The following is a 254,063-nucleotide window of genomic DNA, read 5'->3' as shown; positions in this document are numbered from 1 at the left end:
AATTTGAATATATGGTGTGTACGCAGCCTCACATGCACACATTTTTCAAAGGATTTTTTATTTTATTTTACCGTGCTCAAGGCAGCCTGGACACCCCATTTCACTTGTCCTTGACACCTTCACCCTAATCATACAGGTTGTAGCAGCCCAGGAGAAGGCATTTTGCACATGCTTAGGTGCCCTTGGGCAGGGTGGCGCTGTAGGTTAAACCACAGAGCCTAGGACTTGCCGATCGTAAGATCGGTGGTTCAAATCCCTGCGACGGGGTGAGCTCCCGTTGCTCGGTCCCTGCTCCTGCCAACCTAGCAGTTCAAAAGCACGTCAAAGTGCAAGTAGATAAATAGGTACCGCTCTGGCGGGAAGGTAAACAGTGTTTCTGTGCGCTGCTCTGGTTCGCCAGAAGCGGCTTAGTCATGCTGGCCACATGAGCTGTATGCCGGCTCCCTCGGCCAATAAAGCAAGATGAGCACCGCAACCCCAGAGTCAGTCACGACTGGACCTAATGGTCAGGGGTCCCTTTACCTTTACCTTTAGGTGCCCTTGATGTCCACAGGGCTGAGCCTTTCTGCCCAAATATATTTTGGGAAATACGGCATGACCTTCCCCACCCCCACGCCGCCACCCAAAAGGAAAGGCATGGACAAGATGTGGATAAGCCACACTTATGTCTTTTCATAGGCAGAGGCTCTGGAGCAGGCATAGCCAAACTCCGGCCCTCCAGGTGTTTGGGACTACAGTTCCCATCATCCCTAGCTAACAGGACCAGTGGTCAGGGATGATGGGATTTGTAGCCCCAAACATCTGGAGGGCCGGAGTTTGGCTATGCCTGCAGTCTGGAGCAAGGATGGAGAAGCTGTGGCCATCCAGATGGGGTTGGACTCCAATTCCCATCAGCCTTTGCCAGCGTGGCCAAAGGATGATGGGAGTCAAAGTCCAGCAACATCTTGAGGGCCACAGTTTCCCTAAAGTGCGGGGAGCTCAGTTCCACAGAATAAAAGGACATCCGCTGAGACTTGAACACAAGAAACAATTGTTGTTGGGTGTTTACCTCTGTCACCTTTGTTTTCCAGCTTGGAACATCCATGGTTATTGTATTGCATGAACCCACAGACAGGGAAAGGGCAGATAATACTCATTTTTTCAAGGTGGTGAGGCATAATATCTTCTTACTTTCCAAGGCATCGATTAGTTATTTGAGTAGGCTCAGGTTAAGCTATGGAACTCCATGCCACTAGATGCTTGGGTAGCTGTTCGCTTAGAAGTCTTCTTTTTTTTTTTAAAGGAGCTGACAAGATTATGAAGTCCATGACTGTTCTTAGCCTCAACAGCTAAAAAGAGAACCTCCATGTTCAGAAACGGATCTGTGATGGTCAGGGAATTTGGACAGTCAAGAGATAACATCCTGCTTCTGAGTTTTCCAGGGACGTCTGCCTTTGTTGAAGACGGAGTGCTGCAGCAGCTGGAACTTTTGCTTCATCAAGCAAGACCATTCTTAAATATATTTGGGAGACAGGGAACAGCTATGAAAAGGTTACTTTTTCCCTTACAGAAGGCCTCTATATTTTAATAGTGAGATAAATATATTATTGGATTGCAGGGGGTTGGACTAGATGACCCACAAGGTCCCTTCCAACTCTACAATTCTATGATATACCAACTATCTTAGACCCTGTGATCAGCAGGTGTAGCCTTGTTGGTGCTGCCAACGCTGGGAGCTGCCCCAGGACAGGGGCTTTTCAGTAGTGGCTCCCTGATTGCAAAATGTCCTCCCTAGTGGGGCGTGCCTGTCTCCATCCTTATTTCCTTTCATGAGGGATCTGATATCCATTCTTGTTTACCCAAGCATTTGTGTGGCTGAAGAATACTGCTCCTCGCAACCTCCAAATCGTTTGACGGAAGTATGTTTTGGTTTTAGAACGCTTTAATCTGTTTTAGAATGTTTTTTGCTTTCAGATTGGGTATCTGTTTGGCACTCCATGGGGACTCCATGGGGAGAAGGAGCAGGACAGAAAGTCAATAAAATACAGTTGTGCCTCTGGTTACGTACTTAATTCGTTCCAGAGGTCCGTTCTTAACCTGAAACTGTTCTTAACCTGAAGCACCACTTTAGTTAATGGGGCCACCGCGCGATTTCTGTTCTCATCCTGAAGCAAAGTTCTTAACCCGAGGTATTATTTCTGGGTTAGCGGAATCTGTAACCTGAAGCGTATGTAACCTGAAGCGTATGTAACCCGAGGTACCACTGTACACAAAAATAGTTCACTAAGGCGCCTTTTCAAAAAGAACAGTGCGTGGCTAGAATCAGTCAGGTAACCACGTTGGTCTGACGCTGTAAAAAAAAATTAAAACATTGCCCCAGTAGCACCTTAGAGACCAACTAAGTTTGTTCTGGGTATAAGCTTGTTTTGTGGTTTTGAAGGAGGCAGGGAGAGATGCAGTTTGATCACACCTACACCTAGGAAAAAAAAATATCTGTGCCCTGGGCTGCCCTTCCTGAGGGAAAGAGAGAGAGAGACTTCAGCATATTTCTGCCATCCCAAGAAAAACGATCCTGTTATGTCTACTACCGCTACAGCCAAGCTATCATCTCTCATCTCTTGCTTTCTTTTGTTTATTTCCTGAGACTCGGTCTGTCAGCTCACAACTACTCTTCACCCCTCCAAGGCTTCTCCGCACTCCTTCTCTTGTTTCCTTTTGCCGGCTGCAGGAGAGCAGTTTGAATTACTCGAAGAGATGGCTTGGAAGGGAGAGAGGAAGGGAGCGAGACTGGGTTTGGGCTTGCAGGGGTTAAATCTCTCTTTCTCTGTGCACACAGACAGAGAGATCCTTACAATGGTCTCTTCTTCTTCTTCTTCTTCTTCTTCTTCTTCTTCTTCTTCTTCTTCTTCTTCTTCTTCTTCTTCTTCTTCTTCTTCTTCTTCTTCCCCCTCCTCATAAACCCTCCCCCATTTTTATTTTTACTTTTGGTCATGATTCTCCAGTTTTTGGGATGGTTATTTCCCTCCCCCCCCCCAACTTTCAGAAAGTGTCTAGATCTGCAGAATCCGGCACACATCTCTCAATCAATTTGTCAGGAATGTTGCTGCAATCAAAGTGGTCCCGTGAGAGCATTTTTTATTCTTCGCAGGACATTTGTTCAGAAGCAGGTCCCATTGATTTTAATGGGACCTGGTCTCAAATAAGGCTGCCATCGCAATCCACTCCTCTACCTGCCTTAGCGCAAGAGGGCTATTTTGGAAGACGGATGCCTCTCCAATGGCAAGTCCAGCCCAGCCCCACTAGCTGCAAATCCTTCCCTTTGCCCCATGGGATGGAGAAATAAAGGCCTGAAACAATTTTCCCTAACCTGGGCCACTTCCACATAGCAGTTGATTGGGGATTCTGTTCTGCTGACATAGGAATTTATTTTTTGCTGCATTCACACAGCTTCAAGATGTCAACACATACTTCCAAATCACTCCAGATTGACTATTTCCATGCTTGCTTATTGGATTTTCCAAGGAAACGGTGAATCCAGATTAAATGGGGAGATAAAATGAGGCAGAAATTTTGATGTAGACAGTGTCATCATCGTGTGGATGCTTTGCAAAACATGCAGCGCTGCACCCCAAGCAGCTCTGGTAGGGTTGGGCAAAATTGTCCATTTCGGTGTCTTGTTTTCCCATCTTAAATTCAGTTTGGTCAAACTCATGCTGGTAGCTTCGAGAACACTGTCCAACCATCTCGTCCTCTGTCGCCCCCTTCTCCTTGTGCCCTCCATCTTTCCCAGCATCAGGGTCTTTTCCAGGGAGTCTTCTCTTCTCATGAGGTGGCCAAAGTATTGGAGTCTCAGCTTCAGGATCTGTCCTTCCAGTGAGCACTAAGGGCTGATTTCCTTAAGAGTGAATAGGTTTGATCTTCTTGCAGTCCATGTAGTAGTAGTAGTAATAATAATAAATAAATAATTTACCAGCCTGGTGTAGTGCTTAGACTAAGACCCTGGAGACCAGAGTTCAAATCTTTACTCAGCCATGAAGCTTACTTGGGTCAGTCACCACCTCTTAGCCTGACCTACCTCACAGGGCTGTCTGGGTGAAATGGAGAAGGGGGAGAACCATGATCTCCTTGGAGGAGAGGTAGTATAGAAATGTTGTAATGATATTAATGATAAATGTATATATTTCTGTGGGATGTGATACATAAGTAGCAGTCAAGTACAACTGTTATGTACTGAGTTGAATAGGATCCAAAATGCAGCAGTCTGATTGGTCCTAGAACAATAGGATCCGGAATGCAGCAGTCTGATTGGTCCTAGAACAATAGGATCCGGAATGCAGCAGTCTGATTGGTCCTAGAACAATAGGATCCAAAATGCAGCAGTCTGATTGGTCCTATAACAATGCAGCAGTATGATTGGTCCGCAGGAGCTATCCAATCCAGCTCCAGGTGGAAGTGAATCCACAACCTGATTGGCCTACAGGAGAATCCCGGAATTAGCCAATCACGTGCAGCCCCTTGTGTAAATAATGTATATAAAGCAGATATTGTGGGGGAACTTCCATTCCTCCTCACCACTATGAGCTGAATAAAGAGCATGAAATCCGCTCTCGACTCCGAGTATATTTCAACAACATTCCTTGTTTTCCTAGAGTGGACATGTGGAGGAATGTTTGGTCCAGCCAGTCGAAAATTTCCTGTTTCCTCCTGGCTGGGACATACTTCCTTTGCATGTGACGAGAGGTGGGCGTGACCTTACCTGTCCAGATAACAAAAGGACAAGGCACGCAGCGCCCTCTCTCTCTCTCATTTGACTTCTTCCGTCGCTTTTAGCTAGAGATGCTCTGTTGGCTTCCAGCCAACAGAGGACACTGGGATTATCACCATATGAGATAGTTCCACATTGATTCTTTTAAGAGGGATATAAGGGAACTTGTTGTTGTTTAGTCATTTAGTCATGTCCGACTCTTCATGACCCCATGGACCAGAGCACGCCAGGCACTCCTGTCTTCCACTGCCTCCCGCAGTTTGGTCAAACTCATGCTGGTAGCTTCGAGAACACTGTCCAACCATCTCGTCCTCTGTCGTCCCCTTCTCCTTGTGCCCTCCATCTTTCCCAACATCAGGGTCTTTTCCAGGGAGTCTTCTCTTCTCATGAGGTAGCCAAAGTCTTGGAGCCTCAGCTTCAGGATCTGTCCTTCCAGTGAGCACTCAGGGCTGGTTTCCTTAAGAATGGATGCGTATGATCTTCTTGCAGTCCATGGGACTCTCAAGAGTCTCCTCCAGCACCATAATTCAAAAGCATCAATTCTTCGGCGATCAGCCTTCTTTATGGTCCAGGGACCATAAGGGGAACTGGTAAGGGTTAGGGTTAGGGAACCAGGGAACCTAATAGTGAGAGGCTTACACAGGAGCAGGGACTGAGCACAAGCCCTAGGCTCAACGGTTCAGACCACAGCGCCACCCGCAAACAAGGATAGGAAACAAAACAAAATGTAAAGATGCAAAGTTTAATTTTGTAAACCACCAGACGGGAGGGAGGGAAGCCGTTAGGCTCAGTTGAGCCAAAGAGATAAAATAAGAGGATATGGTATTATGTAATGTGATTATATGTAAAACCAATAAAAATCATTTTAAAAAGAAAAGAAAGAACACCACCAGCACTTTGAAAGGACTCAGAAACTAAAATGGAAGCTAATGTATTTATTTGTTTCAAAACATAGCAGCCAATTCCTAGGGGCTAAGGTTGCTTTGCGCCCCCCCATAAAATATTTGAGGGGGCTGCCTCCCCCCCCAAGTTGATGGGCATTGCCATTCAAATGGTTTGCACGTGCATGTCTTGTGATCGATCAGAGAGCATACAAGAAATAAAACTCCTTGTATCTCAGTACCATTATTACTGGGAGTACCATTATTACTGGTGACTGGGAGCGGCCGCCGAGACCATATAACACTGGTCTTGAAAGACCTACATTGGCTCCCAGTACGTTTCCGAGCACAATTCAAAGTGTTGGTGCTCACCTTTAAAGCCCTAAACGGCCTCGGTCCAGTATATCTGAAGGAGCGTCTCCACCCCCATCGTTATACCGGACACTGAGGTCCAGCTCCGAGGGCCTTCTGGCGGTTCCCTCACTGCGAGAAGCCAAGTTACAGGGAACCAGACAGAGGGCCTTCTCGGTAGTGGCACCCGCCCTGTGGAACACTCTCCCACCAGATGTCAAAGAGAACAACTACTACCAGACTTTTAGAAGACATCTGAAGGCAGCCCTGTTTAGGGAAGCTTTTAATGTTTGAGGTATTACAGTATTTTAATATATATTTTTGGAAGCCGCCCAGAGTGGCTGGGGAAGCCCAGCCAGATGGGCGGGGTATAAATAATAAATTATTATTATTATTATTATTATTATTATTATTATTATTATTATTATTATTACATGCTCTTTCCATAGGTTCCCCTCTAAGGCCTCCAGGGCGGTTTTCAGCTCAGTTTAAGTCTGCAATCCTGGACCCACCTTCCTGAAAGCAACCTCTCCCAAACTCAGCGGTACTTCTTTTTGGATTTAAATCCAGTTTAAGCCGCCTTCCTGCCCTCTTCCTCCACCGTTGTTTGGCCATTCTGAATCCAGGTTAAGCCCATTCCCTCACTGTTAGTTTTTTTCTTGCAACCCGGAGCTGTCATTTTTTTCAAAGGGATCCTTATTAGCAAGGAAATATCTTTATTCCACTAGATCTTCGCCTGGCCTTCAAGAGTTTCCTTTTCCTAAGCACTGGCCCTGTCTGGCCCCAGATGGATTTTCTGTGCTTCGGTGGACTGGAAAATAACACCTTCAGACTTCTAGAGAGAAGCAAAGGTGCTTTAATTACCAGCCATCTTGCTGCTGGGGCTTGCTGCTTGACACAACTTCTCAGAGAGATGAGGATAAGATGAGATTTCCCTGCCTCGGTCTTTTCTCTCTGCCTCCCTCAATAATTAAAAGAGTTAAAAAGTGCATTTGCTGCTGGACATCTCGGCTCTAAAACACACAGAACCAGAAAAAAGGATCTTGGGACTCTAGCAAGAGCTGCCCAAAAGGTGCCCAGTGTATACTGTAATTCGCTCTACACAGGGCTGCCCTTGAAGCTGTCCCAGAAACTCCAGCGGGTGCAGAATGCTGCAGCGAGGCTCCTCACAGGGTCTCTGCCATGGGAGCATATTCACCCAGTGCTTTTCCAGCTGCACTGGCTCCCGGTGGAGTACAGGGTCAGGTTTAAGGTGCTGGTTTTGACCTTTAAAGCCCTTCACGGCCTAGGACCCTTGTACCTACGGGACCGCCTCTCCTGGTGTGCCCCACGGAGGACCTTAGGGTCCACAAATAACAACACTTTGGAGGTCCCAAGTCGCAAGGTGGTTAGATTGGTCTCAGCTAGGGCGAGGGCCTTTTCAGTACTGGCCCCGACTTGGTGGAACACTCTGTTTCAAGAGACTAGGGGCCTGCGGGACTTGACATCTTTCCGCAGGACCTGTAAGACAGAGCTGTTCCGCCTGGCCTTTGGCTTGGAGCCAATTTGATTCCCTCCCCCTCTTTCTTTTTTCTTTTTCCTTTCTCCTCCTGTGATGAGGCTGCATTTTAATATTTTAATGTTTCAATATTTTAATGTTGTATTTTAATCTTGTTTTTAAGTTGTATTCATTCAACTTGTTTTTATTATTGCTTGTTAGCCGCCCTGAGCCTGGCCTTGGCTGGGGAGGGCGGGGTATAAATGAAAAATTATTATGATTATTATGATTATTATTATACTTCGTTCTGCATGTTAAGGTCAGTCAGGTGTCGGAGAAAGGCACTCTGCACATGCTCATGGGGAGAATCAAAATTTTACACCCTGTCAAAGGAAAGTTGGGTTCCATAAGCTGTATAATATTATGCAAACCCTGCAGATTTCCATACTTTCTTTTATTATCTGCATAATAATTACCAGCCAAAGAGGCTTGTCTTGCAACTTCTGAGATGCCCTTTCCTTGACAGGTGAATCCCCCCCCCCATTCTCCCAGGCTTTTTTAATTTTTGATGAACTGTTTTATTGTGGCTTGTAATTTCTTTTAATGCAGCTTGTATAGATTCACAGTTTTAGCTGGTTTTCTTTATCACTTGTTATCTGTTGTGTTTTTAAAAGGGTTTTATTGTAAGCCACCGGAATAGTTTGATGAAGGGCAGGGTGTAAAACGACCGGCGCAATCCAATGCATCTCTGCTACGACTTGTGTAGTCAAGTTCAGTGGGACTTTGTTGTTGTTGTTTAGTCGTTTAGTCGTGTCCGACTCTTCGTGACCCCCTGGACCAGAGCACGCCAGGCACTCCTCTCTTCCACTGCCTCCCGCAGTTTAGTCAAAATCATGCTGGTAGCTTCGAGAACACTGTCCAGCCATCTCGTCCTCTGTTGTCCCCTTCGCCTTGTGCCTTCCATCTTTCCCAACATTAGGGTATTTTCCAGGGAGTCTTCTCTTCTCATGAGGTGGCCAAAGTCTTGGAGCCTCAGCTTCAGGATCTGTCCTTCCAGTGAGCACTCAGGGCTGATTTCCTTCAGAATGGATGCGTTTGATCTTCTTGCAGTCCATGGGACTCTCCGGAGTCTCCTCCAGCACCATAATTCAAAACCATCAATTCTTTGGCGATCAGCCTTCTTTATGGTCCAGCTCTCACTTCCATACATCACTACTGGGGAAACCATAACTCCCAGGCAAATGACCAGTGGGTTTTTTAGCAAGAACTCGGGGGAAATGAGTTCCCTTACCTTTTAAAAAATTGAATATTTAATATTTTTGTTTGAGGAAGCCGGAACAGATAGACACCTAATGCCTGAGCCAAAAACCCACTTATATCTGTAATCAATAAAGCTGTGGCCATTTCTAATTCAGAGCATTGTCAGGTTGAGTTTATAAATCACATCTTACATTTAGCCACTGCCCGGGGGTCAGAGGTGCCAGGTTTAGAGGGCTCCAATGCGACTTCATGCAAGGCCTCAGAAGTGCTGCCGCCGCCGCAACATGATGTCTTGACGTCACAATGTCATGTTATGCCACGGACGCCATTGGGCACCCATAACCTGGGGCCCAAGTCAGCACCCCTGCCAGGGGTGTGGGCGGCACTGTGACTGGGCCCACAAGAAACAAACTAACTAACTAACTAACTAACTAACTAACTAACTAACTAACTAACTTACTTCATGGTGAGTTCCACCACCTTTCCCCCCAGAAAAATCCCCACTACAAATGAGTACAGTGGTACCTCGGGTTAAGAACTTAATTCGTTCTGGAGGTCTGTTCTTAACCTGAAACGGTTCTTAATCTGAGGTACCACTTTAGCTAATGGGGCCTGCCGCTGCTGCCGCACGATTTCTGTTCTCATCCTGAGGTAAAGTTCTTAACCCGAGGTACTATTTCTGGGTTAGCGGAGTCTGGAACCTGAAGCGTCTGTAACCCAAGGTAGCACTGTATAGGGTTGTCATCTTGATAAGGAAAGAAAGAGTGAATACAGTGTGCAATTTCCACCATTTATTCTGGTTTTGTTAGTAATGGGTTTGAGGGGGAGGAGGGAGAGAGCGTATTCCCCAAAGCACTGAAAATCTTATCCCACCATCTCTCTGGCTTCTGAAGTTCTTGTAGGGTCCTACTGTCCTGCACATTGCACAGCGTTAAAGCCCACCCCCCCAACTGACAATATCTTTTTAGCCTATGGCTGCACCATCCTTATAAAGCACTATGATTAAGGTAAAAAGGTAAAGGACCCCTGGACGGTTAAGTCCAGTCAAAGGCGTCTATGGACTTGTGGCAATGAGCCGGCGTTTGTCTGCAGATAACTTTCAGGGTCATGTGGCCAGCATGACTAAACCACTTCTGGAGCAACGGGACCCTGTGATGGAAACCAGAGCACACAGAAACGGCGTTCACCTTCCCGCTGCAGTGGTACCTATTTATCTACTTGCACTGGTGTGCTTTCGAACTGCTTGGTTGGCAGGAGCTGGGACAGACCAACGGGAGTTCAACCCTTCAAGGGAATCAAACCGCCGACCTTCTGATCGGCAAGCCCAAGAGGCTCCATGGTTTAGACCACAGCGCCAGCACTTTAACAGAGAGGAACCATTCTAGAAATGTTTCTTGCAAGGAACACACCGGAGGCCAGTGCTGGTGAGCTAGGCTGCTGAGAGGCCTGTCTGTTTTGAACAAGATTCCCAACAACAAAAAACCCCACCTCTAGCCTGCACCTTAAATACGCCCCCAGAGGTATACATGCCCCATGCGTGAGACAGCCTTGTTTGGGAAACTCATGCGCGGGTCACTCTGCCCTGCTGAGTGGCGTCTCGCCTTGTAAGCTGTTCTGGGGTACTGAGAACAGAACGAGTTTGAGTGCCGCATGTGATCAGCTGTCAGGATTATTATATCACCGCAGAACACCCATTGCTTCCATTTACTCGGTTCCTTTCCCTTTGGCTTCCATTTTCTCCGTCCCCTTTAATTGCTCCGGTTCACAGCGCTTTTCCTCAAGCTGGGTGTGTCTGCATGTGGGCACCTGAAATTGGAACAAATCCGCACGGATCCTTTTATTCTGGATAAATAAAAGGGGCAGTTCTCCGCCACCCAGATCTCCTCTAAGAATCGGTATCCAGGTGTGTGCGCGCGTGGGATATTAAATAAAACACAAAACCCCATTCATTTTCTTTTTTGCAGAGGGCCAATTTGCGGAACAATGCGAGGGGCTTCTTTTAATAAGAGAAAATGACACAAAATTGGAAACGCAATTTGGCGCGTTTCCCCCACTTTCCCCCCTGATCCCCGACTCTTCCAGAGGGATGTGTATATAAATAATAAAGCAGAGCCAATTTAATGTTTGAAGCCACTGAGGGTCAAAGGGAGAGAGGAAGAGAAGGACAGATTAGCTTTGCAGAGTGACAGGCGGCATAATGGATACATTCAAATTTAAAGGACCACACTTAGAAGTATCCTACCCTGAATATCATACGCTGGAGGGGGAAAATGTCCCTGTGCAACGTAGAACGGCATATACCAAAACCCTTTCAGCCAGGGGCATCAAATGGAGATTTTTAACAGCCAGATCCTAGACATGTTTACCTGGAAGTAAGTCCCCTGGTTTCTAGGAGAGCTTACTCACAGGGAAGTGTGTGTAGAATGACAGTATAAATCTCTCTAACCAACCCCCCCCCCCCGCAATTTTCAGTATTTCAGTATTTATAAGGATGGAAGCTTTTCAAAGACAATCTCTACCTACCTACATGGGAGGCTAGCGTGCGATAAACAGTTTTATATGACCGACATGCTTAAGCCAAGTGCTATTTTTCTAGAAAAAATAAGTGATGGAACTTATTTTTAGAAAAAATAAGTGATGGAAACCTAAGAGGTGCCGGAACTGAGTTCCGGCAAGTTCCGGCTGAAAAAACCGCTCTGCTTAAATCTGATTAATGCATGAAGGGGTTAAAGTCACAGAGTAAACTGTCCTGCCAGGTTTAGCTCATCTTGGGGAGCCATTTGGTTTCCGCCTACCTTGTAGCAACCGTCACAACTCTGTAAGGTTAGGCATTGGGTAAGCCTTTGTTTAAAGGAGGGGAGGTTGTAGCCTCCACCTGCCCCTCCTCAATAAGCGTATCCTGTTAAAGGCATCCGGGGGTGAGGATCCTGTCCAAAGCCTGGACGTGGGCTAGGGCCATGCCATGACCCCAACGGGAACCCCGTGGGGTGCCGTGATTGACGTATGTCATAGGGCTCCCCCTACTGGTGGTTTACCCTTTAGTGAGACTCCCTGCAGACAGGCAAAAGTCGGGATATAGTCTGGTTTCACCCAATGCCTAAGCCAAACCGCTCACATCTGTAACCAATAAAGTTGTGGCCTATTTTATCCCATTAACTTAAAATATTTGTGTCTCTGTGTTTATTATCTAAGGGAACTGCAGGGCCCTGGGCCTTGGCACGCAAGTTCTAGCTGAAAAAAACGCTCTGCTTAAGTCTGATTAATGCATGAAGGGGTTAAAGTCATAGAGTAAACTGTACTGTCAGGTTTAGCTCATCTTGGGAGGGGCTAGGTTATCAAGTCTCTATTCCCGCAGTCTACCTGAGAAGCTCAGCATGTTAAGAGGTCTGAGCTGGTTGCTCCAAGCCATTGAGTTTTGTACTTCTGCACACTTTGGGAATCCCCTGGCTCAGTTATTACTAATCTTTTCTGTGTTAGTCTGTGAACACACCAGGCACTTAAAGCACATGACCTCTCCCAAATAATCCTGGGAACTGTGGCTTGCATCTGGTTGGCCACAGAACAGGAAGTTGGGCTAGATTGAGCCATTGGCTTGATGCAGCAGATTCTTCTTATGTCCTTAAGGATACTAGGAATTGGAGCTGGGTATGTGTATGTTGGGACGCGGGTGGCACTGTGGGTTAAACCACAGAGCCTAGGACTTGCCGATCAGAAGGTTGGCAGTTCGAATCTCCGTGACAAGGTGAGCTCCCATTGCTCGGTCCCTGCTCCTGCCAACCTAGCAGTTCGAAAGCACGTCAAAGTGCAAGTAGATAAATACTTCCCAGCGGGAAGGTAAACGGTGTTTCCGTGCGCTGCTCTGGTTTGCCAGAATGACCTGGCCACATGACCTGGAAGCTGTGTGCCGGCTCCCTCGGCCAATAAAGCGAGATGAGCGCCGCATCCCCAGAGTCGGTCACAACTGGACCTAATGGTCAGGGGTCCGTTTACCTTTACCTTTATGTGTATGTTAAACTACCATTCCCAGAATTCTTTGGGGGAAGTCACATGCTTTCAATATGCCTTAAATTATAGCTCTGCTGGTGGAGTTTTGACTATATAAGCAGAAGGTGGTCACTCAGGTTAGATGAGAAGAGGCAAGAGCAGAAAGATAAGTTGGAGAAAGCCCATGGTTCAGAACCAGACTCTGGATTGCCTTCTGCGTAGGAAATCAGAAATGTGTGAAGAAATGGCCTTAAGGAGAAGTGGATAAAGGCACTTTAGGTTAGGGAGGGAGGTTGATTTCGGCTCCTCTCAGTTTCTCATTTTTTCCAATCGTAAAGTCAATCCTCCACATTTCTACATCAGTTTGTGACGATCATTTTTAGTCCCTGAGAAAATTCATCAGAATTTAGGTGTGATTTTCTCAGAGTACATATATTTTTATTGAAGTTTTTTCTGTGTTACAAAGCAAACAAACAAAAAACCAACAACAAAGAAAAGTACATATAGCAGCTCCGCTTTCAATTCATGGAATCTTTTTCAGTTCATTTGCATTCATTGTGAGACATTAGAGTATTGTCTCCTTATTGCTTTAGTCTTCCTGTTTTCCCCCTTTGCAAGTTTGCTGTCTTTACTTCTCCCCTCCCAGGCAGCCTCCTTTATCTCTAGCGTCCCTTATCTCTCTCCTCCATTGGCAAATGATCAGCTGCTTTGTTTCAACACCCACTTCCCTCTTTCAAAAAAAAGAGCACGATTTGCTTTTCGCCCCTGGGCAATTCGGCTCCAGGGACCACGCATTCGCTCCATAAGACGCATTTCCCCTTACTTTTTAGGAAGAAAAAAAGTGCGTCTTATAGAGTGAAAAATGCGGTATATAAGTGGGTACAAAAACCTCTGACTTTTGCATAGCTGGTCACAAATTCAGAGACATCCACTAATCTCTCCATTTTTGCCTCTGGCCCAACTACCACTTTCATACCCCCCCCATTCCCCCCCCTACAATGGAATGCAACCTTTGAGCTGAAATAGACCCCCCACCCCACCCCTGGAATAAGGGAAATATGTGTTATTTGCACTTATCACAGTCCTATTAGAATTTTTTTTCTTTTAAAGAAAACCAAGCTCTCTTGATAATCCCTTCATATTGGGAAGACTGTGTTATGTGGTCCTTCTGTAACAAACCAGCAGCTAGTGGAGATACAAGCTTAATTGGCATAGCAACCGGGGAATCATAGGTAGTCTGATATTGATCGATAATTAGCCAGGTTTAATCAGGCAGCTGCTGCTGTCGGATGGGGGTGGCGAGAGCCGCCTGGAATTTGTTCCCCCTCAGCTGTTCAGCGGCTGGTCCGAAGGGAACGGTCTTTCGCTTACCTTTTAATGAACAGTGGAAAGCTCGAGGGCAAGGGCTGAAGCACCCGTCTCCTCCAGGAAAAAAGAGACAGAAAAGGACGGAATTGAAAAGCTGTTCATTTGACACAGTGATCGGCAACTGGCAACCTCTGGCCCAGACTTGGCCCCTGAGAGGGGCTGGCCGGCCTGTCAGGGTTTAAAAGATAAGGTTGCAGAGTTAAGGGGTGATATGATAGCCATGTTCAAATATATAAAAGGATGTCATATAGAGGAGGGAGAAAGGTTGTTTTCTGCTGCTCCAGAGAAGCGGACACGGAGCAATGGATCCAAACTACAAGAAAGAAGATTCCACCTAAACATTAGGAAGAACTTCCTGACAGTAAGAGCTGTTCGACAGTGGAATTTGCTACCAAGGAGTGTGGTGGAGTCTCCTTCTTTGGAGGTCTTTAAGCAGAGGCTTGACAACCATATGTCAGGAGTGCTCTGATGGTGTTTCCTGCTTGGCAGGGGGTTGGACTCGATGGCCCTTGTGGTCTATTCCAACTCTATGATTCTATGATTCTAGGACAAAGCAAAGGTTGCTATGACGGGATTAAGACTTGGGTTTCGTTAAACTGCAAAGCAGCTCAGGACTGCAGCCACCTGTTGATGATTGGACACGACAACTATTATTATTATTATTATTATTACCCTCACCCATCTGGCTGGGTTGCCCCAGCCCCACTCTGGGCAGCTTCCAACACAAATAAAAACGTAAAAAAATATAAAATCAAATTTACTATTATAGAAGTGAGATTACAGGGAACCAGGCAGAGGGCCTTCTCAGTAATGGCGCCTGCCCTGTGGAATGCCAGATGTCAAGGAACTAAACAACTACTGTATCTTACTTTTAAAAGACATCTGAAGGCAGTCCTGTTTAGGGAGGTTTTTAACGTTTAATGCTGTATTGTGTTTCTAATATTCGGTTGGGAGCCGTCCAGAGTGGCTGGGGAAACCCAGCCTGATGGGTGGGGTATAAATAATAAATTATTATTATTATATATAATTGTGTGTGTGTGTGTGTGTGTGTACAGTGGTCCCTCCGGTTATGAACTTAATGTGTTCCAGAGGTCCGTTCTTATCCTGCAACTGTTCTTAATATGAGGCGCGCTTTCACTAACGGGCATAGCTGTCAACGTTTCCCTTTTTAAAAGGGAAATTCCCTTATTCTGAATAGGATTCCTTGCAAGAAAAGGGAAAAGTTGAGAGCTATGCTAATGGGGCTTCCTGCTGCGCGTGCGCCTCCGGCGTGCGACTTCTGCTCACATCCTGGCGCAAAGTTTTTTTTTAAAAAAAAAAATTAGCAGTATTTTTGTGCAAATTTTAGACCAGCTTTGACCTAAAATACCGGTACATGTTTTTGCAAATCCTAATAGTTTCATAGTGTGAAACAATGTAAAAACATGCCTTTTTATCTATGCTTCACCCTAGTATGATGGGACGCGGGTGGCGCTGTGGGTAAAAGCCTCAGCGCCTAGGGCTTGCCGATCGAAAGGTCGGCGGTTCGAATCCCCGCGGCGGGGTGCGCTCCCGTTGCTCGGTCCCAGCGCCTGCCAACCTAGCAGTTCGAAAGCACCCCCGGGTGCAAGTAGATAAATAGGGACCGCTTACCAGCGGGAAGGTAAACGGCGTTCCGTGTGCTGCGCTGGCTCGCCAGATGCAGCTTGTCACGCTGGCCACGTGACCCGGAAGTGTCTCCGGACAGCGCTGGCCCCCGGCCTCTTGAGTGAGATGGGCGCACAACCCCAGAGTCTGGCAAGACTGGCCCGTACGGGCAGGGGTACCTTTACCTTTTACACCCTAGTATGCATTCCCCCCCCCCCCGGGGAACTGCATGATGGCAAAAATGGGAATTTTGAAGAACAGCGGAGTTTTCGGTTCGTGGATTGTTTCAGGAAGTGCAAGATAATAATAATAATAATAATAATAATAATAATAATAATAATAATAATAATAATAATAATAATAATAATTTATTATTTATACCCCGCCCATCTGGCTGGGCTTCCCCAGACACTCTGGGCAGGTTCCAACAAAACCCTAACATACAATAACCTATTAAACATTAAAAGCTTCCCTAAACAGGGCTGCCTTCAGATGTCTTCTAAAAGTCAGATAGTTGTTTATTTCCTTGACATCTGATGGGAGGGCACCACCACCGAGAAGGCCCTCTGCCTGGCTCCCTGTAACTTGGCTTCTTGCAGCGAGGGAACCGCCAGAAGGCCCTCGGCGCTGGACCTCAGTGTCCGGGCAGAACGATGTTTGCCATGAAATGTGAGCTGAATTGGATCCCCTCCTGCGTCCTTCCAAAAATCAAGCCTTATTCTAGTGCAGCCATGTCTCCTTCTCTACCTCTCCCCCCAGCCACATGCAAACAGCAGAACAACAAGCGATTCCCAGAAGGACAGTCCAGAAAGCAAGAGCGAGCCCAGAGCACCTGAAGGTCTGCGTCAAATTAGGCCAGTGGCTCCCCACCACTGGTCTGGAAGATTAATGTGCCACATAAAGGTAGCCCAGGACAACGGAGCATGGTGGAGTGGCAGGCACACTGTTCATGGGCCAGCAACCTTACAGAGAATGAAGAGATTAGGCGCCTTTATAAAGCAGCATGCTGCTTTCACTGCAAAGCGGGTGAAGGTAAAAAGAGAGAGCCAATGCGTTGCTAGCTTGTTTGAGTCATCTGCACAGGAGACTTCGGCACACTGTCTCCGTATGTGGGGCCTGGCCCTTTCGCAATGGTTAGAGCATGAGTAGGCAAACTAAGACCCGGGGGTCAGATCCGGCCCAATCGCCTTCTAAAACTGGCCTGAGGACGGTCCGGGAATCAGCGTGTTTTTACATGAGTAGAACGTGTCCTTTTACAGTGGTGCCCCGCAAGACGAATGCCTCGCAAGACGGAAAACCCGCTAGACGAAAGGGTTTTCCGTTTGCGATGCGCTTCGCAAGACGAATTTCCCTATGGGCTTGCTTCACAAGACAAAAACGTCTTGCGAGTCTCGCCATTTTCCCCCCGCTTCCCCCCCCTTTTTCAAAGCCGCTAAGCCACTAATAGCCTTTTAGCAGCTTAGCCGCTAATCCTTTAATAGCCGCTAAGCCGCTAAATAGCTAATAGCGCTAATCCTCTTAGCCGCTAATGGGGTTGCTTCGCAAGACAAAAAAACCGCTAGACGAAGAAAATCGCGGCACGGATTCTTTTCGTCTTGCGAGGCACCACTGTATTTAAAATGCATCTCTGGGTTATTTGTGGGGCCTGCCTGGTGTTTTTGCATGAGTAGAATGTGTGCTTTTATTTAAAATGCATCTCTGGGTTATTTGTGGGGCCTGCCTGGTGTTTTTACATGAGTAGAATGTGTGCTTTTATTTAAAATGCATCTCTGGGTTATTTGTGGGGCACAGGAATTCGTTCATTTTTTTCTTCAAAATATAATCCGGCCCCCCACAAGGTCTGAGGGACAGTGGATCGGCCCCCTGCTGAAAAAGTTTGCTGACCCCTGGGTTAGAGCATCTATCTCACCTGTGGGGCCTTCGACTCCTGAAAGCGGCCAAGTGGACCTGGCCTAGCCGCTGGCAGATCCTTTCCCGTTCCGCACGTCGCAGGCTGCATCGGAGGGCAGGCCTGTCAGTGTGCCGTGCGACTTCTGCCCCGGCCTGGCTGCTGACTCTGTGCTCGGCAAGGATGAATGTTCAGGCTCGGGGAAGGTCAGGCTGCTGCGAGGGCAATGTCAAAGCAGAGCTGCAGGGAAGGGATTGTGGTTGGGAGAGGCGGCTGGCAGGAGGCCAGCAGATGTATGGGGTGGGGTGGGGAGAACTAGGCACCCTCTGGGAAAGCAGTGGGGACAATGAGGCCAACTTTTTGGTTTTGGCTACCCATAAAGAGGGTGCAGGATGATGCTGAACTCCCTCCCCCCGCCCCAGGCTCTGGAGATAGCTCATCCTTCCGGCACTGCTGTAGCCATTTAGTTCTGGGGAGGAAGGGAAGCACTTTGTGGTTGCTAGGCAACCCCGTTTCCTCCGGCTTCAGCAAAACTCCAGCAAAACTGCAAGCTCGCGATGCAGCTAGGTGCCCCAAACGCATCCCAAAGAAGGACATTTGAGCTGCACAGCACATAAGGCACACGATGCGCATTGCAGCCTGCAAAGGCCTCTGGAGTCGCCAGGTTATATCCAAGGCTAGTCCTACTCATAGTGAACATAGGTTCATTCATTTCCGCTGTGGTCTAAACCACTGAGCCTCTTGGGCTTGCCGATCGGAAGGTCGGCGGTTCCAATCCCCGCAACGGGGTGAGCTCCTGTTGCTCGGTCCCAGCTCCTGCCAACCTAGCAGTTCGAAAGCACGCCAGCGCAAGTGGATAAATAGGTACCGCTCCGGCGGGAAGGTAAACGGTGTTTTCGTGCGCTGCTCTGGTTCACCAGAAGAGGCTTAGTCATGCTGGCCACATGACCCAGAAAAACTGTCTGTGGACAAACGTCGGCTCCCTCAGCCAGTAAAGCGAGATGAGTGCCACAACCCCAGAGTTGTCCGCAATTGGACCTAATGGTCAAGAGTACCTTTACCTTTACAGTGGTACCTCGGGTTACAGACGCTTCAGGTTACAGACGCTTCAGGTTACAGACTCCACTAACCCAGAAATAGCACCTCCAGTTAAGAACGTTGCTTCAGGATGAGCACAGAAATCGCGTGGCAGCAGCAGGAGGCCCCATTAGCTAAAGTGGTACCTCAGGTTAAGAACAGTTTCAGGTTAAGAATGGGCCAGAGTCGTCTGTCAGGGGTCCTTTACCTTTACCTTTTTACTCCGACTGGGACTTAGTTGGATACAAACCCATGGAAAAGTACTGACTAAGCTGTATGATGGTGACCTGGTATGTTGTTTAGAGGAGAGGTGGCGATAGCTGAACCAGAGCAGCTGTTCTGCATGCAGAAGAATCATAGAAATGTAGAGTTGGAAGGGACCACAAGGGTCATCTAGTCCAGTGTTTCCCAACCTTTTTTGGGCAAAGGCACACTTGTTTCATGAAAAAAATCTCGAGGCACACCACCATTACAGCCCCGTGACGTCAGCGCGCAGCGTCATGCCGGGAGGGACGCACGAAAGTGTAAGTTTCAATTTTTTCCCCTCCCCCTTGCCTTCCTTCTGTGCCAACCGCCAAAAAGCCAAGAAAAAAGCCAAGACTTTAGGGCAGCAGGTCGACACGGAAGAAGCTCCTACCTAAGGACAGGTGCGACGGCCGTGTCCTCTTCTGCCACACTTGGCAGCCCTGCCTCACGGTCGTGACTCCCACCCTGATTTCTCCCCGCAGGTCGAGCGGCACAGGCAGCCCAATGTGTCCAGCCCAGACACAAGCCCCGCTTCCCCACTCTAGATCCTGAATGCGACCAAGTGCTCTGGACTCCCGAGCAGGGTGGGAAAGAGGACTCGCATCTGGTAGCCTCCGGGCTCCTCGCCTGCTCGAGGGATGGCATTGCAGGCAAGCTGCCGGCCGTCGCCATCGCCGCCCCCTCATGCGAGTGGACCTGCCCGGAGTGGTGGGCCGGGGGAGGCTCGCTCTCTGTGGGGATGTGGCCCGCACGCGCGGCCCCGCTTCCTCCTGCCCAGGGCTGAGCTCCTTACCCGCGATCTCGGTCTCGCGCACGCGGATCCCACTTATTCTGAAGCTCGCGCCACTAGCCGGGGCTCTCACACCGTGCCAGGGCGAGGCGGCGCGGCCCACTGACGTCATCGCGGCTCGCCGCCGCCCTCAACTTCCCTGTTCCCTCCCCTCCCTCGGGTCGCCGTGGTTACCGAGGACTGCAAGCTGCTCGGGCGAGCGTGGGGCATTAAGTGGGAGAAGGAAAATTAAAATTAAAACTCGCCTGAAGGCCGCCTCTCCGGATATCTTTCGAATTTTTTAATTTTTCCCGCGGCACACAAGGCAACATCTCGCGGCACACTAGTGTGCCGCGGAACACCGGTTGGGAAACACTGATCTAGTCCAACCCCCTGCAATGCAGTAATTTCTTTGCCCAGCGTGGCGCTCGAACCCACGATCTGAGATTCTCATGCTCTACTGACTGAGCTATCCCAGGATCTGTTAGATCTCTGGAATCACTAGTTGAAAAAGGGATTAGAAATAGTGAATGACAGGGAAGATCTTCCTCTGCCTGAGACCCTGGATATCTGCTTCCGGTCAGAAAATATAATACGGAGTTAGATGGACAACATAATCTAATCTAAGGCAGCTTCCGGTGTTCTTATTATAAACTGAGGTCCACAGGTGTGCGGAACCCTGGCATCTGATTCTGCTGAGTTGATTCCAGGGTGAAGTGTGGCAATCAGCCCAGGTCCTGCTCTCCTCTGAGCTAGATTCAATCATAGATCTAGGGTTCTGAAATATACTCGGAGTCAAGTGTGGATTTCATGCTCTTTATTCAGCTCATCATAGTGAGGAATGAAAGTTCCCCCAAAATATCTGCTTTATATACATTATTTACACAATGGGCCGCAAGTGATTGGCTAATTCTGGGATTCTCCTGTAGGCCAATCAGGTTGCGGATTCACTTCCACCTGGAGCTGGATTGTGTGGCTCCTGCGGACCAATCATACTGCTGCATTTTTCTAGGACCAATCAGACTACTGCATTCTGAATCCTATTGTTCTAGGACCAATCAGACTGCTGCATTCTGAATCCTATTGTTCTAGGACCAATCAGACTGCTGCCTTTTGGATCCTATTCAACTCAGTACATAACAGGTTCAATCCTGATTTCTACAGAGGTCGAGGAAGCCAGCCAGTTCCCCTCCCCCTGAGAACTGGCTGCCATGCCCAGATCAAGCAGGATTTAATTTCCTTAGCTGATATGCAGAGGGTTCAGTCCTGATTTTTGCAACTGCCTTAATACCTGACATTGCATATAACATCATGTGTGGACAGGTGGACTTGGCTTGGGGAAAACAGCCTCCTAGGCCAAATAGCAAGGTCTGTTGTGCTGAGTTTGGCTCATGGGCTAGACGTTCCCCATCCCTGGTCTAGATGCTGAGGTTTTGCTTCAGTTTGCAAAAGAGGTCTTGCAAATGTGCTCTTCCTTCATCGCGCAAGCGCGAATCCCACAATGGTATACAGTACTTTGAAACATCAGCCGAGTCTTTACAATGCTTGCCGTCTGCTTTTAGTTAGCCATCTCAATATCTTAGGCACCATTCTTCAGCAAGTGCCTCTTGTAAAACTGACCAGAAAACCAACACATTCATAATGAAAATAATAATGAAGTGGAAACCAGCGATCAAACAGCAGTAATGGGTGTAGTTTCAACATCTGGGGAAATGTCCCATCTGCCTATTGGATGGGCCGGCCCTGTCTTCTTCCCATTCTTCAACTGTAACAGCATCCAGGGCCACCAATGGTTAAAAGCAGATCCGGTTAAGCTGATTTATACCCTATTTGTATAAGGAAAGACCTACCACAAAGATAAGGATTGTATTATGAAGTCCGGAGGGCGTTTTTGGATTATTGGAATAAGACATATGTTGATTCTATTGTACAAGTCCACGGGCTTGAATTCTTTGAAAAACAATGCTTTTTTTCCTCCCCCGCTTAGAAGCAGGCTCTCAAAAACAAATCTCTCCCTTGGATCGTCCCTAATAGACCCTCTTCCAAAAAAGAACCCTACAGTCACAGTTTGTCATGTCCTCTGAGTCACACCGCAGCTCCTCCTCCCCCAACCCAGACCCTGGATCTTGTCGCTGCCGATTTGTCCTCACGTACTTGGGGAGCCCAGGAGGGGTGGGGAGGGGAAAAAAAACTGGGACAAAATAGCTGAAGGGGGCAGGAAGGAAGGGGAGGGGGTGGGAAGCTGCGCCGCCCTGCCCAGACAGCTATCGCTCCGCATCATGTCAGCAGCCGGTCGCTTGAAGTCGTTGGGCATTAGAATTTGGCGTGGCGCCAGCACAAGGCTATTACCCGCTGGGTGATCCTTCCACACGACACCAGGAATGTGCCAGCATTTATGGGAAGGATGTCCGGATCCAACCCGCCCTGTCATTTCTGCATCAGACTCAGACAGCCTCCGCAGTAGTCATTTGATAGATAGAGATAGATGATAGATAGATAGATGATAGATGATAGATAGATAGATAGATAGATAGATAGATAGATAGATAGATAGTAGGGACGTGGGTGGCACTGTGGGTTAAACCACAGAGCCTAGGACTTGCCGATCAGAAGGTTGGCGGTTCGAATCTCCACAATGGGGTGAACTCCCATTGCTCGGTCCCTGCTCCTGCCAACCTAGCATTCGAAAGCATGTCAAAGTGCAAGTAGATAAATAGGTACCGCTCCGGCAGGAAGGTAAACGGCATTTCCGTGCGCTGCTCTGGTTCGCCAGAAGCAGCTTAGTCATGCCGGCCACATGACCCGGAAGCTCCCTTGGCCAATAAAGCGAGATGAGCGCCGCAACCCCAGAGTCGGCCACGACTGGACCTAATGGTTAGGGGTCCCTTTAGATAGATGATAGATAGACAAATAGATAGATAGATGAATGTGTGCATCCCTATCATATTAGAAAGGAGAAAACCGCAACTGCAAAACCAGTTTTTGTTCGAGATCCTTCAAGAATTCTCTACGCATTTTGAATTTTGTGTTTTTTATCTTGTATTTTTAGGCTGCGAACCGCCCTAAGATCTACAGGTGAAGGGAGGTATTCGAAATAAATAAATGAGAATAACAATAGCAATAACAATCACTTTCTACAGCCTTCCCCGCTTGCAATAGGAGGGTATTCATTCATCAGGGTCTAAACAACACATTAAAATTCAACACCTTTCTGTGAAGCAAATCTAAGCTGCCCGCTGCTGTATTGAAGGGAAAGGAGCCACATGGCAGCTGATGCTGTTTTCCAACTAAGGGGCCACATGCGACAAAACCAGAGCAAATGGCGGTCCGGAGAGGATGCTATTGGCTGAGCAAAAGGTGGGCGGGGCCAGAGCTGCAAGGGGGTGGGGCAAACGCCTTTTCTCTTGCTCTTGCTGCCCCTCTACCCTCACTGTGCCCCCCTCACCATCTTTTCCTCCCTCCTTGTCCCCCGCCAGCTGCTGGTGCCGCTCCTGCGTGATGTCATCACCCCTTGCAAGCTGCAGCGGGGGCGGGGTATCCCTGAGAATAATGACATCACACAATATGGCTTTCTTTAGAAGCCACACGGAAATACGGGTTAGCTACAGCCGCACGTCCCCTACCATGTCATTAGGCCAAAACAAGTTCGGCTGGGCAAAATATTTTCTGCCAAGTAAAGGCCTGCAAAACGCTTTGCTCAGCTTCTCTTTATTTTGGCGGGGCTTTTGCAGGAGAACTTCCCAAAAGAATGTGCTAAAGTTTAAAGTTTTTAAAAATAATAATAACAATAATAATTCTGCTGGTCAACCACTTCCCTTCCTGGGCTTAATAGAAGGGAAGCCTCCAACATTTCTCCAGTGAAAATAGGGATGTCCGATTCCATTATTATTATTAGTAGAAGTAGTAACTCATTTCACCCACAACACAGCAACATTTACTGAGAATTGCAAGTGAGAAGAGCGCTGTTGCAGTGCTCAGGAACAGAACTGACTTTCTCATACCCTCCAACATTTCTCCAATGAAAATAGGGACATCCTAGGAAAAGCGGGACATTCCGGGATCAAATCAGAAGCTGGGACGGCTTCTGTATACCTGAAGGAGTGTCTCCACCCCCATCGTTCAGCCCGGACACTGAGGTCCAGCGCCGAGGGCCTTCTGGCGGTTCCCTCGTTGTGAGAAGTGAGGTTACAGGGAACCAGACCTAGGGCTTTCTCGGTAGTGGCACCCGCCCTGTGGAACACCCTCCCTTCAGATGTGAAGGAAATAAGCAGCTATCCTATCTTTAAAAGACATCTGAAGGCAGCCCTGTTTACGGAAGTTTTTAATATTTAATGCTATGTTGCTTTTAACCCTCAAATGGGAGCCGCCCAGAGTGGCTGGGGAAACTCAGCCAGATGGGCGGGGTATAAATAATATATTATCATTATCATTATCATTATCATTATCATTATCATTATCATTATCATTATCATTATCATTATCATTATCATCAAAAGGCTGAAGTGTAGAAGCATTGGATTATTTTCTAGTATGGCAATTTATTATTATTATTATTATTATTATTATTATTATTATTATTATTATTTGAATGCAGGACTGTCCCTGGAAAATGGGGACACTTGGAGGGTCTGCCAGCCTGGTTTTGATTCACTCCGCCCTGAATTCAGCAAAGAACATGGGTGCCTCACCTTCTAAGAACGACTGAGCCTCTGAAGTTGCAGTCTTATGCATGTCTGCGCAGAAGAAAGGGAACGACTGGCCAGGAGTGTAGGCCTGCAGCCTCCGTCTTCTTAGCAGCGCCTTCTCCCCACCTCTGAGCCGTAGCAGGAAATAGCACAGGACCAACACACATACAATGCATGCGGACTTGAAATGCCTCCAAATGGTTAAAGCCGGCATGGGTGGACTCATCTGGGATTTAAGGAAGGAGGCCGCCTGGCCTGGCCTGACCCGGGAGCCGGCAGCTGTCTGCAGCGTCTGAGCCTGGGCCGTTCCCATTGTCTGCCATATCCATTGCCATCGATAAGGAATGACAGCTGCCCAGAGGGAGACGACTCTCTAGAATGAACGAAGAAGCAGGCAGCCTCTGTCTCGGGCTCCCTGGGGAGGAACAACGTCGTTGGGACACTGGTGCATTTACGCAGTGGTATTTCGCACTCGGCGTCGCCTCGGCTCTTCCTCCCCCAATCCCCGGCCCGGCCGCCATCCGCAGTGGAATGTGGGCCCAGGAAACACAGAGGGAGAGTCCTAGTGTGAACACACTCACACAGAGGGACAACAAGAGAGGCTTGTGAGGTCCGCTGCTATTGTTCAGCCAAAACAGGGAATGTGTCAAGGTGGGAATTGGGAGCAGGTGAACGAATTGGGATTGGGACCTTCTGCATGCAAAGGAAATGCTCTGCCACTGAACTGTGCCCTTTCCCTTGAGAGCCAGTGTGGTGTAGTGGTTAAGAGCGGTGGACTCGTAATCTGGGGAACCGGGTTTGCTTCCCCGCTCCTCCACATGCAGCTGCTGGGTGACCTTGGGCCAGTCACACTTCTCTGAAGTCTCTCAGCCCCACTCACCTCACAGAGTCTTTGTTGTGGGGGAGGAAGGGAAAGGAGATTGTTGGCCGCTTTGAGACTCCTGAAGGGGAGTGATAAAGCGGGATATCAAATCCAAACTCCTCCTCCTTGAGGGAAATAAAATGCAGAGGAACAGAATGGAGAAATCCGCAGCTACCCTTGGTGAGTTCTGAAACTCTCCACATCCCAGCCAAACTATGGATCAGGCTTTCCCTTAACTGACCCAACAACACAGGGACAATGCAACTCCCATCATGCAGATGCAGGGGCAGCAGTCAGGGATGATGGGAGTGGTAGTCCAACAACATCTGGGAACCCAAGGTTGAGAAAGGCTAATATAGGTAGACCTTGTGTGCCTGATCCTGAGCAATGGCCAGGGTACAGATGGGGATGTATCAGCTACTACAGATTGTCTATAGGGAGCTGTCCATGGTCCTGTAACTGCATCCTGACCTTAAAAGGTAAAGGGACCCCTGACCATTAGGTCCAGTCATGGCTGACTCTGGGGTTGCGGCGCTTATCTCATTTTATTGGCCAAGGGAGCTGGCGTACAGCTTCCGGGTCATGTGGCCAGCATGACTAAGCCGCTTCTGGCGAACCAGAGCAGCGCACGGAAACACCGTTTACCTTCCCGCCTATTTATCTACTTGCACTTTGACGTGCTTTCGAACTGCTAGCTTGGCAGGAGCTGGGACCGAGCAACGGGAGCTCACCCCGTCGTGGGGATTCGAACCACCGACCTTCTGATCGGCAAGTCCTAGGCTCTGTGGTTTAACCCACAGCGCCACCCGCGTCCTGGCCTTACCTGCTACATAGTTAACTATGTCTCCAATCCTATGGAGACCCACTCATGGTCAGGTAGGACATCTTGACTGATTCCCTAGACGCTCCTCCTTTGGCACACAACACCTTAAGATTCAATGTTTCTTTAAACGTGTCTTCAACATCACGTTTTTAACAGAATTTCAAAATTTTGTCTTAGTTTGAGAAAATTTTCCTATTCTAAAAAATTACACAAAAATCAATTCCAACCCTACCTACCATTATTTTGCCCATTCCTTGTTCTTTACATCCTATGTGGTACCTTAGGGTCATATCATTCTCAGCTGGATTCCCAAGACTTTTAAATACATGCCTTTCAACATGGGAGGTGTCATATGTCCCCACTGGCACAATGGGTCAGTGGGTCTGGCTATAAACCAGAAGGTTGTTGGTTTGAGCCCACCCTGGGCAAGATTCCCACTGTGAGCAGGATCCCTGCATTGCAGGGGGTTGGACTAGATGACCCACAGGGTCCCCTCCAACTTGTGGCAAGTGCATATTCACCATAAGGTAAAGGTAAAGGGACCCCTGACCATTAGGTCCAGTCGTGACCGACTCTTGGGTTGCGGCGCTCATCTCGCTTTATTGGCCGAGGGAGCCGGTGTACAGCTTCCGGGTCATGTGGCCAGCATGACTAAGCCGCTTCTGGCGAACCAGAGCAGCGCACGGAAACGCCGTTTACCTTCCCGCCGGAGTGATACCTATTTATCTACTTGCACTTTGATGTGCTTTCGAACTGCTAGGTTGGCAGGAGCAGGGACCGAGCAACGGGAGCTCACCCCGTCGCGGGGATTTGAACCGCCAACCTTCTGATCGGCAAGTCCTAGGCTCTGTGGTTTAACCCACAGCGCCACCCGCATCCCCATATTCACCATGGTAGGGCTAAATTCCCTAATAAGTAAGCAAGGGAATCTGAGGCCTTCTTGGTTTCAATTAGAACATGTCTTCCTGGGACCTCATTGTTATGTGTTTACTCGAAATGCCTCGCAGTGTGCTCAGCTGGACTCGACTCAAAAGCCCAGTGCCTGGTGGGTCTGGAAAAGGTTTCACTAGGTCAGACAGCTCTGTGTCTTGGACAGCCGTAATGAAGGGCCGTCTCTGGCTGTGCTCCTCCAGACACAGATGTCCTTCATCAACAGACAAGAGTAATTTCAGCCTCTCCTGGCCACCAGCCCCAAAGCATCTCTGACTCTCTTCCAGACTGTGGAGGTCTGGGAGACAAAGGCTCCCATTTCCCAGCTCAGTTCCTTTAAAGCTAGTTGATCCCAGTGTCATTTCCACCAGCGCTGCCCTTTCTCCCTGCTCTCTATCCCCACCAACCCTCTACTGCCCCCTCGCCGATATGTCTTCCTCCAAATACCTCATTAGATGTGACAGATTCAGCAGGACGTGGGAAATAAATGAGAGAGAATCGGTTCAGCAAAAGAAAACAAAAAAAGAGGAGGAGGAACCAAGGAAGATTCAGCCACTGGTTGTTGTTATTATTTAACTACCTGGTCTCAGAGGCTGTACCACCTCCCCAGAGTGGTGGGTGAATCTTGTAACACCATTCCAGTGTAGCAGACAATGGGGGTCTCCTTCCACAGCTTTCACCTACTTGGTCCAGCTGCCCACCACCATCTCTGCGATCACACAGAGTGGTAAATGGTGTCAGAGTCTAGGCTGACTTTACGCTCGCCCCAGGAGAGCATGGCCTCTCTTGAGAATGCCAGTGACTCTCCCACCAACAGTCAGAGAAAGACAGAGGTAAGCAAACCATGCCCACTGCTGGCTGCCTGTCTTCAGGAGTCCCCCGTTCCTAAGAACTGAAGTCTGTAAACAAGAGGCCTGCTGGATCAGGAGAAAGGCCCATCTAGCCAAGCATCCTCTTTCCCACAGTGGCCAATCAGATGCAAATGTGAAGCCTACAATTAGGACTCCCTCTCTTTTTGCCACAGGAAGCAGCATAAGAGGACTTCCTGTTCCAGCTTAGCCTTGCTTGATCAGCAAGTCTCTGGAGCCTACCTCTATCCTTTGGTTCTGACTTCTGGCTTGCTCCTCAATCCTGCCTCCTAGATTTGTCCTTCAATTCTGTACCAACTGCTCCTGGTTCGGGGCCGTCTTAAGCAGATGCGGTGCCGGGGGTGCAAATATCCACCCAGTGCCCCCAAGTTACTGTTGGCATGCAGAGGGCAGGGAGGCCAGCTGGCTAGCCCCTGCTGGGCCCTTCCCTTCCAGCCGTCCCGCTGCGAAGAACATCACCTCTGCTCCGACGTAAATCAGTGACCCGGGCTTCTGAGCCAGGGCACACTATCAGCAGATTGAACTCCTCACACAGAATAGGCGTGCGGCTTGTGGAAGCATACTACAACTACAGATTTATTAATCATAAATCAGGACAAAGAAACATGTCATCTCTCTCTCATGTCATCTCAGAGAGAACAGCTAAAAGCAAAAGCTATACACAACAGAAGTTCCCAGCAAGCTGTGCTGGAATGTAAACAGACATGTGACACACAACAGTTCCACACGTCTGCTCCTTAAGGTGGAATGGGAATGTCAACAGTTACCACGGATAGTGGGGGACGGGATGAAGCTGCACACTGCCAGCCATTGGGGGGGCACAACTCTCCCCCATGCTGCTGCGGGAAAGCAATCCCCGCAGAGGCTTGGGAGGGAAGCTGCGCCCCGCCAACCATATGGCTGGCAGGTACGCAGCTTCCCTCCCAAGCCTCTGCAGAAGGAAAGCGCAGCCTAAGCCTCTGCGGGGATCGCTCTCCTCCTGCGGAGGCTTGGGAGGCAAGCTGCACGCCCGCCAGCCATATGGTTGGCGGGGCACAGCTGGTGGGCATGCAGGGAAAGGGAAGGCCACCGGCAAAGCCGCACAGCTCCCCTACTCGCTGGGGCGCCCCTGAGAGGCTGGCGCCCTGGCGCACCGCACCACTAAGCCCTATGGGAAAGATGACTCTGTCCTGGTTCACTCTAGCCTGTTGCCCCTAGCCCAGCCCTACTCCAACACAAACATTTATCATGTGGTGAGTTACCACATGGGGAGCTTCTGTCCCATGGCCCAATCTGGGCCAGCCAATATGGCCCACGAGGCCCAAGTCATGACCACCTGCCAATCAACTGATGTCATCTCAATGGGCAGGTGATGTTGGCTGACAGGCAGGGATGGAGTTCACTTATGTGTTGGCTGTGCCCACTGCTTCCCCATAGGGAACTTCTGCATGAAGCCAAAGCAGCAGGATTTAACTCATCCTCCTGCTGTGTCTCACTTAACAAGGGACGCGGGTGGCGCTGTGGGTAAAACCTCAGTGCCTAGGACTTGCTGATTGCATGGTCGGCGGTTCGAATCCCCGCGGCGGAGTGAGCTCCCGTCGTTCGGTCCCAGCTCCTGCCCACCTAGCAGTTCGAAAGCACCCCTAAAAGTGCAAGTAGATAAATAGGTACCGCTTTCTAGCAGGAAGGTAAATGGCGTTTCCGTGTGCTGTGCTGGTGCCGGCTCACCAGAGCAGCTTCGTCACGCTGGCCACGTGACCGGAAGTGTCTCCGGACAGCGCTGGCCCTCGGCCTCTTAAGTGAGATGGGCGCACAACCCTAGAGTCGGACACGACTGGCCCGTACGGGCAGGGGTACCTTTACCTTTACCTTTACCTGCTGTGTCTTGCTTCATCAGCATCTTCTCTGTGGGGAACACACCAGTGATGCGGACGCCTGCAGAGAGCAGGATTAAAACTCTCGGCTCATCAGCTGCCAGATGATTGACAAGTACGTGGCCAACCCACCCGCCAAAGTTGAGCCACAGGCTATGGGAGAGACCCATAAAGTTTCCCTGCCCCTGAACTATGTGAACTACAGTGGTACCTCAGGTTAAGTTCTTAATTCGTTCCGGAGGTCCGTTCTTAACCTGAAACTGTTCTTAACCTGAAGCACCACTTTAGCTAATGGGGCCTCCTGCTGCCGCTGCGCCACCGAGGCACGATTTCTGTTCTCATCTTGAAGCAAATTCTTAACCCGAGGTAATATTTCTGGGTTAGCGGAGTCTGTAACCTGAAGCGTATGTAACCTGAAGCGTATGTAACCTGAAGCTTATGTAACCCGAGGTACCACTGTACTCCTCTTGTTTCATCCTGAATCCTACCTGTCAGGCGTTGAGGAAACAGCTTCCTCCCCACGCCTTTGGCCGTGCATCAGCAGAACAAAGCAATTAGAGTCCCTTACCAGTTTAAGAGTGTTTAATGATCACAGCAAAAGAACAACACAGCCATTCTCAGAGTGAAGGCACTCCCAATTAAGTTTTCCTCCTACTTCCCCCAGAGTCATTCCCATTCCCTCCCCTTCTTGCAACCTGATCTCACAACCACTGAGCCTTCTGCGTAGCAACCTTATCAGCTCTCCTTGGAGAGAGAGGCTGGAGATTTTCCAGCGAAGGGGAGTCAGTTATCTCTCTCTCTCTCCCTGTTCTGCTTCTCCTAGCTGTTCCCCACTCAGCTCTGCCCAGCTGTTGTTTTCCAAACTATGTCCCTCTGCAAACCAATTCTCTCAATCTATACTGCTCCACTGTTCCTGGGCAGCTTCAGGATCCTGGTCAGGAGCAGGAAGAGGGGGATGTTCCCACCATTCCTCATCAGAGCTGTATTCCTCAGTCTGGTCTCTGAGACCATCCTTCTTCTAGGACTTCCAATAAGGTGGTAAAATTCTCAGGAAGATTCGGATGTGCTGCATTATGGAAAGGAAGCATATCCATTCCTCTCTAAATCCACATAGGATTTGTTCAATGGATCTCTGTGTTTCATCAGCTGAGGTTTAACAGCTGTAAATGTAACTCATCCACATGTTTTGACCATTGTTTTTCAAAGTCCTTTTTAAAATAATGTTTGTGAAATGATGGGTAGAAAGACAAACGTACGGGTCTTCTCCTCCAGAAACTGCTTGTAACCCGCTCCTATCCATTTCACTGCTCCAGAGCTTTGTATGGGATCAAGAGCGGCAGCTGTAATTCGACTAGGAATAATCAGAATTCCCAGCCTCCCCTCTTTGCATCCCATCCTTCTCCTTTTTATTCTTAAGACTATCGAGCAGCCGATGCTGGATTGGAACTAATGATACAAAGCTCCAATAACCACCCTCCTCTGTTGGGGGAAAAAGATCTCCATCCTGCTCCAGCTGTTTTACAAAGGGGAAACAATGGTGTCAGAAGTGGAATGTCAGTTTCCCAAAAAAGAAGAAGGGGGGAAGACATCACATTTATTCAAAATGCTTGCAGCGCCACATCGAATCTCCCTTTCTCCAGTATCTCCCGAAGGCCTCTGATCTGCCTCCTTCTTCCTCGTCAATGCAGCAGGTTAGAAGAACAAATCGGAGCACAGAGACGCAACATCCCACCGGCATCTGTAGAGTCTTCTAATTAATTCATCTTTGTGAGAACCTCAGAGACTCATTTAGGTCCATTCTGGCAAGGAGAACATTTAATCATTTCTCAAAGCATCGATTTTCAAATCAATTTCTTTGTCTCTTTCGCAACGCAGTATAGCCTCCGTGACCTCCTTTTCCCCCTCCCATTGCTCGTGTAAAGTGCTTCAAATTTAATCCGCGTAAGAAATCAATTAGTCATTTATGACCTGCAGTTTTACTTACTGTAGCAATAGATAAAGACACCACCCCGGACCAAAAAAAATTATATAAAAAAAAATTGTTGCAGAACAGACAATTATTCTTATTTAATTTATCTTAACGAGAGCCCTCCCCCTCCTTTTACAAAGAAGGATTTCAAAAGACTCATCTGCTCCACTTCTTTAGCTGTTACAGAACATCATTTTAAGGAAGGAAATTTCATTTTTGGAAAAAGCCTTCCGGGTTGCTTTGGGACTTTGATAAGTGTTCTGCGGAGGCCTCCCAAGAGTGAAGGGGTGTGGTAGAGCTAATCAGAATTAATTGGGCTTTCGTGAGAACTGTCATGCTCTTTCTGAGCGCACAAGCACAGAGGGATTTAAGGCCACTCATTAAAAGATGAAATCCACCCAACAAATTGGAAGTCCACTGAGGAATATCAAATTTAAATTCCAGATTTTTGCACTCTCAGGTTTCGGAAACAATATGTACATTTGAAAATCAACGTGACAGCCTCCCCCCACATGACCTCTCCCCCGAGTCGACGTCCGTCCTTTGTCGGCATCCCCGTAATTTGCTGCACGCTTTGAATAGCGTGTCCATTCACGAGACGGGGCTCAGATTTTCTGCCCAATGCAGATTGATCGACTGATTGATTAAGATGCTTAATGTTCTACACATTGTCTCCGCGAACCCCCGAGGCAGATTGCAAAGGATTAAAACAATAATAAAGCCGTAATAAAACAATGGTAGAAGACTGAAACGTGGTTGACAGAGACCAGCCATACTACAAAGGAAAGAAAGAACATGCCAAAACATCAAGCTAGGATTGATCCTGCAGATGTCCCTGTGTTGGCTCAGCTCAAAGAGCGAAGTTCACACTCTCATCAAAAGGCAAGCAGCGACTGAGGCTGGCAACGCACCCCCTTGGGAGGTTATTTTGCAGTCGCGGTGCCACAGCGGAAAAGACCCTGTCTCTTCGCTTTCCAAGGCAACTGGAACACAGAACAGAGCCTTAGATGGTGACCAGGCTGATTGGGGATTCAAACACCACTTACAGTTTATTGAAATATTAAGTGGTTTAGGCACGTTTTTAAACAATTAGACAAACATCAGAAACAAGTGGTTAGGAGATGCAGTTGGAATAACTGGTGGCTCTCTGCCCTGATGTCTCCCTGCTAGCTCCTCTTGGCTTTGCAGTACTCTGGCCTCTGTATTACAGTGGAACCTCAATTTTCGAACGTAATCCGTTCTGGAAGTCCGTTCGACTTCCGAAACGTTCAAAAACCGAGGATCAAAGGGCTGTCAGCAAGTTCAATGGCGGAAATTGAAACACGCACCTCGGAAGCCGTTCGACTTCTGAGGCACGTTCGAAAACGGAAGCATTCACTTCCGGGTTTTCGGTGTTCTGTTTCTGAAAGGTTCAGCAGCCGAGATGTTCAGAAACCGAGGTTCCACTGTACACGCCAAGGTCCCATGACCCAGTCACTCCCTATATGATGAGATAACCAGCCAAGACAGCAGAATATAGGTCTGGAGGTTCAAATAGGCCCAAACCTGGTGAACACAGAACTTAAGAAAACTGTCTGAAATATCCTTATACCACAAGGTTGCATTATCTTCAACCACGCAGGGCACTCCTGTTCATTGCACAGTCATTCTGATTTCTCTGCAGGGAGATTAGACGACAGCACCTATTTAATGAGCATTCATTCTGATTTGTTTGAGGGGAGGTTAGAAGATGTTGCATCTACCACCAGTCTTATCACATGCTTCCCAGTGCGTTTTTCTGTCACTTTCCTCACCCCCCCCCCCCGAAGTCTGATCTTTTGCAGAACCAGCTTTGTTGTGCTGGACCCGCCAATCAACTCAAACTGCACAACCTGAATTTGCCGGAATGTGACTGAATCTCGTGCAAAAATAGCAACAGTCTGGAAGTGCTCAAAATCATACATGTGGGGAAGGTTTTAGCAAGACGTTCCTTTTTAAACCAATGAAGCCAAATGATGTCCAAGTATCAAAACACAAGCTTATTTGTGGAAAGCTGAGGAGAGGCAGAAAAAAAGCGAAGGCAACAATGCCAGGCACACAAGCAATAAACGAGCCTTTGCACAGATGAAGTGACTCTGCTATTGTCAAATCTGGAAGAGGCAGTCAAGGAAATAAAGCTGAAATTAGAAAGATATGGGGCAGTAAGGGCTTGCAAAGCAACCATAGTAAGTCAGAGATACTTTGCTTTAGCGTAACCCCACCACTGCCCACCCCAAAAGTTCAGGAATGTATAGGTCCTTTCTTAACCTGAAACTGTTCTTAACCTGAAGCACCACTTTAGCTAATGGGGCCTCCCACTGACGCCATGGTTCTGTTCTCATTCTGAGGTAAAGTTCTTAACCTGAGGTACTACTTCTGGGTTAGCGGAGTCTGTAACCCAAAGAGTTTGTAACCCGAGGTTAGCTAAAGTGGTACCTCAGGTTAAGAACAGTTTCAGGTTAAGAACGGACCACCAGAACGAATTACATTCATAACCAGAGGTACCACTGTAAGTCACTATTATTAAAAGTTTTGTTTCTCTTCCTAGTACTGCCAGTCTCAGGGTAGAAATACTTATATGCTTTCTTCACCCATTAAGTGGGGATATTTCTTTATTCAAGTTTGGCACGTTCTGTATACCTTGCTTTGACCACAAGCTTTCCAGTGGCTGTTCAAGAGCGCATTGTGTTGCTTCCGTGTGCATCCCCTCCGCCACACGCGTGTGCCAGCCTCTTCCCTCGCACACACGTGTGTGCACAAAAGGCCTTGACCGTATTAGACTCAGATATGCCACTGCTACGTCTGACAGGCCCAGTGGCACTGCTAAGAGCTGTCACCGGAATGAAAAATAATAGCTCGGCTTTGGCTTCCTTCCTCTCACCAGCATCTCGCTCTCTTTTTTCGTCTCCTTCTTCAGTCTCCTTTCTCTTTTAATGAGCTCCTAAAAATATTCCTCACTGAGACTGTGGGCTAAATGAGTCAGCCTCTCTCTCCCGTTTTGACCAATTGCTGGCAAATCCCGACGGGGCCAAAACCACGCGGGATTCTGACATTTGAACGAGACATTTGCCGAACGCTGTGAGTGGTGGCGGGTGGCAGGGGAGGGCTGTGGTGAGGGAGCTGGTACCACAGTTTTGAGAACCATAGAAGCGCAGAGTTGGAAGGGACCCCAAGGATCATCTAGTCCAGCCCCCTGCAATGCAGGATTATGCAGCTGTCCCATACGGGGATCGAACCTGCAACCTTGCCGTTATCAGCACCACCTTCTAGCCAACTGAGAAGGAACCCTCTTTTTGAAATAAATAAAATAAAATAAAATAGTCTTGCACTCCCTTTGGACTGTGTTACTGAAGGGTTGGTGAAGCCTAGAACTTGTTCGTGAAAAGCTGTGTTCTCTTTGGAAAAGCAACAACTCTGTCCACTGTGACCCGGAAAGATTTTGAAGTCTTATTTGTTCCCTATACAGTGGTACCTCGGGTTACATATGCTTCAGGTTACATACGCTTCAGGTTACAGACTCCGCTAACCCAGAAATAGTGTTTCAGGTTAATAGAACTTTGCTTCAGGATGAGAACAGAAATCGTGCTCCGGCGGCGCAGCGGCAGCAGGAGGCCCCATTAGCTAAAGTGGTGCTTTAGGTTAAGAACAGTTTCAGGTTAAGAACGGACCTCCAGAACGAATTAAGTACTTAACCCGAGGTACAACTATAATGATCTTTTCTTCTATGGAAATTAGGGTAGCTTAAATAGATTATCCAGGCACAGACCAGGCTTGGACCTGTTTAGTCGCCCAGAGTGGCTGGGGCAACCTAATCAGATGGGTGAGGTATTATTGTTGTTGTTGTTGTTGTTGTTGTTGTTGTTAATGGAATAGGACCATAATGTTTTTTATATATGCTATATAAGCCTTCCAGAGTGGCTGGGGAAACCCAACCAGATGGATGGAGTATAAATAATAAAGTTGTTGTTGTTATACATCTCATTAGAGAAATGTTGGAGGGCATGTAGTCCTACAAGCCATGCTGCAAACCCATTTCAAATTGGGCATCCTGGTATCAACGACCCACATGCCAGCGACTGATTTCTAGGAGTGGCCCATCCTGTTTCGGCTGCTTCACTCCCCGCCAAATGGATGGGCCGGCTCTCCTCGTCTCCCTCAGACCTCTCCAGACTGAAAAAAGGGCAGTGAATCTTGAAGGTTTTCACTTTTATTTTCTTCCGCGTCAGCAGCGGGGAGACTGGCGGTGGTGGGAATAGCAAAGCCTCCAAGATGCACCGCAACAGCAGTTTCTCTCTCGAAAGGTTAAGCAAACAGCATCAGCTACAAAATCAATGAGCAGCCGTGTGGCAGTTATTTGCTTTGCATAATTACACAGGAAACTGGGCCGGGCCGGGTGGAAAGCGAGGGGTTATAGATGTGGTCAGATCGATGCCTTTTCATCCGAAGGGCAAGGGAAGATTCAACGCCATGAAAAGCCGGGCGGGAGGGAAAAGAAGAGCTCCTTATGCATCTGACTTTGCCTCCGAAGGAAGTCGTTATGACATGTTATCATGTAGGGCGACCATGGCCTAAGCTTGGGATGAGAAACCTGTGGCCTTCTAAATGCTGTTGGACTACATCTCCCATCACCCTGGGTTCTTGGCTGCTCTGGCAGGGGCTGATGGGAGTTGAAGTCTATCAGCATCTGGAAGGCCACAGTTTCCAACAGGCAAATCCACACTACAGTGGTACCTTGGGTTAAGTACTTAATTCGTTCCGGAGGTCCGTTCTTAACCTAAAACTGTTCTTAACCTGAATCACCACTTTAGGTAATGGGGCCTCCTGCTGCTGCCGCGCTGCCGGAGCACGATTTCTGTTCTCATCCTGAAGCAAAGTTCTTAATCTGAAGCACTATTTCTGGGTTAGCGGAGTCTGTAACCTGAAGCATATGTAACCTGAGGTATCACTATATAAAAGGTAAAGGTACCCCTCCCCGTATGGGCCAGTCTTGACAGACTCGAGGGTTGTGCGCCCATCTCACTCAAGAGGCCGGGGGCCAGCGCTGTCCGGAGACACTTCCGGGTCACGTGGCCAGCGTGACAAGCTGCATCTGGCGAGCCAGAGCCGCACACGGAAACGCCGTTTACCTTCCCGCTAGTAAGCGGTCCCTATTTATCTACTTGCACCCGGAGGTGCTTTCGAACTGCTAGGTTGGCAGGCGCTGGGACCGAACAACGGGAGCGCACCCCGCCGTGGGGATTCGAACCGCCGACCTTTCGATCGGCAAGCCCTAGGCGCTGAGGCTTTTACCCACAGCGCCACCCGCGTCCCTTTTATCACTATATACATTTACTGAAAATACAATGCACCTGACTTCCTCAAATGTTTATTGGGAACTCTAGCCATCATCCCCACCCCTGTGAGAGTTTCATGTGTTTTGTGGTATTTTACGCATTGTGACTCGCTGTTCTCGTAACCGATCACAGTTTAGTAATTATTTATCGTAACTGATAAACTGTTTAATTATTATTTGCTGATATTTAATTTTACTGTTTATTATTATGCTCTAATGGATTATTGAATATTGCTTTGTTTGAGATAAGTTGTTTATTTTAAAGTTATCATGACTTTTTTTGTATTGGATCAGATTGTTATTTTGTGTGTGATCTGTGCTGTCTGTTTTGTGGTTTCTTCAGCTTCTAAACCGCCTTGCGTGTGGTAATATAGAAAGGCGGTGTACAAGTTAAAAGGGAAATGAAATGAAAATTAAGGTGATACTCTAGAAAGATTCCCTGATTCTCTCCTGCCACACTCTTCCATGTGTACTGGAGATGCATCTGAAACATCTGTACGTTGCTCTGAATGGGCCTGATATCTGTGGATTTTGCACTCACAATATCTGTGCTGGGTGACAAAACTATAGAGGTGCCTGGAAGACTCAGCGTAGAAGGACCTGTTCTTCTGGCCAGGCGTTTGATGTCACCACTAGGAGAGGAGAAAAGCAACCCCAGCTGTTGTGTGTGTGTGTTTCGGATGACTTTGAAAAGAGGTGAAGTCTAAATCTCCACGGTGGTTTAATCCTAGTTCGGAAACTCTTGAGCATACTAAACAAACAAGTTGATTTGGCGAGGGGTGGGGGACAAGGCAGCTATCAAGGAGAAAGGAAAATGAGGCAGAGGGCATTGAACTGCATTCTTGTGTTTAATTGTCAAATAAGAGGTGCAGGGGACTGGCATGCTGAAAAACTAGAGAGCTCGACCTTCATTCGTCCTGTTTCTGCTTCCTAACCTTTGGTGCATAGCTGTCAACCGTCCCTTATTTGGCGGGAAACACCCTTATCCCAGCGCCGTGTCCCGCTGCTGTCCCTTATTGATGATGTCCCTTAAATTTCCCGGGTTTCAAAGGAAGCAGCTCCTCTCCCTCCCTCCCTGCTAGGGAGGAGGAAGGCTCCAACTGTGTTGCTTGGCTGCCCGCCCCTCCCCCCTCCAGCCTCCTCTCACCAGCCTCGGCCCCCGGAAGCCCCTCCCCGCCAGGACTGGTGGGAGCCTCGGGCCCTTCCGCCACCATCCTCCTCGCGGCTGCTGAACTGAGTGTCTCTGACTGGGGCCTCCCCTCTGCCCATCGCCGCCGCCGCTCCTGCTAGGCCGTCCTGCTAAGCCGTACTATATACATTTACTGAAAATACAATGCACCTGACTTCCTCAAAAGTTTATTGAGTACTCTAGCCATCATCCCCACCCCTGCGAGAGTTTCATGTGTTTTGTGGTATTTTACGCATGGTGACTCGCCGTTCTCGTAACCAATCACAGTTTAGTAATTCTTTATTGTACCTGATAAGTGTAAACTGTTTCATTCTTATTTGCTGGTATTTAATTTTACTGTTTATTATTATGCCCTAATGGATTGTTGAATATTGCTTTGTTTGAGATAAGTTGTTTATTTTAAAGTTATCGTGACTTTTTTGTATTGGATCAGATTGTTATTTTGTGTGTAATCTGTGCTGTTTTGTGGTTTCTTCAGCTTCTAAACCGCCTTGCGTGTGGTAATATAGAAAGGCGGTGTACAAGTTAAAAGGGAAATGAAATGAAAATTAAGGTGATACTCTAGAAAGATTCCGATTCCCAGTTGTCGGTGTTTATACTACATTTTTTTAGATTTGCCTCGAGAGAGTCTTTAAACCTCTTTTGTTGACGACTGGCATTACGCTTTCCATTTTTAGGTTCAGAATAGAGTAGTTGCTTTGGAAGACAGTAATCAGGCAGCCACACAACATGACCAGTCCAACAAAGTTGATCATCGCTTCGACACTGGTGATCTTTGCTTCTCCTAGTACACTAGCATTAGTTTGCCTGTGTTCCCAAGTGATGTGGGAGGAGTTGGAGATGGTGTTTATAAGTGGTCCACATTTCACAAGCATACAGTAAAGTTGGTAGTACAATAGCTTTGTAAACAAGCATTTTGGTTTCCCTGCGAATGTCCGGGTCCTCAAACACTCTGCACTTCAATCGGGAGAAAGCCGCATTTGCAAAGCTCAGGCGATGCTGGATTTCAGCATCAATTTCAGCCCTTGTGGAAAGTATAGGTAGGAAAAGTGATCAACATTTTCCAGTGTTACACCATTGAGTTGGATTTGTGGTGCTGCGGAAGGATGGTTTTGTGCTTGTCTACCCACACCCATTTCCACATACAGCTCCCCACTCCTTTGTTTTCCTTTTACAGGGAAGCTGCAAACATATTTCTGCTTCCTGGTTTATTTATGTGTCTTTGTGCACAGCACGTCTAAGGTCAAGAAGAAGTGCAGAAAAGATGTGAAGTTTCGAACAACAAAAGGAAATAGTGGGATGGTGAACAGGTGAGGAAACAACCCAAGCTAAAGAAAACGTCAGCCATTCCGATATATCGTATTTTTGAACGTTCAGTGCATGTCTCGCATATTATTCTGTACCAGTCCTTACAACGACCTCTGAAAGGTAGGTCAGCGCAACACTCTACATTTCTCAGATAATGGGGTGTGTGAGAGAGAACTGCTTGCTGAAGATCATCTCAAGAACTTGGCAGATGGTAGAATTTGAACTCAGGGCTTCTCTTCCATCTCTCAGCCAAGGATGCACAATTCTTTTTGGAGAGTGTAGCAAAAGGAAAGGTGAATTATTTATTCATACTTCTCAACAGCTGAGTCTTACTTTACTTAAAACTTTAGTCGTAACAGTTTAGATAACAGCCTGGGTAGTTATGCCTAAAAGTGTGCTGAAGTTGGTTTATTTATGATAAAATGTGTTGAGGCATCTCCTGCCAAGGAAAAGCATTGTTGTAAAAGAGAAGAGTTCTGCTGTGCAGAAACTTTGTATTTACCATGAAGACCCTGTTGAACCTGATGGCAAAAAGATCAACTGGGTAATTATTAAAATAAACCCCTTTATCCTAGAGGGGATATTTAAAGGTAAAGGTACCCCTGCCCGTACGGGCCAGTCTTGACAGACTCTAGGGTTGTGTGCCCATCTCACTCTAGAGGCCGGGGGCCAGCGCTGTCCGGAGACACTTCCGGGTCACGTGGCCAGCCTGACATCGCTGCTCTGGCGAGCCAGAGCCGCACACGGAAACGCCGTTTACCTTCCCGCTAGTAAGCGGTCCCTATTTATCTACTTGCACCCGGGAGTGCTTTCGAACTGCTAGGTTGGCAGGCGCTGGGACCGAGCAGCGGGAGCGCACCCCGCCGCGGGGGTTCGAACCGCCGACCTTTCGATCGGCAAGCCCTAGGCACTGAGGCTTTTACCCACAGCGCCACCCGCGTCCAGAGGGGATATTTATAAAGATATAAATTGCACTGTTTGTGGTCTTCCATGGACCAAAAGTATGAGTCGTGTCAATGTGGAGGGTCCAACTCAATGCAACTCCCTCCCATTAGAAATCCGCTAGGCACCATCCCTGCTAAGTTCCAAATACCAGGCTAATTTTTTTTCTTGCAGAAGGACTTTGCACCATGAACATTCTAATGTTTCATTCAGCAATGTTTCAATGTAGGTTTAACATTTTGCATATTGCATGTTTGCTTCTTTTTAAAGCCAATTTGATACCCAGATGTGGTTAAAAGTGGGGTATATTGTTTTCCCAGTAGTAATGTATGGAAGTGAGAGCTGGACCATAAAGAAGGCTGGTCGCCAAAGAATTGATGCTTTTGAATTACGGTGCTGGAGGAGACTCTTGAGAGTTCCATGGACTGCAAGAAGACCAAACCTATCCATTCTTAAGGAAATCAGCCCTGAGTGCTCACTGGAAGGACAGATCCTGAAGCTGAGGCTCCAATACTTTGGCCACCTCATGAGAAGAGAAGACTCCCTGGAAAAGACCCTGATGTTGGGAAAGATGGAGGGCACAAGGAGAAGGGGACAACAGAGGACGAGATGGTTGGACAGTGTTCTCGAAGCTACCAGCATGAGTTTGAGTCTCCCTGGAAAAGACTCTGATGTTGGGAAAGATGGAGGGCACAAGGAGAAGGGGACGACAGAGGACGAGATGGTTGGACAGTGTTCTTGAAGCTACCAGCATGAGTTTGACCAAACTGCGGGAGGCAGTGGAAGACAGGAGTGCCTGGCGTGCTCTGGCCCATGGGGTCACGAAGAGTCGGACACGACTAAACGACTAAACAACAACAAATATTTTAATAATAATAAAAATATGAACATCTTGGTTTCATATTGTCTAGTCTGCACAATATATTACCCATTTGCATGCATCTTTGGGGGTAATTGAAAAAGAGCCGCATTCTTGAAACATGTCAGGAAATGGTCTAAAAATAAAACCAGATCCTTAGATTTCTTTATTTCCATTTTTTGCTTGGATTTGTTTGGTAGCTCTCACTTCAACATCCAGCCATGCCTCCTTCCCTTGCATTGCAGCGTGTGGTTCAACTGTTACTCACCGCAGAGCTTGACAAGGAAGGATATTTTGGTCTTTGTGGATCTTTTGAGATTGGTGTTTAGTTAAGCAGCTGTGACACTCTTTTTGTCTCTTTCTGAGTTTTCTGCAGTTGTTTTAATTGAAGCACAGCTGCTAAGGCAAAAGCCACTACTGTTGCCTCTCTCTAATACTGCGTACAAGCTCATATACTCTCAGTTGCAGGCTGTTACTCAGTGCTTAGACCAGGGGCAGGAAATCCTGCTACTTTTCACATGCTGCCGGACTACTTCTCCCATTATCTGTAATAATGGGGGTTGGGGAAATAAATTCAACTCAGTTCATATTTAAAAGTGCACTTATCTGATATGCACTTTCAGAAACAATAAGCGAACTGACTCTCAGCTGTCTTTTGAAATTCACAATTCTCCAGATTTACCCCCAAAGCATGAAAATGCATACTGTATACGGGGGAAATGCAATAAATGCATATATATTAGTATATATATTCAGTATACCTGAAGGAGCGTCTCCACCCCCATCGTTCAGCCCGGACACTGAGGTCCAGCTCTGAGGGCCTTCTGGCGGTTCCCTCACTGCGAGAACTTGGGTTACAGGGAACCAAGCAGAGAGGCCTTCTCGGTAGTGGCACCCGCCCTGTGGAACGCCCTCCTATCAGATGTCAAGGAAATAAACAACTATCTGACTTTTGGAAGACATCTGAAGGCAGCCCTGTTTAGGGGAATTTGCATACAAAATGTGTACAGTGGGTTACATACGCTTCAAGTTACATACGCTTCAGGTTACAGACTCCACTAACCCATAAATAGTACCTTGGATTAAGAACTTTGCTTCAGGATGAGAACAGAAATTGTGCTCCAGCAGCAGGAAGCCCCATTAGCTAATGTGGTGCTTCAGGTTAAGAACACTTTCAGGTTAAGAACGGACCTCCGGAACGAATTAAGTACTTAACCCGAGGTACCACTGTATATTCAAAGCAACTCACTGTATATTCAAAGCAACTCACATAAAACCACCAATGAATTTCCATCAGGATTCCCCCCCCCAAATAATAATAATAATAATAATAATAATAATAATAATAATAATAATAATGATGATGTTGAAATGTGAAGAACTGAATTTAGGACTGGAACAATGAGAGAAACGGAAACTGACATATTCATCCATCCCTGTCCCTAACCATTGGCAATGCTGGCTGGGGCTGATGGGAGCTGGAGTCCAGCAATATCTGAAGGGTCACAGGTTCCCCATGCCTTGCTTAGAGGCTCTGGCAACATAAAGCAGATCCTGAACACAGGGCTGGCCCTCCCTTGAGGCGGACTGGAGCAGCCATCTCGGGCAGCGAAATCCCATGGAACAGGACTTCTCTGGTGCCATGTTACCACCACACCCATGGAACCCCAGTAAATGAAGCTTGCGCCCCAATTCCTGATTTTGTAGGGCAATCTTTCTCTTGCCTCAGAGCAGTCTTTCCTGTTTTAGGCCGGGAAACCATTGCCACCCCTCCCGCCGTACGGGGGGAAACCAGCGCTGCTAATATTAGCCGGGGACATCAGCACGCTGATGGATTATGAGAAATTAGCAATTCAGGCTCCGTAATTTGAATGTAAGGTCCACTGGCCGCTGACAGCTAATAGTTCCCGGGAAATTAATGAGGCAAAGAAGAAGACTCGAGTTTTTAGTTGTTCGATAATTTAATCTTTCCCGCTCGCAGCAGCGGCTCTGACAAGCCTCTCTCGTTGCACCAGAACGTCAGAAGGGATCAAAAGTAATCCCCCCACCTCCACATTTGTGCCGTGCTGACCACAGTGTGCCTCAACCAGCAGAGGTATAAGATGGACAGATGTCTTCACAGTGAAGGATTTCCAGAGACCAATGGCGTAGGTTAGGGAGATGGAACCTCTGGCTCGGAGGCCAAAGGCAACCTCCAGGCCTCTCCATCCGGCTCTTCTGCCCAGGTTTCACCTCCTCTTCTTCACCTGCAAATGCCCTTTCCACACCCGTCTCCAGACCTGTTCTGCCCACCTTGAGCAATTTTGCCTGGCTGGGTTGTGTCCTGGAACCCTGATAAATGGCTCAGGACTGCAATACCTCAAGCACCGACTCTTTCCATATGAACCTACCAGGACCCTGAGATCATCTTCTGAGGCCCTTCTTCATGTGCCCCCCTCTCATTGACATTGGCTGCCCTTGCTGCTGCTGCTGCTGCTTCCTCCTCCTCCTCCTCCTCTTCTTCTTCTTCTTCTTCTTCTTCTTCTTCTTCCAGGTATCCACAGCCTCCTGTATTTGTGCATCACTGGAGCTTCCTTTAATCTCTGCCAGCCCAGATCACCCATCCCGGAACTCTGCGGCTTTTAACGTTGATCGGATGCAGCAGACGCCATGCTGCTGTGTCGTGGAGACAAGACGCTCTTGTGTCCCGAGATGATGCTGTCAGCTACGGTTGGGGTAATCTTCGCAGCCGCCGGGCCCCTAAACTGACAGCGCCCCAGGCTCCAGGTTGGCTCCGAACACCCAGATGTCCCGCACAAAGCATTCCCTGTCACCACCGATGTCTCAGGTGATACAAGGAGGTATCCAATCTCTTCCATAAGCTGGTGTGCTCAGCTTTCCTACACTGAAAAAATATGCTTTCGTGTGCTGTAGGGGAGGGTTTAGTGCATGGGTAGGCAAACTAAGGCCCGGGAACCGGATCTGGCCCAATTGCCTTCTAAATCCGGCCCGCAATTGGTCCGGGAATCAGCATGTTTTTATATGAATAGAATGTGTCCTTTTATTTAAAATGCACCTCTGGGTTATTTGTGGGGGATAGGAATTCGTTCATTATTATTATTTTCTTTCAAAATATAGTCCCAGGCCCCCACAAGGTCTGAGAGACAGTAGACCGGCCCCCCTGCTGAAGAAGTTTGCTGACCGCTGGTTTAGTGCCAACTCTGAGGGACCTAACTTAGAGCTCTCTGCTTAATCCAGTGGTCTTCAACTGCTGGGTCAAGATCCAGTCATGCGGCATGGCCTGATCAAAAGTAGGTCACAACAGGAGCACTACCACCATGCAAATATATGAGGAATCATTAAGAAACAGGTCCCCAATTTCATGTTTGGGTTCAAAAAGTTGGGATGTGAATAGTTGCTAGGAGGGAATGTATTTATTAGGTATTATCCTTCCTTCCTTGTATTTTTTGAGTTCAGCAGGGTGCTGTCCTTTTGCAGCTTAAAAGGGAAGCTTAGCTAGGCTCGTTTTAGCCTTTTAGTTTAAGTACTGTAATTCCAGATCCTGAAGCTGAGGCTCCAATATTTTGGCTACCTCATGAGAAGACGCCCTGGAAAAGACCCTGATGTTGGGAAAGATGGAGGGCACAAGGAGAAGGGGACGACAGAGGACGAGATGGTTGGACAGTGTTCTCGAAGCTACCAGCATGAGTTTGACCAAACTGCGGGAGGCAGTGGAAGACAGGAGTGCCTGGCATGCTCCGGTCCATGGGGTTACGAATAGTCGGACACGACTAAACAACAAAATCCAGGGTGCTTTAAGGCAGACTGGATTCTCCTGGACTTTTCTCTCCCTTAAAACAATAATCACACAAACGATCTTGCAGGAGGTAAAAATAACATTTACTCACTCAGAATACTTGCTGATGAGTAACAGATACAGCAGCTTTGTTCAGGCAGGCTTAAAATGGCAATTCGGTTGCAAAGATGTACTTTAGTCTCTAGCTTAACATTGTGTCTGAGCACCGGAGCAGATATTTTCACATTTCTGGCTTGGTGGAAAGTGACATAAAAAGAGGATGTCCCTCTCTAGCAAACTCACAGGAAAACTCTGAGCTTCAGCTCCTATTGTGCGCCTATCTAGCAAAACATGTTTCATGAATCCCTCAGTCCGTTGCCCTCTGGGATTGGGCCACCGTGAACCATTGCAGATTTGCAGATCCTCCAAGTCTCCGTATTTTCCAGGGACAACCCCAGTTTTACGGAAGCTGCCCTGGTTTCTGATTTGATCCCAGAATGTCCCACTTTTCCTTAGGACATCCCTATTTTCATCAGAGAAATGTTGGAGGATATGGTAGGATGTCCCTATTTTCATTGGAGAGATGTTGGAGGGTATGGAGTTATCCATGGGTAGGCAAACTAAGGCCCGGGGGCTGGATCCGGCACAATTGTCTTCTAAATCCGGCCTGCAGACGGTCTGGGAATCAGTGTGTTTTACAGTGGTGCCTCGCAAGACGAAATTAATCCGTTCTGCAAGTCTCTTCGTCTTGCGGTTTTTTCATCTTGCGAAGCACGGCTATTAGCGGCTTAGCGGCTATTAACGGCTTAGCGGCTATTAACGGCTTAGCGGCATAGCGGCTTTAAGAAAAAGGAAACAAACTCGCAAGAACTCGCAAGACGTTTCGTCTTGCGAAGCAAGCCCATAGGGAAATTCGTCTTGCGGAACGACTCAAAAAATGGAAAACCCTTTTGTCTAGTGAGTTTTTCGTCTTGTGAGGCATTCGTCTTGTGGGGCACCACTGTACATGAGTAGAATGTGTCCTTTTATTTAAAATGCATCTCTGGGTTATTTGTGGGGCATAGGAATTTGTTCTTTTTTCCCTTTCAAAATATAGCCCGGCCCGCCACAAGGTCCGAGGGACAGTGGAGCGGCCCCCTCCTGAAAAAGTTTGCTGACCCCTGGCAGTTATCTGACTCCCGAGCCATCTTAAGGCAGCCCTGTATGGGGAAGGTTTTTTAAAAAAATAATAATGTTTTATTATGTTTTATATAAGTGGTACCTTTGGTTAAGTACTTAATTCGTTCTGGAGATCCATTCTTAACCTGAAACTGTTCTACTTGAGGTACCACTTTAGCTAAAGGGGCCTCCTGCCGCCACCACACAGTTTCTGTTCTCATCCTGAAGCAAAGTTCTTAACCCGAGGTACTATTTCTGGGTTAGCGGAGTCTGTAACCTGAAGTGTATGTAGCCTGAAGCATATGCAACCCGAGGTACCACTGTATATTGGAAGCTACTCAGAGTGGCTGGGGCAACCCAATCAGATGGGTGGGGTATAATTACTAAATAATGTTGTTGTTGTTGCTGCTATGGAATAGGGTGTCCCTGTTTTCATCAGAGAAATGTTGGAGGGTATCGATTTGTCACGGAAGGGGTGTGCAGCCCAAATTGGTTGGCTTTCGGGAGGGTGGACAGGACAGAAGCTTGAAGTGGGAAAAACAAGCACGGACTGGACATCTAATGCAAATAAACAGAACAAATTTGCTCTTTGAGATAAATTGATGCCAGTGGAGGAAGCACAGTGACTGGACAAAAGTGGCCCGTCAGGAATGACAGATCGGCTTGGGAGTTGGGCAGAGATTGATTTCGAGATGTAGATAATCAGGGTAAGATGATCTATTATCCAGCCACAGGCAAGATAAACATGATACAGAAACTTTTTCTCCGCGGGTCTCTTGGCACTTGAAAACTCGTTTGAGATCACATGCCCGGAAAAGCGCAAAGCAGGAGCTTAGGAACCTTGCACATTCCAAATGCCGCTGAACTACAACTCCCACCAGCGCTTGCAATCACGGCCAATGGCCAGGGATGTTGGGAGCTGTGGTTCGGCAACATCTGGACGGCCAAAGTTTCCGCCAACACCTGGTATAAAGCAACAGCCATGTCCAGAGAAGCCTGTTGCCTCCGTGAACAGAGAGCGCTTTTGTTAGAATCATAGAATGTAATCTAATCCAACTCCCTGCACTGGGTCCGTTCCAACTCTATGATTTCATAACTGTTCATAAAGGTAAAGGGTAAAGGGACCATTAGGTCCAGTCGTGACTGACTCTGGGGTTGGGGTGCTCATCTCGCTTTATTGGCCGAGGGAGCCGGCATACAGCTTCCGGGTCATGTGGCCAGCATGACTAAGCCGCTTCTGGCGAACCAGAGCAGCACACAGAAACGCCGTTTACCTTCCCGCCGGAGTGGTACCTATTTATCTACTTGCACTTTGACGTGCTTTCGAACTGCTAGGTTGGCAGGAGCAGGGACCGAGAAACGGGAGCTCACCCTATCAAGGGGATTAGAACCGCCGACTGCCGATCGGCAAGTCCTAGGCTCTGTGGTTTAACCCACAGCGCCACCCATACACAAACACAAATATACCCCCAGCTGTGCTATATGGGAATGTTGCAGGAGGAATGAACAGGGAGAGAACGCTTTCCCCTTTCCTGCTCCCCAAAGCTACACCATTTTCCTTGCTATACATAAGAAGAAGAAGAGTTTGGTTTTGATATCCCGCTTTATCACTACCCTAGGGAGTCTCAAAGTGGCTAACATTCTCCTTTCCCTTCCTCCCCCACAACAAACACTCTGTGAGGTGAGTGGGGCTGAGAGACTTCAGAGAAGTGTGACTGGCCCAAGGTCACCCGGCAGCTGCAGGTGGAGGAGCGGGGATGCGAACCCTGTTCACCAGATTACGAGTCTACCGCTCTTAACCACTACACCACACTGGCTCTCATAAAATGCTCATGTTTGGGATTGGAAGCCTGCTGGATAATGAGAGATCCATCCTTTCCCTTTCTTTATCCGCCCCCACCCCACTGTTTCCTTCCCTGGGCCGGAACGGCCCTACCAGACTCCAATTCCAGGCTAGTTGGCTGGATCCCTGAGCAAAAGCATTCTTGGGGGCGGGAAATACACTGCAAAACTTTGTCGCAGACCCTCCTGGTACAGGATTCCATTAAAGAGATGCTTGCTTTCTCAGAGTGCTTAGGAGGAGGCAAGGCAGGCCGACTCCCTGTGCTGTCCGCAGCGTGGGGGGTAGGGACGAGGCATACTGCATGCACACGCACCGATACAAGCACACACACACAGCTTGCACGCTCTTTTCCTTGATCAAACCCGTCTGCAAAGACCGACCGATCGATACACATTTTTCCAGCCCATCAGCAGGCGTCTGTGTGTGAGCTGCATCGAGTTATGGAGACTTAGACAGCGGGAACCCCAAGCCGACCCTTTTCTTCAGCTGTCAGAGGTCTGGAACGCCGGCAGGAGGTGGGGGTAAGCCGGCCAAAGGCATGAGCCAGCCACCCTACAGGGGAAGCGGCTTTGGAGCTAGAAAGAAAAAAAAGCAAAACAAAACAGGGAACCGGCCGTTACATCAGAAAGCAGCCTCATTGCTGGGCACCTGCCTCCTGGCTTCTTGGAGCACATGCTCCATGCAGACCCTTTGATTCGGTTTTGGCTGATGAGGGGCTTCAACCTTGGTCCTTCTCGTTTGATGCATTAGGAGCTGGAGATCAGCTACCCACCCACCCACCCAAAAAAAGAGTAAGGGTGGGGTGGGGGTGGCCGAGTCTGGCATTCTTATCTCTCGGATACGGTATTGAACTTGGTAGTGGGCGAACCTAGTTTGGACATTTAATAGAAACTCATTTAATAACACTGTAGCTTGAAAGAGGCGCTTCCTTGCCACCAGAGTGCAACCACGTACAGTGGTGCCTCGCGTTACATACGCTTCAGGTTACATACGCTTCAGGTTACAGACTCCGCTAGCCCAGAAATAGTGCTTCAGGTTAAGAACTTTGCTTCAGGATAAGAACAGAAATCGGGCTCCGGCGGCGCGGCAGCAGTGGGAGGCCCCATTAGCTAAAGTGGTGCTTCAGGTTAAGAACAGTTTCAGGTTAAGAACAGACCTCTGGAACGAATTAAGTACTTAACCCAAGGTACCACGGTACATTATTTCAGCCACTCTCCCAACGGCGACGAGGTTAAGGCAATAATATTATCGGGGGAGATTGCCTGACTATCTGTTGCTCTCTCCCCCCGCCCCAAATTTAGAATACAGCTTACGGTTCCGTTTAGCCCACCGGCATATAGCCAATTCCCTGAAAAGAGACAGTGGGACGCGGGTGGCGCTGTGGGTAAAAGCCTCAGTGCCTAGGACTTGCCGATCGAAAGGTCGGCGGTTCGAATCCCCGCGGCGGGGTGCGCTCCCGTTGCTCGGTCCCAGCGCCTGCCAACCTAGCAGTTCGAAAGCACCTCCGGGTGCAAGTAGATGAATAGGGACCGCTTACTAGCGGGAAGGTAAACGGCGTTTCCGTGTGCTGCGCTGGCTCGCCAGATGCAGCTTGTCACGCTGGCCACGTGACCCGGAAGTGTCTGCGGACAGCGCTGGCCCCCAGCCTCTTGAGTGAGATGGGTGCACAACCCTAGAGTCTGGCAAGACTGGCCCGTACGGGCAGGGGTACCTTTACCTTTTTATATAGCCAATTCCCTGAAAAGAGACAGTAACATCATCAAGGTAGTGAATAACTATACTTACAATGGAAGGCTTGTCTGAAGCAAGTGAGGTACTTGTGGGGGGGGGGGGTTAGCTTGTAAGGAAGATATGTGAGGAGGAAGAGGAGCTGGAGGGACATGGCACCGAAAGAGTGAAGAACAGCTTGTTTATATATAAGGTAAAGGTAAAGGGAGCCCTGACCATTAGGTCCAGTCATGGCCGACTCTGGGGTTGCGGCGCTCATCTCGCTTTATTGGCCAAGGGAGCCGGCGTACAGCTTCCGGGTCATGTGGCCAGCATGACTAAGCCGCTTCTGGCGAACCAGAGCAGCGCACGGAAATGCCGTTTACCTTCCCGTCGGAGCGGTACCTATTTATCTACTTGCACTTTGACGTGCTTTCGAACTGCTAGGTTGGCAGGAGCAGGGAGAGAGCAACAGGAGCTCACCCCGTTGCGGGGATTCGAACCACTGACCTTCTGATTGGCAAGTCCTAGGTTCTGTGGTTTAACCCACAGCGCCACCCACGTCCCTCTCTCTCTCTCTGTGTATAAAGATTTTCCTTGTTTACAAAAGCACATGCACCGTCTCTTTCTTCAGGTTGCATTTTCTATGGGTCAGTTACATTTGTTGTGAGACATTGGTGTTATATGCAGTATAGGGTTGGGAAGAAAAGAGTGGGGGAGACAGGAGAGAGGGATGGTGGTGGTAAAGCTGGTGTTCTTTTACTTAGTGTCTGTGTGGGGTTTTTGTGCCAGCGTCACTTGGAGAGGTTCTCTTTCTATTCGCTTGTTATATTTCCTTGATTGTCTTTGGTTGGCTGCGGTGGGATTTGTGTGTGCGTGAGAGAGAGATCAATTGATCTGAGGGCAATAGGAGAACGGTGAGGCGAAGGCAAACTTCCAACCTATGGGATTCAGGACCACAGGATTCATGGCGGGTGGAATGAACGGCTTGCCAGAACAGTGGCGTAGCACGGGTTGCCAGTGCCCAAGGCAGAGTACACATTCACATTCAACTGCCTAGCCCTAACAGCATCTGCGCCACGCAGGAGATCGCAGCCACAGAGATAAGAAAAGAAGAGCGGTTCCGTCATCTGGAGAGGTCACTTCCTGGTCTGGAGAGGTCACTTCCTGGTTCGCGTGGAGAGGCCGTTTTCAACGGAGCCAAGCAATGGAATTGCAAAGCCGTATTGAGGCAGCGCCCCTAGCAGTTTTGTGCCTGGGGCAACCACCCCATGCTACGTCACTGTGTCAGAAGGATCAGAGCCATGGAAGACAGACCTATTGTCAGCTTTGAACCATGCAGACCAAACCAGAGCGGTCCATTATCAGACTCTGCCTGCTGGATAGATGAAGAAGAGTAGAAGAGTTTGGATTTGATATCCCGCTTTATCACTACCCGAAGGAGTCTCAAAGCGGCTAACATTCTCCTTTCCCTTCCTCCCCCACAACAAACACTCTATGAGGTGAGTGGGGCTGAGAGACTTCAGAGAAGTGTGACTGGCCCAAGGTCACCCAGCAGCTGCATGTGGAGGAGCGGGGATGCGAACCCGGTTCCCCAGATTACGAGACTACCGCTCTTAACCACTACACCACACTGGCCATAATGCCCTTCAGCAGAGATGGAGAACCTATGGACTCTAACTCCCATTTAGAGTTGTATCCAACACATCCAGCAATCAGCAAGGAGGGATGTGTATGAACAGCATACATTTAACACACACCTCCAACCCTGTCTTTTGAGGTATTAACCCCTAGCGTGGCAGGTCTTGAACCAGTTTTCTTAAATGACCGGGCCATCTGCCAGCATTTGCCTTAAAAAAAAATAAAAAACCACCCTAATTAACAGTTTCATCAGAGCTAAGGGAGGTGGGAAGAATTATTTCCAGGATCATCTTTAATCAAAGGATGGGAAGACCGATACTTAATTAGATGAGAGGCTTCTTGATTGATGGAAAATCACTCTTCACTTGCCAGTTAACGACCGGCTCCTACCACTGTTGGTGGGTAGGGAATCGCACTTCCCCCCCTGTATAGCTCTGGCACTCAGTCGGCTTAAGATGGATTTGGTGGTGGGAGGGACAGAAGTCAACGCAGCCAGGACTTCTGGACCAGAATAGTGCTGAGACCTTGTTGCGGAATCATGGTGCCTCTTTCAGAATCCCTAAATCCATCGCAGATGAGTGAGGGATGTGCTGTGCTTACTCAGGGTGTGGGCAAGTGTAACCTTGTGTAACCTTGTGTAACACAGGAATGCGTGCTGAGTCCCTACCTGTACTCGTTGTGTACATATGACTGTATTTCATCTGATCCATCCATTACAATGATGACGTTTGCAGATGATGCCACCATAATGGGTCTAATTACAGGTGGAGATGAATCAGCGTATAGGGAGGAGGTTCAAAAAGTCTGCACATGGTGCCTAGAGAACAACTTGCACCTAAATATCAGCAAGACAAAGGAGAAGGTGCTGGACTTTCGGAGGAAGAGAGGGAAACTAGCCCCATTGTATATCGGGGGGGGGGCTTTCACCACTTTAGATGTGTGACAGGGGGCTAGGCTGCGATACCCCAGTACTGTCAGGATACCTCTTTTCCAGCTCTGGAATAACTCTCTTTCGTAGATCCTCAATATATTGTGGTGAGCACATCATTCATTCTATTGGCTGCAGGCTTCCGACACCATAAGGATCAACTGACTTTTCCTGTTTGTTTTGAGTACAGGATTACGAGTAAGATAGAAAGTATGCTTTGTTTCAATTAATTTGCACAAGGGTGTAACTTCCCTGCAAACAAATCAGGATGAATGCTCAATAAACAAATTGTCTGGAAGCACCGTTGATGTGGTGCAGTGGTTCGCTTGTCAGACTAAGAACGCAGAGACCTGGGTTCGAATCTCCACTCAGCCATGAAGATCACTGGGTAACTTTGGGTTAGTCACTGTCTCTGGGCTTAATTTACCTCAGATTGATTTACAGTACCGAGTGCCATGACTTTTTGAAATTAGGCTGGAGCACTGGGTGCCCAAACTCCTCGCACCCCCACCCCCACAAACTATTTGAAAATTGCTGAGGCTTTTGATGCACCTCTTCATGGTTTTTCTGCCTGTTGGAGCAACTTTAGTTTTACTGAATCTTTTATTTCTTAGATCTAGTACAGTGGAACCTCGGTTGTCGAACGTAATCCATTCCGGAAGACCGTTCAACTTCCAAAAATGTTCGACAACCGAGGCACAAAGGGCGGTTGGCAAACTCAATGGGGGAAATTGGAAAAAAAAGCACAGCGGTAGCCATTTGACTTCCCAAAAGCATTCAAAAATGGAAGGAATTACTTCCAGGTTTTTGGCATCCGGGTTCTGAAATGTTCAGCTTCCAAGACGCTCAGAAACCTAGGTTCCATTGTAGGTATATGGAATTCAAACTGTAATACAAGGAAGTGCAACGTAAGTGATAAAAGAAGCAATAAAACACAATTAAAAACCAATATGAATATTTGATGTGGTGGATGTACGGTCTTCTGTGCTCAACCACAAATCCACAGACACACCACAGACCACCAGAATTAAGCTTGTGGACCACTGGCGGTTCATGCACCACAGTCGGGGAACCCCAGGGCTAGAGGGGAGCAGCAGCAAGGCTTTCAAAGTTGTGGCTTCTTTCCTTTGGAACTAGGACACACTAGGCCTAGTCATCACCAGGGGCGTAGCTTGGGGTTGTGCAGAAGGGCTGAGGCCCTAGGCACACAATTCTTGAGGAGGCACGAACAAGGCACCCCCAGCACGCCCCAGCCTGGTACTTCCCTCTGTCTGCTGGCCGGGCGGGCAGGCTGCTCAGCAGAACCCCACTTTGCTCCAATGGGGGTGGGCTTGCTCCAGCGGCGACAGCAGTGCACGAGTGCACCCTGGGCACCAGCAATCAATGCTACACTACTGCCAGTCATTGCTGGCTTTTAGATCCCACATATAGATGTTTTCGTTTCAGAAAAGGCCTTTGGCTAATTTTGAATATGATGTGAGGGTATTTTGCATTCACTGTACTGCTGATTTTCCCTGATAACTTTGCTCTGGAAGCCTGTACAGTGGTACCTCGGGTTAAGAACTTAATTCGTTCCGGAGGTCCGTTCTTAACCTGAAACTGTTCTTAACATGAAGCACCACTTTAGCTAATGGGGCTTCCTGCTGCTGCTGCACCACCGCTGCACGATTTCTGTTCTCATCCTGAAGCAAAGTTCTTAATCCGAGGTATTATTTCTGGGTGAGCGGAGTCTGTAACCTGAAGTGTCTGTAACCTGAAGCGTCCTGTAACCCGAGGTACATGTCTGGTCGCAAGTAGAGATGGGAGAGAAATTCTATGTGCTGACTGTGGCTGATGGGAGCTGTAGTTAAAAATCGGAAGGCTGGCCTAGAACCTACTGAAAACTTTAAACAAAATATCTCCCCTTTCTCCCTCCTTCCTTCTCTAAATCTGAACAACTTTAGTTTGCACCAAAACATATTTTTTTTGGTCTGTTTCCTATGACAGAATTGTGAAAGGGAGTTGTATTCACAGCTTTTGACTCATTGTTATATCAGAATCATAAATCCCTTGAGGAGAAGCACAGAATGGTCCTTTACGGAAGTGGAGCATCCCCCATATTGTATCCAGCCTTTTTTATGCCACCAGTGGCGTAGCGTGGGTTGTCAGCACCCAGGGCAAGGCAAGTAATTTGCACCCCCAACCCGTGGATTTGCGCCCCCTAACCCGTGGATTTGCGCACCCTAACCCTAGCCCCCAGATGTTGCGCCCGGTGCGGCCGGCCCCCCCTGCACCCCCCACGCTGCGCCACTGTATGCCACTCAAGAAATGGGTGTCACTTGCGTCAGAAATGCGAGAGAGGTGAGCCACGTGGCATAATTACTCACACCAAGCACTGGAGATCAATAGCAAGACAGAGGATGCCAAGAAGGGAGCTGAAAGTCTTCGGCACTAGAATATTTAGGAACCACATCCTGACCTCCCACTGAGTTCAACGTTTTATTATGGCAAGGCGCAACAGAAATGGTCTTCCGAAGGCCAAGAAGCAGTGCTCAGGAACCTGACCCCCATTCATCACTGCTGCTTATTGAGATACTCCAAGTGTCCACCTCCCATCATTGGAAAGCAATGAAGTCAATTAATTGCGGCCCATAAATCAGGCAGTTAGAACAAGAGCTGCCTGGTGCAGCCAAATGGAGAACAAAACCCTTTCAGGTTAAGAACTTTATTCGTTCTGGAGGGCCGTTCTTAACCTGAAACTGTTCTTAACCTGAGGTACCACTTTAGCCAATGGGTGCTGTGCCACCGCCGCACAATTTCTGTTCTCATCCTGAAGCAAAGTTCTTCACCCGAGATACTATTTCTGGGTTAGCAGAGTCTGTAACCTGAAGTGTCTGTAACCTGAGGTACCACTGTAGTAAAAATGAGAACTGTGCAGGCTCCATGAAGACAGAATGCTGACTAACTGTTGGCAAGAGAGTCAGTGTGGTGTAGTGGTTAGAGTGTCAGGACAGGACCTGGGAGGACCAAGGTTCAAATTCCCACTCAGCCATGAAGCTCACTGGGTGGTGTTGGGAAAGTCAACGCCTCTCAGCCTATCCTACCTCACAGGGTTGTTGCAGGAATTAAGCGAGGAGGGGGAGAGCCATGTGTGCCACTTTGAGCTCCTTGGAGAAAATGTTGGCATGCAAATGCAATGAATAAAATAGTAATAGTACTAAGAATAATGACTGAGGTGGTGGAATGGGTCATTTTGAAAGAAAGTATAGCTGTCTGGTTAGAATCCTGACACGGCAACACTTTGTTGTTGGTACAATCTGCATAGAGCCCGGCTTTGATCGGGTAGTGTGGGATACAAATAAAAATTATTATTATTATTATTATTATTATTATTATTATTATTATTATTATTATTATTATTAGAATCCATCCCAAAGGTTAGGGCCGGGCATCTGCCTCAGGCAGCAAGATTCACGGGGGCAGCAGATCTTCCCTTACCACTTCTTCCTTGGCAGGGATGGAGACGCCATTTTCAGGTCCGCCTGAGGTGCCACAATGTTTGGGGGAAGCCAAGAATCAGGGCAGGCTCTGAACCATTTCAAATCCAACTCCATTAAACACCCCCACCTGTCTCTGCCCTGGTCCTAATCTTGAAAGGCCGAACCAAACATTGTGGTCTTAACAGTGCCTCCAGAAGGAGTTCAGGTTCGGATTTCGGAAATCTATGCGGCGGAAGGGAAATCCCTAAGCGGGAGGCGATTCTCTCACCGTGTCTTCGCTGAATGAACCTGACACAAATGGTGTCGCGAAGGGGGACACCCACAGTGGGTTGTAGAGATCGTAATGAGAGGGAAGGGAGGAGGCAGCAGCTGTGTTATGCTGGTCCTAAGCTCTGACAAAGAGCCAGCTTTGAGAGAGGGGAGTATATTGTGGTGCTAATGATGCAGAAAGCTTCTCTGTATGATTAATGGAGCTGTCAAGACTCTATTGAGAATGGTGGGTGGGTGAGTGGCAGGCGTCAGTAACCCAAGACAAAGCCCCCTTCCATCCTGCCTTTGCAATGAGGAGGAGGAGCTGGCTGGAGATATTGATGGCTTTGTTGTCATTCATTCACTTCTCTTCCATTTGCTTAAGCCAAGGACGGAGAACCTGCGGTCATCTGTGTGCCTGTTGTTGTTGTTGTTGTTTAGTCATTTAGTCGTGTCTATTCGTGACCCCATGGACCAGAGCACGCCAGGCACTCCTGTCTTCCACTGCCTCCCACAGTTTGGTCAAACTCATGCTAGTAGCTTTGAGAACACTGTCCAACCATCTCATCCTCTGTCGTCCCCTTCTCCTTGTGCCCTCCATCTTTCCGAACATCAGGGTCTTTTCCAGGGAGTCTTCTCTTCTCATGAGGTGGCCAAAGTATTGGAGCCTCAGCTTCAGGATCTGTCCTTCCAGTGAGCACTCAGGGCTGATTTCCTTAAGAATGGAGAAATTTGATCTTCTTGCAGTCCATGGGACTCTCAAGAGCACCGTAATTCAAAAGCATCAATTCTTCGGCGATCAGCCTTCTTTATGGTCCAGCTCTCACTTCCATACATCACTACTGGGAAAACATAGCTTTAACTATACAGACCTTTGTTGGCAAGGTGATGTGTCTGCTTTTTAAGATGCTGTCTAGGTTTGTCATTGCTTTTCTCCCAAAAAGCAGGCTTCTTTTAATTTCGTGGCTGCTGTCACCATCTGCAGTGATCATGGAGTCCATGAAAAGTAAAATCTCTCACTGCATCCATTTCTTCCCCTTCTATTTGCCAGGAGGTGATGGGACCAGTGGCCATGATCTTCGTTTTTTTGATGTTGAGCTTCAGACCATATTTTGCGCTCTCCTCTTTCAACCTCATTAAAAGGTTCTTTAATTCCTCCTCACTTTCTGCCATCAATGTTGTGTCATCTGCATGTCTGAGGTTGTTGATATTTCTTCTGGCAATCTTGATTCCGGCTTGGGATTCATCCAGCCCAGCCTTTCACACGATGAATTCTGCATATGAGTTAAATAAGCAGGGAGACAATATACAGCCTTGTCGTACTCCTTTCCCAATTTTGAACCAATCAGTTGTTCCATATGCTATTGGACTCCAACTCCCATCAGCCCCAGCCAGCAAAGCCAAGGATGATGGGAGCTGTATTTGTGGTAGTAACAACAACAAGAAGAACAACAATTCATTTATTTACATGCTACCCATCTGACTGGGTTGCCCTGGCCACTTTGGGAGGCTTCCAGCAAATTAAAACACAGCAAGACATTAAACATGAGACGCTTCCCTGGACGGGGCTGCCTTCAGATGTCTTCTAAAAGTCATGTAGCTGCCCATTCTGTTGGGGATAATTCAGACTGAAATTCCCAGGTGTCAAAAAACGTTATTTATGAATGCCACTACTGCGGCCCGTGTTTCGTTAGCCCCAAAATGGAGAACGAGCGAGGTCCCAACTAAAGAAGAATGGCAGCTTAACTTGACAGAATATGCACCGCTTGAAGACTTAACATACAGAATAAGAGAACAAGAAGAACGTATGTTTGGAGAACATTGGAAAACGTTTTTTGAATATATGGGAAATAATTGTGTTCAGCTGAAAACCCTGGCAGCATTAAGATAAATTCAACAGTGTAAATAAGTTTTGATGGATGCAATAGCGGAATACTGAATGGTATGGTTTTTGTAAAATATGCAGGGATTTATGATATGTAAAATGAACCATGGAAAGAGAAGAAGGGAAGTCACTGATATCTTAAGAATGTAAAAATGAGTACTTTAAATTGTAAAACAGAAAATTTAATAACAATTATATACAAATAAAATAATAAAATAAAAATCATGTAGCTGTTTATTTCCTTGACATCTGACAGGCAGACATTCCACAGGGCGGGTGCCACCACCAAGAAGGCCCTCTGCCTGGTTCCCTGTAACCTCACTTCTTGCAGTAAGGGAAATGCCAAAAGGCCCTCGGAGTTGGATCTCCAGACTGAATGATAGGGGTGGAGATGTTCCTTCAGGTATGTGGGGCAAAAGCCACGTAAGACAGCAACATGTGGCTTAAAGTTTGACCTGTCCTTAAATCAGCTCTGGGAAAAGTTATTTGAGTGAAGGGTCATTTATTCCAAAAGTCGAAATGTGCCCCTAGTAATGGGGAGATTAACAACAGCAAGTCTTTATGGTCAAATTTTGAGGAGAACGTTTTGAAAAATGTATGTTCTGCATTGTAGGTGTCTAGTTTAAAATTAGGGCTTTTTTCAGCCAGAACTTGCCGGAACTCTGTTCCGACACCTCTCAGGTGGGCTCCATTGCCATTCTAAGAGAACAACATAGGCATTCATGGTGAGGTTTGGCACCTCTTTTTCCGGAAAAATAGCAAATGACAACTTCCCTCCCTCAAACTCGCTCTCATCTGTTTTTGCTTATTATTAGTCTGTCTGTATCCAGCGGATGGTCCTTCACTCTGAAGCTGACTTCAGCTTCTAAGTCACACATTTAAAACTCTGCACATCCACCTCTCTCCCATTCGAATGTGTAAAGTCACTGTGAACTTCCCAGTATCCAGATGTTCAGACAAGCAGCCACATTAACTCCATTGCAGTAAAAATGAAAGCTGCAAGTGTCTGGTAGCGCCTGACATTCTGGGAGAAGCTTTTGTAGGCTTGAGGCCGCTTCATCAAATAAGGAAGAAACCAATATAATGATGAAAATAATTGTGTAATGGGATTTATAGCTTGAGCTGCTTCCTTTACTGTGCTAGTACTGACTTTCTTAGAACACACTTAAATAGAACAGGCAGCTAGGCGTCTTGGTTTTCCTCAGTTAATGGCAGGAGACCTGATTCTTACTGTGAAGCAAGGGAGGAAGGATCTGTCAATATCAGTTCTCCACATTCAGTTCTCCACATTTATGCAGAAATTTGCAGAACAAACAAACCTCATGAAAATTATTCACCATTTTGGCACGAATTTCTCCAAATAGGCGCGTTTTATATGCAGTTTTTTGGATAGTGTTTTCGAGGTTACCAGCATGGGTTTGACCAAACTGCGGGAGGTAGTGGAGGACAGGGGTGCCTGGCGTGTTCTGGTCCATGGGGTCACGAAGAGTCGGACACGACTAAACGACTAAACAACAACAACAATATGCAGTTTTGACTAACGTACACATTTTTGCAAGCAGTTTCTCCCAATCTGACTCATTTTTGCTTGTTATTCTTCAGCAATATATTCTTCTCTATGCACATTTTATCCTAATATGTGCATTTTTGTAAACACTGGCTGGCTGGACAACTGCAATGCAAGATTCAGATAATCAGGAACTTCGAAGGACGGGTGTGTTTTGGCTCTCACGTTGTTTCAGAAAGCACAAATTTGATAAATTTGGATTTAAATGAAAGCTGAATTGAATCCCCCCTCCTCAGTCCCTACAATGACAGTTAGGGAAGGTAAAGGTAAAGGGACCCCTGACCATTAGGTCCAGTCGTGGCCGACTCTGGGGTTGGGGCGCTCATCTCGCTTTATTGGCCGAGGGAGCCAGCGTACAGCTTCTGGGTCATGTGGCCAGCAGGACTAAGCCGCTTCTGGCGAACCAGAGCAGCGCACGGAAACGCCGTTTACCTTCCCGCCGGAGCTGTACCTATTTATCTACTTGCACTTTGACGTGCTTTCGAACTGCTAGGACAGTTAGGGAAACATTGCTTTAAATGTTAAAGTGGGATTCCAAATAGTATTCATTCTTTGCTTGCATTGCAGAGGCCTCAGAGACCCAGGACTCCTTCTACACTGCAGTTGTACCTTGGAAGTCGAACGGAATCCATTCCAGAAGTCCGTTCGACTTCCAAAACGTTCGGAAACCAAGGTGCGGCTTCTGATCCAATCAGAAGCCCCATCGGACATTCAGCTTCCAAAAATTGTTTGCAAACCGGAACAGTCCCTTCCAGGTTTGCGGCGTTCAGGAGCCAAAACGTTCGAGAACTAAGCTGTTCGGAAACCAAGGTACCACTGTATATTTAAAGCGCAAGGCTTATTCGAAAGAACCGCAGCATATCTCTCACAAAGCTACAACTCCCAGTACCCTTAGCAAACTACAGAGGGGAGGTGCTTAAATATAGGGTGTGTTTGCAACCCCAGACATCACAACACACTGGCTTTTTAGATGCACTGGCTTCTTTCACAGTTGACGTGTGCTCTTGATCACAACCAGGGATATCTTTACCATTGGGCGTAGTGGCGCAGCGAGCCAGGGCGCCAAGCAGTGGAGGGCGGCAGGCGGAGAGTCTGGGGAGAGGAGAGTGGGGAGGTAAGCGAGGTGGAGCGGGGACTTGGTGCCTGCGCGCCTCCAGTACCCGTCAGAGGCAGGAAGGTTCCGGATGCTTTTCCACAGTCCGGAGCTCTCTCCCTTGGCTCCGTGACACACCACCTCCTCGGCTGTGTGGTGTATGCTTGCATCCCAAGCTCTGCGCATAATAAACGTGACTCTACCATTGCTCCCCCCATCCACTCTACCAGTGAGCAAGTGGTGTAGTGGTTAAGAGTGGTAGACTCATAATCTGGTGAACCGGGTTCGCGTCTCCGCTCCTCCACATGCAGCTGCTAGGTGACTGTTATGTACTGAGTTGAATAGGATCCAAATTGCAGCAGTCTGATTGGTCCTAGAACAATACGATTCAGAATGCAGTAGTCTGATTGGTTCTAGAACAATAGGATCCAGAATGCAGCAGTCTGATTGGTCCGCAGGAGCCACCCAATCCAACTCCGGGTGGAAGTGAATCCGCAACCTGATTGGCCTACAGGAGAATCCCAGAATTAGCCAATCACATGGGCCCATTGTGTAAATAATGTATATAAAGCAGACATTTCGGGGGAACTTCCATTCCTCACTACTATGAGCTGAATAAAGAGCATGAAATCCACACTTGAGTATATTTCAGTGACCTTGGGCTAGTCACACTTCTCTGAAGTCTCTCGGCCTCACTCACCTCACAGAGTGTTTGTTGTGGGGGAGGAAGGGAAAGGAGAATGTTAGCCGCTTTGAGACTCCTTTGGGTAGTGATAAAGCGGGATATCAAATCCAAACTCTTCTTCTTCTTCTATGTTGAAAGATCCCCGCACTCAAGGCCACACACTGCAACTGCTGCCCCCAGCTCCCCTCCCTCCTTCCCCTGCTTCTCCACCGCTTTGCATGGATTCTGCCTCCTCCCACTGCCCCCACCACCTCTGCACTCCTTCACACGAACCGCGTTTCCTTCCCCTGCCCGATCCCCTCCCAGTCACGCTCTCTTCTCCTCCCCCCCTTCCTCCCCAAGCAAGGACGGCGAGACTGCGACTGCGTGAGCGCGCTTCTCTGCTGTGGCGACGGGGATGACCCAGCTTGCTTCGCCTGCCCCTGCCCAGACGAGCCCCCCGACTGCCTCCCGTGCCTCCCCATCACGCCCGGCTGCCCAGTCAACAACTCTGGGAAACGGGGGGAGGGGCACCGGAGGGATCTTTGCACCACAGCGCCAGATATGCTTAAGACGGCCCTGATCACAAACAAATCAGTCTTTTAAGCTTAAGCCAAGTGAGAGTATTCTGTATAAGATTGAATATCAATACACGTATCAAGACTCTGAGATTAGACCACTGAAGAAGCCTGGAAAACTATCTTGGGAGTGGGCTACCTGCAAGCCCCAGTTAAATGGCCCCATCAGGGGCGAACAGCGGCCTCTTGATTAGTTGGACTGTCAAGGCGAAACAGGTGCAAAACGCAGGCACCCTGTCGTTTATAACTTCATTGTCTACAACTTTATTAACATCGGCTAGGGACTCTGCTAGGGACGCGGGTGGCGCTGTGGGTTAAACTACAGAGCCTAGGGCTTGCCAATCAGAAGGTTGGCGGTTCGAATCCCCGCAACAGGGTGAGCTCCCGTTGCTCGGTCCCAGCTCCTGCCAACCTAGCAGTTCAAAAGCACATCAAAGTGCAAGTAGATCAATAGGTACCGCTCAGGCGGGAAGGTAAACGGCGTTTCCGTGCGCTGCTCTGGTTCTCCAGAAGCGGCTTAGTCATGCTGGCCACATGACCCAGAAGCTGTACACCGGCTCCCTTGGCCAATAAAGCGAGATGAACGTCGCAACCCCATAGTCGGTCACGACTGGACCTAATGGTCAGGGGTCCCTTTACCTTTACAACTGTACTAGCATCTCTCGGTATTGTGAATATCACCAAACTTACCTTTTGTTGGTCTCTTCATGAACTTATCTAAAAGACTGAGTTAAGCATTTGCAAAATCTATTGAAACCAGACATTATAAGTTCATTTTAGGCTGGGTAGTTTGCAAATCTTTGTGGCTTTGTTTAATGTTTTGTATTTTTTCTCAGAAGGTTGATAAAGTGTGTATAATTAAAGTGGTACCTCGGGTTACATACGCTTCAGGTTACATACGCTTCAGGTTACAGACTCCGCTAACCCAGAAATAGTGCTTCAGGTTAAGAACTTTGCTTCAGGATGAGAACAGAAATCGTGCTCCAGCAGCAGGAGGCCCCATTAGCTAAAGTGGTGCTTCAGGTTAAGAACAGTTTCAGGTTAAGTATGGATGGACCTCCGGAACGAATTAAGTACTTAACCTGAGGTACCACTGTATTGTTCTATGTATATTAATCGCCAGCGTGTTGCATGAGTCGCACTACTTCTATCAGCAGCACAGCTTGCATTTTTCTAGCTGATCACAACCTTGGCAAACTCTCTCCCCCCCCCACGCCCTTGCTTGCAGCTTTTTATTATGTTTACCTATGTGCCAATCAAAGGTAGCGACCCAATAACCATCTTGCATCGACACCTATTTTGAGGATCAGCGTTAACAATAAACCTCGACACACAGACGGTGCCATAAGCGCCAATATTAAAGTTACACAAGTTGATTTGAATCATTGGTGTGTGTGTGTGTGTGTGTGTGGTTTTGCTGTTGTGAGAGAGCAGCAGAATCTCCAGCTTCTTCCCAAGTAATATTATTATGGCATTGTAGCCACATATCCTTCCTGGAGCAGCATCTCACCCACCCCAGTGCAAAACAAACATGATATTGAAATGTCAGCTCCGAGAGGCCTTTGTCTCTCAAAGAAAGATTAAGCAGGCATATACTGAGAGAAGAAAGTGTCTGAAGTTGCTTCTATACAGGGATGTGGAAGGGAGACAGATCTCAGCCCATCACCACAATTCTGCTCCAAGGCTCCATCTGCAATGCACATGTAAAGCAGAATAAGGCCCGTGGGCACTGGTGGGTGGTGGGAGGGTAGTCCCACTGGCAAATAATTTAGGGAACAGTCTCCCTGTTGGGAGTTGGGACGCGGGTGGCGCTGTGGGTTAAACCACAGAGCCTAGGACTTGCCGATCAGAAGGTCGGCGGTTCGAATCCCCGCAACGGGGTGAGCTCCCATTGCTCGGTCCCTGCTCCTGCCAACCTAGCAGTTTGAAAGCACGTCAAAGTGCAGGTAGATAAATAGGTATCACTCCGGTGGAAAGGTAAACGGCTTGCCAGAAGTGGCTTAGTTATGCTGGCCACATGACCCAGAAGCTGTACGCCAGCTCCCTCGGACAGTAAAGCGAGATGAGCGCCGCAACCCCAGAGTTGGTCATGACTGGACCTAATGGTTAGGGGCCCCTTTACCTTACCTCCCTGTTGGGAGGTTGTGGCCTCTCCTTCCTTGGTGGTTTTTAAGCAGAGGTTTTAAGCAGGCCATCTGTCGTGGATGATTTAGCAGAGATTCCTGCATTGCAGGGGTGGACTGGATGACCCTCGGGGTCCCATCCAACTCTCCGATTCTATGATTCTATAATCAAATGTGAAAGGCCTACAGAGGAGGGTCCTGCTCCCAGTAACTATTTTCCAATGGAAATGCCAGGATCTGTTCCATACCCTCCAATATTTATCCAGTGAAAATAGGGACACCCTATTTCATGGGTAGGCAAACTAAGGCTCGGGGGCCGGATCTGGCCCAATCACCTTCTAAATCTGGCCTGCGGATAGTCCGGGAATCAGTATGTTTTTACATGAGTAGAATGTGTCCTTTTATTTAAAATGCATCTCCGGGTTATTTGTAAAGGTAAAGGGACCCCTGACCATTAGTTCCAGTCACGGACGACAGGGGTTGCAGCGCTCATCTCGCTTTATTGGCCGAGGGAGCCGGCGTACAGCTTCTGGGTCATGTGGCCAGCATGACTAAGCCACTTCTGGCGAACCAGAGCAGCACACGGAAACGCCGTTTACCTTCCTGTCGGAGCGGTACCTATTTATCTACTTGCACTTTGATGTGCTTTCAAATTACTAGGTTGGCAGGAACAGGGACTGAGCAATGGGAGCTCACCCCGTCGCGGGGATTCGAACCGCCGACCTTCTGATCGGCAAGCCCTAGGCTCTGTGGTTTAACCCACAGCACCACCCGCATCAGAATTAGTTCATATTCCCCCCCCCCCCAAAAAAATACACAAGGTCTTAGGGACAGTGGACCAGCCCCCTGCTGAAAAAGTTTGCTGACCCCTGCAGTATTCCATGCCCTCCAACATTTCTCTGATGAAAATAAGAGACATCCCTTCCAACATTGATCTGAAGAAGTAGGGATGTCCTATTCCATACCCTCCAGCATTTCTACAATGAAAACAGGGACGTTCTAAGCAAAAGCGGAACACTCCGGGATCAAATAAGAAACTCGGACGGCTTCTGTAAACCTGGGACTGTCCCTGGAAAATAGGGACACGGAGGGACTGCTGTTCACCCCTGAATCCCATATTCATTTGTCTGGCTTCTTTTAGAAACAGGATCCTGATCTAGGTGGAAGCTTTTCCTGATCCGTCCAGGTTCTTCTCTAGTGCCAAGAGCCAAGCATCTGAAAGTACACGCTAGGCTAGCGGGAGATTCAGGCTGAGGCAGAAAAAAGCTGTCCTTCTTTTCCATCCCCCAAAGGGAGTCAAGAGAGGCTGTGTCCTCACCAAAGCATTTAGTACGAAAGGCTCAGGGGGCTCCTGACTCTTGGCCTCAAAGGTTTAAAAGGGTTGAGCCATCTTGGAGTCATTATGAGACCACTTTTAGGCTCCTGTTGCCCAGCAACGCTACAGAGGGACAAAGGCGAACAGAGGTCTTTTGCTTTTTCTCCTTCTCCTTCTCCTCCTTCTCCTTTTAGTTGGTCACAACAACAAAACACGGACACAAGGGCAGGAAAAATATTTTACGGACCACAGTTGCTCCTGCGCAGGGCCCTTACACGTTGTCCTAGATTTCTCTCTTATTGATTCGCTTCAGAGATCCACTTTAATCTTCTGCATCGCACTTCAGTTCACAAAATAATTGCGCCTCCCGCCTAAAACTGCCTCCTCTTGTCGTTGGTCCCCCTGCACCTCTACTTATGTGGGTTGCGCGGAACAAAAATCGCTGCTCATTGGCGATGAGGCTTTCCTTATACAGTGGTACCTCGGGTTACATACGCTTCAGGTTACAGACTCCGCTAACCCAGAAATAGTGCTTCAGGTTAAGAACTTTGCTTCAGGATGAGAACAGAAATCGTGCTCCGGCGGCGCGGCAGCAGCAGGAGGCCCCATTAGCTAAAGTGGTGCTTCAGGTTAAGAACAGTTTCAGGTTAAGAATGGACCATCGGAACGAATTAAGTTCTTAACCTGAGGTACCACTGTATATCATTTGCTCTTCCCCCGGTGAGAATGCCAGTGTTGTCTCACACAACCCTCAGACTCAGAAAACGCGAAAGCTCAGGAGAAACAGGGTGGAGAAAGGTGTACTCATAAGGACTAGAATCTTGCTTTCTACAAACAAGTCTTTCTATTTGGCTACCGAATGGTAAAAGCAGTGCTTTCCCCCCCAAAAATAAATAAAAAATAGTTTAGGGGTACTCTCATTTTGACTCAAGAAAACCACCATTTTATAGTTCAAATCGGGGGAAATGCAGTAAATGGACAAAAGTACAAAGATTCACAATATGTTTAGGGGTATACAAACCCCTGCGTCCCCCCCAGAAAAAAAGCAAAAGTAAAAGTATAAAAGTATAAAACATCAATTCTGTGGTTTTTTGGGGGGGATATTCTGAAAGAAGCACAGCTTCCTAGCCTATTGTTATAGGCTATACCATCCATTCCATCCAACATTTCTCCAATGAAAATAGTGACATCCTCTTCAATAATAATAATCATCATCATAATTATACACCTCCTATCTCACTGGGTCTCCCCAGCCACTCTGGGCGGCTTCCGACATAATATAAAAAGATAATAAAACATTAAACATTAAAAAACTTCCCTATCCAAGGCTGCCTTCAGATGTCTTCAAAAGGTTGTCTAGTTACTCAGTGGTTGCATAACTCCATACCCTCCAACATTTCTCCGATGAAAATAGGGACATCCTAAGGAAAAGCTGGACATTCCAGGATCAAATCATAAACCTGTAAATCCGGGACTGTCCCTGGAAAACAGGGGCACTTGGAGGGTCTGGAGGACCCCCCCCCTAAATTCTAGAAATTAATAAATGGTTTTGATTAATTGGGATAAGGATGAAAGTACAAGCTGCACAGCTGGGCCAGGCAAGGAATTCTGGTCTGACTGGCTGGCCAATCTGTTAGCATGACAAAAGGGGTAGATGGTTCTTCTGAGAGGAATCCTTTGATGAGACATGAAAAGAGAGTTTTTAGCAAGGTGTTCTGGGAAGAAGATGGAGGAAGAAAGACTGGGATCCATCTTTGGCAGGCTGGCTGGGGAAGATGCTTTGGACTGCTGTGGAGGACAAGCCCCTCTTGACATGACCGGGCTGCAAGATCTGGACTCCCTCCATGCAGACTGAAAGCGTAAATAGGTGAATAACCCCTATTTCTTAAAGCTACGACAGTCTTTGCTGCGTCTCAATTCTCCAAAGGAACACAGACCCTGGGTGAGTGCCTGGAACACCCCTGGGATCTTGCTGTCGCTCAGCAGACAGTGCAGGTGGCACCCAACTTTTGTGACACTTTAATAACTCACAAGGGGTCCTTCCTGTTGGGAGCTTCATCTCACGGATGGGTCACAGAAAGCTGATCCGACATGGATAGAAATAGACGTGTTTATATTATTTTGGGTGGCTGGAAAGAAAGAAGCTACGTTGTGCTCAGATGAGGAGTAAACAGGATATAGAGCTGTGGTGATATGGGCCACCCCAACCCAAAATATCACCACGGGTGTGACAAACCGCCCGCCCAAAAAGTGTGCTGAGCTTCGCACCAGCAGCAACTGCAATTGTACAACAGATTACTTTTACTTGACAGATTTTCCATGGCAAGAGAAAATCCTGGATTAAATATAAAAACGTTTATGTGGAATTAAGATATATATATATTTGCCTTGACATGCATCACTTTGCCATGCAATGCAGGAATTCTGCACACAGACGTCCCTGGTTGGGCTCGAACCACCGTCTTTCTGGTTAGTAGCCAGACGCACTGACCCATTTTACCACCTGATTTTGATTGTAACTTTCTTTGGGACTTCTCTGTGGAAGCAACGTACGAGCCCCATAAACCCCAACCATATCTGGATGACCACTGGTTCTTCATCCCTGCTGTAAACCAGGATTGGGGAACCAGATGTTGCTGGACTCAAACTCCCATCACCCCTGGGCGTTGGCTACGCTTGCTGGGGATGATGGGAGTTGGAGTCCAACAGCATATGCAGGGCTGCAGGTTCCTCATTCCTGCTTTAAAAGGTAAAGGGACCCCTGACCATTAGATAAATTTGGATTTAAATGAAAGCTGAATTGAATCCCCCCTCCTCAGTCCCTACAATGACAGTTAGGGAAGGTAAAGGTAAAGGGACCTCTGACCATTAGGTCCAGTCGTGGCCGGCTCTGGGACTCCGGCGCTCATCTCGCTTTATTGGCCAAGGGAGCCGGCGTACAGCTTCCGGGTCATGTGGCCAGCATGACTAAGCCGCTTCTGGCAAACCAGAGCAGCGCACGGAACCGCTGTTTACCTTCCTGCCGGAGCGGTACCTATTTATCTACTTGCACTTTGATGTGCTTTCGAACTGCTAGGTTGGCAGGAGCAGGGACAGAGCAAAGGGAGCTCACCCCGTCGCGGGGATTCGAATCGCCGACCTTCTGATCAGCAAGCCCAAGAGGCTCTGTGTTTAGACCACAGCACAACCCACGTCCCTATTCCTGCTTTAAACCATGGCAAAATTGAACATCTTCATTGCCGGTCATTTATTCTGAAGGCCACGTCAATCTGAGCAAAGGCAACATTGGGAGGGAAGCCAACTTTCAAAGCCGGGACAGGGAGAAGCAGAATGGCCGTGCAAAGGAAAGTTGTGACTGCAGCATATTTTGAGACCTGTTTGCAACAGCAAGGACGAAGTACCGTAATTCTGAGATGATGAGAAGGGTGGGAAACCTCTTTGCTCTGCAAATGTCTCCCCGTTTCAGAAAGAATACGTTAACTCCAGGCCTGTTGCATTGCAGTCACGGACGAACCGAAGTGATAAATGCGCAAGGGCGCAGCCGATTTTTCTCCAACTTTCAAAGTCCAGAGAGAGAGAGGGGGGAAAGTTCCCGGCAGACATGGGCCTGCACGGGGAGAATTAGCAAAGAAGAACTTTTCTTCATTGAAAATCTCGCCTCAGCTCAGGTGATAGATTGCTGAGCCTGATGAAAAACGTGCTTGCAGAGGGAGCAGCAGATCTGGGCTCGCGAAGGGGAGGGACCCACATGCCGCTAGATGCTGATTCCCGAGCCCAAAGGGATGGCGTAGGGAGGGTGGAAAGTGACACTTGTCAAGTCAGCTAGTAATTGATCCGGAGTGCCAATTTGCAGCAACTAAATATTTGGCTAGGGCTCTCAGGATGTGCTCAAACAAACTTCAATTAAGGAGGAAAGGAGCAGCAAGGGGAGGCGAGGGACCACTGCGAATGCCGCCGCCACATCTTCTTAGATCCAGACACAGCCGATCGATCCGGGAAGGTTTTAGCGAGAGATGCTGTGGCATTCTCCTCACCTCCGCTCCAGCGAACGAACAACCAATGCTTAACAATCCGAAAGAGGTCACCCCTTGACCAAAAATTGCCCGCCTGCTTCCGCTGCCGTAACTATTCCCAGTTAATCCAGATACCCCGTTTTGCCGTGGCAAAACCCAAGGGAGACCAGGATGTGCATTTCTTCAAATGGCAACTCTGATATTTCAGAGATGATATTTCAGGAACATGAAGAACAGTGGGTCCAGAAGGGATGCCTTGTCTCGCCCGAGAGCCCACAGCTACATACACACCACACGTTTAAAGCACATCAAAGAATCATGGGGGCTGTTGTTTGTTAAGGGTGCTGGGAATTGTAGCGCCGTGGGGGCAAACTACTGTTCCCAGGATTCTTTGAAGGGGTCGGAGTGTACCTTTTGCTATGTACTGAAGCTTTCACCCTGGGCCAGCAGGGGGATACTGTAGAGAGTTTTCACTCAGGTCCACATATGCAAATAAGAGATCGAAAGTGACATTCAGTGATTGGATAGTTACAGAAAGTGGTTACTGTTGCGTTGTAGTGGAGCTCTATATAAGCAGGCTGGCTGAACCCTTCAGTTCAGTTCTGTTCTGGCCTGTGAATAAACAAGAGCTATTTGAAGAATTGCTGTGTCATCTGATATGTTCACCCACAACTTAACACCTTTAACGCATGGCGTATCTGCGGCCCATGTCAGTTTCGCTTGTCTGAAGGTTTTAGCCATTGCAAAATATGGTATAGAAGTACTGTAAGCTTTGGTGGATCTGTTCCTCAGGGCATTTCAGAGCACCCCAAAGGCACACTTTAAGCCAGGGATGAGTAGCCTCCAGCCAGCAGGCTGTATGCAGGGCCTCCCCAAATCATCTAGCCCCCAATGCAGCAACAACACTTGATGAGATTTGCAAGTGGGGAAAGCGCTGTTGCAGACGCTCCAAGGAGCATCTCCACCCCCATTGTTCAGCCCAGACACTGAGGTCCATCTCCAAGGGCCTTCTGGCGGTTCCCTCGCTGCGAGAAGCCAAGTTACAGGGAGCCAGGCAGAGGGCCTTCTTGGTAGTGGCACCCGCCCTGTGGAACGCCCTCCAGCAGATGTCAAGGCAATAAACAACTATTTTACTTTTAAAAGACAACTGAAGGCGGCCGTGTTTAGGGAAGTTTTTAATGTCTGACGCTCTATTGTTTTTAATATTCAGTTGGAAGCCGCCCAGAGTGGCTGGGGAAACCCAGCCAGATGGGCGGGGTATAAATAAATTATTATTATTATTATTATTATTATTATTATTATTATTATTATTATTTCCAAGGGACAGCTCTGTATTTACCAAAGCTGTCTCGGTTTCTGATTTGATCCCGGAATGTCCTGGTTTTCCTTAGGACATCCCTATTTTCATCGAAGAAATGTTGGAGCGTGTGGAGTTATGCGACCGAGCCAAGGAGATAAGTAACTATACAACCTTTAGAAGACATCTGCTCTGTATAGGCAAGTTGTTTAATGTTTTGTTATGTTTTTATATATGTTGGAAGCCACCCAGAGTGGCTGGGGCAACCCAGTCAGTTGGGCAGTGTAGAAATAATAAAATTATTACCGTCGCACCTCGGAAGTTGAACGGAATCAGTTCTGGAAGTCCGTTCGCCTTCCAAAACATTTGCCTTCCAAAGCGTGGCTTCTGATTGGCTGCAGGAACCTCCTGCAGCCAATCAGAAGCCGTGGAAGCCCCATCGGACATTCGGCTTCCAAAAGAACGTTCGAAAACCGGAACACTCACTTCCGGTTTTCGATCGTTTGGGAGCCGTAACGTACAAGTTCTGGGGCGTTCGAGAACCGAGGTACGACTGTATTATTATGGAATCGGACGTCCCTATTTTCGGTAGAGAAATGTTGGAGGGTATGCTGTTGCAGTACTCAGGAACAGAACTTACTTTCCCCTCTAACTCAGGAACAAACTCAGGCGTAGCAAGAAAGAACCCAAAGAAAGGTCTAGATTCTTTTTCATCTCCCAGAGGCCGAATTTACCTATTTCAAGAAGGAAGTTGGCTTTCCCTGATCTCCTAACAGCCATCTCAGCCTTGCTGGCAATTAAGGTAAGCTGTCACAAGTGTACTTGGTAAAACAGCACAACCCGCCATGCCAGGAAAGCTCAGGTCCTCAGGCTGCTTAAGAGCAACTTTGCAGAACCTGGGATGCTTGACTAAACCCAAACGTCTAATGCAAAAGCCAGGCCCTTTGCTATCTAATTAAGCCAAAGCAGAGAGGCAGGACTGTTAAGCAGTAAGGCCTGCAGGTCACCTTCTGAAAGTCCTTAACCACTTTTTGGGACAAATCTTCCTAAATCCAAGCTTTGGAAAGCTAAGTTGTTGCAAGGGGACTGCGTTTCCGTGTGCCAACGAACCAAGCGGAAAATAACAGGGAGGGAATTGTGGGGTAGACAGCAGAACAATAGATTTCAAACAGGTTTCAGCCTTGTAGCAACATGATTAGATGTTTCTGAATGGTACGGTTAGCAGACATTTAAGGAAACGGTCTAAAAGAATACGCTGCCATATGCACTAAGTTACAGTTCTGTGTACGGTTTTCTGGACTGTATATTCCTCATGGGTAATGTTTAGGGGACAGAGGATAGATGAAATTCAAGGCTAAGGAAATAGACTTCACATTCTCAGTTCAGCTGTTTGACCTTGGCATGTATATTAAAACAAAATCTCTATCATTCTTTCTCTCTCTTATGAACACACAGTTACCAGACAACCCTCCCTCCCTCTGCATTGCCTTTCATTGATCCTGTTATCAATACTATGAGAGGAGCACTGTTAACCTGGAAAGTAAGTCTTGTCCATGATTGATGGAGGCAGAGTCACTTGTCTAATTATAAATAATGCCAGTAATGATGAGGACTTTGAGCATTGATCAGTCCGTCATGTCACCTGGCTGCACAGAGGTTTGCTAATGGGGAAAGTGTGGGCGCCTCCACTCACTCTATTTAGTCAGAAACTGCTAAATCCAGATCTTATCCCCCCAAATCTCACAGGTTTTCAGCGCACCCATGGAAATTCGCACACCCCAGCAAGAATCGGGTCTGCGATTCACGCAACCTTCCACACCAATCCTTTGATGCCAGTCTCCTCTATTAGTGAATCTTGCATGCATATGCAAGAACTGTGAGTGTGTAGCCACCTGGTGCTTCTGTGTTAAACACTCCAAAGACCATGTTGCAGTGCAACACCGACATCCAAATTTTGTCTTCACAAAAAAAAGTGGGGTAATCTATTGCAAGCCACCCAGAGAACTTAAGTTATAGGGTGGCCTATAATAAAAGGTAAAGGGACCCCTGACCATTAGGTCCGGTCGTGACCGACTCTGGGGTTGCGGTGCTCATCTCGCTTTATTGGCCGAGGGAGCCGGCGTACAGCTTCCGGGTCATGTGGCCAGCATGACTAAGCCGCTTTTGAACCAGAGCAGCACCAGAAACGCCGTTTACCTTCCCGCCGGAGCGGTACCTATTTATCTACTTGTACTTTGACGTACTTTCAAACTGCTAGGTGGGCAGGAGCAGGGACTGAGCAACGGGAGCTCACCCCGTCACAGGGATTCGAACCACCAACCTTCTGATCGGCAAGTCCTAGGCTCTGTGGTTTAACCCACAGCGCCACCCACGTCCCTGGCCTATAAGTACTTAAGACTAAATCAACAAAAGAATCTGAATAATTTCACTGTGGATTTGACCATTCCTAAGTGGCAGCTTAGCAGACTTATGGCCTTGTCTATACACCCCTTGACAAAAACCTCTCCTGTTCAGACTGCCTCCTTATTCCTTTGTTTATTTGAAGCATCATTTATTGCCCTTCTGAGAGACCTCATTCCACATCCAACTATCCAGCTAGGGTATCTTCACCATTAAGTCTGCCTGATCTCTGTGCCAGATTTATAATTGGTCGAGGTGGGGGTTTCCCTACTTGATTTTGTTTCTTTACATTTGCAATTAAGGCTCTTTGAAAAACAAAACCAGAAGGAGGTGTCTTACCAGGTCCTAGGGGTTGTTCCAGTAATGACCTTTGCTCCATCCCTGTGAGGTAATCTGTGCTGAGCAAAAGCACAGATGTATTTCGATGTATTATGCTTTGTTATATTGATTCTCATTCTAATATTTTGTATTCATTCTGGTCTGGTCTGGTCTGTTCTGAGCCTCTTTGGGCTTTCCTTGGGAAGGAAAACAGAGTTATTAGCAGCTGGTGAAAGGGAAGTAGAATTTGCAAACAGCCCTGCATAACCTACCCGCTCACAAAAATAGCTGCATGAGAAAAGTGGCTTTGTGACTACTTGTGTACTGAACCTCTTGGGCTTGCCAATTGGAAGGTCAGCGATTCGAATCCCGGCGACGGGGTGAGCTCCCATCACTCTGTTCCAGCTCCTGCCAACCTAGCAGTTCGAAAGCACACCAGTGCAAGCAGATAAATAGGTACCGCTGCGGTGGGAAGGTAAACGGCGTTTCCGTGCACTTTGGCTTCTGTCATGGTGTCCTGTTGCGCCAGAAGCAATTTAGGAAAGTTGGCCACATGACCTGGAAAGCTGTCTGTGGACAAACACCAGCTCCCTTGGCCTGAAAGCAAGCTGAGCGCCGCAGCCCCATAGTCACCTTTGACTGGACTTAACCGTCCAGGGGTCCTTTACGTCTTCTTTTTTTTTACCTTGCTATCTTTATGCCCTCCTCTTGGTTTCCAACATCATTTAGCAGGAAAAACGATATGCTGGAAACAGACTGGTCCAGCTAGCAATTGTTATTTGTTTATGACTGCAGAACGCACAAAATATTTGTACATTTTTGCGTGTGAAAGCATAATACATTGTGACTGGAAAACAGCTTTCAGGGCCATTGTGGATCTGAAGGAAGCGCATGCAATGAATGGCCAGATGAGAGGGTCACAAGTTGACGCATAGCATCCATGCCCTGACCTCCCTGTGCCTTTTGTTCTTTTATCAACAGAGCCTTTGAGTGTACAGACGAACCAGGAAAATGCAGGTTTCCGCTTGTTCAGAGAAAGCCTTTATGTGTACAAGTTGTACACACGCAGGCTCAGTTCACAGCAACAAAGAAGTGCAGGGGAAATGGGGCAGGATGGCCCTGTGGGTTTGATCTTCCCTTCTCTTCTACATTTTCAGTGTTTGCACTTTGCAATCCCAAATGCCTAGCCATGATACACATAGAGGAACAGGGAGCACACCTATTCTGGAAGTGGCAAAACTAGGCTGTTACCTGCCTGTTGTTTCTTGCACACAAAAAGCTCTGTCATTTAAAAAAAAAATTCTTCTGTGTACAAATTCAGCGATATCTTGTTGGTCAGGCCAAAGAACCAGCCTGGTCAAGAAGCTCTTACAGAGGTGGGTCAGTCATCACCATGTGATGCGCTCTGATGTATGGCTGGTCACGAGGCCTGATCCTGTTGGTTGTTTCCAACTTGCCGGCAGCACATGGCAATGGCGTAAGGCCCAAGCCCTGCTTGACATTCCCCTGGGCTTGTGACGTTAACATATGAGAGTGCTGGAGGTGAAATAGTTAAACAAGTTACCCAATCAGAACCCAGGGGGTGGAGTCAGAGGGACTATAAAACCAGCTCTAGGAGAGGCGAAGGGAGAAGTTCGTTGGGAGTTGGGTGGTGGGTTGGAGTGGGAATGAATTGGGATAGAGTTTGTGGGTAGGTTGAGTTAGTGTAGCGAAATAAGCTGAGTCAGGAACAGTTAGGGGCTAGCAAGACAAGTAAATATCTGAGAGGTAGTTTAGTGAGTGAGAGCAGGTAGCGGAAGTTATAGGTCTGGATAGGCACCCCAGGAATGTAATTGACCAATACCGTTTATGAAACCACATGCTTGTTAAACTGCAATAAATAAACAGAAGTTTATGTTCCAATTTAACCCTGACTGGACTCAGTATTGTACCAGGTAGGGCCTGGGTGGTGGCAGTGAGAAATAAAGTGGTGGCACAGGGATCAATAGACGGTGAAACGTCCGGGGACCCTGTGTGATCGCCACAAGGCTCAAGACCCGGCAGTTTCCCTGGCAACCAGGGTGGCTGGGTGGGTGTTTTAGTCGGTCAACCCAACACCCTTGTGGGGATCGTCATTTACCCTTGGTCAGGGGCGTAGTGTGGTTTGCCAGAGCCCGGGGCGCAGCAGTCAGTCCCTTCGCTGGCCAGCATCTAATCAAGGGAGTATCTCCTTGCAAACAAGCCCCAACATGGGAGCAGAGCTAAGGCAGAGAAATGCGAAGCCAGGAGCGCCACTGTGTCTCCTCGTCCTCCTGCCCTTGCAGTGAGGCGCTCTGGGCAATGCACATGGCTCTGGCAGTGCTTTCCGGCCTTCCTCTTCTTCCCTCCTTGATGGGCAGTGGCGGCAGCATCCTCCCTCCTCCTTGGCCATCCCAGGGGTGTGGTACGTGTGGGCATCCCTTTGCCAGCCACGGGAATCAGGCGCACTGCTACCAAAGCCACATAGGCCTGCCTCCGGTGCGGCTCGCCTCCCCGCGGCTCCTGCCTCGATGGGGAAACCTGTTGTGGAGGTGCCTGGTTGTGGCCCCTCAGAAATTTGCGCCTGGGCCACGGACCCCTGTCCCTCCATGCTACGCCACTGCCCCTGGTGACCTCCTTCCTTCGCAATAGCTTCTCTCACGTCCACCTCCCTATCTCCCACTTTCCTCAATATTTCATGCCTCCTGGCTTCTCACGCTGCGAGACAGTGATTGATCCAGTTTGGCCTCGAATAAAAACAGCTGGGATCCCGAGAGCGGCAGCGGCAGCCGCGTCCGTCTTGCAGCCTCGCCATCCAGATGGGTCAGTGTGCTGATGGCAAAGGCAAGAGTTAAGCCGAGAGAGAGATGTAGCAAAGCGAATTAGTGTCAAACAACTTAACCTAATCCCTGCCCACCAAAATCCTCCGATGTGAGCGGAGCCGGCCAAACGCCGTCTCCCTATTCCTCTCACATCTCCGGCAGACGGGACCAAACTTAAGTTGACGGATATAGGGGTTCTCTGCCCTTATTATGTTTAATCAAGAGAGAACAATTGACAAGGTGGACTTCTGGAAAAATAGAGTGTCAGCTTCTGCGGGCTGGGCGTGCAGACATCCACAAACACCTCAATGTCTCTCTCTTTAATTGCTTTACCCTGCCAGAGCGAAACTGGGCTGGCACTGCCCTCTGCTGGGGGAGCGAAGTACCGCCCGCCCCCCAGATTTTCAAATTGGTTAGTTTGGGGTCGTTCACTGATTGCATACATCCTGCAGCAATTGGTTGACTAGTTCCTATTGATATGTGGAATTCTGTGTCTACAGCTATAAGGCCCTTTTTGCCTCTTTGGGGTTTTGTGGGTCACAATGCTGTAGTAGTAGTAGTAGTAGTAGTAATAATAATAATAATAATAATAATAATAATAATAATAATAATAAGCCATCCATCTGACTGGGTTGCCCCAGCCACTCTGGGTGGTGCCCAACAAAATATTAAAAACACAGTAAAACATCAGCCGTTAAAAACTTCCCTGAACAGGGCTGCCTTCAGATGTCTTCTAATAGTCAAATAGGTTTTTTTTATCTCCTTGACATTTGATGGGAGGGGATTCCACTGGGTGGGCACCACTACTGAAAAGACCTTCAGCCTGGTTCTCTGTAGCTTCATGTCTTGCAGTGAGGAAATCGCCAGAAGGCTCTCAGATAGCCTTAACCTCCATGAACTTCTCTAATCCTCTTTTAGAGCCATTCAAGATGGGAACCATCACTGCCTCCCATAAAAGTGAGTTTCATAGTTTTAACTATGTGCCATGTGATGAAGGGGGGGTGGTCCCTCTGGTGGGGGACATACCATGCTCCTTCTGGGGTGGTTTGTCCACCTTTGGTCCCCACCCTGCACTCAGCTCTTACCTGTGGCTCCTAGAAGCTGTCAGCATGCGACAGCAGCATCCTGGGGCGATGGCTTCAACTGGCCAGGTAAACCAGGTGAGGGCAACTGATGGGTCTCAAATCCTGGGTGAGTTAGGGATTTCCCCTGCATGTGAAGATGGGCTCCGGAGGATTGAGTGGCCAGACCAATAGTGGGTCCAATGATTAAGGAGGTTTCTGCACACGCCATAGAGCAGTACGTTTCCGAGCACAATTCAAAGTGTTGGTGCTGACCTTTAAAGCCCTAAACAGCCTCGGTCCAGTATACCTGAAGGAGCGTCTCCACCCCCATCGTTCTGCCCAGACACTGAGGTCCAGCTCCGAGGGCTGCAAGAAGTGAGGTTACAGGGAACCAGGCAGAGGGCCTTCTCGGTAGTGGCACCCGCCCTGTGGAACGCCCTCCCACCAGATGTCAAAGAGAAGAACAACTAACAAGCCTTTTATAAGACATCTGAAGGCAGCGCTGTTTAGGGAAGCTTTTAATGTTTAACACACCATTGTATTTTAACATTTTGTTGGAAGCCGCCCAGAGTGGCTGGGGAATCCCAGCAAGATGGGTGGGGTATAAATAATAAATTATTATTATTATTATTATTATTATTATTATTATTATTATTATGGCAAACTAAGGCCCGGGGGCCGGATCCGGCCCAATTGCCTTCTAAATCCGGCCCGTGGACAGTCTGGGAATCAGCGTGTTTTTACATGAATATAAATGTGTCCTTTTATTTAAAATGCATCTCTGGGTTATTTATGGGGCATAGGAATTTGTTCATTTCCCTGCCCCCCCCAAATATAGTCCGGCCCCCCCACAAGGTCTGAGGGACAGTGGATCGGCCCCCTGCTGAAAAAGTTTGCTGACCCCTGCCATAGAGGAACGTGGGGCTTGTCAACCTGAGAAGGTAGACCAATCAGGAGAAGGAAGACTCTGATCCAAAACCTCCGCTGTCTTGCGGGGTATCTTTGGGAGAGGAAGAGGCTAAGGAGAAAACCCTACACAAATTCGGAATGGAGTCCCTAAGGCGCCTTGTACACCTCCTTCCGGCAACTCCTGCGGCCAAGCTGGTGCCAAACATATTGCTCTGCTTTCCTTTGGCCCACAACACCGAGGCTGTCCAAGACCTCCATACACACTGCCCATGAGCTTCCCATGCCTTCTTCCCAGTTTCACACTTAGCCATGTTTATAGTCCCAGCCAAACCAACTACCTTCCCTTCCCTCACAGGATTATTGGGAGCCAGTGTGGTGTAGGGGTTAAGAGCGGTAGACTCGTAATCTGGTGAACCGGGTTCGCGTCTCCGCTCCTCCACATGCAGCTGCTGGGTGACCTTGGGCTAGTCACACTTCTCTGAAGTCTCTCAGCCCCACTCACCTCACAGAGTGTTTGTTGTGGGGGAGGAAGGGAAAGGAGAATGTTAGCCGCTTTGAGACTCCTTAAAAAAAGGTAAAGGGACCCCTGACCATTAGGTCCAGTCGTGGCCGACTCTGGGGTTGCGGCGCTCATCTCGCTTTATTGGCCGAGGGAGATGGTGTACAGCTTCCGGGTCATGTGGCCAGCATGACTAAGACACTTCTAGTGAACCAGAGCAGCGCACGGAAACGCCGTTTACCTTCCCGCCGGAGCGGTACCTATTTATCTACTTGCACTTTGATGTGCTTTCGAACTGCTAGGTTGGCAGGAGCAGGGACCGAGCAACGGGAGCTCACCCCGTCGCGGGGATTCGAACCACCAACCTTCTGATCGGCAAGTCCTAGGCTCTGTGGTTTAACCCACAGCGCCACCTGCGTCCCTTGAGACTCCTTAGGGTAGTGATAAAGCGGGGTATCAAATCCAAACTACTCTTCTTCTTCTTCTTCTTCTTCTTCTTCTTCTTCTTCTTCTTCTTCCAAACTGGCAAATTCTCGGTTGCCGCAGGCAATCCAGCATCAGAGACTTCGCGGCCATCAGCAAAATATAATTATAGATACTGTAACTACACACTTGAAAAAACTAAATAGCTACAAGGAGAGACATACTTATTTGCAAACACATGTACGCTCATTAGGGAGCCAGGGTTAGCTGTTACTTCCTGTTGAAGTAGCAACCTCGGCTTGCCTCTGGAAATAATCGGCCTGCTGTCAACAATACCTAGCCTTTTTTCCTTAGTTCAGGGTTTTTTGCTGTCCTTTTGCTGCTGCAGCGTGCTTTGTGAGCTCTGGGTGGGGTGCTCCAGAAATGTCACAACCATTTCTCAGCTTTGAAGGAGAATCCGTTTGTCTCGTACAATCTTGCGCACGTGGCAGTGAAGCTTTAACACACAGGGAAGAGAATCTTTGTAATAAACAACTGATCATCTATTTACTTACAGCAGCGAGAGCTGCAACAGCCCGGTTCTGGAGAGATCTTGCTGGAGAGATCTTGTTGCATTCTGGTATTCTAAAGTTTGGGAAATGGCACTTTTAGAAAAAACCGACTTATCAGCTAAGGGTCCTGAGGGGTCAAATGAAGAGAGACAGATTCCTTTCTGTTGGGTACCATTTTATTATGTTGGTCAACCATGGGGAATGGGCTTTCCCAAGGTTTTAGTTACGATAATATTTTTTCTTTTCTGTGTCTGTCTCCCATGAACATGTAAGAGGTGCTCATATATAGTATTATTTACATGGCAAGATTAATATACTGTAAATATATTTGGTCTTTGTGCTCTCTCCCCCCTTTCTGTAAGTAGAGTTATACCTTGGGTTACAGACGCTGCAGGTTGTGTTTTTTGGGGTTACGGACCCGCCGAAACGGGGAAGTACCAGAACGGGTTACTTCCATGTTTTGGCGGTCACGCATGCACAGAAGCGCCAAATCGCAACTCACCCGTGGATCACATTCGCAACCCGAGAGCCCACTGTATATAATAATAATAATAATAATAATAATAATAATAATAATAATAATAATATTTATACCCCACCCATCTGGCTGGGCTTCCCCAGCCACTCTGGGCGGCTTCCCAAAAAATATTAAAATATTATAATACATCAAACATTAGAACATTATCTTGTTTCTACATTGCTGGATCGATCAACTTTGCATTTGGATGTTTGTTTTATCCCCTTCTTGGGGAGAGACTTTGTCTGATATTCTACATGGCACTGTGCTTATTGGTGTAAGCTTTTTGCATGTCTTGTTGAAAATCAATGGTTTTAATTTTTCTTCTTTAAAAAAACGACACCCACAGCACTTGCCTAAAGGAGGAGGAAAAGGGACTGGAGATTGCGTAGGGCAAAGGAAGTCCTGGTTCACTGGGCTGGAGGCGATATTCTTTTCCCCTTCCAAGAACATCTGAGCCAAGCATTCTGCTTGTGATACCTGCTTACATGAAAGCTCCACTTAAGCAGTGCCTCTCCTGTGACGGGAGAGGGAAATCATGCAAATCAAATCTCCCAACCATTTGAAGCTGTCAGCTCACACATTGGTTGATGGGCAGGTGCCCTTCCATCACACACATAACAAACTATGAGAGAGCCATCACCAAGGCATATGAATCAGGATAAACTCAGGCAAAATTGTTGGACTTGGCAGAGATGGCTGAGCTAATATGTCTGATAAAGAGAAAAATCATTACTACCATTGCTGATGGGCTAGAAATTTCTTATGCTTTTCGCGTGAAAGAGAAAATGATCTTGTAATATCTGGATCTGAAGATGGAAAATATACTGGTTCATAGAAGATAGAATGGTTGGATCTTAAGGAATGAATATAATATTCATTCTACAGAGAGCCGGAAGTCCTTTTATTTTGCTCTTATCTTTCTTTGGCTTTTTCATTCTTTTCCTTCTCTCTTGCTTTCTCCTTCTTCAGATTTCTCCTTTTCTTGTATTTTTTTCCTTTTTAGATTAAGTGGCTGTATATATTATACACAGATACTTTGTAATGGGTGTGTGTTTCTGTATACCTTTGAATAAGAATCAATGATTTGTTTCTTTTTAAAGGACACAGGCAAGAAGCAAGGAGGGACATTGAGAGGTGAATGAGAGAGGTGTATTTGAAGCTGGGTAGAGACTTTCTTCTTTTGTGTGTTGGAATTTACCAAACAGAATATTGGCCGCAAGCCTCCGGCCATTTACAGATGACTTCTGCCTTCTGCTTTTTGCTTGCGGAAGTGGAGGCATTGATATCGAAAGGATGTGAAACCCAGCCACCCTCGGAGTAATTCCGATTCTGTCAACTTCCTCAAAGCGCTCCCACAAAGCTGGCATTCGTTTCACAGGAGAAAGTCCCGGTGGAACTGTGACCTGCAATCGGAGCTGGTTGAAGAAGACAAAATGGCTAACAACCTTCAGGAGCAATGGTCTCCTTTTATCCTGTCCTGACAAGTGAACAGCTTCCGATCTCAAGAGTGAAGAGGCACACATTCTACTCATGTAAAAACACCAGGCAGGCCCCACAAATAACCCAGAGATGCATTTTAAATAAAAGGACATGTTCTATTCATGTAAAAACACGCTGATTCCCAGACCGTCTGCGGGCCGGATTTAGAAGGCGATTGGGCCTGATCTGGCCCCGGGCCTTAGTTTGCCTACCCATGGCTTAAGCCAGGCTTCCTCAGCCTCGGCCCTCCAGATGTTTTTGAGACTACGATTCCCATCATCCCTGACCACTGGTCCTGCTTGCTAGGTATCATGGGAGTTGTAGGCCAAAAACATCTGGAGGGCCGAGGTTCAGGAAGCCTGCTTAAGAGGGTAAGAAGGGCCCTGCTGGCTCTATTCTACCACCCCAGAGCTCATGCAATGCATATCAGCGCTAATATGTTATGTGCAGGGACGGCAGCAAGGCTCCTTGGACTCAGTACACAGTATAAAGGCTCCCTAAATGTAGAAGTTTGAAAACCACGTATGTGTAGTCATCTCACCTGGAATGTGTTAGTCATCTCACCTGACCAATCACTGCATTTCTGCAGGAGAGGGCATCCTATCAGGAGGGCCATTCCATATGATGTCATAAGCAGACCACTAGAGCTCCCTTCCATTTGTATGTATGTGTATGTGTATCTATCTAATGTGTGTGTTTTTATATATGCAATTGTTTTAACTGCTTTGTATGTATATACATAGGGATGTGGGTAGCGCTGTGGGTTAAACCACTGAGTCTCTTGGGCTTGCCGATCAGAAGGTTGGTGGTTCGAATCCCCACGACGGGGTGAGCTCCTGTTGCTTGGTCCCTGCTCCTGCCAACCTAGCAGTTCAAAAGCACGTCAAAGTGCAAGTAGATAAATAGGTACCGCTCCGGTGGGAAGGTAAACGGCGTTTCTGTGCTCTGCTCTGGTTCGCCAGAAGCAGCTTAGTCATGCTGGCCACATGACCCAGAAGCTGTACGCCGGCTCCCTCGGCCAATAAAGCGAGATGAGCGCCGCAACCCCAGAGTCTGCCACGACTGGACCTAATGGTCAGGGGTCCCTTTACCTGTGTGTGTGTGCGTGCGTGCACACGTGTGTGTGTGTGTGTGTGTGTGTGTGTGTGTATATATATATATATATATATCCCGTATTTTTCGCTCTATAAGATGCACCTAGTTTTTGGAGGAGGAAAACAAGAAAAAAGAATATTCTGAATCTCAGAAGCCAGAACAGCAAGAGGGATCGCTGCGCAGCGATCCCTCTTGCTGTTCTGGCTTCTGGGATAGCTGCGCAGCCTGTATTCGCTCCATAAGACGCACATACATTTCCCCTTACTTTTTGGGATGGAAAAAGTGAGTCTTATAGAGCAAAAAATACGGTATATGTTTTATATAGGTTTTAATGGCATTGCAGATTGCTTCCAGATGCTTCAACATGACACGATTCATAAATAACAAGATTCATAAATAACAATCATCATCATGATCTGTTTGAATATAATCCAGGCGCTGAGGGGCGGAAAAAAGCCTACAAGCTCCAGTTCATAATTACAAATACTATATTGTAAGACTGTAGGACATAACGCTTGAGCTGTATGAGTCATACAGATAAATTGATGTTAAATGAATTGCAGTAACCAAACAGCCTCCAGAGGGGAAGGGGAAAAAAAAGGAACAGCCTCTCCAACTTCTCAGGGTATTTTCACACCTCCGAGAAGCGACTTTTCCTTGTCGGTTCCCCACAGAGAGCATTTTGGCTGAGGGCCCCGCAAGCAATATTCAATATTGACCACATTCCTGGAGACCCATTGAAAAGGAAGCTCTCAAGGATGCAGTCAATGGCATATCGGAGGGAGGGAGAGGAGGGGCAAGAGGTGCACAGTACCCTATTTTTTAAAAAAGGAACTTTGCTGTGGGCTTATCCTGTCAAATTTAATAGGATGCGTTTTTACACTTCAGTAGTAGCCAGTAAGTTTTGTCCCCACCCACAGCCCCTCGGCCCAGCAGAACAAAATTCCTACCAGCTTTAGTTAACAACACCCACAACCCCTTTCCATCCTCAGGTGCGACTAAAATCTTTTGCAAGGGAGCCACGGACAAAGATAGCTGAGAGCCGCTTTGGAATGAACGACGCCTCTTTTCACTTCCAGAGGTGTTCGGAAAGACAACAGGCTTGCTGCCTAGCTTTTGAGGTCTTTTGAGTCGTTCAGGCTGCAAAAAGTCGGGAAAGGTCCTGGGTTTCTATTGCCCTTCCCAAAACAGAAGGGTTCGGTCCCCCTTACCTCCCCTTTCACTACCACCAAGGGCAAGTCAAGACATGAGCTGCCGCAGTAGGAAATACAGCAAGCCGCTAACCCCAGCAGCTGCTGTGAGGGCCAGGAGCCGCACCAGGAGAAAGTCCATGGAGTCCTCCAACGAGGAGTGCAGCTTCAAGACCTGCTTCCTCGTGGTCTCGACGTCTCCCGAGTTGTCGATGACGTGGCCGGCCAGCTTGACCTTTTGGTCCAGGGGCAGCTGGGCGGCAATGCGCGCTTCGGCCTCCGCCTGGGTCAGCCCGTTCCGGCGCATCAGGCGGGACAACTGGCTCTGTGGGTCGCTTGGCAAAGGAAGGGAAGAGGAACTGAGCTCAGGGAGAAAGTCAGAAAGGGCTCTGTGTGTGTGTGTACACCCCCTCCCATCTATCTAGTCAATTCCGGCTGCTCTTACACACTCCAGCACGGCTAAGACATGGAAAAGCAGGGAGAGACTATGGCCACATACACACCATATGTATGGGATGAGGGTGGTCTAAACCAGTGAGCCTCTTGGGCTTGCTGATCGGAAGGTCGGCGGTTTGAATCCCCGCGACGGGGTGAGCTCCCATCTCTCTGTCCCAGCTCCTGCTAACCTAGCAGTTTGAAAGCACGCCAGTACAAGTAGATAAATAGTACCGCTGTGGCGGGAAGCTAAATGGCGTTTTCATGCGCTCTGGTTTCTGTCACGGTGTTCCGTTGCGCCAGAAGCGGTTTAGTCCTGCTGGCCACATGACCCAGAAAGTGGTCTGCAGACAAACGCCAGCTCCCTCAGCCTAAAAGCAAGATGAGCGCCGTAGCCCCATAGTCCCCTTAGACTGGACTTAACCATCCAGGGGTCCTTTACCTTTTTATATACCTATATCTATATCTACCTATATCTACATCTATCTATCTATCTATATCTATATATACCTTGATACCTTTATGCCCTCCTCTTGGTTTCCAACGGTCATCTAGCAGGAAAAACGATATGCTGGAAACAGACTGGTCCAGCTAGCAATTGTTAACAGTCCAGGGGTCCTTTACTATATATATATATATATATATATATATATATATATATATATATATTTGCTTTCGTAGATTTTCACGGGTATAGGAATGCAGGTTTTGGTGTCCTCGGGTGTCTTCCCGTGTAAAAGTTGGGGTGTCTAGGCGACGTTTCGACGAGGTCTCACTCGTCATCTTCAGGCTGGTGCTTTCGGCTTCTTGTTACTGGAACAGAGCAGGATCTCAGTGTTTGAGTTCCTATAAATACTGTTGAGGAGGTGTGGTGTATAGCCTCCAATGTTCTGGGCCGAGAGGAAGTTCCCAGGCTAGTGTCCTCTCGGCCCAGAACATTGGAGGCTATACACCACACCTCCTCAACAGTATTTATAGGAACTCAAACACTGAGATCCTGCTCTGTTCCAGTAACAAGAAGCCGAAAGCACCAGCCTGAAGATGACGAGTGAGACCTCGTCGAAACGTCGCCTAGACACCCCAACTTTTACACGGGAAGACACCCGAGGACACCAAAACCTGCATATATATATATATATATATATATATATATATATATATATATATAAAATGCTTAAAGTCTTACGATACCATTTTAAACAGTCACAGCTCCCCGCCCCCCCCCCAAAAAATCTGGGAGCTGTACTTTGCTGAGAGGTCCAGAGGGTGGCAACATGAGAATGGGCCTTTTCTGCAGTGGCTCCCTATTTGTGGAATACTTCGCCTATTATATAGCTTTACATGCCAGAAGAAAACGTTCCTCTTCAACCAGGCCTTTGGCCGATTAATATTCTACAGACTTTTAAATGTGTCTGTTATTGTTTTGCTGCTTTGGTTTAATTATTTACTTGCGTTTTATCTTGTAGTTTATTCTCTGAACTGCCCTGAGATCTTTTGATGAATGGTAGTATATCATTTTAATAAATAAATATATTTTTAAGAAAACTGGATGCCTCATAGAGCTACAATTGACAATAGTTCCCTGTGAAGAGGGGTTGACCGTTAAAACAGTCAGCATTGTAGCTCTGTGAGGGGAACAGGGGCCTCCCCTAACAACTCTCTGCACCCTTTAACAAACTACAGCTCCCACAATTCTTTGGGGGAAGCCACGACTGTTTCAAGCGGTGTCATAGTGCTTTAGGGTGTGAACGTGGCCTACGAAGAGATCAGTGGGAAGGGTGTGCAGAGTAGAGTGGGCTCAGTTGTCAAGGCTGAGATCTGAGGGGTGAAGGACAAGGACCTCAACCAGCAAATCTGCTGAGGAAAAAGTAAACACACACACAAAAAAACCTGTCGAAGGATAGGTAAAGGTAAAGGGACCCCTGACCATTAGGTCCAGTCATGGCCGACTCTGGGGTTGCGGTGCTCATCTTGCTTTATTGGCCGAGGGTGCCGGCGTACAGCTTCCGGGTCATGGGGCCAGCATGACTAAGCCGCTTCTGGCGAACCAGAGCAGCGCATGGAAACACCGTTTACCTTCCTGCTGGAGGTATTTATCTACTTGCACTATGACGTACTTTCGAACTGCTAGGTTGGCAGGAGCAGGGACCGAACAACGGGAGCTCACCCCGTCGCGGGGATTCGAACCGCCGACCTTCTGACCCTCTGTGGTTTAACAGGAACAGCTAATTAATTCCCTGAAGAGATACGTTTACCTTCTCCATCTAACTCGAGGATGGGACACCTCAGGCTTGGGGGCAAAAAGCAGCCCTCAGGGGCCTCTCCCTCTGGAATTTGGGTCTCTTCCCAGCCACACACCCCTCTTCCCAGGCCATCCCCATCACTTGTTCTGCTTTGCATGGTCCGTGATTGTTTCTGCATGGCAGGACCAGGTCCTTAAACTCTGATAACGCCCATTGCTTGACGTGTGTGTGTGTGTGTGTGTGTGTGTGTGCAGACATTAGCCTGTTACACAAAGGTAAGAGTTAAATTGGTTGCTCTGGTCACTTTTGCTCTATCCTCACCCATCAGAGGCTTGCGGCCTCTGAAAGATTATCCAGACAGGAATGTGGCCCCTACGAAATAAACTTTTTATACAACTTTGTTCACAGGTTTGCAGGAGCTCCAACCCATTCCAAGGGTCAGTCCATTCGGAAGCGCAACAATATTCTGTGTGGCCCTTTCGGTACTGCCCTTAAAAATGCTGCACAAGCAGTGTTCAGAATTTGCCAGGCGCATTTTGCAGCTGGCTATCAGCCACCTGTGACCAGGTAAGGATGCCTGGGGACCAGGATGGTTCCTGATGTCTCCCGCCATATGGAGGTGTATGCCTGGAGAACCTTGGATCTTGCCTGTTTTCACACACTTGTAGAATTCTGTTATGTTTTATCTGCACAAAGATTTTGGGTCTGCCCCAAAATGGCAAGTAGGCATTTCATTCTGGCGACTCTAACCCTGGTTTTAAGGAGCCATTTGACACCTAGCTTATATAGCTGAGTTTCTAACACTGTACAGTAGTCGTACCTTGGTTTTCAAACAGCTTAGTTCTCAAACATTTTAGCTCCCAGACACTGCAAACCTGGAAGTGACTGTTCCGGTTTGCGAACTGTTTTTGGAAGCCGAACGTCTGATGGGGCATCCGATTGGCTGCAGGAGCTTCCTGCAGCCAATGAGAAGCTGCGCTTTGGTTTCTGAATGTTTTGGAAGTCGAACGGACTTCCAGAATGGATTCAGTTTGACTTCCAAAGTACGACTGTATATACCAGTTATAATGGATTTGGTTCATCTGAATGGTCATGTGGAAATCCCATGTAAGCAGAGCTTGGACGGCCATCTGTCATGTATGATCTAGTTGAGATTCCTGCACTGCAGGGGGTTAGACAAGATGACTCTAGTCTAAATTCTAGGATTCCTGACTCAGTTCAGGAGCCAATGCATTCCAATGGGCATCCTCTGTCCTTTAATCCGTCAGACCGGCTGGCGCTTTCGTATTGTGACATAACTACATCATTCCCTGTAATATCCTTACCAGTACACGAGAACAGTGTGCTTCATGAACTTGATCAGGGTGTTGGTTTCAAAAAGGAGCGGGATATCAAGGATCACATACCGATGGCCTGCGGAGGGGAGGGAGGTGAATTTTGTATCGCAGATGTTGTAGAAACTGCAAGCATTCATTCCACACACACACACACACACACACACACACACACACACACACAAAACTGCACAATGAGTTTTGTGTAAAGCGCTGCAAACTCAAGAGTTTGTGCGATTTCATCCCCTTGTCAGATTCTGGAGTAAAATTTGGGTGACTCCCTGCCTGAAACTGAAAGTGGAATTTTACAGTTGCAATCAGAAGAGTTGAGAGCAAAGAGAGATTTCTTCAGAATAACTCCGAGTCAACGAAGCCAGAAGTCCTCATATGTACATAATATTGGATAAAGAATTAAAGGAACAACTGACAGGAATTAAAACCTCACACAGGAGAGAAGAAAGGAGAACTTCACCTGCGAATTTACAAATTATTTTATGTGTCAATGCGAATTGAAGTTAATTTTTGTAGCGGTGGTATAAGGGATTTTATCAAGAATGGATTGTATTTGGTTTGAGCAACAGTCTGGAGGAAGAATTAAAGGGAATCAGACCCTGAGGTACAGCAACTGGGAAGCCCCACAAAATTTATAATTGGCTATGTAATTGATTTGTATTTGAACTGGTATCGCTATTTGGTGTTAAGGTAAAAGGTGCCTTTATTTGAGAGGGACGCGGGCGGTGCTGTGGGTTAAACCACAGAGCCTAGGACTTGCCGATCAGAAGGTTGGCGGTTCAAATCCCCGCAACGGGGTGAGCTCCCGTTGCTCGGTCCCTGCTCCTGCCATCCTAGCAGTTTGAAAGCACGTCAAAGTGCAAGTAGATAAATAGGTACCGCTCTGGCAGGAAGGTAAACGGCGTTTCCGTGCGCTGCTCTGGTTCGCCAGAAGCGGCTTAGTCATGCTGGCCACATGACCCGGAAGCTGTACGCCGGCTCCCTTGGCCAATAAAGCGAGATGAGCGCCGCAACCCCAGAGTCGGCCACGACTGGACCTAATGGTCAGGGGTCCCTTTACCTTTATTTCATGTTAATATAATATGGCACATATTGGATTTTTGTAATTGAAAATTAATAAAAATTATTTAGCGACAACAAAATTGGACCAGGATCCATGTACGAACAAGGCATCGGGATGTTGTTTTTCTGAGCAGGGAATATTCCCCTCCTCTGGCTTCATGTGGCAAACTCCTTCAGAAGCACAGGGAACTTCCAACGTTATAGTGTGCAGTTCAGAGGAGGAGCCGCTTTTATAATATTGCCACTAATTTGAATGACGGGAGTTGAATTACTCCAATTACCTTAATTTGCAGAAAAGCCTAGGTCTTCTGAAGAACAAAGCTTTCAAGATCACCAGTGAGGCTATTTTCCCAGTTCCCTAAACGCTTTCCCCTCTCATCTAAGGGGGTTATATTGGCCTTAGAAACTGGAAAACAGAGAGCTCTGGCTCTCCCTCCCACCCTGTCTACTTTCAATGAGTTCCTCCTTGTAAGGAGACCCTTCTCTGCTACCCCGAGACCTCCAAAGCAGCCGGCGATATTATCAGGCCCTTGATTAGACAGATTTGTCAGCTGTATTTGTTACAGTTATCAGAGGAATGAAAGGGAATAGAGAGACGGTGCCGAAATCCCAGCTGTCAAACCATTCTTTTACCTTATCGAGTTCAAAAAGAGCTTTTATAAGAGCGCCCGGGAAAAGCGGGGGGGGGGGGGCGGGGGGCGCGTGCGAGCATTTCTGAAGGTGTGACATTATGCACAATACTTCCCAAAGACTCTTTTGTGTGTGCTCTTTAAAGGCAACGTTAAGGGAGCAAAAATGCAAAGGGCAAGGATAAAGAAGGAAGAATTCTCAGGATGTAAGCAGTGAATGGATGAGCGCAAACACGGCACAAAAGAAGCAGCTCAGAGGCCTTTTTACAGTCCATCCCCTCTTGGCCAGCAAAGGAAAATAAAATAAAATGCAGGGCAAAGGGAGAAGATGCAGCTTTTGTCAGCGTTTATCAATGCCCTGAGGATTCCGCAAAATAAAATAAAAATAAAAATCAACCTCACCAGTAGCTTACCCAGCATAAAGTATTTCAAGATCTGTTTTACCATCTCCTTTTGTATCTCAGGGTGAGTGATGGAATTCAGCAGCCGACGCTTTTCGGGCTGAGAGAAAACTATGCTTCCCAGAGCTTCGCGGTTGATCTCGCCGCTCTCCAGGAGAATTTCAGGGCCAAAGGAATGCACAATGCGCTGGTATGCCAGGAAGCGTGGCTGGACCACTGAGGAAAGAGGGGATAACATTAAGACTCCACCAGAGTTGCTTTCAATTTTTTGTCAGGGGTAGCACTGGGAAACTCGATCAGAGCCAAGGGGGACAGCAGAGACAAACCGCAAGCTGAGAAGCGTTGCTTGCGATAAGACAGTTTGTGTCAATTCCTACATGCGCTCATTCATGAAATCCAATCTGTCCCACTTCCCCATTAATTTGCAAATTTTGTTTTTTGAAAACCCGCAGGAACTATTTAAAATATGCTTTTTACCACAAAATGCATATTTAAACATGCACTGCGTCTCGACGTATGTGTTTCTATTCTAATATGTGCATTTATCTGAAGCTGAGGCTCCAATACTTTGGTCACCTCATGAGAAGAGAAGACTCCCTGGAAAAGACCCTGATGTTGGGAAAGATGAAGGGCCCTAGGAGAAGGGGACGACAGAGGACGAGATGGTTAGATAGTGTTCTTGAAGCATGAGTTTGACCAAACTGCGGGAGGCAGTGGAAGACAGGAGTGCCTGGCGCGCTCTGGTCCATGGGGTCACAAAGAGTCAGACACGACTAAAGGACTAAACAACAACAACATGTGCATTTATAACGCATACTGTGCCTTTCCTTTTCTTGAGCCGAGAAATTTGGAGATGTGTGAAATCTGACAGATAACCACATTCTGAGCTGCACATTAGTCCAGAAATTGCAGGTCAGCTGGCATCAGAATCCACAGCAGCCCTAGCTTCAACTGGCCCAAACTATTTGCAGAGGTCCTCCAACTGGCAAAAAGACAGGTTCCAAGTGCTGTCGACGGAGGGATGAGACAAACACAGCTTCTCTTCCTCGCAAGCAGAAAGCTACGTGAGCTTTCCCAAGCTTTCTGCAGTTAGATCTCCTGCCTACAGCAGCAATCCACAGGCTAACAAATAAGTGCACAAGATCTGCTCTATCGGAACAGACCAGTAGATCAGCATTCTGTCTTTCCAGCAGCAGTGAGTCAAATAAGTTTAGAAGCTCACAAGCATATTACATTACAGTTCCGTGATTTAAAACTCCCGATGTAGTTTTATTTTGCTCTTCAAAAGGCAATTCGTGGAGAGGAGAGGATGGGGTCTGAGTTTTCATTGCACGTACAGGTACATAGTTTCTGCGGACATAGTTTTTCTAGGTCAACAGAGCCTCTCCGGGGGGGGGGGGGGAGGTGTTGGCATCAGGGCTGCAGCACTTAAGTCAGGCTTCCTCAACCTCGGCCCTCCAGACGATTTTGGCCTACTACTCCCATGATCCCTAGCTAGCAGGACCAGTGGTCAGGAATTATGGGAATTGTAGTCTCAAAACATCTGGAGGGCCGAGGTTGAGGAAGCCTGGCTTAAGCCATGGGTAGGCAAACTAAGGCCCGGGGGCCGGATCCGGCCCAATCGCCTTCTAAATCTGACCCGCGGACGGTCCGGGAATCAGCGTGTTTTTACATGAGTAGAATGTGTGCTTTTATTTAAAATGCACCTATGGGTTATTTGTGGGGCATAGGAATTCGTTCATTTTTTCCCTTCAAAATATAGTCCGACCCCCCCATAAGGTCTGAGGGACAGTGGACCGGGCCCCTGCTGAAAAAGTTTGCTGACCCCTGGCTTAAGTAAATAATTAAGCCCAGTTCCCCAGTGCTGCTGGGGACACGGGTGGCACTGTGGGTTAAACCACAGAACCTAGGACTTGCCAATCAGAATGTTGACGGTTCGAATCCCATCGACGGGTTGAGCTCCCATTGCTCCGTCCCAGCTCCTGCCAACCTAGCAGTTCGAAAGCATGTCAAAGTGCAAGTAGATCTCCTGCGGCAGGAAGGTAAATGGCATTTCCGTGCGCTGCTCTGGTTCGCCTGAAGCGGCTTAGTCATGCTGGCTCCCCCGGCCAATAAAGCGAGATGAGTGCCGCAACCGCCAGAGTCGGCCACGACTGGACCTAATGGTCAGGGGCCCCTTTACCTTTTCCCCAGTGCTGCAGGCCTAATCCAAATTAACCCTCTATTCTTCCTCAGCAGCTTCTCTTTGAGGAAGAAAAGCAGTATGTTGGTAGGCCCCAAGACAAGTGGAAAACTGAATGGCAAGCGACATTGGCCTGGAATCTATGTATTGGTCTCATTTTTATCCCTCAAATGGATCCAGGCCGAGAACCCAAGAGCAGACCCAACAACAACTCCCTTGGGGATCCTGGAGGACCTACAGTGGTACCTCGGGTTAAGTACTTAATTCGTTCCGGAGGTCCGTTCTTAACCTGAAACTGTTCTTAAGCTGAAGCACCACTTTAGCTAATGGGGCTTCCCGCTGCCGCCGCCGGAGCCCGATTTCTGTTCTCATCCTGAAGCAAAGTTCTTAAACTGAGGTACTATTTCTGTTTTAGCAGAGTCTGTAACCTGAAGTGTATGTAACCTGAAGCATCTGTAACCCAGCGGTCCACTGGCGAACAAAAGTGCATCTTCTGTTTACCTTCATACCAAGGAGCACAGCCTGGCTCACCTTTTCGGGCTATAACATCAGCATCAATGACAGCGCAGCCCAGTTCCCGCAGCATAGCAACCACCGTACTTTTCCCTGACGCAATGCCACCCGTCAATCCTACCAGAAACATCTTGCCCTGGATAGAAAAGAAAAAATACCATTAAGCGACAAAAGAAATGTGAAACTCAGCTTGTGCTCATTTGTAAACTCGATTCTGAAGAGCTTCAACTTTTCCTTCAACCCACCTCGCCACCTAACATCCTATCAGAGTGGATTTGATTTACCGTATTTTTTGCTCTATATGACTCACTTTTTCCCTCCTAAAAAGTAAGGGGAAATGTGTGTGCGACTTATGGAGCAAATGCAGGCTGCGTAGCTATCCCAGAAGCCAGAACAGCAAGAGGGATTGCTGCTTTCACTGCGCAGAGATCCCTCTTGCTGTTCTGGCTTCTGAGATTCAGAATATTTTTTTTCTTGTTTTCCTCCTCCAAAAACTAGGTGCATCTTGTGGTCTGGTGCGTCTTATAGAGCGAAAAATACGGTAATTTAAATTGATTCAAATCAGTAAGACTTGATTTAAATCATTTTTTTATAGAAAGACTCATTCTTGCTGGTATAATCTTAATATTTACAACCAGATGAAGGTTTCATTTTTGGAATAATAAATTTTCAGAGTACTGTAGTTTTTACAGTTATATCAAAAATTACTGATTTGGTTACACTATTAGAAATACATACAGATAATTATGAAATTATTGTGAGGTTTAATAAGTCAACTGTTTATATTTGGACAACTTTTCTGCTGTACTTTACTGGAAGGAGAAAAATAATCATTTCCTTAATAACAATTTAAACAATCTCTTTAATGAAAACAATAACATTATAGCATATGTATCCATGTTTGTTAACTGATGTGGTTAAACGGTTTTTTAAAAACAAAAGCTTAGACTGAGTTTTATACACATGAAAAACTTAAAACAAATCCTTATTTCCTGATTAAAAGCCTTTGGTCTACAATGTAACTTAAACAGAAAACTATCTTTAGAAAGATTTTTCCTCTAAAAGCATTTTATTTTAAAAATCTGATTTAAATAAAAAAAATCCGATTTTTTTTTTTAAAAAACCCAATTTTTAAATTTTCTTTTTAAAAAATCATTCATTTTTATCCATCTTATCTGGAATTTAGATGCTTAAAAAATCACAAAGGGGAGAAAATAATCACTATATTTTTGAGTTGCTCCCTATCGTTACAAGAAAAATAAAAACACAAAAATGCCAGCAATACATTTAAATGCAATTCAACCAGCATATCTGCAGTATTAAAACAGCAGCATGCATGACCAATAAAGCACACGTTTTAAATGTCATTTGAAACAGGTAGAATTTCAAAGCCTTTCAATACTGAGACAGCCAATGACAGATCCCTTGGGAGTGAGTTCCATAAGGAAGGGACCATCCCTTCTCCTCATGGCTGTCCAATTAAATGGATCTTAAAGGTGAACCACTGAGTAGGGCCTCAAGTGGTTAATCCAGGAGAAGCTTCATATGGACACAGGCAGTCCTTTATTTAATATCTTAACCCGGAACCATTTAGAGTTTCAAAGGTCAAAACCCAAGCTCTCTCGAGGCAAATATGAAAGATTAGGGGGATTGGTCAATGGGCATGGAGTTAAATCACCAGGTTCAAATTATCTGGTTTCTTCCACATAATGTAAAAAACAACACCTCCGTAACAAGCAGAAATATTACCTAAGGATTAGCATAGAATTGGAAGGGACCGTGAGGGTCATCTAGTTCAACCCCCTGTGATGAATGAATCTTTTGCCATTTCATTAACGGCTACTTCTACCAAGGTGGCAAAATACCAATATTCTTCCATTAGGGTAGGATTGTGAATTTTGTGGCCAATTTTGTAGTGGTGGCGGCGATAGGAAATCTTCTTTTGGGAGTGTGATTGTCTACCGCGGTACCTCAGGTTAAGTACTTAATTCGTTCCGGAGGTCCGTACTTAACCTGAAACTGTTCTTAACCTGAAGCACCACTTTAGCTAATGGGGCCTCTTGCTGCTGCCGCGCCACCGGAGCACGATTTCTGTTCTCATCCTGAAGCAAAGTTCTTAACCCAAGGTACTATTTCTGGGTTAGCGGAGTCTGTAACCTGAAGTGTATGTAACCTGAAGCATATGTAACCTGAGGTACCACTGTATAGTGAAATCTATAGTGTCTTAAAATTTGAAACTGCCATGGGCTGAAGGAAGGTATACGATTTGAAGTGTCAAAATATAATAATACCTTTATAATAATAATACCTTTATTGTCAATGTACAACCTGTGTACAATGAAATTAACCGAGCCACCCCCCCAAACAATCTCATTGCACTCTGTGTGCTTGTCGCACAACACACCAACCCCAAAAGTCAGTTGCACTATATTATTTTCCGTTCAGCATCCTAACAGCCCACGGATAGAAACTGTTTTTTAGCCTGTTGGTACGACTGATTATACTTCTATATCTCCTGCCGGAGAGTAGAAGATTAAAGAGGTGCTGGCTGGGGTGTGAATCATCCCTGATATTTTTTCTCGCTCTCCTAAGGCATCGATCCCTTGCGATGTCATCTAGTGGGCTCAGGGGACAGCCCATGATATGATGTGCTGTGTTCACCACCCTCTGTAAAGACTTTTTGTCCGTGGCTGTCAAGCCAACGTACCACACTATGATACAATATGAGAGGACACTTTCTAATGTGGACCGGTAGGTCATCAATTGTTGTTTAACATTGTTCTTTCGCAAGACCCTGAGGAAATGGAGTCTCTTCCTAACCACCTAAGTTATATTGTTTTTCCAAGTGAGATCTTCACTAAGGTAAACTCCCAGGAATTTAAAGGAAGAGGCTCTCTCTCCACACACACACCTCCCATATACAACAGGGCAAGTTCCCCTCTCTTCCTCCGAAAATCCAACACCATCTCCTTTGTCTTGCTAATATTTAGGTGCAAGTTATTCTCTAGGCAGGTGGCACTGTGGGTTAAACCACAGAGCCTAGGGCTTGCCGATCAGAAGGTCGGCGGTTCGAATCCCCGCGATTGCTCGGTCCTTGCTCCTGCCAACCTAGCAGTTCGTGCTGGCCACATGACCCGGAAGCTGTACGCCGGCTCCCTCGGCCAATAAAGCGAGATGAGCGCCGCAACCCCAGAGTCGGCCACGCCCGGACCTAATGGTCAGGGGTCCCTTTACCCAGCGGCGTAGCGTGGGTTGTCAGCACCCGGGGCAAGGCAAGTAATTTGCGCCCCCTAACCCGTGGATTTGCGCCCCCTAACCTGTGGATTTGCGCCCCCTAACCCATGGATTTGCCCTAACCCCAGATGTTGCGCCCGGTGCGGCCGGCCCCCCCTGCACCCCCCACGCTACGCCACTGCCTTTACCTTTACCTTTTATTATAGGCCACCCTATAACTTAAGTTCTCTGGGTGGCTTGCAATAGATTACCCAACTTTTTTTTTGTGAACACAAAATTTGGACCCCAGAGTCGGTCATGACTGGACCTAATGGTCAGGTGTCCCTTTACCTTTACCTTTATTCTCTAGGCACCATGTAGATACTTTTTGAACCTCCCCCCTGTACGCTGATTCATCTCCACCTGTAATTAGACCCATTATGGTACTATCATCTGCAAACTTAATAATTGCAGTAGATGGATTTCAGGACAAAGTCAGAGACCCTGTGTTTTTAAACAAGGGTTCAGGGAAACCCTTAGGTCCTAACAAGAGCATGGCTCAGGCCCTCTGCAATACGTTACTGTGTCCTACCTCCAGTATCTCATATTTATCCTAGCTTATCATTACTAATCAGTACAGACTTTGCATTTGAAATCTGTGGCTCTTAAAAGAGAGAGAGAGAGCGAGAGCGCAAAAACTGGCAATAAGTCGTTTAACTTTGGAAAGGTAGGGTTGGAGTTTTGCAAAACGTAGATTCCTCCAGAGAAACCGGGAGAAAACAAATATAATTCACCGCTTTCTTCTGCCACAGATGTGGAGCCCCCTGCCACCTACACCTCCAAAATTTCTATTTTAAAAAAGAGAGACAGAGAGGGAAGCACTGAAGGATAGAACTGTCTGGCTACCCTGGAATCCCTTCCACTTAATCTCAGAGGCGAGGTGACTTGACTGCGGTGGCTCAACAGCGAACGCGGCGCGGGAACTCTGCACGTTCTCAGAAACCCTCGGTACGCCGCGCAGGAAATAAACCCGAACAAGCTTGTTCTCCCGAGGGATATGCCTACCCTCCCAGCCCCCGGGTTCAGCGAAGGAAGGGTCCCGATCCTCGCGAAAACATCCCACACTCACCAGTTCGGTTCCGCCACCAAATGCTGACTGAGACCTTTTCCCACCCTCTCGTCGGCTTCACCCGTGTCCAACTTTTCCGACTTCCTATTGGCAGAGGGAAGTCACGCTGGGAAACCCAACCAATCGCTGCCACCGAGGCTGGGCTCTGCTTCCCCAAGCGCGAAGCCATCGTCGCGATTTGAAGGAGAAGGAGGCGAGGAGCAAGGAATGGGCAAGGAATTAGAAAGGGTTCCAGGCGGTCAAAGCAAGTTTTAAAGCTGCTCCTGTTCGCAAGCGAGAAAGCCTGAAGCTCCTTCATTGTACTGTATTATTTTTCGACGCCTGCTAAAGGCATTCTTATTTAAACAAGCCTACCTTGAGGTTTACAAATCATGCTTACAACCAAGAAACAGGAATGCATTTCAAACAAAGACTACAAAAAACCCCTATTCTATTGGGGTTCTAACTCTCTGTGTGTTTTAAATTATGGTGCGAATTTTTAAAGCGATAATTATTATTTTTTTGTAAACCGCTCTGACGCTTTCCCCTACAATCAAGTGGTATATAAATTTTATTAAATAAATAAACTAGTAGTATCGACTGGTTGCTTGAAAGTCTTTGGGACAAAATCCCAGCTGACAGAGGCAGCTGGGTGACAGTTCTGTGGCAGAGTAGATTCTTTGAATGAACACTACCCTCCCACCCCTGGTAAAATGAAGATTGTTGCCAGTTCTTGAATTTAAAATTGTTGATGGGTCCAGAGAGAATTTAAGGCAGAGCCGTGTGGTTTCTGATAGGTCCTGAAATGCTAAAATCTGTATTTTCACCTCCTGTCTAACTTCAAAACAAAACACAACACTATAGACTTGTGGGGGACATTATCCCTTCTTGCTTTGGGACAACTTACTTGAAAACAAACACCAAAAAGCCTAGTTCCCTCCCTGCCCCAAGTAGATTAGTTAGTGTAGTTGTGTCTTGAATGTTGATGGACTTTGGCTGGGGAAATCGGGTTTAAATATCTACTCAACAGAATGACCTTCACTCAGCCAAACCTCACAGAAATTGTTGTGCTCTCCCTGGGACATAAGTTCTGCTTGTTGCTCCCCTGAGTAAAGGAGGTATAAACATGTACCGCAATAGAAACCCTATATTCAATCCCTTGCAGCTTCTGTTAAAAGAGGATTTTAGGTGATTGGAGGCTCTGTGAGGCTCTGGAGAACAGCTGCCAGCCAAGGCAGAAATAGAACCACATATTCATAACTGATATTTTATTTGATACCAATTTGCTAAATCTGATAGCAAAAAAATGGCTTCAGTAGCATCCACTTTTGGTGGTTATCCAAAAAGTCTAGGAGACACTGAACCCAAAAAGTTTAATTAACACTATATTTGGAACTTGTGCAGAGGAGGGTGACCCATATGATAGCTCAGTTGGTACAGCACAAGACTCTTAATCTCAGGTTGTGGGTTCGAGCCCCATGTTGGGCAAAAATATTCCTACATTATAAGGGGCTGGACTAGGTGATCCTCGTGGTCCCTTCCATCTCTAGAATTCTTGGAATCTGCGAATCTATAAGGATTGGGAATCCAAGCCTTATGAGAAATGGTTGAGGGAGTTGAGTATGTTTAGCCTGGAGAAGACTTAAAGGAGCTATGCTAGCCACCTTCAAATATTTGAAGAGTTGTCACATGAAAGATGGAGCAAGCTTGTTTGCCGCTGCTCCAGAACCATCTTAAATGAGATTCCAGCATTACAAGGGGTTTGATAAAGGAACCACCCTACAGTTACATTTGTATTCTCCCACTTAAGGGTTTATTATTATTAATGTGTCACATCTTAGTGCATTTTTGGTCTTTGTGGAAGCTGCCCAGAGTGGCTGGGGAAACACAGCCAGATGGGCAGGGTACAGATAATAAATTATATTATATTATTATTGTCACATTTGGGGTTTTCCTGCCTGAAGGGTCTATTGTTATCATTATTATCAGTGGGGTTTTTTAACCCAAGAAAATCACCATTTTATAGTTCAAATCAGGAAAAATAAATACAGTAAATGGACAAAAGTATAAAAATTCACAAAATGTTTAGGGGTATGCGTCCCCCCAGGAAAAAGCACTGATTATTATTAATTAAATTTCCATATCGCCGTTCATCAGACTTGAAACCTCCCAACTCCTACTACAGCATTGACAACCAAAGCACAGGCAACCAGGGTTTGCTCCCCCCACCACCGTCAGCGTGGTTCACGTGCGCTGCGCTTCCGGTTCCCGCCCTGAACCGCCAAGAGATGACTACAAGTCCCAAAGCCCCTTGCGGCCGGGCGCCCAATCGCAGCCCGTCTTCGGCTTCTTTTGCGCAGGCGCGGCAGCCGGCGCGGCTGCCCTTCGCCAAGATGGCGGACGACAGTGATACAGCAGTGAGGCGGCCGTCAGGGGAGGAGGAGAACGACCAGCAGCACTGCAGCGACTGCGAGAATGAGGACGAGCACAACTGCAACCGAGGGTGAGCGGCTCTGAGCCGGTCCGGGTCGGGCCTCCGCTCTCTGGTGTGAGGGGAGCCGCCCTGATAACACAACCGGCGGAGGGGGGGGGGAGGCGGTCTGGTGGGAGGTGGAGAGAAGAGGCGGGAAATAAAGTCGGCCCTGCCCACGTTCCCTTTTTGCGGCGCTTGATTGGCTGAGGCGACTGGGCGGTTGCGTCCTGAGTGGTTGGTTGCTCTGCCAGTCCGAAAGGGGGAGCCGCTGGTTCCTCGCCCGTTGCAGACCAGCGGCGTGACCGCGAAGGCGAAGCGTTTGCCGGGCCTGTTTCGTGTGAGGGATAAGGAGACCCGCCATAGGGAGGGGTCCGGGACCTAGATATTTGGAGGTTATAGGGTGGGTGTGAAGGAAGTGGTCTGAAAAGCAGGAGCTTGAGGGAAAGTGTAGCCTGGGCGAAGGAGAGACTGGGACGGTTTTTATTGCATGCTTTTATTGTATAGCAAATGCATGTTATTCTGCAGCTCTAAGCATAAGGTTGGTCCCCCCCCCCCCAAAAAAAAATAACCTGTTATTTCACACCACGAGTTCCTGTGTCTTTGAACTGCTGGGCGAGGGGCAGAAATACAAGAGTTGCATTTCCACACACACCTTGGCTGGAGATTCTGCATTTCTGCTTCTCACAAAGCTGTTAAAAGAGCCTTTGTTGGGGGCAGCAGGATACACTTGCCCCAGGCCTTGGAGGGCTAAGCTGGGGGGCACCTGGTTGGTGGTGGGTCAGGGAGTGAAAGCGAAAATGGCAGCTGCAACCCAAACAAGAAGCCTCTGCTGCGTTCTTTAAAAAAAAAAAAAAAGCATTTCTGCCTATTTAAGTAGTGTAATCTAACCAATTAATGTGTATCATTAGGGTATATATGAAGTACCAATGGGAAACTTAAATAGGACTAGCTGCTTATATCTTCTTTTTTTGTTACTGTCATAAATGACCCTTATATTGAAATCACCCTGCTGCTTTTATGGCAGGGCGATGCACTAAATGGTTTCTCAGTTGCTTTCAGGCCAACCTTACAGGATTTGCTCCCATGATATATCAATCTAGTCCCTTTTTGTTCAACAAGTATGAAAACAGGGACATGTTATGGACAAGCATTTCTTTGAATGTGGCCATTCCTCCTCAAAGTCTTCACCCTTGCTGCTAAGCTTATTTTTAATCGTTGTACCTACATAGAGAACTATAGAACTTGGGCTCAAAGAGGCCAAGTAGTCATTAGCTGCACTAGCAGTCTCAGAACAAGAACATCTGCACACAAGAGGCTTGCCAGACCTTAGCATAATGTGACTCAACCAGAGCAGGACTGACTAAAACAGTATTTGGGAAATGTACAACAGCTGAGGCGCACACCAGTTTCTGAATTCAAATAAGATGCACACTTTCGTACTTGCGACAATAAATGTTTGTTTTGGTGGTGTAAGAAAGCATAAGGATGGCCTGCATCAAGGAATCCTATCCCCTGTGTTCTTGCAGGAAGAACTGTTCTGAGTATAACTCCTGGTGAAAGAAGGAAAGGCAGGCAGCACTGAGCAGCCTCCCCTGTGTACAGATGTTATGGGCTCACAGGAACATCTGATTATGTAGTTTTATTTTTTTGATGACCCACTAACACCTTTCTCCTGGTAAATCATTGTGCCACAGTACATGGTTTGAGAATTACTAGCATGAGTAGTAATGCTCTTGTGCCATTGAGTAAGCCCCATTGGACTCAGTGGGGCTTTCTGCTGAATAGACGTGGATAAGATTCTGCTGTGAGGTGCCTGCAGAGTAGACTCCCTAGAACAAACTTGACTTGTTGGCTTTTGAGAAAGGCAGAAAATTTCCTGGGTCACTGCTTGATCTAAAACTGGGATGGAAAGCATTTTAAATGCAGTGATCTGTTATAGGAGACAGATGATGATGTCTTCAAAAGTTAGTAGCTTCCACATACGCTTATACAATTTCTGCCCGCAAAACGCAAAAGAGCTAAGGGGGCTATTTTCATTTACCATAGGCCTGAGTTAGATCCAGATTGTCAAGAAAAAATAATCAGTTAAAGTGTTATAAGAGTACAGTGGTACCTCGGGTTACATACGCTTCAGGTTACAGATTCCGCTAACCCATAAATATTACCTCGGTTTAAGAACTTTGCTTCAGGATGAAAACAGAAATTGTGCAGTGGCAGCAGGAGGCCCCATTAGCTAAAGTGGTGCTTCAGGTTAAGAACAGTTTCAGGTTAAGAATGGGCCTCCAGAACGAATTAAGTACTTAACCCAAGATACCACTGTACATACGGTCAAACCAGCCAGTGTCTTGCTGTGTACTTCGTTTTCTTTGATACACTTGAGGAAAAAGGTTTGTTATGTATAGGGAAAAGCTGTTTTTGCACTCTGTGACTTGAAACGGCTCTTCTATATCTAAATAACCCCTAAATATCATCTAAGCTTGCATGTGCTCATTGTGAACGAGCCTCTTAACCACGGTTTGTTTTCAAGACTGAATTGACCCTGTATGTATGAAAGATGAGAGCCACTTAAAATTCAGGTGGTGAAAATGTAGCTATTGAATTAGATTAATCTGTTGAGCATGTATTTTCCTATTCAGATGAACACTTACAGTACTCTTTTATATCTAATTAAATGATTTGTTCTTTCTCCCCTGCTTGGACAGGTAACAAAGCGGCTTGTGCATATTTTCCACTCCTTTGTTGCTAAGTTTGCTTAGAACTTGGGGGGGGGGGGGGCGGTACAACATCCCTGTTACACAAGTAGGTGGTTGACAGAGGGAGGAATAAATGCCTTTGAAGCAATAGCTGCAGCACTTGGCTCATCTTTCTAGAGGCTTCTTGCCTGAGAAGTTGAGTTTTTTTGGGGTTCTTTTATCTCTGCAATAGGTGTCACTGGTTTGTGGACGGACCTTCAGTCATTTAAAGTGTGTCTGTTTTTAGATGACCCAGCCTAAACTGTTTCCTCATTGTCACTATTATCAATCACATACAGTGGTACCTCTAGTTGCATTCACCTCCAGTTACGTATCCTTCGGGATACATACGGGGCAAACCCGGAAGTATTTTTCCGGGTTTCACCGCATGCGCAGAAGCACTCTACATGCCACATGCATGCGCAGAAGCGGCACTTCCGGTTGCGAATTCCTCGGGATGTGGCCTGACCTCCGGAACAGATCCCGTTCGCAACTGGAAGTAACACTGTATAGCTTTATAGCTCTGTAAAGTAGGCCTTTCAGTTTGCCCTAAAGTAGGAGGGAACTACTGGCACACTCGGGACCAAATTGCGACACTCCCAAAGTGGTGTAATGGGAACCCCAAAAGTGGTCTTGGACTTGCTGGCAATATCTTTTGGGGGAAGGTAGCTTTGAGGCTTTGGCCTAAGTGCAGTGGCTGTGTTGATAATGGTTGGTGACTAGAGTCCTGCAGAGATCATCTGAAGTACTTGAATTAGGTGGTCATGAGCAGTAGGACTTAAAGCTCTCCTTATTAAACCTTCCAGGTGTTAATGCTTCCAAGTGTTACAAACGTGGCTGGACAAATCCTACAGATCTTATTATAACTCAACCCTCCGCTCTGATACCAAACTGGTTTTCTGGTTTAGCTGCTGCCACAGTGGGAATATGCATGTGAGGCTATCCTGGCTTAATCAGTCTGGTTTGGCTTGCCTCTTGTTTCATATTCCATGTTCTGCTTTGATGCGGTGTAGCACCCATAATCCAGATCTACAAAGTAATGGCTTCCTTCAGTGTACTGTGGGAATCTGTGGAAGCTGCTGAACTGTGGGTTTTGAGATAGTTATTATTATTTATTGGATTTATACACCACCCTATACCCAGAGATCTCAGGGCGATTCACAAACGAAATCATAATATATAAAATCAAATTAAAAATAGCCCAAATAAAAAATCCAAAAAAGAGCCACATTCTAAAAGGGTATTGGATGTCAGTAAGATCAACCAAAGACCTACTTAAAAAGGAATGTTTTTGCCTGGTGCCTAAAGGTGTATAATGTAGGCGCCAGGTGAACTTCCCTGGGGAAGGCATTCCACAGATGGGGAGCCACTGCAGAGAAGGCCCGTTCTCGTGTTGCCACCCTCTGGACCTCTCAAGGAGGAGGCACACGAAGGAGGGCCTCAAGATGATCTCAGGAACCTGCTAGGTTCATATGGGAAGAGGCAGCCCTTGAGGTATTGCGGTCCTGAGCCGTTTAAGGCTTTATAGGTCAAAACCAGCACTTTGAATTGGGCCCAGAAAGCGATTTTTGTTCCTTACATGATAGGGTAAAAGTTAAGGAAGATTCTGGAAGTGTTTTGATAAAAACAATATTTTGCATGTGTATAGTTTTTTTTTCTAGTTTTAATTGTATTAAAAGCACTTTTGGCTTGAAAGTGCTTTTTAGATGTTAAAGTCACTTTCTTTTTAAAATCCTTACAGCAGCTCCTGTAAGGTAGGCTTTATTATTCCAATTTTGTAGAGGGGAATGGAAAGAGAGGGGCATGCCTAAGTCTTTGTAAATGCATCGGAAAGGGCACATTTGAACCAAGGACTTCAGTTGCTGATGGGGATTGTGATAATTACAACATGGGCATGCACTTGAGGCTCTTAAAGCATTGCTTCCATGGCTCCCACTATCTTGTGACCGTAGTGTGGGGGCTGTGTGGATCTTCTTTGCCCTTCTGTTTCGGGTGTGTGTTGCTTGTTTGGTTTTGCTTCTCTCAGTAAACTGGAACCATCCACTCTTGATGGAGGCACCTGGTTTGCTTTGCCCTCAACTAGTGGTGCACAGTGCGACTTAGAACTTGTGCTTAACTGTCTGGTGGAGGTGAGTTGGCTTGGGAAGGACCCTACTAAAGGTTTAGAGAAGAGCCTTCTAGCTTTATGGTTGTCTTGCCAGATCTGGGGCACAAGATACAGCACTTCAGCTGAAGAGTCTGTCTGTCTCTTTTCTCTTAATTCCACTTGGGGCAGGGAATTCCACTACCCTGACCCCAGCAACTAAGCTGTGAAGGGAGGCTTCATGCTGCCTATCAGAGCAGCCTCCCAACTCCTACTTGCGTGCAAGCAAGAAACATAGTATTTTCACTGCTGTCTCAGTAGGATCATTGCTCCTGTATTAATAACCAGTGAGCATCACATTTTTGAGTGTGTGAGCATTTGCAGTGCAGGAGATTTGTGAGATTCTCTGGCAACTGTGGCATGAATGGCAATTGTGTGTGAAACTTTTATTGTGTGCAAAACTGTGCAGAATGTGATTAGTCTGTGCTAAAATAGCTTTATGCTGCAGTCTGGTTCTCTGTTTGGTTCCACTTCAATGCATGACCACACTATGCCGAGATTCCTTAATATCTAGTCCAGACTTATCCCTCCGGTTTCTGAAAAGATTACTTGCTTTAAGTATTAGCTGTAGATTTGCCAAGTAGGACTTAGAAGCACCTACATTTGACGTAGCATGGCTCAGCAGTCAGTGTGAAACACTGGAGCACAGAAGTCTCTGATGTGAAGCAATGAGTGTTACATTGCAAGGATGTAGATTTTAGCTTAACATTAGAACTTCATAATCTGAAGGGCCAGTCATCTGGCAACAAGCAACCCAGAGAAGTTGTAGCATAATGGTTTTATAGTTGAAGCCATGCACATATCTGTCTGGGGTGCTTCAATCATGTCATTGATTGTTTTCCTGTTTTAGAGGAAGTTAGACTCAAAGAATGACTTTCAGTCTTTGTTCTATAGAATCCTGGAATTCCTTGGCAACTTATGCATGATTAATAAAAGGAAATTTATGTTGCCTTAGGTTCCACGATGAAAGAAAGGCAGGATATAAATATACTCAATGAACAAAACAAAATAAACTTCCCTAAAAAAACAGGTTGTGTGTCAGTGCGTCGTGCAATGTACTACCACAAAGATGAATTGGGGGGTAAAATTTCATACTGAGCAATAGCAAAGCCCAAGAGGCTCCACATAAAATATTCCTCCTTCCCCAGAATCTTTTTCCAACAGATGGGTTCTGTAGCAGCTCCTTGGTGGCTTCCACTAGGATTTAAAGTTGTGGGAGAAGCTCTTATCTTGGGCTTAAAGCCAGCTTTTGCTACTTGTTTGGGTTTGCCAGCCATTAACAAACAGCTTGCACACTAGTAATAGAGAATGCTGTCTGGTTTGTGCACTTGGCTTGTGCAGGGCTGCAGTGAGGCTCAGTAGATTTTGCTGACACCCTGTGCTGACAGAGAGCACTCCCTTGGAAGACACCCCAGAATCATATGCAACACACAGAATTTCCATGGCAAGCATGCAAATTCATGTAGGGGGACATTTCGAACCAGTGTTCCATGGTGGCATATCAGATGTTCCTCCGTGGAAAGATATTTGTGGTGTGGGAAAGTGGGTGCATTGTGGGTACAGGGAACTTATTTTAATTTTTATACCTTCCTTTTTCCTGAAAACAAGGCCAATATATTATTTTAATCCACAATAACAAAACAATGATTAAGAAGAGCGACAGATTGCGTGCTAGAGGATTACTTTGCAGCTTAGGCAAAAAAAGGAGATTGCAAAGAATGCTCAAGGTATATTGTCTTTTGTCTTTGCAGCAGCCACCATAGTGCTAAATTAGACAGGAGTTACAAGCTAAGAGTGTGCACATTGTGCTATGTGGATAGTCCATAACTGTGTTATAACTAGTCAGTGCTGGTGCAATATTGTCAGGGCTTCTCACACAAGCAGTTCAATAAAGTCTTGTTAAGGTGGAAAAATTGTGCCGAGGCAAAGTTGCAGAAGACCTGGTCGCCTCAGATAACTTGAGCAAATGAGTCACGTCACATACTGCAGCCAACCCTTCTTTCCCAATTCCTCACAAAACTGGAACACAGAGATATCCTCCTTCCCCCACACCACAAGAAGCTACAGATTGTGTGAAGCGCACACCTTTATTCCATGCAATTTAGTCTGTATAATTTGGGGTTCCAGCCTTGCAAGACGGAAGGAGTCAGAGCAGTGGTTTCTTTCTTCCCATACATCCACTCAGGAGCTAGCTTGAAAGAGTGAGTTTCCCCAAGGTATACTGGTCAAAAGAGACCAATCAGAAGCAAACTGTGACCTTGGCACCCGGCCCCAGCTCCCTTCAAGCCCTGCTCTTAGTTGTGTTTCATTTTTTCCTTAGTGGCTTAAGCCCAGCTGATGACAGTGGGGGGAAAAAGAAGAAAAAGAAACAGAAGCGGAAGAAGGAAAAGTCGGATCAAGTTGATTCAGCCCAAGATCAGACAGTAAAGGTAAAAAGCAAAAATATTTTGCAACAGGTTGGTCATGTTGAACCATCCTCATGTTCTCTTCCACTCCCTGAGCCTCCCATTCTCTATACTGTGTTCTTTTTTGGGTACCCATAAAGTTAAATTAGGAAAGGCTGGGGATCTATGCAGGGGAAGTTCTATGGGGACTGGTTGACCTACATTGTTGCATTTACATTTGTTCTGTTTTCAGTGTGGGTAGATGTAGAATGGTGGGGGTGGAGGGCAGTGTTGGCTTTGAATGTTCAGTGGTTTTAAGGGGTAGCAGGAGAATGTCCTCTCCAAAATTTTAAACTTTCAGGGAGGGGGGAAAGTAGGACGTGGTGGTCAGTTGACTCATTGTGCCTTTGGTGTCTGCAGGTGACCTTGCCAGCAGAAAGAATGCAGGAGATTCAAAAGGCCATTGAGCTGTTCTCCGTAGGACAAGGACCTGCCAAGACAATGGAAGAAGCCACCAAACGCAGCTATCAGTTCTGGGACACACAGCCAGTCCCTAAATTAGGTACATAATCTTCTCCTTTCCTCTTTTTCTTCTATCTGGCTAGCTTTAAATAGTCTCAAAACGTTGGGGGGATCTTTCCAGCCTGTTACTATGCCAATTAGGGCAATGGTTCAACAGTCACCTACATCTTGTGCATTCCCCAAACCTCAAGAAACTGTGCAAGTTGTGTGAGTGTTCAAGCTGTGTGATGTTTCAGTCCCAGAAATGGGATTGCAGGTAGGTTGGGGAATCGGGGAATGTGGGCCCTTGCAGCAATGCTGCAGACGGGATCTTACTAGTTCTCTTGGACAGAAGCATATGGGACCTGAAAGAATTGGGGGTCTGGAGGCTGGAGTTGCCCAGGAAACTGTGCTAACACATGTGGAGGGCTAGGAAGGTCCCTTCGGTAATTATTTGCCATGCATGGCAGCAATCCTCTCTCTTTCTCCCCCCATTCTCAGGAGAAGTAGTGAACACTCACGGACCTGTTGAACCAGACAAGGACAACATCCGCCAGGAGCCCTACACTTTGCCTCAGGGTTTTATGTGGGATGCTCTGGACTTGGGGGATCGAGGTGTGGTGAGTAGGGATGCAGCGGAACTAACCATCCTAGAAGGTTCTCCTCTAAACCATCTCCACCAACCTACCCCATTGCTACCATAGCGTCCAGTTGTTCCATCTCAGGATTCTGACCGCTTTTATTTTAAGGCTTTCCACAGCTTCGCTAGATGATCCATATTTCTCTTTTCCCTGTCCATTCCGTGTTTGGCTTTTCTTCTGGCATCTTAATTTTGACCATGCCGCTGTTCCTCTTTCTTTCTCTCCCTTCGACCAGAGTTTCCTCCTGAAAACTAGCTAGGTTTTTGTGCGGGTAAAGTTTGTCATAGGATTGATCTCATAGCTTTAAGCTTGGCTGGCTGGCTTGAGTCAACTGGATCTCTTTGTGCATCTCTGCATTGTTCTGCCTTGTCCACGTCTCTTCATTTTGCCCTTGTTTGTGCCATAGTTTTTCCGTGTGGTCCAAAACCTTTCCTGCTGATCATGTAGAGCCTACCAGCACTTTAAGAGTCAATTTTTATTGACTCGTTTACCTTTTAAAAATGTTATTCTTGATATAAACATTTACAGATATCATTTAAAACATGCACACAATTTCATAACACTTTGGTTTTTTGTAACACTGACCTGATCTTTTTATCTCTTAAAAACTAGCCCTCTGTTACTGGTTTGAGACTCAAGACTACACTCATACGTAATGCTCAACCATGGTTTGATGTTACATGGATGAGTTGTAGCAAGCCTGAGCAAAGCATTGGGCTTTGCAGTCTCCCCTCTCCTGCCACTATGCAGCCAGGGAAAGGACTTGTACAGAGGTGGGTTTTGCTTTCCAAGGAGGTTAGCAACTTCCTGTCATATGAATCGGGAATCCTGGCTGAAAACAAACTGGCTAGTTAAACAAGCCGATTACATAACCCTTGTCTTGAAGTTGGATTGTTGTGAAACTTTGCAGGAGTTTGGTTTCACTGTCAACAAGTTACAGCTTGTTGTGTCACACAGACCAAGAATTGTAGCTTAAAACAAAATCTCTTCAAATATCACCCCCCCCAGCTGCTAAATCACAGTTGATCATTGTGTGTGAACGCAGCCTTTTTGTCCCAGTCTCATTTTTTAAAAAAATGTTTGGTACATTGCAGCCAAGACACACCTGTGCCAGCAAACTCTTAAACTACTTCTTCATTGTGTAGCAATTTTTGTTGTGTCAGTACCTCACAGGGTAGCTGTTAGGGAGATCCTTAAGATTCTTCTGCTGGTAGGCGATTGTGAAGATGTGGACTACAAGTAGAAGTTGATGTCGGGTCTTCCCCAGTCTATGTCTAAAGCTATTTTAGTGTGCTGGTAGCTTCCCCTGCAGTGGCTCTTTAATAATTCTCGCCACAAGTGTCCTTCCGGATAACTCTGTTCTCTTAAGAGGCAGCTTTGCTTCCTTAAGCAGATTATGCTTTTCTCTCTTGGTTTCTTCAGCTCAAAGAGCTGTACACTCTCCTGAACGAGAACTACGTGGAAGATGACGACAACATGTTCCGGTTTGATTATTCACCAGAGTTCCTCCTGTGGTGAGTTAAGGGTCCGTCTGAATTTCTCTGCCGTGGTCTCCATCTGTAAAAAATTAATACATAAAAATCAAAACTGACTCCTTATGCTGAAATAGCTAAAATATTGACCCAAGTGCTTGGGTTCATATTGACCCAAGGTCTTGACTTGCCCAACATGCGTCACTACTACCCCATATGTAAATCCCCCTTTTCCAAGTGTCAGGGGGCACTTGCTAGCTCAATTGGCTAGAGCGTGGTTCTGATAACGCCAAGGTTGTGGGTTCGATCCCCATATGGGCCACCTGCATATTCCTGCATTGCAAGGCGCTGGGTGATGAGCCTCAGGGTCCCTTCCGACTGTACAGTTCTATGCCTGCTTCTGTTCTGATAGTTTCAGTTGGAAACAATAGAAACAGGGAACATATGTAATGTGGGTACATATGTGTGGGATAAGCTGGAGCTCATGGAGTCAGTCGTCGTCAGCCACTGAGTCAAAATAGTGATAGATGAAGAGACTTTCTATCTAAAGGGCACACCACCATACCAAGACAATTCTGCAGCCTCTGCAATTTATATAAATTCAGCATGCTTGGGCCATTTGTTCTACTGTGCTGGCATGCAGTCTGCCATCTCCTGGCCACCAGGAGCCTTGTTTTCTTCCCCAGCTACCCCAGTTCTGAAATTTTACTGGGCATGTATACTGCCAAGCCTGTCCATAAAGCCATGAAGCGTGCAGCTGGAAACTTTGACTTTTTTCATTGTGTGACAATCTGCCTTTACAGTCGTACCTCGGAAGTCGAATGGAATCCGTTCCGGAAGTCCGTTCGACTTCCAAAACATTCAAAAACCAAAGCGTGGCTTATGTTTGGCTGCAGGAAGCTCCTGTCGGACGTTCGGCTTCCAAAAATAGTTCGCAAACTGGAACACTCACCGGGTTTGCGGTGTTCAGGAGCCAAAACGTTCGCAAACTAAGCTGTTCGAAAACCAAGACATGACTGTATACCACGGTAGAGGGGACCTGTGACCTTCGAGATGTTGCTGGATTCTTAATACCCATTAGAGAATTACAGTGGTACCTCGGGTTAAGAACTTAATTCGTTCTGGAGGTCCGTTCTTAACCTGAAACTGTTCTTAACCCGAGGTACCACTTTAGCTAATGGGGCCTCCTGCTGCCGCTGCACCGCCAGAGCACAATTTCTGTTCTCATCCTGAAGCAAAGTTCTTAACCCAAGGTGCTATTTCTGGGTTAGTCTGTAACCTGAAGCGTCTGTAACCCAAGGTACCACTGTATAGAGTTGCAGAGTTGGAAAGGATCACGAGGGTTATCTAGTCCAATGCAGGAAACATTTGCCCACCAAAGGCTTGAACCCACAACCTGAGATAAATCTTCCGCCCGAGCTGTATCTGACCATTGGCGACGCTAGTGGGACTGATGGGAGTTGGAGTCCCACAGCATCTCAAGGGCCACAGTTTCACCATCACCTGATGGTGATGGTATCTGCCATTTCAGTATTACCTGCCTGGACTGCAAGGCCTCTTGAAGAGGTTTTCCCTGGGCTTATTACTTGGCAAAGCGCCCTGCGCTTCAGCAGCGATCTCATATGGGCTTTTGGATCAAGATGTCTTTGACGAGACCCCGTGTTTCTTTCAGGGCTTTGCGTCCTCCAGGCTGGCTGCCCCAGTGGCACTGCGGTGTGAGAGTCATTTCCAGCAAGAAGCTGGTTGGCTTCATCAGCGCTATCCCGGCTGCTATACACATATATGACACGTAAGTCAAGCCACACACTTCTGTCTCTTGACTTTGGATGCCCTTTGTGGATTAAAGAAAAGGTTTCAATTTGAGCTGGAGCCGTTTTTCACTGTTTCCGCTCCGTAACTTTTCAAATGCGCAGGGGACCTTTGGGCGTGTGCAGAGTGCTTTTTTAATTTTATGCTGCAAAAAAGTCGCGTGGAACAAGTCAACCAGGCTTGAACCCCAACACCTCTCATGTTACAAGTTACATAGCGGCTGGGATCTTCTGCGGCTCTGCAGGCCTTTATAATAACCGGATGTGGGCGAGGTAGAATATTGACTGAATAGTATTGCCCGAAAACAGCCCAGTAAATTGCTGTATGCACAAAGAAACAGTGTGCGGGGTGGCGAATAACTCATGGCAGTGTAGCGTAGAGAGCTTAGTCTTTTCCCCCCAAAAAATTGTATTAGTTTTCACAATATTATAAACAAACAAACAGACAAGACAAACAAACATAAATCATAGCCTTATTGAAAATTACACTTATTAACTTTGTTAAGTGACTTCCTCGCTACCCCTTGGTTGAATTTCATTGCATGATCCTTTTAACGGTTTTCCAAATCCCAATTCTTATGAAATTTAACTTAAACATTAACATCCTTAAATCTTCATCTTACGGAATTAAACATATTAATTCATCACTTAACATAAATAAAATTCTAAGCCAATTTAGTATCTGCAAGCTATTTTCAGTTAATTTAACTTAACAAATTTGACTAGATAATCATTAAATTTATTCCACTCTTCCTGATATTCCTCCTCTTTCTGGTCGCGGACTCTTCCAGTTAGGTTGGCTAGCTCCGAAAAATCCATCATCTTCATCTGCCATTCTTCTATTGTTGGTAATTCTTGGGTTTTCCACTTTTTAGCTAACAAAATACGAGCAGCAGTTGTGGCATACAAAAATAATTTAACATCTTTCTAGCTTAAAGTCATTTTTGGAGGGGGGGGGGGAGAAGAGCATGGATATGAGACTTAATAAATCCAGGACGGTCTTTCCTGCTCTCCTTCAGATCGCTTTTCAAAATGTGACAGAGAAACTGTTCTTCAGAGTTGTTGTCTTTCTCTTCCTCTGAAGGGAAAAGAAGATGGTAGAAATAAACTTCCTCTGTGTGCACAAGAAACTGCGTTCCAAGCGGGTGGCCCCTGTGCTGATCCGGGAGATCACCCGACGGGTCCACTTGGAGGGGATTTTCCAGGCTGTTTACACTGCCGGCGTAGTACTGCCAAAGCCTGTTGGTACCTGTAGGTGAGTGTCCTTTCATTTCATTTATTGAATTTATATACTGCCCGATACCCAGAGGTCTCAGGGCGGTTCACAAAAAAAGATCACAGTATGGGATGTTGATTAGGTCAAGCAAAGGCCTGGTTAAAAAGGAACGTTTTTGTCTGGCGCCTAAAGGTGTAAATAATGAAGGCGCCAAGCGAACTTCCCTGGGGAGAGCATTCCACAGACGGGGAGCCACTGCAGAGAAGGCTCCGTTCTCGTGTTGCCACCCTCTGGACCTCTCGAGGAGGAGGCACACGAAGGAGGGCCTCAAATGATGGTTGCAGGGTCAGGGTAGGTTCATATGGTAAGAGGCGGTCCTTGAGCTATTGAGGTTCTAAGGCTTTATAGGTCAAAACCAGCACTTTGAATTGGGCCTGGAAACTAATTGGTAGCCAGTGCAGTCGAACGAGGATCAGTGTAATATGCTCAAATCGTCATGTTCTGGTGAGCAACCTGGCCACTGAATTCTGCACCAGCTGAAGTTTCCAAACCGTCTTCAGAGGCAGCCCTACGTATAATGCATTGCAGTAATCTAACCTTGAGGCTACCAGAACATGGACAACAAGTAGTTGTCCAAATGGGGCATAGCTGGGCCACCAGCTGAAGTTGATGGAAGGCACTCCGGGCCACTGAGGCCACCTGAACCTCAAGTGTCAAGGTGTCTTACCTCGGATTTACTTTTTTCTCCTCAAAGGTGGCTTCTTCTGAGTTCCACAGTACTTTCCCTCATGTCAGCTCTCCAATAGCATCCTGTCTTTTGCCAAACCTGTCAAACGCACTGTGGCGTTTGCCTCCCAGGATGGGTCATAAGGAAAGGGTTAAAATGGGTGTGATGTGATTGGCCAGTGAGAATGCAAGGGGGGAATAAAAGTTAGAGTGGGAGGTTTTGAAAGTCAGTTGAGGCTTGGGAGTTGAAGAAGGAAGAGGGAGGTTTAGGTGTGGGTTAGTAGAGTTGTATTGTGAGAGAGTGAGAGGAATTGTGAGATGGAGTCAGATAGATAGTTGGGATAATCAGTTTGGAGCTGTTAGGAACTAAGAATAAGAAACTGCCAAGTAAAATTAACTGTAACCATAAGCTTGTTCCTGCATTTAAAAAATAAACTTGATTATTTGTTTGTTAACAACTGACTGGACTCCGTGTGTCCCCGTGAGATACGGGGTGGTGGCACCGGAAAAAGCAATTGTAGTGGCGGCACAGGGTCAATAGACCGTCAAACATCCGGAGCCCTGTGTGTGATCGCCACACGCAGCTTTGAGTCTCCTCTTTCCATGATACTCTTGCTGCAGCTGCGATAGGCAAGGGAGATACTAGCAGTATCACCACTGCCCAGAGAGCAGGGCTCCATCTCTAACCCCTGATTGACTGGATAACAGGGGGAAGAGGGATGCCGGGAAATAAATAATAGGGCTTTCCTGCAAGAAGAGTTTCAGCCATTGTTCTGGCAAGATGATTGATTGATTGATTGATTGATTGTGTGTGTGTACCTTTCTGGGCCTAGGAGTAAAACGTACCTCCACTTTTAGGTGATACTGAGTTAGGCCTCAAATTACTAAGGCTTCCGTGGAGGAACGATGGGATCCGAGTGGGATGTCTAACCAGGAAGGCTCCTCTTTCTGGCAGGTACTGGCACCGGTCCCTGAATCCGCGCAAGCTGATTGAAGTGAAGTTTTCCCACCTGAGCAGGAACATGACTATGCAACGCACCATGAAGCTCTATCGGCTTCCGGAGGTCTGTGATGGGCAGGGCAGTAACCTCAGTGGGGCCTTTGTGTAAGAATCTTTCAAGCTGAGATTGTATATTTGCCACACTTTTCCTCACGCGAGCGAGGCGAGGAGTTTCAGAGCATGCGGGGACCCCGACCTTTCCGCACTATTTCCCCACGCCCCACAAGTTCCATGTACAGTCGTACCTTGGTTCTCAAGCTTAATCCATTCCAGGAGTCCGTTCGACTCCTGAAACCGTTCGAAAACCAAGGCACGGCTTCCGATCGGCTGCAGGAGCTTCCTGCAGGCAAGCGGAAGCCGCGTCAGACGTTCAGCTTCCGAAAAATGTTTGCAAACTGGAACACGTCCGGATTTGCGGCGTTCGGGAGCCAAAACGTACAAGTACCAAGGCGTTTGAGAACCAAGGTATGACTGTACACTCTGGGCCCAAACCAGATTGCATTTAAATGAGGAATACCTTGTGAGCTGAAGCCTGAGCTGTACCCCTTGAGGTCAGGAAAGATTTCCTTCTCACCCCGATCACATCTCAGCATTAGTTTTTCTTAGGTTCTCCCCCGTCCCGTTCTCTTTCCTCCATATCACCAGAGATTATTCTGCATGTAGAGCAGCAATCCCAAACCTTGCCAAGGGCACACCGGAGTCCCGCGAGAGAACTGTTCACAAGCCGCAAAGAAATAATTACAGGCTCCTCTGAGCCCAGCTCATCCATCTGCAGAGAAGATTGCCAGCTGCATCTCTGCGCAAGGTGTAGTCTTGGCCTTGCCTCCTCCTAATCATTCTCTTCCATGGCTGGATAATTCCACAACATCTCCGCATCAGAATGTGATTGGAGCATTCAGTCCCTCTTGTAGCGCAGGGACCACAGAAGGTTTGCTTATTTGGTCTCCAGGGATGGCAGTGCTCTGGGCTTGTTTTCTTCAAAATCTAAAGGCACACACTGCAGAAGCATGATTCACAGAGGAGGAAACCTCTCCTGTGTGGGGAGTTCTCTCTTATAAAGGTAAAGGGACCCCTGACCATTATGTCCAGTCGCGGACAACTCTGGGGTTGCGGCGTACAGCTTCTGGGTCATGTGGCCAGCATGACTAAGCCGCTTCTGGTGAACCAGAGCAGCACACGGAAAAGCCGTTTACCTTCCCGCCGGAGCGGTTCCTATTTATCTACTTGCACTTTGACGTGCTTTTGAACTGCTAGGTTGGCAGGAGCAGGGACCGAGCAATGGGAGCTCACCCCATTGCAGGGATTCGAACTGCCAGCCTTCTGATCGGCAAGCCCTAGGCTCTGTGGTTTAACCCACAGTGCCACCCATGTCCCTTCTTATACCCTAAAACTAAAGCTTGCACATGGGGGATGGCACCCTTAATTTCAGAATAGTTGGGGGGGGTGGTGGAATGTTGATCCATTTGACAAACCACAGAAGGGCAAGTAATGAATAGACAAATTATTTTTTTAAAAAGAACATTGGTCATTTATTATATTCTGGAATGGTAGATTTCCAGACAAAATTCATCTATATGATTCTTTTGCTGTGCTATAGTGTAACATATGTATATTCCTTTAACAAGATAATAATTAATAAAAAGGTGCTTTCTGTGGGGGGGGGGGGGACAAAGAAAAGGCTTCTTTGTAGAGTATAAGGGTGAACTGCTCTTTTTTTAATTCGGGAGAAAAACTTGCATCAGCCACCAGATATGTTGGAAATGCAGATCAAGAGCCAAGATGGTGGGTGATACAGCGATTATGTGCCCCCTCCCCCACCAACATTTTTTAGGAATTTCCCCCAGCATCAGGTTGGCTGCTAACGCAGATTGGGGGTGCTTCCCTTTCCCCTCGCTTGGAGTATATGTCTTGTTTTCTTGACACACTGGCTCCAGATGCACCTGCTTTCTCTCCTCATGCCCCCACTATAATGTGAATTATATTTAGGTTGCCTGGTAAGGAGCTAGAAGATGGGTGACCCTACCCTTGGACGGGTATTTAGACAGCCTTTGACCCTTTCCTGATTCTCTGGCTGTAAATATTGTGACTCCAGAGTCAATCAAATGTGGTTTGTTGTGTCAAAGTGTATTTGCTTGAAGTCAGGACATAAAGAGGGTTCACCTTTTTTAATTGGGAGAGCATCAGGTCTCTGTAAGTTGAGCTCAGCTCTGTGCTGGTGTTTGCGGCTGCCGTGTGGAGTTGCTGGGCAAGCGGCCATCTCTCAAGTTCACGGCTGTCCCCTATGCTGATTGGGTGATTTTTGCTACTGGTCCCTCCCCCCTTTTTAAAAAAACCTGAGATGTGATAGAGGGAAATCCTTCAATTTGCGAGTGGCCCTGGCACACAGGTGATTGAGCACTGCTTGGTAACAGTCGCTGGGTGGCAACCGTGCCATGTGAACCACCTTAAATAGTTGAGGCACATCTTTTGAGATTACCCATCATACCACAATTGCAACAGTGATTTCCAGACAAAGAAGTTCCAGTGTGACTCTGGGCAACTCTGCACTAGCACCACATTTTGGGTTGTCATAGTGCCCGTTACTTCTCCCTGCCAGTGGGCAGCAAACTGGCACAGAATCTGATCTGGTAAGTGTGTCTAGAGGAGTTCCCCTCCCCCATGCCCTTAATTGCACTTGATCCCCCAAGAAAGCCTTATGTGGCTGCTTCCTAATTCTCTGGATCTCATGCATACACCCTCCAAAATTGTCCTTATCTAGCCACTTCCCATCTGTGCCTGGGCAATCCGATTAGCTCAATATAATATTCCTTTCCGTCTGAGCCACCCCAGGGCCAACACAAAAGTGCTTTCACTGGCGGCCAGGACTGCAATCTCCAGCCACAGGAATGTGCATGCAGAAGGTTCATCTACGTAGCTTTGGGGACCTTGCGCATAGGTTTGCTTGGCACAGAAGCTGCGCAGCACAGGTGCTGCATTGCACAGTTGCCACAGCAGGAGGAGCCAGAGAACAGGGCTGTGCAGTCTCCGATAAGATTTCTCTGCAGGGCTCAACTTGGAGTGAAGGTGCCCAGCAGTGCCTCATCGCAGGAGGAGAGCAAAACAACCCCGAACAATTTTTAGAACAAATTGCTTAGAAGCTGTTGGAGAAGAACGTGGTAGTAAAGGGCACCTGTGGATCTAGTTTATCGGGGTTCAAACTTTCTCCCTTCCCTAGAAATTGAACACTGGGCATCTTGGCGGGTATTCAGCTAAGCTTCCATCAGCGTAGACCCCTCAAAATTAATGAGCACGGCTCAAGTTAGGTCCATTCATTTCAGTGGTTGTCCTTGCAGTAAAACTTAGTTGAAAACCACCCTTGTCACTGAGCCACAGCCCATCCTCCAGCGGTCCTGAGGGTCCAGTCTGCAAACCGCCAGCCTAGCTGTGAAGCCCTTCCTTCACTGTCAGCCAGGATCTCCAAATGCCTTTCTAAGCAAACCCTTTTCCTCTGACTCTTCCCCCAGACTCCAAAGACCCCAGGGCTGCGGCCGATGGAGCAGAGAGACATCCCTGCTGTGCACAAACTTCTGGCTGAGTATCTGAAGCTCTTCAACTTGACCCCTGTCATGAATGAGGAGGAGGTGGAGCACTGGTTTCTACCCCAGCCCAACATCATAGACACATTTGTAGTTGAGGTGAGGAGCGCTTTCTTCCTTGTCACTTCACAGCCAGTGAGCAGAGGGCAGAGAGAAGGGGTTGGGGAGTTCTGCAGAGTCTGTCTCCCCAGTCCTGCTGAATATGAAGTAGGACAAATTGCATGCATGTGGGCAGATTCATCATCATCATCATCATCATCATAAATTGGTGTTACATCTTATGACCTTACCCCACAGACAGAATCAAGATCCTTAAATACATTCGTACCTTGGAAGTTGAATGCCTTGCTAGTTGAACGTTTTGGCTCCCAAACATCGCAAACCCGGAAGTGGCTGTTCCAGTTTGCGAACGTTATTTGGAACCCGAACGTCTGTCGCGGCTTCCAATTGGCTGCAGGAGCTTTCTGCATCCAATCGGAAGCCGCGCCTTGGTTCCCGAATGTTTTGGAAGTGCAATGACTTCCAGAAGAGATTCTGTTCAACTTCCAAGGTACAACTGTACATTTTTTTTAAGTATAGAAAAAGCCATACTCCTTTGGGATAAAAACAGCCCTGAACATCTGTGTGAAGTGAATATATGAAGGGCATTGCTATACTTGTAGTCAAATTTAACAGATTTTTCATGCATTCAAGCTGAATAAGGTGTTAGAATGGATTTTGCTCTTGTAGACTGCTGGTGGGAGGGAATGCCAATTTTAATGCTCCCCCACATAGAAGAATATCTTTGTAAGTCACTGGCTCCCAAACTTATTTTCCCATAGACAACTTGAAAATTGCTGAGGGGCAGTTAATGATTTTTCTTCCTGCTGCAGCAGTTGCAATGTGCTAGATGCTGCGTGATTTTTAATTGTATTTTTATTGCTTCGTTTATGTCTTATGTATTTTATTGTATAGGCAACCCCCCATTTACACGTGTTCAGTATGTGTGAGACCACACACACATATGTATTTGCCAAACCTAGAAGTGACCCGAAAATGTCACGAGAAGAGGCAGGGCAGGGGCAGAACATGGTGTTTGCCGGCTTTTTCAGTGGTGTTTCAAATATACGCCATTTCACTTAAATGTGCAATGCCTGTGTAAATGGGGGTGTGCCTGTATTACAGTTTGAACTCCACAGAATTCAAATTGTAATACAGTAAATTGCAATATAAGAAACAAAAGAAGCAATAAAAATACAATTAAAAACCAGCACTAATATTTCACGCACTGTCTTCAGCCACAAATCCACAGGCATGATGCAGGCCCCCTGAATGAAGCTTATGGGCCACCGGTTTGGGACCGCTGCTGTAAATTCAAAAGCAGCAAGTATTCCCACATCAGTGGAGAGGTTCTAGCTCAGCCCATTCCTTGCTGTGTTAGGTTTCTGCATGGCTTTCCTCCACCCACAGTCCGAAGTTCTATTCATCAAGAGTCATTGCCATCTTAATTCCCGATCCATTTTGTTTCTTTTCTAAACCAGAATAATATAGTAACGTATTTTTCACTCCATAAGACGCACTTTTTTCCTCCAAAAAAATACGGGGAACTGTCTCTGCGTCTTATGGAGCAAATGCACTGGACGGCAGAGGGATCCCTCGGCTGCCGCTGCAGTTGCAAGCTGAGGGATGCCTCCGCAGCCGGAGCAATGGCTCCCGTCCGTCGCTCGCTGTGAAGCCAGCAGAGCAAGAGCCGCTGACACGCTCTGCGCAGCTCTTGCTTTCCTTACTTTAAAGCAAGAGCCGCGCAGAGCGTGTCAGCGGTTCTTGCTGGCTTTATAGTGAGGCGGGAGGAGGGATGGGCAAGCGAAGTGAGAGCTGCGCAAGGCGAGACAGAAGCCATGGAAGCGGCTCTTGCTTTGCTTTCTTTAAAACAAGAAAAGCGAGAGCAGCTAACACGCTCTGCGCAGAATATTTTTTTCTTGTTTTCCTCCTCTAAAAATTAGGTGCGCCTTATGGTCAGGTGCGTCTTAGGGAGCGAAAAATACGGTAATTGGAGAGAAGGGAGGAATCAGATCTTCTTGCCCCACTAAGTTGGAGAGGGAAGGCCCGATGGCAGATGAAGCCAACTTGCTTCCCCCACAGCTGAAGACTGACAGAGTCTGGGGGATTTAATTCTAAAATGTATCTCACTGTTTACTTCAGAACACGGATGGGGAGGTGACCGACTTCCTGAGTTTCTACACCCTGCCCTCCACTATTATGAATCACCCAACCCACAAGAGCTTGAAGGCGGCCTATTCATTCTACAATGTCCACACCAAGACACCACTTCTCGACCTCATGAACGATGCCCTTATATTGGCCAAGATGGTAAGCTGCACTCTTTAGGTTACGTTATTTCCTTAATGTAGCATTCGGGGAAACGTGCTAAAAACAATCTTGTTTATCAAAGCCCAATATATATATGTTAAGGAGACCCGAGGAGCAGTACAGAATTGATAGTCCTGAATATCTGAGTCACGGGGTTTTTTTTTTAAAGCAACGTTCTCGCTTTCGTGGCACTTGAGTGGGAAAAACTGGCCTATTTTTTTCTGGATGCTAAGGAATTGCAAAGCATACAAATAAGCCCAATGTCTCTCCCTGCCATACCTCTTTGTGCAGAGGGGCTTCGATGTTTTCAATGCACTGGATCTCATGGAGAACAAGACCTTCCTGGAGAAGCTGAAATTCGGGATTGGAGATGGAAATCTGCAGTATTATCTCTACAATTGGAAATGCCCCAGCATGGGGCCAGAGAAGGTAGGTGACCGTTGCTATAGAGCAGGGACGTCCAACTCCTAAGAGACCACGATCTACTCTCAGGAAAAAAAGCAAGCAGTGATCTACCCCTTTTGGGGGAGTTCAGGTCATATTTGTTGACCTTTTTTTTAGGAAGGAGAGTCCTGTTATTTTGGGGTTCAGGTCAAAGTTGTTGACACTCCCGTTTTTGGAGAGAGAAGGAACAAATTTTAGTAAAGGGGAATGGGGGGAAATCACTCACCTAAAAATCGCAAAGGAAACAATCTGCCTCTCTGCGAAAACTCCAGTGATCATGCGCAAATGGAGTTTAGGGATATGCCCGGGGGTCTCAGGGCGGTTCACAGAATAAAATCAAGATATAAAACCACAAAATACCTATTAAAAATAAGAACCCAATAGCCGCCCCCAAAACAAAAAAACACATTTGGTTGATGTAAATTGGATCAACCAAAGGCCTGGTTTAAAAGAAACGTTTTTGCCTGGCGCCTAAGGGTGTATAGTGAAGGCACCAGGTGAACTTCCCTGGGGAGAGCATTCCACAGACGGGAGCCACTGCAGAGAAGGCCCTGTTCTCGTGTTGCCCCCCTCCGGACTTCTCAGGGAGGAGGCACACAAAGAAGGGCCTCAGAAGATGATCTCAGGGACTCGGCAGGTTCATATGGGAAGAGGCGGCCCTTGAGGTATTGCAGTCCTGAGCCGTTAAAGGCTTTATAGGTCAAAACTAACACTTTGAATTTGATAGCCAGTGTAGTCGAACCAGGATCAGTGTAATATGCTCAAACCACCTTGTTCCAGTGAGCAACCTGGCCGCTGAATTCTGCACTAGCTGAAGTTCCTGAACCATCTTCAGAGGCAGCCCTGCGCATAACGCATTGCAGTATACAGATGCATCTATGCGCTTCTTGGTTCTCGCCACTGCAACTGTTGGGGCACAAGGCCTCTTTTGTGCAACTGGACAGCTTGCACCCATCCACAAAGAAACAAAAGTTCTCAGCCTTTCCTAACCCTTCCCCTTTCTGCCGGTTATTTCCGTAGGTTGGCTTGGTGCTGCAGTAACCAGTAATCTCTGGAGAAGTGCTGGCAAAGCCGCTGAAGACGGGCTAGAGTGGAACTGCTGGCCGTTGCCGTTCAGATGTCTATGGAAGTGCAACCCTCCCGCGGAGGAGCTAGCGCCCCCCTACAATGGCCATGCGGACCGTCCACTGACACTTCTGATGATTGTACCATGCGCCTCGGAGTGCGCCGACACGTTAGCATCAGCACTTGGCCTCTTCTCCCCCCCCCCTCCCCACCCCGTACAACCACGATCAAGGGAATGTAACTGCTGAAAAACTAGCTCACAATTGGCATATATTGGAGTTAACGGGTGAATAATAATAAAAAAATATATTATATATTCTATACTTTAACCATGTTTGCTGTTCAGCGGAACTGGGACTGGAACCACGGGGTTGCTTAGCTTTCTGTTGTAGAAATAGCATTGAAACTGGCCCAGATTGTCCCACCCATCACCAGCAAAATTAGTGTTGTGTGGTGCATCCCAACACCCAGCTATATCCAGTGTTTCTCTGTGACATCTAAAGCACAATTGAGCTTCAGTGTGAGTTTTCTCTGGTGTGGTTGCCCAAGGCTGGTGCTAGTTAATGATGTTGGGGGTTGTTTTTTTAAAGCCAATTTTCTGCCTTGTGCATGCAGCAAAGGGCTAACGTGCTTAATACTCCAGCTTTTCTTTTGGAAAGAAATAAAGGGCTAATTTAGTGACTTACGGAGCTGTCGCAGAACTGAACTCTTGTGGGATGATGTATGTAGCTGTCCCATCTCTCCTGTCCTGGACTTGCGCTAAGGTTTGTCGCTGCAACACTTGACTCTCCAAACTGTTAACAGCCTGTGCCTTTTGGCTCTTAAAATCCATGTTGGCCATGCCTTGCTTTATGGGAGCAGTTCTTCATTTCCCCCCTCCAAGAGATGGGAGTTATTTGGGGCTTGCGATGTCTTGGAACTACAGCTCCGCCCCATCTGTGTTTTCCTACCACAGAATCGAACGCACTGCCCGTTTTTCGACCTTTCCTGAGCTGCAGCGTCTCCCTTCTGCTTAAGTCAACTAACAGTCCGTTTGTACTGCCCAGCCCTGAAAAGAACATTTTTGTGCTCCCTTCTGTGAGAATCTGCTGATATTATGAGAAACTTTCCTGGCAGTTGTGCCTGTTGCCTGTCCGCATAAACCCATGAGAATTTCATTCAAGCTACCATGGGAATGGCTATCTGTAACTTTGCCAATGAATACTTGCAACGGGAGACAGACCATATTATGTTGCTGGTGTATCTCTTACAGCAAGGTTATTTTACTTCCTGAAGTTAGGGAGATCAGGCCTTCTACTCAGTGACCTCTTTCAAGGAAGAGGCTTTCCAGTTTCCCAGTGAAAATGTGACCCAACACTAAGGAGATACGTCTTTCTACACCCACCCTTGCTGCCCGTCTTCCAAAATCGGCAGATTTTCTATCTGTGCAGTGAACAAGATGGATGGGCCTTGTCTTACAGAGGGCTCTCCCAAGTTTTGCTACGGTGGGAAACACCACCAGGAAAATGGGCTTTTTGAAAGGTCTTCTCCAGATCTGGAAGGCGTTGGAAGTCATCTGCTGGAAAACAAGGATGGCTGAAAAGAAGCTGGTGAAGAAGAGCAGGAGGGAGGAATTGGCCTCCCATGAATTAAAGAGATGTCACTTGGATCTGTGAAAACCCATCCACTAGTGGCGTTTGTGGTGGGAGATGGCCACTATTCAAGGTCTGAGCTGAGATCCTAGGAAGGGTGTACCTCTTATCATAGCCAAGTCAGTGGCTTTTATGTTATTTTTAAAAATATACTATTTATTATAAGAAATTCACATTAAAAAATACAACACAATTCAATGAAATTTGCTAAGAACTGGCTGAAAAAATGCAACTGTATCCCAAATAAAAATAAGCAGTGTACACAAGGGGAAAGGGTCAAGAGTTTGGATAGGCTTAGGAAAACTTGAGTTTTTAAGAGGCATTTTAGAAGTCGTCATGGTCCCTGCCTCACAGATTTCCAGAGGGAGGGCATTGCAGAGGATGGCCAGCTTCCCCATTGCTCGCAAGGGTTCTCCTTGGAATATCTCGCAGGTCAGTTTGGTTTTCATTGAAGGAGATGCTCTGCTAGCTATCCTGGTCCTGTGTTGTTTAGCATTTTAAATGTAAACAACAAAACCTGTAGTTTAGGCTGGGAAAACCTGTGTCTACATCCTTGGGATGGGGAATCTGTGGCCTTCCAGCTGTTGACTGCAACTCCCACCACCCCTAACCACTTACCATGCTGCCAGGGGCTGATGCAGGTTGGGAGTCCAACATGAACTGGGGACACCACAGGTTTGCCTCCCCTAATCTAGGCCATATCCCATCAGACTGAATCTCCATATAGAAAACTAGTATACATAAGGGAGAAGGCTGGACTGCAACCAATCTTCCTCACCTGCTTTGTATGGTGGAGCATCCATTTCTGTGTTGAGACTACCCTTTTTCTTAAATGGTACAATCCAAACAAATTTACGACCTGAGTGAAAACTGGGCTCCCAAGTGCGGTTCCTTCCACTGCTGGGCAGAAAAGGACAGCGTTATCTAGATAACTTGGCACCTCCTCAAAGTGCTATATCTGTTGCAAAAGATGTGTATCTCATTCCTTACTTTGCTAATAGCTTTCTACCCAAGCATTGTATTTTGGAAACTGACCCTCCTTCGCGAAGACTGATTCATAAAGACGTAACGGTTTCAAAACACGTTTGGAGGAAGAGGAAATCCCCCTTAAGCTAGAAACCAGCGGTTGTGCAATTCTTGTGTCGTAGGCTGGCAACGCCTGCAGCTTTTAACCTCCTGCTTGTGCAGTTGACTCAGAGCTTGTTACGTCGCCCGTGGAGGTTCAGTAGAACATTACGAAAAGGATCTCTCCCGTGATCTGTGCTTGCTTTGTCCAAGTTGCCTTTCCGTCTTTCCACGGTCAAGTGTATTGCTGCTTTATTCAGGAGGAGTACCTTCATTTCCACCCGAGAGGGGTTTGAGAAAACACCCCTTGGATTTCCAATGCTTTGAAAACTTTGCGAGAACTATAAGCCTGAAGGCAGCAGCTCCTTCGACAGGACATGCCTCTGGCGTTGAAAGAACACTGGAGTTTCCCTGGCTAATTCCCGTTTGCTTCGCAGACATGTTCCTAGCTCTAGATCCTGTATAGACTTTAATGGGCCCTCTTCTAGCATTTTGCCCTGGGTTTTGCATCCATTTTCATTTTGGATACGCTTTTCAGGTGTGCTGTGATGAGGACGCAGACATCTAGCCTGGGCTTGTGCATTTCTCTATATATTGCAGTCTCTGTATAGCATTCTTCAAATGTGATAAATGTGTAATATTCCTTTTCACCCCTTGTGTGCTTATTGGTGGGGAGTATCGGCTAACTTTGGGCCGAAGATCTGACAGCGGTATCCTACTTCAATGGCTTTTGAGAGTGTGAGTCATTAAGATGGGAACCACATGAATATAGTCATGCCTTGTGGGGTGGGGGCTGTGAGTGTGACAGTGGCTTTTTAAAAAGTCCTGCTGAAAGTCAGGTTTTCCATTCCGAAGAAGCAGGAGAACACACTTCCCAACCTCACGTCTCCTGTGTGCTAGTGGGGGATGGTTCAGCAGTTCAGGACATATCTCCCTTGCATGTCCCTTACTGTGGATGCAGAGCCTATTAATCTGTTCTCAACCTGTTGGAGGAGCTGCTTTCGGCTGCCTTTCTCCATCCTTTGTTTAGATCCTTTTGCATTCTCCTTGTGTCCTGCCTTGCTTTTTAAAAATTTGATGGATAGTTGGGAGTGGTGGCGATTGTCCTGAAGCATGACTTGTAGAACTTCTTGTCTCAACTTGCTGCCTACAGCCTAAGAGTCGATGGCACAGCGGCAGGAAGGAGGAGGAGGGAAAAGGTGGTTTTGCCACGAGAGAAGGCAACACAGAGAAATGCCACGTTTGTTTGGGATACAGAATATTTCCCTCTCCTGGGAAATGTTGATTCCACCCAATATTCCTAAATCGAACAACCCTTGTTGTTGAAGACCGCTCTTGTGGTACACTGAAGAATAAAGCATCATCATTCCTTACATACTCTAAAAGTTAACATTTTCAGCTATTGGAGTGAAGTTTGCTTTCAATTTTCCACCAAAAAATAAATGACGCAGCTATAGATCTTCCTTGGCACATCATTGTGACGTGGTTGTCATTGGCAGAAAGGGCTTTTTGAACAACACATGAATATTGGTAGAGGGGAGAGAACCACACCACTACCATCACTTTATAAATGGGAAAGGCCACAGAGTATTGCAGTCCTGTACATCTCAGGAAGTTCCAGATTTTAAGAATAGGAACTCAAGCTTAGACACTACTTGCAAACACTACTTTTAAGGTCTGAAATTGTGCATTGAAAACAGTGCATGCCTGCTTCGGAATGCAACATCTACCCAAGAAACCAATTCCTCGCTCAGAACTTAAAAAGTAAATGTTGAAATGTGGATTTTGAAAACCAGACTTCACATTCTGAAATGCAGATTCCCATACGGATATTATTCCCTGCCCTGAGTCCCATCACAGTTACGTCTCTGTTAAGGGCAAAGATTGTAGTTCTATTTTGTTGTCATTTAAACACGCCGTATTTGTTCCATGGAATTTGAAATTTCTGTGACACTGGGATTTTGTTAAAATAAAATATTTTTATTATAGCTATTTAATACATTATAAACAACAGTCTCTTTTGATACATAGAAGCTTTCAAAATCAAATTCTAGAAAGTGACACTGGTTCTTGGGTGCTTCTTCCTTTATAATATCAAAGAAGAGAGATGGGTAAGAGGGTGAAATCACACCAGTGCTGCTTCTTGCAGAGTTTGCAAAGTCTGGATTTGTAAACTCTGTTTAGTTCATAGTGAAATTATGATCTGGGGGGGGGGGGGGGGGGAGCTGGGAAGAATTTGTCTAATGAGGGCATTGTCATACAGTCTACCATGTTCTAGAGATGGGCTCAGACCAGATCCCATAGATCAAAATATCTAAACCCAACTCTACAAAAACTCACTTGAGTGCTTCTTTAAAACAATCTCTAGGAAGATGTTTGTTTGTTTGTTTGTTTAATAGCTCTGCCTTACTTAAATCTACTTTGCTTGAAACCCAATCCCCCAAACCCCTATTCTAGAGGTAGCCAAAATGGTGCTCTCTAGGTATTGGGCAGAACTCCCACCATCTACCTACTTTTCTTGGGAGATGTATTTAATAGCAGGGTTCGTTTCCCTTTTGAAAACTGCCCTTGTCCCGTCCCCCCTTAGTAAGAAATGTGTTGGGCTGTCACTGGGGAAAATGGCCCCATGTCAACAGTCGTTTCCTCTTCCTTTTGAGAACGTCCCATAATCCAAAGTGTCTGATAATGTCCATTGCTTTACAACTTTCCCTTCTGCATCATTAGCTGCTTCAGGGGGCTTAAAAGGCAAGGCCAGTGTATCACATATTTGCATTAGCAGGTATAACTGAGAACGGGGGCTGTGGTGTTAGCCAGCGATGCCACTGTAAGTCACTTGCCACGCTTCCCCTTAATGTGTGTTGCCAGTCCATTGGTGGCTGTCCTTCAAGCGCTCTTGCCTTACCGTTACCAAAAAGGAAGGCTTTTCAAACTAGTTGTTTTGAACATGAGCCTTAACTGCACCCACCTAGGTGTAGGAAGTTGCACACAGCCGTGACTCCCCTTGTGTCTGCAAAGGAAATTAAGCAAATTCCCTCATCCCCATCGAATGTGATGGGCTGCATGTGATTTGTCTGGCTTTTCCCTCTACCAAGTAGGGATTTCTCATTTTAGGAAATCCGTGGCTGTTAATCCGTGGTCCATAGACCAATCTTGGGCAGAACCTGTGCACTGAGCCAAAAAGCTCTGATATTAAGTGACTGGAAGGGGCAAGGTTGAGCGGAGCTCCAATATGACCTATTGTCTGGCAAAATGGCTAGTTTACTTGCTAATAATGCCTGCTTTTAAACTATGTGATGCAGCAACCCAAAGCGCCGAAAGATTAGGTGTATTAATATGCCATTTTCAAATTAACCAAGGGGGAAAGGCTATTGTGGAGGTAGCAAGCCATTTTTTAACCCGAAGGACAGGAGCTTATTGTAATCCCATCTTCAAAATAACCAGTAGGGAAAAGTGCTTCGTAAAATATAGTGTGACGTGAACTTTTTGGGCACACTAATATTAATTTGCTAATGCTTGAGCCAATATATACAGTACTACTTTGAGAGCCTAGTATAATACGAGTTCTGACCTGCTCTTTTGGGACAATTGGAAGTCAGTGGCTTGTGATTTAGACTGACAATCGGCTAGCTTAAGCGTTTCTAGCCGAAATTTGTTGCCAGGGTATCAAAAGTCTGGACTGGCTTCGCAAGCTGCCTGCCCACTGAAGAGGACCGGCCGCCTATTTTCCTAAAGAAGCAAAGATAAGAGTTTCCTACAGCCTCAACCCAACCTCCTACCAAATGCAGTTTGCTGGGCCGATCCTCTCCAAACCCATATCGCCACGGGCAGGCTAGTCTAGGCTCGGTTCAATCTGTGGCTCACATTCCTCTGCAGCCTAGAGGGCCGTACCAGAAGCCTCGAACAGGATCCGTCCACCGGCGGATTGCTCACAACCCTCAACCCTCTGCTCCTCCTTACCTCCGTTCTCAAACTCCCCGTTCTAACAAGAGCTACGCAAAATAGGTCTACGAATCTTTTCACTCGCTACTTCTCACGAGAGCCGTGTGACTGTCAGAAACTTAGGGAAGATATTCCCATCTTGTGTTCCCTTCCCAAACCATAATGGGGAAGGGGATGGGACGGGGCCCTCTCCCCGATCTAAAAACCCTGTCCGGAAGAGAGAGATTCTAGGAGTTGCTACACCGCTTGGGCTGTTTATCTTCAATAGCACAAAGGTTTTTTCAGTCTTCTAACCCTAATGCGAGTCGGGCTCTCTGAGCAAGGGTTGCTTACACACCCGATTCATGCCCAGGCTGGGGCATGCCGCTTCCTCAGTGTGGTCCAGATGCACACATCTGGGTGAGCGGCGGCCGGTTATCGGAATCAGCAGAGCCACTCCTCCGCCGCAGGCCAGATTTGACTTGGATTCTTGACAATCCAACGCCTTTCACATCTTCCTGCATCTGACGTGCACAAACAGCGTGGCTGGAGACAGAGAGGTCCCATCTTTGGAGAGCAGGTGGATATGCCGGTAGCCTGAGGAGGGAAATCCAGTCAGAAAGGAAGAGGGAGATATGTGGTGGACCTGGAACAAAGCTAAAGGCTTTTGGGAAATGATATACGGGAGGGTCTACCTCTCCGAATGTTGATACAGTGGAACCTTGGATCCCGAACGCCTTGGTACACGGACGTTTTGGCTCCCGAACGCCGCAAACCCAGAATTGAGTGTTCTGGTTTCCGAATGTTTTTGGGAACCCGAACGTCTGACAGGGCTTCTGATTGGCTGCAGGAGCTTCCTGTAGCCAATCAGAAGCCGCACTGGACGTTCGGCTTCCGAAAAACGTTCAAAAACCAGAACAGAATGGTTTGCGCCATTCGGGAGCCAATTTGTTTGCATCTAAGCTGTTCAGGAACCAAGGTTCCACTGTATCCACATTCAGAGAGGTAGACCCTCCCGTCTCGCACCTGAAAACATACTTCTCCTCCCAATCTCTCACCCTGGGAGACCCTTTCTATTCTGCCTTTCAGGCAAGGACCCCCCCCCTCCTGACTGCCCCCTTCCTGTCTTCCCACCCCGCCAAAGCCTTCGTATAAATGTTTCTAATACAAAAAATGCAAATGCAAAGAGGGAATGAAAGAAATAGAAAAGAAAACAAGCAGAACAAAGTTAAGAGGGAAAAAAGGAGGAGGAAAAACAAAGAGGGGGAAAACGCGATATATGCTTCCACATTGCTACCTGCCAATTGTATGCATTACAATTATTCAAAATATTTAGCATATATACATGATTCCAGAATCATTTCTGCAACTGAGCTCTCCTGAGGCTGCCACTCACCTTCCTTCAGGCTGGGCAAGGGCAGAGTAAATTGCCCCACAAAGTCGTTGGAGGAAGTCGTGTCGTAATCCTCCACCACGAATCGCACCAGCGCCAGCTCTGGCACCCGAACCTGGAAAGTCAGTGTCTCGTCCCAACATGGATTGAATCCTACAAAGAGCAGGAAATCAGAGGTTTAGGAGACAGAGACTTCCCCCCCTCCCGCAGCACAATTCCAGAGGAATATTGTGCCCCCAAACCTTTGTAAACCCAGAGATTCTCGGGAAACTGACTTGCACACCCAAGCCTTGGTCCTTTTTTCTGCACACATCTTTTCTCTGACCATAGCTGTCAACTTTTCCCTTTTCTTGCGAGGAATCCTATTCAGAATAAGGGAATTTCCCTTAAAAAAAGGAAAAAGTTGACAGCTATGTCTCTGACACCGCAAAACACACCACACAGCCCTATAGATGTGGGATGTAATTCATTGGAGCAGTCAAGTACAACATTCCTTGTTTGCCTAGAGTGGTCCCAGGCCCTAAGGAAGTTAGATTGGCTTCAACCAGAGCCAGGGCCTTTTCAACTCTGGCTCCGGCCTGGTGGAACGCTCTGCCTCATGAGACCAGGACCCTGTGGGATCTGATTTCTTTCCGCAGGGCCTGTAAGACAGAGTTGTTCCGCCTGGCTTGGAGCCAATTTGATTCCCTCCCTCTTTCTTTTTTCTTTTCCTTCTCCTCCTGCGATGAGGCTACATTTTAATATTTTAATGTTGTATTTTAATTTTGTTTTTAAGTTGTAATCATTCAACTTGTTTTTATTATTGCTTGTAAGCCGCTCTGAGCCCAGCCTTGGCTGGGGAGGGCGGGGTATAAATAAAAATTATTATTATTATTAGAGTGGACACAAGACAGGGAGATGTTGATCCAGCCAGTTGAACTTCCTGTTACACCTGGTCTGGAGCATCCTCCCCCTGCATGTGACCAGGTAGGTGGCCGTGACCCTTGCAGACCCCACAAAAGGTCCAGTCACGCAGCCATCTTCCTCTTTTGATGCCTTTTCTTCTCTTGGATTGCACTGCTAACTCTCTGCCAGCAGCACATGGGCCCATCCTTACAAAAACGTAAGCCACACTGTATCTGTCACTACAAGCTAAAGCCTGCCTTCAGGGATCCAACAGTGAACTGAATGTGAGTAAACTTTTCATTACTTATAAGGAAGGCTCTTGGTTCTTTATTCTTTTAGGAGGGAATCAAAAGGGTCTTCCCAGGAATATACTCCAATCTGGGCATGCCAGATTGGATTGCTTAACTAAAGAGATTCAAACAAAGCTGCAAACTAGCTTCTTGCTGTGTAAAATGGGGAATGAGCTCAATAATAATAATAATTTATTATTTAAACCCCGCCCATCTGGCCGGGCTTCCCATATTAAAATACAATAGTCTGTTAAACATTAAAAGCTTCCCTAAACAGGGCTGCCTTCAGATGTCTTCTAAAAGTCTAGTAGTTGTTTTTCTCTTTGACATCTGATGGGAGGGCGTTCCACAGGGCGGGTGCCACTACCGAGAAGGCCCTCTGCCTGGTTCCCTGTAACTTGGCTTCTTGCAGTGAGGGAACTGCCAGAAGGCACTCAGCGCTGGACCTCAGTGTCCGGGCAGAACGATGGGGGAGGAGACGCTCCTTCAGGTATACTGGGCCGAGGCCGTTTAGGGCTTTAAAGGTCAGCACCAACACTTTGAATTGTGCTCGGAAACGTGCTGGGAGCCAGTATCTAGGTCATTTGCACTCCATTTCCCCCTCACCGTTGTTTAATTTGTATTCGGTATGCTTCTTGGCGCAGTCCCCAGGGACTCCGTGGATCTCGATACGCACAAAGGGGTCCACGATGGAGGAGCTCTTCTCTTTGTTCAGTTTGGGCAGTTGCTGAGCTGTGATCACCTGAAGAGGGTGGCAATTAAAGAGTTTAGAACATGGGTAGGCAAACTAAGGCCCGGGGGCCGAATTCAGCCGAATCGCCTTCTAAATCCAGCCCGTGGACGGTCCAGGAATCAGCGTGTTTTTACATGAGTAGAATGTATGCTTTTGTTTAAAATGCATCTCTGGGTTATTTGTGGGGCATATGAATTCATTCTCCCCCCCCCCCCAAAAAAAATAGTCTGGCCCCCACAAGGTCTGAGGGACAGTGGACTGGCCCCCTGCTGAAAAATTTGCTGACCCCTGGTTTAGAACATCCTTCATAGGGGGAGAAAACTGCTCCCCTTCCCTTCCTGCACCAACTCTTAAGAACCGTCAGCAAACCAAAGAATATGTGATTTAGTACTGAGCATTTGAAAAATGCAATCCCAAATTTAAAACGAATCTTTGCCAGCTGAACTAAAGTCAGAGCAATGAGTAATCTGTGCTTGGCAATATAAAAATGAAAACCCTGCCCTCAGGCACTCCCAGTTTCCACAGCAAGAATTTATGCAACCAGCATAAAACAATGCCAGTAAATATCGCTTATATTGTAGAATTTATTCAGCAATTTGTGCTGTCCTGCTTTATTCATTCTGGCTTTGTTAGTCACAGAAGGAGAAAAGGGCACTGAAGCTGAAAACCTTATTTACACACCTTTCAAGCATTTTGCAGCCACGAGGGCTGGAGAGTTACTCTTCAAAAACAAAACAAAAACAAAGAGAGTCAGGAAACTGAATTATGCACCCACTAGAATGTTGCACTAGGGTGTGTTGAATTTTTCAACTTTCCAAATTCCAAAAATGAGGGGCAGTAAGAAAGTTGTAACATGACTTGGGAATTCAAAAGATGTTTTGGTTAAATTAATATAAATTAGTTTTGTCTGGTAAGTAAAACGTGCATAAAATTGCACAGAAATCATTAAAAATAATTGTCAGGTACTTGCAGTTATATTTATTATTATTATTGCTTATTGTTCGGCATTACCTGACATTTTCAGAAGGTAAAATGAAAGTTCTTTGATTTTGCGAGAACAGTTTATGTGCTTCTACATCAATCATCAACTCACCAAGCCAAGTGTTGTCCAATCCCAAAAACAGTAGCAGGTTTGAATTCCTCACACTCCAAAACATATTTTTAAGAGCCATCACTAAGGAGAAGAACCCAGAAACTACGTTTCACACCCTAAAATTACACACAGTATTTCCGGGTTCTGAAGAACTGCAGTATACACACAGCTGACAATGCAGCCCAAACGAGGACGCCCAACAGCGCATTGCAGTTCATGCACACCCAAATACATGCAGAAAAACAGGAAGCCAGCCATTCGCACAAAAACATTCTGCATGCTACTATACCTTGATAGTGAGGGCAACCGGGCGCTGGCCTGCCCTGCCCTTGGGAGCTTCAGGATCAAATGTGCTCTGGTGGTTGCGCAGGAAAGCGGGCTTTAGCACGTAGCCGCAACGGCCGTTGACCAAAAAGCGCCCGTCGTTCAGATCCATCTCTGCACCGGGCGTCTGGAAGTTCAGCGCCACTAGAAAGGGGGCAGGGGAAGGGGAGGAGATTACACGGGAGTGGAAGTGGGGCAGAAAAGGGGGATTCTGCGATGGCGCAGTTTTGCATACATCTGGATTTATACCTGCGTCTTTCATACATCATTGGACAACAGCTCTCATTATCCCTGACCATTGGCCATACTGGCTGCAACAGATGGGAGTTGTAGTCCAACGGGCATTGCATTGCCTACCTCTGACCTATGCCGTTTGCAAATTCAGAAGAGGACTGAGCAACACAAGGGAGGAGGGAAGGGCTGGTGGGAGGGGCTGGGAGCAAAAGACACCTTGAACCATTTGCTACCAAGAAAATAAAACATATGGAGAACCGCATCCTTTGCTCCAAGGACAGGGCTTAGTTTAGAACATGGGTTGGCAAACTAAGGGCCGCAGGCCCAATTGCCTTCTGGAGCCAGCCTACAGACAGTCCAGGAATTGCTGCGTGGATCGCCAGCACGCGTGTTCTTTCCCTCTCCCTCACATGGCGGCAGCAGCGCCACCTCCCTCCCTCCCTCCTCCTGGCTTCTCCCTGCCCTGCCTAGAGGAGGAAGGGGGCTGGGCTTTGTTGGTTGCTGACGACCCCTATTTTTTAAAACCCAAAATTAAGAAATTAAGTTGTTTAGCTTTTCTGGGGGGTGGGGGAGGTCACTTCCGCCAAACGCTCATCCGCTCGCCCGCCACTGCCGATCGCTTGCCACAGCCACTGCTGATTGCACACCTCACCGCAGCCACCAATTTTCTGCCCGCTCGGCGCCACCAGCAGCTCACCCGCCCACTTGCTGCAGCCGCCAATCGCCTGCCCAATTGCCGCAGCCAATCGCCAGCAGGCCTTGCCGCAGCCACAAATCACCCGCCCAATCGCCGCTGCCAATCTCCTGCTTGCTGCTGCCTTTAATCACACGTCCCCCCATTTGGACTTGAAAGGAGTAAGAAACAAGATTCGGGCTCCACTTTTAAGTATGGAGGTCTGGCTGGAAGAAACATGGATCCCGTGGGGCCAGAGCTTCTCCGAGATTTGGTGTTCAATATTAAGGACTATCAAAAAAAACCGGCAGAGAGGAATTGAGAGAGAATTAAGAGCCTCGGATGTGAGATCTCCAGGTTGATAGTAGATTAAGACTGATGGACATTTGTTGGGGACTGAAACCGGGAAAGGGGGGGGTGGAGTCTGGGAATCCAAAGGGTACATAATTATAATTTGTTTTGTTTTCATTTTGTTTTGTTATTTGTATGAAAAATGGGAAATTCGTGGAAGGGAATATGGGTCGACTTTAGAAAATATGTTTTAAGAATGAGTATTGATGTATAAGTATTGATGTATAAATTTGGATAAGGCAAAATTGGATAAGGATTTGCTGAACGAATAATTTGAATTGGAATACAAGAAGGGGAGGTATGAGGAGGTCAGGGAAATATGTTATTGAAAAATAAGTATTGTGAACTTTATGTGTTTTTAAACTCTTTTTCTTTTTCCTTTTTGATTCTTTTTTATTGTATTAAATTTGAAAACTTTAATAAATATCTTTAAAAAAATAATAATAATCACACGTCCCCCCTCTGCATTCACTATTCATATATAAGACGACACCCAATTTTTGCCTATTTTTAGCAAAAAGCGTCATCTTATACACAGAAAAATACGGTAACTATCCCCAACCCCCAAAAAACAAAACAGTCTCAGGGTTGTCCTTGTAGAACTCAGCAGGGAGGCGTTAGCTGGTTCTGCCTGCCATTGACTCTGGCTCCACCTACTGGTGGGCTCCTTACCTTCCACCCAACCACTGACTAGCCCCTTGCTCATTGGCCATACACCTCAACTGCCTGTCCACCTGTGCTTGGCAGTCCTCCCTAAAGGGAGGCAATGCTTCCTCCCCTCTGAGTCGTAAGGCCCTCCTCTCTCTCTTGCAATGATAGAGGTCCCCCTCGCCTTGCCCCTTGGAGTTTGTGTGGGAAACTCCAGTCAAACACAACTATGCATGAGTGCTAGTTAGTGCATGAAGGGGTTAAGACAACCAAGTTTGATTCCTAGACTCAGCTAGGTCATACCCCCTTTTCTCCAATGAGGGAGGAAGTGAAGTCTTCTCTTCCTGTTCCCTCTCTCTTCTCGCCATGTAACAACCAAAGTGGATGTGCCTAAGCAAGCTCCAAGCTTAGAGCATGTGCCTGAAGCTACCTTTCTGTATTTTCTACCCAAGATTATTCTGCCTGTGTTCTCCTTGCTGCTGCTTGGATAAATGCATGAATCTGACCTTTGGAACACTGTGTAAGTAAAGCATTTTAAACTTACTTTAACAGTATGTGGTCTATTCATTGCAAGAGTAGAATGAGAAGACCGATGGGATAAAAGGGTCTTATAACCTATATTCCTCATGATGTACCACTGCTTGACTTTTGTGTGTTTAAACTATGCACCTGGGGGCTCTCTCCTGCTCCTTTGTCCTGTCCTAGCTGCCGCCTGGCTTATTGGCGGTGACAAAGGCCATGCACAACCGCCAATGAGCTCACACGCATATGAATGTACTCTCAACATGCTTCAGTGGACAAACACATACAAAACAGGGCAAGAAACAATGAATCATGGAACAACTCGTTAGAGACCCATTCTGACTATTGAAGTCTTTTTCAAACATGTCCCAATTAGCCCTAACTTCTCAGGAAAGGTTCTCAAAACAATCCTCTTCGGGGAATGCAGCCAAATCATTCCTTTTGTCTGCCGCTGCCTGGTAAGAACCCTTTCAAACTGATCAAATTTATTTTTGCCAAGAGGCTGATCTCATATATGCAGATTGGATTTCTATGACGAAAATTGGCTTCTCTCCTCCTCTTCCCAGGAAAAAGGCAAGAAGGATAATCTGACAGGGAAGGCGTCATTCTCCCAAGGGAACATCCATCTCCCTAGGGCAGTGGTCCTCAACCAGTGTGCCGTGGCACCCTGGGGTGCCCTGAAGGATGGTCAGGGGTGCCGTAGGCAACCCTGGCCTCTATCCCTCTTTCCCTTCCTCCTCTGATGCCCTCTAGCATCTCTGGCTCCCAAAGGCTTGTCCAGCCGTTTGTCGCAGCAGCCCTGTCTACAAGCTCCCCAGGCAAATGATGCCTCTGGAGCTGGCCAAGGGGTGCTGATGCCAGGAGCTGAGATGGCCTCGGAGCAAGCAGGCCAGTGGGAGAGGAAGTCCAGCCAGCCAGTCTGCCAGCCCTTGCTGTTGGGAATGGACAGACAAGTGGGAGGCCAGGCAGGTACTGCGCCAGCCTTTCTTGTGCTTGCAAGGCCCGCCTGGGAGCTGAGTGCCCGGTGCTGAAAGAGAGCCTTTCTGCCATGCAGGCCTCACAGTGCCCGCTGCCGCCACCCAAAGTAAGGTACTGGCCTCATGTTCACCTTTGGCCAGTCTCCATTGGGCCACTAAGGCTGGGGACATCGTCTTCCCAGGCCCCGGTGGGGCAGTGTGAGGAGGCAGCTCTCTTTGGGGCAGGGGGGCAGCTCAGAGACCAGGGGCAGCAGCAGCGACTGCCCGGAGGACTCCCAAGGAGAGGGGAGGGGAGGCTGAGGAAACACCCCACAAGGAAGGGTGTTCAAAAAAAGGGTGAGAGGCTGCCAGCTCTGCAGGCAAGGGGTGACATAACTGGGCTCCTGAGACCCATGGGGGAGCCGCAGAAAGAATGTAGTTGGTCAAGGGAGCCATGGACTCAAAAAGGTTGAAAACCTCTGCCCTAGGGCGTCTTAAGGGCATCATTCTCCCTTCCTTCCCAGGAAAATAGAAGCAGCATATTGTTTTAAAGCCAACTGAACATCACATTTGCAAGTGCAAACTGGACATGTCTGCTCAGAAGTAAATCCCAGTGACTTCAATGGGGTTTACTCCCAGGTGCTTATGTATAGGATCTAGTTCTGCAATCCTAGAATGACTCATTTACAAATACAGTGGTACCTCGGGTTACATACGCTTCAGGTTACAGACTCCGCTAACCCAGAAATAGTACCTCGGGTTAAGAACTTTGCTTCAGGGTGAGAACAGAAATTGCGCGATAGCCACGGGAGGCCCCATTAGCTAAAGCGGTGCTTCAGGTTAAGAACAGTTTCAGGTTAAGAACGGACCTTCGGAACGAATTAAGTACTTAACCCGAGGTACCACTGTAAAAGCAGCTAATCTCAGCAGGACTTGAAATTCCTCAGAGAAAAATCTTTGTTTAAGCCCTATCCTTGTAGGTTCTGAATTTCCCTGTCTAGCAGCTTAATGAAGAAAAGCCACAGTTATAAGAACTTAGAATGATATAACTGTAAAGGCACCCCCTGGGTCATCTAGTCCAGTGTTTCCCAACCTTGGGCCTCCAGCTGTTTTTGAACTACAATTCCCATCATCCCTGACCACTGGTCTTGCTAGCTAGGGATGATGGGAGTTGTAGTCCAAAAACAGCTGGAGGCCCAAGGTTGGGAAACACTGATTCTAGTCCAACCCTCTACAATGCAGGAATATTTTGCCCAACCTGGGTCTCGAACCCACAACCCTAAGATTAAGAGTCTTGTCCTCTAATGACTGAGCTATCCTAGCTTGTCCAGCTTCACCGACTGAGCTAATCAAGCAGTTACCCAGCCTTAGCAAATGGTTTCATTCTCTGCAGCAGCAAAGGAATCACCACAGAGAAAGTTTCTGTTCCCAGCACTGGGAAGAGAGGAGGAAGCAACGATGTGCTTCCAGCTCATAGCTTAGCACATATTAAGCACCGTGCAACAGCCACGTTGTAAACTATTTCCCTTTTAAAACGTGCACACAAAAATTACTTTCTTTGTTGTGGCTAATGGCCAGTATAGTGGTACCTTGGGTTAAGTACTTAATTTGTTCCGTAGGTCCGTTCTTAACCTGAAACTGTTCTTAACCTGAAGCACCACTTTAGCTAATTGGGCCTCCTGCTGCTGCTGCGCCGCCGGAGCCCGATTTCTGTTCTCATCCTGAAGCAAAGTTCTTAACCTGCAGCACTTTTTCTGGGTCAGCGGAGTCTGTAACCTGAAGCGTATGTAACCCGAAGTACCACTGTACTGGGAGGAAGGGGGACACACTGCGCTAACGGGAGTCAGATCAGGGCAGGAAATGAAAGATCTTGCACTTTGCAGAAATCAATTATCTCCAAATGTGGCAGCCTTGAATTTACAAGTGCGGCATCCGTGCCATCCAGCATTTTGAAGATTCTCTGCGGCTGCCACCTGGGCTCGCTCGTCAACAGTTCTGATAATCAAGACGTTTCTCTTCCTTAATTTATAACTGGTCTCTTGTAAACTCGACCTTGCGTTTGGCACTGCCTAGCCAAGTGCTCAGCCCAGCCCAGCTTCATGCAGCCTCACAGTTCAGGGGAGTTAGAACAATAAAACAATGAGATTAAACGACAACAACAACAATAATAATTTATTATTTATACCCCGCCCATCTGGCTGAGTTTCCCCAGCCACACTGGGCGGCTTCCAATCAAGTGTTAAAAACAATACAACATTAAATATTTAAAAAATTCCCTAAACAGGGCTGCCTTCAGATGTCTTTTAAAGATAGGATAGCTGCTTATTTCCTTCACATCTGAAGGGAGGGCGTTCCACAGGGAGGGTGCCACTACCGAGAAGGCCCTCTGTCTGGTTCCCTGTAACCTCACTTCTCGCAATGAGGGAACTGCCAGAAGTTAAATAATAAATTAAAATTTAATAATATTAAATTAATAATAATAATTTAATTTAATAATAAATTTAAACAACCAAAGGAAGCACGAAAAGGAGTTGAGAAATAAAACGGAAGAGAGGATAAAAACAAATGCTAAGGGTTGGTTCTGGAGCAGAAACTTGCCTCAGAGTTGGCCTTAGAGCTCAAAACCCTGCTTAAGGATTTGGCAGCCATCTTCCTCCACTATGAGGAGCCTTCTCTGCAGTGCCTGGGCTTCTCTGAGTCCCCAGGCACAGTAATATGAAGCGCCTCAATGTTTTGGTCTCTGGCATTCGTTTAGGGAAAGAGGGATGGTGGGTGGGCACGGCTCGGTGGCCAAGCACCTGCTACGGCCGCACAAGGTCTCAGGTTCAATTTCTGGAATCTCCAGCTCACCCAGCAGCCTCAAGCAACAGCCCTTAAAGGGACCTTTGCCTGGGAGATCGGACACCCAATGCAGATTCACCCTAGTGTTGCTGCTGATCTGGAAAGCCCTAAACGGCCTCGGCCCAGTATACCTGAAGGAGCATCTCCACCTCCATTGTTCAGATGGATACTGAGGTCCATCTCCGAGGGCCTTCTGGCGGTTCCCTCCCTGCGAGAAGCCAAGTTACAGGGAACCAGGCAGAGGGCCTTCTCGGTAGTGGCACCCGCCCTGTGGAATGCCCTCCCAACAGAGGTCAAGGAGATAAACAACTACAGTGGTACCTCGGGTTAAGTACTTAATTCGTTCCGTAGGTCCGTTCTTAACCTGAAACTGTTCTTAACCTGAAGCACCACTTTAGCTAATGGGGCCTCCTGCTGCTGCCGCCGTGCCGCCAGAGCACGATTTCTGTTCTCATCCGGAAGCAAAGTTCTTAACCCGAGGTACTATTTCTGGGTTAGCGGAGTCTGTAACCTGAAACATATGTAAACTGAAGCGTATGTAACCCAAGGTACCACTGTACCTCACATTTAGAAGACATCTGAAGGCAGCCCTGTTTAGGGAAGTTTTTAATGTGTGACATTTTAATGTATTTTTAATCTTTGTTGGAAGCCGCCCAGAGTGGCTGGGGAAACCCATCCAAATTAGTGGGGTACAAATAATAATAATAATAATAATAATAATAATAATAATAATAATAATAATAATAATAATTTATTACAGTGGTACCTCAGGTTACAGACACTTCAGGTTACAGACTCCGCTAACCCAGAAATAGTACCTCGGGTTAAGAACTTTGCTTCAGGATGAGAACAGAAATCATGCGGCGAAAGCGGGAGGCCCCATCAGCTAAAGTGGTGCTTCAGGTTAAGAACAGTTTCAGGTTAAGAACAGACCTCCAGAACGAATTAAGTTCTTAGCCCGAGGTATCACTGTATTGGATTAAAAACGCCTGCATAGGCTGTGTAAGGCAAAGGGTGTTTATGGGAAAGGATCTGTAAAGGCGCCAGCGATCTCTCGCTGGGGGTCCCAATTGTCTCACTCTGTGCTCCTCCAACCGATTGCAGAGGACATGGTTGCTGGCCCGCTCTCCGCTGCGCTGCAGCGCCACCACTGCAGGTGGCCGGGGTGTGTGTGTGTGTGTGTGTGTGTATTGCATCTACCAGCTCAGCAGGAAATCGAGAAACACGGGGAATAAAGAGGGCTGGCTCTGGCCTGCTCCTCAGTAAGGATGCTTGAAGAATTTGGGTTGGTTTGGAGGGAGTGGCAGGGAGAGGCCTGCATTCCTGCAATGAACTCTTCTGAACCGCAACTCCCAAATCAACGAGCGGATCGGAACGTGGTCTGGAATCCACAGCCTGACCAAACTCTGAGAGATAGCCCACATATACTAGAACATGAGAGAAGATGTGTATATGTGTGTGTGTACACAAACACACACAAACACACACACACAGAGCGATAGCAAATGTATCCAAAATTGCTCCTGAGAGTGACTGTACATGTTGATATGCTGTCCCTGCCCAGGAAATTGGACAGGGGGCAGCCATCTTTTTTCTGGTACAATCTTCCTGGGAGGGGCGGCACATCGCCACATTTTCAACCTCAGGGTCATTTTCTAGGTGCACAGCAGCGACTGTTTGTTCTAGCTGCTCTGATAGCTAGAATCCTGTGTGGGATTTTTATTTTATTTTAAGAAAAACCATGGCCACACACAGAGGCGAAAATGGAACAGAAGAGACTTTCAGTCACACAGTAAAATTGATGCAGCCTAAAATGGGGGGGGGGGGGCTATTGGGTTGCTGTTTTTGTTTTTCTTTTATATTTTGGTTTTAGATCTTGATTTTATTCTGTGAACCGCCCTGAGACACCCCCCCACACAGGTATATAAATTCAGTAAATAAATAATAAATAATAATAATAAAGGAAGACATTTGGCCACCCCTACTCCTTAGGGCCAGGACGCGGGTGGTGCTGTGGGTTAAAGCCTCAGCGCCTAGGACTTGCCGATCGAAAGGTCGGCGGTTCGAATCCCCGCGGCGGGGTGCGCTCCCGTCGCTCGGTCCCAGCGCCTGCCAACCTAGCAGTTCGAAAGCACCCCCGGTGCAAGTAGATAAATAGGGACCGCTTACTAGCGGGAAGGTAAACAGCGTTTCCGTGTGCTGCGCTGGCTCGCCAGATGCAGCTTGTCACACTGGCCACGTGACCCGGAAGTGTCTGCGGACAGCGCTGGCCCCCGGCCTCTTGAGTGAGATGGGCGCACAACCCTAGAGTCTGTCAAGACTGGCCCGTACGAGCAGGGGTACCTTTACCTTTACCTTGCTCCTTAGGGCCAGCACACTGACACTCAGGCACATATTAAGCTTCTTTTCCACTGTCCATCTTCCATCGCCTATTGAGGCGGCAAGGAGAAGACTAGGATTGACCATTTCACAGTGGGAAGGAGGAACCTGGGTCCCCTGCTTCTAGGCTTCCAAGGAGCAGTGGGCAGGGGTTCACGAGTTACCGTATTTTTTGCTCTATAAGATGCACCAGACCATAGGACGCACCTAGTTTGTGGAGGAGGAAAACAAGAAAAAAAAATTCTGAATCCAAGAAGCCAGAACAGCGAGAGGGATCGCTGCTCGCTGTTCTGGCTTCTGGGATAGCTGTGCGAAGCCTCTTCAGGGTAGGGGGAGCCTTCATCCCGCTGCCCTGAACAGGCTTCACGCGGCTATCCCAGAAGCTAGAACAGCTAGACGGAGCACTGTGCAGCACTGCGCTGTTCTGGCTTCTGGGATAGCTGCGCAGCCTCTTCAGGACAGCGGGATAAAGGCTCCCCATACCCGAAGAGGCTGTGCGTGGCTAAGCCAGAAGCTAGAACAGCGAAAGGAGCGCTGCACAGTGATTCCTCTTGCTGTTCTGGCTTCAGCCAGCGTGGTGTAGTGGTTAAGAGCGGTAGTCACATAATCTGGGGAACCGGGTTTGCGTCTCCGCTCCTCCACATGCAGCTGCTGGGTGACCTTGGGCCAGTCACACTTCTCTGAAGTCTCTCAGCCCCACTCACCTCACAGAGTGTTTGTTGTGGGGGAGGAAGGGAAAGGAGAATGTTAGCCGCTTTGAGACTCCTTAAAGGGAGTGAAAGGCGGGATATCAAATCCAAACTCTTCTCTTCTTCTTCTTCTGGGATAGCTGCGCAGCCTGCATTCGCTCCATAAGACGCACACATTTCCCCTTACTTTTTAGGAGGGGAAAGGTGTGTCTTATAGAGCAAAAAATACGGCATGTCCACCAGACCTATTTTTCACCCATGATGCTTATGGGAGGCTGAAGGGCAGGGGTGGGGAAGAGTCCCAGGGTTGGGTGGTCTCTTACCAAGTTGGCAGCCGGCGTTCCACATTTCCTGAGGGTTGTAGTTGGCAGAGTTCATCTTCAGACCCAGCGGGTAGATGCGGCTGAGGTGCCGGGCGTTGTATCGGACGAAAGGGATTCCTGCAAGGCAGAAGGGAGAGTTGCAGCCCCAGGCTCAAAGCGAGGAAAGGGGGCTGCTAATCGCAATACCCTTAACCAATCTCCACTTTAAGACCGTGCAGAGAACAAGCCGATATTTCAGTGGCATGACCAAGATGCCCAGGTTTAGCTAAGCAGCGGTGGTTCCGATACAGGGCCGGCCCTTCCATTAGGAAAGAGCAGCAAATTGTTATTTGTTATTGTTGTACTTTTGCTGTCATGGAGGGGAAGCGGAGCCTGTAAGGTTAACTGCCTCAGGTGCCCGAATAACTTGACTGGCTTTGGGTGTTATGCATCTCGACTTAGTGGGGGCAGGGCATTTGCTGTTCCCCCTCAGGCGGCAAAATGTCTTGGGCTAGCTGGCACGCTCAAAAGTCAGCAGGTTCCTTCCTGAATCTACAAGCTTTTGCCCAGGCCCCATTTCCCAGGCCCTGTCTCCCCCCAGACCAGTGCCATTATGCTCCATGTTTTGGCAACGAGGTAACCCAAATCCTGCAGCCTGTATAAATCAAACATACATATAAACCCTGAGGGAAAACCTGTAACTGCTGCCTTGCAGAACATCTCGGGGGGGGGGGGGGAGAAAAGGCTAAGGAGTAAACCCTAAGGTAAAAGGTAAAGGACCCCTGGATGGTTAAGTTCAGTCAAAGGCGACTATGGGGTGCGGCACTCCCTCTCACTTTCAGGTCGAGGGAGCCGGTGTTTCTCCACAGACAGCTTTCTGAGTCATGACTAAACCGCTTCTGGCACAACGGAACATCGTGACGGAAACCAGAGCGCACAGAAACGCTGTTTACTTTCCCGCCGCAGTGGTAACTATTTATCTACTCGCACTGGTGTGCTTTTAAACTACTTGGTTGGCAGGAGGTGGGACAGAGCAACGGGAGCTCACCCTGTCGCGGGGGTGCGATCTGTTGACCTTCTGATTTGCAAGCCAAAGAGGCTCACACATCGAGAGTAGAGTCCCTAAGACGGTTGGACGGCTCCTTGTACGCTTCCTTCTGGCAACTCCTGCAGCCAAGCTGGTGCCAAACATATTACTCTGCTTTCCTTTGGACCCCATCAATGAGGCTGGGGGGAGGGGTCTTGTCATCTGGGCAGCCCAAGACCTCCATACACACTACCCAGGCTTGCACCCAGGGGAGATCACTTCAGTGCTGCTGACTCAGCAAAAACAACACGGGAGGCAGCAGTGACGAGTTACCGGTCTCTGCTGCCACAGCAGGCGCTGTGATTCTCCAGCAGTTTGACTTCACCCCCACAGGTGCACTCCATTGTCTCTTGAGACAGACAGATGCCAACGATGACAACAACATGTGATCAGACTTCTAATTATTGCAGGTAACTTGCTACTTACACACATTTAAGTTGTGCGCATTCAGCTTTGCACATTTGCCCCCCCCCCCATTTTTTTTTAAAGGGCAGAGTTCCGGGAAAAATGAGTCTGGCAATCCCAAACTCACACACTCAGCACAATTTTGGCTTTTACGTGCGGTTCCCAAAACGTAACTCCTGCATAAATTGAGAGTAACTACGCCGTATTGTCCTCTCATTAGGCTAATCTCGATCTGGCTAATACAGTGGTACCTCGGGTTACAAACACCTTGGGTTACAAACACTTCGGGTTACAGACTCTGCTAACCCAGAAATAGTACCTCGGGTTAAGAACTTTACCTCAGGATGAGAACAGAAATCGCACATCGGTGGCACGGCAACAGTGGGAGGCCGTTCAGGTTAAGAATGGTTTCAGGTTAAGAATGGACCTCTGGAACGAATTAAGTTCGTAACCAGAGGTACCACTGTATGCAGGTTTATTTTGTATCCTCGTATGGCTGAAGATTGGCCTGGCTCTTGCTTCCAAGTGCTGACTTGCTCCCCTTCCTCTTTCAAGGTACTTTCAAGGTTTTCCCTTTCATCTTGCTACTGCCCTATTGGCCAAGGACAAGAATTCCACCCTGCCATCCAGAAATAGGGCCTGTTGCCTTTGCATCTCAATTTCTCCTCATTGGGCAGATTTTTTAAGAATGAGTGAACACAGAAAGAGTGCAAGGAAGCATCACCCTTGTTCAGGCTGATCTTATAAGCTCACTCTATCCCCTAATACTGGCTGCATTCTCCATCTTCCTTGTAATTTTCTTTGATGCCCTGCCTTCAGACTTAAGAGTCACTCTTAGTTCCTCCTGTTCAGGGAATTCACCTGCTCATGTAAGAGCCAAACCTGACCTGATTCTTTGATCAGCTTCCTGGCTTTCCGCTCGCTGAATGAGCACATCTCCGTAGGCTGCTGGTGGCGCAGAGCTTGAGACAGACTTTGGAACGGGACGGACCGGCAATAGACAACCACATCAGAGAGTTCCCGCGAAATCTGCCCAGCATCCTTTGCCTGGGGAGAAAGATGTACAAAGAGCAAATGATTTCCAATTAAGATGACCCTCCCAGTCCTGCAGTTGAATTACTCCAAGCTTGCAAATAGCTACTGGCCTGGTAGCCTATAGAGTAGAGGTGAGGGTCTACCAGCCCATGGGCTTTATCCAGCCCGCCAATCTTCTCCATTTGACCCACAAGGCCATTTTGGGCAAGCCATTCCCACTTGCCCCATAGGTAAAGGTAAAGGGACCCCTGACCATTAGGTCCAGGCGTGTCCGACTCTGGGGTTGCAGCACTCATCTCGCTTTATGGGCCGAGGGAGCCGGCATACAGCTTCCGGGTCATGTGGCCAGCATGACTAAGCCACTTCTGGTGGACCAGACCAGCGCACGGAAATGCCGTTTACCTTCCCGCCGGAGCGGTACCTATTTATCTACTTGCACTTTGACGTGCTTTTGAACTGCTAGGTTGGCAGGAGCAGGGACCGAGCAAAGGGAGCTCACCCCGTCGCGGGGATTCAAACCGCTGACCTTCTGATCGGCAAGCCCTAGGCTCTGTGGTTTAACCCACAGTGCCTAGCCAAAAGGGGCTTTGTAGCACTTCCTAAGCTGGTAGGCACTTTGGAAGCGCTGCAAAAAATGCTTTCCAAACCATGGGTTCGGCACTTCCCAAGGGAAATGCCATGCAAAAGGCTCTGCAAGCTCCTTTTTTTTCCTTTTCAAAAGGCAGGTGTCTTGGGAGTGGACACCTATCGCCTGATACCTGGTAACTCCAAGCCTCCTGTTCTTTGGAATGAAAGAAAAATGTCCCTTTAAAAACAAACAAACAAACAAACAAACAAACAAACAAACAGCTGATTGCAAGTCCTGTGTGGTGCTTTGTGCTACAGATCTCTATCTCCTCGTGCTGATGACACAGGTGAGCAGCCTCACCCACCTGTCCAATCTGGCCTGGCAGGATCAGAGACATAAAAGGTCTGGCCCACCTGCTGAGAAAGTTCACCGCCCCCGCTATATGGAGACTAACAATAGCTTCCTGGCAATCGGGCAGGAAGGCCTTTGTAAACTGGAGGCCAGCTGATTCCTTATTTTCAGCCCTGCCACAAATGAATGACGCACATGTTGTTGTCGTTTAGTCGTGTCCGACTCTTCGTGACCCCATGGACCAGAGCACGCCAGGCACTCCTGTCTTCCACTGCCTCCCGCAGTTTGGTCAAACTCATGCTGGTAGCTTCGAGAACACTGCCAACTATCTCGTCCTCTGTCATCCCCTTCTCCTTGTGCCCTCCATCTTTCCCAACATCAGGGTCTTTTCCAGGGAGTCTTCTCATGAGGTGGCCAAAGTACTGGAGCCTCAGCTTCAGGATCTGTCCTTCCAGTGAGCACTCAGGGCTGATTTCCTTCAGAAAGGAGAGGTTTGATCTTCTTGCAGTCCATGGGGCTCTCAAGAGTCTCCTCCAGCACCATAATTCAAAAGCATCAATTCTTCGGCGATCAGCCTTCTTTATGGTCCGGCACAAAGTGGAGAGACAGATTTCAGGGCTGGTGTAAAGATGTTTGTGAGATAGCTTTTTCGGACTAGCTTTCGGAAAGGCTGCATTACTAGCTGGCCAAGGATGGATAACCTCCAAGGCTCAAGATGGTCTGGATCGTGTGCTGTTCTGATCTCCAAGACCTGGCTGTCTACAGTGGTGGGACTGCAGGCTCAGTTTGGCAACCCTTTTGTCCAGGATGCTGCCATGAGTGGCACAGAAGAATAAGGATCCTAGGTCCTGTTATTGCAACCAGTGGTTCAGACTCCCTTGGTCTGAGGATCACAGAGAATTTCATTCACTGGGGGGACGGGACCCTGTGACTGAAAAACCACCTGTGCAAGGAGTGGATTTCCCTGCACTTTCCTGGCTTGCGTGGGGCAGGGGTATGTGCCCTGTCAAAATCTGCACCTCCTTTTTGGATATTTCCCATGTATGCGCAGGTCCTGCTCGCTGAACACAATGTGCTTCCTTGAAATCGTTCATTAGGGCTTGCATTCGCAAAACAAATTGGCTATTTCTATCAATTACTATGGGTAAATTTCTACTACTACTACTACTACTACTAATAATAATAATTTATTTATGCCCCGCCTAACTGGCTGGGTTTCCCCACCGACCCTGGGCAGCTCTCAACAGAATATTAAAAACACCAAACATTTAAAACTTCCCTAAACAGAGCTGCCTTCAGATGTCTTCTAAAAGTCAGATAGTTGTTTATTTCCTTGACATCTGGTGGGAGGACATTCTACTGGGCAGGCGCCACTACCGAGAAGGCCCTCTGCCTGGTTCCCTGTAACCTCACTTCTTGCAGTGAGGGAACCACCAGAAGGCCCTCAGAGCTGGACCTCAGTGTCTGGGTTGAACGATGGGGGTGGAGACGCTCCTTCAGGTATACTGGGCTGAGGCCGTTTAGGGCTTTAAAGCTCAGCACCAACACTTTGAATTGTGCTCGGAAACGTACTGGGAGCCAATCTAGGTCTTTCAGGACCAGTGTTATATGGTCTCGGCGGCCACTCCCAGTCATCAGTCTAGCTGCCGCATTCCCTACCACTTAAATTTGACCCCCCAAAAGCAAAAAATATCAAACAGGAAAACCTAGAAAAAAATGCTCTCTGATTTGTCCAATCTCTCCCTGCTTCAGCCAACCAGCAAAAGGCAAGCAAGGAAGTAAAAAAATGCCCTCTGTTCCAGTTGCTGAAGCTGCAGTGTGTATAGTGAGGTTTGGGTACGAATTCCTCGTGGTCAGATAAGTGAATCTTTGCATAGGAAATAGAAGTGACATTTAGGAAGAACTTCCTGACAGTAAGAGCTGTTCGACAGTGGAATTTGCTGCCAAGGAGTGTGGTGGAGTCTCCTTCTTTGGAGGTCTTTAAGCAGAGGCTTGACAACCATATGTCAGGAGTGCTCTGATGGTGTTTCCTGCTTGGCAGGGGGTTGGACTCGATGGCCCTTGTGGTCTATTCCAACTCTATGATTCTATGATGGGAAGCTTTCCCTCCATTAAGTTGCAGATCTACCAACCACCTATCCAGGCGAAGAGAAACCACGACGCATTTGGTTTTACGTGACTGGGCTGGACATTCCCTGCGACAGCCCTTTCCAGGAATCAAGACGTACTCACCTGCAACGGTTTAATCCCTTGAAGAGAATGCGTAGACTAGAAGGGGAAAAGAAAGAGAGAGAGACCCTCCTGTGAGAAACAAAATACATCTATGGATATTTTCGAAGGGGCATATCTAAGAACAAATGGCCAATCTGGGTCAGACTAAAAAGTCCCTCTCGTTTAGCATCTCTCCCCACACAGTGGACAATCGGGGACCTCTGGGAAGCCCGCAAGCACAGGACCTGAGGGCAATAAATACCGTATTTTTCGCCCTATAAGACGCACCGGACCACAAGACGCACCTAGTTTTTGGAGGAGGAAAACAAGAAAAAAAATATTCTGAATCTCAGAAGCCAGAACAGCAAGAGGGATCGCTGCGCAGTGAAAGCAGCAATCCCTCTTGCTGTTCTGGCTTCTGGGATAGCTGTGCAGCCTGCATTCGCTCCATAAGACGCACCCATATTTCCCCTTACTTTTTAGGAGGGAAAAAGTGAGTCTTATAGAGCAAAAAATACGGTAGATTCCTCTCCCACAGTTGGTTTCCCAGCTGTCTCTTATCCTAGATGTAGCATCATGTGTGCAGAGAATGGTGACCCATATGACCATGGGTCAGGAAACTAAACCTTATGAAGAACGGTCGAAGGAGCTGGGTATGTTTAGCCTGGAAAAGAGGAGACAGAGAGGGGAGATATGACAACTATATTCAAATATGTCAGGGGCCGTCACATGGAAGATGGAGCTAGCTTGTTTTCTCCTGTTCCGGAGGCTAGGACCCGAACCAACGGCTTCAAGTGACAAGAAATGAGATTCCAACTAAACTTCAGGAAGAACTTTCTGACAATAGGAGCTGTTTGACAGCGGAACGGGAAGCGATGGACTCTCCTTCCCTGGATGTTTTTAAGCAGAGGTCGGGTGGCCATCCGTCATGGGTGATTTCGCTGACATTCCTGCATTGCAGTGGGTTGGACTAGATGACCCATGGGGTCCCTTCCAACTCAACAGTTCTACAATTCATGATCATTACTGGTGGCCACTCACAGATTTATCCTGTGTGAACCTGTCTAATTGTCAGGCTTTGGGGAATTGGTTTCCTCCCCCCGTGGCAGTAGATAAAGGAACGCCTTACTAGTTAGAATCTTTAATAATCACAGTGAGAGAACAAAGAACAGATCTCCTAGAAATGGCGGTGCTCCCAATTAAGGGATACTCGCCCCTCCGTCCCTATTAATCTACGTCACTCCTACGTCTTGTGATCTGAGCTTGTACCCCCTGCACTTTCTATTCTGACACTTTCTGAGCTCTCTGTGACTTTGGAGAAGGGGTGTGAATGCTGTCCAGAGACTATGAATCTGTTAACCCTCTCTCTCTTCCAGTGTTTCTTCTCCTAGCTATTCCCCGTCCAGTATTTCCCAGCTTCTGCCTTCTGAACTATGCCCCTCTGCAAACCGCTGTTCCAAATCTATGCTGTCCTCCTGCTCCTGGGAAGATTCAGGGTCAGGATCGGGGGTGGAGGTGGCTCCCACCATTCTTCCTGAGTGCAGCGCTCCTCAGCTGCACTGGCTCCCGGTGGAGTACAGGTCAGCTTTAAGCAGCTGGTTTTAACCTTTAAAGTGCTATGCGGCCTAGGACCCTCGTACCTACAGGACCACCTCTCCTGGTATGCCCTGCAGAGGACCTTACGGTCCACAAATAATATATTGGATGTCCCGGGCCTCAAGGAGGTTAAACTGGCCTCAACCAGGGCCAAGGCCTTTTCAGCTTTGGCCCCAGCCTGGTGGAACACTGTCGCAGAAGACCAGGGCCCTGTGGGACTTGACATCCTTCCGCAGGGCCAGCAAGACGGAGTTGTTACACCTGGCCTTTGGTCCGGGCCCAGTTTGTCCCCACTCTATGGGACCCTGCAAGTTACCTCTTTGACACTTTTATCAGCTCATGTGGGACCAACATGTACAGCTGGCCTTGATGAATACATGAGGTTCCCAATCCCTATGATTGTAGGGATTAAATGATTAAATGAATGATTAAATGGGCAATCATTTAATTTTATTCTGATTCTAATTTTTAAGCTGTATTTTAATTAATTGTTTGATTGTGTTTTAATGTATTTGATATGTGATGTTAGCCGCCCTGAACCCGGTCTTGGCCGGGGAGGGTGGGGTATAAATAAAAATTTACTTACTTACTTACTCAGCACGGTCCCTAACACTAGGTAAAGGTAAAGGGAGCCCTGACCGTTAGGTCCAGTTGCGGATGGCTCTGGGGTTGCTTGCCAGCATGACTAAGCCGCTTCTGGAGAACCAGAGCAGCGCATGGAAACGCCGTTTACCTTCCCGCCAGAGCGGTACCTATTTATCTAGCACTTTGACGTGCTTTCAAACTGCTAGGTTGGCAGGAGCAGGGACCGAGCAACAGGAGCTCACCCCGTCGCGGGGATTCGAACCGCCAACCTTCCGATCGGCAAGCCCTAGGCTCTGTGGTTTATCCCACAGTGCCACCCGTGTCCCTGACGCTAATCCTCTTTAAAATCTAATCCTCTTGAAAAGCCATATAAGCTAGTGGACATCATCACATCTTGATATTCCATGGTCAGTTAGCATATTCAGCTTAGGGAGGTTTGCCCCTTTAGGGTTTTTTCCTGAACACTTTTTGAGCACGTATAAACTTTCAGGGCTCCCTCCATCTATCTTCTCAGTAGCTTTGGCTATGTCTGTCAGCACTCAGCCAATAAGAGTTTGCTATTAATGAGACAGCTTATCCATGTAATTTTTCTCTCTCTTAGGGGAAGGGGTCTAATCTCTGCTGTGTCCTCACCTTATCTTCCTCTTCCTCCTGCATTTCTTCCTCAGGATTTGTAATGTAGCTCATTTTTTCGGGATCACCCTTGTCCTCTGGCAACTTCTTTGCCTTCACCAATATCTTCCACTTTAACTGCTGTGGGGTTTGAAGGAGTGGAGTTTAAACAGCTTAATTCTCTAACGAAACCTTGCACGTGAAATTGTAATAACCCAATTAGCGGAGGCGTCAGGGCTCCAGAATTTGCCCAGGGCCCGAATAGAATTGGGCGAATCTTTTGGTTTGGGTTTCCCCCATTTTTCCATTTTTAAATTCAGTTATCTACATCCGTTTGCATTTTTAAAAAAACAATGCTAATGAAAATTCATCAGCGAGCGTCTCTCCCAACTGGTATTCAGCAAGTTGGTATTCAATTTTTCCTCATACATGCATTTTTTTCAGAATCACTTTCCCTAATACAATGATATTTTTTTGTATGCAATTTCCTCCATTATATGCATTTTAATGCACACTTTGCTCCAGTATACGCATTTTTGTACACCTTACTTGGCTGAAAAATGCACTATTGCAGAATGTGAAGAACTATAGATTTTGAAGGATGGCTGTGTTTCAATTCATGTGCTGTTTTGCAAAGCGCAAACTACGCAGCTTGGCCTTTAAATGCAATCTTAATCAAAAAGGCTCGCCAGCCCAACAGTGCCAGCATTCTCACTTTGCTCCTGCAAAATTCAATGAATATTTCTGTGGGGTGCAAATGTGAATCGGACGTCTGATAGTCCTGGCCATAAAGTGTCTTGTTCACACCTGTTAGGTGTTAAAACCCTACATCCCTTACAAGAACTAATTACCTTACTAGGACTAAAAAGGAAGCTGGATGAAGAAAATCTTGCAATAACTCAGCTACTACATTACCCAAAGTCCATTAGGCTGCCATTTCCCTCCACATAATCTTTTTGGATATCAGTACTGCACAAGTGCAAACATCTGGCATTGGGTACCAAAATTCACCTTGGCTTTTGTTGTTGTTGAAAGCAAAGTTTCTTAAAGCTAGAACAGGTAATCTATTTGTCAAGTCAACCTCCTCGTTGACTTTGGTTTTCTCCTCAGCAAAATTCCCAGCCCGACTGTATCACAGGTGATATGAGTGACATCACCTAGTACGATGCTAGAAATAAATTGGGAGGGAGGAACTTTTGGCCATCCACTACAACTGCCACCAGCCCCAGTTAAGCATAGCCAAATGGCCGAGGCTGATGGAAGTCGTTGTCCAACCAAGTCTGGAGGGTCAAAGGTTCCCCACCCTTGCCCTAAATGGTGTTACCTCTGGTGATGGGAGCTGTTTGGGCGTGTCTCCATCCAGTGGTTGGGTCACAAGCATGTTCCCTAAAATAGCCTTCATGTGGCGCGCCATCTTGGACTGCTGTTCCGGCCCACAGTGGTTTTCCAGAGAGAGAATCACAGGATAGGAAGAATGCTGAGGAGACAAGATGGAGTCAGAAGGCATATGCCACCTCCAAGATTCTTTCCATCAACCCTTCAAATGATTACAGTGGTATCTCGGGTTACATACGCTTCAGGTTACATACGCTTCAGGTTACACACTCCACTAAGCCAGAAATAGTGCTTCAGGTTAAGAACTTTGCTTCAGGATAAGAACAGAAATCGTGCTCTGGCGGCGCAACGGCAGCAGGAGGCCCCATTAGCTAAAGTGGTGCTTCAGGTTAAGAACGGACCTCCAGAACGAATTAAGTACTTAACCTGAGGTACCACTGTACTTTTTTTCCTTTTTTTAATAAACACACACACACACACACACACACACACACACACACACAGCATTTTACTCTGGCTTGCATGAAATTTTGTGTACATTTGCAACCTCAAAACATTTTAGGAACTGTTTCATCCTAGCTTTTCATGTGTTGATCATTCGCTGGTTAGAATGAATTTCTTTTTTCCCCTACTCATGTTATGCTTTCCTAATTGCATTAGATGGTTAGCTTTAATCCTCGGTAGTGGCACCCACCCTGTGGAACGCCCTCCCATCAGATGTCACGGAGATGAGTAACTATATAACTTTTAGGAGACATCTGAAGGCAGCCTTGTATAAGGAAGCCTTTTAATATGTATAGTTTTGCAGCAGTACCTTGGCTGTCGAACTTAATCCATTCTGGGAGTCCGTTTGACTCCCAGAACCATTCAAAAACCAAGGCATGGCTTCTGATTGGCTGCAGCTAGCTCCTGCAGCCAATCGGAAGCCGCAGAAGTCGCGCTGAACGTTCAGCTTCCAAAAAACGTTCAAAAACTGGAACATGTCCGAGTTTTTGGTGTTCAGGAGCCAAAACGTACAAGTACCAAGGCGTTCGAGAAGCAAGGTACGACTGTATTATGTTTTTATATATGCTGGAAGCTGCCCAGAGTGGCTGGGGCAACCCAGTCAGATGGGTGGTGTACAAATGATAAGAAGAGGAGGAGGAGGAGGAGGCAAAGAAGAAGAAGAAGAAGAAGAAGAAGAAGAAGAAGAAGAAGAAGAAGAAGAAGAAGAAGAAGCAGCCACAAGCGGGACACAATGGCAAGTAGCCCTCTGGCTATTATCCCCCAGCAACCAGAATTCAGGCTAGCATTTGTGCCAATCTAGAATTCACAGAAATGTGATGGTGGGGTTTTTTTTATGATATGGCGAACATGCTTTCTGGTTCCTGTAAACAGATAGGCACAATCAGTTGCAAATGCCATCTTTCAGCACAGGGAAGGGTTCTTCTCCTGTTTCTTGCAACTCCATCAATAAGTGGGAGAAGAGCACAAAAGGATGCCAGTATTACTTCACACCTTTTTCTGGAGTAGCAGGACGTTCCAGAGGCAGATGTTCAGGGTTATGCTGAATTGGATGGAAAGCAAGAATGCAGCTGGCAGGGCTACTCCCAAAACAACATCCGTTTGGCGCTCCGAGAATCTACGTAAATATCTGGCTTCTCCCAGCCAGGTTCCTGTTAGCCATGTTTTCAAGTCAGCCACAAACCCAAACCTGTCGTGTCTCTTTCTCGCCAAATTAAAGATTGCAAAAGCAGTTCCTCGGGAAACCCCACCCAGCCAGGTAGTATTTGGCCCAGATTCCAAAAGCATAGAGTAACTATCAGCCTTCATTAATCTGGTCTTCCTCAGGTACTATTAAGGGAGCAGGGAACATTCTGTATAATGGAAAAGAGTCTTTTCATAACACGTTGGCATGCATAATGTGAGTTGCGACATCAGCCCAGCTCGCACATGACACTAAAGGTTTATCGCAAACAAGCAAATATGTGTATTCCCAGAGCAAAGGTCACAGCGACAACATCCATTTGGTTTTCGCCTACCTCGTAGCAAACCGTCACAACTCTTCGGTATTGGCGGTTAGGCATTGGTGGGGTACTGTCCTATTGTTATGCAAATGAAGGGGGGAAGGAGCGCCATCGCCTTCCCCAAACAAGGGTAGTCCGGTAAAGGATTCCGGGGGGCGTGGCCTTGTCCTAAGCCTATGGAGGTGTGGGCCCACGGCACGCCCCCACGCGGTGACACCGGGGGGAGGTCCTAGTTGACGTGCCTCAGCAGGACTCCTCCCACTGGTGATTAACCCTTCCGGCCTACAAGTCGGTTAGTAGTTAGGACCAATGCCTAAGCCTAAGGCCTAAGGACCAGGTGCGCAGCCTGGGAGTTATTTTGGACTCACAGCTGTCCATGGAGGCACAGGTCAAATCTGTATCCAGGGCAGCTGTTTACCAGCTCCATCTGGTACGTAGGCTGAGACCCTATCTGCCTGCAGACTGTCTCGCCAGAGTGGTGCATGCTCTGGTTATCTCCCGCTTGGACTACTGCAATGCGCTCTACGTGGGGCTACCTTTGAAGGTGACCCAGAAACTACAACTAATCCAGAATGCGGCAGCTAGACTGGTGACTGGGAGCGGCCGCCGAGACCATATAACACCGGTCTTGAAAGACCTACATTGGCTCCCAGTACGTTTCTGAGCACAATTCAAAGTGTTGGTGCTGACCTTTAAAGCCCTAAACGGCCTTGGTCCAGTATATCTGAAGGAGCGTCTCCTCCCCCATCGTTCTGCCCGGACACGGAGGTCCAGTTCCGAGGGCCTTCTGGCGGTTCCCTCGCTGCGAGAGGCCAAGTTACAGGGAACCAGGCAGAGGGCCTTCTCGGTAGTGGTGCCCGCCCTGTGGAACGCCCTCCCATCAGATGTCAAAGCGATAAACAACTACCTGACATTCAGAAGACATCTGAAGGCAGCCCTGTTCAGGGAAGTTTTTAATATGTGACATTTTTGTGTATTTTTCATCTTTGTTGGAAGCCGCCCAGAGTGGCTGGGGAAACCCAGCCAGATGGGCGGGGTACAAATAATAAATTATTATTATTATTATTATCATAAGCCAATACCGCTCAATTCCTGTAATTAATAAAGTTGTGGCCTAATTTGACCCATTAACCTGAATTCTTGTGTCTTGTGTCTTTATTTCCTCGGGGGGGAGGCGGGAACTCGCCACGCAACAAGCAAATATGTGTATTCCCAGAGCAAAGGTCACAGCGACAACATTCTCCCAACATTCTCCCAATTCTACTTCCTCCATAATACCCAGGGCTAAGCCATGGTTTGGTATACCATTACACTGAGATGTAACCAAGGTTTGCTCTCAGTTTTGCTGCTCATGGTTGGTTGGGGGAGACAAACCACAAGTCAGGGCTTGGACGTAATCCTAAAATAAATGATGGGTCAGCGCTGGGCATTGCAGCAGGACCACATGAAAAGCCCAGCAGGGGGAGTCTTCATTCCAATCAATCCAGGTTACAGTGGTACCTCGGGTTAAGTACTTAATTCGTTCCGGAGGTCCGTACTTAACCTGAAACTGTTCTTAACCTGAAGCACCACTTTAGCTAATGGGGCCTCCCGCTGCTGCCGCGCCGCCGGAGCATGATTTCTGTTCTTATCCTGAAGCAAAGTTCTTAACCTGAAGCACTATTTCTGGCTTAGTGGAGTGTGTAACCTGAAGCGTATGTAACCTGAAGCGTATGTAACCCGAGGCACCATTTTATTGTATATAGCCAAAGGCCTTCACAGTGAACAGCAGAGGGCAAAAAGCAAGGCATTCCTCTAAAATCGCACAACTTAAGTCTGCACACGTCTACAGCATTAAAATATGCAGCGCAAAATTTGAAGTTACAATGCGTTGACATAACTGGAGCGAAGCTTCTTAGCTGCCAGAGCACAATTGTCTACCAGAATTGTAATTTGTAGATATTTATCAGCTTAGCGTTCTACTATCACTTCCTGGCGGCGGGGGGCGGGGGGCATTGATCTGAGAACCAATGAAGAATAGGGGATGAAAAAAAATTCTCTGTGCACTGTATATAAAGGGCAGGTCAACAAATTGTGTTTGATAGCCTCAGCCTGATTACACCCATAAACGCCTTCCCATTCCGTATGAGCTATTATCTCTAGGAGCCCACGCATTTGCTCAATCACACTAAACCATGGTTTGGCTTGGCATTACATGCAAACCAGTGTTCTGTGTAAGGTAAAGGGACCCCTGACCGTTAGGTCCAGTCGTGGCCGACTCTGGGGTTGCAGTGCTCATCTCGCTTTACTGGCCGAGGGAGCTGGCATACAGCTTCCGGGTCATGTGGCCAGCATGACTAAGCCGCTTCTGGCGAACCAGAGCAGGGCACGGAAACACCGTTTACCTTCCCACCAGAGCAGTACCTATTTATCTACTTGCACTTCGACGTGCTTTCGAACTGCTAGGTTGGCAGGAGCAGGGACCGAGCAACGGGAGCTCACCCCGTCGCGGGGATTCGAACCGCTGACCTTCTGATCGGCAAGTCCTAGGCTCTGTGGTTAAACCACAGCGCCACCCGTGTCCCTGTGTTTCCTGTATGAGCCTATTAAATCAGTCTTTGTGTTTCACATATTGTGAAGGTGAAGGCCACGTTGCCTAGATAAGAGGTAGTCACCTGGTGCCTTCTGCATGTTAATGGGACTCCCAACCCCCACCAGCCCCAGCCAGTTATGACCAATGGCGAGAGATGATGCGAGCTGCAATCTAACAGCATATCTGAACAGCGCCTTGTTGGCGACCCCATTGTTGCATTAAAATGCCTTCTGCATTATCAATATTTGCACACATGCAACAGAAGATACCCCCACCTAAACAAGCAACAGTTTTTTGTTTGTTTTTTTTAATGCTTAATCCAATGGGGTTTTTAAAAAAGGCTTAACTACTTTGAGTACAAAAACATTTTTTAAAAAAATGCAAGCCAGACACCATCTAGAATTGTACCCGCTGCGACCTTTTGCATGCACCGCCTTTGAAAAAGGAAGCTTGCACAATCGTTTCCAGCAATTAAATTTGCTCATGAATCATGATACAGCTAAGTGACTAAGTGGTTGGGCAGCGAAGAAAGCTCCTGAGAGAAATATTTGGGTCTCAGAACATCAAATGCAGCTCCTTCTCCCTTCTGAGGAGCCTTAAGAACTGCAATCAATCAATCTTCTTGCTACCCGCATTTCTGAAAACTCTGGTTTAGCCTACCTTGAATGCATGGTCCCGGATGCTTTCAATCACATCCCGGAAGAGGATCTTGGAGGTCAGAGTGTGGCCGTGGTAGATGATAGGCTCCCCGTTGGACCCCTCCCAGCAGTCAAGCTCCACACAGCGACACCCCTTCATCAAAGCCCTGCCGAAGACAGAAATGGGGTGAGGTGATGATGGGACTCTGCGTTTCAGCCCTCTGCCTGTCAAGGAGCTGTCAGGCGAGCACAGGTCATCCACAGGGCAGGAACGTGAGGCATGAGATGCAATTAGCACCTAAGATTTTATGAGTCTTAGAGAGGCAGGGAAGATTGCGACGCCTTGCCCAACCTCAGAGATGGACCGTGGACCAATATAGGCCAAGGGGTCAAGTTCCGGTTGAGGCCGACAAGGGCCAAGGGTTGTTCAGCCTGGACACCGAGATCCAGTGCCGAGGGCCTTCTGGCAGTTCCCTCATTGCGAGAAGTGAGGTTACAGGGAACCAGGCAGAGGGCCTTCTCGGTAGTGGCGCCCGCCCTGTGGAACGCCCTCCCTTCAGATGTGAAGGAAATAATCAGCTATCCTATCTTTAAAAGACATCTGAAGGCAGCCCTGTTTATGGAAGTTTTTAATATTTAATGCTGTGCTGTTTTTAACACTTGATTGGGAGCCGCCCAGAGTGGCTGGGGAAACTCAGCCAGATGGGCAGGGTATAAATAAGAAATTATTATTATTATTATTATTGTTATTGTTGTTGTTGTTGTTGTTGTTGTTGTTATTCAGGTAGGAGACACAATCACACATCGGGAAGCGCAAGGAGGGAAAAGGAAGAGTCTGTGTTACTATTTAGCACAAGACGTTGCTCAGTTCTGCAAGGTGTACAGCAGCCCGGGTCTTGCTGCCTGAGTGCTGAGTTCAAGTCCTCCAGCCCCTTACAGGGAGCCAGGCAAGTGTTGTGCTAGCCGGCACTCTTCGAACAAACTTTATTCAGTATGATCCACTAACTTCAAGGTGTAAACAGCTTGTGCCTTCCCACCCAAGGGACGGCTCAGTTTCCCACACGTTGTTCCGCAGGGCTCCTTTGGGGATTATGGGCCACATAATTAACGGAATCACCTGAGCTGAGGAAAGCGAAATGCGTTGTTCTCTCTCCAGGTACCTGGTTGTCCTTCAGTAATCCTGCCTTGCCATGTGGCCTCCTTCCCCCTGGCCTGTTCAAAGCAGCCCCACCAACCAACCAATCAGATTCCTCTCTCCGCTCCAGCTCACCCACTGCCTCCCAGCATGCCCTGGCCAAAATGTTGCAGCCAATGGCCTTGCACCCACCATTATTTGCTGGGATCCTTTACCTATCCCCGTTGCCATCTGAAAGCAGTTACTGGGACCCACTCTGGCTACAGCTGTTCTGTTGCTTCGGCCACAAAAGCTGCTTACCGGATGTAGGCCTCAGTGCTACTGGCGCCTCCAATCTGGTTCTGCGTCAGGTAGGTGTTATGGGAGGAGGAGATAAAGTAATGGCACAGCGGCTGCGTCATGTCCTGGTATATCTTTGCGTGGCCCTGGTTGAGGATGTCTCCAGCCGAGGACAGCAGGTACATCATGAAGCCATCCATCATCATGAGATTGTGCTGCCTGGCTGTGGGACGAAGACGTGGTTAGCGGAGAGAGTTTCAGACTCCACCCAGCGTACGCATTTCCTAAGAACGGCGCGTCTTGCCAAATGCAAGGTGGTTCATGTTAGTGAGATTTGGAAGCACTAGAGAACACAAGCGAGTGAGAAGATTAAAGGTTTTATTCTAAACAGCAAGCATTAGTGCGCACCCCGGAAATGATCTCTTTCAGCTTCTGCCTTCTGGAAGAAAGTACAGGGTTATAAAGACTAGGACTAGCCTGAGAAACAGTTTCTACCCCAATGCGATTTTGGTTTTAAATGCAGTATAAGGAGTCTCTATGGGAGTACAGTGGTACCTCGGGTTACATACACTTCAGGTTACATACGCTTCAGGTTACAGACTCCGCTAACCCAGAAATAGTGCTTCAGGTTAAGAACTTTGCTTCAGGATGAGAACAGAAATTGTGCTCTGGCGGCGCAATGGCAGCGGGAGGCCCCATTAGCTAAAGTGCTGCTTCAGGTTAAGAACAGTTTCAGGTTAAGTACGGACCTCCGGAACGAATTAAGTACTTAACCCGAGGTACCACTGTATATTGTATTTTAAAATGGAATATCAGAGTTTTTAGGGGGCTAACCAGGTTGGGATAGCTGGGATAGCAGGCTTGTTGGCTTCTGAATGTCTTATGTAGATTTTTCAATTTTGTTGTTCTGCATGGGACAATGACAATAAAGATTATCGTATCATATCGTATTATATACATTACCAAGCAAACGCTTTGATCTGTCACTGGGAAGCCCTCAAGAAGTGGTGAGGCCATCCCCCAGGCGCATAGCTGTCAACGTTTCCCTTTTTTAAAGGGAAATCTCCTTATTCCGAATAGGATTCCTCGCAAGAAAGGGGAAAAGTTGACAGCTATGCCCAGGCGGCCTTCGTTGGCACAGCCCCACGGCCTACAGTCAGAACACGAGCTTCACAAAACTATGCCCCAAAACCATCCGATTTATAGATAGCTGACCTGTTAGCCTACGTGCCTTGCCCAGCTAGCTAGAGCAGATTATTAATTGGCTAGCCCCCTCTTCCAGTACAGTGGTGCCCCGCAAGACGAACGCCTCACAAGACGGAAAACCCGCTAGACGAAAGGGTTTTCAGTTTTGGAGGTGCTTCGCAAAACGAATTTCCCTATGGGCTTCCTTCGCAAGACGAAAGCCCATAGGGAAATCTCCGGGACAGCGGGGAAGCGCAGCGCGTCTTCCCCACTGTCATCAGACCTCCTCCGAAGGCTGGCGGCGGGGCGGAGAGACCTCCTTCCGCCGCCAGCCTTCGGAAGGCTGCTCCGAAGGCTGGCGGTGGGAGGAGGTCTCTCCGCCCTACCGGCAGCCTTCGGAAGGCTGCTCCGAAGGCTGGCGGCGGGGCGGAGAGCCTCCCGGGCAGCGACGGTCGCATCGGGGAGGGCCCTCCGGAGACTGGCGTTCAGGCGGAGCGGCAGCCTCCCCTTCCCCGCGTCCGTCCGGCGTTGCGTCGCCCTCGCTTAGCGACCCGATCCGTTCGCGGTGCCTGCTCTCAGGCGGCGCCGCCTCCGCCGCCTCCCGCCCCCGTCTATCCGCGGCCCTGCCGCGCCGACAGCTTCCCCTCGCCCACCGCCCGGCGTCGGGGTGGGGTCCAGGGGCCCTCCGAGCCGGAGACGATGGCGCGGCTGCCGTGCGCCTGCTGTCCCCTCAGCGTCCGCGTCCTCCTGGCGCCCGCTCGTCTCCGAGAGTGCATCCTTCTCTCGCTGTTCTGAATGTTGGCGGTGGGGAGGAAAAACCCTCTTCCCACCGCAAGCCCCGGGAACAGAGGACAAGCGCTGCGCGCCTTCCCCTCTGTTCCCGTACCTGTCCTGAAGGCTTGCGGTGGGGAGAAAAGCCCTTCTCCACACCGCCAGCCTGGCAAGCGGTCTCCATAGGAACGCATTAATTGATTTTCAATGCATTCCTATGGGAAACCGTGCTTCGCAAGACGAAAAACTCGCAAGAAGAAAAAACTTGCGGAATGAATTAATTTCGTCTTGCGAGGCACCACTGTACTGCACGTTCCTCCAAACAATGTCTAACATCAAAGAAGGTCAGAAGGTGCCCTGCATTATCACTTCTTCCTTCCACCAGATTATACATGAAAGGCTGCTCTCAGCCATCCAAGAGCAGAACAAGAGACAGAGAGGGGAAGTAAACAGAGGCAGAAAAAGATGACCATGACAGATCACGAAACCCCTCAAAATTAAAAATATCTTGCCCATACACGGTGCCTCTAAACATTGTAAAAGTAGGCCAAAAATACACAATATGGAGGTCGTGCAACAGCTATCGAAAGCAGATTCCCCGCATCTCATTCTTCCACAAGGCCAAGTTTGCAATATGATTCCTTGTTTTATAAAGCAGAGGTGCTCCACTCCTCCTGCTGTTGAGTGTCAAGCAAAAATCCAGGCTTGCACTGATCCAGAGTCCCCTGCTATGTGCAAAGTGGGAAACGCTAGCTTGCTGTTGGTCTCTGGCTTATTTTCCCGATTTGTCCCTCTGTTGGGCTCTGGTTTATTTTTCTGGCTAGTTGATCGACATCAAGCCAGATTTGCCATTTGGACACAGCAGGGAACTCTGGCTTTTTACCAGTCGGGATCTCCATGTTGGAAGCTGATGTGGGGCAGTTGTGGAGCATGAGGCTAGATACTGCCCCAATCCTACTCCTCCCAGCTGCAGCCGTCCTGCTCCTTGCCGGGACTAAGTAGGGCACAGGAAGCACCAGGTTGGCAGTAGCAGTAGGCACAAGCGTGGGCGCATAGATGCTTGCCACTGCTGCCAACTCGAGGTTTCTTCTGCCCTTGACACCTGCAGCCCGGTGGGCAGCACAGCATCATACGCCACACTCTGCAACTGGTGGCAAGAAAAAGGAAGAGGCAAGAGAGGAGGACTCATTCCAGCCACTTGATCTTGGCTTAAGAAAACTAGGGTTCACAAACAATGGTTGGTGACCTAGAATGATTGTGCAAACCATGGTTTAAGTCTAGAATGATCATACAATCCATGGTTTAAGTCTAGAATGATAGTAAAAACCATGGTTCAAGTCTAGAATGATAGTTCAAACCATGATTCAAGTCTAGAATGATCATACAAACCATGGTTTAAGTCTAGAATGATAATACAAACCATGGTTCAAAGTCTAGAATGAGAATACAAACCATGGTTCAAGTCTAGAATGATCGTACAACTATGGTTCACAAACAATGGTTGGTGACCTAGAATGATTGTGCAAACCATGGTTTAAGTCTAGAATGATCATACAATCCATGGTTCAAGTCTAGAATGATCGTACAAACCATGGTTTAAGTCTAAAATCATACAAACCAATGTGCAATGCAACAAAACATACCATGGGATGCTATTGTACTTTCTTTTCGACCACCCCACTCGACTTTGCAGTCTGCTTTTTGTGGGGGGGGGGGGGGGACAGCAGAGAAACAAAAGCATCGTGATCTGTTATATATACCGTATTTTTCGCCCTATAGGACGCACTTTTTCCCCTCCAAAAATGAAGGGGAAATCTGTCTGCGTCCTATGGGGCGAATGCAGGCTTTTGCTGAAGCGCACCGACCCCTCTCGCTCTCCAGGCTTCAGGAAGCTATCTGCAAGCATTGGGAGCCCGCCGGGCAACAGCCTGTTCTGGGGGGCTGGTGTCAGGGGGAGCTCAGGCTTCCCCCGCCCCAGCCCGGCAAGCTCCGGGAGCGATGGCGAGGTTGAGTGCAACCTCGCCATCGCTCCCGGACCTGTTCTGCGGGCTGGGGTCAGGGGGAGCTCAAGCTTCCCCCGCCCCCAGCCCTGCAAGCTCCGGGAGTGATGGCGAGGTTGAGCGCAACTTCGCCTTCGCTCCCGGACCCCCAGCCCCGAGGCTAAAAACAAAGCCAGGACAGCTAGCGGGATCCATCCTGCTCGCTGTCATGGCTTCTTTGCTCTTTGGGGCTCAGGGGGGAAATAATTTTTTTTCTTTATTCCCCCCCCCCCAAAAAAGTGCGCCCCATGGGCTGGTGCGCCCTATAGGGCGAAAAATACGGTAATCACGATTTCTGTCCCTCCCTCCCCTTTACATTCCTCTGCCTTGTTATGTTCCTTTCGACTGATGTTATTGCTGCGCCGGTTGTTTTCATTGCAAGGTATTATGCTGTAATTATAATATGGAAAAATCAATGAAGTGCTTGTTGCTGTCGTTTTGTTTTTTTAAAAAAAGCATGATGAAATTGTGTCTTTTGTGTGTGTATGTGGAAGAGAGGACGAAGGAGATACTGCTGCTTTCACTGACCAGCACGTATACTCCCCATAATGTGTAGTTTCGAGCCGTGGACTTCAATTTTATGGGGCGGCACACAGATTATAGCTTTCCAAAGACTCGGGGGCAGTGTGGTGTCATTATTTATATAATGCCATCTAGACATGGTGCTTTGCAAAGGACAGGAGTGCCAGACTCCTTATCCGAAAGGGCTTGCAATCTGAAAATAGTAACAGGGGAGAGATGAAAGCTGGTGGAAGCAGAGAAAGAACGTGCCATCATTACAGTTACATGTACTTAGGTTTGGTCGTATTTATTTATTTAGTCGTTGCATTTCTATTCCAGATTTTCCCCCGCCCCAGGAGCTCAAGGTGGCATGCAAGGGTCTCTCCCCAACTTTTTTAATCCCCAAAACCAATCTGTGCCGTAGGTTAGGCTGAGAGTCTGTGAGTGGCCGAAGGTCACCCAGCAAACCACATGGTTGAGCAGCGATTTGAACCCTGGTCTCCCAGGGACCCCACTGGCTCTCAGAGTAAAAATACAAACACACACACCGTTATAATAGACAGTCGGGACTAGGCATTCCCCGCTCCAACCAAGGCTTTAGGGAAAATGTGGGTTTTGAGGAGGATTTTAAAGAAGAGAGGCGATATCACAGAGGTGTCCTGGGAAGCAGTTCCTAGCAGAAGGGTGATCAAGGAAAGGTAAAAGAGAAAAAGGTTGGATGGTTAAGTCCAGTCAAAGGCGACTATGGAGTTCTGGCGCTCATTTTGCTTTTGGGCCGAGGGAGCCGGCGTTTGTCCACGGACAGCTTTCCGGGTCATGTGGCCAGCATGACTAAACCGCTTCTGGAGCAACAGGACACCGTGACAGAAACCTGAGCACACAGAAACACCGTTTACCTTCCCGCCGAAACGGTACCTATTTATCTACTTGCACTGGTGTGCTTTCAAACTGCTAGGTTGGCAGGAGCTGGGACAGAGCAACGGGACTCACCCCGTCACGGGAATTCGAACCACCGACCTTCTGATTGGCAAGCCCAAGAAGTTCAGTGGTTTAGACCACAGCGCCACCAGCGTTCCCGATCGAGGAAAGATTACCATTGTTTAAGGAAGCAGGAGTCCTTGAGACAGCGATAGGAGACGAAGCTGGACAAGCTAGGATAGCTCACTTGTTAAGTACGAGACTCTTGATCTCAGGGTCGTGGGTTCGAGCCCCAAAATGGGCAAAATGATTCCTGCATTGCAGGGGGTTGGACTAGATGACCCACAGGGTCCCTTCCAACTCAACAATTCTATGAAGCGAAGGCCCCAGGTAGGAAAATGAGAAATAAGGAGAGGACAAGGCCATAGAGGGTTTAAAGGCGAGGTGAGAAGCTTGTGCAGGATCTGGAAGCAGACATGAAGGCAGCGACAAACAAACTCATCTCCTCATCAGCACAAAGAAGCCTTCCCCTTTTCTGATCTTTCATATTTGTCAGAGCTGAAAATCCCTGTTCACAACAAGATATTGTGGAGAACTATAGAAAAATAGCCAATGCTCTTGAAAAGAGGCATGGCTATTGTTCCTGGTTGTATACACTGAAATATTTAGATGTTTCTTTGATTGTCCTTGAATCTTCCCACTCTTGCCATCCTCTCCTGCCACACCAGCGTGGTGAGACACACCCTTTGAAAACCACTGACCTAGGGTGTGGTTTTGCAAAGGGGGTAGAGAGGAAGGGCTGTGTTTTTGCAGAGAAGCAATGCGACTGAAAGGGACGCGGGTAGCGCTGTGGGTTAAACCACAGAGCCCCAGGGCTTGCCAATCAGAAGGTCCGCGGTTCAAATTCCCGCGACGGGGTGAGCTCCCGTTGCTCAGTCCCTACTCCTGCCAACCTAGCAGTTCGAAAGCACGTCAAAGTGCAAGTAGATAAATAGGTACCACTCTGGTGGAAAGGTAAACGGCGTTTCCGTGCGCTGCTCTGGTTCACCAGAAGCAGTTTAGTCATGCTGGCCACATGACCCGGAAGCTGTACGCTGGCTCCCTCGGCCAAGAAAGCGAGATGAGCGCCGCAACCCCCGAGTCGGCCACAACTGGACCTAATGGTCAGGGGTCCCTTTACCTTAATGCGACTGAGAATGGGAGGGTGAGGGGCAGGGGAGAGAAAATCAGAGATAAAACCAGGTTGCTCTTATTTCTCCACAAAAATAACAATGTTCATGCAACCCACGAAAGTCTTCTCTTAGGTGAGACATCAGGCCCAAGACGGAATTTTTTTTTATTTCAGCTCCTTAACCTGTTTGTTCTTTCTGGATGTGCTTGCAATGCATCAACACAACAAGGGCACTGAATTCATGACAATTATGACCATGCTAGAAAGTGTTCCGTCATAACCTTGAGGTGTGCGTATTGGGTTCATACCTTTCTCGTTCAGCTCAAAAGTCTGGATGATTTCATGAGCCCGCTGCAAGCTGGCTTCCTCGCCCTGGTCGTGGAGAAATTCCTGCAGTTCCTCAGATGACAGCACGCGGTCCTCGCCTGAGTAACGGCGAAAGATCTCCTCCAGCTCAGGACGCGCCATCAGCCGTGTGCAGAACTCCTCAATCTCATATTCCTCCAAGCGATCGTTGTTTGATCTGTCACACTCCTAAGTGAAAGAGCGAAGGAGGAGTTAAGTAAATTGCCAGGGGTGGATGGATCAGAGGAAATAGCAATTGATAAGCTCGGGTGGAGACAGGGCTGTGTATTGTTGTTGTTTTTTAAAAGGAGGGGTGGAAGAAATAAGTGGAAATTCTGCAAAGAGTACAAAATGTGTGGATTTAGTGTACATACAGTGAGACCTCGGGTAAAGTACTTAATTCGTTCCGGAGGTCTGTTCTTAACCTGAAACTGTTCTTAACCTGAAGTACCACTTTAGCTAATGGGGCCTCCTGCTGCTGCCGCGCCGCCGGAGCACGATTTCTGTTCTCATCCTGAAGCAAAGTTCTTAATCCGAGGTACTATTTCTGGGTTAGCAGCCGGCCTGAGAAGGGATGAGGGCAAGACTCACACAGCAGATAATTCAACCCAAGGTGGCAGTTGCCATCTCCCCTGCTTTTCTTTCTTTCTTTCTTTCTTTCTTTCTTTCTTTCTTTCTCTCTTTCTCTTTCTTTCTTTCCAACGTCTACTCTTTTATTTTTCAATTATTTTATTTATCATTTTCAATTTTATACATTTCAACAATCTTACAATCATTTTAACATTTCAAAACTTGACTTCCTTCCCCCCTCTTTCTGCGGTTCCTTAAAATTATTTTTTATATTTTCTGCGTGTCCAAATTTGTTCATCTGCTTTAAATATATACTCTTATAAAACTGCAGGTTATTACAACAATCCTGCCAGTGTTCTCATCTGGATAATCCCCTGCTTTCACTGTGTAATAATTTTAAAGTCTCTCCCCCGTCCTTTCTGCCTCATGCTGAGGAATGTGGTTCTTCCTCAGACTAAGCCGCCCCTGCCTTTCCACAGCAGCTAGAAATTATTTTCCTCGTCGCAAAGAAGGCCAGAGGAAACCCGAGAGACTGTTCCGGGAGGAGAGGCAGAAGTTCAAATATTGGCTCAAAAGAATCAGCCCAAATTTTGGCTGCAGGGCTCTCGTCTACCATTATTTTAAAAGCGTTGACATCTCATAAAGGCAAAACTGGCAGCGGGGGAGTTGGGAAAGCACAGAGTGTGTTTGCAAGAGAGACAGAGCAAAAAACAAAAAGGTAAAGGACCACTGGATGGTTAAGTCAGTCAAAGGTGACTATCGGGTTGTGGCACTCATCTCGATTTCAGGCCAAGGGAGACGGCGTTTGTCCACATACAGCTTTCCGGGTTATGTGGCCAGCAGGACTAAACCGCTTCTGGCGCAACGGGACACCGTGACGGAAACCAGAGCGCATGGAAACACTGTTTACCTTCCAACCAGAGCGGTACCTATTTATCTACTTGCACTGGTGTGCTTTCGAACTGCTAGGTTGGCAGGAGCTGGAACAGAGCAACTGGAGCTCACCCCGTCTTGGGGATTTGAACCGCCGAACTTCCGATCAGCAAGCGCAAGAGGCTCAGTGGTTTAGACCACAGCGCCACCCCTGTCTCTTTACCTTAGAGACAGAGCACCCTTCATCTAACCAAGGAGGTGTGCAGCTAGAGCCAAGCAGGTCCTGAAGTTGGAAGCAAGATGGCATCTAGCGTACAAGGCCAGGAAGTACCTTGAAGAGCCTGTAGGCGTAGATGTCGTTCATGTCTATGTTTATCATCCGCAGCATGTTTTTGATTTCTTTGAAGCTCATCTTATTGTCTTTGTTCTTGTCAGCCTGGTGCAAGATGTCATGGATCCAAGTGGAACCTGAGGTAAGGAAAGAACAAAAGGGAAAGGGAGGCACCATCCCCGGGAACTAAGGTAACACGTCTACACCCAGGAAGAATTATAATGAGGGGAATTTTGCAGTATTGCAGAATCAGGAACCCTTCAGCCTTAGACAAAAACAAATTTCCTGGAGCTAAGCTGTTAGACAATGCAGAACTAAGGTCTTGCAAGGAGGTATTAGCTTTGGTAATGTTTTGAAAATGCTTCGATTAGAACAGGGGTCTGCAACCTTTAAGACAAAAAGAGCCACTTGGACCTGTTTCCGAAGAAAAAAACAACTGGGAGCCGCAAAACCATTGCGACATTTAAAACAAATATATCTCCGGAGCCGCAATCTGACAGCGGGCGGGAAGGTGACGTCGGGATGGTGAGCGACTAACGCACGCACCGCCCCCATGCGACGTCACAGCCAGTACAGCGCCCGCCACAGTGGGGAGAGATTCTCCGAGGACTGGAAGAAATTTACAGAGTATATCAAAAATTTCTGTGATGAGCAAATAACGTTCGTTGGCTTTCAAGAAGCTCTGTGAAATTACTGTTAGAAATATTGTTTAAAAAATATGATGTGATTAAGAGTATTTGAGTGCAATATTATATTGGGAAATGTGAGACGAGGATAAAAAAATAAACGGAAAATTATCAGACAAGCTGAGGGAAGTTCTGGAAAAAGGGGTTTAAGTTAAAAATGGATATATAATTTTGTAAAAATCTTTTTTTTGATGGAAAATCTAATAAAAAATATTTATTTTTTTAAAAAGGGAAGTCGAACGGCTTCCGCTGCATGTTTTTCGATTTTCTCCAATGCATTTGCAGCCAGCCCTTTGTGCCTCAGTTTTTGAACGTTTCGGAAGGCAAAAAGTCTTCTGGAACGGATTACCGTATGTTCGAGAATTGAGGTACCACTGTACCTCCAATACACTACCAGCTCACAGATTTAAACAAGCTCTGATCTCACCTTCTAGGAACCTTCTCCAAATGCGGTTCCACAAACCATTTAAAGCCTGGGCCTTGTCGCTAAAGCTCTTCCCTGTAACAAAAGCTGCAGGCCGGCCCTTCTTTGTGGCAGACTGAGGCAACTGCCTCAGGCGGCCAAAATGAGGTATCAATGAAACGGCAGCAAATCGTTAAGTTATTTGATTTATGTTTCCTGGCGCCTAAGTACTGACACAATCGCTGCACTCAAGCGGCTTTGACAGGAAAGGATATTGTTCGAGCTTCTCTCGCTGGCTCATGGCTTCGCCTCTGGCCATCAGTTTTGTGAGCCCTCGCACCCATCGCTGAGCGTCGTCCACACTCCGGGCAGCTAGGTCCAGGTTTTTCCGCTTGCCCCTGAAGACAATGGTGAAGCATTGCTGCTCGGGGAAAGAGCCGCCGAATTTCCGAAGCCCCTCCGACTGATAACCTTCTCGCACGCTTTCGATGTGTAGGATGGAGACTGGAAGACAAGACAGGAATGCAGGCCCGCGTACAGAAATCAGGGACAGAACAAGATCCCAGGCTGCATGCTTCGGGCTTGATCACTTTGGTGCACGCATCAAGGCTGTTGGTTTAAAGTTAACAATCCAGTTCCGATCTCCAAACTCAAGTCTTAGCAACATCACTGGGGCTTTTAAAAGGCTGCAGCTCAGGGCCACATTGCCACTGTTTGGGGGCAGGATTTGATCACATACTGGCAAATTACAGGTGACTGGGAGGTAATGTGCAAGAAACCTGCTTCTTCAAAAGCAGGGTGGATAAAAATCAATTTAAAAAATCAACAAAATCGGATTTTTTAAAATTTAAATTGGATTTTTAAAATAAAATGCTTTTGGAGGAAAAATCTTTCTAAAGATAGTTTTCTATTTACGTTACATTATACTCCAAAGGCTATTCATTAGGAAATAAGGATTTGTTTTAAGTTTTTCATGTGCGCTAAAACTCAGTCTGAGTATTGTTTTTTAATTGTTTAACCACATCAGTTAACAAACATGGATACATATGCTATAATGTTATTGTTTTAGTTAAATAAATTGTTTAAAATGCTATTAAGGAAATGATTGTTTTTCTCCTTCCAATAAAGTACAACAGAAAAGCTGTCCAAGTATAAACAGTTAACTTACTAAACCTCACAATAAATTTCATAATTATCTGTCTAGGTATTTCTAACAGTATAACCAAATCAGTAATTTTTGATATAAATGTAAAAACTACTCTGAAAATTTATTATTCCAAAAATGAAACCTTCATCTGGTTGTAAATATTAAGATTATACCAGCAAGAACGAGTCTTTCTGTAAAAAAAATGATTCAGATCAAGTCTTACTAACTAGTGATTTAAATCAAATCCACCCTGTTCAAAAGATTAGCCTTTTTTGCAATAAGGAAAATGCACTGTAAAGTACGGGACAACACTTGCTTTGACACAACATCATCTAGCCTCCTTGCACACAATTCAGGCAAATGCTCAATAAAACAGGTGGTCTGAAACACTATCCAGTCAGAATTATATTATGATTACCCATGCTTCATCCAAAGGTCCCAGGGCTTTATTAGGACTCAGCCACGCTAAAACCTGCTTTTTAATAGTCTTGGCAATCCACAAAAAAAATTTAAAAATCCAAATTGCCTTTTAATACATCATAGAATTGTAGAGTTGAAAGGGACCCTAAGGAACATCTAGTCCAGCCCCCTGCAATGCAGGAATATGCAGCTGTCCCATATGGGGATCGAACCTGCAACCTTGGCGTCACCAGCACCATGCTCTAGCCAGTTGAGCTATCTAGGCTTTTGTAATTCAGCATGAAAGAGTGGGCTTTCCTAGGAAAACAGCAGGATATAGATATATATACACACATATATCTATATATATCTCACATGCACTGGGAAAGTATGGAACTACACAGGGCAAATGTTAAGTGTGGATGAGCCCTTAAGTCTCTGTGAAACAATACAACAACAATTTATGGCTGGGTCCCCCCAGCCACTCTGGGCGGCTTCCAACAAAACACTAAAATACAATAACCTATTCAACATTAAAAGCTTCTCTAAACAGGGCTGCTTTCAGATGTCTTCTAAAAGTTTGGTAGTTATTTTTCTCTTTGACATCTGATGGGAGGGTGTTCCACAGGGCGGGCGCTACTACCAAGAAGGCCCTCTGCCTGGTTCCCTGTAACTTGGCTTCTCACAGGGAGGGAACTGCTAGAAGGCCCTTGTCGCTGGACCTCAGTGTCCAGGCAGAATGATGGAGGTGGAGACGCTCCTTCAGATATACTGGGCCGAGGCCGTTTAGGGCTTTAAAGGTCAGCACCAACACTTTGAATTGTGCTCGGAAACGTATTGGGAGCCAGCGCAGGTCTTTCAAGACCGGTGTTATATGGTCTCGGCGGCCGCTCCCAGTCACCAGTCTAATATCTTCCTCAAACAACCAAAAGGTCATTGCCTCAATCGCAAGACTTCTTCCCCACAGCAGTATATGTGACATTCTGTGCAATGCTTCCAGACCTTTGCCGGCTTTCAACTTTCATAGCTGTTTTTAGTTTATGGGCCTGATAAAACTACGTTTACGACTACCCTTTATTTTTTCATTGAAACATGTGCACCTCCCCTGTCCTAGACAGTCGTACCTTGGAAGCTGAACGGAATCCGTTCCAGAAGCCCGTTCAGCTTCCAAAACCTTCGGAAACCAAAGCGCGGCTTCCGATTGGCTGCAGGAATCTGCCGCAGCCAATCGGAACCCCCGTCGGGCGTTCGGCTTCCAAAAATAGTTCACAAACCAGAACACTCACTCCCAGGTTTGCGACATTCGGGAGCCAAAACGTTCAGGAACTACAAGCTGCTTGACTTCCAAGGTACGACTGTACTGGGATACATCTCACTCATTTTAAAAGCAGCGAATTTGCAAAAAGACTATTTTACTGGACCAATATCGCTCCTCCCTCTGCCCTCTAACCAAGTCACACAGCAGGAGGGGAGGGGAGGGCTCCCATTGTGCCTGCACACACTTACAAAATTGTACACGGAAACCCTCAAAGCAAGTTGCTAAACGACATTTTACAGTACTCGTTTGTCTGCAAATTCTTCTTGCACCAACCCATCCCAAAACAAGCTTTCAAATTCCATTCTGTTCCCTACTCTATTGTCTCTGGGGGTGGTCAACCAAGGAAAACAAACCAACCCACACCTTCCCTTGCACCACACCCTGACTTAAGTGTTAATGAGCCATAAGTAACTGAAAGTTGAAGTCGGGTTCAAGGAGCAAGTATTTCCTGCTTCGGGCGAGGCACTAGGTTCAAACCTTGCCTCTGCCATACTCAAGCTGAGCTTAGGGCTTGGTCACAGTTATTTTTAACGTCGTTCTTTCCAGAGACACACACACACAGCCCTGGAGGGTTGGCCAAAGGTGAACACAGCTCTGGGGCCAAAAACGACGTTAAAGTACATTTTCAAAATTAGCAACAAAAAGACCCTCCAAACCCAGTACAGTGGTACCTCAGGTTACATTCGCTTCAGGTTACATACGCTTCAGAAATAACCCAGAAATAGTGCTTCAGGTTAAGAACTTTGCTTCAGGATGAGAACAGAAATTGTGCTGCAGCGGCGCGGCGGCAGCAGGAGGCCCCATTAGCTAAAGTGGTGCTTCAGGTTAAGAACAGTTTCAGGTTAAGAACGGACCTCCGGAACAAATTAAGTACTTAACCTGAGGTACCACTGTACAAATTTGTGGGAGCAGGACTGCATATCTTGTCATCGGTGACGTCACCAGCACTATCCAATAGTTGCCTGCATCAGTTGCATTTCAAACAACTCAGAAATCTGAGGACCAAGCGAGAAATGCCATCCGTGAAACAGAAATCGGGCGAATGGCTCTTAAAAAGTAAATGGCAGGTGCTGTGTGGGATGGGGTGCTTGCCCCGGATCGGGACCTCAGCAAGGGAAAGCAGCTGTGATCCTTTCCTCTCCACTGTGACAGAGATTGGGACTCTTGCACCTGCTATCTGTATAGCAATCAGGCCCTTTTCCCAACATCAGATCCTTCTATACTTATTTGTTCAGCGCATAGAACATAACCAGCCTCTATGTCATCCCTGAAACTGATAACCTTTCTTTGAAAATGCTGTTCAGCTGTTGCAAACATTGTGCTGTTTCCTGTTATTCTCTTCCATTCTTTCTCTGAGTCTTGTTATCTTTCTCTCTCTCTCTCTCTTCCCCTCCCTGACATCCAGTAACAGAACATTTCCCTGTGTTTTGTTTTCGCCTCGCTCCACCCGGACACAGTGCAACAAGGCAGTGTGCTCCCTGCAGTACAGCCATGTTGCTCTATGCAATCTAAGTTAAACTTCCCAGGAAAAAAAAATCCAATTATTCTTTACCGTATTTATTTTTTTAAAAACCCACATCACAGACCACGTCCTATGGCGGAACGTAAGGGCCGTGGTTGTTATACATTACAAAACCATTTAGGAGTTGAGGAGGAAAAAAGAAATACCAGCCCTCCATGCATTTAGTTCTTGTCGGCCTGGATGCTACCACACAGCTTAAGAAATTCACCTTTTGAACCTCTGCAACCTCCCCTTCGCTGATGCCAACAACTAATCTTTGGCAAAAGTGGCACAAAATGCTGCGTCTCTCAAGCCCCATCCTTTCAGAGTTCCATACAGGTTTCATATCCGACTTATAAACTAAACAGAAATCCGAAGCCCTGGTGATGGACAGGCAGAGAGGGGCACAGCATAAAACGCTTGCACAAGATGATCTGATGCCAATTTCGTTTTTAATCGTTTTAATCCCAGGCGAGACAAAAAGTCTAGCAAGCTGTTTCCACTTGCAGAGAAAAGATAACAGGGGAATCAAAGCAGGCGCAGGGCTGTAGCTCAGCAACAGAACATCTGCCTTGTGTGCAGAGAATCCCAGGTTCAAACCCTATAAAAGGTAAAGGTAAAGGACCCCTGGATGGTTAAGTCCAGTCAAAGGTGACTATGGGGTTGCGGCGCTCATCTCGCTTTCAGGCCGAGGGAGCCAGCGTTTGCCCACAGACGGGTCATGTGGCCAGCACGACTAAACTGCTTCTGGCACAACGGGACACCATGAGAAGTGCCAAAGCGCACAGAAATGCCGTTTACCGCCGCATTGGTATCTATTTATCTACTTGCACTGGTGAGCTTTCGAACTGCTAGGTTGCCAGGAGCTGGAACAGAGCAACAGCTAGGTTGCCAGGAGCTGGGACAGAGCAACAGCAGCTCACCCCATCACAGGGATTCGAACCGCCAACCTTCTGATCGGCAAGCCCAAGAGGCTCAGTGGTCTAGACCACAGCACCACCTTACAGACCTTCTTGGGTGTTCAGATCAGCAGAGAAGACCCTCTTGGTAGTTCTACTTCCTTCGAGCTTGTGGGCTGGTGGCCTATAAGAAGGCAGTCTCTGTGGCAGTCCCTAAATTGTGGAATTCCCTCCTCACATCTGGCACCTTCACTACGAGGCCTTCAGCAGATGCTGAAAACACGCCTCGTGTTGTGTGTTTTCAGAACCCACCCTGTTGCTTTTCCCCCCGGCCAATGAATTTTTATTGAGTTCCAATTTCTCTTAACAAATATCAGATTTAATCCATAATTTAAAAGTTGACTTCCATGGTGTTGTTATTCCCATTCTTTGCTGCATTATAATTTTATCTATTCCACAGTTCTTCCATTGCTATTACAGTGGTACCTCGGGTTAAGTACTTAATTCGTTCTGGAGGTCCATTCTTAACCTGAAACTGTTCTTAATCTGAAGCACCACTTTAGCTAATGGGACCTCCTCCTGCTGACGCGCCGCTGGAGCACAATTTCTGTTCTCATCCTGAAGCAAAGTTCTTAACCTGAAGCACTTTTTCTGGATTAGCAGAGTCTGTAACCTGAAGCGTATGTAACCTGAGGTACCACTGTATCTTTTGTTGTCCATCTGTTGCTCAAAACCTAATCCTGCCCATGATTCGATTTAATGTGCAATATTTCAAGATGCCCAAATAGGGAGTTTATTCTTTCAGGTCCATTTCATCCCTTGAACTCGACTTTGCTGTCATCTTTGCTACGTCCACATAAGTTTTTCAAAATACTTTTTCTTATGTTACAATTCCTCCCTCTTGCAACCTATGTGCACACAATGCTGGCCACTCGTTCTACGTATATCCATAGATTTTTTTGTTTGTTTCGTACATCCACCGATTAATTCTCTTCTTTAAAACATCCATTCTTGTTGCTTTCACAACGCTGAACGGGGGAGATAGGTATAACTTCCTTAGGTAAAGGTAAAGGGACCCCTGACCATTAGGTCCAGTCGTGGCCGACTCTGAGGTTGCTGCGCTCATCTCGCTTTATTGGCCGAGGGAGCCAGCATACAGCTTGCGGGTCATGTGGCCAGCATGACTAAGCCGCTTCTGGCGAACCAGAGCAGCGCACGGAAACACCATTTACCTTCCCGCCAGAGTGGTACCTATTTATCTACCTGCACTTTGATGTGCTTTTGAACTGCTAGGTTGGCAGGAGCAGGGACCAAGCAACGGGAGCTCACCCCGTCACGGGGATTCGAACCGCCAACCTTCTGATTGGCAAGTCCTAGGCTCTGTGGTTTAACCCACAGCACCACCCGCATACCTCATAACTTCCTTAGAGAATGCTTTAATGACAACTTACCCCCATTCTCTTCCTTGCCATCCTTATTTCTACAGTGTGCTGGGGTCCCACCCTATTCCTCTGACTGCAAATTGTTCTTATCTCTGAATTTTAAATTGATATAACCCACCTGGTGAAAGAGTGGGTAATAAATTTAATCATTATTGTCCCTGGCGTCTCTGGGTGGGACTGGAAATGTCCCTTTTTCTGAAACCATGGAGAGCTGTTACTAGTCAAGTGTACTCAGCTAACTGGATCACCGGCCTGACGCACTGTAAATACAGCTTTCTCTGTTGCTCCGTAGCAGTGGCTGTTCAAACATGGTCGCAACCAGAGCTGAATGCACAGTTTTTCCATCTCCTGCAGTGCAAGACAGGCTTTCAGGACCCTTAGGAAATGTAATCACTGTGTGACAATGTGCTGTACAGACGACAGCATCCCTAAGTCATCCCTATCCCAATTTTTAGTTGCCAATCTAAAGCGGATTCAAGGAAGAAAGTTATAATCTGTGTGTGCTGAAAATGCACCTCTCCATTGCGTGTTGTATGCATTTGCACACAGACTGTGCTTTTGCTTGACATCAGATGTCAAGGAAATAAACAACTATCTGACTTTTAGATGACATCTGAAGGCAGCTCTGTTTAGGGAAGTTTTTGATGTTTTATCACTTTTATTGTTATTATTATAAATATTAATATTCTGTTGGGAGCCACCCAGAGTGGCTGGGGAAACCCAGCCAGTTGGGTGGGGTATAAATAGTAAATTGTTGTTGTTGCAGCAGGTTGTTGTTGTTGTTGTTATCATTAATTATTATTACAGTGGTACCTCTGGGGATTTGAACCCGGGTCTTCTGGGTCCCAGTCGGGCACCACTACACACGCCCGCCCCCCCGGGCCCAGTGCATCAGTACAGTGGTACCTCAGGTTAAGAACTTAATTCATTCTGGAGGTCCGTTCTTAACCTGAAACTGTTCTCAACCTGAGAATCCACTTTAGCTAATGAGGCCTCCCGCTGCTGCCATGGCGCAATTTCTGTTCTCATCCTGAGGTAAAGTTCTTAACCCGAGGTACTACTTCCAGGCTAGTGGAGTCTGTAACCTGAAGTGTTTGTAACCCGAGGTACCGCTGTATTATTATTAGTATACCACCCTACACCCGCAAGTCTCAGGGTGATTCGCAACATAAAATCACAAAATATTTACCGCTAATTAAAAAAACAAGAACAACCCAATAATACCCCACTTCCCCCCAAACATCTTAAAAGGGCATTGGGTGTCAATCGGGGGGGGGGGGGCATTTTTGCCCAGTGCCTAAAGCTGTATAATGAAGGCACCAGCCGAACCTTCCTGGGGAGAGCATTCCAGAAATAGGGAGCCACCACCGAAAAGGCCCGTTTTCGTGTTGCCACCCTCTTGTGGAAGAAGTGCACGAAGAAGGGCCTAGAAGATGATCTCAGGGTCCAGGTGGGTTCATATGGAAAGAGGCGGTCCTTGAGGTTTTGTGGTCCTGAGCTATTTAAGGTTTCATAGGTCAAAATCTACTGGGTCAGATGTTGCGGGCCTGTGCCACTCAGTCTCCCTGGTTACTTAGCACAGTTACTTAGCTGCCTGCTTACACAAAACATATCCTTTGTATATCAATATAACACCACACCAGTTTCCAGCCTCTCTCTTCTGAAAAACTGAGAAAAAATATGTACAGTATATATCTTAAATATATACTAATTGAGGGGATGGGAATAGGAAAAACCACTGGGCACTAGTTTGAAGACGATAGTTCCATAATGGTGGCAATCTCAGAGGGGAAGGAAACCCCACAATGTTAGCTGAAGATAAATACGCCTTAAGCTTTATGATCTGTAATAAGCACCAGAAGAAGAGTCTTTGGGAACTATAAACATATGCAATTATCTCCTTCTTCCAGTGTAGTCCTCTCCCCTGCCAGGGTTCCTGAGTCACAATCATTTCTCCTCACCGCAAACCTCACTATGATTCTGTACTTTTTGGCTTTTAACGCCCCTGGGTTGCCTGAGACAAGGAAGAGATCTGAAGATTTGCTTATTGAGCATTCATCCTGATTTGTTTGCAGGGAGATAATACAATGTTGACTTATTAAATGAGCATATTCATTACGCTTTGTTTGCGAGGAGATTAGTTATCAACTGCATTTTCCCAGCAGTCTCCTTATTGCAAAAATGTCTGATCTGTTTGTTGCCGAAGACCTCTCAATCTGAATTTGCTGGCACGTGTTGCCACCTGAAAATAGGGACAGTCTGGAAGCGTCCCGAGTTCAAAGTACTTGAGAAAGCAGCAATATTTTTAAGTATTTCAACTAGAAGGCTTACCACTTCTAGACCTCCTAAAATTATTCTGGATTTGCTCAGCTAGTCTGGATTTGAAGAGTACGTACACAAACAGACACGCACAGATACTTACAGACATGTTTGGAGTAAGCCTTCTTGAAGCGGGTCTCAAACCAGATGGTCATTCCATCTTCCTGCAGCCGATATATTCTTTGCTTCTGTGCCGGCTTGGCCTTGACTTTCCAAAAGGGGGACCCTTTCAGCATCACCTTGATATCTTCATCGTCTGTCAGGCCTGCCCAGAGAAGAGAGAAAGGGAATGGGAGAAGCTATAAAATCCACGATGAACCCAACATACATTTCCGATCTTAAGAACACACTTCCATTCGCCAGTGCTTGATCTGAGCCAGAATTCAGCCCTGGAACTCTGTTCTGAATGCTACCCCTGAAACATAACGTAAAACATTCACATGAAAAAGAGTGCCTCTAAACGCGTGCAAAGTGCCTTTTCCTTTCAACCTCAGTCAGCCATCACTCTCTGGATTAAGAGGATTAAAAATAAATAAAAAGTGTTGCCAACTCCCAACTCCGCCACCGTGCACTTAAAAAAAAAAGCCTGCATTTTGAAAAACCATTAGAATTTCGAAATTCTCTTTGGAAACAGCACAAATCTAGTCAGTGACGCAATGTGTGGAATCCTAGTCCTTAGTGCACAAGAATGAAGCCTAGACTTTCACAACTTCTGAATCACTTTCAGGCCTGCAGGGTCGGAGGAAACGACATGGTTTACAGTAGACCAGTAGCAGATTCTGTTGTTGGCATCCGGCTGTCTCAAGTGACAATGGAGTGCACCTCTGAGGGTGAAATCAAACTGCTGCATTAGCAACACTGAAGTGACCTCCCTGGGGTGCAAGCCTGGGCAGTGTGTATGGAGATTGTGTATGGAAATCTTGGGCTGCCCAGATTACAAGACAGCACTCTTTGCCTTAAAGGTAAAGGGACCCCTGACCATTAGGTCCAGTCGTGGCCGACTCGGGTTGCGGCGCTCATCTCGCTTCACTGGCCAAGGGAGCCAGTGTACAGCTTCCAGGTCATGTGGCCAGCATGACTAAGCCGCTTCTGGCGAAACAGAGCAGCGCATGGAAACGCCATTTACCTTCCCACCGGAGCAGTAACTATTTATCTACTTGCACTTTGACGTGCTTTCAAACTGCTAGGTTGGCAGGAGCAGGGACCGAGCAACAGGAGCTCACCTCGTCATGGGGATTCGAACCGCCGACCTTCTGATTGGCGAGCCCTAGGCTCTGTGGTGTAACCCACAGCACCACCCGCGTCCCCCCTCTCTGCCTTATTGCGGTTCAAAAGAGGGCAGAACAACACACTTGGCAGCAGCTGGGCTGCAGGAATTGCCGGAAGGAGGCGTACAAGGGGCCATCCAACCGTCTTAGGGACTCCACTCTGGATTTATGTTGCATTTACTCCTTAGCCCTTTCTTCTGGGCAAACCACCCCAGAAGAAGCACAATGTGTCCCCCAACCAGAGGTACCACCCCTTCCCTAACACCCCAAAAGACCAGAGCAAGAGGCCATGCTTGAAATGGTCCGAGGCAAGGCAAAGCCGGGCAGGTGGCCACCCTGCGAGATCAGTTGCTCGGGGGGAGGAACACAACTTGGACCCACAGTGGTTAGACAGAGCCAGCCAGGCCTACCTGGTCTGCCATCTTTAACTATTGTACTGGTGGCAGTGCATCCAAGGAGATATTAGGGCTACATACATATGGCTTCCCCCAAAGAATGCTGGGAACTGTACAGTGGTACCTTGGGTTAAGAACTTAATTCGTTCTGAGGTCTGTTCTTAACTTGAAACTGTTCTTAACCTGAGGTACCACTTTAGCTAATGGGGCCTCCCGCTGCCGCGCGATTTCTGTTCTCATCCTGAGGTAAAGTTCTTAACCCGAAGTACTATTTCTGGGTTAGCAGAGTCTGTAACCTGAAGCGTCTGTAACCTGCTGCTATTTTCTTTTGGTTCTCCACCGCTGGCTCTTCCTACTGAGGTTTGATGCAAACTTTTCTGGCAGGGCGAAAAGAAGACGGAGAAGCCAAGAATCTTGAGAGGAGGAAAAAGCAGGAAATCTGGAAAAAGAATCGGTGCTTTCTGCCTGAACACTACAGAGAGGCCCCCTAATGCAAATATGCACAGATAGTTTGGGAGGGGGAGCAGAAGATAGTGATTAAGATCCTCAGATGATCTCCTGGCTACAGAGCTATGAAAACCACAAAGGGGTGGGGAACCAGGAGGACTGCATTCAGCACTTAAGCCTCAGTGGCAGGGATTAACAGACCGCATCAATGGCTGTTGTTTGCTGTTGGGCTTAGCGGCCCTCCCTGGGCAACAGTGCTAAGGTTTGTTTTATGTTTCTTCCACAGTTGACACCTTTTCCCTTCCTGAGCCCAGCTCAACTCACTCCCCGCATATTTTCAACGTTCTAGTGAGAGCTGGACCATAAAGAAGGCTGATCGCCGAAGAATGGATGCTTTTGAATTATGGTGCTGGAGGAGACTCTTGAGAGTCCCATGGACTGCAAGAAGATCAAACCTATCCATTCTTAAAGAAATCAGCCCTGAGTGCTCACTGGAAGGACAGATCCTGAAGCTGAGGCTCCAAGACTTTGGCCACCTCATGAGAAGAGAAGACTCCCTGGAAAAGACCCTGATGTTGGGAAAGATGGAGGGCACAAGGAGAAGCGGACGACAGAGGACAAGATGGTTGGACAGTGTTCTCGAAGCTACCAGCATGAGTTTGACCAAACTGCGGGAAGCAATGGAAGACAGGAGTGCCTGGCGTGCTCTGGTCCATGGGGTCATGAAGAGTCAGACACGACTAAATGACTAAACAACAACAACAACGGCGGAACTTATATTCTACTATAGTGAGCGAGATCTTGAGCACAGAGTGCGTATGGCTTTTGTTCCAATGTCTACACTGCAAGGGGTTGGAATAGATGGCCCCAAGGGTGGCCATTCTGGCTCGACGCTTATAGGATTCTATGAAACCTGGCCTGCACTCTGCCAAAAAAAATATGCTGGCTTCTTGAAATCAACACGCAGCAGCGTTTCTGGGAGTTTCCCACCCCCACGGAAGTATGTTGTCAAAGGTACTCTGTACATGCTCAAAAGCATTCTGCCCCACGTACCAACATTTTAAAAAACCACCCATATTGTGGGAAATGTAATGTACAACTGAAAGGGAAAAAACCAAAACAGCACCCGTTATTGAAATTTGGGGTTGTTTATCGTCAGTGTGAAAATGTTCAGAAAAACCTATTGTAGAAAATACGTGGTTTCGATGTGTGGAAAGCCTGTTGTAAGCGCTGCAGACTTTGCAGCCGATACAATGGTAATATGCTGCAGCAGACAGCAAACACAGAAGTAATTTATTTGGGATTTTAAATGTTCTGTACTTTTATATGTATCTGCAGGTGTCTCAAGCAAGCAAGCCAAGCTGCACACTTCTGGGGGAGGGCAATGAATAAGCTGTGTTTAGATGCCTGCCTGAAGATACAAAAGTGGATGGGGAAAGGGAATATGAATGCAAGCCGTCTGGATCTTACCATGTTGAGTGGGAAAGGGCTTTTACTCAAGTTCACCTGAACGTACGTAGAACCCTCTGCACAAATGGGGACCCTGCTTTTTCCAGCTCCTTGATTGTGTGGAAGGTTCTACTTGTGGTCAAAAGTACACAAGTCAAAGCCCCAAAAAGGGCAGATTCACATGGGGAAGGCTTGTATGCACAACCCCAGTCCATACTTTGCATGATTGTTTGTGCCAAAAAGTGCTAAAATGAAATGAAATAATTTATTATTTATACCCCCCCCCCAATCTAGCTGGGTTTCCCCATCCACTTTGGGCGGTTCCCAACAGAATATTAAAAGCACCATAAAACATTAAAAACTTTCCTAAACAGGGCTGCCTTCAGATGTCTTCTAAGAGTCAGATAGTTGTTTATTTCCTTGACATCTGATGGGAGGGCGTTCCACAGGGCAGGTGCCACCACCAAGAAGGCCCCTCTGCATGGTTCCCTGTAACCTCACTTCTCGCAGTGAGGCAACTGCCAGAAGGCCCTCGGCGCTGAACCTCAGTGTCCAGGCTGGATGATGGGGGTGGAGACACTTCTTCAGGTATACTGGGCCAAGGCCATTTAGGACTTTAAAGGTCAGCACCAACACTTTTTGAATTGTGCTCAGAAACATACTGAAACACCTCTATAGGCAGGTGAGACTTATAGAAGTACAAGTGGGATCTGCAACTAAACACTGCAGTGTGGAATGCTCCTGTTTAGGTTTCCAGCCAACCAGCCATGCCCACTTCCAGGATATTCCATTCCTTGGGAGTTCCTCATTGTACCTCAATAGTTAGTGTTCTGTGCCCATCAAACATGCAGAATCCTTATTAGTCTGTTTTGGGGTTTCCCCAACTCTGTCCTGCTTGGAGTTTTTGTTACGGATCCGTCTATCTTGAGAGACAATGGAGTATGCATCCAGGGTGAAGTCAAATCACAGCAGCAGCTATGGACAGGCTTAAATTAATGGGCCTTGGTTACTCTGGTCTATGTATGCCAATGGGTCTAACTCTGAGTAAGTCTAATGCTACCTAAAGGTAAAGGTAAAGGGACCCCTGACTATTCGGTCCAGTCGCGGACGACTCTGGGGTTGCAGCGCTCATCTCACTTTATTGGCCGATGGAGCCAGTGTACAGCTTCCGGGTCATGTGGCCAGCATGACTAAGCCGCTTCTGGCGAAACCAGAGCAGTGCACGGAAATGCCGTTTACTTTCCCGCCAGAGCAGTACCTATTTATCTACTTGCACTTTGACGTGCTTTCGAACTGCTAGGTTGGCAGGAGCAGAGACCGAGCAACGGGAGCTCACCCCGTCGCGGGAATTCGAACCGCTGACCTTTTGATCGGCAAGCCCTAGGCTCTGTGGTGTAACCCACAGCGCCACCCGCTGCCTATTTCAACCCTAAAGATTTTTGTACACACCTGCAAATACTCCGTGCCCTCCCCACAACACCTGGCTGCTTGTGGGTGGGCAGTGCTGTTTTGACTACATATGGAATGTCACTCAAACTGAGTTGGCTATTAGTACACATTGATGCTGATGCAGAATACCTCCCTCGGCCGACAGAACCGACCCCTTCCAACGTTGTGTATGTTCCATCAGAAATCGTGGTTATATTTATCCTGCTGCTTCTCCCTATGGCTTCGGCCTTTTTTGGAAGCAGACTGCAACCTGATTTCCTGGACGGCGATTAAGTGTCAGTGTTGTGCAACGTTGCAGACCTCCTTTGGGGAGGTGGGAGGGAAAAAACCCTGATGCTCAGACGTGCTGCTAGCCTGGGTGGTCAACAGAGACCCGAAGCAGAATATAACTCACTAGCAGCTACTCTCCAGCCATCCTCCTTTTTTCCCCTTTCAGGGCTGTCCTTGCAGATGTGCCAAGAGTGCCCAAGCGCACGGCCTGTCCCAAAGGAGAATCGAATGTGGTGCTCTTCAGGAGAAATCATGCCACGTGGCTTAGACTGAAAGAGCGGCTGTGGAAGTAAAAGGAGCTTTATTGGGTCCAGGGCAGGGAAGCTCAGCCCTGAGGTGCTGGATGTAAAAGGCAGTGTGCTCAGCGTGGCCAAAGGATGCAAAATACATGCTGGCTACTCCAACAGCTCCCTGGAGTTTTCAACCCAAGGAGCTACCGTATTTTTCACTCTATAGGACGCACTTTCCCTCTCCAAAAATGAAGGGGAAATGTGTGTGCGTCTTATGGAGCAAATGCAGGCTCCTTGGCTTCAGCAATAGCTCCGGAGTTTTCGCGTTGCTTTTGCTGAAGCCTGGAGAGCGAGAGGGGTCGGTGCGCACCAGGTAGCTATCCGCAAGCCTTCGGAGCGCAGCAGGAGTTCCCACCGCGCTCCGAAGGCTTGCGGATAGCAGCCTGAAGCCCGGGGAGCGCAGCGCCAACTCCCGCTGTACTCCCTGGGCTTCAGGCAGCTATCCGCAAGCCTTAGGAGCGCACCCCCAGCCCCACAAGGAACGCTGGAACGCAGGTGGCACTGTGGGTTAAACCACAGAGCCTAGGACTTGCCGATCAGAAGGTCGGCGGTTCGAATCCCAGCGATGGGGTGAGCTCCCGTTCCTCGGTCCCAGCTCCTGCCAACCTAGCAGTTCGAAAGCACCTCAAAGTGCAAGTAGATAAATAGGTACCGCTCCGGTGGGAAGGTAAACGGCGTTTCTGTGCGCTGCTCTGGTTCGCCAGAAGCGGCCTAGTCATGCTGGCCACATGACCCAGAAGCTGTACGCTGGCTCCCTCGGCCAATAAAGCGAGATGAGCGCCGCAACCCCAGAGTCGGCCACGACTGGACCTAATGGTCAGGGGTCCCTTTACCTTTACACAATCCGCTGGATCCCATCTTTGCATGCAGGAGAGGACCCTAATTCACTAAGGGTTTGAAACCCATTGGCTACCCTCACCTGGTTTAGCCGGCCAGTCGAAGCCGTTGTAATCCTACAACATCGGGAGGACCGCAAGTCTCCCACCCCTGCCCCAAACCTCTATTTCTCTCCCACACCCCTTTAAAAAATAAATGAATAAATCCAGGGGAGGGAGTGGGGGGAAAACACACCAGAGAATAGACAGTAGCTGGCCAAGTGGCTCACTTTTTCCTTCAGCTCCGCAGACCAAGCCCTTTGTGTGGCTTTTTGTACAGCTGGGAACTGTACCAGGAAGGGAGGTGAGTCAGCCGGGAGGGTTCGAAAATGAAATTGTTTTCTGCACTTGAGGCAAAGCCATTTCTACTTGGGGGTGGCGGGGGGGTGGGGGGGTGGAGAGAGAAAAGGGAGAAATGCCTCTTAGCAAAGGCCTCCTCTGGTGCACAGAAGTTGTTGTTATACGTTCCTAGGAAATAAAAAAAGCAAGCCAAGGCAGAGAGGGCAGGGCAAGGCGGGAGGGGTGGAATGTTTCCAGAGGCCTCGCAAGGCAATGGGGTGCTGGAATGTGATGGGGAGGAAACAGAGGAATGGGGAGCGGTGTTTGTGCAGGGAGGTTTCCGATCAACCCATGCCCCTCGGTTTTGTTGCCATCATCCCCTCTTCTGCATGATAAACACAGACAAGTCTCACCCGCGGTGATATCGGTTGTGTTGTTTTTTCCAGCTGCTCTGCAGAAGAAGAGCCAATACCCCTCTCCTTTTTGCTTTTTCTTCCCTTCTAACTGCTGGCTAGGGATTTTAGCTGTTATTTTAACCAGAAACAACCGCACCACCGCCATTGTTTCAAGGAAAATATTTGGCCTGGCTTTGACACAGAACTCACAATCCAGAGAAGTTTGCAATAGTTCTGACTTCACCCCGGTTCGTTTTTTCTACGTTTTCCCTCTTTCCGTTCCTCGACCCCCCCCCCCCTCCTGCCTCCCATCTCGCCATCTGTGCGCTGAGAATTTTTGTTTACACTCAGCTGGGTTTTAAAAGGTCGGGAGGATGTGCAGGAGCAGCTAAAGGGTCAGTCGTGGATTTAACAGAAGTGTTTCGTGCTGCCACAGGCATATGTTTCCAAACACCTCTCCGCCCCCTCCGGCGTTTGACAGAAGAAAACAGGCACATGATTCATCTAATGCGCACAAGAGGTTTTTAATAAGGCAGTGAGCAGAGGGGATCAGTGCTGCGACCATGGCGGCTGGCAAATTTTATCACCTAATTATCTTTTTAAAAATAAAATAAAAAGTCCCCATTTGTCATTATAGGACGAACTTCAGAGGCTAGTAAAGGTAAAGGTACCCCTGGCCATTAGGTCCAGTTGCGGCCGACTCTGGGGTTGCGGCGCTCGTCTCGCTTTATTGGCTGAGGGAGCCGGCGTTTGTTCGCAGATAGCTTCTGGGTCATGTGGCCAGCATGACTAAGCCACTTCTGGCGAACCAGAGCAGCGCACAGAAACACCGTTTACCTTCCCACCGGAGCGGTACCTATTTATCTACTTGCACTTTGAGGTGCTTTCGAACTGCTAGGTTGGCAGGAGCTGGGACTGAGCAAAGGGAGCTCACCCCGTCGTGGGGATTCGAACCGTCGACCTTCTGATTGGCAAGCCCTAGGTTCTGTGGTTTAACCCACAGCGCCACCTGCATCCCTCCATGAAAAACAAAACACAGTGGTACTTCGGGTTAAGTACTTAATTCGTTCTGGAGGTCCGTTCTTAACCTGAAACTGTTCTTAACCTGAAGCACCACTTTAGCTAATGGGGCCTCCCGCTGCTGCCTCACCGCCGGAGCACGATTTCTGTTCTCATCCTGAAGAAAAGGTCTTAACCCGAGGTAATATTTCTGGGTTAGCGGATTCTGTAACCTGAAGCGTATGTAACCCGAGGTACCACTGCATATCAAACTAGCATGTCAGGGCTAGAACTCTCCTAGACATCTAGCTTTCTATATCGAAGGGAGGAGCGATCACTTGTGTGAAGCAGCGCTTACTCGTGAGATATCCCATCTGCAGTCTGGTGTTGCTCAGGCCCATAGCTGTCAACTTTTCCCTTTTCTTGCGAGGAATCCTATTCAGAACAAGGGAATTTCCCTTAAAAAAAGGGAAACGTTGACAGCTATGCTCAGACCTCTGTGAGAACTAAGACCCAAGGCTGTATACACATTACTGGCCTAAAGTCGTTCTTTTAGTCAAGGTAATTTTGGGGTACGGGGAGAATGCATCATGCAAAGTATCTGGTAAGAAACTACAGGATAGATATGGATTGTGGCTAATGTCATGTATCCTTATCCAAGCAGTGGAGTGTGTGTTGTGTGTGCGCACTGGATGCAGAACAGTTGGGATCGTGTCCACCGCCCCAGTCTCAACAGAAGATCTGAGAAGCAGAAGGGAGAGTAGACTTGGTTGCCATCGAACAGCCATGAGTGTTATGTATTCAGTGGTCTGTGTTTGCCTGAGCTTGAGCCTGGACTAAGGATTCTGAGCTCCTGTGATCTGATTCGATCATAGTTGCCAAGCGTCCCTTATTTCGCGGGACAGTCCCTTATCCCAGCGCCGTGTCCCGCTGCTGTCCCTTATTGATGATGTCCCTTAAATTTCCCGGGGTTCAAAGGAAGCAGCTCCTCTCCCTCCCTCCCTGCCGGCCAGGGAGGAGGGAGGCTCCAACTGTGTTGCTTGGCTGCGTTGCTCACCCAATAAGAAGTCTAAGAACAACTGGGGGGTGGAGCTTGCATGCCTTGTGCCGATCAAATCGGCCGTGTTGCCTGGGGACTCGCCTTTGCTCAGCGCTTCCCAGCAGAGAGGTGACAGTGGTTTTCCTTGCTGCATCCCCTTTGCCGGGTTGCTGCGCTGTGGGAACCACCACTTGAGGCTTCGTTTGGCTGCTGGCTGGGCTTTCTGCCTTTCGCTCGGAGGGGCTCAGAAGCTGAACATACCTGTGCCCTGAAAATCCCTTATTTTGGCTGCTGATCCCTTATTTTCGAGGCTGCTGGTCCCTTATTTTCAAATCTGTAAGTTGACAGCTATGGATTCGATACATGATGTCCAGTCACAGAACATTTCAGGATTTGGGCCTCCGCCACTGGCCCTTGAACTCTTAAGTCGTGATTCGCAGCTTGGAAGTTTAGACAGCCAATCACGTTGGGAGTGGGAGTGGCCCAGGCTTTCAGAAATGTATATAAGCAATTGCTTTGCCCCAGTTTCCCGGTTACGTAGTTCAATAAAGGTTCTTGCCGTTATCACTGTGTCTTGCCTCGTGGGAACCCACCCACACTTCAAGGAGTTCTCCCAAATTTTGCACCCTTCCTCTTTGAAAGAGCAAGGGGCCTGAAAGGCATACGAAAAACAGAATAATCACTTATGATGCTTGTTTCACTATTCTGTCTTGATACATCCTGTTGCATCTTTTCCTTACATTCCTGGTCCTCCTTCCCCTTCCCGAAATCCAAACCAGCTTCCTGATCGTAAAGATCGGAAGGCTGTTTATCAGTCCCCAAATCTGGATTCGTGAAGTCTGCAAGCATCCACACCGCACATCTAATCAGAACTGATTCAGACCCACAACCAGGTGTGTGGTTTGTCCCATCTGGGTGTCTGCTGTCGATGTGCAACCGAGCGGAGGCAAGGAATGCATCTGTCTGCTGCTTGCAACATCTAACAAGCTGTGTACAGAGCTGGCGTCTGGCCGCATTTTCACAGGCACAAAAGCACAGATCAGCTTACAATTGTTCGCAAATTAGTACTGTGTCTTCACTCAGTTGCTCTGTGGCCATGTATTACCAAACAGCATCCAGAGTAGAATTAGAATAAAAAATTATGGGCATGTTAGCAACTTATCACTTCTACAGGTGTTTCCAAAGTGTTTCCAGCATCAGATCGCTTTCCCTTTAGATATGAATGTATATATCGGGCCATGGCTTAATCGAGCTCTGAGGGCCTTCTGGTGGTTCCCTCGCAGCGATAAGTAAGGTTACAGGGAACCAGGCAGAGCCTTCTCAGTAGTGGCGCCCGCCTTGTGGAATGCCCTCCCATCAGATGCCCAGGAAATAAACAACTATCTGACTTTTGGAAGACATCTGAAGGCAGCCCTATTTAGGGAAGCTTTAAATGTTTGCTGTTTTATTGTGCTTTTAATGAGTGGCTGGGGAAACCCAGCCAGATGGATGGGGTATAAATAAATTATTATTATTATTATTATTATTATTATTATTATTATTATTATTATTATTATGACAATTGGGACACACAATCATGCAAAGTATGGACTGTTTAGGGGAGTTTTTAATGTTTGATGTTTTATTGTGCTTTTAATATTCTGTTGGGAGCCACCCAGAATGGCGGGCTATAAATATTATTATTATTATTCAGACAGTGTTCTCAAAGCTACGAACATGAGTTTGACCAAGCTGCGGGAGGCAGTGGAAGACAGGAGTGCCTGGTGTGCTCTGGTCCATGGGGTCACGAAGAGTTGGACACGACTAAACGACAACAACAAAATTATTCAGATAGCCCTCAGCGTCTCCTGGCAGGGCTCTTGGGCCTTTACAACCATGTGACAGGCAGAAATTCAACCAGAAAGTTTCATGGGGGTGTAGCAGTGTTGGGTCAATGGCACTGAGCAGCTGCCCTTGTCAAACAACTCCCATGCCAGTGTTAAGAGACATGGGAGTCCTGCCAGAAACCAAGAAACCTCCAGCTAGCCAGCCTTTCTCAACCTGTGGGTCCCCAGATGTTGTTGGACTACAACTCCCATCACCCGTGGCTAGCAAGGCCAGAGCTCAGGGATGATGGGAGTTGTAGTCCAACAACATCTGGGGACCCACAGGTTGAGAACCACTGATATAGACCCCTGTGCACCAAGCTGCCCCCGCGTGCGAGAGCTTTGCCACCCGCCCACTTCTCGCCGCTTGGCACGAGCGATGGCACTTCCACAAAACATGACCAAGCAAGTCCATCAAGGTCACAGCAATTCTGGGTAATTTCAGGAGTAAAAACGGGCTCCGATGGGCATGAATGAACTCAGAGGAACCTCCGTTCATTATTTTTCTTTTGCACAGCTCACAAACCTGTCATAGAAATTGCCAGTGCCTGTTGCATAAGAAACTCCCCGTGGTCTATATTTAACCCCGCTGTCCTTACGTAACTCCTCAAGCCCTCCAGCTCCAAAGCGGCGAGAGGTTCTGCAAGACGTTCCGCTCATATTTCGCCCGGTCTTCATTGATGCGGCTTGCAGCTTTGTTTAGGCCTTGCCGGCCGCTTCTCCTTAACGTCCCTGAATGAAATGCCAAGTGGCTTTTCTCGGCTGCTGTGAGGAATTAAAATTTGTATGGGGGCAAGGAGGACACCAGCCATGGCTAAATTGCCTGTCGTTTTTTGTTGTCTTCCAAGGATTCACCTTAATCCTAACCAGTAGCTCTTATAGGCCTGTCTTTTCCCCATTAACCACCCCTTGGTGGCTGTGTATACACTATACGTACATTTAAAGCACATCCCACACACACCCAAACAATCCTGGGAACTGTAGTTTGCCCCCACACCGAGCTACAATTCCCAGCACCCTTAAACTACAGTTCCCAGTTATTTTGGGGCGGTGTGTGTTTAAAACATATTTTGTATCTGCAGCCATTGCTTTTCTTTTTCCTTCCTCTCCCCCTCTTTTCCTCATTCTCTTTATTTAAAGAATGCCAAATGCTACTAGCATCTACCTCAGAATTTATTTATTGCTTTATTTTCTTATTTTGTTTATTAAATTCATAAACCGCCCCTTCTTCCGAGGATCGCAGGGTGGTTTAGGATATAAAAACACATGCACACAAACACATAACAAAACAACCCCATTCCACACACACAATTTAAAAGGCCACAAATTGTTTAATTAGCCCCCAAATGAGGCACAATCCACTTTAGGGTTTTGAACACCAGTATTGGACCTAATCCAGAGAGGCTTGGGTTCAAATCTCCGTTCCAAGTGCGAAGCTCACAGGATAGTCTTGAGCAAACCTGTTTTCCCAGCATCACCTCATCACACAGGGCTGTCATGAGGTAACACCCAAGGGTGCTGCGCTAAACATAGGCTAGAAACATGATATAAAAACAAACAAGGCTGCTTCTGAGCTCGTGCAGAGTGCCTGGGAGACACAGGCCCATTTTCCTATGGGTAGCTAACTATAGGCTCATACATGACTTTGATGGCTTCATTTAATTCTCACTTCATTTATTTCTCGGCAGGGTGGATTTGGATCAAGCGAGACTTGATTTAAATCATATTTTTTTAATAGAAAGACTCATCCTTGCTGCTATAATCTTAATAATAATAATAATAATTTATTTATATCCCGCCCTCCCCAGTCGAAGCCGGGCTCAGAGTGGATTTACAACCAGATGAAGGTTTCATTTTTGGAATAATAAATTTTCAGAGTAGTTTTTACAGTTATATAAAAAATTACTGATTTGGTTATACTATTAGAAATACATAGACAGATTATTATGAAATTATTAAAAGATCCAATTTAAATAAATAAAAAAATCCAATTTTTAAAAGCCATAGAAAGAGCATCGTCAATCAATGCCCCAAAATAAGCTGGGAGGTGGGAAAAGCAAGCCACTTCTGCGTCCTCTTCAGACCTGTCCGAAAAGGCTGTGTACACACAATCCGTGGGGCTCAGGCATCATACTGATGGCATTTTCAAATCGAACCGAAGCTGGTTTTGGGGAGGGAATGCATCAAAATGCGGCGTTTCTCAAGAAACGGCAGGATTGTGACGTGTGTGCACAGCTTCACAAAACAGCAGTGGCATGTTTAATTAGGTAAAGGTCATTGTTAGGTAAAGGTAAAGGGACCCCTGACCATTGGGTCCAGGCGTGACCAACTCTGGGGTTGTGGCGCTCATCTCGCTTTATTGGCCGAGGGAGCCAGCGTACAGCTTCCGGGTCATGAGGCCAGCATGACTAAGCCACTTCTGGCGAACCAGAGCAGCGCACGGAAATGCCATTTACCTTCCCGTCGGAGAGGTACCTATTTATCTACTTGCACTTTGACATGTCCTTTCGAACTGCTAGGTTGGCAGGAGCAGGGACTGAGCAACGGGAGCTCACCCCGTCGCAGGGATTCGAACTGCTGACCTTGGCAAGCCCTAGGCTCTGTGGTTTAACCCACAGCGCCACCCGCGTCCCACCAAGGTCATTGTTAGCATTTACTGAAGACGGGAAACCTCTCAGACTTTTTGCGGGGAAAACAAAACAAAACAATGACCTGTGGATTTGGGGATGGAAGATAATGCCGGTTTGTAGAAAGTGGTTTTGTTGGGTATTATATAGGATTGGATGAAATGACCATTGTTTATATGTATCAGACAGATGAAGAATGGGAAGCTCTTTCATTTCTGCATTTTATATTTTCTATTCTCTCTTTTAAGTTCTCTTGTATTTTTTTCTTTTTATTGTTTTCTCTCATTTTTTCCTCTTTTCTCTCTTCTCTGCCCGCCCCATTTTCTTTTCCTCTTTTCCTCTCTGTTTTTATTTTATTTAGATTAATGTTTGATGAAAAATATATTTGGCATTAAGTTTTGTATCTCTCTTTATATACTCCAATAAAGTTTATCCAAATAATAATAATTTGTGGGAGCGCTCTAGATACAGAATAAACAGGAATGTGTACACAGGCCAAGTGTAGGAACTGAAAGCTCCCGTGTCCTAAAAACCACTCTGAATTATGAGAACCCCGAAAGGAACAGATACCTACGGAAACAGACTCTAACAATTCTGCACATTTATATAGCGCTTTTAGAGCTCTCAACACACTCAGCATACCTTATCTTGAGCTTGCAGAAACCCTGTAAGAGAGCTCAAGATACCGTATTTTTCGCTCTATAAGATGCACCAGACCACAAGACGCACCTAGTTTTTGGAGGAGGAAAACAAGAAAAAAAATATTCTGAATCTCAGAAGCCAGAACAGCAAGAGGGATCGCTGCGCAGTGAAAGCAGCAATCCCTCTTGCTGTTCTGGCTTCTGGGATAGCTGCACAGCCTGCATTCGCTCCATAAGACGCGCACACATTTCCCCTTACTTTTTAGGAGGGAAAAAGTGAGTCTTACAGAGCAAAAAATACGGTAATTATCCCCCTGTTGCAAAGCAGGTGTGGGGTGGAATCTGAGACAGAATACTGGACTAGATTAACCTTTGGTCTGAACAGAATTCTTCTTATAATCCCATTGGATCTTTTATAAAAAGAATGAGTGCCATGTTATAAGAATTCTAAGGTCCCAAATATAAAATAAAAGTACAAGGCAAACACATACATAAGTATATAAACCACGTGTCTGAAATAGTACAGGAGAGCAATCCTGAAACCATTTTGACTCTCCCAAATTGGCCTCAAATATTTCTCTGCGAGGAGGAAGGAAACAGGAAAGCCTTCCCATTGTCTTTTGTTTACCTGCCTTAGGGGCATATTTGTGTATGAACAGGGTGAGCCAGTGACCTGGATTCAGGAACTAAAGTATTAACCATCACAAAAGAATGGTCAGGCCGCCCAGGTAAAGCAATCAGTGACCATTGTCAGGTATCCTGGCAGACAGGATTTCTGCTGTAGGCCGCCTCCTTCTGTGATGTATGTATGATGTTTTGGGGGGTGGTCTTGGGCTACAGGGTGGGCAACTTCAAAAGTCTATATAAGGGCTTGCGCACCATTGTTCTGGGTTCCTCCTTCCTCCTGTGTGTGGCGAGTGGGGACTCTTTTGAAACAGTTTAATAAAGATCAGGCTTACTAGCCACTTTGCTTCTCAATATTATCTGGCAGGCCTCTGTTATTTTCTTCTACCGATAGAGAATCCACTTAAGGACTATACGGGCTCTTGGATACCTCATAAGGGAAAAGGAGCAGATTTGTTTTCCTGTAACAGCCTCAAACAGCATCTTAAAAAGTAGAGACATCACCTTGCCAACAAAGGTCCATATAGTAAAAGCTATGGTTTTCCCAGTAGTGAGAGCTGGACCTTAAAGAAGGCTGATCGCCGAAGAATTGATGCTTTTGAATTATGGTGCTGGAGGAGACTCTTGAGAGTCCCATGGACTGCAAGAAGATCAAACGTATCCATTCTTAAGGAAATCAGCCCTGAGTGCTCACTGGAAGGACAGATCCTGAAGCTGAGGCTCCAATATTTTGGCCACCTCATGAGAAGAGAAGACTCCCTGGAAAAGACCCTGATGCTGGGAAAGATGGAGGGCACAAGGAGAAGGGGACGACAGAGGACGAGATGGTTGGATGGTGTTCTTGAAGCTACCAGCATGAATTTGAACAAACTGCGGGAGGCAGTGGAGGACAGAAGTGCCTGGCGTGCTCTGGTCCATGGGGTCACGAAGAGTCAGACACGACTAAACGACTAAACAACAACAGCCTCAAAAAGGCCTCAGAAATTGACCAACGGGGATGTTCATCTTCCTAGGAAGATAATGCCTAAAAGGTGTGGCAGGCAAGGCGCAGCCCAACAAGTCAAACAAGCTGGCAGCATGGTTAAGTCATTAAACCGCCTTGCAACATGCTCTAAATCTCGGACGTTTCATCTTTTAGACCAGGCATCCCAAAGCTAATAAGGATTATGATTGTCAGGTAAGCATCTAAGCAACAAACAGAAAGCAATGAAGTCCAGTAATTAAGTGATGCTCAGGTGAGTGATTAAGGGACGCGGGTGGCGCTGTGGGTTAAACCACAGAGCCTAGGACTTGCCTATCAGAAGGTCGGCGGTTCGAATCCCCGCGACGGGGTGAGCTCCCATTGCTTGGTCCCTGCTCCTGCCAACCTAGCAGTTCGAAAGCACGTCAAAGTGCAAGTAGATAAATAGGTACCGCTCCGGCGGGAAGGTAAACGGCGTTTCAGTGTGCTGCTCTGGTTCGCCAGAAGCGGCTTAGTCATGCTGGCCACATGACCCGGAAGCTGTACGCCGGCTCCCTCGGCCAGTAAAGCGAGATGAGCGCCGCAACCCCAGAGTCGGTTACGACTGGACCTAATGGTCAGGGGTCCCTTTACCTTTATCTTAAGGGTTTAAAAGCATGGTTAAAAGTACCTATGGGGTGGTTTAAGGGCTGCACACTATCTCTGCCTCCCCGACCCTATTTTTCCTTTAAAACTTTTCAGCTAGTGCTGTCCAGTCAACCCCACAACCTGAGTGACTAGCATGTGGAACTCCTTGCTACTGCAGGCCTCAAATGAGCGCAAATGAGCACCTGGGAGCAAGAGGCATTCAGTCGCTCTGGGGGTAGGAATAGAAAGATCTGTCCAGTTTAGTTCTCCACGCTCCTCATTTTCCCAATCTTAAATTCAGTCCCACACATTTCCATAACAATGTGTTTTTTCATCCGCTTTTTAGGGCAGATTTCTCTTAAAAAACTTACTTTTGGATGCAGTTTTGACAAATGTATGCACATTTTTGCAAGCATTTTTTCTCTAATAAAATGCATTTCAGCATGTTATTTTTGTACTAATGTATGTACTTTTGTACACACTTTATCATAGTATATACGCATTTTTGTACACATCACTTGGATGGAGCAAAATAGAAGGGCTGGTTTTGAAGGATGGCTGTGTTTAGGTTCAATAGTGTTTCAAAAACTGCAGGTTTGGCAATTCACCTTTAGGTGGGAACTGGGAGGGGGGGAATTCCATCCATACTCCCGGGGGGGACTGCCCAGGAACAGTATGGCTCCCCTCCCAACCCCATGTTTACACTAAATTTGCACAGTGAAATTGGGCTGATATGATGTGGTTTAAAAACTAGTTGTATGAACAAGTACAGGGACGCGGGTGGCGCTGTGGGTAAAACCTCAGCGCCTAGGGCTTGCCGATCGCATGGTCAGCGGTTCGAATCCCCGCGGCGGGGTGAGCTCCCGTCTTTCAGTCCCAGCTCCTGCCCACCTAGCAGTTCGAAAGCACCCTTAAGTGCAAGTAGATAAATAGGTACCGCTTTATAGCGGGAAGGTAAACGGCGTTTCCGTGTGCTGCACTGGTGCCGGCTCGCCAGAGCAGCTTCGTCACGCTGGCCACGTGACCCGGAAGTGTCTCCGGACAGCGCTGGCCCCCGGCCTCTTAAGTGAGATGGGCGCACAACCCTAGAGTCGGACACTACTAGCCCGTACGGGCAGGGGTATCTTTACCTTTACCTTTATGAACAAGTAGATATACAATGAAATATGTTGTGGCAGCTAATGTGTAATAAAACAAATTTCATATTGATATGGACGATCAGTGTTAAGTCAATAAATTTGGGATACTTTTATTTCTTCATTCCAAACATTTGTGGATAGCTCAGCTGGTGAGAGTCTTAATCTCAGGGTCATGACAATGAACCCTCTCCAGTGCTATGAAAATAGCAAGTCAGCACATAACACTCAGCAGACTAAGGCCTTTAAGAAATAAATGCTGTTTTCACACTGTTAAAAGAACAAAGGGGAGAGCAGCTGCAGACCTCCTAAGGGAGACAGAGACAGAGTCTTCGAGAGCACGTCCAGCTGCAAAAACACCTGGAGTAAGAACTGATCCAAAAAAACAGATGGAAGATCATGTGTTGGAAGAAAAAAGGTCTCTGAGGTATGTGTATGTTCCATGATACAAATGGAGGCAATTATTGTCACTCTGTGGTGAAGTAAATGCATTCTGTCTGGGACGCGGGTGGCGCTGTGGGTTAAACCACAGAGCCTAGGACTTGCTGATCAGAAGGTAGACGGTCCGAATCCCTGCGACGGGGTAAGCTCCGTTGCTCGGTCCCTGCTCCTGCCAACCTAGCAGTTCGAAAGTACGTCAAAGTGCAAGTAGATAAATAGGTACTGCTCCGACAGGAAGGTAAACGGCATTTCCGTGCGCTGCTCTGGTTCGCCAGAAACGGCTTAGTCATGCTGGCCACATGACCCGGAAGCTGTACGCCAGCTCCCTCAGCCAGTAAAGCGAGATAAGCACCGCAACCCCAGAGTCGGCCACGACTGGACCTAATGGTCGGGGTCCCTTTACCTTTAAATGCACTCTGTACATGCTCAGAAATGCATGCCCTACTTTTTCTTCATTTACCCCAGTACTGAAAACTCTCATCATTTTTCCGTGATTCCAAAGCCCTCTTCCTAGTCTTGTTGCTATTTCACCACCACTTGATCTGACCAAACTGAACACAAACACCCAAAAGCTACACACACAAAAAGCAAAAACATATTCGGCAGCATATAGATTTTTAAGGTTCATAATGCCAGTGTATGAAAATCTGATGGGGGGAGGATTTTGTGACCCACTCCAGAAATATCGTGGCTATAGAAAGCCACCTCTCCCCCCCCCCCCTTCTTTTGCAAAATAATCTGAGGTTTTATTACAATCAAGTGGTATATAAATGCTGTGAAATAAAATTAATTTGGTAAATTACAGCAATAATTAAATTGCCAAGAAGCCAAATGAGCAACGACAAAACAACCCACCAAAAGTGTGTTAATAGAGAATATAAAATGATCCTGGAATTTGTTCGCCTCTTAGGTCTTTTTTATTGCTGCCTGTGTGGTAGAACTCAGAACAGGGAAAAAGACAAAAGCACTCACAAAACTGTTTTCTTTTTTTTTTTTCATTCGTAATTTTTATTAAATTGCAAATAAAAAATACAAAACATAAAAGTTACTTCTCATATTCACAAATTATATAATACAACTTCCTTCAGCCTTCCCGTGAATCATCCGTTATGTTCTTATAAAACTTCGCATTTCTTATGCTGTATTGTCGTTAACCGCTGTAATTCTTCTCTTTCTCTCTGACAGTACCCTTTTTTTCCTTTTTACAGAGCTCTTTTAAAACCCACTAGCGTTATCTGACCTTCACTCAAGTTTTCCAGATAATTCGTGAAATTTTCCCACTCCTCAATAAACCTCTGATCTTTAGAGTATCTTATTTTCCCTGTCATCTTATCCATCTCTGCATAATCTAACAGTTTTGCTCTCCATTCTTCGATTGTCGGCAGTTTCTCAGATTTCCAATTTTGAGCTATTAAGATTCTTGCAGCCGCTGTTGCATATTGAAAAAGCCTATGATCTTTCTTTCTTATCTCCCTCCCTATCATTCCCAACAGGAACGCCTCAGGTTTTTTAACGAAAGTATATCTTAGAATTTTTTTCAATTCGTTGTACACCCCCTCCCAAAACTCTTTAACCTTTTGGCACTCCCACCACATGTGGTAATAGGACCCCTCCCTTTCTCTACACTTCCAACATTTGTTACAGATCCCGTACATTTTGGCTAACTTTACAGGGGTTAGATACCAGCGATAGAACATTTTCATTAAGTTTTCTTTCAATGTCACACAGGCTGTAAACTTAAGGTGTACTTTCCAAAGTTTCTCCCACTCTTCAGCATATATGTTATGGCCAATGTCTCTCGCCCAGTGAATCGCTACTGCCTTTACTTCTTCATCTATTAGATTCCAGCCTAACAACAGGTTGTACATTTTAGATAGAGTTCTATAATTGTTGTTCAGTATTTCGGTTTGGAATCTGGAGTCTTTATCGGCATACCCTTTGTCTGCAATATCTTTTCTGAGCATTCCGTTTAGCTGAAAGTAATGCAACCAGTCATAAACTTTCTCCTTAATTTGATCGTACGGCTTTAGTTTCCATTTCCCCTCTTCTTTCATTAACAGTTGCTCGTATGTAGGCCAGTTATCTCCTCTATTTATTTTGCTGACACTCATCGCTTCTAGCGGCGATAACCAGTGGGGAGTTTTGGGTTCCAGCACCTCTCTGTTCCTTTCCCACACCTCAATCAGTGGACCTCTGAAGGTGTGATTTCCAAAACCCCTGTGTATTTTCCTCTTCCCATACCATAGGTAAGCGTGCCACCCAAACCTAATATTATATCCCTCTAAATCTAACACCTCCCTGTCTTCCAATTTGATCCAAGATCTGATCCAGCATAGGCAAGCTGCCTCGAAATATAATTTTAGATCAGGTAGGGCCACAAAACTGTTTTCTAAACATAGATCCACCACCTCTAATATTTCATATGGAATTATCTTGTAAATCTATCATACAGATCCCAATGTCACAGTTACCGGAAGCCTCTTCGCCATTATTTTTTTTTTTTTTTTTTTTTTTAATAAATTTTAATGAGAACATGCTTTATATATAAAAACACAAAGTACATAAAACAAAAACAACAACAGTTTGGGCTAGGGAGCTCCAGCATCATGCATGATCTCTGCTTACATGGTTCAAATGAAGAGAAAGGGAAGGCAAAGGAACAGGAAATTGACAGTACTTCCTCCCTCCCCAGGGTTGAGGGGTGTGTGACCTAGCTGTGTCTCCTCTAGAAATTTACAACTCTGTGGTCCTTAACTCCTTCATTTACCAACTAGCATTGTTAGGTTTGACTGCAAAAACTCCCACATATGTTTGGCTTGAAAGAAATAAAAGTACCGATAAACCAAACAGCACACCAAAACTTGAGGAACCTGTGTCAGAACCCAGCAGTAAACTCCGTCATCTTGGACAATTAAGCCAGCATCAGAGTTTGCATAGGGTGGGGCATTTGCTAGGGGTTTTAGTGGGAAAGAGATAAAGACACTTGCAAGGAAGAGATGCAAGCCTTGTTCATTTTGTGTGTGGTATATTCAGTTTAGGGGTCTCTCTCACCCCCTGCTCTCTTGATGGTCTGTGCCAGCTGTGTGCTCCTCTTATTGGTTGACAGAGTTCGGGAGCCTATCACCAAAATGTCTGTCCAACTACTTTAGATAAACAAATATTTCTCTATCTATATACCAGCCACATTCCATGATAGTAGTGTCAGAGGCTGCTATGTGTTTCCCTCAAGTCATGATTTCTCTTGCGTGGTTAATCCTGGAAAATCCAAATGGGGGTGCACGCTGCGTGAAGGGGCAGTAGGGTGAAAAAAGGCAGTGATTTTTGATTGTTTGCATTTCAGGTTCAAGTTGTCACATGTCACAGGAGCAGCCAGTGGCTGGGGCGGATTTGTAGATCGCTGTAAGAGAGAATCTTGATACGAGGGGGTGTTACTAGCCGACAAGTCCATAGACTCGTCGTTTGCCGTATGCTCTGTAGTTGCAGGAGTCGTGCCTTGAGGATTGAGGCTTGTTGATGGGAAAGCACTATGTAAGACAGAAGAAAGACATCCTTTTCGGTTAGCTTCCAGTAGCTTGTTTAGCCTTGCCACTGCCTCAGTGTTTGTCCAAAGGGCTGCTGGATCTCCCAGTGTCTCTTGCATCGTCATGGTATCAGCACAAGGAGTGCAGCCATTTTGAGGATTGGAGATCGTTATCGCTGCAGGGGGATCCACATGGGCTTGTGTCTGCCAATCTTTAGGAGCATCTATAATGGCCAAGGCTGGACCCGTCAAAGCTCTACCCCTTAAGGCAGTCCCTTCTTGCCGGTGGGGTGGTCGGCTAGTAAATCGTAGGGAGGGGTTCATAGGAAGGGTCCGTTGCTGCGAATTCTGGTCATAATCCTCAATCCTCCTTGTAGGCCGGCTAACCAAATTTGCTGAGTTTGGGATTTTCCCAATAATGCCCCTACAGTTGTTAAAGAAGCATCTTTGTGGGAAGATTCCATACCAGTTGAGGCGATTTTGAAGTTTGCTCAAAAGTGCAGGAAGCCTGGGAGAGTCGAACTTGAGCATCAAGCGCTTAAATTTTGGAGTCTCTGGCAGCCATTCTAATGATAGGAGATCACCCTGGGCCAAGTAGGACCTGGTCAACATTCGCAATGAGATCACAGCAGCTTTACAATTTCTCCAGGCATAGTAGGGGAAGCAGGAGTGAGCGATGTTCAAGCATATATTATTAGGGGTGAGTTGGAGGCTTACTAGCTGCTGCCCCCTACTTAGGCTCTGTGCCTCATGATTATCAGGTCCCTGATGATTTAATGGCGGATTCAAAATCGAGGCAGAGGTTTTGGTGAAGGCATTTAGTTTTCCCTCTAACATATTGATGGAAGCTGATAGCACCTTTATTTCGTCAGCCAAGTGCAGGCAATATCTCTGCAAAGTCCTCAGCTCCACTGATTGTACTATATCGCATAAAGATTTACAATGAGGGTCGGGGTGGGGAGAGAGGCCATCTGGGCTGGAGGTTATATCCAACAGCGATTTGTCTCCTGGCAAGGGAGTATTTGAAGTCGTTGCGGGGTCATATGGGCAGTCTACCTGCTTGGAGGTGTTTAAAAGGTTGTTTGGAGTCATTGCAGGATCATGTAGGCAATCTAACTGCTTGGAGGTAACAGGCGAGGGAGGCACAAGATTGCAGAAAAACTCCTCCAATGATGAGATAGAAGGCTCTGAGGTCTTAGGTGGTGAATCCAGCCCAGTAGGCTTCAAAACCTTAGACATAGGTTCTGAGGCATTAAAGGAAAGGTCTTCCACAGAAGAGGTACGACGACGTTTTAGGTTCGTCATGCTAAACCCCTTGAGTGGCTCGGTTATCTAAGAATCCTTCAAAGGCCAAGCAAGAGCTGGTGGGAGGCCAGGGAAGCGCGGCCGGTGGCTGCCCAAGTTGCAGCTAATCAGGCTGTTAGTGAAGCTCGTTAAGGAGATTTATGGCGCTGACTTGCAAGCTTCCAGAGGGTGAGTTCCTGGCGTTATCATCAAAACATTATCGTGCCAACTTCCAGAGAAAAATAGGAGCGGAGTAACTTACAGCATGAACTGGAAAGGGGAGCTCCGGCAAGCGCGTCTTACTTCGTCGCCATCTTGGCCCCTCTCTTTTTTTTTTTTTTTTTTTTTTTTAATAAATTTTAATGAGAACATGCTTTATATATAAAAACACAAAGTACATAAAACAAAAACAACAACAGTTTGGGCTAGGGAGCTCCAGCATCATGCATGATCTCTGCTTACATGGTTCAAATGAAGAGAAAGGGAAGGCAAAGGAACAGGAAATTGACAGTACTTCCTCCCTCCCCAGGGTTGAGGGGTGTGTGACCTAGCTGTGTCTCCTCTAGAAATTTACAACTCTGTGGTCCTTAACTCCTTCATTTACCAACTAGCATTGTTAGGTTTGACTGCAAAAACTCCCACATATGTTTGGCTTGAAAGAAATAAAAGTACCGATAAACCAAACAGCACACCAAAACTTGAGGAACCTGTGTCAGAACCCAGCAGTAAACTCCGTCATCTTGGACAATTAAGCCAGCATCAGAGTTTGCATAGGGTGGGGCATTTGCTAGGGGTTTTAGTGGGAAAGAGATAAAGACACTTGCAAGGAAGAGATGCAAGCCTTGTTCATTTTGTGTGTGGTATATTCAGTTTAGGGGTCTCTCTCACCCCCTGCTCTCTTGATGGTCTGTGCCAGCTGTGTGCTCCTCTTATTGGTTGACAGAGTTCGGGAGCCTATCACCAAAATGTCTGTCCAACTACTACTTATGGCCATTATTTTAAATTTCTAAAGATTATTTATTATCCTAAGGCTCAGATCATGGCACTCAGGAAATGGAGGAGCCCAAGGCAACAGTTCCTGTCAATGCAAGAGCCAAGTCTTAGGGAACTTTTACATTTTTTCTTTTAAAAGTGCATTCTTCTAACTGTTCTGCTGTACAGTGGTTGGTTCCCAACGGCTTAGTTGTCGAACAAAGCGGTTCCTGAACGCCGCAAACCTGGAAGTAAGTGTCCTGGTTTGCAAATGCGCCTTGGTTTTTGAATGGTTTCGGGAGTCAAACAGACTCCCAGAACAGATTAAGTTCGACAACCAAGGTACCACTGTACAGAATTCTTGCCCTTTTCTTAATTGTGTTTTCAGAATATATTGTGCCTTTATTGCTGTCTATTTCTGTGTCATGCTCTACCACGGAATGAGGTAGACACTCACATTGGGACAGCATGCTGGGAAAGGAGATAGACAGTTCAATAACTTCCCCTCCCCCTGGAAACCACCAGAAACTGGCCATAACATCAGATCACATCCAGCGATCTAACAGCCCCTTTAGCCTATCCTTGGGCGCTTAGCATGTTGGTCAACCCATTGCAAAATTCGCCTGCAGGCTTTTCCCTTTCAAACCTGCAAAGGTTACCTTAACGGCCAAGAATATAATTTTTAGGCAACCTGAAAGGAGGAGGAAACGAAGAGGAGGGGAGGAAACTCAGGAGACAGATTAATTTTAATGAGTAGGTCTGGAAGCAACATGTGCTCCCAAAGAGGCAGGCAAGCTTGAGGCAGCAAAGAAGATGGAGCCAAGAAAACGCTGGAAGTGTGAGCCAGAAAAAGGGGATGCACAGTTCCAGTTGTTGGATTTTGAACCAGAACAGCTCTTCCATCAGTAGATAAAAGATAGCTCCAGCTGAAAATTGATCAGCTTCCAGAGTGCTATCAGCGATGAAGGCTGAAGAACTATGAGCTGGACCATAAAGAAGGCTGATCGCCAAAGAATTGATTCCTTTGAATTATGGTGCTGGAGGAGACTCTTGAGTGTCCCATGGACTGCAAGAAGATCAAACACATCCATTCTTAAGGAAATCAGCCCTGAGTGCTCACTGGAAGGACAGCTCCTGAAGCTGAGGCTCCAATACTTTGGCCACCTCATGAGAAGAGAAGACTCCCTGGAAAAGACCCTGATGTTGGGAAAGATGGAGGGCACAAGGAGAAGGGGGCGACAGAGGACGAGATGGTTGGATAGTGTTTTCGAGGTTACCAGCATGAGTTTGACCAAACTGCGGGAGGTAGTGGAGGACAGAGGTGCCTGGCGTGCTCTGGTCCATGGGGTCACGAAGAGTCGGACACGACTAAACGACTAAACAACAACAACTAGCCCTGGCAGGATCCTGCTATTCAGTAATTCCTCACTCAAAAGGATTGATGCCCCTGAGGTGCATTATCTTCAGGACCAAGTCAGACTTCGTCACTTGCGTAGCTGTGCCCCAGGGGATGGGTCAGTAAACTGGATTACCGTACTGTGTGAAGGAGGGTGGGTGAAGTTACACCAGTTTGACTGGTGGAACTCTAGGATCCTCCGGACAATCTATTTGCCGAACATTCATCCTGATTTGATTGCACAAAGCTTATGTGGAGGTTAGATTACATCCAGGTTTTGCTGAGCATCCCTTCCAATTTGCTTAGGGGGCAGTTATGCAAGCAAAGGGATGCAGGCTGGCGCTGTGGTCTAAACCACTGAGCCTCTTGGGCTTGCCGATCAGAAGGTCGGCGGTTCGATTCCCCGCAACGGGGTGAGCTCCCGTCGCTCGGTCCCAGCTCCTGCCAACCTAGCAGTTTGAAAGCACGCCAGTGCAAGTAGATAAATAGGTATCTATCTGGGGCGGGAAGGTAAACGGTGTTTCCGTGCGCTCTGGCTTCCGTCACAGTGTTCTGTTGCACCAGAAGCAGTTTAGTCCTGCTGGCTACATGACCCGGAAAGCTGTCTGTGGACAAACGCTCCCTCGGCCTGAAGCGAGATGAGCGCCGCAACCCCATTGTCGCCTTTGACCGTCCAGGGGTCCTTTACCTTTACCTATACAAACACTCATCCTGTATTTATCCAGGTATGTTTGTTGTTGTTGTTGTTGTTTAGTCGTTTAGTCGTGTCCGACTCTTCGTGACCCCATGGACCAGAGCACGCCAGGCACCTCTGTCCTCCACTACCTCCCGCAGTTTGGTCAAACTCATGCTGGTAACCTCAAAAACACTATCCAACCAGGTATGTTTACAAGGCATTATACATTAGTCAAACATCCATCTCCTATTTTCCAATACTTTTCCCTGTCACTTTCCAAACTGCAAAATGCCAGATTCTTTTTTTAAAAGGGGCTTTGCTGTCGCTAGGGCAACGGCCCATGTTAATCCACTTTGAGTGTGCAAACCTAACGTTCTGATATGCACTCGAATCACTCCCACAAAACGGTAACAGTTTGGAAAATACCCCAATACAGACTTCGAGTCAGCGGTCACCACCATTGATGGCAAACAACGGGAGCTCTTGCTGTCAGGAAGAGATCTGCCTGGGGTATCAAGCTACAACTCTAAAGGTAAGGGTAATGGGACCCCTGACCATTAGGTCCAGTCGTGGCTGACTCTGGGGTTGCAGCGCTCATCTCGCTTTATTGGCCGAGGGAGCCGGCGTACAGCTTCCGGGTCATGTGGCCAGCATGACTAAGCCGCTTCTGGCGAACCAGAGCAGCACACGGAAACGCCATTTACCTTCCCGCTAGAGCAGCACCTATTTATCTACTTGCATTTTGACATGCTTTCGAACTGCTAGGTTGGCAGGAGCTGGAACCGAAAAACGGGAGCTCACCCTGTCGCGGGGATTTGAACCGCCGACCTTCTGATCGGCAAGTCCTAGGCTCTGTGGTTTAACCCACAGCGCCACCCGCGTCCAACTCTACCAGCTTCTAAATCTCTTAACTACCTAGGTAACTATTTTAATTCATTGCAGGAGAAGCAGTAGTTTCCAATAGGCGAAGAGAGAGCTAGAGCATGGAATTTTGCAAGCTCCGTGTCTGGAGACGGAAGTTTCAAGCCTCGCAGTCCTAACAAACAGGGCTGTATGTTTGCAAGAAGACTTTGCCATCAGCTGGTCTGGGTACTCCTGGGTGGTAGAACAACAGACCAGACAAGTTTAGGCTTGTCTGTGCGTGCAAGACACTTTCCGTGCACAGAGCAGGGAGGTGCCAAGAGCACACCTGGGGTTGTTTTGGTTTTCTCTGGAAATGTTCTCCGATATATCAGTCTTCAACCTGTTTTAGACATGGAACCCACTTGGAACCTCAAACAGCAACATAGGGCATCATTATTTTTTAAATAATAGTTGCTTGCCTTTCTCCTCTCTTTCTTCGCTGGGTACAAAGGAAGGCAAGACCCGTAGCAATTCTTCTATAGAAGAGAAAATTGTGGTGGGGGCACTTTCCCCCCACCCCTGTAAGATTGGCTGCTGCACCTGTTCAAATTCTGCCTTCCTCCCAGCTGTTAAAGGTACAGGAGGAGCAGGGTCGGCCCAAGACATTTTGCTGCCTGAAGCAGAAAAGCGAATGGTCAAGGTGCACGGTACTTGAGGCCGGTCAAGTTAGTTTGGCAACTGAGGAAGAAAATTGCAAGAGACCAGGACAGGCAGAAAAAAATACAATACAGTGGTACCTCGGGTTACAAACGCTTCGGGTTACAAATTCCGCTAACCCAGAAGTAGTACCTCAGGATGAGAACGGAAATTGCGTGCCAGCGGCGCAGCAGAAGCGGGAGGCCCCGTTAGCAAAAGCGCGCCTCAGGTTAAGAATGGTTTTGGGTTAATAATGGATCTCCGGACTGAATTAAGTTCGTAACCCGAGGTACCACTGTATTAAATTAAAGTAACGATTTGGTGCCCTTTTGTGTCATTCAAAATCAGCTGGTACCTTGGTTCCCGAACGGCTTAGTTGTTGAACAAATCGGCTCCCGAACACCGCAAACCCGGAAGTAAGGGGAAGTAACTTTGCCTAATAGTGGAGCCGGCCCTGTGAGGAGGCATCTTGCTTATTCTGGTTTCTCTTTTTCTACTCTCTCTCTCCCCCTCTCCCATGAAAGCAAAACACAAACAAACACCCTAATCAAAAACTAGTGGCAGCGCGGCTCACACAACTTAACTCTTAACATTTATGTGTGACCTGCTTGCAGGTCTCAGCCCACCAGTTGAAAACAGATATTGACAGCCATGATGGCCCTTCACAAATGGAGTCAGATACGATCTCACAGAAGATTATATATATTTCACCCAAGCACCTTAATACAGCACATTCCGATCTCTATATGAGAGGTAGCTCACATAGAGTTGCTAAAGTTTTTATTTATTTATCCACATAGTTGCAATTTATAAACAGCTTTTCGATAAGGCATAAAAATGGGCAGTTTAAGGTATGGATGGCCTCAGGGTTGGAACACTGGTTCCCGAGATGGATTAGGCACCAGAAGGCAAATGTGCAGACACATAATACCTTGTAATTACCTTGGCATGCTTTTAACGGTAATTGTTTTTAGAATGTTTTTAACTGCTTCTTGTTTAGTTTTTGCTTTCCATTTGTGCTACCTGTTTGTCATCCCGTGCAACTTGGGGAGAAAGGGTGGGATATAAATTTGATCAATAATAATAATAATAATTTTATTATTTATACCCCACCAATCTGGCTGGGTTTCCCCAGCCACTCTGGGCAGCTCCCAACAGAGGACCAAAAACAGAATAAAACTTCAAACATTAAAAACTGCCTCCAGATGTCTTTTAAAAGTCAGATAGTTGTTTATTTCCTTGACATTTGACGGGAGGGCGTTCCACAGGATGGGCGCCACCACTGAGAAGGCCCTCTGCCTGGTTCCCTGTAGCTTCACTTCTCGCAGTGAGGGAACTGCCAGAAGGCCCTTGAAGGTGGACCTCAATGTCTGGGCTGAACGATGGGGGTGGAGACGCTCCTTTAGGTATACTGGGCCGAGGCCATTTAGGGCTTTAAAGCTCAGCACCAACACTTTGAATTGTGCTCGGAAACGTAAATAGTAATATGGATACTAATTATTACCACAACCCACTCACCCAAGCGTTTAGGTACAGATAACTTCACAAGGGACGCAGCAACCATTGTCCCCATCGGTTCTCGTTTTCGTGCCTCGTGGAGGAAGAACTGTTAGCTTTATTTGCAATACAGATGAAACATACATTTTTCAGTGACAACCATAAGTGTGGTCCCAGAGCAACTGCTGGGTGGTCAAATCCGAACCCGCAATTCATTTTCACCTGAAACATCTTACCTACACAACTCCAGAGCTCATCCCACAAGCCCAGAGCAGGCACACAGCAGAAGAGGTCCTGAAAGCTATACAGTCGTACCTCGGAAGCCGAACGGAAGCCGTTTGGGAAGTCTGTTCAAATTCCAAAATGTTTGGAAACCAAGGTGTGGCTTTCAATTGGCTACAGGAAGCTCCTGCGGCCAACTGGAAGCCGCACCAAACATTCGGCTTCCGAAAGAACTTTCACAAACTGAAACACTCACTTTCGGTTTGCGGCGTTCAAGAGCCAAAACGTTTGAGTGCCAAGGCATTTGGCTTCCAGGGTACGACTGTAAATGGTGAATCTCCACTCACTTCATCAAAAGATGCATGAGAACTGCTAGCCAATGTAAGCTGGCAAAGTTGTGGGGGAATATAGGGAGATCGGTCATACCTTTAAGCAGCAATAAAAACCTTTAGTTGCATTTCCTCAAACAAAAAAGTACTGGGATGCAATTCATACCACCCAGGGCCTCTCTTGCGGCAAGACTGACAGTCCACTTGCTTGAAACCCTTTCCTTGACCCCATTGGGGCTAGAGGCAGAAAACAGTTTTTACAGGAATTGAGAAGTCTGAGGGAGGCTTCGTATCTCCCATACTCAGATTCCAATTCTTTCATCCTGTGCTCATGTGTACAGTGGTACCTTGGTTCTCAAACTTAATCCATTCTGGAAGTCTGTTCCAAAACCAAGGTGTGCTTTCCAATAGAAAGTAATGCAAAATGGATTAATCTGTTCCAGATTTTTATAATCAACTCCTAAGACAGCAATTTAACATGAATTTTACTATCTAATGAGACCATTCTTATCCATTCTTAAGGAAATCAGCCCTGAGTGCTCACTGGAAGGACAGATCGTGAAGCTGAGGCTCCAATACTTTGGCCACCTCATGAGAAAGGAAGACTCCCTGGAAAAGACCCTGATGTTGGGAAAGATGGAGGGCACAAGGAGAAGGGGACGACAGAGGACGAGATGGTTGGACAGTGTTCTCGAAGCTACCAGCATGAGTTTGACCAAACTGCGGGAGGCAGTGGAAGACAGGAGTGCCTGGCGTGCTCTGGTCCATGGGGTCACGAAGATTCGGACATGACTAAACGACTAAACAACAACAACGAGACCATGAATCCATAAAATGAAAGTAATAAACAATGTATTGCAGTCACACAATCAATCAGTAGCTGAACTGGGTTCCACACAGTGACAAAACAAAACAAAAAGAGCCGCAAAAACAAAAACATAAAATAAATAGCAAAAACAGACAGACCTCAACGTAACACTCAAAACGGAAGCGTGGCACTCAAAACGGAAGTGTAACACTCAAAATGGAGCATGTTTGGCCTCTGAAAAAACGTTCACAAACCGGAACACCTACATCCGGGTTTGCAGTGTTTGGGTTCCATGTTGTTTGAGTACAAAGGCGTTTGAGAACCAAGGTACCACTGTATTTTGACACCACTAACAAGTAAGATTGGTAAGCCTACAGCCTATCCCCCACTCAATGAAACCTGTGAAATAAATACGGCAGGGGCAACATGACTTGCCCAAAGCCCCCCGACAAAACTGATGGCCAAGCAGTAGCTTAAATTTGATTTTCCCATTCAAGTTGGGCAACCTCTCGCGCTATTCCACACCCATGCTGATTTTGCACACCAAAAAGACCGGCGCCCGTGATTCATTGCAGATCCGGCACCATCAGGGAAAGGCCACCTGCTTTGGGGGGAAGATAGTCCGCTGCCCCTTGTCAAAACAGGCAAAATACATTGAGGGACGTGCAAAAAGCAGAGGCAGAATTGCATTCCCCAATCTGTCTCCCAAGCTCTCCACAGCAACTTTCTTTTTTTTCTTTTTAAATAGTTTTTATTTCATTTTAATACACCACATACAAAAAGAAAATATGAAGATACACAGATATCCATCACCTAACAACTAAGAAAGAAAGAAAAGAAAAATACAAAACACCACCACCACCAAGACATTGAATATGGCTCACAATACATTTAACATAAAAATGACTTTTTCCTATGTAGCTGACTTCCCGTCTACTCCTTACTTCTGTTTCTCATCCATTGTTCACTGCCATATTATAGCATATTTTGGCTTTAATGTTATTTACTCTATCCTAGGTTTTCCATCAGATTTAAAACTCCTACTGAAGTTATTCAAATGCTGCTACAGACTTCAAACTGTCATTGTTAGTTTTCAAATGAATTTTAAAGACTTCCCATTTTGTGGTAAATACCTCCTTTGATTTATTTTTTATTCTTTCTGATAACTGGTCTAATTCTGCATACAGTGGTACCTCGGGTTAAGTACTTAATTCGTTCCGGAGGTCCATTCTTAACCTGAAACTGTTCTTAACCTGAAGCACCACTTTAGCTAATGGGGCCTCCTGCTGCTGCCGCGCCGCTGGAGCACGATTTCTGTTCTCATCCTGAGGTAAAGTTCTTAACCTGAAGCACTATTTCTGGGTTAGCAGAGTCTCTAACCTGAAGTGTACGTAACCTGAAGCGTATGTAACCTGAGGTACCACTGTATTCAGTCATTTTTTTGAATCCACTGTGATCTAGAAGGGACTTTATCACTTTTCCAATTTGTCACAACTTTCTGTGGGAAACCTGCTTGCCAAATCGGATCGTTCGGTTCTGTCTGCGTTGCCATTCCCTTGAAATCATCCATTGCTCTGTTTCAGACAAAGGCCCTGGGTGTTTTTGTGCATGTGTGTCTTGCTAACGCTTACTCTGCCCCATAAACTCAGTCTGCAACCATATACACACATTCTAACCTCTCTAAGCAAACAGGACTGCACTGTTAGATGCTGCAGAGAAAGACATTCCTCCACGTATCATTTGCTGAGATTACAAGTGGCGCTTTGGCCCAGCCGAAGTAAGAAGAAATCGAGTGCAAGAATACAGAATATTCATTGTTCCACCGCTGAAAAAAACACAAGCACACATCCTGGAGAAATGAATCTGCTAGATATCAGCTTCAGGTAAGCATGCCAGCTCTTTCAGAACACCAAATTTGAAAATGAATGCAAATTCCACACCGGTTTTAGCTATTGGAATCGCTCTGTACCTTAGGCCCGCGAAACTTGTGACCCATCAAACCAAACAAACCCTGTCAGCCATGTGCAGGTCTCACTAGGGACTAGCAAACCTCTTTTTGCAGCTTGCCTGAGGCTGAAAAACAAGGGAGCTGTTCCTTCTGCCCTTGTGCACCACCCTCTCTTCTGTTTTTTCCTCTCCTCCCAATAAACCCATAGGTTCTTCTCGTTCTTCGGTAGCCACCATTGAAAAAAGGATGCTGCCCTAGACCGAGCCTTGGTCTTATCTAGTTAAGTTTGTATATGTTCTTTACAGTGGTACCTCAGGTTACATACGCTTCAGGTTACAGACGCTTCAGGTTACAGACTCTGCTAACCCAGAAATAGTACCTTGGGTTAAGAACTTTGCTTCAGGATGAGAACAGCAACAGCAGCAGGAGGCCCCATTAGCTAAAGTGGTACCTCAGGTTGAGAACAGTTTCAGGTTAAGAACAGACCTCCAGAACGAATTAAGTTCTTAACCTGAGGTAAACATGACGAATACCACTGTATTGCCAACCATCATGCAATACCCTCCAACATTTCTCTGATGAAAATAGGGGTATCCCATTCCATAATGGCAATTTCACTATTTATACCAGGGGGCGGCAAGGTTTACCTTGCCTGGGCCGGATCACTCCCGTGGAGATCCTCTGTGGGCCGGGCCAGCACAGCGCGATGCCAGAAATCGCATCTGTGCATGTCCACGACACCAGAAATTCCGATTTCTGGCGCCACAGACATGCACAGACGTGATTTCTGGAGCCGCAGAAGAGAGTCCCCGCGCCACACCGGTTTAGCGCAGCGTGCCGGGACCCACCAAGTGGGCAGCTCGGTTCTGGGGCGGCTCGTAGCCCAGTTAAATGGGCTTCCGGCCCATGGGCCACACGTTGCCGACCTCTGTTTTACACCCTACACATCATACTAGATTGCTGCAGCCACTCTGGGCAATTTCCAACATATATAAGGTAAAGGTAAAGTGACCCCTGACCATAAGGTCCAGTCGTGGCCAACTCTGGGGTTACGGTGCTCATCTCGCTTTATTGGCCGAGGGAGCCGGCGTACAGCTTCCGGGTCATGTGGCCAGCATGACTAAGCTGCTTCTGGCGAACCAGAGCAGCGCACAGAAACGCCGTTTACCTTCCCGCCGGAGCGGTACCTATTTATCTACTTGCACATTGATGTGCTTTCGAACTGCTAGGTTGGCAGGAGCAGGGACTGAGCAACGGGAGCTCACCCCGTCGCGGGGATTCGAACCGCCAACCTTCTGATTGGCAAGTCCTAGGCTCTGTGGTTTAACCCACAGCGCCACCCGCGTCCCTTACTTCCAACATATATAAAAACATAATAAAACAGGAAACAGGAAAAAAACTTCCCTATACAGGATTGCCTTCAGGCAGCTTGGGGGTGGATTGGATGACTCCATACCCTCCAACATTTCTCCAATGAAAATAGGGACATCCTAAGGAAAAGTGGGACATTCCGGGATCAAATCAGAAACTGGGACGGCTTCACTAAATTACGGATATCCCTGGACAATAGGGACACTTGGAGGGTCTGCATCCATAGCTAGGGGGTTCTTGTGTTTGACCTGCCGAGCTGCAAGTTTGTATATACCTGTTCTGCTGGAATGTCCAGAAAAGCCAAATCTTGCGATCTAGGCTCTGGAACTGTTTCTCTAGTATTAAGAGCCTTCGCAGTGAGCTTCCCAAAAGCCTATACGGAAAAAGAGATTACAAGCAGAAGGCTGGGCAAATAACTACATCAGCTCCTGTTCCAGGGAAAAGAACAAAAACTGATTGACAAACGACCACAGCAAGGATTGCGAAATCGCTGTCACATTCTCAAGGGGGAGAAAAATGCTTTGCAAAGTTACTTGGGAAAATATCACACTCGCATCAATTTGATAAAAATAAAATAAAGTCCAAGCACCAGCTATGAAAACCAGAAACAGACATGGCAATAGTTTCTATTGAGCTCAGACTATGCAAGATTTCATGCTGGAAAAGTTCCAAGCAAAAGTATTGTGAGTCACAGTTTAGATTTCATAACCCAAATTAGATTAAACAATGAACAAGATTAGAATACGTATCAAAACACAGCTCACAGTTTATTTTACATGTATCTAGCAGAAGCAGCTGACACCAGAGTTCATGCTTTGTATCTGCACGTAATTTGAGCGAAACATTACGGCCCCCTTCCAATGAAAGTGGCAAGTTAAGAAAACACGCACATCCAAAGTACTTGTGGATTTGTGAGGGTCCATTGCCGTCTCCCCAAAAGAAAGGGCATATACCTAGAAGACACTCCTACTATGCAGGGTGGGGGGAAATACTGTGGGGGCAGTTTAAAGCACTGGTCTTCAAGGGGTGGGGTGAGAATCCACTAGCAGATAGTGTCTGATCCAAGGTGGGTCACAACGGGAGCACAACCACCACAATTATTTATTATTATTATTGATTGAATTTATATACTGCCCTATGCCCGGGGGGGGGGGGGTGTCCTTAGGACAGTTCACAGAATAAAAATCAAGATATAAAACCACAAAATAAATAATAAAAATACAAACAACCACCCAATAGCCCCCCCCCCCCCGGCCAAAAAAACCTCCACATTTTAAAAGGGCATAGGATGTAAATCAGGTCAACCAAAGGCCTGGTTAAAAAGGAACATTTTTGCCTGGAGGCTTAAAGGTGTATAATGAAGGCATCAGGCGAACTTCCCTGGGGAGAGCATTCCACAGACGGTGAGCCACTGCAGAGAAGGCCCCGTTCTTGTGTTGCCACCCCCCGGACCTCTCAAGGATGCAAATATGTGGTAAAAGATTGAGAAATGAACTGTTGAATGCATCTCTGGGTTGTGGTCTGAAAAGGTTTAAGAGTCCTTGTTTTGAAAGGAAAGGCACCCCCCCCCCCATGGAAAGGCCAAAGGCTGTACAGTGGTACCTTGGTTTACAAACTTAATCCATTCCAGAAATCCGTTCTTAAACCAAAGCGTTCTGAAACCAAGGCATGCTTTCCCATAGCAGCGGGGGACTCAATTTACAAATGGAACACACTCAACACGTTTTACTTCCGAGGCAAAGTTCACAAACCAAAACACCTCCTTCCAGGTTTGCAGCGTTCTTAATCCAAGTTGTTCATAAACTAAGCTTTTCTTAAACCAAGGTACCACTGCACAAGCATGTTACGCTCTCGCGGCCACGGAAATTTGGCAACTTAAGAACAGAGCTCCAGGAGAAGTCCTCAGGTTGTCATTAGATTGGCTTCCACACAGGGACTCAGCTTGCTGAACAAGGAGGAAGAAAGCACATTTGATTCCAATCAACAACTCCCCTCCACCTTTGCAAAGGACTGCTAAAGCTGCAATTGGGGCAGATCCCCTAAAACAGGGGTCAGCAAACTTTTTCAGCAGGCGGCCGGTCCACTGTCCCTCAGACCTTGGGGGGGGGCCGCACTATATTTTGAAGAGAGAGAAAACGAACGAATTCCTATGCCCTACAAATAACCCAGAGATGCATTTTAAATAAAAGGACACATTCTACTCATGTAAAAACACGCTGATTCCTGGACCGTCCACGGGCCAGATTTAGAAGGCGATTGGGCCGGATCCAGCCCCCGGGCCTTAATTTGCCTACCCATGCCCTAAAACCTCAACGGATCCTGGCGGAAGAGAAAACTGGGGTTAGGGGCGTATATGATTGGGTGTGCAGCATTCAACATTTTAATAGCTCCACCCCCAATCAAAACCTCAGTGCTACTGCATCTCAAAGAAAAAAATCCCTAGGGTTAGCCCCTACCCCAAAATTCCTCACAGACCCCCCAATTTGCTCTATTTATTCCTGTTCAGTGTTGGATTCTTGTGTGCTTTCTGGACTTGGCGGACACAATTCGCGCTTTTTGTAATCTGCGGACATGATGACTGCTGTGTTCTATACCCTTCAGAACTAGTCAATCCATTCATTCAGATTGTCACCCCAAAGGGCTCCTTTTAAGGTGTGGCAGGCGGCGGCAGGGAAAAGAGCCTTTTCAGAAGTGGTTCCTCGCCTCCCTCCACAGGGAAACCTGCCTGGCGCAGACACAGTCATTTAGGCACAAGGAGATTTTTTTTAAATCTCAGCCTCTTCACAATGAATTTGGCTTCTGGTCAAGGCGATAGGCATTTACTTGTACAGTAGTACCTCGGGTTAAGTACTTAATTTGTTCCGGAGGTCCGTTCTTAACCTGAAACTGTTCTTAACCTGAAGCACCACTTTAGCTAATGGGGCCTCCCAGTGCCGCCGCACCGCCGGAGCACGATTTCTGTTCTCATCCTGAAACAAAGTTCTTAACCTGAAGCACTATTTCTGGGTTAGCGGAGTCTGTAACCTGAAGCGTATGTAACCCGAGGTACCACTGTAGCTAGTTTTTAGGAATTCTGCATATAAGTAAAATAAACAGGGAGACAATATACAGCCTTGTCGTACTCCTTTCCCAATTTTGAACCAATCAGTTCTTCCATATCCAGTTCTAACAGTTCTAACTGTAGCTTCTTGTCCCACATAGAGATTTCTCAAGAGAAGGACGCCTGTTTCTTGGGAGAAAAGCAATGACAAACCTAGACAGCATCTTAAAAAGCAGAGACATCACCTTACCAACAAAGGTCCGTATAGTTAAAGCTATTGTTTCTCCAGTAGTGATGTATGGAAGTGAGAGCTGGACCATAAAGAAGGCTGATCGCCGAAGAATTGATGCTTTTGAATTACGGTGCTGGAGGAGACTCTTGAGAGTCCCATGGACTGCAAGAAGATCAAACCTCTCCATTCTGAAGGAAATCAGCCCTGGGTACTCACTAGAAGGACTGATCCTGAAGCTGAGGCTCCAATACTTTGGCCACCTCATGAGAAGACTCCCTGGAAAAAACCCTGATGTTGGAAAAGATTGAGGGCACAAGGAGAAGGAGATGACAGAGGACAAGATGGTTGGACAGTGTTCTCAAAGCTACGAACATGAGTTTGACCAAACTGTGGGAGGCAGTGGAAGACAGGAGTGCCTGGCATGCTCTGGTCCATGGGGTCACGAAGAGTTGGACATGACTAAACAACAATAAAGTTTTTAGGAAATGTTATTGAATGTTACTATTGCATGTTTACAGTTTATATGTAAGAACTGCTTAGATATTTTTTATTATGTTAAGCAGTATATATATATTTAAATACAAATAATAATCTCCAATTTAATTATTGTGAGACATTCCATACTCAAGGAATTCACTTTGTCTGGATATTCCCCAGAACTTTTCTTCGACTGAGTTTAGCAAAACCACATTCAGACCTTTCACTTCTGGAGAGAATTAAGCTGTGTGAAATAGGCAGAAGCAGGCGTCTGTTTTCATTTACTGTGCCTTATATCCATTTCTGTTAGGAATGCAATCTTTAATTGACAGAAAAATCAAATTCCCAGCTGCTGATCACAGGAGCAAATGTTTAAGCAGGGGATTAGCAATAATAACTCTCAGTATTTATATAGTTCTTTTGAACATCCAGAGTGCTTACTGTACTTTAAAACTGCAAGGAAGTCAGTATCTCCATATTGTAAATAAATGGAAAAGCTAAGCAAGTGAATGTTTAAGACCAACTAATCAGTTCACTTTAATGACTGTGCTACAAGAAGTGTCCTCATTGCTGGTCACACTAGTTTATTTTAAAAATCCATTTGTACTATTGAAACCGAGGTTTTTAAAAGAAATAATGAAAAGAATCCTTTATTGCTAAGTGGTAGCTCGCGGATATAAAATTCTTCTCCTATTTCTTTCAATGTCCTCCAAGGGACATCCATATTTAACTGACTAATATCAATTCTGGATATTAAACCAGAAGTAGGCTTTCACAGAACGAACACCTGTAAGTGGGGAAGAGATTCATGAACTTAATAAAGGATTTTTGATGTAATCAGATAGCTGGTTAAAAGCTACCTCAACTTAGATAAATCAACTAAAAGACAGTCCTAAAGTCTATTGCAACTCGTGATTCTAAAAGTGTATATATTCACTAGGGCTGTCATCTTTGACTTTTTCTGGCCCAGGACCCAATTTTAACACACACATGCATCTTTTAAAACTTTTACCATGTATTTGCAAGGTGGTAGTGCTCCTGTTGCAACCCACCTTAGATCAGGCCGAAAATCCCTAGTGAAGCCAGAGTATATGTAAGATGAGAAGGCTGAAATCAAATCTAGCAACGAGGTAATGCATGAGTTCCTATATGTTTATTTCATCCATCAATCTCCACTCCACATAGGGCTTCTGGTCCCATGGTAGCGATTTATTACAAAGAAGTCTCTTGCAAGTAAGACTTGTCTTGGTCTTGTAAAGGTAAAGGTAAAGGGATCCCTGACCGGACGGCTCTGGGGTTGCGGCGCTCATCTTGCTTTATTGGCCGAGGGAGCCAGCGTACAACTTCCAGGTCATGTGGCCAGCACGACTAAGCCGCTTCTGGCGAACCAGAGCAGCACACGGAAATGCCATTTACCTTCCCACTGGTGCGGTACCTATTTATCTACTTGCACTTTGACATGCTTTCGAACTGCTAGGTTGGCAGGAGCAGGGACCGAGCAACGGGAGCTCACTCCGTCGCGGGGATTCGAACCGCTGACCTTCTGATCGGCAAGTCCTAGGCTTTGGGGTTTAACCCACAGCGCCACCCGCGTCCCTTAGTCTTGGTCTTGTAGCTTCATCCAAAACCAATTTTAGCACCAACCACTCCCACCTTTGGCCGTGCCTCTTCTTTAATGAAACTGCTTAATTTGACTCAAAAAGTAAAGCAATTACTTCTTCTTTTTAACTTTCACCTAGAGCGAAAATGGTGCCGTGCCCTGATCAAATCTCAGGAGAAAATGTTATCTAAAGGTAAACACTGAGAAATGTTAAAGGTTTATTGCAGCGGTTCATTCCAGTGACATTGCTAAGCCGTTTCTGACCACAAACACACTGCTTTTCCCCCACTGCACACGGTACCCTACTGCTGCCCACTGGTTGGTAATGCCTCTGTGGTTCCCAGCCTTTCCCCCCCACTGACCACTTGAAAATTGCTGATGATCTTGACATATGACTTCTGCCTGTGACTTGCGCTAGATGCCATTTGGTTTTACAGACACACCACGGACAACCTGGATTAAGCTCACAGACTACTGTTGGCCCGGACAAAAGTAAACATTTGATTCCGACTCAAAAAACAACAACAAATAAATCAGAGGATAGCAATTAAATCCCCTTCGCTCAAATCCGGTTTAGTACAAGTAGTAAGGTTTTCCATTAAGCCACCCAGAAGCTGACCGAAGGAACTTTTGACAATCATTTGCTTAAATCTTACATTCTTCACTCACTCTCCCCCCCCCCCCCAATTTTTCCTACTGCCTAAAGGGCAACTTGCAGTTAAGGCACCTGGCAAATCAAAATCACTGAAGAACCAATTATTCAAATATTACATTATCTGTGCCGAAGTACAAATTACATTCAGATTAGTTAAAAAAAAAAAAAGCACTTTGTTCTTTTTAATCAGGTCACATGCCTCAAGGCTGATACGGTATGGAAAATAGGTCCCGCACTGTGCAAGGAGACAAATTAAATCCTGCGTTCCTGGAGTTATAACACCCAGGCTAAAAGCAGCCAGCGTTTAGTGTCGAGACAGAAAGAAATGTTCGTCTGGAAACACATTCCTTTGCCCACCCCCAATTTACACCCCCTATCCGCTGGGGCACCGGGAGCAATTTCAGCGGTGACAGAAATGCACTCTGCAGCTGCTCAGGGGCCCTCTCGTCTACTTTGTCGCCACCTCCCTCCTGCGCTAAATATATTGACTCATTTAACTTCTCCGCAGTGTTTTTGCTGGACCTAATTAGCCCCAGGGCTCAGCCCCCGCACATATATATGCATATTCGGGGGCTGAGCCCCGGCGCCAATGTATATGCGGGGGCTGCGCCCTGGGCGCTAATTAGGTCCAGCAAAAACATTGCGGAGGAGTTTTGGAAAGAATAACCGACAGGAGGAACCTGCAAAGTTAGGAAAGACTTGCCGGGAGCGGGGAGCTCTCCTATTTTTTTTTAAATCCCCACCGGGCACTTCACTTCTCTGACTTACCCAGTTTTTTGAAGGCGCGGTGCCCGGAGAGTTTGGGCACGATTGCGCACGGCTGGCTGGAGAGTTGTTGCTGCTGCTGGCGCGGGCAGCAGCGCTGCTTTTCCCCGCACGCCTTTTTCTTCCTGCCGCAAATCATGGCTGGGAGAGACTTCGCGTCCCCGTCTCGGCCCGGAGCCCCTTCTCGGCCGCTTGTTGTCGTTTTGCCCCCCTTCTCTCCGAGGCAGAGACGGAGCAGGCGGCCCGCAAGCAGCCCGCCCTCTCCGCGCGCCTGGGCGCCTCCTCCGGGGCGCAGCGCGCAGATTGGAGAGGCGGATCTTGGAGGCGCTCGCATTTCAACGCCGACGCGCTCCGCCCTCTCGCTTCCAGTCGGTGGGAAGGAGGGATCCGGTCTCTTGCGCTCCCCCGCCTGAGCCGCGAGGAGGATCCGTGTCCCCTTTGCCCCACGCCAGGGCTGTGCCCTAGAAATAACGAACTTGCCCCAGAACTGGCCCTGGTCAACATTTTCCAGTGGAATAATGCCCACTCGCATTCTAAAGAGCTTATGAACCATCTGCTCCGTCTCTGGCTCTCTCATTTAATTTCGGCTTTTCAGGTTTATACATTTCACCAGTGCTTTTTTTCTTAAAAAAATATTTAAGAGTACTCTCCATTTCCCACTCATATTGAAATACCGCTCCTCAGTGAGGCCAAACTTAGATTCACAAAATGTCTAGGGATTTGCGTCCCCCCAGAAAAAAGCACTGCATTTCACTAATTTTACAATCATTTTAACATTTCAAAACTAGACTTCCTTCCTCCTCTTTCTGCAGTTCCTTAAAATTATTTTTTATCTCTTCTGCATATCCAAATTTACTTAATTTGCTCATTTATTCATCTAGTTTAAATATATACTCTTACAAAACTGCAGGTTATTACAATAATCCTGCCAATGTTCTTATCTGTTTACAATTTATCTGTAAATATTCAATAAACAATTTCCATTCTTTTATAAAAAGTTTGTTATCTTGATTTCTCATTCTTCCGGTAAGTTTCGCCATTTCTGCATACTCCATGAGTTTTTGTATCCATTCTTCCTTTGCTGGGATTTCTTCTTTCCATTTTGGGGCGAGTAACATTCTTGCCTCAATTGACCATCTGCTCTCAGTAGCCAGAAGCACCATAGCCAGACATTGGAGAAACCTGTCAGGAGGGAACATGGATTTCTGGTACCAAATTGTACGGAAAACAGCCTTCCTAGTAAAGGTAACCAATAGACTAAATCTGACATGGGGGCAAATAGAAGAGGATGCCTTCGCCCTGGTGTGGCTCCCCTTTATTACATACCCAGCCTGACAACAAGAACCCACCAACAACATACAAATCAATAGGTAAAGGACCCCTGGACGGTTAAGTCCAGTCAAAGGCGACTCTGGGGTTGCGGCGCTCATCTCGCTTTCAGGCCGAGGGAGCCGGCATTTGTCCACAGACAGCTTTCTGGGTCATGTGGCCAGCAGGACTAAACCACTTCTGGCTCAACGGGACACTGTGATGGAAACCAGATCACACAGAAACTCCATTTACCTTCCCGCTGCAGCAATACCTATTTATCTACTTGCACTGGTGTACTTTCGAACTGCTAGGTTGGCAGGAGCTGGGACAGAGCAACAGGAGCTCATTCTGTCATGGGGATTCGAACCGGCGGTCTTCTGATCAGCAGGCCCAAGAGGTTCATTGATTTAGATTACGGTGCCACCCGCGTCCCATGCTCCCCTTGATTACATACACAGCCCGACAACAAGACAACAACAAGAACCCACCAACAACATACGAATCAATAGGTAAAGGACCCCTGGACGGTTAAGTCCAGTCAAAAGCGACTCTGGGGTTGTGGCACTCATCTCACCCTCAGGCCAAGGGAACCGGTGTTTGTCCACAGACAGCTTTCCGGGTTATGTGGCCAGCATGACAACCACTTCTGGCTCAATGGGACACTGACAGAAACCAGAGCTCACGGGAACGCCGTTTACCTTCCCTCTGCAGCAGTACCTATTTATCTACTTGCACAAGAGGGCTTTCGAACTGCTAGGTTGGCAGGAGCTGGGACAGAGCAACGGGAGTTCATTCTGTGATGGGGATTCGAACCGCCGACCTTCTGATCAGCAGGCCCAAAAGGTTCAGTGATTTAGATTACAGCATCACCCGCATCCCATGCTCCCCTTTACAGTGGTACCTCGGGTTACATATGCTTCAGGTTACAGACGCTTCAGGTTACAGACTCCGCTAACCCAGAAATAGTACCTCAGGTTAAGAACTTTGCTTCAGGATGAGAACAGAAATTGCGCAGCAGCGGCGCGGCAGCAGCGGGAGGCCCCATAAGCTAAAGTGGTGTTTCAGGTTAAGAACCGTTTCAGGTTAAGAACGGACCTCCAGAATGAATTAAGTTCTTCACCCGAATCCCCATGACAGGGTGAGCTCCCGTTGCTCGGTCCCAGCTCCTGCCAACCTAGCAGTTCGAAAGCACGTCAAAGTGCAAGTAGATAAATAGGTATCTCTCCGGCGGGTAGGTAAACGGCGTTTCTGTGCGCTGCTCTGGTTCGCAGAAGCGGCTTAGTCATGCTGGCCACATGACCCAGAAGCTGTACGCCGGCTCCCTTGGCCAATAAAGCGAGATGAGCGCCGCAACCCCAGTGTCGTCCGCGACTGGACCTAATGGTCAGGGTCCCTTTCGCTTTTTAAGGGAAATTGGGACATTCCAGATCAAATCAGAAACCGGGACGGCTTCTGTAAATCCAGGACTGTCCCTGAAAAATAAGGTCACTTGGAGGGTCTGGGAGGAGAGGTCAGAAAACCCCTCATCTGAACTATGAGTCCACTGATAAAGGTTTGCTTGATAATTGGGTACACACAGAAGGAAACGTTTTCTCTTAATTTTACAAACATTCCTGACATGTTTTCGCCCCAGGGTACGTAATTTACATGTACTTACACAGAACCACATGTGCCATTTTGCCCCAGTCTCACATACAGAGGCTCCATCTGTGCTATACATTTAAAGCAGTATTGTATCATACCGTCAGAAACAATCATAGCTCCCCCCCCCCAATGAATCCTGGGAACTGTAGTTTGTTTGGAGAGTCATATTCTCCTCACAAAACTACAGTTCTATGAGTTCCATCAAAAGAGGAATTGCTAAACCATTCTGGTAATTGTAGTTCTGTGAGGGAGCTCTCCTAACAACTTTCCGCCAGTGCCTTTAACAAACTACAGCTCCCAGGATTCATTGGGGGGAAAGCTATGGTTGTTTTTAAAGTGGTGTGATACTGCTTTAAATGTACAGTGCGGCTGGGCCATTGCAACACAGAAACCAAGCACCCCTTTCTGTCCTTTATTCGATAGGGTCTATATCTTTGGATAATTTATTTCTCTTCCTCCATTCCAACTTGTTTCTGTTTTGCTCACTATATATATATTATTTCTCTTTAAAACCAAGCACACCTCTTCTGTCTTCTAATATTAGCAAATAAGCACCTATATTTTCCGTATTTCCTTTACTGCTTTAATTGCAGTATTTGCAAAAGCCTTATTTGGTTTTGGTTATGAGTTTTAATGATAATTCACACAACCCCATTTTTATTTTTGCCAGACTCCCCCACTTCTTTTATTTGATGTGTGTGTGTGTGTGTGTGTGTGTGTGTGTGTGTGTGTGTGTAAAATCTGGTACTCAAGACGTTCTGTGGAGGAACTCAATGATGCTCAAGTCTTCCATACAGCATACAGGTTTATTCCTTAATCTGAAGATAAGAAAGTATGAACCCACACATCAAGAGAAGGAAGGCTAGATTAAATCATTAAATTAATCAGCAATTGGCTGTTTAAATACTTTTCACCTGTGCTAGCAAGCCGTTCACTGATCTTAAAATGTTATTATTACACTGCAAGAATGTATGTTCTTGATTGTTGAATACTGTAAAGAGAGAGAGAGAGAGAGATGCAGGTTAACTCTGATGAATAAGAAAAGGAAGAAAGAGCATTTGTTGGGATTTCTAAAAATAAATCAGATTCCCTTTCTCCTGTCCAAGCTGTAAATGTAGGGCACATAGTCCAATATACAAACTGCTAAGTAGACACAAAAAGTACTATATAATAGCATAACTGGGTCTGTGGTTAGAAACTTCTGTGTTTGCGTTGTCAGCAGTTCAAATTCTTTGTACGATGCTCAAGGAAATGGTCACTTTGCTACCAGCTACAGCTCTCTAATAACTCCCTGCACTGTTGTTCTGTGTCAAATCAGTACCTTAGCTTTGTGGCATCTTGTATATTTAGTTCTATAGTCACATATACAGATACAGATGCTTGCTAAAAGCTTAGATATATTTCTAGTGCTTTTCCACCTGACAACATCTTTATCAGTAGCTACTTGCAGACAGGTGGTTCCCAGTGCTATGCAATGATTGCTCTTCTTTTTCTAAGTGACAAATAAAATTTGAAATTAACTGACCACATCCCACTCTGGCCAATATAACAGGCTGGTCAGTTTATACCTTACATGGTTCTGATGGTACCATGTACCTTACATGGTACCATCAGAACCATGATTCTTAGAATAGGTGTAGGTTTTAAATAAAAATTCAGTGAAATTGTCTCAAGAGTCATAACTGGGAGGGGTACTGGATTTAGGATTACGGACAGGGAAAGTGTGGAGTAAAACAAAAGGATTCTCAATAATAGCAATATGTAGTCTTGCCCCTTAGAAATGGAAGCCTGAGGTGCACACAGGTGATAATATATGCAATTTCTACAAATTCTTCTTCTAAATCATTCGTGGTGCTCTATCTCACGGGTTAGATAAAGATTCAACATACCTGAGCAGCATCTAGTGAGATTATGAATCTCTTCAGTTGCCCCCTACAAGCCAAATTATTTCAAGAACTAGATTCTGGAAATTACAAAAGTATGGAGCACATACAGATCTAGAGACACAATCAAAAGATAATCTCACCAGTTTTTATAGTGTCCATGCGCCATCAGTTTTGCGAGTTTTATCATGCCATACTTCAAAAAGTGAAAATCTGGACACAAAAGTTGTTGAGCTTGTTTTACAAAGGAAATTCACAAAAATCTACACCTCCGACATGTCTTGCCATACATTCGGATTTACACCCACACCACTTTTAGTAGATGTGTTTTATTAATCCAGTATTAATAATTATTAATCCAGTATGTACAAGGCAGCAACGCCATCTTGAGGCCAAAACCTGGTAATCCTTTAATCTGTATTCCATAAAATCCTTATGGCTGTGCCATTTATTATTTATTGTGAGTTGGGGAGTGTGGAGAGGGTCACCTATATGCCTGAATCCCTTCTAATTCCTGGATCCAGCAAGGGTTAAAATCTAATGGAGGGTTCAATTCAAGGGCCCCTAAGTACGGGTCATTAGGGTAACAAATGAAGTGGTTTTGTGCTGGAGAGCAAATAAGTTGGCCTCCATCTTTGAACTGGGTGGTAGTTAGAAAGACAAAAGTTAAGGTCTGTGTGATAAGAGAGCTGAGATAGAAGCAGGCTGCAGGCAGAAGCCTGAGAAGGAAGAGACATGCATGTTTTTTAAATTGAATTCAAGGCTGTGGCTATGGAAGAGGTTCCATGTGTCCAGACATAGCCAGAATACTGCAGTCGGAAACAGTGCCCAGTCAGAAATAGTCGTAGTAGTAGTAGTAGTATGTACGGGGTGAGCTCCTGTTGCTCGGTCCCTGCTCCTGCCAACCTAGCAGTTCAAAAACACAAAGTGCAAGTAGATAAATAGGTACCGCTCCAGCAGGAAGGAAAACGGTGTTTCCGTGTGCTGCTCTGGTTCGCCAAAAGTAGTTTAGTCATGCTGGCCACATGACCCGGAAGCTGTACGCCGGCTCCCTCGGCCAATAAAGCGAGATGAGCACTGCAACCCTAGAGTCATCCGCAACTGGACCTAACAGCCAGGGGTCCCTTTACCTTACTGCAAAACTGATGGAGGAAGTGTCGTCTCAAACACCAAATAGTCCCCAAACAAACCTTTTCAGCACTTGGCATAAAGATCTGTCTCAACCAGCCTTGATCTGATTATTAACTTGTCTCTCCTTTAGCCAAGACTTGGAGTTTATCCTGATTGTGACATCATACTTGACATCAGAATGAAGTGCTTGCATTCAACCAAGGCTGTCTCCATGCCGACCAAAGTGGTTGTCCCATAAACCTTGGCAACTAGGTAAACATCAGCCAGATTCTCCAGCAACTTTGACGTCGGGTCTAATAACCTAATTTTGAGGAAGAGTTTTAGTATAACCTGAAAGCCTGCCTCCGGTGTTAAGCGAACCCCAAGTTCCAGTCAATCTAATTATATGTGTAAACTTGTTGTTGTTGTTGTTTAGTCGTTTAGTCATGTCTGACTCTTCGTGACCCCCTGGACCAGAGCACGCCAGGCACTCCTGTCTTCCACTGCCTCCCACAGTTTGGTCAAACTCATGCTGGTAGCTTCGAGAACACTGTCCAACCAATGTGTAAACTTACTTCTGTGTATAGAGGTTCATGTGTGAGTCCATTTTTATAAAGAGAATCAGTGTTAATATGCATCCGTTCAAAATAAATCCTTGACCCAATACCCTGATCTGACTATTTCTACACTGTGGGTTATCTCGTCTTTTGTTTTAAGGGAATTATTCCTTTATAATATGGAAGTCCATCAGTCATGAAAAAAAGTCTGTGGTTTTAATCTCAGATTAAACTGCAATTTAATGTAATCACTTCTATGGAGTATGAATGTGCATCTAAGTGGATTTCCCCCACATCCGCTCTATACCTAGTTTCTCCCTTTCTGTTGTCTCACCCACCCACCCTGTCCAAATTTAGACTGAAAGGACTTTTATTTTCTTTACATGTCAGCACCATGTGCACTGACGGCAGAGGATCAATCATCATCTTCATCATATTTAAATGTCTCCGTGCTTTACAGTGTTCTTTTTTTATATTCAAAATTATAACAAGACATATCCAAAAACATATCATCCTTGTTCCCCCCCCCCATTTTTCCTTCTTCCCCCCCACAGAACTTACCCACCCCCACCCCACCCCCCGACTTCCCTCAGTTCCAGTCTTTGGTTTCTCTAAGAATGCTGTTTTCTGCATGTTACAAAATTGTATAGATCCTCAAACTGTTTAGTTGATTATTATCAATAAAAAGTTTGTGAATGTTTATTCAAAACCTGCCAAGGAGTCCAGTTCACTTTGTTGCATCTTCAGATACTTTTAAAGGGTTCCCATTCATCCTTAAAGTCACAATTATCCTTGTCCCGTAGCTTGTATGTCAGTTTTGCCAGTTCTGCATAGCCCATCAATTTTTCTTGCCATGATTCTTTAGTTGGGGTTTCTTCAGTCTTCCATCCTTGTGCTACCAGAACTCTCGCGGCCGTTGTTGCATACATGAAGATGTTTTTCAACTTTTTTGGCAGGTCTTTCCCTACAATCCCCAACAAAAATGCTTCGGGTTTTTAAACAAATGTTAAATGGAACATTTTCTTCAATTCGTTGTATATCATTTCCCAACATTTTTAAATTACCTTACAATCCCACCACATATGATAAAATGTCCCCTCCTTTTCCTTACACTTCCAACATATATTTGAACTAGTTTTGTACATTTTCCCTAACTGCACTGGTGTTGGGTACCATCTGTACATCATCGTCATGTAATTCTCCTTCAATAGGGAACAATCTGTAAATTTTAAGTCAGTTTCCCCCAGAGCAAACACTGGGGAATTGTGCGAGAAGTCCCTCTGTGCTGAAACAAGGGCATATTTTTCTACACGCATCCCCCTGACATCAGATGTGCTGCTCTTTTCCAAAACCAGGGAGAGATAATTTAGTGATGGGGTACAAGGAAGATAATGAAACCTCTTTAAGAAAGAGTTGGTCGGTTAGCTATTTGAAAAGAATGTCAGCAGCGTAGATCTGAGTTTTCTAAGGGAGCAATGTGAACTTAAATAAGCAGAAGGATGCCTTGAAATTCTGAAGGACTCTTATTGTTTTGGCAGCATTAGGGAATTTGCTCTGCATCATTTGTAAGTATTGCTAGCAGGGGAGGTGGTGGCTGTTTTTTAAAGAGAGTTGGTTGCCCCCCCAAAAAATATTTGAGGGGGTTGGAGCCCTCAAAGTTGACTTTCAAATGGTGTGCATGCATCATGTCTCGTGATCAATTTGTTGGGGCAGGGACTGCCTGCTACCCCCAATATTTAATTCAATATTTTATCCAACTCAGTGGTGTACTGTTGGAAAATGTCAGTCACTTCTCCTACCTGGGCAGTTATCGTTCCACAAGGGCTGACATTGATGCAGAAATCCATCATCGACTGAGCTCTGCAAGTGCAGCTTTCTCCCAACTGAAGTGCAGAGTGTTTGAGGACCAAGACATTCACAGGGAAACCAAAATGCTTGTTTACAAAGCTATTGTACTACCAACCTTACTTATTGTATGCTTGTGAAACATGGACCACTTATAAAAGCCATCTCTAACTCCTCGAAAGATTCCATCAGCAGTGTCTCCGGAAATTTTTACACATCACTTGGGAAGACAGGCAAACAAATGCGAGAGTTGCTGGAAAAAGCAAAGATCAGCAGTGTCAAAACAATGACTCTTCAACATCAACTTTGTTGGACTGGTCATGTTGTTCGGATGCCTGATTATCATCTTCCAAAGGAACTACTCCATTCCGAACTTAAAAATGGAAAGCGTAATGCTGGTGGTCAACAAAAGAGGTTTAAAGACTCTCTCAAGGCAAATGTTTAAAAAATGTAGTATAAACACCAATAACTGGGAAACACTGGCTTGCAAGTGCTTCAGTTGGGGAACAGCCTTTGCCAAAGGTGTCATGGGCTTTGAAGACGCTCAAACTCAGGACAAAAGGGAGAAATGTGCTAAGAGGAAGGCACATTTGGCAAATCCACACCGTGATCAACTCCCTCCCGGAAACCTATGTCCTCACTGTGGAAAGTGTGGATCCAGAATTGGCCTCCACAATCACTTACTGTGCCAGTGACGCCGTTCTCCTCTTCTCAGGGACTGGCACATTCAGACAGCAAGCGGAACATCCCAGAAGACATGCAAGGCACTGAGTAGAATGGATTCCTTCAGCAACGGGGAAGGACTTTACAATCCAGAAAGGCCCGACTGGAAGGCCACAGATGACAGAGTTGGGCTCTTGTTCATCAGCCTGGGAACTGGCGATGAAGACCATTCTCTTGAATGTGGCCCTGTGAAGGAAGGAGGACTTGGTATTCTCCTGGAAGACGTGGGGAAGACGTGCCCCTGCCCTGACATTACTCCCAAAGAAAGCTTGGCCCACCCACTTCAAGACAAGAGCATCTCCTTTCTTCTCTCATGGCAAAAGGTTCTTCTCCTATTCTCTGTTTATGCTCAGTTTGTAGGGTGTTCTCCCGCCCCATGCAAATCTATCCTTCCTCTTTCCTGTTCTTTTTACAAGGGCAGCTTCCCCCACATTTATAACAAATATAACAAAGAAAACACACAAAAGAAAACACAACAATACTAAAAAAAGACAAAAAGACAAAAATATAAACTCTTATTACTTCTAAAACCCAATCTAGCTTTCATTGTTATCTGACTTCCTCAAACCCCCCCAACTGAATTTCATTGTATCACCTTGTAACAGTTCTCCAAAATCATCTTTCTAATAAAATTAACTCCTTCAATTCACTATCATCTTCTCTTTTCTTAATAGTCTATGTCCATAATGCTTTACAACTCATTCTTATTCTAATTCTAAGCCTTTGGTACTTTCAAGTGACTTCTAATTATCTTATATTACAATATTTAGCCAGATAATCTTTAAATTTCTTCCAATCTTCTTGGTATTCCTCTTCTTTCTGATCGTGGATTCTTCCAGTCAGGTAGGCCAGCTCCAAAAAGTCCAACATCTTCATCTGCCATTCTTCTACAGTTAGTATTTCTTGCAATTTCCACTTTTTAGCTAATAGCAGTCTTGCCTCTGTAGTGGCATACAAAAATAATCTAGCATCATTTTTGGGCAATTCCAATCCTATTATTCCAAGTAAAAAGGCTTCTGGTTTCTTAACAAATGTATTTTTCAACATTTTTTCCAACTCATTATAAATCTTTTCCCAGAAGTCTTTCACCTTGGGACACATCCACCACATAGGATAAAAGGTGCCTTCTTTTTCCAACATAAATTATCATTCGTGTGATAAATCTTTGCTAATTTTAACAGGGCTAAGTACCATCTATACATCATTTTCATAATGTTTTCTTTTAACACAGTACATGCAGTAAACTTAACCCCTTTCTAATAAATTATTATTATTATTATTATTATTATTATTATTATTATTATTATTAGTAAGGGTAGAACCCCAGCAACAACAATGCGGCCGGCATGGTGCAGGGAGGAGACAGCAACCCTCCGTCCCCTAAGATGGCATACGGTTGAGACCCAGCTGCCCAGCTGCAATGCCACCCACTGGGAAAAGGTGAGCGGACCTCTGAGCTCACAAGAACTGTCTTTTTTCAGGAACAATCAGATGACCATGAGATGCAGCAGAAGAGCATCTCTGACTGCATGGCTTTAAAAGAGGGTGAGGTGACTTAACAGAAGAGAGTCCAGTCAAAGGCTGCTAGCATTTCCTCCTACCTGAGAACCTTTCCCCACTTGGCCTACATACAGGCATCTTGGCTCCGTCCCTCTTAAGTTGTGGGTGAACATATCAGATGACACAGCGATTCTTCAAACAGCTCTTGTTTATTCACAGGCCAGAACAGAACAGAACAGAACTGAAGGGTTCAGCCAACCTGCTTATATAGAGCTCCACTACAAGGCAACAGTAACAATCTTTCTGTAACTATCCAATCACTGAATGTCACTTTCAATTCCTTATTTGCATATGTGGACCTGAGTGAAAACTATCTACAGTATCTCCCTGCTGGCCCAGGGTGAGAACTTCAATACATAACAGTCCCGGCTGGCCTAGCTCAGAAGCAGCAGCCAGTGTCTCCTCTCTCTCTGAAATAAGCTGAGATGCTGTCTTAATGAGAAGAAACTTTGGCTGCTGCTTCTGTGCCAAAGATGGCCGGGAAGGAGCCATGCCCACATGGAGAAGGGGCAGTGGGGAAGAGGGGCAAGGGATGGCAGCCAGGACCCCCAGGGATGTCCTCTGGTCCTTCATCCCAGGAGCTGGAGCCAGAGCCTCATCCCTGTAGGCAGTGGCCCTGTGGAGAAAAAAGGACATCATATTTTGTGTCCAGGGGAGCTGTTTATCAGCTCCATCTGGTACGCAGGCTAAGACCCTACCTGCCCGCAGACTGTCTCACCGGAGTGGTGCATGCTCTAGTTATCTCCCGCTTGGACTACTGCAATGCGCTCTATGTGGGGCTACCTGTGAAGGTGACCCGGAAACTACAACTTATCCAGAATGCGGCAGCTACACTGGTGACTGGGAGTGGCCGCTGAGACCATATAACACTGGTCTTGAAAGACCTACACTGGCTCCCAGGACGTTTCCGAACACAATTCAAAGTGTTGGTGCTGACCTTTAAAGCCCTAAACGGCCACTAGACCTGAAGGAGTGTCTCCACCCCCATCATTCAGCCCGGACACTGAGGACCAGTGCCAAGGGCCTTCTGGCGTTTCCCTCACTGTGAGAAGCCAAGTTACAGGGAAACCAGGCAGAGGGCCTTCTCAGTAGTGGCACCCGCCCTGTGGAACACCCTCCCACCAGATGTCAAAGAGAAAAACAACTACCAGACTTTTAGAAGACATCTGAAGGCAGGCTTGTTTAGGGAAGCTTTTAATGTTTAATAGATTATTGTATTTTAGTGTTCTGTTAGAAGCTGCCCAGAGTGGCAGATATTATTATTATCAAATGGGAATGAGCTGTGACTGACAAAAACTATGGACAGAACGTCAACTCAGACACACATTCAGCTGTCTCAGCCACACCAAACCCCCCTTTTGATTCTTTTGATTTTTTGGCCAAGAACATAAAGTCAAATGCACGCATGTTAGATGCGCCATAGTTGCAGGCCTCCTGTAATCGTCAAGGAATGATGGAAGCATGCAACTACGAACCAGGTGGAACTTCGTAAGGTGAGAGAACAAGAACACACTGCCGATCTCACAAGAGCTGCCGCCTTGCGGGAATAAGGAAGCCAAGGAGAATCAAATGCCCCACAAGAGCATCTTGGATGAGGTGGCTTTCAAAGAGGGTGAGACAATTCCATGGTCTATCCAATGCAAGTAGCCTTCATGGCTATGCTCAGCCTCCACAGTTGGAGGGAGCAATGCTTCTGAAAAGCGCTTGCTGGAAGCCACAGGTGGGGAGAGTGTTCCTATGACTCCCCAAAGGTATTTCACAAGGACCTATGCAGCCTTAGAGTAAAGAGAATACAGTGGTACCTCGGGTTACAGATGCTTCAAGTTATAGACGCTTCAGGTTACAGACTCCGCTAACCCAGAAATAGTACAGTACCTCAGGTTAAGAACTTTGCTTCAGGATGAGAACAGAAATCATGCTCCGGTGGTGCGGCGGCAGCAGGAGCATCCCCAAATGTGCTCTCACCATTTTTGGGCAAGCCTTGAATGACCCGGATAGCAGCGTCAAACTGCTTCTGGTAATCGGGTTCTTCTTCCTTCATCCCCATTGCCGCCGCCGCCAATCTTGGAAGAAAAGCAGAGGTGCTGAGGAAAACCGAGGGCTCTGGAGGGAGAAAGGTAAAGAGATTCGTTTGCTGCCGGTTCTCACAGGGACAGCACAAGGGTGATGAAACCAGCATTTGAAAATCGCCAGGTTGGCACCTGGCAATCCGCCACTTGCAACCAAGTGAAGATACTGGGGAGCCAGGATGGCGCCCGATGTCTGCACCTTTTCACAGGCTGGCACACAGCAACTTTTTTTGGCTGCGGTGCTATGACACGAGCCTGATTTTAGCTGGAGCTTTCAGCTTTGTTATCGTGTCTGTGTGTGTGTGTGTGTGTGTGTATCTATATCATCTATAGATATAGATAAATCTATAGATACCGTATTTTTCTCTCTATTACACGCAGATTTTTTCTCCTAAAAAGGAAGGGGAAATGTCTGTGTGTGTTATTGAGCGAATGTGGGGGGGTCCCTGGAGCCGATTAGGGGAGCACAGGAACAAAAATCAGCAAAAATCAAATCGTGCGTTGCGTCGGAGAGGGAAACCTGAAAAGAGGAAGTTGCTACTTTCCTGCTAAATCCCTCTCCTGCATTCTTAGCCAGCTGCTTCTCTGCACACCGCTCTCGTGCTCCTTGTCCGTTCTGTGTTTTTCCTTCCCTCCCCACTTAAAATGTAGTTACAAAGCATGGATCCACATGGATCCTCAGGATCTTTGGATTGGGCCACCCCAAATTCACCATCAGATCACATAGCAGCCTGCCCCCCAAAAATCACACACCCACTGTTGCCTGGGGCTGCAATGGTGCAAAAACGTGGTTAAAAAGCATGGATCCACATGGATCCTCAGGATCTTTGGATTGGGCCACCCCAAATTCACCATCAGATCACATAGCAGCCTGCCCCCCAAAAATCACACACCCACTGTTGCCTGGGGCTGCAATGGTGCAAAAACGTGGTTAAAAAGCATGGATCCACATGGATCCTCAGGATCTTTGGATTGGGCCACCCCAAATTCACCATCAGATCACATAGCAGCCTGCCCCCCAAAAATCACACACCCACTGTTGCCTGGGGCTGCAATGGTGCAAAAACGTGGTTAAAAAGCATGGATCCACATGGATCCTCAGAATCTTTGCATTGAGCTACCCCAAATTCACCATCAGATCACATGTCTGTGGCCACAGCATGAAGCACAAAAATGATACATTCACTGTTTCATTCAGAATTTTCCCCCTTGTTTTCCTCCTCTAAAAACGATGTGCATGTTATGGTCAGGTGCGTGTTATAGAGCGAAAAATATGGTATATAGATATATATCCTAAACATTCTGGATGAAATCCAGATACAGTGGTACCTCAGGTTACAAACGCTTCAGGTTACAGACGCTTCAGGTAACCCAGAAATAGTACCTCGGGTTAAGAACTTTACCTCAGAATGAGAACAGATTTTTTCAAAAAAATCTATTTCCTCTGGTTAAGTTGCTGAGGACTGATTTCTTGTCCTGTGATAAAAAGCCTTCTGTTTCCATCGCCAAACCTTTCAGGGGAGCATTTGCAACCGTTCGGCACCATATTTGACTGAATTCCCGTAAGTCAGATTTTTGCTGAAATTGTGACCCCAGGGCTTAGGGATTATTTAAAAAAAATCTTTTTCCACCGGTTAAGTTGTCGAGGGCTGATTTCTTGTCCTGTGATAAAAAGCCTTATGTTTCCATTTGAAACCTTTCGGCACCATTTTTGAGCGAATTACCAAAAGTCAGATTTTTGCTGCAATTGTGACCCCGGGGCGTAGGGATTTTTGCAAAAAAATCTTTTTCCACCGGTTAAGTTGTCGAGGGCTGATTTCTTGTCCTGTGATAAAAAGCCTTCTGTTTCCATCGCCAAGGCTTTCAGGGGAGCATATGCAACCGGTTGGAACCATTTTTGAGTGAATTGTCAAAAGTCAGATTTTTGCTGAAATTGTGACCCCGGAGCTTAGGGATTTTTTTAAAAAAAACTTTTTGCGCCGGTTAAGTTGTCGAGGGCTGCTTTCTTGTCCTGTGATAAAAAGCCTTCTGTTTCCATCGCCAAACCTTTCAGGGGAGCATTTGCAACCGTTCGGCACCATATTTGACTGAATTCCCAAAAGTGAGATTTTTGCTGAAATTGTGACCCCGGGACTTAGGGATTTTTTTCAAAAAAACCTTATTCCGCCGGTTAAGTTGCTGAGGGCTGATTTCTTGTCCTGTGATAAAAAGCCTTCTGTTTCGACTGGCTAACCTTTCAGGGGAGCATTTGCAAGTGTTTGGCACCATTTTTGAGTGAATTACCAAAAGCCAGATTTTTGCTGAAATTGTGACCCCGGGGCTTAGGGATTTTTTCAAAAAAATCTTTTTCTGCCGGTTCAGTTGTCGAGGGCTGATTTCTTGTCCTGTAATAAAAAGCGTTCAGTTTCGACCGCCAAAACTTTCAAGGTAGCATTTGCAACCGTTCGGCACCGTATTTGACTGAATTGTCAAAAGTCAGATTTTTGCTAAAATTTGACCCCGGTGCTTAGGGATTTTTTTTTAAAAAAAATTTCGCCGGTTAAGTTGTTGAGGGTTGATTTCTTTTCCTGTGATAAAAAGCTTCTGTTTCGACTGCCAAACCTTTCAGGGGAGCATTTGCAAGCAGTTGGAACCATTTTTGAGTGAATTGTCAAAAGTCAGATTTTTGCTGAAATTGTGACCCCGGTGCTTAGGGATTTTTTTTAAAAAAATCTTTTCCCGCCATTTAAGTTGTGAAGGGCTGATTTCTACTCCTGTGATAAAAAGCCTTCTGTTTCCATTGTCAAAGCGTTTAGGGGTGCATTTGCAATCGTTCGGCACAATATTTGAGTTAATTGACAAAAGTCAGATTTTTGCTGAAATTGTGACCCCGGGGCTTAGGGATTAAAAAAAATAATAATTTACACCGGTTAAGTTGTCGAGGGCTGATTTCATTTCCTGTGATAAAAACCCTTCGGTTTCGACCGCCAAACTTTTCAGGGGAGCATTTGCAACCGGTTCGCACCATTTTTGAGTGAAGTGTCAAATGTCAGATTTTTGCTGAAATTGTGACCCCGGGGCTTAGGGATTTTTTTCAAAAAAATCTTTTCCCGCCGTTTAAGTTGCTGAGGGCTGATTTCTTATCCTCTGATAAAAAGCCTTCTGTTTCCATCGCCGAAGCGTTTAGGGGAGCATTTGCAAGCGTTTGGCAACATATTTGACTGAATTCCCGAAACTCATATTTTTGCTGAAATTGTGAGGGATTTTTTCAATTGTGAGGGATTTTTTCAAAAAAAAAAAAATTTTTCGCCGGTAAAATTGTTGAGGGCTGATTTCTTTTACTGTGATAAAAAGTCTTCTGTTTTGACTGCCAAACCTTTCAGGGGAGCATTTGCAAGTGTTTGGCACCATTTTTGAGTGAATTGTAAAAGTCAGATTTTTGCTGAAATTGTGATCCCGGGGCTTAGGAATTTTTTCAAAAAAGTCTTTTTCCTCCGGTAAAATTATTGAGGGCTGATTTCTTGTCCTGTAATAAAAAGCCTTCATTTTCGACCGCCAAACTTTTCAGGGGAGCATTTGCAACTGTTCGGCACCGTATTTGACTGAATTCCCGAAACTCATATTTTTGCTAAAATTAAGGATTATTCAAAAAAAAATTTAAAAAAAATTCGCCGGTTAGGTTGCTTAGGGCTGATTTCTTTTCCTATGATAAAAAGCCTTCTATTTCAACTGCCAAACCTTTGAGGGGAGCATTTGCAAGCAGTTGGAACCATTTTTGAGTGAATTGCAAAAGTCAGATTTTTGCTGAAATTGTGTCCCCAGGGTTTAGGGATTTTTTCAAAAAAAATATTTTTCCACCGGTTAAGTTGCTGAGGGCTGATTTCTTCTCCTGTGATAAAAGGTCTTCTGTTTCCACCGCCAAAGCGTTTAGGAGAGCATTTGCGACCGTTCGGCACCATATTTGAGCGAATTGCCGAGTCAGATTTGTGCTGAAATTGCGACCCCGGAGCTTGGGGATTTATTTATTTTTAAAAAAATTCGCCGGTTAAGTTGCTGAGGGCTGATTTCTTTTCCTATGATAAAAAGCCTTCTATTTCAACTGCCAAACCTTTGAGGGGAGCATTTGCAAGCAGTTGGAACCATTTTTGAGTGAATTGCAAAAGTCAAATTTTACTGAAATTGTGTCCCCGGGGTTTAGGGATTTTTTCAAAAAAAATATTTTTCCACCGGTTAAGTTGCTGAGGGCTGATTTCTTCTCCTGTGATAAAAGGTCTTCTGTTTCCACCGCCATAGCGTTTAGGAGAGCATTTGCGACCGTTCGGCACCATTTTTGAGCGAATTGCTGAGTCAGATTTTTGCTGAAATTGCGACCCCGGAGCTTGGGGATTTTTTTTTTTTTAAAAAAAAATTCGCCGGTTAAGTTGCTGAGGGCTGATTTTTTCTCCTGTGATAAAAAGCCTTCTCTTTCGACTGCCAAACCTTTCAGGGTAGCATTTGCAAGCAGTTGAAACCATTTTTGAGTGAATTGCCAAAAGTCAGGTTTTTGCTGAAATTGTGATCCCGGGGCTTAGGGATTTTTTCAAAAAAGTCTTTTTCCGCCGGTAAAATTGTTGAGGGCTGATTTCTTGTCCTGTAATAAAAAGCCTGCAGTTTCGACCTCCAAACCCTTCAGGATAGCATTTGCAAGCAGTTGGAACCATTTTTGAGTGAATTGTCAAACGTCAGATTTTTGCTGAAATTGTGACTCCGGGGCTTAGGGATTTTTTCAAAAAAATATTTTTCGCCGGTGAAGTTGTTGAGGGCTGAAGTTGTTGAGGGCTGAAATTGTGACCCCGGGGATTTTTTCACAAAAATATTTTTCCGCCGGTTAAGTTGTCAAGGGCTGATGTCTTTTCCTGTGATAAAAAGCCTTCAGTTTCGACCTCCAAACCTTTCAGGGGAGCATTTGCATGTGTTTGGCACCACGTTTGAGTGAATAGCCAAAAGTCAGATTTTTGCTGAAATTGTGACCCCGGGGCTTAGGTATTTTTTCAAAAAAACCTTTTTCCATCGGTTAAGTTGTCAATGGCTGATGTCTTCTCCTGTGATAAAAAGCCTTCTGTTTCCATCGGCAAAGTGTTTAGGGGAACATTTGCGTCCGTTTGGCACCATATTTGACTGAATTCCCGAAACTCATATTTTTGCTGAAATTGTGACCCTGGGGCAGTTGGAACCATTTTTGAGTGAGTAGCCAAAAGTCGGATTTTTGAGTGAATTGCTTAGGGATTTTTTTTTAAAAAAAAAAATATTCGCCAGTTAAGTTGCTGAGGGCTGATTTCTTTTCTTGTGATAAAAAGCCTTCTGTTTTGACTGCCAAACCTTTCAGGGGAGCATTTGCAAGTGTTTGGCACCACATTTGAGTGAGTAGCCAAAAGTCGGATTTTTGCTGAAATTGTGACCCTGGGGCTTAGGGATTATTTCAAAGAAATCTTTTTCCGCCGGTAAAATTGTTGCGGTCTGATTTCTTGTCCTGTAATAAAAAGCCTTCCATTTCGACCGCCAAACCTTTCATGGGAGCATTTGCAACCGTTCGGAACTGTATTTGACAGAATTGTCAAAAGTCAGATTTTTGCTGAAATTGTGACCCCGGTGCTTAGGGATTTTTTCAAAAAAATATTTTTCCGCCGGTTAAGTTGTCGAGGGCTGATGTTTTTTCCTGTGATAAAAAGCCTTCAGTTTCGACCTCCAAACCTTTCAGGGGAGCATTTGCGACCGTTCGGCACCATATTTGACTGAATTCCCGAAACTCATATTTTTGCTGAAATTGTGACCCTGGGGCTTAGGGATTTTTTCCAAAAAATAATTTTCGCCGGTTAAGTTGTTTAGGCCTGATTTCTTTTCCTGTGATAAAAAGCCTGTTTGACTGCCAAACCTTTGAGGGGAGCATTTGCAAGCAGTTGGAACCATTTTTGAGTGAATTGCAAAAGTCAGATTTTCGCATTCCAATGTCCCTGGTACCCTGAGGCGGGCTCCTTGGGGGTAGAGGCTTGGCAAAAGATTGGAAAAACTCTTTTTGCAGAACCCAGGGCTCCTATTCATTGTCTGCTTACTTGGCAGAAATGTGCTGATGCCGTGGCAAAGTTAGGGCCCCTGGCCTATCAGGCGTCTCCCACGGCTCCTGCACTTCTAACTATTGCTGACAATCCCCCTCCTCCTTATCCCAAACTGCTGCCTTCACAACCTGTGCCTCAGCCCACATCCACCCCCAACACCCCCCTTCCCTCCCTCCTGTGTCTCCTTTGCCTGCGTCTGCTTCTTCAGAAGCTGTGTCTCAGCCCACATCCACTTCCCCCCTCTTTCTTCCCTCCCTCCTTCCACCCCTCCCTTGCCTGCCTCAGCTCCTGCATGTTTTACAGGAGCTGTCCGTGCTGCACTTTCTCAAGCTAGGCAGAAAGGTCTCCTTTCCTTAGAGGAAGAATCTGCGTGGGCTGGTGAAATGCCATCAGCTTTCCCTATCTCCTGCACAACCCCATCAGCTTTCCCTATTTCCTACACTAACCCAGGCACTGCGCAACAACAGGTGTTGTACGAAACCCTTTCTTATTCTGTAATGAGGGAATTGAGAAGAGCCATTGCTGATTCCGGTTTAAAATCCTCCTATGTGATAGGCATGTTGGAAGGAATAGCAAATGGTTATACAATGCTACCTCAAGACTGGAAGGACCTGATGCGCATGCTCCTGTCCCCGGCACAGTATGTGGTTTTTGACAGTGAATTTAAACATAATGCCTCAGCCCTGTCTGACCCACAGCATACAGCCAATGAACTTTATGGTGCTGGTCCGTTTGACAATATAACAGCCCAGGCGACGCTGACACCTGCACATTTTAGTCGCACCGCGACCTGTGTACAGCGCGCCTTTCGGAAAGTCCCTGTCTCAGGGCAACCACTGAGCTCCTTTGTCAATATTAAGCAACAGCATTCAGAGCCTTACCATCAATTTATAGATAGATTAAAAGAAGCAGTTACTCGGCAGATTGATAACACCACAGCTCAGAATGAGTTGATGAAAAAATTGGCTTTTGAGAATGCTAATACAGATTGCAAAAAGGCTTTACAGTCCGTCATCCAACACGTTAAATATGACCTGGCGGATATGATAAAAGCATGTGCGGATGTTGGAAGCCAGAGTCATGCAATGTCCTTGCTTGCTGGCACGATCCAAGCTTCCAATAGGCCTACAGGTAATTGCTTTAATTGAAAGTGCCCTGGCCATTTTGCTAAGCAATGCAGAGCCCCCGGTAGGGGCGCAAACAAGGACACTGCTACCAACAGAGCCAGACCTTCCAAAAAATGCCCAAAATGCGAAAAAGGCTATCATTGGGCAAATCAGTGCCGGAGTTCGGGAAACTCCATGGTGGCCCCACTCTCGGGCCACGAGAAATAGAGAGTCCTTTGCCGCCAGTTACCACCATTGAAAATTTCCCTAAGGAAACACCCTCTGATTTTACCATTGATTTAATCAATCAGGAAACCAAAGACACTGTTTTACCTGGTGAAATTGTGCTCATGCCTTCCCAATTGGCAGGCCCACTACCTCCTAAAGTCGCAGGTTTAATTTTACCCAAATTTTCTGCGGCAAAAGAAGGAATCCAGGTTATTCCTGGTGTTCTGGATCCTGACTATGTGGGCACAATAATGGTTCAGTTTTGGAGCCATATGCCCATGCAGTTTAAAAAGGGTGAGTCTTGGGCGCATTTGGTGGTGCTCCTTTCTCATCCTACTGCTTCCATTATGGATATTAATTTGCACGAGCTTTCTTTTTTCCCTCCACAGCTTTTAACTGTAGTCCAGAGGATTGGTGAGAAGAAACGTCTTCGTAAGTATAGAATCAATGGTATTGTGTTGGAAGGCTTGATTGACACGGGCGCAGACATTTCTGTAATTTCCAGTGATTGCTGGGACCCCACGTGGCCCCTTGAGTCTGCTCCTGCAGTTTGGGGTGTGGGCGGCCCCCAAACCTCTTCCAAAAGCGTACAGTGGCTGCCTGTTTCTCTGCCTGATAGCTCTGAAACCATTGCATACATCCAGCCCTGTGTGCTGAAAATCCACCTCAATCTGTGGGGACGAGATTTATTGCAACAATTACAAGCTACCATTCAATTTAATGAGTAAGCTTGCACTTCCCCTCAACTGGAAATCTTCTGGTCGTGTCCTGGCTATACGTTTAATTACATTCCAGCATACATCAGCCATGGCACACCTTGCTGTTTAAGCCGTTTGTCCATCATTTTACCCAAGAAGCATCATTTATCCTGCTCTCGATATCGCCGCTCTGAAAAATTGACTAATGATTGTGATGCTTTTGTTTCTCTTCTCAGTAGGTCTGAATATATCCTTTTAGCTGTTTCTCTCTTTGGAGTCCCTGGATTGGCTGTACGGAATCGTATGAACATTAATTCTTTAGCTTATTCTGCAGAAAAAGCCCTGAATTTTACTTCACAAGTTCTTCACCTTTTGAATAAAGAACAGAGTGGACTATATAATGGACTTTTACAAAATCGTGCTATCGATTATTTGTTCATGTTTCATCACTACGGCTGTGAACAAGTGGACAACATGTGTTGTTTTAATATTACAGATAATTCTAAAGCCATTCAAAGCCAAATCTCTCATTTACAAAATCTTACACATCACATTAAACAGGACATTGGTTTTTCTGGCCTCTGGGGTTCTTTCACCCAGTGGCTTACTGCTTGGCTACCTAATCTTACTTGGCTTCGTAATCTCTTTCAATATGCCCTTGTCATTATATGCATCTTAATTTTGTTATGTTGCTTCCTCCAATGCGTTCCTGGCCTCATAAGTCTTTTCTCCCGGCTTCTCTCTCCCCCTCAACCACCTAATAAACTCCTTGCTGCCTACTTTGCGAAATGGCAACACCAACAGTAAACCTAAGGTGAGATGTGGACGGGCTTATTTTGGGCATGTGTTGGCAAACCACGTATCCCGAAATATTTTTGTCCCATCGACCCTGGCGAACTTATTTTGGGCATTTGCTGGCACACCACTAATCCTGAAATATTTTTGCCTTATTTACCCAGAACGCCTCGCAAACAAGAAAAGAAAGGGGGAGATAAAGGGAAGTCCTCTTTCTGCATATAACTGTTAGTTCTCCTTCTGCACAAAACTGCTGCATTATGGGGAAGCCTTGCTCCTCTTTTTCTTGCATTCTGGAAAGTCTCGCTTACAATCTGCTTCTGCACAAACTGTACAAAACTGTTCCAAACACCAGGACATTCTTTTCCTTGTTCAGTCATCCTAAGCTCATGGAAAACAACATGACCTGCTCTTCATGCCTAGCTGACCACATCTACAGAACTTGATTGTTATATTGTTTCATGTTATGATCCATCATTAGTAATTGTTTGTGCCATATTAATCTCTAGTTACAATTTAATTAGGAGGCTTCATGCCTGTCTAGTTCTAGCTTCGATTCCCAGCCTTTAATCCATCGATAATAAATGATCACACGTAATCCCCACCTCTCACATGTAATTCCCGCCTTATGCTTATGTATCAACCAATCAGCCACAAGCACACCTGTGGCAATGTTTGTAATATTCAATAAAAGAGGCTCCCAGGGTCCGCCCTGGCCAGACGCCTCATGTTACACCTGCCTCTCTCGTCTCCTGTGATTTTTCATTCCTACAAGGGGAGCATTTGCAAACAGTTGGAACCATTGTTGACTGAATGCCCGAAACTCATATTATTGCTGAAATTGCAACCCCGGGGCTTAGGGATTTTATTTAAAAAAAAAAAAAAAAAAACTCGCCGGTTATGTTGCTGAGGGCTGATTTCTTTTCCTGTGATAAAAAGCCTTCTGTTTCGACTGCCAAACCTTTCAGGGGAGCATTTGCAAGTGTTTGGCACCATTTTTGAGTGAATTGCCAAAAGTCAGTTTTTTGCTGAAATTGTGACCCCGGGGCTTAGGGATTTTTTTTAAAAAAAAAACCTTTCACCGGTGTCAGGGGCTCAGGAGCAGAGGCACAGGGGAGAGAGGAAATGAAGAGCGAAGGGGAGGAATCTGAGGGCAGCGGAGGGCAGAATGACAGTGACCCGAGAGATTCCATGAGCCTCTCCAGTGAATCAGAAGATTCCCAGAAGGGGGCGCCGATGGCCAGGGCAAGGGGGGTCCCAGGGGGGACACACCAGAAGCAGGGGGCCAGCGGAGACTCCCAGAGCAGTAGCTGGAAATCAGGACCAGCTTCCCCACCGGAGCGTAGTGGGGGGGAAGAGTCCCATAGGTCAGGGCCAGCGTCTCCTCCGGCAAGCAGGGAGGAGGAGTCAGGCCCAGCTAGCGTTCCCGAAGAGGGGAGCAGTGACAGGAGCAGTATAACGGTCAGAAGGAAGGTGGCAGGCTGGGCGCGCGCGCCAAGTTCAAATGTACAGGCGAGCGGGACAGCAGGAAGCCCGGATTGGGAACCAGGTCCTAAAGCTCGCCGGAGGGAGGGGGAAGACTCAGGGGAGTCAGCGTCAGAAGAGTCTAGAAAGGGGAAAGCCCCGACGGACAGTCGGACCCAGAGGAAAAGGGAGCAGAGAAAGAGGTGGAGCAAGGCTAGGGTCTTAAACTGGTGTCTGGGGGGAGGAGACTCAGACGGAGCTTCAGCAGTCTAGCATTTAAGACGTAGAGCTGCGCGCCGTGGCTGTAAATGAGAAACTGGACTTCAATAAAGACTATTTAATATAGCAACGGACTGGCGTTGGTCCTCTGTGAGCTGGGACCTTGGGCGGCTTTGACAACCGGTTAAGTTGGTGAGGGCTGATTTCTTTTCCTGTGATAAAAAGCCTTCTGTTTCAACTGCCAAACCTTTCAGGGGAGCCTTTGCAAGCAGTTGGAACCATTTTTGAGTGAATTGTCAAAAGTCAGATTTTTGCTGAAATTGTGACCCCGGGGCATAGGGATTTTTTCAAAAAAAATCTTTTTCCACCGGTTAAGTTGTCAAGGGCTGATTTCTTCTCCTGTGATAAAGAGCCTTCTGTTTCGACTGCCAAACCTTTCAGGGGAACATTTTCGACCGTTCGGCACCATATTTGACTGAATTCCCGAAACTCATATTTTTGCTGAAATTGTGACCCCGGGGCTTAGGGTTTTTTTTTTAAAAAAAAAATTCACCGGTTAAGTCGCTGAGGACTGATTTCTTTTCCTGTGAGAAAAAGCCTTCTGTTTCGACTGGCAAGCCTTTCAGGGGAGCATTTGCAAGCGTTTGGCACCATATTTGAGTGAATTGCCAAAAGTCAGATTTTTGCTGAAATTGTGACCCCGGGGCTTAGGCATTTTTCTTAAAAAAAAATAAATAGCCGGTTAAGTTGCTGTGTGCTGATTTCTTTTCCTGTTATAAAAAGCCTTCTGTTTCGACTGCCAAACCTTTAAGGGGAGCATTTGCGACCGTTCGGCACCATATTTGACTGAATTCCCAAAACTCATATTTTTGATGAAATTGTGACCCCGGGGCTTAGGGATTTTTTCAAAAAAAAAAAAAAAAAATTCGCTGGTTAAGTTTCTTAGGGCTGATTTCTTCTCCTGTGATAAAAAGCCTTCTGTTTCGACTGACAAACCTTTCAGGTTGGAACCAATTTTGAGTGAATTTTCAAAAGTCAGATTTTTGCTGAAATTGTGACCCCGGGGCTTAGGGATTTTTTCAAAAAAATATTTTTCTGCCTCTTAAGTTCTCGAGGGCTGATTTCTTTTCCTGTGATAAAAAGCCTTCTGTTTCGACCGCCAAACCTTTCAGGGAAGCATTTGCAACCGTTTGGCACCATTTTTGAGTGAATTGCCGAAAGTCAGATTTTTTATGAAATTGTGACCCCGGGGTTTAGGGATTTTTTCAAAAAAATCTTTTTCTGCCTCTTAAGTTGTCGAGGGCTGATTTCTTGTCCTCTCATAAAAAGCCATCTGTTTCGACCGCCAAAGCTTTCAGGGCAACCGTTTGGCACCATTTTTGAGTGAATTGCCGAAAGTCAGATTTTTTATGAAATTGTGACCCCGGGGCTTAGGGATTTTTTCAAAAAATCTTTTTCTGCCGGTTAAGTTGTCGAGGGCTGATTTCTTTTCCTGTGATAAAAAGCCTTCAGCTTCGACCGCCAAATCTTTCAGGGGAGCATTTGCAACCGTTCGGCACCGTATTTGACTGAATTGTCAGAAGTCAGATTTTTGCTGAAATTGTGACCCCGGGGCTTAGGATTTTTTCAAAAAAATCTTTTTGCGCCGGTAAAATTGTTTTTTTTTTTTAAAAAAAAGATATTTATTAAGGTTTCAAACAATAAAACAAGCTTCACAAAACAGGGTACAAAAGAAGAAAAAAACACCATCGCCTTCTATCCAAAAAACAGAAAAACACAATAAGAAAAAACAGGAGAAAAATAACATAAAAGAAAAGACATAGAAAAAAGACCAATTTCTTACATATTATTCTCATAATCTTCCTTCCAGACTCCCTCACATCTCCCTTCTCTGTGTTCCCTTTTACACAATCTTATTCAGCAATACCTCACCTTCTTTCGAATCTTATTTCATATTATACATTTCAACTATTATGCCTCCAATTTTTCACCATTTTTCCATATGATTTAAGTTTGACATAATATTCTTCTGACTTCACCTTTGTTCTGTAAACCATTTTTTACATACTCCTTTCAACTATGTCACTAATACCATATTATCTTTATATCCTGCATCCTTCTAACATTCATGCAATTTACAATACTTTTGCAAGTAGTCTTTAAATTTCTTCCAGTCCTCTTCCACTAGCTCTTCTCCCAGGTCTCGGATTCTGCCAGTCATTTCTGCCAATTCCCTGTAGTCTATCAGTTGCATCTGCCATTCTTCCAGAGTGGGCAAATCTTGTGTCTTCCAGTGCTTTGCGATAAGTATTCTTGCTGCTGTTACTGCATACATAAAGAAAGTTCTGTCCTTTCTTGGCACCATTTGGCGGACAATGCCCAGAAGGAAGGCCTCTGGTTTCTTAGGGAAGGTATATTTAAATATCTTTTTCAATTCATTATAGATCATTTCCCAGAAAGCCTTAACCTTTGGGCACGTCCACCAAAGGTGAAAGAATGTTCCCTCAGTTTCTTTACATTTCCAACACTTATTGTCTGGCAAATGATATATTTTTGCAAGCTTGACTGGGGTCATGTACCACCTGTATATCATTTTCATAATATTTTCTTTCAAGGCATTACATGCCGTAAATTTCACACCAGTGGTCCATAACCGTTCCCAGTCAGCAAACATAATATTATAGCCAATCAAATCATAGCTGATTTGACCGTTTCATCCTGAGTTTTCCATTTTAGCAGCAAGTTATATATTCTTGAAAGTACCTTAGCTTTAGGTTCTAGCAATTCTGTTTCTAGTTTCGATTTTTCCACCTGGAAACCTATTTTTCTATCCATATTAAAAACCTCCCTAATTTGACGATAATGTAACCAATCTCGCACTTTATCTTTTGGTTTCTCAAAACTCTGCAATCTCCATATGTCTCCTTCTTTTTCTAATATCTCCCAATATTTCGGCCACTTGGCCTCCATATTGAGTCTTTTCTGAGCCTTAGCTTCCATTGGTGACAACCACCTTGGGGTCTTATTTTCTAGCAAGTCTAAATATCTTGTCCAGACATTAAACACTTCTTTCCTGACAATATGGTTCTTAAATACTTTGTGGGCTTTAACCTTGTCGTACCACAGATATGCATGCCACCCAAACACATTATTGAACCCTTCCAAATCCAAAATATCAGTGTTCTCTAGAAGTAGCCAATCTTTTAACCAGCAGAAAGCTGCTGATTCATAGTACAGTTTCATGTCTGGCAGGGCAAACCCCCCTCTTTCTTTAGCATCAGTCAGTATTTTGAATTTTATTCTGGGCTTTTTGCCCTGCCAGACAAACTTAGAGATATCCCTCTGCCATCTCTTAAAACACTCCATCTTATCCACAATCTGCAAAGTCTGAAACAAAAACAGCATTTTAGGCAATACATTCATCTTTATAGCAGCAATTCGACCCAACAAGGAAAGCTTCAATTTTGACCAAATTTCTAGATCCTTTTTAACTTCTGACCAACATTTTTCATAGTTATCTTTAAATAAATTCATGTTTTTAGCCGTCATATTAATCCCTAGATATTTCACCTTTTTAACCACATTTAACTGTCTCCTTCTGAAACCTTTCTTTTTCCATAATTGTCAAGTTTCCCCCCCAAAACCTTAGTTTTTTGCTTGTTTAATTTAAATCCCGCCACCCGACCAAATTCTTGAATAAGTTCTAAAACCCTTTTCGAAATAGATTCTGGCTCCTGTAATGTCAAAACCAGGTCATCTGCAAATTGCGCCGGTAAAATTGTTGAGGGCTGATTTCTTCTCCTGTGATAAAAAGCCTTCAGTTTCGACCGCCAAACCTTTCAGGGGAGCATTTGCGACCGTTCGGAACCATATTTGACAGAATTCCCGAAACTCATATTTTTGCTGAAATTGTGACCCCGGGGCTTCGGGGTTTTTTTTTTTTAAAAAAAAAATTCGCCGGTTAAGTTGCTGAGGGCTGATTTCTTTTCCTGTAATAAAAAGCCTTCTGTTTCGACTGGCAAACCTTTCAGGGGAGCATTTCCAAGTGTTTGGCACCATATTTGAGTGAATTGCCAAAACTCAGGTTTTTGCTGAAATTGTGACCTGGGGCTTAGGGATTTTTTTTTAAAAAAAAATATTCGCTGGTTAAGTTGCTGAGGGCTGATTTCTTTTCCTGTGATAAAAAGTCTTCTGTTTCGACTTCCAAACCTTTCAGGGGAGCATTTGCAAGAAGTTGGAACGATTTTTGAGTGAATTGTCAAAAGTCAGATTTTTGCTGAAATTGTGACCCCGGCTTAGGGATTGTTTCAAAAAAATATTTTTCTCCCGGTTAAGTTGTCGAGGGCTGATTTCTTTTCCTGTGATTAAATGCCTTCTGTTTCGACTGCCAAACCTCTCAGGGGATCATTTGCAACCGTTTGGCACCATTTTTGAGTGAATTGCCGAAATTCAATTTTTTTATGAAATTGTGACCCCGGGGCTTATGGATTTTTTCAAAAAATCTTTTTCTGCCTCTTAAGTTCTCGACGGCTGATTTCTTTTCCTGTGATAAAAAGCCTTCTGTTTCGACCGCCAAACCTTTCAGGGGATCATTTGCAACCGTTTGGCACCATTTTTGAGTGAATTGCCGAAAGTCAGATTTTTTATGAAATTGTGACCCTGGGGCTTAGGATTTTTTCAAAAAAATCTTTTTCTGCTGGTTAAGTTGTCGAGGGCTGATTTCTTGTCCTCTGATAAAAAGCCATCTGTTTCGACCGCCAAAGCTTTCAGGGGAGCATTTGCAACCGTTTGGCACCATTTTTGAGTGAATTGCCGAAAGTCAGATTTTTTATGATATTGTGACCCCGGGGCTTAGGGATTTTTTCAAAAAAATCTTTTTCTGCCTCTTAAGTTGTCGAGGGCTGATTTCTTGTCCTGTGATAAAAAGCCATCTTTTTCGACCGCCAAACCTTTCAGGGGAGCATTTGGAACCGTTTGGCACCATTTTTCAGTGAATTGCCAAAAGTCAGATTTTTTTATGAAACTGTGACCCCAGGGCTTAGGATTTTTTCAAAAAAATCTTTTTCTGCAGGTTCAATTGTCGAGGTCTGATTTCTTTTCCTGTGATTAAAATCCTTCTGCTTCAATCGCCAAAACTCTCAGGGGAGCATTTGCAACCGTTTGGCACCATTTTAGAGTGAAGTGCCGAAAGTAAGATTTTTTATGAAATTGTGACCCCGGGGCTTAGGGATTTTTTCAAAAAAAATATTTTTCTACCGGTTAAGTTGTCGAGGGCTGATTTCTTTTCCTGTGATTAAATGCCTTCTGTTTCGACCACCAAACCTCTCAAGGGATCATATACTACCGTTTGGCACCATTTTTGAGTGAATTGCCGAAAGTCAGATTTTTTATGAAATTGTGTTCCCGGGGCTTAGGATTTTTTCAAAAAAATATTTTTCTGCCGGTTCAGGTGTCGAGGTCTGATTTCTGTTCCTGTGATTAAAAGCCTTCTGTTTCGACCGCCAAACCTTTCAGGGGAGCATTTGCAACCGTTTGGCACCATTTTTGAGTGAATTGCCGAAAGTCAGATTTTTTATGAAATTGTGACCCCGGGGCTTAGGGATTTTTTCAAAAAATCTTTTTCTGCCGGTTAAGTTGTCAAGGGCTGATTTCTTTTCCTGTGATAAAAAGCCTTCTGTTTCGACCGCCAAACCTTTCAGGGGAGCATTTGCAACCGTTTGGCACCATTTTTGAGTGAATTGCCGAAAGTCAGATTTTTTATGAAATTGTGACCCCGGGGCTTAGGGATTTTTTCAAAAAAATCTTTTTCTTACTCTTAAGTTGTCGAGGGCTGAGTTCTTGTCCTGTGATAAAAAGCCATCTTTTTCGACCGCCAAACCTTTCAGGGGAGCATTTGGAACCGTTTGGCACCATTTTTGTTTGAATTGCCAAAAGTCAGCTTTTTTATGAAATTGTGACCCCGGGGTTTAGGGATTTTTTTCAAAAAAATCTTTTTCTGCAGGTTCAATTGTCGAGGTCTGATTTCTTTTCCTGTGATTAAAATCCTTCTGCTTCAATCGTCAAAACTCTCAGGGGAGCATTTGCAACCGTTTGGCACCATTTTTTAGTGAATTGCCAAAAGTCAGATTATTTATGAAATTGTGACCCCGGGGCTTAGGGAATTTTTTCAAAATAATCTTTTTCTGCCGGTTAAGTTGTCGAGGGCTGATTTCTTTTCCTGTGATTAAATGCCTTCTGTTTCGACCGCCAAACCTCTCAAGGGATCATATACAACCGTTTGGCACCATTTTTGAGTGAATTGCCGAAAGTCAGATTTTTTATGAAATTGTGACCCCGGGGCTTAGGGATTTTTTCAAAAAAATCTTTTTCTGCCGGTTAAGTTGTCGAGGGCTGATTTCTTTTCCTGTGATAAAAAGCCTTCTGTTTCGACCGCCAAACCTTTCAGGGGATCATTTGCAACCGTTTGGCACCATTTTTGAGTGAATTGCCGAAAGTCAGATTTTTTATGAAATTGTGTTCCCGGGGCTTAGGATTTTTTCAAAAAAATATTTTTCTGCCGGTTCAGGTGTCGAGGTCTGATTTCTGTTCCTGTGATTAAAAGCCTTCGGTTTTGACCGCCAAACCTCTCAGGGGAGCATTTGCAACCGTTTGGCACCATTTTTGAGTGAATTGCCGAAAGTCAGATTTTTTATGAAATTCTGACCCCGGGGCTTAGGGATTTTTTCAAAAAAATCTTTTTCTGCCGGTTAAGTTGTCGAGGGCTGATTTCTTTTCCTGTGATTAAATGCCTTCTGTTTCGACCGCCAAACCTCTCAAGGGATCATATACTACCGTTTGGCACCATTTTTGAGTGAATTGCCGAAAGTCAGAATTTTTATGAAATTGTGTTCCCGGGGCTTAGGATTTTTTCAAAAAAATATTTTTCTGCCGGTTCAGGTGTCGAGGTCTGATTTCTGTTCCTGTGATTAAAAGCCTTCGGTTTTGACCGCCAAACCTCTCAGGGGAGCATTTGCAACCGTTTGGCACCATTTTTGAGTAAATTGCCGAAAGACAGATTTTTTATGAAATTGTGACCTTAGGCTTAGGGATTTTTTCAAAAAAATCTTTTTCTACCGGTTAAGTTGTCGAGGGCTGATTTCTTTTCCTGTGATTAAAAGCCTTCTGTTTCGACCGCAAAACCTTTCAGGGGATTATTTGCAACCGTTTGGCACCATTTTTGAGTGAATTGCTGAAAGTCAGATTTTTTATGAAATTGTGACCCCGGGGTTTAGGATTTTTTCAAAATAATCTTTTTCTGCCGGTTAAGGTGTCGAGGGCTGATTTCTTTTCCTGTGATTAAATGCCATCTGTTTCAACCGCCAAACCTCTCAGGGGATCATTTGCAACCGTTTGGCATCATTTTTGAGTGCATTGCCGAAAGTCAAATTTTTTATGAAATTGTGACCCCAGGGCTTAGGGATTTTTTCAAAAAAATCTTTTTATGCCTATTAAGTTGTCGAGGGCTGATTTCTTCTCCTCTCATAAAAAGCCATCTGTTTCGACCGCCAAAGCTTTCAGGGGAGCATTTGCAACCGTTTGGCACCATTTTTGAGTGAATTGCCGAAAGTCAGATTTTTTATGAAATTGTGACCCCGGGGCTTAGGGATTTTTTCAAAAAAATCTTTTTCTGCCGTTTAAGTTGTCGAGGGCTGATTTCTTTTCCTGTGATTAAATGCCTTCTGTTTCGACCGCCAAACCTCTCAAGGGATCATATACTACCGTTTGGCACCATTTTTGAGTGAATTGCCGAAAGTCAGATTTTTTATGAAATTGTGTTCCCGGGGCTTAGGATTTTTTCAAAAAAATATTTTTCTGCCGGTTCAGGTGTCGAGGTCTGATTTCTGTTCCTGTGGTTAAAAGCCTTCGGTTTTGACCGCCAAACCTCTCAGGGGAGCATTTGCAACCGTTTGGCACCATTTTTGAGTGAATTGCCGAAAGTCAGATTTTTTATGAAATTGTGACCCCGGGGCTTAGGGATTTTTTCAAAAAAATCTTTTTCTGCCGGTTAAGTTGTCGAGGGCTGATTTCTTTTCCTGTGATTAAATGCCATCTGTTTCGACCGCCAAACCTCTCAGGGGATTATTTTCAACCGTTTGGCACCATTTTTGAGTGAATTGCCGAAAGTCAGATTTTTTATGAATTTGTGAGCCTGGGGCTTAGGATTTTTTCAAAAAATCTTTTTCTGCCTCTTAAGTTCTCGAGGGCTGATTTCTTTTCCTGTGATTAAAAGCCTTCTGTTTCGACCGCCAAACCTTCCAGGGGATCATTTGCAACGGTTTGGCACCATTTTTGAGTGAATTGCCGAAAGTCAGATTTTTTATGAAATTGTGACCCCGGGGCTTAGGGATTTTTTCAAAAAAATCTTTTTCTGCAGGTTAAGTTGTCGAGGGCTGATTTCTTTTCCTGTGATTAAATGCCATCTGTTTCAACCGCCAAACCTCTCAGGGGATCATTTGCAACCGTTTGGCACCATTTTTGAGTGCATTGCCGAAAGTCAAATTTTTTATGAAATTGTGACCCCAGGGCTTAGGGATTTTTTCAAAAAAATCTTTTTATGCCTATTAAGTTGTCGAGGGCTGATTTCTTGTCCTCTCATAAAAAGCCATCTGTTTCGACCGCCAAAGCTTTCAGGGGAGCATTTGCAACCGTTTGGCACCATTTTTCAGTGAATTGCTGAAAGTCAGATTTTTTATGAAATTGTGACCCCGGGGCTTAGGGATTTTTTCAAAAAATCTTTTTCTGCCGGTTAAGTTGTCAAGGGCTGATTTCTTTTCCTGTGATAAAAAGCCTTCTGTTTCGACCGCCAAACCTTTCAGGGGAGCATTTGCAACCGTTTGGCACCATTTTTGAGTGAATTGCCGAAAGTCAGATTTTTTATGAAATTGTGACCCCGGGGCTTAGGATTTTTTCAAAAAAATCTTTTTCTGCCGGTTAAGTTGTCGAGGGCTGATTTCTTGTCCTCTCATAAAAAGCCATCTGTTTCGACCGCCAAAGCTTTCAGGGGAGCATTTGCAACCGTTTGGCACCATTTTTCAGTGAATTGCCGAAAGTCAGATTTAGTATGAAATTGTGAGCGTGGGGCTTAGGATTTTTTCAAAAAATCTTTTTCTGCCGGTTAAGTTGTCGAGGGCTGATTTCTTTTCCTGTGATTAAATGCCATCTGTTTCGACCGCCAAACCTCTCAGGGGATTATTTTCAACCGTTTGGCACCATTTTTGAGTGAATTGCCGAAAGTCAGATTTTTTATGAATTTGTGAGCCTGGGGCTTAGGATTTTTTCAAAAAATCTTTTTCTGCCTCTTAAGTTCTCGAGGGCTGATTTCTTTTCCTGTGATAAAAAGCGTTCTGTTTCGACCGCCAAACCTCTCAGGGGATCATTTGCAACCGTTTGGCACCTTTTTTGAGTGAATTGCCCAAAGTCAGATTTTTTATGAAATTGTGACCCCGGGGCTTAGGGATTTTTCAAAAAAATCTTTTTCTGCCTCTTAAGTTGTTGAGGGCTGATTTCTTTTCCTGTGATAAAAAGCCTTCTGTTTCGACCGCCAAACCTCTCAGGGGATCATTTGCAAGGGTTTGGCACCATTTTTGAGTGAATTGCCGAAAGTCAGATTTTTTATGAAATTGTGACCCCGGGGCTTAGGGATTTTTTCAAAAAAATCTTTTTCTGCAGGTTAAGTTGTCGAGGGCTGATTTCTTTTCCTGTGATTAAATGCCATCTGTTTCGACCGCCAAACCTCTCAGGGGAGCATTTGCAACCGTTTGGCACCATTTTTGAGTGAATTGCCGAAAGTCAGATTGTTTATGAAATTGTGACCCCGGGGCTTAGGATTTTTTCAAAAAAATATTTTTCTGCCGGTTCAGGTGTCGAGGTCTGATTTCTGTCCCCGTGATTAAAATCCTTCTGTTTCAATCGCCAAACCTTTCAGGGGAGCATTTGCAACCGTTTGGCACCATTTTTGAGTGAATTGCCGAAAGTCAGATTTTTTATGAAATTGTGACCCCGGGGCTTAGGGATTTTTTCAAAAAAATATTTTTCTGCCGGTTCAGGTGTGGAGGGCTGATTTCTTTTCCTGTGATAAAAATCCTTCTGTTTCGACCACCAAACCTTTCAGGGGAGCATTTGCAACCGTTTGGCACCATTTTTGAGTGCTTTGCCAAAAGTCAGATTTTTTATGAAATTGTGACCCCGGGGCTTAGGGATTTTTTCAAAAAATCTTTTTCTGCCGGTTAAGTTGTCGAGGGCTGATTTCTTTTCCTGTGATTAAATGCCTTGTGTTTCGACCGCCAAACCTCTCAAGGGATCATATACAACCGTTTGGCACCATTTTTGAGTGAATTGCCGAAAGTCAATTTTTTTATGAAATTGTGACCCCGGGGCTTACGGATTTTTTCAAAAAATCTTTTTCTGCCTCTTAAGTTCTCGAGGGCTGATTTCTTTTCCTGTGATAAAAAGCCTTCTGTTTCGACCGCCAAACCTTTCAGGGGATCATTTGCAACCGTTTGGCACCATTTTTGAGTGAATTGCCGAAAGTCAGATTTTTTATGAAATTGTGACCCTGGGGCTTAGGATTTTTTCAAATAAATCTTTTTCTGCTGGTTAAATTGTCGAGGGCTGATTTCTTTTCCTGTGATTAAATGCCTTCTGTTTCGACCGCCAAAGCTTTCAGGGGAGCATTTGCAACCGTTTGGCACCATTTTAAAGTGAATTGCCAAAAGTCAGATTTTTTATGAAAGTGTGACCCCGGGGCTTAGGGAATTTTTTCAAAATAATCTTTTTCTGCCGGTTAAGTTGTCGAGGGCTGATTTCTTTTCCTGTGATTAAATGCCTTCTGTTTCGACCGCCAAACCTCTCAAGGGATCATATACAACCGTTTGGCACCATTTTTGAGTGAATTGCCGAAAGTCAGATTTTTTATGAAATTGTGACCCCGGGGCTTAGGGATTTTTTCAAAAAAATCTTTTTCTGCCGTTTAAGTTGTCGAGGGCTGATTTCTTTTCCTGTGATTAAATGCCTTCTGTTTCGACCGCCAAACCTCTCAAGGGATCATATACTACCGTTTGGCACCATTTTTGAGTGAATTGCCGAAAGTCAGATTTTTTATGAAATTGTGTTCCCGGGGCTTAGGATTTTTTCAAAAAAATTTTTTTCTGCCGGTTCAGGTGTCGAGGTCTGATTTCTGTTCCTGTGGTTAAAAGCCTTCGGTTTTGACCGCCAAACCTCTCAGGGGAGCATTTGCAACCGTTTGGCACCATTTTTGAGTGAATTGCCGAAAGTCAGATTTTTTATGAAATTGTGACCCCGGGGCTTAGGGATTTTTTCAAAAAAATCTTTTTCTGCCGGTTAAGTTGTCGAGGGCTGATTTCTTTTCCTGTGATTAAATGCCTTCTGTTTCGACCGCCAAACCTCTCAAGGGATCATATACTACCGTTTGGCACCATTTTTGAGTGAATTGCCGAAAGTCAGATTTTTTATGAAATTGTGTTCCCGGGGCTTAGGATTTTTTCAAAAAAATATTTTTCTGCCGGTTCAGGTGTCGAGGTCTGATTTCTGTTCCTGTGATTAAAAGCCTTCGGTTTTGACCGCCAAACCTCTCAGGGGAGCATTTGCAACCGTTTGGCACCATTTTTGAGTAAATTGCCGAAACACAGATTTTTTATGAAATTGTGACCTTAGGCTTAGGGATTTTTTTCAAAAAAATCTTTTTCTGCCGGTTAAGTTGTCGAGGGCTGATTTCTTTTCCTGTGATTAAAAGCCTTCTGTTTCGACCGCCAAACCTTTCAGGGGATCATTTGCAACCGTTTGGCACCATTTTGGAGTGAATTGCTGAAAGTCAGATTTTTTATGAAATTGTGACCCCTGGGTTTAGGATTTTTTCAAAATAATCTTTTTCTGCCGGTTAAGTTGTCGAGGGCTGATTTCTTTTCCTGTGATTAAATGCCATCTGTTTCAACCACCAAACCTCTCAGGGGATCATTTGCAACCGTTTGGCACCATTTTTGAGTGCATTGCCGAAAGTCAAATTTTTTATGAAATTGTGACCCCAGGGCTTAGGGATTTTTTCAAAAAAATCTTTTTATGCCTATTAAGTTGTCGAGGGCTGATTTCTTGTCCTCTCATAAAAAGCCATCTGTTTCGACCGCCAAAGCTTTCAGGGGAGCATTTGCAACCGTTTGGCACCATTTTTCAGTGAATTGCTGAAAGTCAGATTTTTTATGAAATTGTGACCCCGGGGCTTAGGGATTTTTTCAAAAAATCTTTTTCTGCAGGTTAAGTTGTCAAGGGCTGATTTCTTTTCCTGTGATAAAAAGCCTTCTGTTTCGACCGCCAAACCTTTCAGGGGAGCATTTGCAACCGTTTGGCACCATTTTTCAGTGAATTGCCGAAAGTCAGATTTTTTATGAAATTGTGACCCCGGGGCTTAGGGATTTTTTCAAAAAATCTTTTTCTGCCGGTTAAGTTGTCGAGGGCTGATTTCTTGTCCTCTCATAAAAAGCCATCTGTTTCGACCGCCAAAGCTTTCAGGGGAGCATTTGCAACCGTTTGGCACCATTTTTCAGTGAATTGCCGAAAGTCAGATTTAGTATGAAATTGTGAGCGTGGGGCTTAGGATTTTTTCAAAA

At 46.5% G+C, this 254,063-nt stretch overlaps 3 protein-coding genes across 4 annotated transcripts; 1 reads left to right on the top strand and 2 right to left on the bottom strand.

Moving 5' to 3' along the window:
* Positions 1 to 83,172: 83,172 nt before the first annotated feature.
* On the bottom strand, positions 83,173 to 97,165 carry DCAKD (dephospho-CoA kinase domain containing). Its single transcript, XM_028703466.2, has 5 exons — positions 97,046 to 97,165; positions 92,722 to 92,839; positions 90,021 to 90,224; positions 87,896 to 87,983; positions 83,173 to 84,227 (listed from the first exon to the last, which is right to left on the bottom strand). Exons 2-5 carry the CDS (start codon positions 92,831 to 92,833, stop codon positions 83,942 to 83,944), a joined length of 690 nt encoding a protein of 229 aa, XP_028559299.2. The 5' UTR covers positions 92,834 to 92,839; positions 97,046 to 97,165; the 3' UTR covers positions 83,173 to 83,941.
* A 2,146-nt stretch (positions 97,166 to 99,311) lies between these two features.
* NMT1 (N-myristoyltransferase 1) lies at positions 99,312 to 124,899 on the top strand. 2 transcript variants are annotated; one of them, XM_028703347.2, is made up of 12 exons: positions 99,312 to 99,527; positions 106,693 to 106,801; positions 107,177 to 107,318; positions 107,759 to 107,877; positions 109,321 to 109,412; positions 111,043 to 111,159; positions 112,263 to 112,433; positions 114,076 to 114,184; positions 117,624 to 117,794; positions 119,877 to 120,044; positions 120,336 to 120,473; positions 121,509 to 124,899. In XM_028703347.2, the coding sequence occupies exons 1-12, from the start codon at positions 99,313 to 99,315 to the stop codon at positions 121,527 to 121,529; spliced, it is 1,572 nt and encodes a 523-aa protein (XP_028559180.2). In that variant the 5' UTR covers position 99,312; the 3' UTR covers positions 121,530 to 124,899. The 2 variants fall into 2 exon arrangements, with proteins under 2 accessions (XP_028559180.2, XP_077773590.1); XM_077917464.1 differs by lacking the exon at positions 120,336 to 120,473.
* Positions 124,900 to 126,208: 1,309 nt separating this feature from the next.
* PLCD3 (phospholipase C delta 3) lies at positions 126,209 to 218,470 on the bottom strand. Its single transcript, XM_077917463.1, has 16 exons — positions 218,125 to 218,470; positions 177,817 to 177,978; positions 168,964 to 169,192; positions 167,600 to 167,729; positions 165,789 to 166,014; positions 158,917 to 159,118; positions 157,504 to 157,648; positions 152,255 to 152,407; positions 150,952 to 151,071; positions 148,159 to 148,194; positions 144,860 to 145,019; positions 142,502 to 142,618; positions 132,851 to 133,029; positions 131,342 to 131,477; positions 129,564 to 129,713; positions 126,209 to 128,764 (listed from the first exon to the last, which is right to left on the bottom strand). Exons 1-16 carry the CDS (start codon positions 218,453 to 218,455, stop codon positions 128,676 to 128,678), a joined length of 2,565 nt encoding a protein of 854 aa, XP_077773589.1. The 5' UTR covers positions 218,456 to 218,470; the 3' UTR covers positions 126,209 to 128,675.
* Between the last annotated feature and the right edge of the window lie 35,593 nt (positions 218,471 to 254,063).

This window comes from Podarcis muralis, chromosome 13 (genome assembly GCF_964188315.1).
Source record: "Podarcis muralis chromosome 13, rPodMur119.hap1.1, whole genome shotgun sequence".
Classification (NCBI taxonomy): Eukaryota; Metazoa; Chordata; class Lepidosauria; order Squamata; family Lacertidae; genus Podarcis; species Podarcis muralis.
The sequence above is the reverse complement of the archived record's forward strand: the minus strand, read 5'-3'. Positions and strand labels throughout refer to the sequence as shown.

Coding starts and splice junctions, on each gene's coding strand:
- PLCD3 (XM_077917463.1), bottom strand. CDS start 218,455: ATGCGAGCGCCTCCAAGATCCGCCTCTCCAATCTGCGCGCTGCGCCCC. Junction 142,619..144,859: donor GAAGCTGATCAAAGAATCAG/GTCAGGTTTGGC, acceptor TCTGCCTTGCAG/GAATCCCTTTCGTCCGATAC. Junction 133,030..142,501: donor GAACGCCGGCTGCCAACTTG/GTAAGAGACCAC, acceptor CCCCCTTTCTAG/TGGCGCTGAACTTCCAGACG.
- DCAKD (XM_028703466.2), bottom strand. CDS start 92,833: ATGTTTCTGGTAGGATTGACGGGTGGCATTGCGTCAGGGAAAAGTACG. Junction 90,225..92,721: donor TGATGTTATAGCCCGAAAAG/GTGAGCCAGGCT, acceptor CTCTTTCCTCAG/TGGTCCAGCCACGCTTCCTG. Junction 87,984..90,020: donor CTTGAAATACTTTATGCTGG/GTAAGCTACTGG, acceptor TCCCCTCCGCAG/GCCATCGGTATGTGATCCTT.
- NMT1 (XM_028703347.2), top strand. CDS start 99,313: ATGACTACAAGTCCCAAAGCCCCTTGCGGCCGGGCGCCCAATCGCAGC. Junction 107,878..109,320: donor ACTTGGGGGATCGAGGTGTG/GTGAGTAGGGAT, acceptor TGGTTTCTTCAG/CTCAAAGAGCTGTACACTCT. Junction 120,474..121,508: donor CCAGCATGGGGCCAGAGAAG/GTAGGTGACCGT, acceptor TTATTTCCGTAG/GTTGGCTTGGTGCTGCAGTA.